Source organism: Giraffa tippelskirchi, chromosome 7 (assembly GCF_054371585.1).
Source record: "Giraffa tippelskirchi isolate mGirTip1 chromosome 7, T2T-mGirTip1v1.2.pri, whole genome shotgun sequence".
NCBI classification, from domain to species: domain Eukaryota; kingdom Metazoa; phylum Chordata; class Mammalia; order Artiodactyla; family Giraffidae; genus Giraffa; species Giraffa tippelskirchi.
In genome coordinates, this window is record NC_137281.1 from 135,967,779 (window position 1) to 136,189,529 (window position 221,751).

At 39.2% G+C, this 221,751-nt stretch overlaps 2 protein-coding genes, 1 long non-coding RNA gene and 1 other non-coding gene across 27 annotated transcripts in view; 2 read left to right on the forward strand and 2 right to left on the reverse strand.

The window, feature by feature from the left end:
• GPHB5 (glycoprotein hormone subunit beta 5) overlaps nt 1-5,112 on the reverse strand; it is a 7,752-nt gene extending 2,640 nt beyond the window's left edge. Inside the window, exons 1-3 of one of the 2 annotated variants that reach the window (XM_081509856.1) lie at nt 4,213-5,112; nt 3,109-3,348; nt 1,367-1,571 (exon numbers count right to left, since the gene is read on the reverse strand). In XM_081509856.1, the coding sequence (XP_081365982.1) occupies nt 1,367-1,570 (204 nt within the window). In that variant the 5' untranslated portion in view covers nt 1,571; nt 3,109-3,348; nt 4,213-5,112. Of the gene's footprint in view, nt 1-1,366; nt 1,572-2,803; nt 2,889-3,108; nt 3,349-4,212 lie in introns of those variants that run through there. The other variant, XM_081509854.1, reaches the window with a different exon arrangement.
• Nucleotides 5,113-31,761: 26,649 nt separating this feature from the next.
• PPP2R5E (protein phosphatase 2 regulatory subunit B'epsilon) lies at nt 31,762-201,640 on the reverse strand. 23 transcript variants are annotated; one of them, XR_014059402.1, is made up of 14 exons: nt 201,036-201,640; nt 198,691-198,851; nt 121,923-122,119; nt 94,136-94,237; nt 87,471-87,563; nt 71,546-71,676; nt 71,295-71,354; nt 69,855-69,963; nt 68,362-68,415; nt 68,208-68,258; nt 66,429-66,548; nt 63,138-63,265; nt 58,889-60,901; nt 31,762-31,901 (listed from the first exon to the last, which is right to left on the reverse strand). XR_014059402.1 is itself a non-coding variant. In XM_081509837.1 (14 exons), the coding sequence occupies exons 2-14, from the start codon at nt 198,845-198,847 to the stop codon at nt 55,611-55,613; spliced, it is 1,389 nt and encodes a 462-aa protein (XP_081365963.1). In that variant the 5' UTR covers nt 198,848-198,851; nt 201,036-201,640; the 3' UTR covers nt 53,504-55,610. The 23 variants fall into 23 exon arrangements, 21 of the variants coding, with proteins under 21 accessions (XP_081365963.1, XP_081365959.1, XP_081365965.1 ...); XR_014059401.1 differs by having other exon boundaries at nt 198,691-198,854; XM_081509837.1 differs by lacking the exon at nt 31,762-31,901 and adding an exon at nt 53,504-55,710 and having other exon boundaries at nt 60,815-60,901.
• On the forward strand, nt 134,706-143,375 carry LOC145513449 (uncharacterized). The gene is made up of 2 exons (XR_014059403.1): nt 134,706-134,845; nt 138,774-143,375. It is a non-coding gene; the product is annotated as an uncharacterized LOC145513449 (long non-coding RNA).
• A 7,057-nt stretch (nt 201,641-208,697) lies between the features above and the next one.
• On the forward strand, nt 208,698-208,804 carry LOC145515884 (U6 spliceosomal RNA). The gene has a single exon (XR_014061094.1). It is a non-coding gene; the product is annotated as a U6 spliceosomal RNA (small nuclear RNA).
• Nucleotides 208,805-221,751: the final 12,947 nt, after the last annotated feature.

A 221,751-nucleotide genomic window follows, 5' to 3' on the forward strand; every position in this document is an offset into this window, starting at 1 on the left:
GTCAGAAAAGGCTTAGAGGAGTTGGTTCTGGAGACAGGCACCAAGGAATAAATGTGAGCAGGAATATGAGAAAAGGACCGAAAGTAAGATTTCATGAGGAATACTGAATAAAACCTTTAAAATCTAGTCTCTTAGGCAGAGCTAATAATATACGCAGTGCCTGGGAAAATAGGCAGATGGCATATTGCTGAGGACCTTAAAAGTTAGTTACTGAATTTGCAACAGTGGATGGTCATTAAAGGTTTTTGGAGCCAGGGTGACAAAATCAGAGCTAGTACTTCATTAGGAACCAATTCAGGCCCTAGTGGGCAGAGGCAGCAGTCACTATATGGTGTGATCCTACCGGGTGCTGAAAGGCGCTCTATCTCCTCACCCTTCAAACATCTCCTCCTCTCAGCCTAATAGCATTCTAACTTTGATTGAGATTTTTATCCCATTTTAAATGTACTATCTCTAAAAAAGCTGGATATAATTGTATGTGAAGAGCCTTACTAGATCTGTCGGTGATGATCCCTGAGAGACCCAGGAATTACTCTAGGGGAACAGCAGAGAGCAGGGCTAAGGGTGAGGCACTGAAGGAAGGGCTGAGGACACGCCTCATCTGATGTTTAGCTTAGGGCCTTCCTTGGTAACTGGCTGGCTTTTTTACAGAGGGAGGAACACAGGGAAGAGTTTGGGTTATAAGCTTGAACCAAGAATTTATTCCAAACTTTTCACTGACTCCATGCATGACTCTGCAGTCAGCTACCAGTTGAATTCTTGCATGGCATCTGTAAAATGGGCAGAAAAACAGCACAGCTTGGCCTCCCAGAGATGATTCCCAAATAGACACCATGTCAATGAAATTATTAATTTTACCAATGCTTTATTAGAAGGGCAATATCATGTTTCTTTCAGATTATTTTTGGAGGATTCCAAGTAGTTGTTTTTTGTTTGTTTGTTTAACCCGTAACAAAGTATAGCTACCCCAGCTCTATCTTATTTCATTAAGAACTTTAATACTTCGGCTTCCCCGGTGGTGCAGTGGTTAAGAATCTGCCTTGCAATGCATGGGACACAGGTTTGACCTCAGGTCTGGAAAGATCCCACGTGCTTCAGGGCAACTGAGCCCGAGCGCCACAACTACGGAGCATGCTCCATGGGGCCCCTACTCCTCACCAAGAGAAGCCACCACAGTGAGAAGCCCCCGCACCACCACTAGAGTAGTCCCCTCTCTCCACAACTAGGGAAAGCAAGCGCACAGCAATGAATACTCAGCACAGCCAAAAATAAAAATAAAGAAATAAAAAAAATTTTTAAGTGAGTATTTTAGAATCAGTCCAAGTGACATGAAGGCATTGCCACCAGGGCCTCTTTTGGGACTCACCTCCCAGGTTTCACAGCGGCCCCAGCAGGCATCCGTGGTGATCCGAAGGCCCCGGCAGCCCGGCTTCTTGGCCAGGAAAGTAAACTCCCTCACTGCACAGCCCACAAACGTGCGCAGGTTCCCACTGGAGGTGCTGAGGACACAGCCGCAGCCAGCCAGGAGCAGGAGGGCCATGGGGCCAAGGAAAAGGTACACCAGCCTCATGCTGTTCCTCCGAGAGGGAAAGGAAAGAGAATTTATTGATAGATCTAGCTACCTTCATCGATGCAATGGACATGAACTTGGGCAAACTTCAGGAGATGGTGAGGGACAGGGAGGCCTGGTGTGCTGCAGTCTATGGGGTCGCGAATAGTCAGACATGACCAGGCAACTGAACAACAATAACAATAACCTCCATCGATAATGTGTTGGTCACTATCAAAGGGACATTGCTCTTAGAATTTCAGGTCACTAGACACTCAACCCTCCAAGGGTATCCTAAGGCTTTTCCTTATGGTATCTCAACTGCTGGATTTGTGCATTAAAGAAGTTTGTTTCAATAATCTCTTCAGAAGGAATACAGAATATGACTAACACCAAAAGTAGTGCATATCCTAACATAATACCTGAACACATATGAATTATTTTTATTCAGATCCAAGGTATTTGGTATCATGCTACATGCTTCACTCAAAATTATATTTCTAATGTCATGGATGAGAAATGGAGAGGGGTAAATAAATAATAATTGCATGCCCCATATGTATTGTTACTAACCCAACCCAGCACAAAACCATAAAACTTGGATATGCAGAACAGCCTTCACATCGGACTTGGTGGCCATTGATAAAAATGTGTCCTAGTTGCTACAAATTCCCTTTGATCTAAGCCTCCATTGTAATAGGCATCTTGCTGTGACTAAATTTAAATCCGAATGATGGAAAGCATCAGGGGTATTTAAAACACAACCCCACTCAAATACCAATCTACTGTCTATCCTCTCTGTTGTTGTTGTTGTTGTTCAGTGGCTCAATCGTGGGACCCCATTGACTGCAGTATGCCAGGCTTCCCTGTCCTTCACTATCCACCTGAGTTTGCTCAAACTCATGTCCACTGAGTTGATGACGCCATCCAACCATCTCATCCTCTGTTGCCCCCTTCTCCTGCCTTCAACCTTTCCCAGCATCAGGGTCTTTCCTGGGTCTTGATCATTTCCTGTGCTTCTTCAGGAGCCAGAATCACTTCTTTCATGATTGGCCCACCAGACAGACATACCTGAATGCTGAAATGAAGGTGGACTCTCCACTTACAGAACACCACCAATTCATTATGATTTAGACTGCAGAGTTATTTATTCCCAAACTAATCTCCCAGTTCCTACTTCTGACCTGTCACCTTAGCAAGGCTCTCTGGACTTACCCTCGGGCAGAATGAAGTTCCTGTATGAGAAGCACTTACCTGATCTTACTGGAGGTGACTCGCCTGTAAAGCTGAAACTTGTACGCAAGATTTTGGAAAGTTGCAGTGAGTGGTACAAGTTTGCTCTGGGTAAATGCCTCTACCCTCTGTGACTGGGCTGCTTGATTGCTCAAATATATAGGACAGGTCTTGTCAATCAAAATGAAAAGGGAGGCAGAGCCTTACAGGAACCACTAAACACATCAAAGCCTTGGAATATAAAGCTGTTCTCTATTTTCCAAAAGTGATTAACTTAAAGGGTGTTGTTTTGTTTCTTAACATCACCTACTGAAGAAGAAAGTTACCTTGGTGGGTGACATAATCCTGGGGAAACAGTCAAAGGTAGTTCACCTGGCTCTGGAAGACCAAGTGCACTGGGGCAAGATGGATTAGATTTTCCTTTGCAGTAACCACAACTTTTCCTTCTCAACAGGAGGCAGTCACCGGCTGCTCACAGCATTCTTTCCTCTAACTCACAATACATTTCAATGCATTGAAAGATAACAAAACAATCATTCTTCCTGGGAAGAACATGGGATCACTAACTGAAAGGATGGAAATCATGGTAAGAAACATTTGAATGTCTTAAAATGCATTAAGTATTAGAGCATATTAATAACACCTTAAAATGAATCACACAGGAAACAAATATTAAGGTATTCAACACAATTATCTTCCAGCATGGGACTTAAAATGACTTTTTATTTTTTCCAGGTAGTTTTCGGCATCTTTCACATTTTCTACTTGGGCAGGCTTCTCTCATAGTAAGTCGGTTAATATTGATACTTTAAAAATTAAAATAAACCAATAATTATCCATCTGTGCTGCATGTAAAGATATTCAATGCTGTTGTAACAGAACAGCTTCCTTCAATTTCTGGTTCTTAAAGTTTAAACTAAGAATGAAATAGTATTCTTTATGAGTATGAGACACAGTTTATATTCCAGTCTGCAATTGTAGCATGTAAATGGATTAAAAATCTCCTTGTTCATGTCATTATTGTGGGTGCACTAAAAAAATTAATGAAGCAGACATCTTTCTAGCCTTTAGGAGTTTACATATCATAGCTAATAATGACATAGTTCAAGACATTTAAGATGCACATTAAATAAATATGATTCCAAATCAAGTAACATTTCTATTTTCTACAAAGAAAGGTGTTCTTTAAATAGACTTGCTACTCATTAAGGGTTTGATTTTTTTTCAAAATATATAATGACTCTTAGTGAATCCATCACTATATCATCAATATACCTATCTCCAGAGTCAGATTATCATATATATTTTATAGAAATTGAACTAGGCTTGGAATAAAGGACTTTCTTCAGCCCTTCAGACTGTAAGTAGCATAACCAGGGGTACCCCTGGGGTACTATATCCCTGGGATACTATAGGGACAGATTGCCTACCTGACGTGATTGTCCTAACTTGCTGAGCCAATCGGTGGTGAGCTGCCATCCTGACCTGAGAATGTTCAACCCTTTTGGAGGATACCTGAAACATACATAGCTGTGTCTGCAATGTCACAAGATAAAGAAAGACAACAAAGAGAGGCCAAGAAGTGCCTTTCTTCTCCAGCTGGGCTGTGGCATTCTGCCTACTCCCCATCAGCACTGACCTTATATGAATGACCACTTATAGTCACTGAGCACCTGCTATGTACCAGACTCCATGGTACCGGATGTGCTCTTGCACATGTTACCTCTAAATCTTATATCAGTTATATAAATCAAACTATATTGTCTTTTTTTTTCCATTGGGAGAAATGGAGGCTCAGTTATTTTGTAATCTCTCAGTCTCCAAAGCCTTTGGAAACACTGAGATGGCAAATCAGTTTTGTTTCATCCCTATAATAAATTGCAGTCAATCAGAGGTACCACCTGGAACACTCTTTTAAGAAAGGCCTCAGGCTTCCCTGGCAGTCCAGTGGATAAGAATTTGTCTCGCAATGCAAGGGACACCAGTTTGATCCCTGCCCTGGGAGGATGCCACATGCCACTGAATAACTAAGCCCATGTGCCTCAACTACTGAGCCTGCACTCGAGCCCACGAGCTGCAACTTCTGAGCCCACACGCTGCAATTACTGAAGCTTGCTGTGCTCCACAACAAGAGAAGCCACAGCAATGAGAAGCCTACACACTGTAACTAGAGAAAGCCCGCACGCAGCAACGAAGACCCATCACAACCAAAAAATTAACTAAATAAATAAAGAAGAAAAGAAAGGCCTCTGAATCCATTCCTAGTGCAGAAAGCTGTGGACCACCAACTTCATCACGATTATAGAAAAAGGGACTGGTATTTGGCTGCCACTTTTTTGGCAGTCCATGCACTGTGTCATGCCACCTGCCTCTCTACAGGCAGTGAGAGGTTGCTGTGTGATTTCAAGGGTTACTTAAGGCTCTGCTATCCACAGAACATCTCGGAATCTGTATCTGCAGCCTTCCCTTCCATTTTCATTGACGTTCCCACCATTGAAGTCATTCTCTTGATATAGCAAAGATGTGGGCAATGTCTCCAAGCACAGGTCCAAGAGAATCTTCTCTCATCTTGTCACATTATCTTCACATGGATTCATTGTTACCTTGGAGGATGAGACACAAGATATAGGTTTCCTAGGGGTAAAGAGAGGGCAGCAGGGGCATAGGAGAGCAATCATCTTGAGGTCTAGGGGAGCATGACAGCAGAGGAGGGAGGAGCTGAGTGTCAGCACCTTGAAGGGTTGAGGCCTGGTCCAGAGCGGGCAGCCCCAGACAAGGGAGGACCAGCAGGTACAATCTGTGAAGGGGATGGAAACACTGCAGGAACCTGGTGACTCTCTTCCCTGGTTCAGCCATGCTGATTCTCAGGGGCACAACTGCTTTTGTGACTGCCTTGGGCAAGTCACTTCTCTCAGCCTCAGTTTCCTCATCTGCAACATGAATGGGGCGGACCTTATGACGCATGAGGTGCTTTCTAGCACCAGAACTTAAAGATGTGCAAATTATTTATGAAGCTAACAAGCTGAGGGCAAGTCAGGTAGAGAATCTGAAGGTTCATATGATAATAAAGTCATCTAGATTTGTGTTCGTCTGACTCTGATTCTTGTCAGCTTGTGATCTTGGAAAAAGTCTCGTAGCCCACCGAATCTCAGTTTTCCACAAAACTGAAAATGCCTTTTTCAAAGGGTTTATGTAAACATTGTACAAAAAAATGTCTAGAAATTGTTTATCTCAGTGCTTGATACCTCATGGGCAGGCAGTAAATGTTTTACTCTTTTTTCCTATTGTCATTGTGTGTACCCCTAAGAAAAATGAAGCCACCAATAAAAAATTACGTCTGTTAATTATCAGGCATATCCTGATTTCAAAGGTATTAAATGTGGAAAAAATACAAGTCTGAAAATAGAGGAAGCAAAGTCTTTGGGGGCTAGAAGACCTTCTCAGCATCCTGAAACCAGGAGACATAGGTGGGTACCAACTGTGCTTTCCCACAGCCTATAGTGTTGTGATCTGACATTAAAGTTAACACTTTTTAAGTAGGAACAGGGCTTCCCAGTTGGCACTACTGGTAAAGTATCTGCCTGCCAATGCAGGAGATGCAAGAGATGGGTGTTCAATCCCTGGGTTGGGAAGATCCCCAGGAGTAGGAAATGGCAACCCACTCCAGTATTCTTGCCAGGAAAATTCCATGGGCAGAGAAGCCTGGCGGGCTATAGTCCATGGAGTCACAAAGAATTGGACACAATTGAGTGACTGAGCAAGCAGGAAAAAAGTCTGACATGTTAGATTTAATTTATAAGATTAAAATCTCATACTTCATGTGTACCACAGTAACAAGTTTTAATGTATTAAGAAATCTTCATGAATACTCTGAAACAATTTCAGTTCTGACCAAGAATAGAGCCAAAGTAACTAAGCCAACCAGTGCATACGGCATACCCACAGGTAACTCAATGAGAGCCCACAGGAACTCAGCTGTCTGCTTCATCGATTAAAATGATCTGTTAAGAGTTGAGAAAACTGATTCAAATGTATTCTTTTTAATGGCTGAGTAATGGCACCCCATTCCAGTACTCTTGCCTGGAAAATCCCATGGATGGAGGAGCCTGGTAGGCTGCAGTCCATGGGGTCGCTAAGGGTCGGACACGACTGAGCGACTTCACTTTCACTTTTCACTTGCCTGCACTGGAGAAGGAAATGGCAACCCACTCCAGTGTTCTTGCCTGGAGAATCCCAGGGACGGGGGAGCCTGGTGGGCTGCCGTCTATGGGGTCGCACAGAGTCGGACACGACTGAAGTGACTTAGCAGCAGCAGCAATATTCCATTCCAGTGCTTGGGGCTGGTGCACCAGGATGACCCAGAGGGATGGGATGGGGAGGGAGGTGGGAGGAGGGTTCTGAAAGGGAAACACACGTACACCCATGGTGGATTCATGCCAATGTATGGCAAAACCAATACAATATTGTAAAGTTAAAAAATAGATAAACTAATAAAAAAAAAACCTAAATATTAAAAAAAAAAAGAGTTGAGAAAAGACATGCAAGTTCTGATATGTTTCTCCTCGTTGTCCTCTCAGAATACACAATGCTGTGTCCAAGGACCAAATTAATTACCATGATGCCTCCTGAGGATGGGTAAAAAAGCCACAAATGAAGCTATGTGTTTCAAGGAAGTGATAGAATTCACAATTTTCTGTAAACAGATACACGCAAGGTCAGCCTTAGACTTTACAAAGTTGGATGTTACTTTTAATATCCCTTATTTAGATGGAGAAAAAGATCTTGGATTACAAATGTAGATGAATGGCGAAGTCTTGAAGAAATGAATTTTATTGAAAAGTCATTTCTTCCTTTCAAAGCACTGGGTATTTGTGGGACTCTTCATTTTATTGATTTAGAGAGATAACATTTGCCCTAGATGATGGTACAGTTGCCATGGTAACTATTTTTTCAACGAGACTAAAAATAATGAAGCCTGTATGTGATTTACTAGGACAAGTCAAGCCTTTCTCCACAACTGTCTGAAAGAGGTATCTGTCAATTGTCACAGATTTATTTCAGATTAAGGGGCACATGGTTTAGGCGCTGAAGCGGAATGTTTTTATTTCCGCCTGACTCTTCCACTTTTGAATGTCATAGCTTTGCAGGGCATGGCAGACACATGCCTAATAGAGAGGAACAGAGAGGAGCTTAATGAGTCACAAAGAAGCATTCTTTATCTCAAGTGTATCCTGTATTCTTTCATTGGAATGAGTCCACAAAGCGGCTGGGTCCTCAAATCCTTCATTTGTGATTCCCTAGGCAGTCACACAGGGCCAAGATTGCTGTTAGTTAAGTTTCGAAGCAACAGCACCTCATTTGTTAGCTATTTGGCTTTGTTCCAGAAAAAGCTTCCTAGGATCACAGCCCCAGAGTACGGGCATATGTCCGTGCGCACCCATGCTCGCGCTTGAGCGATGGAGCAGGGTGATGGGAGAGTGAAGACGTGGAGAGCTGTTCTACTCTCCAGAGTTCTTGTTACATAACTTTACACATATTTATTAAGCAACTACTATGTGCCAGGCACTGTCCAGCAATGGAGTCACTGAGTTCATTTAAAAATAAAAAGAGGATGTTGGGAAAGTAGAATAGCTAACAACTGAGAGTAATAATAGATTTCCTTCTTCCTTTCTTTACTTTATCCCTTCTTTCCTTCTTTCTGTCCTTCCATATTTTATTGACTGTTACCATGTGTCAGACAGGTGCTAAGTATATGTGATGCAAATATGAACAGAGCTAAGAACCTGCCCCAAAGAGTCAAAATCTAACAAGGGCGATAAATGAACCAACAGATACATGATCCAGAAGTTGTGCTCTAGGGCATTTATTCCAGAGTCATGAAAATTTATATTCACAAAAAAATCTGTTCATACATGTTTGTAGCAGCTTAATCTATAATAGCCCCAAACTGGAAACAACTCAGGTGTCCTACAACAGGTGAATGGTTAAATGAATTGTGGTCTATCCATGTCATGGAATCTTATACCTCAATAAAAGGGAACAAACACACAACAACTCATGAATCTCTGGAGAACCATGCTGAGTGAAAAAAGCCAATCCTAAAGAGATATTTATCATATGGTTCCATTTATATACCATTCCTGAAATGATAAGATTCTAGAGACAGAGAACAGACTAGGGTTGCCAATGGTCAAGGCTTCCCTGGTGGCTCAGATGGTAGAGAATTTGCTGGCAATGTGGGAGACTGAAGTTCAATTCCTGGGTTGGGAAGATCCACTGGAGAAGGGAATTAAAACCCTCTCTAGTATTCTTGCCTGGAGAATCCCATGGACAGAGGAGACTGGCAGACTGTAGTCTGTGGGGTTGCAAAGAGTCAGAGATTACTGAGCAACTGACACTTTCACTTTTCACTAAGGAGACTCAGAGATAGGAAGGCAGTGGGTGTGATTACAAAGGGCAAATGTAGGATTTTTGTGATGGTGGAAATGTTCTTCTCTTCACTGTGGTGATAAATAAATGAACAAAACATGTAATAAAATTGCACAGAACTAAATATCAATATACCCATATAAATAAATGTAAGTTGAGGCATGTGCTCAGTCATGTCTGACTCTTTGCAACCCCATGGACTGTATCCCACTAGGCTCCTCTGCCTGCAGAATTTTCCAGGCAAGAATACTGGAGTGGGTTGTCATTTCCTACTCCAGGGGATCTTCCCAACCCAGGAATCAAACCCTTGTCTCTTGCACCTCCTGCATTGGCAGGCAGATTATTTACCACTGCCACCACCTGGGAATCTCACAAATCTAAGTAAAACTGGGTAAATGTAAGCAAGATGGGTAATTATATCAATGTTAATACCCTGACAATATACTATTGTACTACAGTTTTAAGTATAAAAAATACTGAGGGAAACTGTATGAATGGGACACAGAATATCTCTGTATCATTCCTTACAACTGCATATGAATCTACAAATATATAAAAATTAAGTTTGATTAAAAAATAAATCAACATTTTATTTACAGGATGGGCAAATGGATGCAGGTAGTCAAAAGTTACAAATTTCCAGTTATAAGATGAGTAAATGAATCCTGTGGCTATAATGCTCATAATGATGACCTATCATTAACAACACTATTGTATATTTGAAAGTTGGTATGAGAGTAGAACTTCAAAGTTCTAATCACAAGAAAAAAATTTTGTAACTATGTGTAATGATGGATGCTAACCTAATGTGGTAATCATTTCACAATACACATACATATTAGGCCATCATGTCATACCACTAAAACAAATACAAGGCATATGTCAATTATATGTCAATTTTTTAGTGAAAAAGCACTCTGCATTAAGAAAAAATAAAGAAGTTAATTTTAAGTATTACTGCTAGGAAATCAAAAGAACCAGAAGCTTAAAAAATAAATCAACATACCATTAAGTGGGATAAGTGCAGTGATAAAAATGGAGAAAGGATCCTATGTGACCTTAGACTTCCTACTGAGGTGACTCCAGTGAATTAGGAGAGAATTCATTTCAGGTAGAGGAAATCACACACTGACTCCACCATTGGAGTTAACAGCAGTTTCTTTTGACATGAAACTATATAGAGAAAAATCTAAAGAGTTCACACAAAAACTACTAGAACTGATAATCAAATTTAGCAAGGTACCAGGCAGGATAAAAGATGAACATACAAATTTTCCCTGTACTTATTTTATGCAAGAGGAGTTTTGCAAGAATAAATGATAAAAAATGAAAAAAAAAAAAAGATGAACATACAAAAATCCATTGCATTTCTTTACACTAACAATGAAATATCAAAAAGAGAATATTAAAAAAAAAAAAAAGTACCTTTTAAAATCACATCAGAAAAAAAGTAAAATACTCTGGACAGTTGGCTGAGAACTATGTAAGATTAATAAGGGAAACTGAAGATGAGTCAAAGAAACAGAAAGATAGCCCATGCTCTTGTATTGAAAGAATTAATTTTGTCAAAGTGACCATACTACCCAAAGCAATCTAAAGATTTAATGAAATCCCTATCAAATTACTCATGGCATTTTTCACAGAACTAGAAAAAATAATTCTAATATTTTATAGAACCAAAAAGACCCAGAACTGCCAAAGCAATCCTGAGGAAAAAGAACAAAGCAGGAGACATAACTCTCCCAGACCTCAGACAATACTACAAAGCTACAGTAATCAAAACAGCACAGTACTGGCATGAAAACTGACATGTGGACCAATGGAACAGAATAGAATCCAGAAATAAACCCACACACCTTCAGTCAATTAATCTATGACAAAGGAGGCAAGAATATGCAATAGGAAAACGCCTCTTCAGCAAGTGATGTTGGGAAAGTTGGACAGCCACATATAAATCAATGAAGTTAGAATACTCCCTCACACCATACACAAAAATAAACTCAAAATGGCTTAAAGACTTATATATAAGACATAACACCAAAAAATCTCCTAGAAGAGAACATAGGCAAAACATTCTCTAACATAAATCGTATCAATGTTTTCTTAGGTCAGCCTCCCAAGGCAATCAAAATAAAAGCAAACATAAACAAATGGGATCTAATCAAACTTATAAGCTTTTCCACAGCAAAAGAAACTATACACAAAATGAAAAAACCTACACAATGGGAGAAAATAATTGCAAACAATGTGACCAACAATTTCAAAAATAATAATTTCTAAAATATAAAAACAGCTCAAACAACTCAACAACAACAACCCAATCAAAAAAATGGACAAAAGACCTAAATAGACATTTCTCCAAAGAACACATACAGATAGCCAAGGGCACATGAAAAGATTCTCAACATCACTAATAATTAGAGAAATGCAAGTCAAAATTACAATGAGATATCACCTTACACTGATCAGAATGGCCATCATTTAAAAGTCTACAAATAACAAATACTAGAGAGGGCATAGAGAAAAGGAAACCCCTACACCATTGGTAGGAATGTAAGCTGGTACAGCCACTATGGAAAACAATATAGAGCTTCTTCAAAAAACTAAAAATAGAGTTGCCATGTGATCCAGCATCCCACTCCTGGGCAGATGTTGGAACAAAACTATAATTCACAAAGATCTATGGACCCCTATGTTCATAGCTGCACTATTCATAATAGCCAAGAAACAGAAACAACCAAAGTGTCCATTAACAGATAATTGAATAAAGAAAATGAGATATGAATATACAATGGAATATTACTCAGCCATAAAAAAGAATGAAATATTGCCATTTGCTTCAACATGGATTCAACTAGAGATTATCATACAAAGTCAGAAAGAGAAAGACAAATACCATATATCACTTATATGTAGAACCTAAAATATGACACAAATGAAATTATCTATGAAACAGAAACAGACTCACAGATATAGAGAACAGAAGTATGACTTCCAAGGGGGTGGGGGAAGAGATGGAGTGGGAATTTGGGGTCGGAAGATGCAAAGTAGTAAACATAGAATTGATAAACAACAAGGTCCTAATGTATAGCACAGGGAACTATATTCAATATCCTGTGAAAAACCACAATAGAAAACGATATTAAAAGAATTCATGTATATGTATAACTGAATCACTTTGCTGTACATCAGAAATTAACACATTGTAAATCAACTATACTTCAACAAAAATTTTTTAAAAGAGCAGACTCTTCATCTGTCTTGTTCACTGCAATTTATCCAAGGCCTAAAACACTACCTGGCTCACAGCTAATTATTGAAAACTATTCATTGAATGAATCATAATGATATGGAAGAGGATGTGATGAGTTCAAGAAGCTACAAGGAGTCATCATGGTTGAGCACAGTGCTCAGGAGGATAGACAGGAATGAGGATGGTAGCAGAAGATGGGCTACAGATCAGGTACTCCGAAAGGCTCAATCTTTATTCCAACATAAAGGAGGAGTTTCAGAAAGAAACATTCTGTGCTTCAGAAAGGTGCTGTGGGCATAGTGAGGAGATAGACTGGAAGAGAGACACCAGCTGGTGAGTGCTTTGCTATGTTAGAAGTCCTTTAGGATGAGTCCTATATCCAAAACAGAGGTGTCCAATAGCAGTAGAACTCAAGCCACATATGCAATTTTAAATTTCTAGTAGCCATATTAAGAAAACAAAAAGGAAAAGGTGAAATTAATTATAATAATTAATTCCAGCATGTTAAGTGCTAGAAATAAAATTGTACCCAATATTATCATATAATCAACATGTAAACACTATAAAGAGCTTCCCTGGTGGCTCAGCTGGTAAAGAATCTGCCTGCAATGTGGGAGACCTGCATTTGATCCCTGGGTTGGGAAGATCCTTTGGAGAAGGGAAAGGCTACCCACTCCAGTATTCTGGCCTGAAGAATTCCATGGACTGTATAGTCCATGTGGTCGCAAAGAGTCAGACACAACTGAGTGACTTTCACTTCACTTCAAACACTGTAAAACATTATTCATGAAACAGTCCATACTCTTTTTACATCCTTTTCTTACGCTAAGTCTTTGGAGTCTAGTCTGTATTGATATGCATAATTGACAGAACATTTCAATTCAGAGTAGCCACATTTCAAGTGCTGAAGAATTACTTACACCATAATGAACAGCACAGGTCTAATGCATAGACAGTGAAACCCAGTGTCAAGGAATGATTATCTGAACTCCTTCTAAACCCTTTTCATGTGACATGACTATTCTCACAACAGCAACAACAATCCTGTGAAGTATTATTATCTACCTTTATAATGAGGAAACTGAGGCCCAAAGAAGTTAAACAAATTGACCGTGGCCTTCCAGCTAATCAGTGATGGAGCTGGGATTCAAATTCAGCTCTGATCGCCTTTTCCTACATCCGCCTGCTTTAGCCACTTTTTTAGGCTGTTCCAGTGAGAAACCTGGGCCTACAGTGAGGGATCATTAGATCAATTTTATGGCAACATCTGAGGCCTTGCCAGCTGAGCCCGTGCAGCTGGCACAAGTGAAATTTCAAAGCTTAAAGCAGCAAGGAGTCCATTAAAGAGATGATTTTTTTTTCAGAATTTATCAAAACGCTTATTTATCTAGAACCTGGTTTCTGATCTGCTGAGCCTAATTACTTGATTTGAGAGTCTCAGTCTTTAGAAATGCACTAATCTGCCTGACTGAATCACTGCTTCTTACCTTAACCTCGCTGAAGAGCTCACATCAAAATAAATTATGGGGAGAAATTTTTTCTAAGTAAAGATGGCCCTGACATTTAGTGAACAATCAAGTCCAGAGATGGGAAGCTAAAATTATCAAGGGGATACAAGAACTTAATAATAAAGAATGGGCTTTGAAAAAACAAAATCACCAGTCTAAATGATAAGCTGGACAGGCAAAGCCTGAGGAGAAGGAAAGTACAATATAAGATCTTGGGGCCATGGTGGCTATGGGTAGAGTGAATAGCAGTATATCAAAGGCAGACCTGAGACCAAATTCTCTCTGTAGCTGTGGGCCTGGGTCCTAGGTGTCTCTTGGAACCAGGGACCCACCTTTGCAAAATGCTGACCAAGGATTATAGAAGCAGTTTGAGATTTTTAAGAGCTGAATAAAGTAACAGTCTCAAACCCACGATTCTGAGTTAAGAAGCCATGGATAGAAAGCAAACTAAGGCCCTGAATATGAGGCTGTAACAGCCTGAATATTAAGTGTATTCCCTTCTCCAGGGAATCTTCCCGACCCAGGGATCAAACTTGGGTCTCCTGCATTGCAGGTGGATCCTTTACTGTCTGAGCCATCAGGGAAGCTCAAATATTAAGTACATTAACATCTAATACCATTTGTTGATTTCCTTACTATCTACATGATCTCTCTATTTGATGTCACATGCATGAGTGAGTAGGAGAAGGCAATGGCACCCCACTCCAGTACTCTTGCCTGGAAAATCCCATGGACGGAGGAGCCTGGTAGGCTGCAGACCATGGGGTCGCACAGAGTCGGACACGACTGAAGCGATTTAGCAGCAGAAGCATGAGTGAGTTCCAAGTCACTTTAGTTATGTCCAACTCTTTGTGACCCTATGAACCAGAGCCCTCCAGGTTCCTCTGTCCATGGGATTCTCCAGGCAAGAATACTGGAGTGGGTTGCCATGCCCTCCTCCAGGGGATCTTCCCAACCCAGGGATGGAACCCGTATCTCTTATGTCTCCTGTATTGGCAGGTGGATTCTTTACCACTCGCGCCACCTGGGAAGCCCATTTGATGTCACAGAAACATCCTAACTTCATTATGTCTCAAACAAAGTTCTTTATCTTTCTCCCTAGGGTCTTTCCCACCCACTTTGTCTGTCATGTCCCACCTCTGAAATGAAACCTTTGAGATTCATTCTAAGTACCTCCCAATGCCACCCCCTGCACCCCTACCCCCCAACATGCGCAATTCTATCAGTTTTATCTCCTAAATACTTTGTGACTCAGTTTCCTAATTCAAAACCCTTGAAGACCCTTCTTACTAATGTCTCTGACTCTGTTCACTGTACCTGGGAAGAGCTTTTCTAAATGTCAGTCTAAATATGACTTGTTCATTCTGGTTTAAACTCATCACTGCTTCTCATGCCACCCAAGACAAAATACAAGCTCTTTAACAAAGCTCTCTCCTTAGCCCCTCCCCATTCTCATTCCAAGTTCAGGTCTCTCTGCATGAGCCAAGGACCACCCTCTCTCTCATCTGGCCGTCACACTGTCCCTTTCCTCTCCCCAACCCCTACCTCTGCCTCACCCCCTGTTCATCCTTTAGGACTTGGCTTCGCTGCTAGCTTCTTTCAGGAAGCCTTCCCTGATCCTCAGAGTCTGAGACGGGCACCCAAGACATGCACTTTCATCATTTCTCGTGCCTCCCCTATTGCAGCTCCTTTCATGAACAGTTCACTTGTCTCCAACCCCTACAAGTAGCTCCCCATCACTCTCCTGTTCAATCTTCCAACCCCAGTGCTTTACAGAGTAAGCAATAAATGCTGAACTCAATGAAGAGAACTGAATATTTGTGGAGAACACCAAATATCACTTACTCCCACTTTTTCCCAACTCAAAACTTAGCCTCCATTAGAGTTTGGCAAGTGTCTCTGGAGAGGCAAACAGTCAGTCCAATAAGTTCTGCCTTTCAATTTCTAAATGAGAGCTCAGTGGGTGAGTGCAGGTGTCACCAAGGAATGCCATGAGCTTTGAGTTAGTGCAGAGCGGGGTCCACACGAGGGGCTGTGAACTTTCACAGGCAACAGGAAGTCCTAGAAGGATTAGACCCTGGGAGCAGAGCCCTTCCCCTTATCTTCTTTCCCATAACGGGACAGTAACCTGTTGGCTTCCACCCCCCACCAATCAGAACAGAGTCCTCCATGCGAGTGGTCAGGCAGGGCACACATTATCTGCTTCTTAGAACTCCTTGGCACCGCGGTCTGTTTGGCTGAGTTTTATGACTAACTTCAATTACTTGGAAAGGAAAAAACATTTTCCTTCTTTGCAGCTTGAAATATCTCATCAAAGAAATGTGGAGGCTATGGAAACCCGGATTTGATTGGCAGCCAGCTCTTTGCTTCGATCACTTCTGCTGTTCTGCAGCTCTCTTTGGACAAAGGAGTTTGGGCTTTTCTGACAGCCTGATGGGTAATGACATAATTTTAATAATCCTCTCCCCTCAGGGGCAAAAGTAAAGAAGGAAACTTCATAATGAAATTACTGAGCCTCAAAGATGTGGTCGCTAGGTTCATCCTTTCTGCATTGTTCATGTCCAAGGCTCTGGAAACAAGATGTGTATTTCAGGCACGCCTAACACTGCTGTTGGTGCTCTGTTTTCTGCACTGCCTTGAAGACCGGTGAGGCCTGCAGAAGACTGAGCCGAAAGTGGGAAGCTCTAGAACTACTATCAGAATACACTCACTGCCCATCATGTAAAATCAGGGATCTAACTCTTCAAAATTTAGAAGACCCTTGTATTTTAGACGCTAATTTCCAATGTTAAGATCAGGGTGGGGAGAGATGCTTATCTCCCATTCTCACTTGTCTGCAGTGGGAAACGGGGAAAAGGATGGGTAGAATGCTTCAGGCCTCCGTCTCTCTAATCTACACCCCACCTGTGTTTCTTTTCTGATCGATTGATGAGATTGGGAAATAAATATGGTGACTCAACATCTTGGAAGTTTAGAGTTCAGGTAGATTTATCAACTGGGATGGTTTTGGCTGCAAATAACAAGCCACTGAAGGTGTCATAAGCATACTTGAGCTTAAGTAACAAGAAGCCCAGAGTCGGGGCGATCCAGCCCTGGTGTGGCTGCTTAACATTGTCATCAAGGACCTGGGTGCTGCCCATCTGCCTGGTCTGCCATCCCCAGCATGTTGACCTGCCTGCCTTCATGATCTGCCCCAGCTCCAAGCTTAGTGTCCTTAGACAACAGTGTCCAAAAACAAAAAATCAGGCTGGGAAGGAATAAGAAGAGGAAAGTACCTTGTCACAGCATTCCTCTTTTAAGAGAGGAAAGGTCTTACAAACATTTCCTGCTGGTTTCCTCTTTAATCACATTGGCCAGAATCAGGAGACACGATCATGTGCTCGCTGTAAGGAAGACTGGGAATGGGAGTGCCTGGCATTTCCAGCATCTACAGTGGAAGACCAGCTCTGCTGACAACAGAGAAAGGCACCTACTGGCGTCAGGTAGACAACCCTCAGTGCCTGTCCCATGTGCTGGTTGGAGTCAGAGCAAAGACCAGGTCAAGGCCTGCTCTCTAATTTAACCCGTTTCAGTAGGAAAGTCAGTATCTGTACCTCCTCCTGTCAGATTCCTGTGTCTTATCTTTCTGTTTATTCCAAGCTCAGAGCAAGGAGAAAGTCATGATTGCTTATCACCCTCAAACACTAACAGTTACTGCCAGGAGCACTGTTGACCATAGGAAAATAAACCAGTACCCTCAGTTTCTTTATCTGCAAAGTGAGGGGTTTGCATGAGAGCATCTCTGAAGCCCCTTCCAGCCCTGACGTTCTGTGGTTCTATGACTGTGCATTCAAATGTCTCCAAGCAGTGAATCAAATCACAAGTAGCCTAAGAAATGTTACAAAGGAAACAATTTGACTCATATTGACTTACTCTGGCCTTAAGGAATCAAAACTAGTAAATAAGGATGAACTTTGATGCCAGTGTCAGTTTAATAAAAATAGGAACTTGTGAATATGCCCCAAGCCTGTTGTTCAGTGTAGCCATGTAATAGGCTGACAAGAGTTTAGGAAAATTGTTATTCCCTTGAAACTGAGTTTTGTAAGACAAGCAGAATGACAAGGCACTTAAAACGGGTCTCTCCTTCATCTCTGCTTTGAAATAATCTCTAAGTCTACAGGATATAGCCTAAATGCTTTGACATAGCTTATAAAAGTTCCTAGCATCAGCCTCTTTTCACACATAATAATAACAGCTAATGTTTTTAGTCTTACTCCCTGTTCAATACATATTAAACACTTTCACATCATTGTCTCCTTTAACCCTCACAACAAGAATATTGCTATAATGTTAATATCTACATTTTACATGCGAAAAAACTGGAGTTAAGTAACTTGCCCAAGGTCACAGAGAGAAATGTAATGGAGTTAGGATTTGAATTTAGGCAGTCTGTGTCCAGAGCTCACGGCTTTAACCACTATGTTATATTTCTCTGACAATATCTAAATATTTTTAAAATTTTTCTTTACATTTCTACTTCTACCACTAATCCATAGGGGTCATTGTTTTTCTACCCACTAGTATTGTATCTGGGGCTTCCCTGGTGGTGCTAGTGGTAAAGAATCTGCCTGCGATGCAGGAGATGCGGGTTCAATCCCTGCATTGGGACAATATCCTGGAGGAGGGCATGGCAACCCACTCCAGCATTCTTGCCCAGAAAATCCCATAGACAGAGGAGCCTGGCAGGCTACAGTCCACAGGGTCACAAAGAGTTGGACCTAAGCAACTGAGCATGCATATATGCAGTATTATATCTGACAGCAAATAGACACTCAATAAATACTTAAAGAGTGAATGAATGAAAGAACAAATAACTTCCTATGCAGACTTTTCAATGTTGGTCGCACAGACTCTATTACACCACCAAGCTGCTGCGCCCCACCTTATACAGCTCCCTCTGCTCAGCAGATTCCTCCCACTCCTTTAGGAATGTGCTCAGATGCTGTATCCATGCTGTGTTCTTTCCATCCATCTTCCAAAGAGGAAAATAGGTTACATGGAAAACAAGTCACGTAAGAAGGAACTAGAATCAGAATGGCATAGGATTTGCATATTAATCAGATAGCTAACAAAAGTCCCCAGGTCTCAGTGGTTGAACACAATAAAATCATTCACCATCAGCAGAAGCTGAGGGCAGGGCTCTGCCATCATTAAGGGAGAGAGGGTCCATCCTGTGACAACATCATCTTTGAGGTGTGGCCTGGAAGACCACCATGGGTGGGAAAGAGACAGCCTGGAAGACAGTGTGAGCCTGAAGCAGGCACCTCACTCCCACCCGCACCCCACCATAACTCAATCTCATGGCTCTGACCTAACTGCAAACAAGGCTGAGAAATGAAGCTGTCTAGCCCAAGAAGAAGATGAAATAAATTTGATGAACACATAATATTCTTTTCACCAGAGCTCCTTCACAGTAATATGGAAAAATGCCTTCAAAATTCTATTGGATAGTATCTTCATCTTAGCAAATTCTACACCTAGACACATTTTCAGTCAAGCATAAAAGTAGGGTAAAGAAATGTTCAGGCATGCAACATCTCAACTGTGCCTGTTCTCAGGAAGCAACCAAGAAATATAAACAAGGAAGTCAATAAAGGAAGAAGAAAATATCAAATTCAGGAATGGGCAATCCAAGGAAGTAGAGAGTTGAAGAGAATCCAGAATAATAGTCAAAAAAGGCCCAGAGAACAGCAAAACCAAACTGGAGCAGAAGGGTATAGGGGACCACATCTGAAGATGGGGAAAGGGGAGGGGGCTGGTGATACAAGTGGATGCCGTACCGCCCTGCTCCCTCCTCTTCATTATAGAAAGTCAATAAACAACACCGAAAATTTATAAATCTAGAAATTTCAATATAGGTATATTACTTAGAAACCGAGAAGTAAATGACAAATGGAATAGTTAAAAAGAGTTGAAAAGTGTTGCTCTAGGATAGTTGAAATTAGAAGTAGGGGGTGCTGAACTTGGAAGCAGGGTGGGATACAGCCATTTGGCATTCTATCTTTTGGTAGAGTATTTGAGTCTTTAACCATGTAATATATTTATTGGCTAAAATTTCACATATTTTTAAATACATAGGAAAAAGAGATAAAGAAGTTTTCATAATTTTTCCTTCATCTTACCCAAAGCTCCCCCCAAGGACCTTATTATGGCCTCAAAATGTCAAAGAGGGAAGAATGAGACAGGGTAAATGTTCATTAATATGACACTTTCTTTGAACCCCAAACAGAGCATTTTCACTTTCATCCAGTTCTTTCAATTCTTCAAAAAAAAAAAAAAAAATACTGGCCAATGGCCCCATCTTCCTGAGTAGGTTCAAGGGAAGAGGGGAAAACAGATGGGGCCATGAACACAGCCCCTGGAATATCACTAGTGACCACCACCCACGTCTGCCTCTCCTTCATCTTGCCAAAAAAAATTAAAAACAAGACATTTTAGGCATTTTTCTAAAATCAGTGTGCTCTATGTGCTCTTTATCTAGTTTGACATGACAGTTTTGGTGATCACCCATAAGCACTGCCTTCCAAAGTGCTGGTACAGCTATCAGTCTTACCTGTCTAATTTCAATAATTCACCTTTAGTTTTTGTAGGCAATGTTTGTCCATTTCTTGGCTCTCTTGCTACTCTTCATGTTTCTAAAAGTTTACCAGTAATAGTTCTGCTGTTAGTTCTGTGAGATCTATTAGAATGTCATTTACTTGGTCCTAAATACTTGACAACCTAGACAGCATATTAAAAAGCAGAGACATTACTTTGTCAATAAAGGTCCATCTAGTCAAAGCTTTGGTTTTTCCAGTGGTCATGTATAGATGTGAGAGTTGGACTATAAAGAAAGCTGAGCGCCGAAGAATTGATGCTTTTGAACTGTGGTGTTGGAGAAGACTCTTGAGAGTCCCTTGGACTGCAAGGAGATCAAACCAGTCCATCCTAGGGAAAATCAGTCCTGAATATTCATTGGAAGGACTGATGCTGAAGCTGAAACTCCAATACTTTGGCCACCTGATGTGAAGAACTGACTCACTGGAAAAGACCCTGATGTTGGGAAAGATTGAAGGTGGGAGGAGAGAAAAGGGGATGACAGAGGATGAGATGGTTGGATGGCATCACCGACTCAATGGACGTGAATTTGAGTAAGCTCCAGGAGTTGGTGATGGACAGGCAAGCCTGGTGTGCTGCAGTCCATGGGGTCGCAAAGAGTCGGACACGACTGAGTGACTAAACTGAAGGGGCAAGAAGTCATATAACGAGCCTCAGAGCTTAGTACTTAGTTCATTTGTACCAAAGTATTTATCTCCTTAGGGTTCCCACAGCACATTGACCTAACATCCATCACTGTTATGTTTGTGTACAGTTTTTTCCTGCCTTGGACACAGTGAGCTTGAAGGTAAAGAAAAAATCTTATTGTATTCATGTCTGTAGGATTAAATACACAATTCAGAATATTCTACAATATTCTACACGTTCAACACATGTTTATTAAATACTGATTGTAAACTCATAGTTCATGGAAGAGACAAAAACAGCAAGTCTGAGGTGTTTCAAATTCAGGGAGGTACAAGGCTTTAGCATGTCACTCAAGATAAATTTTAATCTAGGAACACACCACTTCCCTGTTCCCCCTCGTTCTCTTTACTCACTTAAGAACAGAAATCTGGTTTCTAGATTCTGCTGCTTGTTTTTCTCCATCATCATGAAAACAAGAGTATTCTCTTTCTTTGAACTGTGTGTGCTCGCTTAAAAAAAAAAATTTTTTTTTCTTGGAGTATAGTGGGCTTCCCAAGTGACACAGTGGTAAAGAATCCACCTGCCAGTACACGAGGTTTAAGAGATGTGGGTTCAGTCCCTGGGTGGGGAAGATCCCCTAGAGTAGGAAATGGCAACCCACTCCAGTATTCCATGGATAGAAGAGCCTGGAGGGCTACAATTCATGAGGTTGCAAAGAGTCAGACATGACTGAGCACACACACACAAACACACACACATAATTGCTTTACAGTGTTGTATTAAACCTACTGTATAGCAAAGTGAATCAGCTATACATACAGCTATACACATAGCTGAGCCACCAGGGAAGCCCATATAAACATATACATACAATCCTTCTTTTTTGGATTTCCTTCCCATTTAGGTCACCAAAGAGCACTGCGTAGAGTTCCCTGAACTATGCAGTAGGTTCTCTTTATGGTCACTTTAACAACTAAATTTAAATACCATAGAAAGGGTCCTGATTGGTTTCTGCCCTTCAGTTAATCCTTGTCTGAGGCCCCAGCTTGTAGAGGGAGATCAGACCCCCTCCTGGGGCGGGCGCCTGTGTGACAATTCCAGCAGCATGGTTAGTCTATGAGGCTTTTGTAATCAGAACCTCTCTCTGGGGATAGTTTACTGACATTGGAAGTTCGTCATGGTTACAGAGCACTTCGATTTCACAAAAATAAGAGGTCTTCTCTGCTGAGGTGGCAAGTGCTGTTTTGTTTAATACAGATTAACCGGGGAAGAACCACAAGTTCAGTGTTAAAGAGCCAAGATTTCTCTCCCTTCCCTGAACCAGCCTGCTCAGAAGATAGTGATACGTGTCTATAGTCACTAAATTGAACCGAAGAGAAAGTCAAGCTGGAAGGCATTTGTCTTTGGAAAGAGGCCACCAGAGGCAGGCTCCTGCCCCTTCAGCCCATAGAAGTCCTCATGTTCCCCAGCCATGGGTCCTCCTGGTAGTAAGCAAAGGCAGCTAAGACTTTATACTTGGCATATTTATAAGAGCCTGATCAATGTTACCTAAAAAGAAAAATAAAAACAAAAAGGTGACCAAATCTGAGTACTGGGCTTTGGCTTCAGTCAGTACAATGCAGGCAAGAGCTGGGGTCCCAGTCTCAGAGTAACTTACTACACCCAAGAAACAATAGCAATTATATCAACCCTGGAACCTCAGTGGGAGGGTCAGCATTTAATGGAAAAGTGCTCTCCTCACTGTTCTGCCCCTTAGCCTGGAAATTAGATGTCTATGTTGCTATTCCACACCTGACAACAGGAAAAAAAAAAAAAAATATATATATATATATATAGATGACATCCAGTGCTGACAAGAATGTTGTGCAGATAATACATCAAAATTATGGAGATGCTGTAAATCGGTACAAATCTTTGGGAAAATAATTTGCTGATAGATCTTAAAAGTCATAGAAAATCTCCTACCCTCTCATTTCTGGAAATTTATCCTAGTGGGGAAAAAAATCTAAATTAGGATACAACTTTGCAAAGTGCACTTATTGTAGCATTATTTTACAAACTATTATAGCAACAGAAAATATCCTAACCATGCAAGGATAAGAAAGTATTTAACCATGGTCCAGCCACACAATAGAATAGTATTTATCAATTAAAATTATTATAAAGACTGTAGCATGTGGGAAAGCACTTGAGAATAAAAACAAAGTGCCCTTACAAAGGCCCTAATACAAAAACCAGGACAAGAGAGCACCAGAAAAGAAAGCTATAATCTTATTTTTCTTATGAATACTGATATAAAAATAATAAATAAACTGAGCAACTTGAATCCAGCACCATACTAAACAGATAATATACCATGGCCAAGCTGGGTTTATTCTAGAAATGCAAGGATGATTCAGTAACAGGAAATAATCTGTTCATATAATTCTCCATATTAATAGTTCAAAGGAGGAAAAACACATGATGTCATCTCAACAGAGGCTGCAAAAGCATGTAATAAAATAAATACAACAGTTATTCCTAATTAAAAATATTTAAATTCTTAGGAAAAATAGGTATTTTCTCAATCATCTGTATATTTACACATATATATGTAGCTATATTGAGCTTTAGTTATTTAGAACTATAAGAATGCAGCAACAGATGAACTGATAAGTTCCTTAAAGAATAACTGAGTTCAATGACTATTTAAAGGTTCAAAGGCAAATTCTGCCCTGATCTTTGCAGATTGTACCTTTAGGTCCAAGTTACTTTACCTCTATATTCATTAGAATGCTTTGAGCTGCAAACTACTCCCATTCTCAATATTTTCCAATAGCTTTGCTTTTATGCAAATAAGCAATTCCAAGTCTACCAACCCACATGTTCTCACCATTGCCTCCTTCTTACCACCAATCTCCATCTCATTCACCTGTACCAGTAATTTGGGTTTCTCCTAAAGACATACCAAGCACATTCCTGCCTTGGGACCTTTGAACTTGCTGTTTCCCTTGTCTAGAAAGTTCTTTCCTCAAACGTTTTAATGGCCCACTCCCTCACTTTACTCACTTGCCTGACCAAACAGCAAGCCTCTCAGATATATGACCCCCAATCAACACTTCCTGTCTTCTTACCCTGCTGGATTACCTGATATCATTCTATGTATTCATGTGTGTACTGTTTTTTCTGTTAACTGAAATTATGTTTCATGAGGATAGGCACTTTGACCATATTGTTTGGGACAGCGCCTGGCACATAGCAGCTGCTAAGTAGGCAACAGGTTAAGCGAATTGTTGAAATAAAGAGGAAAATATGACTCACACATATTTAAACAATTAAGGAACTTATTATCTCACAAAGCTAAATCCCCAAGGTAGGACTAGCTCCAGGAAATAGTAAACCTTTTTTCCTCTTTCTCTGAAAGTCTCTATGGTCTTCCCTCTTTAGCATGCCTGCTTTACCCTTAGAAAGAGGCTGCCCTCATGGTCACAAGATGGCTGCAGCAGCACCTGGAGCAACATGCTTTCTCTTTCATGTCCATTTGAGAGAGAGCAAGACTCTCCCTCTATACCAGTCAGAGTTCTCTCATGTTGACACATAAAATTAACCATCATTCCTCACCCATTGTGAAATAAAAGTCCTTCCCTTCCATCTGATTGGGCTCCCTTCGTTCACATGCTTACCCCGACCAACCACTGAAAAATAGGATTGAATTCCAATTTTGGCTCACATGAATGAGGACCCATCCCTGAAGAAGGGCCAGAGTCAGCCTCTACTGTCCCACAATGGAGGAGTTTCAGGAGGAAGAAGTAGGTGAATCCTTGTCCTGAACAGACAACCAACCATGAACTATAATCTCTGACTTCAGAGAACTCTCAAGCCCAGGGAACCCTTTCTGACAGAGTAACTAGCCTCTTGGGATCTTGAAACACAGTTAGAACCACACATGGAACAACAGAATGGTTCCAAATGGGGAAAGGAGTACATCAAGGCTGTATATTGTCACTCTGCTTATTTAACTTATATGCAGAGTACATCATGCAAAACGCTGGGCTGGAGGAAGCACAAGCTGGAATCAAGATTGCTGGGAGAAATATCAATAACCTCAGATGTGCAGATGACACCACCCTTATGGCAGAAAGTGAAGAAGAACTAAAAAGTTCCTTGATGAAAGTGAAAGAAGAGAGTGAAAAAGTTGGCCTAAAACTGAACATTCAGAAAATGAAAATCATGGCATCCAGTCCCATCACTTCATGGCAAATAGATGGGGAAACAATAGAAACCGTGACAGACTTTATTTTCTTGGGTTCCAAAATCACTGCAGATGGTGACTGCAGCCATGAAATTAAAAGATGCTTGCTCCTTGGAAGTAAAGCTATGACCAACCTAGACAGCAGATTAAAATGCAGAGACATTACTTTGCCAACAAAGGTCCATCTAGTCAAAGTTATGGTTTTTCCAGTAGCCAGGTATGGATATGAGAGTTGGACCATAAAGAAAGCTGAGTGCCAAAGAATTGATGCTTTTGAACTGTGGTGGTGGAGAAGACTCTTGAGAGTCCCTTGGACTGCAAGGAGATCCAACCAGTCCATCCTAAAGGAAATCCGTCCTGAATATTCATTGGAAGGACTGATGCTGAAGCTGAAATTCCAATACTTGGCCACCTGATGTGAAGAACTGACTCATTGGAAAAGACTCTGATACTGGGAAAGATTGAAGGCGGGAGGACAAGGGGACAACAGAGGATAAGCTAGTTGGATGGCATCACTGACTCGATGGACATGAGTTTGAGTAAGCTCCAGGAGTGGGTGATGGACAGGCAAGCCTGGTGTGCTGCAGTCCATGGGGTTGCAAAGAGTCGGACACATCTGAGCAACTGAACTGAACTGAGGTCTTGAGCAAAGTACCACTCTTAGACAGGAGAGCTGTCTCAAAACTTTTCCTCCTGGGAGAAACTGAGAAACTTTCCCCCTCCTGGGGGAAAGAGAGTCAAATATAACCCTTTCTCAAGGGAGACGGAGATGGAAGATACCATATTCCTCCACAGTAATTAAAGGTCATTTAATTCGCATTCAGGCAGTATGAAGAAAGGCAGCGTTTCAACACAGGAGAAAATATTTTGTCAGTAAAATCAGCCAGGCTGTAAGTTACTGAGACTATATCACCAGGCAGATACCTACACTGGTAAACCAATAATTCCACTAAAAGTTGCTTTGGTCACAACTCTGACATTAGGGTGATTTCCTAACAAAGAGAGCCCCAAAGAGACATTGAAAACCATCTGAAGTATTGTCTATCATTTGAACAATGTTACAATATCCAATGTAACCTGCTGCAAAAGCACAAGTCAACTTCTAATGTAGCCTCCCTAAAAAATACTTGATCATTTTTACGGTGACTTTTTTTACAGTGAGATGCTTTAAATCTCATATAATTATTTTCTTTTTGATTAGCTGTTGAGTTGTCACTAACTATATTAAGCCATTTGGGGGTGAATATTTCACATGCCTTGAAAATGCTATTTTCTCAACATCCGATACATCCAAACTATTGTAAGTTGGCCTCCTTCTCAACCCTTGGCACTGGAGGCTGCAAACAACCATAGCAAAGGCACATACATATTTTGTTTCTAACACAGAAAGAGTAAGACTCTGAGTAAAACTTTCTTGCTTCTTTCTAATTATCTAGCAAGGGTATCTTCTTCAAAAGGGCTACTGTTTACTCACATGACATGGGCCTAAAATATTATCCAACATTTATAAGCTATTTCATGAAAAACATTCACTAATTTTGTAATAAATGAGAGGGAATTGGAGAAGATTTGAAGATGCCCAACATTGCCAGAAAATTTACTAGCCAGAAAATTTGATACAAGTTGCCCCAGAACACAGCCAGCAAGGGACAGAACTGGAGAATGCAGCCCAGGGCTTCATCCGCTGTAACAGGGCTCCCACCACGGGAAGGCTCACCCCTCAGCCAGGCAACCTCGTCCCTTTCTGCTGTACCCTTCTGTACACATAGTGGGCTTCTGCTCATGTGCTACAGCAAGGCACAAATTCAGCTCTAAGTTTTCTTTCACCCAAAGCAAAGTCCTAGTGAAGATTTAAACATCCATAAGGAGATATACGTATATATCCATGAGAATATATATAGATATATCCAACCTAAAGTTGTTCAAAGAATCACAGCTTTTCCTAGTTCAGGTAGGACTGAAACTACACATTAGTAGAGAAACTAATCCCTAGGTCTACTTGATTTTATTTGGCAGAAATCAGGGACAAAGTTCAGCCAAACTGCAGAAAGCAGCGAGTCAGATTGAGGCAAGATTAGGAGGTTTCCAAGACGGCTCTGGGCTTCCCTTGTGGCTCAGTTGGTAAAGAATCCACCTGCAATGCAGGAGACCTAGGTTTGATCCTGGGTTGGGAAGATCCTCTGCAGAAGGAAAGACTACCCACTCCAGTATTCTGGCCTGGAGAATTCCAGGTACTTCCATGGAATTCCAGTCCATGGGGTCGCAAAGACTCAGAGACGACTGAGCAACTTTCACTTTCACTTTCACTTTTCACTTTCAGGACTGCTCTAAGGCAAGGGGCTTGAGAGGTTGTAGACAAAGTAAGTTGGGAAATGAAGCAGGAGTCTGAACTGGATGAGGGAATGCGGACAAGGGAGATCTAACAGGCCATGGAGTCCTTGCAGCAAGGGCCAGGTCACATTTGTCTCTGAATCCCAGCTTCTGGCAGTCAATGCTCGTCAGTACATACTGAATTTATGATGTATGGAAGAAATGGATGAATGAATTCGTATACACCCACGAGTGTACACACACACATATGCACACACACACAGAGAATGGGGGGGTGTCCCTTATACACTAGAACACTAGGATCATCGTTAGACAAAATTCAGGATTATTATTCATCCTTGTTAATTCTTGTCTCAGATGGGTACTTCTTTGCTTCCTTTGCTCTGACCCTTTAAAATCTAAGACTTTGATGCTCAAACTCTGCTTTCTGGGGAACCCAAGTAAGGGCAGGTAAGTCTCCTGGGAGGCTTCTAGAGAAGAATTTCCCCTCTAGTGGAAAGAGACCTATAAAGAGAAATTGTTCTTTCTTCTGGATGCAGTAACATGAGGACATGACTCCTGGAACTGAGGTGGCCATCTAGTAAGCAAGAAAAAAGTTTGTGAAGGAAAACCAGCGTGTTAAGGATAGTGGTGTGATAAGATCAAAGTCATTGCATCCAACCTTCAGACTTTTTCTTATGTGAATTTATAAACATTTTCAGTATTTAAGCCATTGTTAGTCCAATTTTCTGTTAGTTGCTGCCCTATTCCACCTGTTACAGTGAGACCAACAGAGTGGGATCCCTCACCTGCCAGCTGTAACTCACATGATGCTGTTGCAACAAGGAGGTAACACTGAATTCACTTAAATTGAAATAGTCATGTATTTAGGTCAGGAAGTTCAGAAGCACAATAACTTAGGTGGGTTCATAAGTATATTGTTGACAATATTTCTGACCAGATAATTTAGGAGAACCTGATGTAAACAGAGATAAAGTCTAAGCCTCATTTCAGCCAATAATCTGACCCCCTCTTCTTGTTTATTGAGGAATCAATAAAACTAATTCACGTAAAGTGAAAAGGGAAAGTGTTAGTCACTCAGTCATATCTGACTCTTTGGGACCCCATGGACTGTAGCCCACCAGGCTCCTTTATCCATGGAACTCTCTAGGCAAGAATACTGAAGTGGGTTGCCATTTCCTTCTCCAGGGGGTCTTCCCGACCCACAGAACGAGCCTGGGTCTCCTGAATTGCAGGCAAACTCTTTACTGTCTGAGCCACCAGGGAAGCCCACATAAAATGGTTTGAAATTTGTATTTGTTGATCTTACCTTGTACCAGCCACTATGTTAAGCACTCTACATATATTATCTCTTTGGGCCTCAGAACAATCCTATGAAGTAGGGAATATTATCATTTTCATTTTATAAATGAGGAAAGGCAAGCTGAAAGGAACCATCAGACTTCCATCTTGCCATAAATTTCTTCTCTGTTATAATCTCATCCTTTGATATAAATGCTAATGAGTAATGAAATACACAAATATCAGAATGCAAGAAAAAGAAGACAGAAAAGCACGAGATTTCAATAACCCAATCTTAGAATAAGTTAGTCAGTGCTTTGGCAAAAGCCAACATGTTCAGAACTTAGAATAAGCTAATATGGAAAAATCCACTTTACATAAGTTTCTTCCAACTCCATTATTCAATTTCTCTCCAGCAGGCTCTGAGTGGGTTTCTATCTCACGTCTTCCATGACTAGATACTGGGAAGGTTTCCTTAGAAAGGATACCTACCTATTAACAATTTTCCAGTCATTTCCAAAGTTTCCCCTAGAGAATTAAGCTTCTTCTAATTCATGTTCATAAGCTGCCAATCAGATGTCATCAATAGTAATGAAATCCATATCATTAAAATGTAAAACTTTAAAAAGCCCATCTGTAAAAAGACAACAAAAGACATGTTTGTTTACTTTAGAAAAACATAGTAACTCTGTGCTAATTAGTCAACTTCCCAACTAAATCAGAATTCCTATTATTCATGATATGACATTTGATCAAAGGAAAATACTAGGACTACATGTGGCTTATTTCCCCACAATCTTTTCCCTGGTAGTTAAGCCAAACAGAAATTTCATTACCCGGTTTCTAGTTACACAATAATGAGCCAGACTGTTCTGAGATCTCAGACATCACAGCCAAGGATTTTTGAGAGGGGTTGTAGGTGAGTCAGGAAAATCAGAAAATAATAGTAATGGGCAATGGTTTTTAGGAATAATTTGTCAAGTGGAGGGGAAAAGAAAAGGTTGTAAGTAGGGATTTTTCAGTCCAGTAATAGAAATGCATAATCTCTCCTCTTAGGAACTCGTCACTCAAGTTCACTAAGGTTCCAAGATGGCTTTAGAATAATGTGGTATCCTAGTAAGTTTTCCAGTTCCCTGTAAGGAATATTCTATAGAAGTCTTCATCACTTAGTCTGTTTAGAAAAGCAATGATTGTTGCTTAGAGTTTGCCTCTTGGACTCATTCTCCTTATGGGACATGAAGAAATATACACAAAAAACTCCTTATATGGAAGTTTCATTTGATGATGAGAGGAAGAGCTGCAGGACTACAGATGCCACACAGGAACGTGTCAACAAAGATGTCAGAGAGGAATTTAAGTCCCAGATAAACTCATTCAAGCATATTTATGCATCTAGATGGTAAAGAATCTGCCAGCAATGGGGGAGACCGGGGTTTGATCCCCAGGTTGGGAAGATCCCTTGGAGAAGGGAACGGCAACCCACTCGAGCATTCTTGCTTGGAGAATTTCATGGACAGAGGAGCCTGGCAGCTACAGCCTATGAGGTCACAAAGAGTCGGACACGACTGAGCAACTAATACATACACACACACACCCCCATGCATCTACTTGAAAAATGATAATCAAGAACACTGAGAGACAAGTGGAATCATACCATGCATTTTACATACATCATCTGTCCCAACAACAGCCCCATAAAATTGGTGATGTTAACCCCTTTTTACAGAAAGAGAGAATAATAAACTACCAAGAGTAACATTTAAAATTTTAAATATCTCAATCATTGTCTATCCTATGTACACATTAGTTTGTACTTTGCTTCAGATGAGAATTTTGAAATTATAGACTTTCTCACATGAAATCATTGAGAACAAGAGTAATACTGGAATGCACATGAGGAACACACACTTTTTTCTAGACCACAGATTCTCAAACTCTGATCTAAGGATCCCTTTTTTCTCTAAAAATTATTGAAGACTCCGAAGAGCTTTTGTTTATGTAAGTTCTAACTATTAAATCCTTTCATTTCTACCTTTCATCCTCATTTCATCCTTTCATTCTCATTCATGGCACATATCCATAGATATACTTTAATGTTCAACTACTAATTAGTTCTAAAATAACAATAAAAAGCTCATTACATGTTAACATAAATAACACATTTTGTAGAAAAAATAAATTTTCCAAAAAAAAGTAGTAAGAAAAACTGCTCTGTTTCACTCATTTACAAGTTGCTATAAAAGCTGGCATATAAAAACATCTGGATTCTTAAAGGTATTTTTATATTCAATCTGTTGTAACACATTGTTTATGTTGACGTATATGAAGACAAACTAGTCTCATAATGATACATGGTTGGGAATGAGAGAAATATTTTAATACTCTTCAGATGTTTATTTTTAACATTTTTTTAATTAAAGTATAGTTAATTTATAATGCTTTGTTAGTTTCAGGTGTACACCCAAGTGATTCAGTTATACATGTGTGTATACAGCTACTCTCTTTCAAATTCTTTTCCATTATATATTATTATAAGATATCGAATATAATTCCCTGTGCTATACAGTAGGTCTTTGATCATTTATCGATTCCATATATGGTAGTGTGTGTATGTTAATCCCAAATTCTTCATTTATCCCTCCCCTCCCCCATATCCCTCCTTGCTATCCTCCTTAGGTAACTAAAATTCGTTTTCTATGTCTGTTAGTCAATTTCTGTTTTGTAAAGAAGTCAATTTGTATTAATTTTTCAGATTCCACATATAAGTGATATCATGATATTTATCTTCCTCTGTATGACTTACTTCAGTTAATATGATAATCTCTAGGACCATCCAGTTTGCTGCAAATGGCATTATTTCATTCTTTTTATGGCTGAATAATATTCCATTATGTATGTGCATATATATATTTATACATATATAATATATGCACCATTTTTAATCCATTCATCCGTTGATGGATATTTAGGTTGCTTCCATGCCTTGGCTATTACATATATTGCTGCTATGAACACTGGGGTGCATTTACCTTTTCTAATTAGGGTTTTCTCCAGATATATGCCTAGGAGTGGGATTGCAGGGTCATACGTTATCTCTAGCTTTAGTTTTTTAAAACAGCCTCCATATTCTTCTCCATAGTGGCCATATAAATTTACATTCCCACCAACAATGTAGGAGAGTTCCTTTTTCTTCACACCCTGCTCAGCAATTATAATTTATAGACCTTTTAATTATGCCATTCTGACTGGTGTGGGGAGATACATTACTATAGTTTTAATTTGCATTCTCTAATGATTCTCTTTTAAGTTTAATCAGGTCTCAGTTGTTGATTTTAGTTTTTGTTTCCATTACCCTAGAAGACAGATCCAAAAAAAGAAAATGTTACTGTGATGATAAAGCATATTCTTTGATACTAAACCAAAGCTCAACAAGTGGTAGTTTCTTTAAGGTTGGTTTGGAGCCAACCAAGGTAGAATCTGAAACTACATCAATGAACTTTTTGTAGTGAGTTACATTAAAATCCATTTGTCTCTCTTGCACTTTAAATAGTTTACCCAGGCATGATATCATCACATACTGCATTGGTGATTTAGAAAACATTAGCTGACTGAATTGTTCAAATGTTCTGAATGTTCATAAATTTCAACATACAACATAAAAAAAAATCACATTCATTAATTTCACCAGCACTCTGATCAGAAAAGTCTTTAAATTTTTTGGAAGCTGACAAGCTCACAGTAGTGGATATGTTTTCCAAAATTCTAATTTTCCTTTAAAATCTCAAATTTCATTTTGCCAACCAACACCATCAGTTATTGTCCTTGAAGTGATAGGTTCACCTGAAGTTTTTGGTAGAAAATACATGCCAAATACCCAATGCTAAGTAACCACAATTAATCTCTTAATTGTGTTGGCTTTTATTTAAGTTTCAAAAATGTTTTGCCCTGGTCTTTCACTCTTTCAAGTAAAAATGATATCCCATGAAAAATCAGCTAATTCAACTCCCAACTCAGTCAAACAAGTGCTACTTCTGAAGATAACCATATTTCAATATGTAACAGAAGTGCTATATATACACTTTCCATATCATCACACAAATATTAAAATTGTTCAAGGAATGAGAATTTTACCGAGGATTTTAGTAAAATTTATCATTTTTACTGCTGTATTAATGACATTCTTAATTGAAACTAGCACTATTTTTTAAACGGAGTGAAAATTTCAATTACTACTATTATGATTTGATGTACACTGCCTTAATTCAGCATTTTTATCTGCCAGCACTTTTGTCTTCCATTGATTTTACACTACCAGTGGAAATGTCAACACAGTGAAAAGAGTGAATAGCATCTGAATATTATTCTGAAAATAGTTTTTACCTTGCAGATTCCTAAAAGGGTCTCAGTGTCCAAGAGACACTGCCCTACAGTCTTTGAGAAGCACCGCCCTACAAAAACAGTAGACTAAAGCCGGACTAGAAAGATGGGGATGAGGGAGAAAGAAAGAGAGAAATTTGATTTTTGGTTAATTACTAGAAATCACTATCATTTTTCACCTAAACTTGCTAATAGTAGAACTATTAATGAAACACAACTCGATATCTTTTTAATGAGGTAAGCACCAACTTGCATTCATGTTTACGAAGTCAGTAACATATTGACTGTCACCAATTACCAAGATTTCTCCCTGAATCTCAAAATCAAATTCTTAAAGCTTTCAGGCAAAGCTGTTTAAATTGAAAGAATTGTCTATATATTAGATTATTAATCTCTTAATGGTGTTGGCTTTTATTTAAGTTTCAAAAATGTTTTGCCCTGCAGTATGGTCAGTTCATAATGATTTGTGATACGGTTTTGGAAGTTGCAAAGAATTTCTGTTTATCAGTGAGATGGCCAGAAAATTGAGCAGCCAAAGTGGTATATACAAATTATATCCAGTCCTTTCTCTTCTTAAATTCATTCAGTAACTTTGGATAGCTTTGGGGATAAAATCCAAATGCTTTATTGCAACTTGAAAAGCTGTGTGTGATCTAGCCCTCACCTCCCTCACCTCCCTCACCAGCCTCACTCCCTGCTCTCTCTTCTCTCCGGACATCCATATTCTCAAGGGTTTTTCTCTAAGTAAAAAACTAGATTGTCAGGCTGAATTTTAAAATTCTAGATACATAAATGATAGACTATATATACATATGTAGACATATATAGCTTTATATGTATTATTAAAACTCAACATTCAAAAGACTAAGATCATGGCATCCAATCCAATCACTTCATGGCAAATAGATGGGGAAACAATGGAAACAGTGACAGACTTTATTTTCTTGGGCTCCAAAATCACTGCAGATGGTGACTGCAGCCATGAAATTTGCTTGCTCCTAGGAAGAAAAGGTATGACCCACCTAGACAGCATATTAAAAAGCAGAGACGTTACTTTGCCAACAAAGATCCATATAGTAAAAGCTATGGTTTTTCCAGTAGTCATGTATGGACATGAGAGTTGGACCATAAAAGAAGGCTGAGCGCCAAAGGATTGATGCTTTTGAACTGTGGTGTTGGAGAAGACTCTTGAGAGTCCCTTGAACTGCAAGGAGATCAAACCAGTCAATACTAAAGGAAATCAACCTTGAATGTTGATTGGAAGGACTAATGCTGAAGCTGAAACTCCAATACTTTGGCCACCTAATGTGAAGAGCCAGTTCATTAGAAAAGACCCTGATGCTGGGAAAGATTGAAGGCAGGAAGAGAAGGGGATGACAGAGGATGAGATGGTTGGATGGCATCACTGACTCAGTGGACATGAGTTTGAGCAAGCTCTGAGAGATGGTGAAGGACAGGGAAACCTGGCATGCTGCAGTCCATGGGGTCGCAAAGAGTTGAACATGACTGAGCAACTGAACAACAACAGCACTATATTATTATATATCATAGATTTTATATGTTATATTTGAAAAAAAGAGAACCTAAATCTTATTGGACTTCCCTGGTGGCTCAGATGGTAATGAATTTGTCTGTAATGCAGTGTTTGATCACTGGATCAGGAAGCTCCCCTGGAGAAGGGACTGGCTATTCACTCCAGCATTTTTGCTTGGAGAATTCCATGGACAGAGAAGCCTGGCAGGCTCAGACTTATTAATTTTTTTCCTTTTCTTGAAAAAATAACATATTTACATTATTTTAAAAGCAAATCAACATTAGAAGTCTTACTCCCACCCTGTCCCCCATCCACGCCGTTCTGCCCTCACCCCCTACAGGGAACCATTTATATTAATGTCTTACTTATCCTTCCAGTATTTCATTAGGCAAATACAGAGAAATACCCCCCCAAAATCTTATTTTCTCCTGTGTTTTTTCTTCTTTAAAAGTAAGCCTACTGTATAAACTCTTTCCAGTATTGCTTTTTCCACCCAATAATATGTCCTAGAGATCTCACCTTATCACTTCATAGAGATCCCCCTCATCCTTTATTACCAGCTGCATGTCATGCCATAGTATCATCCTCTATTCCCCTGTTGCTTCAATGTCTCCAACCTTCTGCCACCACAAACTACACTTTCATGAATAACTGAACACATACATGAATGTTTCTTTTTTTAAGGTTTTCACGTGTGGTTTATTTCACTTGTATTTCAACTGTGTAATTAGCATTTAAGTTTTGCTTTTAGTACTTATTTAAATTCATGTGCACAGAGTCTAAAAATAGCATCTTTTGTGTGTGTGATTTTTCTTACCAATTTTTATTTGAGTATAGTTGCTTTACAATGTTGTGTTAGTTTCTGCTGTAGAGCAAGATGAATCAGTTATATATATACATATATCGTCTCTTTTTTAGATTTCCTTTCCAATTAGGTCACCACAGATCATTGAGTAGAGTTCCCTGTGCATCCTTTAAAATTATGGTTTTCTCCAGATATATGCCTAGGAGTGGGATATATGAAAGCTCTATTTTTACTTTTTTAAGGAACTTTAATACTGTTCTTCATAGTGGCTGCTTCTTAAACCTAGACTTTCACCTCCTGATCAGGAGGAAAGTATAAGCATACTTGTATTCTGATCCCACAGCCAACAACTTGATCCCTTTAGCTTCCAATGTTTCATCCTAGAACTCTAAGGAGACTAATTTGCGTCTCTATCTCCCTTTGTCTTTCTCTTCTAAGGGCACCTGACAATGGTTTTAGGATCCAACCTAAATCCAGGGTGATCTCACTCAAAATCCTTAATTTAATTCCTCTGCAAAGATCCATGCCATGTAGGGTCACATTCACAAGTTCTGGCTGGATATATCCTTTGCCTCTGGACAAGTGACACTGAAGGCTTGATGATCAAAAATAATGTGATATAAATTGATCTGAATAGGAACCTACTCCAATGGAGCTAATAAAATAAAAATTATCTTTGTCTTTTTTTTTTTTAAGAATTGGCAGTTTCTACTCAGCAAGAGACTATAAGACTGCCTCTTTCCCACATCAGCTGAAATTACTGTTAACCATACAATCCTGTCCCTGGAAGCCCTGCCTTCTATCCACCCAAAAAATTAAAACACAGTTTTAGCTAAAGTTGATCAGAAAGTTGGACAAAGGCTCTTAGGAATAACTAGAAGGCAAGGCCACTCACGATTGAGGGCACTTTCCTAATAAAAAGGTAAAAAGTGAACCTTTCAAAAGACAAAGAATATATTTACATGACAGTGGAGAATAGGAGCCTGGCTGAAACTGAGGAGTATATTGACCTAGATGAAATGGAAACATGTGTAAGGTTGGATGCTTCAGATGCAGTAGCAATTTCCCAAGCAGAAAAATGAGTCATTCGGTCAACTGAGATGTTAGGACACTAAGACATAAGGACATGCCCGTGGCATTCAGGAGATCATACTGAATTAAACTCATGAGATACATACCAGGTTAGACAGGCATGATCCTTAGGGCACTCAAATGTCTATAGATTTGTCATCCTGGCATTTGCTATAGAGAAACATTCTAGATTAGTAGAGACCAAACATGAATGCCAAGCACCATTCTTGAGCCTTGGGGGGACCCCAAGCTGGGACCTCAAGGCTCACCTTCAGGCTGTGTCCCCAGAAGTGGACAAAGTCATGGAGTCCCATGGCCAGCTTGACTTGTTGGCAGCAGAACAGGGTTTCCATGAGGGCCTTCTAGCCTGAAGCATCTTTATCATGTGTCAGGATGCTTGGACAGCCTGGCTGCCACCCTAGGGGACAACCATCATAGGAACTGTTCATCCTCTCAAAGGTCAGACTGCTGGAGAGAACACACAGGCAGTGGCCCAACAGCCTGCTGGGGAGAACATGTTTTCAAGTGGGTTGACAATCACCAAGCACAAACCCAACATCAAATGATCCATCCCTAATACCCCTCTAGGCCACTCACACTGAGCTATGTCCTCCTTGCTGCTAATACTTTCCAGAAATCCCAAGCCCAAATCTTCACCCAGTGGCTTGGCTTCAATTTGCTCTATTTGCTCAGCAGAGGGACGGAACCCCACAGGCAAATAAACGTGAAGAGAAAAGAAACCTATCCATGATGATGGAACAACAGAGTCAAAACAACAGCAACAAACTTGTCCTAAAAGGGAACTGTCACCAAATAGTTTTCCGTGCACCTAACGGAGTATGAGAGGTTTTACTCAGCACTTAGGGAATCAAAGTGAGTCAACTGTTAATTTCCCTTAATTCAGCTTGGTGGAAGGCATACATAAAATCTATTAACATGGGTCTGGGTATGTAGAAGTGGGATCCTGCCATAACAAATATGAGCGTGGTCTTGGAGCCTGGAAGAATTTTGAGGCACATGAGAGAGAAAACCTAAATTGACTCCAATAGACTGTTAGTAGAAGAGACTTGAAGACACCGTTTGTTAAGGCTCTGAAAGAAGTGAGGAACAAGTTACTAGAAACTGGAAAAAAGAGAGATGCTTGCAGTGCAGTGGCAGAAAGCTTAGCAAAGTTGTCTCCTGCAGTTACATGAAAAATAAAAAAAGTGTAAGGATTGACCTTGGTTATTTAGCCAAAGAGATTTCCAAGCAAAATAAAGAAGGTACCACCTGGCTTCTTCTTGCCATTTGTACAATAGTAAAATGCACTGGGAGACCAGTGAACTGGGGAACCAGGACTTAATGACTTTTTAAAATTATTAGACTTTTTGTATGTTGAAAGATGCTAAAATTAAGAAATAGCTTCCTTGTACTGTCAGGAAAATATGGCATGGAAAAAAAAGCCAAGGACATGACTATACACCTTTTGTTAAAATCTCAAGACAGATCAGAGTTGCAGAATAGTATTCAGTCACAAAAAAATGTCCTCTCAAGACACCAAGGCTGTGTCTCCCAGATTCTCTTAATCACACCAAATAGTCATTGAATGAAACCAAGAATCCAACCCAGGGATTGAACCCAGGTCTCCTGCATTGCAGGCAGATTCTTTATCAGTTGAGTCACCAAGGAAGTTCAGTGGGGATCTTAGGAGCCTTCTATCTCAGCCATCACACCAGGGGCACAAGTAGAGAAGGGCTACCTCACAAAGATCTGTGAGTGTGGATTCGTTCAATGAAATGAACCCCAGTCCTAGTGGAATCCAAGGAAGACCCATTACGTTTTCAAAAAAGTTATTTTAGCAAAAGTACTGCCAGATTGGACTGAAGGAACTAGAGATAAATCCCTAGTGGCTCAGTCAGTAAAGAATCTGCCTGCAATGCAGGAGACCGCCTGCGGCATAGAAGACCTAGGTTTGATCCCTGGATTGGGAAGATCCCCTGGAGGAGGAAATGGCAACCCACACCAGTATTCCTGCCTGGAGACTCCCCATGGAAAGAGAAGCCTGGCAGGCTACAGTCCATGGAGTCACAAAGAGTGGGACATGACTTAGTGACTAAATCACCACCACTAAGTGAAAAGAGGCATTTGAACTCACAAAATCCTACTCACAAGAAGCAGGCTAATAGGACTATTAAGCTACAAAGAGTACCATCTTTCACTTAAAAAAAAAAAAAGGATCATTCAGGGGATGAAACCAAGAACTCAAAGGACAGGGCCAATGAGAATGATTCCTAATACCCCTTTGTACCTCCCATTTCCCCCTTTTTGAACAGAACTATCTATAGCCTTCATTCTCTGCCTGTATTCCACAGTTGTAGGTTGCAGGGACAAGGGGTGGATAAGTTGTCTCTCTAGTTTTAAAAATCTATCAATGTAGAGGAATTTTACCCAAAGTGCACTTTCTGATTTTGATAACGAGATGCTGGACTTTGAACAGATGCTGTAATGAGAAATGGGATGAGACTGGTGGCTCCTCTTGGAAGGAGGTGGATGTACTGGGGTGGGGAGGGAAACATGCAAGAGGATGTAAACCATTGGGAGCTAGATTATGGACAGTGACAAGCAGATTCTAAGATGCTCCGGGGAGCCCTGCTTCCTGGCATTCATGTTCCACATCATCTCCTCCCCTAGAGTACAGCCTGGACCTGTGACTTGCTTTAGGCTAGAATATGGCAACAGAAATGAGATGTCACTTCTGTGACCACATGACATAAGATCAGAACATCCGTCTTGTAGCAGACTGTCTCCCTTGCTGTCTTCACTGTAGCGAGCAGCCAGATTGGGGAGGCCTCCTAAGAAGGAGCTGAGGATAGTCTCTGGTCAACAATCAACTAGAAACTGAGAACAGCACCCAGCCAATGGCTGGCCAGAAACTGAGGCCTTTAGCCTTAAAATTGCAAAGCACAGGATTCTGCCAATAGCCACGTGAGCTTGGAAGCAGTTCCTTCCCCCATCAGTCCTTGAGAACAAACAGACCACCACCCTAGCCTACACCCTGATGGCAGCCTGATGAGAAATCCCAAGCAAAAGACCCAGCGGAGCCACGCCCAGACTTCTAATCCAGAAAAACTAGGAGCTAATCAATGTGATTTAAGTCTCTAAAGTTTCTAGGTTTATGATAAATTGTCACACAGCAATAAATAACTAATACAGAGCTCAGAAAGCTAGCCTGGGCTTTCCAGCAGTCTACATGTAGAGCACAGTGGCTCGGATCTCTATACTCAAGACCCCAGGGGGCTTCCAAAGAAGAAGAGCATAGGCTCATTCCTCACAGAAACCTTAGCGTAATGGTTATGTTTATTATGCATACTGTTCACTATTCATTTACTCATTCATTCAACACAGACTTACTGAGCACCAACTACCTGCCAGGCACTGTTATTCTCAGGGCTAGTTTATAGGCATCGGTGAGGCAGCTAAAGTCTGCCCTATTGAACTGACCTTCTAGAAAGGGGAGGTAAAAATAAGTAAAAAATGTTAACTAATAAAAGGTAGTTTCAGGCTATGAGAAGCTAAATTCAGTAAATAAAGAGGATTATGAGACAGGAGTGATTCAGAAGAAGGGACTTGTTTCTTTAGGTAGACCAGCCATGGGAATCCACTGATGAGATGACATTTAGGCAGAGAACTAAAAAGTGAGAAGCAGCCAACAACACAAAGTACTGAGGGCAGAGGAAACAGCAAATGCAAAGGTCCTGAGAGAGAGCCGAGGAAGAAGTTGGCAGCCAATGGAGCTAGGATCATTGAGTAAGGGAAGGGAGTAGCAGGCAAGAAGATCAGAGAGCCAGGTGGTGCCAGATAACTTGGCACCTTGTACACCACGCTAGGGAGTCTAGTCTTTATTCCTAGTATATCAAGTAATCACGGAAAGGGTTTTTGGAAGAATATTGACATGATCTGATATTCAGATTAATCCACTGCCTTTTTTTCGGGCTTTCTGTCACTTATCTGAATCAGTGATGTGTCATGGGATGGAAACAAACCATGAAGCTCATGGAGAAACCGTAGCAGAGACTTTGTAATGATTCCTTTAATCTCTCATAGTCCTATTTCTTTTATAGCCTGTACCTGAAGACTTACTGTCTTCCCAGGTGTTGCTGGGTGCAGCGCCGAACTTGGCAGGACTTCCATTGCTATGGGTATCCTCACAGGAGGTCAGCCTGAGGTGATCTGGTTGGTCCTTAGCAGCATGGAGACAATTTCAGGGAGATGCAGCCATACATGGTTATCAGGTATACATCAAAGCATCAAGCCATTTGTCCCTAGATGGTAACAGCAGAATGCAGTCTCTCCCAACCTGTCTTCTATGTCTCACTTTGGTTTCTTGTTTTTATCTCTCTAAAGAAAACAGTAAAAAATGCAGTGAGTTGTTCATGTAGGATATGTACGCTTTTCTGCAAGTATATTATACCTTGTGCATATGTGCTAAGTTGCTTCAGTCATGTCTGACTCTTTGCGACCCAATGGACTTCAGCCCACCAGGCTCCTCTGTCCATGGGATTCTCCAGGCAAGAATACCGGAGTGGGTTGCCGTGCCCTCCTCCAGGCGATCTTCCCAACCTAGGATCAAACCCGTGCCTCTTCTGTCTCCTAAACTTGCAGGTGGGTTCCTTAAAACTAGCACCACCTGGGAAACCCCATATTATACCTCAAGAAGCAGTAAAAATGAAAGGGTACATATAATTTCACAATGAAAATAAAGCCTGCAAAATTGATATACTTTTTATTCAAGAGCTTTTAAAATGCTTCTCCCCAGCACTTCCCTTCCCTCTCCCACTGCTGTAATTTAGCTGAACTGTTCATGTGGTGTTTTATGGATCTTCAGGTTTCTCCCTGTGATGATTCCTCATCAAATTAGCCATAAGAAGAGTACAGGACTCCACCCCCACAAGGATGCCTCCTGACCTTTGGATTTTCAGAGTCTGCAGAAGAAATAATGAAAGTTCTACTCTCTTTCCTGACTGGCCCCTCTTGGGCTTCTCCAGGTGGTCCTTCCTGGATTTCTGAAGCTCCTGGAACAAGCAGCAGGCTTTCCAAAGAGACAGAGCTATTCCAGAGTTATAAGGAGGAAATGAGTCTGCCTCTGAGATTCCACAAGCTCAATTTGTTCAGTCATAATCACTTGCCATTTCACATTGCTCATTATGTGAATTCGCTATTGTCTGAGACACTCCAGGTGCTGAAGTGCAAGGGGGAACAGCGATAATATCCTTTTTGTGTCAGTGAAATAGCCTGTAAACGCCTAATTAACACCATCTGATGTTCAAATTTCCTCATTCAAGCAAACTAGAAGGTTATCTGTGCCAGATTTCTTTCTTATCAGTGGCAGAGGTCAATTCCTGACCCCTGCATTCTCAGAATCTCAGAAAAAGAATTATGCATCTTGAGGGATATCAGCTCAACCCGTTACATCCTAATTCTTGACCGGGAGGTGCTCTATCCATACATATATAATCACTCTGGTTTGAAGAAAGCCCTTTTATACCAACAGGCATGTCTCAACTTGTGTTGGAGGTTGTTGTAGGTCTGCTCCACTGAGTATTTGAAAAAAGAACGCACACTATTTATTTGACCTATTTCTCAGACATTGAGACTTTGATAAAAAACAATTAAGCCTTTTTTCATGATCTCTCTCCTCTTGAATACCTTTAGCTAATATTACCTATAGTATGTCTGCAAGCTAGCAGTAGTTGCTTCCACATCTCCAATTGCTTATGCCGTTATTTCTTGATTTGGAAATTCTACAAACATTGTCAAAGATTCAGCTTAATTTTGTACAACCCGTGTCTCCCCTCTCCCAACCTCCCAAAATATCATTCTTTTAATTAAGTCAGTAATTAGGGACTGCATTAATATGAGTATGTAAATATTCTCTCTAGCCTAATAATAAACAGTGACACCATGTACTCCCTGATATCATGCACTGAGGGAGGAGCATCATCTCTGAAGCATCCTATCAATATCCTGAAATAATGCCTATAACTTCAATCTTATCATAAGGAACCATCTGAAACCCCAAACTGAGGGACATTCTAAAACATAACTTACCAGTGTTATTCAAAAGCGTCAGTAATGAAAGATCAGGAAAGACTGGGGAAGTGTCACCAAGTTGAAGAGACTAAGGAGACGAGACAGCTACTTATAACATGGAGTCCTGAATTGGATGCTAGAAGAGAAAAGCGACATTAATGGGAAAACTGGTAAAATCTGAATAAATTCTGTGTTTTAGTTGACAGCATTATATCTAGGATACTTGTGCCAAGGATAAATCTTCTTTGGTTATAGAAGATAGTAACATAAGGGGAAGCTGCAAGAAGGGTATCCAGGAATTCACGGTAATATTTTTCAACTCTTGTGTAAGTCTAAATTTGTCTCAAAATAAAAAGTTTTAAAAGCGAATAAATAACATTGAATGAAAATATGATTCATTTAAAAGTAAGCTAACACATTACAAGTGTAGTATTAAAGTGGCAAAATTAATGGCAGTGATATATAAATTACTGATGTGTGGAAAATACTTACCTTACTTAGTACCAAGCCTGATACGTAGAATGTGTTGGGGTGGGGAAGGGAGAGAATCATGTGTCTCCAAATTACAGCCCTTGAGGGAAACTCTGCTTTAAGAATATCATATATTCGGCTAGACCTCTTCATACAGATGAAAATGGGGGGATGTAGCAAAAATACAGAGACATACACACAGAGGAGAAAGGAAAACAGTTGGAAAGCACTAAAAGGCATATTCTGTAGGAAAGTCAACACTTGGGAAAAAAGGATGACACTGGATAAACCTTCCATTTTTATAAGTTTTAGCCTGAGGGTCAATACCAGGTGAAGGAGGAGAACACAAACAGAACACAAGAGAAAAACTGTTTTTCTGCCCCAAAGAACCAGAGTGCAGGGCAGCCACAGCCACGGGAAAGTGAGGGTGATATCACAGAAAGGACAGCACTGGAGAGGAGGAACCAAAACTTTGTGTGTGTGATCGAACCCAAAACTATGACCACTCCCGACCCTCACCTCCACAGAGCAAACTCCAGAGAAGGATAAAACTAAACGATGATATGAGCTACTTACCAAGAGATGGAGTTTGCAGAGTCCCACCAAGTCAGTTTCTGCTAAAACTAACTAATACTCTTCAGAGAAATATTACACAATCCAGAGTTCCCATAACATAAAATTTAAAGGATCCAAGAAAAAATTCAAATTTACTCAACATACAAAGAACCAGAAAAATGTGACAAATTCTCAAGAAAAAGACCATTGAGACAAGTCCCAGATATTGGAATGTGTGAAAAGAATCTTATGATAGCTATGATAATTATATACAATGATATTAAGAAAAACATACAAGGAATGAAAAGATAGAAATCTCAACAAAGGAATAGACTCCAGAACCATGAGAAAATTCTATAACTAAAAAATACAGTATCTAAAATAAAAATATTTGTTATATGAGCATAACAGTTAATAGAAATGACAGAGGAAAAAGAACTTGAGGAAGATCAATATATTATCAATTTAAAAAGCACTGAAAAAAGATTTTTTTAAAAAAATGAACAGAACTTCCACTAGGATGACTATAGATAAAAACAACAACAGAAAACAACTAGCATTAGCAATGAGGTAAAGAAATCAGAACCCCCATGCATTGCTCAAGGAGTGTAAATTAGTGCAGCTGCTGTAGAAAAAAGTCTGACAGTTCCTCAGAAAATTAATCATAGCTTTACCATATGACCCAGAAATTTCACTCCAACCTTATTTACTGAAACAACTGAAAACATGTATTTAAACGAAAACTCATAATGATCACTCATCACAGCACTATTCACAATAGCCATAAGGTGAAAACAACCTAAATATCAATAAATTGATAATAGATAAATAAAATGTGGTATATCATACAGTGAAATATTCAGCAATAAAAAGAAAGAAGTACTGATACATACAATATGAACGTCAAAAAGAATATGCTAAGTGAGAGAAGCCAGACGAAAAGGTTACACATTATATGATACCATTTATGTGAAATATCCAGAATAGGTAAATGCATAAAGACTGAAGGCTAATTTGTGGTTGATAGGTGTTGGGAGGGAGGAATGGGAAGTGGTTACCTCAAGATTATTGGGTTTTCTTTTGGGATGGTGAAAATATTTGGAATAATATAGAAAAGAAAGCTGTACAATATCTTTAATGTACAAAATGTCAGTGAATAGTCTATTTTTAAATGGCTAATTTTAAAAAGTAAATAAAATGGTTAATTTTATGTGAATTCTCTCAATAAAAAGGTAATTTATTAATAAAAAATGAACAGTACCTGTGATGTATGATACTATAACAAAAATTTAAGTACATGCAATTAGTGTTCCAGAAGAAAGAAAGAGAATGGGACAGGAAAAATTATCTGAAAAATAACGATCAAAATATTTACCAAATCTGGTAATAGGTAAATATGTAGAGATTTAAGCAGCCCAGTGATCTCCAAGCATGATAAATATGAAGCAAAACATTAGGCACATCAGAAGCAAACAGAAAACAAAAGATAAAGAAAAGTTTGAAAATATCCAGAGATGTGCACAAAAAAATAATCCAAGATGAATCATGAACCTAAACATAAAAGTAAAAATTATACAGCTTTCAAAGGGGATATATAAAAGAGTATAATTTGGACTGGCAGGGAGGGAGGAAAGGAAGCAGGAAGAGAGAAAGATTTCATAGGACACAAGAAACAATAATCGTAAAAGAAAAAAAGTTAAATTATATCTCATCAAAATTTAAACCCTTTGCTCATTAGGTATGGAGAAAATATTCACAAAACATATATCTGACAAAGAATTATTATCCAAGAAACAGAAAGATACCCTACAATTCAATAATAAAAAGGTCAACAAAACAATAAAGCAAAATGGGCAAAAATCTGAAGACACTTCACGAAAGAAGATATACAAATTGCCAAAAACACATGAAAAAGGTGTTTAATATAATTAGTCATCAGGAGAATACAAATGAGAACCTCAATAAAATGTCTTTATATGCATTCACCAGAATAGCTAAAACTATTAGAAGTGACACCACTAAATGTTGGCACAAATGTGGTGCAACTGGAATTCTCATACCTTGTTGGTAAGAATGTGAAATGTCATATCCACTGTGGAAAATAGTTTGGTAGCGTTTTTTGTTATTGAGATAAAATACACATAAAATTACATCTACCATTTTGATCATTTTTATGTGTACAGGTCATTTGTATACTTTAGTGTGCAACCATCACCACCACCCACCCTCTTAACGCTTCATCTTTTAATGCTGAAACTCTATACTTATTAGAAGATAACCCCCATTCTTTCCTCCTCTCAGCCCCTGGCAACAACCATTACACTTTGTGTCTTTATGGTTTTGACTTATCTAAGTACGTCATTTAAGTGGAATCAAACACTATTTGCCTTTGTGTGACCAGCTTATTTTCATTTACTATAATGTTCGCAAGGTTCATCTATGATGTATCATCTTTCAGAATCTCCTTCCTTTTTGAGGCTGAGTAATATTCCATGTATATGCCACATTTTGCTCATCCAGCCATCTGCTGGTTGACACTTGGGTTGCTTCCACATTTCAGCTGTTGTGAATAATGATGGGTGTAAAAATAACTCTTTGAGGCCCTGCTTTCATTTCTTTTGGGTGTATACTCAGAAGGGCAATTGCCAGATCATATGATATTTTTATTTTTAATATTTTGAGGAACTGCCATACTGTTTTCCACAGCAGCTGTATCATTTTACATTCCCATCAATAGTGCACAAATGTTCCAATTTCTCCACATCCTTGCCAGATCTTCTTGTTTTCTGGTTTTTCCATAATAGCCATCCTTATGGGTATGAGGAGGTATACCTCATTGAAGTTTTGATTTGCAGTTTGCTAATGATTAGCGACGGAGAAGGCAATGGCACCCCACTCCAGTACTCTTGCCTGGAAAATCCCATGGATGGAGGAGCCTGATAGGCTACAGTCCATGGGGTCGCAAAGAGTTGGACAAGACTGTGCAACTTCACTTTCACTTTTCACTTTCATGCATTGGAGAAGGAAATGGCAACCCACTCCAGTGTTCTTGCCTGGAGAATCCCATGGACGGCGGAGCCTGGTGGACTGCCGTCTATGGGGTCACACAGAGTCGGACTGAAGCGACTTAGCAGCAGCAGCAGCAGCAATGATTAACGATGTTGAGTATCTTTTCATGTGCTTGTTGGCCAGTTATTATCTTCTTTAGAGAAATATCTATTTAAATCCTTGCCCATTTTTGAATTGGGCTGTTTAGGTTTTTTGTCATTTTTTTAAAGTTCTCTATATATTCTTGATATTAACCCTTTTACAGATTTACTATCTGCAAATATTTTCTCCCATTCGCGAGTTGCCTTTTTACTCTGTGAATAGTATCTTAGGATGCACAAATTTTTAAAATTTTCATGAAGTCTAATTCATCTATTTTTTGTTACCTGTGCCTTTGATGTTATGTCCATGAAGTCGTGTCAAATATTGTACAATGTTGTACAGTGAAACTCTTGTCCTATGTTTCTAAGAGCTTTATTGGTTTGGGTCTTACATTTAGGTTCTTGATTCATTTTGAGGTTATTTTTGTATATAGTGTTAGATAAGGGTCCAACTTCATTCTTCAAAGTGTGGATATCCAGTTTTCACAGCATTGTTCTTTGAGAACACTCTCCTTTCTTCATCAAATGGTCTTGGCAACCTTGTCAAAAATCTTCTGACCACATATGAGTTTCTTCTGGGTTCTCTATTTTATCCCATTGGCCTATATAGCTTTATGCCAAAACCACCACACTTTGATTAATGTAGCTTTACAGTAAGTTTTAAGATCAGAAAGAGTGTGTCCTCCAGTTTTGTTCTTCTGCAAAATTGTTTTGGCAATTCACGCTCCCTTGAGATTGCACATAAATTTTAGAATGGGTTTTTTTTTTTAATTTCTGCAAAAAAAACTTTTATCAATCAATTATTATCAATTTGGATTTTGATAATGATTACATTCTATCTGTAGATCACTTCAGCAGTATGGACATTTTGCCAATAATAAGTAATCCAATCAATAAACATGGAATATGTTCCCATTTGTCTTAATTTCTTTCAGCAATGTTTTGTGGTTTTCATTGTACAAGTCTTTCACCATTAATTACTAAGGATGTTATTCTTTTTGATGCTAATAGTATATGGAATTGATTTTGTAATTTCCTTTTCAGTTTGTTCATTGTGTATAAAGATGAAACTGATTTTGGTGTGTTCACTTAGTATTCTGCTACTTTGCTGAATTCATTTATTAGTTCCAACAACCTTTCGTGGAGTCTTTCGAGTTCTCTACATGTAACAACATACCACCTGCAAACAAATTTACTTCTTCATTTCCAATTTGGATGCTTTTTCTTTTCCTTGCCTAATTGCTCTGAATAGAACTTCCAGCACTGTGTTGAATATAAGTAGTGAAAAAGTGGGTATCCTCACCTTCTTCCTGATCTTAGATGAAAAGCTTTCAGTCTTTCACCACTGAATACAATGTTTGTTATGGATTTTCACATGTGGCTTTTACAATGTTGAGGTAATTTCCTTCTATTCCTATTTTGTTGAGTGTTTATCATGAAAGGGTGTTGAATTTTCTCAAACACTTTTTCTGCATAAGTTGAGATGACTGTGTGGGGTTTTTTCCCTTCATTTTGTTGATGTGGTGCCTTACATTGACTGATTTTTGTATGTTGAATCATCCTTGCATTCCAGGAATAAATCCCATCTAGTCATGGGGAATAATGTTTAATATGCTGCTGAATCTGTTTGCTAGCAATTTGCTGGACATTTTTGTATCAATGTCTATAAGGGATATTGGTCTTTAGTTTTACTTTCTTATAGTATCTTTGTTTTTGGTATCAGGGGTATACTGATCTGATAGGAATGGGTTAGGAAATGTTCCCTCCTCTTTGATTTCTTGAAAACATTTAAGAGGCATTGGTATTAATTCTTCTTTAAATGTTTGGTAGAATTCATTATTGAAGCCACCTGGGCCAAGATTTTTGTTGGGAGATTTTTGATTACCAATGCAATCCTCTTACTAATTATAAGTCTATTCAGATTTTCTATTTCATGGTGATTGAATCATTTCATCTAGACTAACCAACTTTTTTTATTGTTTGGCAAACAAATGTTCACAGTGCTCTTACAGTGTTTTATTTCTATAGAATCAGCAAAAATATCTCCACGTTCATTTCTGATTTTTAGTAATATGAGTCTTCTTTTATTTAGTCCATCTGGTTAAAGGTTTGTTAATTTTGCTGATTTTTTCGAAGTACCAACTTTGGATTTCATTTTTCTCTGTTGTTTTTCTATTCTCTACTTTATTTCTGCTTAATAATCTTTATTACTTCCATTCTTCTGCTGTGGGCTTAACTTTTGGGTTTAATAAAGTATTCATCAAACATGATAATATTTTTCAGGTTACCATGTGTCACACTTTATGCTATTTTACATACACTGCCTAATAGAATATAACAACACTGAAAAATAAGTACCACTTTACAAATGAATTTGAGGCTTAGCTCAAGCAGTTTTCCCAAAGTCACACTGTTGATAAATGTCAGAAGCCAAATGATCCCACGGGTCTCTGTCTTCCAAGTCCATGGTCATCATCTTGGGTGACACTGGCTGAAGACACTGTGCCTGAAGAGCTTTGGGGAGGACAAAGGGGGCCGTGACTGATATCCATCCTGGTTCTGAGGCCCCGTATCATCTGGTAGCAGCAAAATTTGACTCAAATTGTATAATTAATTCAGACTGTGAATTAAACTAAATGAGACAATAAAGATGTAGAAAATAGGAACAACAGAGGATGAGCAAAACTCTGGACAGAGGTAATCAATTAACATTGTTCCAGTCAATGAATGTACATGACTTTTAATGGTCTTTTTGGTATGGGGAGTAGCATATAAGTATTCAGTTTGTTTCTTAAAATCTTCCTTCTCAAGAATATACAATGAACATGTATCATAATCAGAAAAAAAAAATCAAATTTTAATTCCCCTAATCCCATAGTCTTGGTCAACTATTCCATACTTTTCCATACTTAGTCTCAGCTAAAACAAACAAACAAACAAAATCCGGATTAGACATTTGTTTTGTTTCATTATAAGACAGGAAGCCATGTTATAGAAAAGGTTAGATATTCCATGGAAATCAACTCATATTTCTATGAACCCTAAAATTCTTTGTTACAAGTTTCTTCTTGGTAAGTAACTTACCAAGAAGGTGATCTTCAGATATAAAATTGTCATGCTTTGAAATACAAAACTACTAAATGTACAAGGATTCTTTTTTCCCTTCCCAACTCAGTTTAACTGAACATGAAACATTAACTAGTTAACTCTACATGGTTCCAAATCTAATTAGCCAAGAGAGTAAACCACACCTAAATCAAATGCTTTACAAAGAAAGTATTTCATGGTTAACTACAGATGACATTCCTCTCATCACATAGCAATGAGGCCCACATCCCCTGCACTTGTATCTGAGCAGACTTTGTCACTGTTTGAGCAACACAATATGACAGAAATCATGCTGTGACAGTTTCTGGGCCCAGGTTTTAAAGAATTGGCAGTGTCCACCTCTTGTCAATTAAAACGCTCATTCCTAGTCGTCATACTTTGAGGAAGTAAAGGAAGGCACCCCCATAAGGAGGTCTGTGTCAAGAAGAACTGAGGTCTCTGGCTGAACCCCAAGTCAACAGCCAGCACCGACTGGCCGGCCATGCAAGTGAGCCATGTTGGAAGGGAGTTCTGTCCCACTTGTTAAACCCAAGCTGACACTTGAATAGCAAAGACAAGAATTCTTGCCAAGTCCTGCCCACATCGTACATTTGTGAACAAAATAAATAACTTCGATTTTGCCACCAAGTTTTGGGGTATTTGCATATCCAGCAACAGACCCTGGAGTCCACCCTAATTACAAACTGATTTTCTCAAGTTCAAAGCCTGAACATACCAACCTGTCTCACATTTATATTGATCAAATCTACTCTTTGTATGGTTCACAAAGGTCATGGGAGTCAGAAACAGATGAACAAACACACATAGCCAGGCGCCTGAGAACTCTTCACTGCTTCTTTATTAGGATGCACCCACAGTACAGAACCTCTCACACATCTGTGAAAGGGGAAGGTTACATTTTCCTTTGGGAGCACCTTCATTTTCGTTTCTGTTACCACTTTGAAGAAAGTAAATCATTTCCATAGAAAGACATTTTAAACTCCAAGTGTCTTAAGATTCAGCTTGCATTTTGTTGTGTTTGAAAAGAAAGTAGCATATTTTAGCCAATGCCAGAAGATTGTTTTGTGGCCTTTTAACTTTCATGTGGATCAGAAGTCTTTACTGTCTGGTTGAACCAGTCTATAATTTTCATATGCAAATTTTCATATCAAAAATGTTTCATATTTTACCTCTACCCACAAACAGATGCTGTTTAAAAAAACACACACACACAACTAAATTTAAAACCAGTCATGAACCACAGCATTTCTAACAGGGAAAATGAACTTTTGCTGCCCTCTCCTGCTAAAACAATGAAATACTAAAATACCAAAAGATGAAGCTAAAGCGAAATCCTCAAACCAAAAGCAATGGATATGTCATTCTCATTATACCTCAATCAAAAATCAGACAACAACCAGAAAATGTATTGGTAATATTTATATTTGAAAGTTCCCCATTGATACATGAGGTCTGGATTACAACTTATATACAATAAGTGATTTCCAAAAAAGTAAAGAAAAGAGAAGGGAAAGAAGAAAAGACGGGTGGGAGGGAAGGGAAGGAGTGGGGTAGAAAAGGAAACCTATATTCATAGATGTCATAATCTGGGATGTTTATTTCCAAGAGAGATGCTACTGCTGCAGTCGTGCACAAGAAGCAGCACAAATTAACATTCCACTAGACTAAAATTTGCTCAGCTTTCTCTCAAGATGCACCATCCTTTTAGAGTTTCAAAATTAAATACTGAGAAATACAAAATGTGTTGCCAATATAGCTACTACAAAAATTCTTTGTGGCTCATTCCTTAACTCCACTCAGAGAAGCAGCTGAGCCAGAATATAAAAATAAAAATATCGATGTGCAAATAAAGTATCACTGATCATGTCTGGTGCCACCTTTTTTGTTCTAGGTGACTGTCACTTTGTCATAACATTGGTAATAGCATCAAAAGAGAGAATCTCTTTATTTCTTGGGCCAGGTCAGTGCATCCAATTGAAGGGAAAAAAACAAAACAGAAGGGGAAAAAAAAAAACCACCTCTGACCACTTAAAAATGCCAATAACATCCATACATCTTCCCTTTCCCACCCCACCCCCAACCCGGCCCCCACAAAAAAATAAAAAAGCTTTTAAAGCTCTAAATATACTTTTTTCTTTCCATAGTGTGATTGAGCCTAGGGCTATACATTTAAGTATAGCAGGTGCAATTATAAGCAATTCCTGGCTCTGCACCCTGGACTGTCCCACGCATAGAAGGAGGTACAAAATAAATTAAACCCTTCCATTTAGGCAAGTGAGCCCAAGATGAAGGAGTATAACCCTGCTTGTGAGTATCCAGAGGCATTGAGGGTATTACTTATATCTCACTTTTTAGATTTTTTTATTTTATAAAAAAACAGATGTTAGGGAGAGCAAAATATAATAAAATCTCAAAGGACAAAAACCAAACACTGAGGGAAAACAACTGGGGACCCTTGCACAATGAGAAAAGGAATGCATGCTTGATCCAAAGTAGGAGATGGGTCAATTCACTCACATGGTTGTTCTAGGCCCACAGCCTAAGGCCTCAGCATCCTTCTAAACCACAGGGGTTTGTTTTTGTTTTTCTTCCAAAGACACTCTTAATCCTACCCCTGAAACCAATATGGTAGGGATAAGGTTGGAGTGATCATCACTCACCAACTACAATATTTGCTATTTAAAAAATATATTTATATATAGTTCTGGAAACTAGGAAGCAAACAAAATATAACACAAAGATGCATTTGTCACAATTAACTCAAGTTGCAGCAACAGCAGAAATGTGGGAAAGGACAAAGAGAGAGGGCTGCTGCAAATGCAGCAAGTACGTCCTTAAATATGTCACATAGTGCAACAGTCAGGTTACCTCAGTTACTCTGTGTCACTGGATACAACATGACAAATGTCACATTGTCACTTTCAGTTAAAACAGAAAAGACAGTGTTTCTTCTCAGAAGTTGCCCTATGAATTTTAGACATATAGCTATAATAGCTTCTTTAAATATGTCTAAAATTTGGCTTTGTTCTTCTCAGTTTGGAATGCTCAACATACGAAATTGACATCAAGGATATCGGTACAGCTTTCACCTTAACTCTGAGGACAGGGTAAGGTACAATAAAGAACCCTGGTCTTTCTCATTTCAAATGACTGCATTTCATTCTAACGGGCAGAGAGATAATTCACAAACCTGTGACCTTAATAGCAAACAAAAGTTCATATTGTCAAAATTAAATATAAAGCGAAGTCAAAACTCATGGGCTAAAATCAAAAGGGCGGAAGGAGATGGTTTGTTACAAATTTATTTTTATCTTTAGCATTTGAACTTGCACCTTTGCTCCAGCACTTTTAAAGTAAGTTCTTTCATCTTTGGCAGCCTCTGCCAGCTTTACATTGAATCCCCGTTAAAGTTCTTAAAAAAAAAAAAATCTATTAATTCCACTAAACCATGTTGTGTTTGATATTGCATATGACTCTTTTACTGCTGTTTCTTTTTCAGAATTAACAATGCCAAGTTTTGTTTTTGTTTTACAAAGTTATTGAGATGACAATGTCCATAATTGGCTGACTTTTTATGCACAAACTGTGATCTGATAATCCTGAAACACTTTATAGGGGAGAAAGGTCAGCGGCTTCTTTTTTCCTTTTTTCTTATAAAGAATAAAACTGCATGTTCTATCTTATATTTTAAATGGAAGGAAGAAAATATACAAGCCCATATTGATACCATATTTCTATTAAGAGTAACAACAGTTCATATGTTCCTGTTTGCTACTATCACAATTCAACACATGAATGCAGAATCAGCTCCATATCACGAATACTGCTGGAAGAGATGGTTTAGGATTATCAACTCACTGCTGCCATGTCCATAACAAGCAAAAGCATCCTGGAAATAAATCCCAAAACACATATCTTTCAGTACAGGATAATGCAACTGCATTAGGTTAAGTACACAATGTACACAGTTTTATCAGCATTTTAACTCCCCAAGATGTAAGATTCCTCTTTCAAATACAAAGCAGAGAGCCAGTAAGATATATCTATAATACAGCCCTAGATTTTGTGGGGTTTTTTTTGTTTGTTTTCTTAAACAATTTGGTCACAATGCACCTTTGATATAAAAGCATTTTTAAACTTTATTATTAACACTCAGGACATTAGGAATTTCCAGATTTTTTTCAGTAGCATTTGTAGAACCACTTTTGGTAACAAATACAGTAGTTAGGAATACGCATCCAATCCAGAATGCATAATAATGTTTATCCTGAATCCTTTCTGGCTTAAAAACAGGGCTGGCGCTGTGATGGGATATAGAACGAGAATCTACAAAAAACACTGTAATATGTTTGTTTGTTTGTTTTCCCCAGAGGCTACATCCTCTTTTTGCTGGAATACTTTATAAATACATATTAAAAAGTAAGGCAACAACTCCAAACAGTCCAAGCTGTTTGCTCAACTCTATTCCCAATTAGATTCACAATCCTGGCAATCAATTTCATGGTTGTACTGTTTAGTGTTTGTCCTTCTTATTTCAAAATGGCCCGAAAGGATGTCTCGTGACATTTCTAAAACATCTCTGGTATGCGTGTTCAATGATGTACACAACTAACACTGGTCAGGTACTGAACCCTATCTTGTCCCAGTGCCTGTTTTCAAAGGATTCAAGACATTGATCTGGATTCACCATAAACTCATGTATGAATCCAAAATTCCCTTCCCTACTATGTTTATCACCTGTTCTCTTTTACTCCTAACTTTAAAACTAAAGGAGTACCAGGACTACGTGGCTACTGGAAAGATGTTCACTCCAGTAAACAAAACTTTTACCATGGGACCTTTATAATTCATAGCCCCATTCCACATTCAACTCATGAAGATGTGCAAAAGGAAAAGGTGTCAAATTACAGTCAAGTTATCCAGAGGAGGATGTTATACAAACTTATAAGGAAATGACAGTCTTTTTTTTTTCCTTCCTTTACTATAAATACATTTAACAGCTTAGCAGAAAGACAAGCTAAATTTAAGATTGTTCACATTTGAAAATTGTTTCATACTCTCTGCTAATGATAAATAAGGAACTCCCAATAATGGAATTTTAATATAGCAATTTCATCAACAGATCTCTGAAGACTGCTTTTTTTTTTTAAGAGGGTTAGAACAATAATTACGTTTGCCAAGTTCTGAGAAGTCCATCTACTGTCCAAACTTTGGATTGAAGTCCTTATTTTTTTTTTCCTTTTCTTAGAGACAGGTATATACAGTGCTGTTGTAATAATGAAACAAATGTGAAATCTACTGTAAAGTTGCACAATACAGAAAACTGTTGCTCCATCTTCTACTACATAAATGTGTGACTCCACAGGTTAGTAATGTTGTTGTCGTTATTTTCGTTAAGTTGGAATTATCCCATCACGTCTAAGACCTCTCTTTAACTCCAGATCCTCCAGTTTTTTCCACAATTCTTCACGTTCCTTTTCTTTCTTTTTCTCACTGGGGAAAAGAAATAGAATATAAGGTAAACAACTGAGAAAGTTTAAAAAGATTATCCAACAATAACTGCCCCTTTGACGTACTCTAACACAGTCTTTTAAAGATCTCTGAAAACTCTGGCATTAAACCTGTAGGTGTTTCATCTTTTTGGTTTTCTCTTTTTTTTTTCCTTGACACATATATAGAAACAACATAGAGTAGAAAATGACAAGAATATTTTAAGATTTCATTTCACATTAACATTCCTTTACACTTAGCTTAATAAGGAAGACGAACTTCAAAATACCAAGAAAACAAATGATCAACATTTATAAGTATCTGTTACCCTAAATCCAATGGCATATTAGTTATTTTTACTTTGGGTCTAGTTCAAATCTGATTTTCTTTTTATCTCTGAATAGTTTCTCAAAGGGCTGCTAGAGATGACACTGACATAGAGAACGTAATAGGTCAAGAAAACATACTTCCTCTTTATTATGGTCCATTTTTTCTACATTATATGTACGTAAAGTCTTTAGCAGAATCTTGTTCTTAAAAATATCAAACCAAAGAAACCAAATTATGAATTTTATACCTATATATAAAATTAAACATCCTTTCTTCTATAATTTCAGTTTTAATTCTCAACAGAACTTTGTTGCTATTATCAGTTATTAAATTTTTAATGTTCCAAGCCTTCAAATTTGGCTCAATATCAATTTGTGACTTACAGACTTCAGATTTCACCGGTTTAAATTTCCCCAAAAACTAGATGTTCAAAATAGGGTAAGCAAATTTTATTTTGCCAAGGACATTTTTAGATTACCACACTTTTATATAAGAAAAGATGTTAACTTTAATATCAATGAAGTATTAAGTACTCAATCCAGGAGTACATGGCTACATTATAAATTCATTTATGAAAAATAACTCACTACACTGTTCCTAGTTTCCTCATGTTGTGATGAACCAGTAAACAGCAGATCTGATAATATTTGTGAATCCATAAATTCAGATAATTCCTAAAAACAGGGGCTCTACTTCACTTGGGAAGAATTTGACTTCACTTAGCAAGACTTTTGTACTTCACTGTAGTACACTATATTTATTCAGGGAAGGAAATCCACATAAGTGAAATGTATATATAATTCCACTGCCTTATATTTTTTAAGTCATTACCAGTTTTTTAAGTTGTACTGATTATCCACAGCAACAGAAATTAATCTTCATCCTCCCCGGCCAAAATACCTCTAGAAATATCTAAACATTTTTACATCCCCATTTCATCATTTTATACTTAGTATTTTGGCAATTTAAGCCTTGTTTACCGCAACTAGTTTTAACTGGCTCAAATACACTTGATACAACATGAATTTTAGTAGGCATAATAGTTTTTTCAAACAATTACCTACTTGGTAACTTTGACCCTGAAAAATTTGATGTATAGGGCAATAATTCTCCAACCATTATGGATCCTAGATACCTAACTGCAAAGCAAAACTGTTTGGTAAATTATCACTTTTTGTTTCTCAGCACAATTTGGGGATAACATTAGATCTGTCTAAAGATTTATTTATTAATTTATTATTGGCTGTGCTGGGTCTTCGTTGCTGTGCAGGCTTTTCTCTAGTCGTGGTGAGCGGGGGCTAACTCTTTGTTGTGGTGGAACAGGCTTCTCAATGCAGTGGCTTCTCTTGTTGCAGAGCGCAGGCTCCAGGCACTTGGGCTTCCGCAGACTCGGCATGTGGGCTCAGTCACTGTGACTCGGGCTCTAGAGGGCTGGCTCAGTAATTATGGCACACAGGCTTAGTTGCTCTGCAGGATGTGGGCTCTTCCAACTGACCAGGGATCAAACAGGTTTCCCTTGCACTGCAAGGCAGATTCTTAAAGAATGGACTCCCAGGGAAGCCCAACATTAGGTCTAAATAAATGCTATCATAGAATACTGATTTGAAAGTAAATTCTGCTGATCATGCTGAGTTTCAATGCATATTGATCTTTTTACTTGGAAGAAGAGGAAGATAGTAAGCAAGGACTTTAGAGACTTTATTCAACTAAAAACCAGCTCCAACATATGCTAGGTTCTTATTGCCCTAATTTACAGTTTAAATGAAGAGCTGACATGATTAAACATTCATAATCTTGTTACTGAGGCGTTTTACCAGTCTTTGATCAAGAGTTGTATAGCATTTGAGACATTACTTTGCCAACAAAGGTCCGTCTAGTCAAGGCTATGGTTTTTCCAGTAGTCATGTATGGATGTGAGAGTTGGACTATAAAGAAAGCTGAACGCCGAAGAATTGATGCTTTTGAACTGTGGTGTTGGAGAAGGCTCTTGAGTCCCTTGGACTGCAAGAAGATCCAACCAGTCCATCCTAAAGGAGATCAGTCCTGGATGTTCATTGGAAGGACTGATGTTGAAGCTGAAACTCCAATACTTTGGCCACCTCATGCGAAGAGTTGACTCATTGGAAAAGACCCTAATGCTGGGAAGGACTGGGGGCAGGAGGAGAAGGGGATGACAGAGGACGAGATGGCTGGATGGCATCACCGACTCGATGGACATGGGTTTGGGTAGACTCCAGGAGTTGGTGATGGACAGGGAGGCCTGGCGTGCTGCGATTCATGGGGTCCCAAAGAGTCAGACACGACTGAGCAACTGAACTGAACTGTATAGCAATCAATGCAGTCTACCCTATGGGGCTTTTCTTCTAGATAAACTTTTTGCTGAGTTATCATACATCTTTTATACTGACAGCTTTATCTTCAAAAACCCTAAATATTTCTGATATAGCTTCTGTCACTCCTATTCTTTCCCACTTTTCTCTCTCCCTGTAGGTGGCAGTTTAAAAACTTCACTATGCTGTCATACTAGGGATAATGTCAAACTCCCTGTTACAATTTCACAGAGCACTAATGTTGACATATGTATCCATCAGTGTTAGTTATTCCACCTACCATTTTCAGATTTGTAATACTTAAAAAAATGTTGATCTGAACTGCAACAGTTACTAACTTCTTGCCTTCTAGAAATAAATCCACTTTTTATTTCTTGTTGGGACTCTTTGTGACCCATGCATTGTAGCCCACCAGGCTCCTCTGTCCATGGGGATTCTCCAGCTAGGAATACTGGAGTGAGTTGCCATGCCCTCCGCCAGGGGAATCTTCCCAACCCAGGGATCGAACCCAGGTCTCCCACACTGCAGGCAGATTCTTTACCATCTGAGCCACCAGAGAACCTCTTGTCGGACAATACCAAATAAATCTCTTTAGTCTCTTTTCCTCTTCCTATATCCACGGAAAAACCAGTATTTCCATCTACTAAGTATACCCTTGTATTGCTCATTAGACATAATACTAGTTTTTAAGTAATCCGTCTGTGTCAATGTATGGCAAAACCAATACAATATTGTAAAGTAAAAAAATAGATTAAAAAAAAAAAGTCCACTCACTATAAATCACTTTAAAACACCAGACTGTCATAGTCAGCTTCAGAGTGTCTATTTGCTGTTAATTATCTTTTTTCAAGAGCCTGGCCTATTTAGTTTAAATCATAAATGATCATAAAACAGTTTTGGAATTCAATAAAAATGAACGAAATTAATACAAATGATTTGAATATTTTAGAAACAGGTCTTCAGTAGTCTTAATGGACTTCTACAGATTTAATCCTTATTCAACTAGGAAAATAAAAATGGGTTTTTAGTTACTCTAAAAAGAAGGATATTATGTACAATGCACTCCTTAATGGTATATCACAGTATGAAAACACTTTTCGTATTCCATAAAGTTGCTCTTCTATACCACATACTGGTAATTTTTTAAAAAATCACTATGACGATCCTCTGTCCCCTGCCACCAAACCTTTCCCTTCATTTCACCTTTTTTCTAAAATCCAAGTAACATATTAAAAAATCAGGAAAAGGTGCAAGGGAACCACAGTTTTTCTCAGGAGGTTTAGCCAGGTCCTGAGTATGAACACAGGGATCCTTGAAGGTCTATGGTTTTATAATACACACAAAGCTGACATTTTCTTCTGGATGAGAAAAGTCAACCCAGCAGTTCAACTACTAACGAGCTCTCCAGACTTTCCTCAACCTCTCCAAGTACATCAAGTCAGGGTCTGAATATTTGTGTGTCCCCAAAATTCACATGTTGACATCCTAAACCCCCGAGGTGATGGTATTAGTAGGTGGGGCCTTTGGGGTGATTAGGTCATGAGGGTGGAGCCCTCATGAATAGGATTAGTGCTCTTATGAAAGAGACCCCACAGAGATCCCTTGCCCCTTCCACCTTGTGAAGACATAGTGAGAAGGTACCAGCTCTGAACCAGAAAGAGGGCCCTCATCCAACCATGGTGGCGCCGTGCTCTTGGGCTTCTGGATTCCAGAACAACATTTTTGTTGCTTGGAAGCTACTCACAAGATACCTATAATGTGGTATAGCAGCCCACACAGACTAAGACACATCTTTTGGAAAGTTGAATATACTGAACAAGAAATAACAAAATTGAAGAATCACGTAAATGAAATCAAGAAAGACCCATGAAACCAGAAGCACTTATTATAATGAGTTCAACTGGTTTCTGCTCCCTTTTGATCTTAAAGGTATCAAGATTTGCATAATACTCTTTATCTCCTTGTTCTTTTCACTGCCCTCTAAATCACAGGAATGTGCTGGGTTCTAGTATAGAAAGTTAAGTTCTGGGTCAAAGAGCTAAACAAAAACCATGCCCCATCTCTCTTGCTCCTGGAGTGAAGGACAAATCAGCCCCATTCTAGTTCAGAATGGGAGTGAATCCAGATGGCAAACGACCTGATGGTCCCCTTATGTGGGCCTGAAACACCAGTTACACGCCAGGCTTCTAACCGGGACGCAGAAGAGAAACATTAGGGAAGGGAAGGAGGACAGCAGCCTTAACCAAAATGACACTTTGTTGCCCAGTGGCACACTAATAAAGACACAGCTAATGCACATGCAAAAATGAATATGGAAATAAATAAAATCATGCTGCTTAGGATTTCAGGTACAACTAGGCAAATTCGGCAAAGATCAAGGAAAGAACTCAATAGTTTTATGCGCAGCTGACAAAAAAGCTTTAAAAAGTTACCGCTGACGATCTGACTTGTATGTGGCTGTCAGCTCATCAAACATGGTGCTGTTCATTTCCATAAATGCCTTCAACACATTGTACACTAACGCCACAATAGCCCTGGAAGCACAGAGAGAAAGGAACGTGTTGGTTAGTCCTACGTAATGGGTTGCTGCCCAAAGAAAATGCATGTACAACCTTTACCTGAATGACCTCCTGATATTGCATCGTCTCCATCCCTTCTTTAGTTACAACAACTAGAAATGACCTACAATTCATTTCCACATGAAGAGAGCTACATTCTTTAGACAAGAGATCTTTCTCAGGGCTTGGCAGGATTAGAAAAAGAAAATCTAATTTTGCCCTTCTAATCATTGGTACTCAGAATAGACTTGCCTACGGACACTTGTTAATTTCAATTAATAAAAAGGCAAGTATAAAAATAAAGCAACTTCACCCTAAAAATGAACACTTGTGGCAGGAGCAACTTTTGAGACCTGAATTTGCATAGAATTTTATTTTTAAAGTGATAATATACATAATTCATCAACATCAAAGGCTGTTCCCATGGTAACAAATTTTATATATCTATAATTCATATTCAAAGATGATACCAAGCCCCTGTAAGTTGGGCAGCTTAATATGAGTTACATTTCTAGTGGTGATTTGCATCAGTCCTCTTGCTGACTCAACTCACAGGCTGAAGGTAATTGGCTAGCTGGTGATGGCTGCTATCAGCGATGGCACACGAAACAGCTCAAGAGCCAAATGGCTGCCCATGCTTATCAAGTCTAAGAATAAGCTCTTGGCAATGTGAGGACTCTGCCATGACAAGCTTAGTATCTTCAGACTAGAATCTAAATAACACTTCCCTGTGCAAAACTATACAACATTTCTTCCATTTTGCGTGTTTTCCAACACCACTGAAAAAGGCATTCCTTGGGTTTGAAGTTTCTAAAACATTTATAAGTGGATTTACTGTGTTGCTTCTTCCCTGTGTTCATTAAAAGAGAAACTTCAGCCATCTTTTGTTGAAAAGAAAGACATTCTCAGATATGACAGTGATGGAGCTGTGACGGAGAAAAGGCAAATATAGTCTGCTGAGCGGTTAAGGACACATGCTAGAACCATTCTCTGGATTCTCAAGAGGCTGCCTACATAATGAGATTTAACTGTTTGCCAACTCTTATATTTTTATAAGCTTTAGTCACAAATTTGACAAATGTGAAACGTGAGAAATATGATATTTTACAGTTGTATGCAAAACTTGTAGACAAACATACTATGAGTGAGTGAAGTCACTCAGTCGTGTCCGACTCTTTGCGACCCCATGGACTGTAGCCCACCAGGCTCCTCCGTCCATGGGATTCTCCAGGCAAGAATACTGGAGTGGGTTGCCATTTCCTTCTCCAAAAACATACTATGGAAATACTTAATTATATTTGATTTTTAATGCCACATTCAATTTTCTTTCTATGTCATAGAGAAATATGTAAAGTCATTCAAATACAGAATGCTTTAACTTTCATAAGACTAGATGATAAAAAACATTCAAAAATGTTTTTTCCCTCTACAGAACATGTATAATGACTGAGTTGGTTTTTAAAAAATGGATCTTGCTAAAATGCAAATCAATTCAGACCACTTCCCTTCCTACAACTCTCTAGTGTTCCCTTATTATTTACTTGGTGAAGACTCATGTAGGCACTACTCTACTTTCTGACCCAATCTTCCAGCAAACTTCTCAAATGACTGTGTGCTTTAGCCCTCCCACATTCACAGGTCTCAGAACATGACAGGTGCTTCTTACCTTTTGTGCCTTTTTAGGTGATGGGTAAACCCACTATCTGAATGGGCTACCCCCATCCCATCCACTTGCCCAATTCTTTTAAGATTCAGTATGAGCATCATCACCCCCATCAATATACAAATTTCTCCACTTGATCCAGAGCATCCCCAAAAGCTCTTAGCTGTATTCAAAGACAGGTTAAGATGCCCTCAAGTAAACAGATACGTGAACATAACAACACTTAAAGCACTGTTTTATAAAAAAATCTGTTTACCTGTGGGTCTCCCCAACCAGTCAGTGGATTTCTAAAATGTAAACATTTTTACCTTTTCACACGCGTATCTTCAGCATCACGCACAAATCTGACACACAGCATGCACACAAGACATTTTATCAAGCAAAAGAGAAGGAAGGAGGAAGAGAGGCCAAAGGAGAGGAGGAGAGGGAAAGATGGAAGGAGAGAGGGAAGTGTGGAGAGAGCGGGGAGGAAAGAAGGAAGGAAGGAAGAGGAGGAGGGGAGGAAGGAGGGAGGGAGAAAGAGAAGGAGAGGGAAAACTGTAAACCTACGGATTCCAATGTTCTTTTGAAATCCTATAAAGACTGGAAAACATGATGGGAAGGATGACGTTAGAGTTTTCTTCTATCAAACTCATGATGTATTCATTATTCCAATAATAGAGTGCCCTTTCTGCCACCTTTGAAAAAAGAAGAAAATGTTAACAGAGAGAAAAAGACAAAGATAAAACAAAATTATAACCTCTTCAAAAAGAGTATTTTAAGACTATTTTAATATCATTCAAACAAGTATAAAATTAAGTATTAATCACACTTTACATTTTTGTGGGTTTAAAATCTTTCACAAAGTTCCAAACTGGTTAATCAATTTGGGGAAGAAAAGACCTGCTACCTGCTTATTTTTATTCTCTTTTAACACATTTATTCTCCTGATTTCACATTTTCCCTACATAGCTCACAAGCATCAGACACCTTTACCCTGCTTCCAAATGCCATGCTGTTTCCCCACCATTTTAATTCCTTTCCTGGCTCACCTCTTTCATCCCACACACTTCAGATCAACCACAGGGCCCAGCATGCCGCTGGCCTTCAGTCAATAGCTGCTGTAGAAAACGCAGCTGCCCATCCCTGCAGAACAGGCGCATTTGCTAAACACTTCCTTTGGCCAGAGACTGTGCCCAGCCTGCAGGCAGAATGTGTCACCCTTACCACCAACCGAGGAGTGGGAACCACTGTACAAACGAGGGCACTGAGGTTCAGAGAGATGGGGAACCTGGCTACAGTCACACTGCTTGTCAGTGGTAACTGAGACATGAGTTAAGTGCCCAGACTCCTTCCAGAGTTCATTTCTAGTCCCCTCCTTTGAACTGGGTAAGCCAGGAGGAAGTCACTCAGTTTCGGACTTAGGGATACTGGCTATATGTACACGCACTTGCTATCTCAGACCTCTTTTTTCTGACTGCCACATTTACCAACTGACTCTCTGAATTCAAACGAATGCTTCAAAGAAAACCTAAAAAATCTAAAAAGCAATCTAAGATAACAATAATAATTCAAGTAAACCAAAGTCTCAAAAAAAAAAAAACCCCCCAAAACACTAAAAACTCTAAGAGTAGTTATATGGGGAAAGGAAAAGAGTTGCTTCTTTCATTTACACAGATTAAGAAATTATGCTTCATTTAAATATATTTGATAAATCTGTCCCCACCCCCTGCACAAAATTCATTTGCTGAAGCCCTAACCTCTAGTGTGAGCGCATCTGGAGATAGGAGGTAATTAAGGTTAAATGAGGTCATATGGGTGAGGCCCTAATCACATAGGCTTGGTGACCTTCTATGAAGAGGAAGCGAGAGATTTGCTTTTTTCCTCAAGCATGCAGCAAGGAAAGGCCATGCGAAGACACAGTGAGAAGATGCACATGCCAGAAAGAACCCTCCCAGCAGCAGATCATGCTAGCACTCTGATCTCAGACTTCCAGCCTATAGACTATGAGAAATCAATTACTATCATTTAAGCCACGCAGACAGACAGATATGTACTCAAGTCATGTCCAACTCTTTGTGACCCCATGGACTGTAGCCTACCAGGCTCCTCTGTCCACGAGGTTTTCGAGGCAAAAATACTGGAGTGGGTTGCCGTGCCCATCTCCAGAGGGATCTTCCCAACCCAGGGATCGAACCCGTGTCTCTTGCATCTCCTGCATTGACAGGTGGATTCTTTACCACTAGCGCCACCTGGGAAGCACTATGGAAGTCTGCTGTGGTCTAAATGTTTGTGTCCTCCAAAACTCCTACACTGAGATCTTAACCTCCAAAGATGATGGAATTAGTGCCTTTTCAGAGAGACCCCCGAGAGCTCCCTAGCCCCTTCTACTATGTGAGAATACAGCAAGAAGTCTGTGACCCAAAAAAGAGCCTTCACCCACACATGCTGCCACCCTGATCTCAGACTGCCAGCCCCTGGGACTCTGAGAAAAGTTTTCTGTTGTTTATAAGCCACCCAGTCTGTGGTATTTTGTTAAGTAGCCCTAAGACACAGCCCCAGTGGGTTAAGACACTCTGTCTCCCTTTGATGCTTCTGAGCTTCACTTGAGTCTAAGTCTTCCTGATAATGATCATTTGGAAAGAGATTCCTGCTCTTTGCCCCCCACTACCCCCAAACACATAATAAAAACTGAAAACTAAGGTAAACAATCCAAGTATTTGAGTACCATAGACCATGTGTAATATGTAAAACATCTACAAACAGTCCTGTGTTTTTAAAGAAATCTAGACATGTATCATATCATCTGAATGTGATGGTTCATGGAATGGTTTCTATTTTTTTTTTTTCTTGGCTCTGTGGTACAACTGCAAGGTTGTCATTAGATTACTGACTTGACATACTAAAGATGTCTTTAGGTCAAAAATTAGAACAACAACAGCCAGTGTCTCTAACTATGCAAGATAATAACAGCTCAGAGGGAAGTCTACCATCAAGTCCATCATGCTAGCAGTGGGGCTTTGTGCTGCCAACTGCAATCTCAACAATCTCTTCCAATCAAGAGGCAGTATATAACGAGTGAATTCTCTAGGTCTGTGATTTGGACCTTTGATGAGATAGCCAAATTAGAAAACCTAATGTGTTTCACCCAGGATTACCTTCTTCTCTCCAGTGTGGGTCCCACAGCACAACTAAAATGGTCCCAGTGGAGAAAAGGGTTGCCCAGGCTCACCTTCCCTGTAATCTCTCAGAGTGGCCACAAGGAGGCAGACTGGTGCCACAGGAAGGTCACAGGCTTTCACAAGATGCTATGCCATGTGACTCCTCACTCCCTCTTAACTTGGGAACTTCAACAAATCATTTTCTGAACCTCCTTTTTCTCATCTAGAAAGTGGAGGGGGGGAGCCTCATAGGATAATCTGAAGTTCAGGAGTAACGTATGTGAAACATCTAATACAGTAAAGAAGATCAGCATTCTTTTTTTCTTAAGCTTTATTCACTGTTCTCTCTTACACACCATAGGAGCCCTACCTGTCCACCTCTTATTCAGCCCTTTTATTTGAGACAAGTTCTTGTACCACTCTGAAGGTCAGTGTTTACATCTGTAAAAATCATAATGCCCTGCCTGCAGAGTGGTCATGAGAATTCAAGTTACTGGACAGAAAGCACCATCACAGTGGCTGTCATGTAGCAAGAGTTCACGATAAAGGTGGTGATTATCTAAAGTATTATCGTATGAAAAAAGTCAATAAAAACAACAGGTAGCTAGTGTCCATTACATTTCTTTCAATAGAAATAAAACTTGACCAAAATAATACATGTTGTACAAACCACTCTGGCTCGTGCCCTCTTTTTACTAACCTGAAAATGGGGGCTAGACACACACTTGGCGATTTGTTTAAACAAAGGTTCTTGGATTTTAACAAATTGCGAAGGTTCAATCACATCCAGTATTTCTTCCAGTTCCCCAAGGAACATGACCTAGAAGTACATGCAAAACACCAAGTGTCAGGTGCTTGATTAAAAAATCCATATGGACAATGAGGAAAACAAGAGTTTTGCACGGTTTTAATATAATGAAAATGTATGCATAAAATCGAACATGAACAAATCAGAATCTAACTTATGTTAGATGTTTATTTCATAAGAAATTCACCGGAGGGTACTTGTTAAGAACAAATTTCCTACAGCATTGAAGATGTGATTCTATTTACTTTGGAAAAACTACTTTTTGTGCTACATCTATTACATAGAGCAGGGGGTGTTTATATACTGCAGCAGGGCCCTGGGAAACGGGACTGTCCCTGTGGGGCCTGCCTCTCCTCCTCCATATTTTTAAAACGGTGGGCGAGTGGCCCTCTTGCATGATGGACAAAGTCCACAGCGGCACATGCAGATATTTGCCAAACATTTACAGTCCGTGCTGTGAGCTAGGTGCTCCTCTAGGAGACACCAGTTCATAGAACATACAAAGTGAGAGACACACCAATGAGCAGATTCAGTCATGGACAGACACCACTTTAAACTCCTCAGCACACGCTGGCCCATTCTCCATGTTTACACGTAGTATGTAGACACTTGCTTGCTACTGAGCACAATGAATCTCGTGGCCTCAGTACCATGTGCTTCCAAAACCAGAGCTTTTAGGTCACAAAATGGAGCCAAATCAATAGTACAGTCACTTGTTTTAAATATAATGGAAAACTGACAAAAAAATAAAAACCATTTTCCTAGTTAGGTATGAAGAAATGACTGCCTAGAAAAAAATTAAGTATGCAATTAAAATATGAAAAATGATCTTTTCGTATCTTAAGATGCATCTGGGTAGCAATGAATTATTTAATTTTACCTAACAGGTATTAAGAAATTAGAAGAGTTTCTGAAAATGTGTAAAGTAGGGCTTTGGCGAATTGAAGCTGATTCGAGAAGGAGGGTGTTTCCATCAAAAGTGAAATATAGCTGAGCCTTGCCATTTGTTAAGAAACATTCTGAATTTCTTCTAAAATACTCTCCAAATATAAAACCAACTGCTGACCTTTGTTTCTGGGCCCTTTTCCACATGGTTTCTAACCTTTCAGAAAAGGTGGTGTAGATCTGTTGCTCAGCTACGTTCACTTCACAAAGAGACTCGCTTCCGCCACAACCTCACACTGCACATGCCCAGTGAGGCCTTGGCAATAGCACAAATGATTATAAATCAGAGATTTCCAGGGCCACTTGTGAACAGCTGAAACTAAAGGTCTGCAATATATTTTAAGATTGTGCATAGTAAGATCTCACCCACATGATGCTTTAAAGTGGGTATCTGGGCAGGTTGCTACAGCATCTATCAACAGTGACAGCAAAACCTCCTACTCTGTAGTTGGTCACTAGGAAGCGGACATCAGTGAGCAGACCAGGATAAAAACCCAGGGTGCAGGAATCGGGGGGGCGGGCTCTGGCCTAATCACCTAAACTTAGTGTACCCAGGAAGGCTACTTAACCCCTAACTATCAATTTCATAACTAGTAAAATGAGAATATTTACAGTCCTGTCTTATTCTGAGTTACCATGAGGATTAGCTAAGATAATGCATCTTTAAAGATGCCTATTATCTCAGTGCTCTAGTAAGCTATTAACACAATGACACTGAACACTTACCTCTTTTTGACTACATGTTTTGGGCCAAAATTTCATTAATCCCCTAATAACCTAAAGTGAAAAGGAGAAAAACAAATTGCACTTAATTTTTCTTATATACTCCATGAAAAGTGGCTTTTCTGAAGTTTTTTAAAATTATGGAAAAAATACTTACTGGTTCTGTGAGTGAAGGATCTTTCTCCAGAAACTGTACTATGCAATATGCCAGCTGGAAAAACAAGCAAACACAAGACAAAATTAGAAATTCTATATACTCAGGGCTCAAAGATGTATTATTAAAAAGCCCTAAAAAGCTTCCAGAGTCTGGTTTGAATAACTTCACATTCATTTTAAAAAATAAAATATATATAAAAAAAACAAGAAGCTACTTTTTCAAGCCAAAGATTGACACTAATAAGGCACCAGGGAAGTTTTTTTAAAAAGAACTTTGGGACATGAAGTAGTCAATTAATGAAAAGCAGAGGTGAAATACCACATCCAGTATATTCTGAAAGTATCTCATCTACATAGAGTTTGAGCTACATCTCATGGGTTTCTTTTCTCTTTGTTGGAACATTAACAATATAGGGTTTTATTGTGGTTCCAGAAGAGTCCTATCTGAGAAGCAGGCACTTAACTGAAAACATTGCTGACCACCTGAAATGGTACATGCAGTTGAAATAGTTTCATGGAAAGATTTAAAAGGTTGTACCTGCCATGGATAGAACCCTGAATAAACACGAAGAGTTCTACACCTGATGCTAACTCATCAAGGTAAGAATTTTTCTAAATGATCATGAAGTGTGATATCCTATTTCAAAAACTCAAAGCAAGATTAGCAATGGGGCTCGGAAAGATTCTTGGACAAGAAATTCACTCTTGTGAAACATTTTGATGGTGTTCTAAATTAGAAGCATATGGACTAATTTTTCCTCGAAACACACTATTTCACATTTAAAGAGGAACACTACTCTGGAAGATGTGTTGCATTTTTATGAAAATTCAAAACATTCCCATTACGGGGAAGGGGCATGTCAGAGGTTTGAAATGCTAAAATTAAAATGCCATGATGTCATGTACCTACCTCCTAGTGACATGCTTACCATGCAAGGCAGTGTTAGCAGGGAAATTAGAATGGAGGGACTAGACAGGGTATGCTTTTTAAAGTAACGGAGGCTAAAGTGAAAATATTGATTGATTTTGTTTTCTTGTGAGAGTGTTATTTGTATAGAGAAGGTGAGAAAGAAACAGTGAATGAATTAGAAGAGGGGGTAAAAAGGGCAAGGACAGACTAACACAAGATGAGGATGGGCTAAAAGATTTGAGAACATTCCAAAATGATTACATACATCCAAAGATCTAAATCCGAAAAGCCCATATACATGTTTATCACATGCAACCCGCTGAATATATGATTGTGAACTTGGGCAACTATCTAAGTTCTCTCTGTAAGATGAGATGATTAAGCAACTGCTGTTCCCATTTAAGAAATAATTCCCATGATTCTCCTATACACAGGCAAATATATACACATTTTATTTGCTTTGGGGAATATTTTTAACTTTCACAAGCCTTTTGTTTGTTTAAATTAAGTAAATAACAAGAACAACAAAACACTGGGTTTACACACTTTATTTTGCTTCCAAAAGTAGCTGTACAAAATTCTACCTGGGCATGGAAAAGTGATAAGCTCCTGACAGTGTGTAAAGGGATCAACACTTTCACCAGGAACTGTTTGTGTTCTGCCTTAAGAGGTAAAGCAAAGCCATTGATAATACTAGGAAAAAGAAAAGAGACATGAATTAGTGATGTTATTACCACAACAAGCTAAACTGAGATGCTGTTCTTGTGAGATCAGGCTATATCTTAATCAGTTTATGTTTGATCCAGAACAAACCAAAACCCAGCCCAGTGGCATTCAAGTCCTCTCAGTTGCTTTCAAGACTATCTTTAAGCAGAAAGAGAATTTAAAAGAAGGAAATTTGCTTCTGATCTCCCAGCAAAGGCTCTTGAGCTCTTACACTTAGATGCATAGTTCCCAAAAGCTTTTGTATCAACAACTTTTTTTTTTCCCTTCCCTCTTATCCTTCCCCAAATAATCGCCGGCCTGGTTCACTGATGACCCTTTCCATTTCCAAACAGTGTTCCTTTCCATCCCTGAAATCTGCTCATGCCAAGAATACCCTAGGGTATAAAGCCCACCACTGGGAAGTCCTAAAGGAAACCAAGTGACTCCACCTTCTCTCTCCCCTCATATTAGGAGAAGAGACTAAGTAATCACATTGTCCAGCTACATTAGACCCCCTTGTGTGTGGAAACCCAACAACAGCCGTCTCTCCTAAATTCATTTCAATACTCCAGGCAGCAGTTGCTCAAGAACTACACCTGGTACATGGACCCTTTGAAAATGGCAATCTTTCTAATTTTTTTTAAAATAATGTATTTGTTTATTTTTGGCTGTGCTGGGTCTTCCTTGCTGTGTGCAGGATTTCTCTAGTTGTAAGCAGGGGCTACTCTTGGTTGCAGTGCACAGCTTCTCTTTGTGGTGGCTTCTCTTGTTGCGGAACACAGGCTTTAGGGTGTGCAGGCCTCAGTACTTGTGGCTCGGGGGCTCAGTAGTAGCAGCTTGTGGGCTCTACAGCGTGGGCTCCGTAGTTGTGGCACACAGGCTTTAGCCGCCCCCATCACGTGAATCTTCCCAGACCAGATCACATCCATGTCCCCTGCACTGGCAGGCAGATTCTTAGCCACCGTGCCATCAGGGATGTCCCTCTAATTTATTATAAACCTGCTTTCGAAAATTATGGCAGAGAAACGAAACTGGTAAGAAGAAGATGTTTGAGTAACTGGTCTGACAGTGATTAGATGAATAACGAATAAACTGTTGGCTCTTTCTGTCATTGCAAAATAATTAGCAATGCATAATTATGAAAAAAGGGGAACACAAAACTGTGTTTTGTAGAGTCAGTTGGGAAACATGCTATAAGCACAAATGAGACCTGATGTACATACAGCAGGGGTCTGGGGCAGCATCTCCCCGTGCCACCTGACCCTAACCATCACAACAACATTCACCTGAGATGAGCAATGAGCTAAAAATGTGCTCACCTTCCTAATATTTCCAGCAGTTCAGCTACACCATTGAAGTGTTCTGTTTCATAAACAAACCTAAAAAGAGAGAGGAAAGAAAAGGGGAGAGAAGGGAAGAAGAGGAGAGAAAAGAGAAAGAAAAAGAGAAAAAGTCAGTACCCTAAGTTAAAATATTTGAGGTTTACTTATTAATACTTCTATAAAACCATCAACTTTAAAAAAAATAAAAAAAAAAAACCATCAACTTTGCCTCTCCTCCCTCCACTTACCTTAGAAAAATATTGTTAATCTGTTTTCGGATAAATGCTCTAAGACCAAGAAACTTGCCATAAATTCTGTGTAAGACTGTTTTTAAGTAGTCCCGTTCCCGAGGGTCTTCGCTGTCAAACAGCTCCAAAAGCTGTTGTAAATAAAAGATAGTGTAGCTGTCAAAAGTGGTTTCAGCAAAGGATTTAGAAATTGTGCCACTTGTTATTTAAAATCTCTTCCTTCCTTCTTCAAAACATTATTAAAAATCTATTATGTGACAAGCATAGCGCTAGTCTTTGGGAATGCAGCGATAAGTCAGTCAGACAAGGGGCTCATACTCTACAGAGAAGAGATGCACAAAAAGAACAATAATCAGAACAGTAATTATAATATTGGGTAACACACATACAGCACTTAGTACGATCAGCAGGCAATTTTCTAAACAACCTACTTACATTAATACTCCTTATAAGGTAGTCTTATTCCCATTTTACAGAAGAGGAAATTTGGGCACAAAGATGAGAAGTGGTAGAACTATAATTTGAACCCAAGCAGTCGGGACCCTAGAGTCCATTATTTCAATCACCACACTTTTGTGGCATAAGCCACCTACTGAGCTTATGTTTTAAAGATACAGCTAGGCTTTCAGCTCTCCCAGAGCATACAAGTAAATTGAGATAACCTAAACCAAAGCAAACATAAAAAAGTTCCCAAGAACACTGGCAACATTCTCTTCTGAGATGCTGGATCTTATTACATGGGTATGTTCACTTTATAAATACTCACTGATGTGAACATTTATGATTTCCGTATGTATGTTATACATGAATAACATTTTTCAAGCTTCCAATCATTTATAATCTAAAGGCAATAACTGAATCCTGATAAGATCATATTCTATCAGAATTGAAAACATATGCCAACACAAAAACTTGCACATGAATGTACACTGCAGCTTGATTCATGACAGCCAAAAAGTAAAATAACCCAAATACCCATCAACTGCTGCAAAGTATGCTACCGTGGAATATTGTGCAGCCATGAAAAGGAATGATGTACTGAAATGCGTTACCACATGGATATGCCTCTCAAACATCATGCCAAGCAAAAAGAGCCAGACATAAAAGGGCCACATACTGTATGATTTCATTGAAATATCCAGAATAGGCAAATCCGTAGAGACAGAAAGTAGAACGAGTGACCACTAAAGAGTATGTCATTTGTTTTAGAAATGATAGAAAGTGTTCTGCAATTATATGGCAGTGATGATTAAACTCTGTAGAATATAGTAAACATTAAATTATAAACTTTAAAAGGCTGAATTTTACAGTATATGAATCATATCTCAGTGAGCCTGCCTTTTTTTTTTTTAATGATAATAGGAAGGTTCCTCTACCTGAAGAACAAACTTGGAGACTGGTTTGAATTTTACTGAATTCTTCATACCTTCATTATCATTGCAGTAAAACAGAACTCATAGTTCTAATGTTAACTTTATAGCAAAACATTTCATGAGCATATAGACACCATACAAATGAATGCAGACTACCCTAATTACAAAAAAAAAAGCTGTCAAGACACACTAAAACATGATTTCAGGTGATTAAAGACTGAGGCTGGGAATGACAGCAGAAGAACTTGGTGGGCAGTAATCAAATAAATTATCTACTTTTGTTTGAACAAAAGAGTTACTGGCCAAAAAAAAGCACAAACTAAAGAACAGTCTTCAAAATTGGGCAGTGAGACAGACAAAATTTTTGACTGTATAATGTCATCTATCCATCCATTCAAAAATTGAATATTTCAAATGAGCATGTCGCCAGCCACTGGGCAGTGTCAGGGACAAAATGATGAGCAATACAGACACTTGCTTTTACAGAACCTAGTGTAATGAGGAATTCATGGAAATAAACACCATGGCAAGTGACTCCGGATACTAGATAAATACACAGCAGCAACATCTACTCTATTTGGGAGAAGTGGAGTGATCAGGTAAGACTTCTACACGATGTGACATCCATGAAGAAATTAGGAGCCAGAGGTGAAGAAAGTGTTCATGGCAGATTCAATAGTACATACATTCGCCTGCAGCCTATCCAAATAGAAGATGTGGTTAAAATACCTGCCATCTCTCTGCCTACTTAGTCATACAATCAACCATCCAGTCAATCAATCAATCTCTGCATATACCAGGGACAGCGACCATCTCCTTTGCTGGGTGCATGCACGCACGCGTGCACACATACATACATACACACACACACACACACACACAAACCTGGACCCCACAGGAAAGCAATGAGAAAGTCAACTACACATTTCCACAGGAAACAGTGAAAGAAAGATGTGAACCATATGGGCAAAAAAGGCCCCATGGGTTCATTATTTCTTACCTCTACCTGCAGAAAATGACAGATTTCTAACTGACCCATTCCATTCCGTGTTAACGGAAATAATTAACTTTTGAGTTCAATTTTTTAATTTGGTTTCTATTTTTAAGTGTTGTAAAAAGGCTTAATGAGTAATTTGTAACTAACACAGGAGAAGGTTTGAGGGGGTGTAATGCTAGCAAAACTTGAATCAACCATGCTTATATATTGTTAATCTGATGGACACATAATAATTAAACAAAAATTATTTAACTAAAGTGTTTTCATTAGGCCCTCTAAGAAAATGTATTACCAGGCATCTAACCTGAGCCAGTCTTAAAGGCACAAATAATATATATATACACTATGTTCTTTGAGAAAGATGAATTATAGTATACAAACTACTTTTCTGTGGTGCTATAGAATACACTCAATGATTTCATGATATATGAGGCAAAAGAAAAGGTAGAATCGTGTGTAGACCCAAAAAGAAGGGAGTGGGATGAGTTTTAATTTCCAAAACCAAGTAATCTTTGTGTGCATAGTCATATATAAACTCCAAATACTCCCCACAAAAAAAGCAATGAAAAATATAATCCAGCATCTGTAAATGCCTAGGTAGACTGTGCTCTCTACAATGTAACAGGCAACTTGTTGTCAGAGAAATGAAGCTGGAGAGTTTCCAAGGTGATTACAGAGCAAAGACAGACCTGTCAACATGCTGTCTCCTACTTTGCAAAACCAGCCATCCTGAAGTTGACAGACAGAGATAACTGCCCAGTGACTTAGCCCAACAACCTCCTTTGAACCTCATCATAAATCTACAGTGAAATGTAAAGGACAAATTGAAAAAGGTAGTCAGGGTCTGTCAGTTAGACTAGAGGGGTTGAACCTCTCTCAAACACTCCCTGAAATGAGAGTAAAGGAATAAAAATGCAAGAAATCCATGGGGCAGAGAGGGCTGGGGAGCAGATCAGACAAATCTGCACATCTCTCAGAGATGGAAAGTGGATGGCAAGGGGTAACTATCTTGGGTTTCCTCTTTCTCCACTCTGCTAAGTGTTTTTCCATCCTGCTAGCAGGGAGGGAAGCCAACAAGAAGCAAGCCAATTCACACCAGAGAACCCTTAAAAGGCATAAGAATTGAAGGCACCAGATATATTTGATGGCAAGGTTGTGAGGAGCTAGAAACAGGAGAACTGATTGAAAGTTTGGAGGAAGAGTAACAAGATCTCCCAGATCCTCCGTCCCATGCAGTTTACTGAAGATTTACACTCAAGGCCTGGAGAGAATAAATGAACAAGTCTCTAGTCTGTTGCTAGGAGCTGGACACGACTGAGCAACTTCACTTTCACTTTTCACTTTCATGCATTGGAGAAGGAAATGGCAACCCACTCCAGTATTCTTGCCTGGAGAATCCCAGGGACGGGGGAGCCTGGTGCCGTCTATGGGGTCGCACAGAGTCGGACACGAATGAAGCGACGCAGCAGCGGCAGCAGCAAGACACTTATTGAAAACAACAGGATTTAATAAAATTCTGTATGCTGAAGAGCATTATCTTTGCTAGGCCCTTCCCTGACTAAGCTCTCAGTTCCGACTGAGGCAGGAGGTTAAAAAGTTCCTTATGGGGGAAATGGACAGTCTCAAGAGGAAACAGCTACAGATACACTAATATCTGAAGGTTTCTCAATTAAACAGCGAGGCCTCTGCCCAAGGTGCCAAGTGTTTCCCACTTGTGCGAGTGTGTACACATGCACGCATGCACACACATACACACACACACACACACATAGAGATTCTAAGAGGTCTTTTTTTAAAACTAACATGTTAACTATGAATATAGGGCTTCCCTGGTGGCTCAGTTGTAAAGAACACCTGACTGCCAACGCAGGAGATGCAGGTTTGATCTCTGGGTTGGGAAGATCCCCTGCAGAAGGAAATGGCAACCCAGTCCAGTATTCCTTCCTGGGAAATCCCATGGAGAGAGGAGCCTGGTGGGCCACAGTCCACAAGGTCACAAAAGAGTTGGACACAACTTAGCAGCTAAACAACAACTACGAATATAGTTTAAGATCCCCGAAGACTAACATAAAAGATACAGAACACACCCCCCCAAAAAAAATCATAAAGAATTCAGAGTAAACAATGCAAGAGTGGAAAAAACTGGAAATGAATCTATAACATCCTCAAAATAAACAAATCGACTAGATCTTTGAAACAAAAACAGAATGCTATTACAGATGACTATTCAAGAAATAAAATAGCACACTTGGAAATTCAAGATGCAACAGAAATAAAAATTTCAGAAGGTCTGGCGCATTAAAGTGAGCTAATCTAGCTTGAAAGTATAACCAAATGATAGAGTATACAGAAGAAAGAAGATAAGAAAACTAGCAGATCAAAATGTCAATCAAGTTATGTGGGCAGAATAAAGACATTTTCAGAGAAGCAGGTATCAAAAAATGTACATACCATTCATGCTTTCCTCGGAAGCATCTAGAGGATGTAGCCCACCAAAATGAAAGGAAACGAAGCAAGTAAAGACACAGTCAGAAAAGGGGCAAAGGGAAGTCCCAGGATGGCCACTGTGGACACAGCCTAAAGTGTCAACTAGAGCAGGATGACTTGGGCTCCAGGAAGAAGGCTTCCAAGGGAAATACAAAAACAAAAGACTTGTTATCAGTGTGGGCCAGACTAAGAGCTGTGCGACACTCTCACAGAACTAATGAATGAACTAATGATCCCTACATAAGGAAGCAAACGAGTGAAAAATCAGGTAACTACTAATTCTAGGGGTTTAAAAAAAAAAAACACCTACAAAAAAACAAATGTCATTTTGGCATAATGTGTGCCTTTGATCTGCACAACATGTACACAGTCATGTTGTTTGACTGTAAAATACTACAATTTGATTTAATTAAAATTTCTGACTGTACTGGAAAGATGGAGAGGAGGGAGATATAGAGGCAGACATGTAACAGCTTATAGTAGGAAAAGATTTTAAACAATCAAGAAACAGCATTAAGAATGCTATTTAGAAGTACTGAGATACATACGAGGAAACAGCTACTTGAATGTGGTTACTTCCAGGGAATGAGACTCTGGGTTCTGGAAGGATCAAGCAGGAGTTGCTATTTTTCTTTATAAAATGTGTGAGCAAAAGACTTGAAACAAAAAGCCCATTATCCTCTTCTGCAATAAAGAAGCAACTGCCCAGCTTTATTTCATGTAAAGAAAGAGTAAATAATCAATGAAATTAGTATTCTAAATGTTTTAAACCTAACTAAAAGTAGATCTCTACATGTCAGGCTATACTTAAGCTATTCTGCTACGTTGCTCCTTGGAAGAAAAGCTATGACAAACCTAAACAGCATGTTAAAAAGCAGAGACATTACTCTGCCAACAAATGTCTGTATAGTCAAAGCTATGGTTTTTCCAGTAGTCATGTATGGATGTAAGAGTTGGACCATAAAGAAGGCTGAACGCAGACGAACCGATGCTTTTGAGTTGTGGTGTTGGACTACAAGAAGAATCCTTTGGACTACAAGGAGATCAAGCCAATCAATCCTAAAGGAAATCAACCCTGAATATTCATTAGAAGGACTGATGCTGAAGCTGTAACTCCAATACTTTGGCCACCTGATGCAAAGAGCTGATTCATCAGAAAAGACCCTGATGCTGGGAAAGATTGAAGGCAGGAGGAGAAGGGGAAGACAGAGGATGAGATGGTTGGATGGCATCACTGACTCAATGGACATGAGTTTGAGCAAAGCTCCAGGAGATGGTGAAGGACAGGGAAGCCTGGCGTGCTGCAGTCCATGGGGTTGCAAGGAGTCCGACACGACTGAGTGACTGAACAACAAATTCTGCTACATGAAAAAATACTATCTTCCTAATACCTTCACCTCAATCAAGTAAAAATGCACCTGGAGAAAAGAGCCAAGAACCAAGAACCAAGAGCCAGCGGCAGCCTGACTCCCGTGTATCATAACAACTCAAGAGGACCAACATATGAAATGAACTGACTATGGGGCAGCCAATGTGCAAGCACAGTGGGCACAAGCTTACATCATAAGCTTCTAGCAATTCTGACTTCAGGAACTTTGTAACTCAGTATAAAAATTTCAAAGGTATAAGTCATACAAACATGAACAACTCCACCAAGTCAAATGCTTTTTTTCCCTCCTAATTTCAGCATTTTTCCTACAAAGTAGAGAAGTCCATTCTTTCTCCCTTAAGCATTCATCCTGACTCAAGAAAACCCTGCGATTTAAAATTTTAAGATAACCAATTTGGTCGGCATTTCAAGAAAGAATGGTTATGCTACATAATGATGCACTTAGTGGGATACAGACAGGGACTAATTTGTGCGCCCAGTGCAAAATGAAAACGCCTTACTCCTTGTTCAAAAAGTGTTAAGAATTTCAAGACAGCAACAGCAAAGCATTAAACCATGAACAAGTGCTTTCTAAGCACAGGGCCCTCTGCCCCACCATGAGTTGCATCCCCACCAAGCTGGCTTTGGATGCAGGAGTCAGAGCAGTAAAGCCCTTTTTTAAAATTTCTGAGCTACAGGTTGGACAGATGAGATGGGGTAATTTACTGTTCATTGGTAATGGCTATCTGATAAAATTCCTGGTAGAAATAAACTCTCAAGTTTTATTTGCTAAAGACTCTGAGAGAGAAATGTAAACATTTTGACACACTCAAGGAACTTGTTTGGAAAATATTCTTTGTATTAGGGCTGAGATTCAAGGTTTGTGAATTTTATTTCACGTTAGAATCTAAAATTTTTTCACAAGTTGCTTTTATGTTGTGTCCAATTTGTCTTCAGTTTTTAAAACACAATAACAAAAGATCACTATCAAGGACAGGCTGGAAGATTTGCATAATTTGCATGAAAATTACAGCACATTTCAGCTAAATATAACTGCACATGTGAAGAACAAGTTATTAGCCAGCCATCTCCAACAGTACATATGTTTATGGAGATACTTTAATAGTATGTCTCTTAGCAACCACTGACTACTTTTCAGACTTGCAGAGTGGTTGAAAGCAGTCTTTAGAAATTCACTACTCAATTCCTGCCATAATAATCCACCCAGTGAAATAATTCAAGGTTTGGCGATTCATTTTTGGTCTTGGGGATGCAAAGTCTCATAAACGAACCATTTGCCCAACTAACGCAGATGAAATTTATCTTTATTGGGAACAGACAAGGTTGTTTCATAAGTCTAGGCAAGCCTACACACTTATAGCTTAAGTTACCTAAGTCTAAAATCAACATTACCCTGGACACAAGTGCGCTATGTAATCAATCTTCTATCTTTGAAGTCTCTGACAGCTTCCTTATGTAAAGACTTAAATTAAGTACATAACAAATGCTAAAGGTTATGTAAACCTAGATTTAACAAAAATTAGTATGAAATTTAAGCTAGTTAATACATCATTCTGAGTACGTCAAGGCTATATATTGTCACTGTTTATTTAACCTCTATACAGAGTACATCATGCGAAATATAAGGCTGGATGAATCACAACCTGGAATCAAGACTGCCAAGAGAGATATCAACAACCTCAGATATGCAGATGATACCACTCTAATGGCAGAAAGCAAAGAGGAACTAAAGAGCCTCGGAAGGAAGGTGATAGAGGAGAGTGAAAAAGCTGGTTTAAAACTCAATATGAAAAAAAAATAAGATCATGGCATAAGGTCCTATCACTTCATGGCAAATAGATGAGGAAAAAATGGAAATGGTGGCAGATTTTATTTTCTTGGACTGCAAAATCACTGTGGATGGTCATTGCAGTCATGAAATTAAGACACTTGCTCCTTGGAAGAAAATCTGTGACAAGCCTCAACAGCATATTTAAAAACAGAGACATCACTTTGCCAACAAAGATGCACATAGTCAAAGCTGTGGTTTTTCTAGTAGTCGTTTACAGACATGAGAGTTGAACCTCAGAGCAGACTGAGTGCCAAAGAATGGATGCTTTCGACTTATGGTGCAGGAGAAGACTCCTGAGAGTCCCTTGAACAGCAAGAAGATCAAACCAGTCAATCCTAAAGGAAATCAACCCTGAATATTCATTGGAAGGACTGGTGCTAAAGCTGAAGCTCCAACACTTTGGCTACCAGATTCGAAGAGCCAACTCACTAGAAAAAGACCCTGATGCAGGGAAAGAGTGAGGGTATGAGGAGAAGGGAGCAACAGAGCATGAGATGGTTGCATGGCATCACTGATGCAATGGACATCAGTCTGAGCAAACTCCGGGAGATAGTGAAAGACAGGGAAGCCTGGTGTGCAGCAGTCCACAGGGTCACAAAGAGTTGGACACAACTTAGCCACTGAACAACATAAGTCCTTTCTGAAATAAAAAACAGCAAACCTTTCAAAGGTACAAGTCACAGATAGTTCTGACTGGCCCATACAAAAATCTAGACTTCCAGATTTTCCTAAAAAAATCAAAAGAACCTAGCAACACTTGGCCCACTTAGCAATTAGCCAACAGTTGACCGGAATAGACTGGCAGCAGGGTCCAAGCTCTCTGGGTCACCACTGTTTTCATCAACTCCTCTCTGTCAAACCCAGACTACTACATTATATATCACTTGTCTGGCCTCTGTGAAGATTGGAATGTGCTTTCCCTGGTTCTCACATACTGACAAGCACATGTTCCTGGCACTAAACATTTACTTCTAACACTGATTGAAGAAATCAGCTGGTGAAGTGGAAATGATAAGAATTCAAAGGTAAGAGACCATATTAAACATCTTAAAAAAAAAAAAAAAAAAAAGCCAACAGCCAGAGAAGAACCATACAAGTAGAGTCCAAAGGGCTTTTTGATTTTTTAGACTGGTAAAAGTTAGATCTCAAAAAATTGATAACATGCTATGTGAGACATGACAGACTAATATATAACTTTGGGGAGTGAGACTGTTCCAGCAAATAATGACAAAGAAACTTCTCAAAACAAGAGGTGATTCTAACAAAAACAGTAGTGACAGCAGCAGTATAACATTTACTGTATAGTTACAATGATCAGAAATTGTTCTCCATACTTACACATGAATATACTTATTAAATCTACACAACAACCTTGTAATTACTACCATATTATGGATATTTTGGATCTACTTTCCAGAGGAGGAAACTGAGGCACAGAGCGGTTATATAATTTGCCCAAGGTCAGGCACTAAAAAATAGCAGAGTCTGCATCCAAACCTCTCTATACAGTTAACCACTAATCTATTTTGCTTCCTGCTGAGGAATTATCAATTAAAAAAGAGTTATTGAAAGAGGCTTTTGAGGAAACACAAGAAGCTTTCTGCTGAGATTCAGACTTTAAAAGGACATACACAAAAGATAAAAGGATGGACACATAAAAAATGTTAAGTGTAAAAGAATGGCCCAGTCTTATATAAGTAGTCTTAGGAAAGTTAATGCACAGAATCAGCTGACGTTTATGAAAAATGCAAGTTAATTACAACATACATGTTCATACTTTAAAACGAAAAAATAGAGAAATACAAAAATTAAAAAGTAAAGATCATCATACATAATCTGACACCCTACTAGATAATTAACAAAAATGTACTGTATCTCCTTTCACACTTTTTATTGCATAGACAAATAATCTTTTTCTCTAAGATAACAGACTCAGGTTCAAAATATTTTACTGTTCCACTTAAAAACAGACCCTGTGTAACTCTCATTCTTTTTACTCAGTGATCTATATTTTGTTAAATGAATGTCCATTTTATTGAACTAACCTCCTACTGAGGAACTTTTGAATTGTTTCCAATTTTCTAATAATCATTAACAATGATGCATTCAATATCCCTGTATATTTTGCTTTGTATACATATCTGTTTCTCATGGAATTGCTCAGTCACAATCTGCATCAACAGAATACCATCAGATCTCCTCTTCAGAGCATTATACCAATTTAATATATAGGTATGTAGGTACCTATCTATTCATTTGTGCATTTTTATGAGTTTTATGGCATACAGGGGATCTTCCCAACTCAGGGATCGAACCCAGGTCTCCCACATTGCAGGTGGATTCTTTACCATCTGAGCCACCAGGGAAGGCCTAACAAGAAAAAGTCTTTTCTACCCAAATCTCTATTATGTTCTAGTCTCCTGTACCCATACCATACTTTTATAATTAATGTACCTTTATAGTATGTTTTAATGTCTAATAAAGTATCATTACTTTCCTTTTTCAAAAATGTTTTATTTCATGAACTCTGAAATTTTCAAGTAAAGAAACCACTGAAATTTTGGGATTCCCAGGTGGTGCTAGTGGTAAAGAACCCACCTGCCAATGCAGAATACATAAGAGATGTGGGTTTGAACCCTGGGTTGGGAAGATCCCTTGGAGGAGGTCATGGCAACCCACTGCAGTATTCTTGCCTGGAGAATCCCATGGACAGATGAGCCTGGTAGGCTACAGTCCACAGGGTCGCACAGAGTTGTACATGACTGAAGTGACGTAGCACACACACACAAACACACAAACTAAAATTTTAATTAGAAGTGCACTAAATGTGCAGATTAATCTGGAGATTCTATGGACACATTTTTGATGGCAAGTCTTTCCACCCAGGAATGTTACATTTCTGCATTTATACAAGCCTTCTTTGCAAATTTTTATTATAAGTTTCACATAAATTTTAAAATTATTTCAAAAAGTAGAAATTATAGAACTAATATTGGAATCAAGAAAAACAAAATATTCTGACAAAGTGGACAGGTAATATAATGGGGATATGAAAACAGGAATTCATATTTAATGAGCAAATATGAGGCCTCATATATGATACTAGCAGACATTTATATGTCATATTATTTTACCATCGTAACAGCCTACTACTTTGTTTTAACTTGCTATAAGAGAGATGACTGTCATTGTCATCTTACTGAAGAAAACACAGGCTCAGAATAGTCAATAATCTGCCCAAGTTTTCAGTACCTACTTAATATTGAAGGTAGGGAGCCTGTGTTTGTATCTGTATTGCCAATTCAATTAAGAAAATCTAACAGCTGTCAGTTTGCGGTATATTCTATTTTACTGAACATTATCTCACTTATTCCATTATCCCTATGTCATGAATGAGGAAATCCATGCTTGGTAGCAAGTATATTAACTTGCTGAAAGTTACACTGCAAAGTAGGCAGAAAAGCCAGAGTTTGAATACAGTTTCTTCTTATGCCACAGTCATATTCTCAGCTCCTACAATATAAGTAGATACACAGGAGAGTCAGGGTTCAAATCCACAGCTTTCTAGCTTTCTTTCCATTATATCATGCTAAAATAGCCCAACTCTTATTTTGCTTTAGGGGATGGAGGAATCAGAGACTGTAAAGAATCTAGCTAGCTGCTACCAAAAGTGTAAATCTTGTAACTAGAATAAATTATGTCTAACTGAATAAAAAATGTTCTGCATTAAGATCACCAAAACTCACTGAGATCTTTGAGAATTCACAGAGAATAAGATATCTGCTCAAAGAAAAGGAATAAGGTGAGTGTCATTCTAATTTGCAAAAGGGAAAATTCTGAGGGTTCCCATGTCACAAGAGAAACAGACTAGAACCAGGCTGCAGCATGCGAGTCCGTGGGGTAGAGAAAAGTGAGAGTGTGCAAAATGAATGAGCTGACAATAGAGCACAGACATACAAAGGACCTGCCAGCTCAAGGACGGTTAAGGCATGGTGGTCAAAGGAAGAGGGAGGTAGGGTGGGACAGGGGATAATAGGACAGAATCTCAGCAACAATGCCTCAAGCTCCAAAAGGCTCACCATTGCCAGAAGGTCCCAGGTTGGGACCAAAGGTTCAAGGAAGGAATCTCAGAAGAAGCAGGTAGAGGGTCGAGTCCCTTCTCCGAGAAGGTACTGGGCAAACTTAGGGAAGGAAAAGGAACAGGAGGCCAATTGTACAGGTTACCAACATGAACGAACAGGGTAATATGGAAGATGGGACTCGATAGGCAATGGGAGCTCATCTCTAACATGATGCAATGGTTTGAGTCACATGACTACATTCAAGTACCACTCAGTGGTCACGTTTGATCAGGGATCAAACCCAAGTCCTAGGCAGTGAGAGCTCAGGAGTCCTAACCACTGGACCACCAGAGAATTCCAGCATTCCTTTTAACGATAAAGTCCAAGGTCCATAGAGGAAGGGAATCCTGTAAGCATGAAGTCCTGGCTTTTACCATTGCATTGGACAAAATTTCTCTCTGACTCTCCTTATAAACAAAAATTTGGAATCAGAGGAGGATGAAATTCTAAAGTCGATTTCTAACTGGCTCAAGGATGGAATTCAAAGACTGTTGATTAGTGAATCTGTGCTAAAATAAAGGGAAGTTGCTAAAGGCACGACACAGGCTTCTATCCTCCATCCTGGCTAGTTTAACAATTTTAATCAGTGGCTCAATAAAGCCAATAGCTGGCATATTTAGAAAGTCACAAATGTGATACAGATGGAAGGCAGAGTGAAAAAGGTTGATGACAGAATCAAGACCCAGAAAGACTTCAGAAGGCTGGAGAGATAAGATATTCCATAGGAATATATGTCAGATCCTATATCAAGATAAAAAAGCTAACTGCAAAATGAACAAGAACAAGGGAAAATGAAAATGGGTTTATGACCAAATGCATGAAACTAAATTGGAAATCAGTCAATTATGGCTGCTGGTGGGGGCGGTGGGGGGAATGATAGGAAAAAGGGATAGTTAAGGAGTTTGGGATGGACATCTGCACACTGCTATATTTAAAATGGATAACCAACAAGGACCTACTGTATAACACATGGAACTCTCTGCTCAACGCTATGTGGCAGCCTGAATGGGAAGGGAGTTTGGGGAGACTGGATACATGTATAAGTAAGACTGACTCCCTTCACTGTCCACCTGAACTATCACAACACTGTTAACTGGCTATACCCCAATATTAAAAAAGTTAAAAAAAAAAAAAAAGTCAGTTAAGACCATAAGCTTATTAACCTAATTAACAGTGTCATAGAACAGCAAGAAGAGCTAATGAGATGTCTCCTTTAAGAATCCTAGCATCCAGACAAGGAATGCAGACCCCGACTCTAAGTTCCATTGGACTGACTGAGCTCAGAGCTCTGTGTTCAGACATAGATGTCATCCTTGAAGACAAAAGGACACATGTCGAAGACTTCAAAAACTTAACAAATGAGACAGATACTAAGGACTCAGTCTAGAGCAGAGAACGTATACTGACAGCTGGAAGGCTAGATCCATGAAGCAGATGGCTTTAATTCATTCTGAATAGGATTTTAAAACTATCAGAAAATTTCACCATAAAAACAAATTTGGGAGAAAAAAATTTCTCTTGGAAAAAAACATTATCTAGCAAGAACTGATGAAAGAGGTATAGTCAATGCTGCCTTCAGTAACAGCTGGTCTGCCTCCTATTGTCTGACTCTAGCCCCTAGACTATTTTAAATGAGCCTACAAGCACCTGAGTTTTAGAGAAACTGCTGCTTTAGAGAAAAAGAGGTGAGAGGTAAACACAAAAGCTGTGTTCTAGGACCTGAAAGGTTATGCCTGGGCTAGTGATACACTAAGGGACTCTACTGAAGAAATAAGGCCAAAGGCATATGAGGTATAGGGAGATTCAACATAAAAAACAACTTTCTAACAAAAATGGAAGAACCTGCCTAAGTATGTGGCCCTTCCTCACTGAAAAAGAGCAAGCAGAGGTTACCCCTCATCAGGGTCTCAAAGGAAACTGATTCAATGGGTAAAGAATACAAGAGATAAACCAAAACGTCTTCTAAGTCTGGGTTTCTCTGATGTTTTAATTTTAGGAGCTTTATTATCATCAGCATCATCGACCATGGAGAGCACACTGACTAGGCCCTGCCTGTTTTTCATGTAAGAAAAGCACTGGCTTTCATAGTAAGATTGCAGGATTTACTGTTTCCATGTCAACTAAACAGTGTTTACTGTTGAATAATTATCTGATCCTCTTGGGTGCTTTAATTCACCATAAATGTAAGAGAACCTTATCATTTCGTCCGTGTTGAGAGATGGGGGCTACTCCTGCCCTGAAGTCATTCCAAGTTATAGTGAAGGGAATCACAAGGAGGCATCATGGTATAAGAGACAGAAAACCTGAATAGGACATGTGTGTGGGAAATCTGGTTAACTTTTTTAGACCTCAAATTTATTCATCTACAAAATGGGCATAAAACTTAGTCATACCTGCTTTAGATTACTGTATATATCAAATTAAATAACGCATATAAAGGTTTCCCTGACAATTATACAGTGCTGTAGAAGTGCAAGGATACAATACAAACACAGATCTGTTATGTTTTGGTTTTTGTTCTGCCTGAAATGCATTTTACCTCCTTGGGATAAGGATCTGGACCAATCTACCCATTGCCCAGTGAACCAGCAATCTACTTAGTTATCTACCTCTCTAAATCTACCTCTCTAAATATGAAATGCTGGGAAAGATTGAAGGCAGAAGGGGACAACACAGGACAAAATGGTTGGATGGCATCACCAACTTAATGGACATGAGTTTGAGCAGGCTCTGGGAGATGGTGAAGGACAGGGAAGCCCGGCATGCTACACAGTCCATGGGGTTGCAGAGTTGGACACGACTGAGCGACTGAACAACAATAAATATCAAATCTCACTTTTCCAAAACTTCTCAGCCTCCTATGTCCAGAGTTCTAAAAGTATTAATTTAAGAAAGGGGAATGAGGTCATCACTTGGGTCATCAACCTTTATCCAGTAAGACATAGAAGATCAATTTCCTGCCAAAGCAATGTTTTAAATTTGAAGTTCTGCATATTGACTCACTAGGAGATACTTATTTTTTTCTACATAAGGCATTTCATTAATCACTTAGAAAGAAGCTACAACAATCCACACACCAGTTGGCTCAAGTATCCATTTTTACAGATGACTGTCAACAAGAGCACCATAAACGTACTCCAGGTCTGGAGTAAACAGATATGATCCATAATTATAAAATGTAAAATGACATTCAAGAAAAATATGTAGGTACACTGAGAAGTTCCAAACAGATAGGTGAGAGTTAATCTCTTCAAGGGACTCTTAACAGTGTTAACCTATGCTACTTCCTAGCTATGAAAGCTTACTAGTACCCTGACTTTGATTACTTATTAAAAGCTTACTTATGCTCTAGACCATGCCTACTCAGTTTTAACAGATGTATGAAATAGTTTAAAATCCTTATGCAAATAGAAGTTTTCAAATTATATAAAGGATCACAAACGAGTTATATAAATGAAATTCCTTTATAATTACATTTTAAGAAAGAAAATTGCAAGGATTCAGGCATTAGCATTCCTTGTTGTTTAAAATGTAATTAATTTCCAGTACAATAAATTAAAGAGGTACCTATTACTTTTAATGGGCAATAATAAACTTATGTGTATATATTTGTTTACAGGGTGATATAACTGTCACTGTAAGATTTTTTAACAAACATCTACAGCAAATGAGATAAAGTGTTATCAACTAAAAAACAAATACACACAATGATAAGAATATACTTACCTGTAATACAAATTTCTGATCTATGTATTTTTTGGCAATGCTGGGCTGGAATTCTTGGCTTTCCAAAAACCGTATGAAAAACTCATATACAAGCTGCAAGAAATGGATTATTGTTAATTTCAAACTATAATTCACTGAGAACAGTATTAAAAACCATAAAAAGCTCTAATACTAAAACTGACGAGGGAATGTATGGCAAAATAAATACAATATTGTAAAGTTAAAAAATAGATAAACAAACTAATTAAAAAAATTAAAATAAAACTGACAAGGGGTTTAGTGTGTTTTAATATCAATCAACTAGCAGTGCTAGCCTTTCTTGCAGCTCACAGTTGCTATTATGATTTTTAGCTTTTTAAACTTATAATCTGAAAACACAGCCTAAGAAAGCAAATAAAAACCTCCCCAAATCTCATCATTCAGAGTTAACTACTGTTAACATTTTAATGTATAAAACTCCCAATTTTTTCTATACCTCTACAACATATCAATGTACTATAAATATATATATGTATGTGTGTATATATATTTCCACATACACATATATAATATAGTTTTCAAACTATTTTTACCATCTAAACAATATATTGTGGTCAATTTGTGCTAACAATATCTATGCCACCATTCTTAGTAGCCAGAAGCACAGTCCACTATAGATAATTTATAATGAATAATTCCATTATTCATAATTACTTTAACCAATATCCTCTGCTTAGACATGTAAATAGTTCTTAAATTACTACTCTATTAAATTACACCACAATGTACCTTTCATAACATACATCAGTGTGCACTTGTTCAATTATTTCATGAGAAAATATTTCTAAAGGGGAATCGTTAGATCAAAAGATATCAAACATGTCAGGATTATCAACATTCATTACTAATTTCCTTTCAGAAAGTTTATGGAAATGTACGCTCCTCTAGCAACAACAACAACAACAATATATGAGTGTGTCAGGATGTTCTCATCTGCAAAGAGTAAGAATATTATCATCCACAGAGTCAACCTCAAATAACTTCTGATAAACGGTGGGCGATCACTGTTTACATGCTTTGCAAAATAAACCTATATTAGAGTATACACTAAATCCTGGTGTAGCACATATACAACAGTATGTTGAAACCAGAACTTTCGAGAGACAGATACTGGGTTGAAAACCTAGCTCTACCCCTTACTGTGTAACCCTAGTCTGTTGGTTCAACTGTACAATGTGAATGATAATCCCTAAGATTAAATGTGATAATATATACATAAAGCCCCTGCACAGTGGCTAACACATACCACTACTGTCATTACTGCTTAAAACAGGATTCTCACACTTTTTAGTCTCACTCCTTTATAATGAAAAATTACTGAAGACTACAAAACGCTTTTGTTTACATGAGATACAGAAGTAGAAATAAACACAAAAATTTTAATATATTTTTATTTATTTTGTAAATATATTACATAATTATAAAATCATATTTATTTTAATGTATTTATTATTCAGAACAATAAAACACATCACATGTTAACATAACTAATATATTTTTGTGAAAAACAACTTTATTTTTCAAAAAAGTTACTAAGAAAAGGTATATTGTTTTTTGTTTTTATAAATCTCTTTAATGGCATATTAGAAGACAGATTCTTATCTGCCTCTATCTTCAAGGTGTTAGAGTATGTTGCTTTGGTTAAAGTATATCAAGAAAATCAATCTATACACAAACTTACTGTTGTGAAAAAGAGAGAGTACTTTCAGTTTTTTTTTTTTTTACATAATTGTGGATACTCTTTGATACTACACTAGAACAACAGTCATTTCTTAAAGCTGCAGTTGAGAATCTGAAACCATATCAACGGATTTTTCACAATTCCAATCATCTACCTTGCACTTTGGATGATATTTACCCATGCACGGTTACTTAACATCATTCATTGGTCAACTGGAAAATAATGGTTCACTGAGTTACTGCAAATGTTGACACATTTTATTACACAGTATCAATAAAAGTCACATTCCTTAATATCTGCAATTTTTTTTTTTAAGTCTTTAAGCTTTGGGGAGCTATTAAGCTCAAAGTGACAGACAAAGGTTTGGTTTAAAAAAAGATACAAATTTTCCAAAAGACAGACACAAGTTTTCCAAAATTCTGATTCTAAATTTTGCTTGTATGCGCTAATTTTATCAGTGGGAAAACAATTGTTTTGTTTGTTTGTTTCACAGAAAACATTTACTAAATACCCAAGTTGGAACAACCATAGTTTGTCAGGTATTCTTTCAGGTAAAAATGATACTTTATGAATAGTTACTTTAACTTGCAGCTCAGACAATCACACAAATGCTTTATTTAGCACAAGACAAAGATTCAGCAGGCTTTATGCATACTTTCCACTTCACCATGAAGAATGTTATTTTTAATGTGTACTCAAAGGTCCAGATTTAATAAAATTAATAATTTTTGCTGCTCTTTAAGGACATTTTAATTGAAATTGGATTTTTTTTTAATTGTAAGTGCATGGTAGTAGAGAAGGCAACTACTAAGTCAGTTTGACATTTGATTTGTGCTAATAAGGAAACAGCAATTGCAACCACCATCACTTTTACAAATATTAGGGCAAATGTCAACACGGTAAAAAGAAAGAATAAAGCAGTATTGTTATAAAACTAATTTTGACTTTGCAGGCCACTAAAAATCTGTTCTCAGGATCCCCCTAATGGTCTCCAGATACCACTAACCTAAATGTGTCACATAGGGATCTTGTGACTTTAGACTCTAACGTAACACTTATATTAGGTGTTTACATTAGCATTTTAATTTTCTATAAAATTCTCTTTTGCTCTCTGAAACTCTAGATTCAGAAAAACTTCCCTGTGATCTGAACATTGCCAAGTTGTACTTCTAGTCATAATAATGCCCGAGTTCAAACATACCCTAGAAGAACTATTCTTTTCTTCAATATACTAATCTTTCAACTTATAGTTTTACATCAGCATTATTCAAATAACTCATGAAAGAGGGTTTCATCTCTCTTTTGACTCCCACAAAATGGAGAGATTTCCATCTTCCAGGCCCAACTTGTGGGCTGGCAGGGCTTTCTGGTGGGATTGGCAAAGTGTCCTCTCCCTTCTTGAAAGCGGCTATGGTTTAAAAAAGTTTGGTGGAAATACTTCAGACACATTTATTAATAAGCATAAATGCTCTCTTTTTTACCAATTTTACCTCAGAATCAAAAATCTCCCTTGAGTTTCTAAAGGAAAAGACTAGGGGGGAGAATAAATTACTTTTCAAGGTCACATAAGTGAATTCTCCAAAGAACATACGTAAGAAAACTTAAGCATTCCAGATTTTCAGTCTCAAGTGTAAAACATTACAAATAACCCCTTATTTGTAAATGGAAGTCCTACAAAATCATATTCTACTAGAAATATAGACCAAATTTCAGAAAATATGCAAAGAATAACCATGGTAACCATGGGATGCCAGTTAAAAGATACCAATAACAGAAAAGATCAAACAAAACACATAGAGTAGATTTAACATTTTTTCCTAGTTTTAAATATCCTCAAAGATTCATAATTTGTTATGAGTAATACTGTATGTGCCAAAATTAAAATCAAAGCAGGAGCAGGACAGCAGGAGCTTGTGCAGGAGCAGACAATCAGTGAAAGCAATGAACATAGCCAACCACCCAACAACCACAGGGTGATTTTATTGTTCTCTACTATTGTCAGAGATTTGGTAATAAACACTGTGTTTGCTGTGTTTTGCTTCTCTCGTGGCTCAGATGGTAAAGCGTCTGCCTGCAATGTGTGAGACCTGGGTTCGATCCCTGGGTTGGGAAGATCCTCTGGAGAAAGAAATGGCAACCCACTCCAGTACTCTTGCCTGGAAAATTCCATGGACGGAGGAGCCTGGTAGGCAACAGTCCATGGGATCGCAAAGAGTCATACACAACTGAGCAACTTCACTGTGTTTCCTTGTAAAATGTGGTCCAGAAGCAGCAGCACACTGCAAACGCTGGAGTTATGAAAAAGTGAAAAGGCTGAGGAACGTGCAGTTTGGGTTAGGAAAAATCAACTGTCTGATCAATCATAAAGTAAGATGTTGAATAGTAGTGATTGGTCACTGCAACAAGAGAGACCTATCATGGACAGAAAGGGAGATTTCTGAAACATCCACCGGGGGTCTTTCAGTGCTAAAACCACCCATCAGTGAAAATGGAACAGTGACTGATTCGTGGAGTCAGAATGCACAAAGAAAACAGAATTCATGAGACAAGTCAGGAACCAGTACAAAGACAACCAGAAAGCCGAAGAGAGTGAAGGCCAGAGTGCCTACTGACTTGACCTTTGCTATGAATGAAGAAGGTTGCTTTGTGAATTTTAAGAGGTTTCTTTTTTTAAAATTTTACTGGGGTATAATGTATTTACAATGTTAGTTTGAGATGTACAGCAAAATGATACAGATATACATGTACATATATTCACTCTTTTTTAGAATCTTGTCTCATGTAGGTTTCTTTTGTGTGTTTGTGTGTGCTCAGCTGTGTCTGACTCTCTGCGATCCTTTGGATTATAGCCCATCAGGCTCCTCTGTCCTTGGGATTTCCCAGGCAAGAATAATGGAGTGGGTTGCCATTTTCTTCTCCAGGGGATCTTCCCAATCCAGGGATTGAACTCAAGTCTCCAGCATTAGCGGCAGATTCTTTACGACTGAGCCTTCGTGGAACCTGATCCAGTCTAAGTCGTGTTTTCCCCTGAACTAAAGAAGGGCCGAGAGGACTACAGGCTGAAACACATGTCAACAGAGATGAAACCAGCTTGTTCTGGAAGATAGTTTGTTACTTTAGATCTCCAAGGGCACAGATCTCAGCATCACTCTTCACTGTTGCTTTGGTTTTAAGAGTTTCAGATGAACTAATGGTTAATGTTTCTGTACTAATGACACGGTGTAAGCTTGACATTTGTGGTGGTGGAATTCAGCTTAATAGCTTCAGAAATTAATTTAGTCCCATGTTTTATAGTCATTAAGCTTAGGAAGGATTAACTGAAATACTGAGTTAAACGTTATCATACTTTAGGGGAAATTTATATCTATGGTGATCATAATTTACAGTATTCAAAAGCTCTTGCAAATAAATGGTAAGAATGGTCTACTGTCTCTCTTCAGAATGTAGACTAGACAACAAGTTGAAGCTCTGAAGGCATTTCCCTCCTCGTCTTTTCTACTACACAATGCGGGACTTTTCTGAGAAAATTATCTTTTTGTTTGCTTTGTTTTTTAAATTTCTTCCAGACAATACTGCACTTCTGTGACCTGATGCCAAGCATGAAGAATAAGACATGACAAAAAATCCATCCATTCAAAAGAGTTATTGCTTTTGTATTTTTTGGTCACAATCTGGGATCCACCATGAAAAGCACAAATAGTCTCCCAAATTTCTTAGACTGCAGAAAGTATGTCTGGCACCTTAAGAAAAAAAAAAAAAAACCAAGCATCTAAGATAGTAAATCGACTATAGGGTTTTAACTAATTTACTCCACTTGGCAATCATAGCAGGAATATATATGTATGACATGCCTAGGTGAAAGTTGAGAAAACACAGCCCCTGAAAGCTCTCCATATAACTAGGCGAAAGAGCATTACATATATATCTGCAGCAACCTTGAGCTGCCAAAGCAGGACAGGGAAAGTTGCAAATGTACGTCAAAAATTCTGAAGCAGGAAAAAAAATAAACCCTTATAATATCTCTAGGCCTACTCTCCCTGTTACAGTTTTCTGCCCTTCAGAAAATCAACTAGTAACTATAAGCACACTGCTACAAAGATGCAGTAGCTTCTGCCTCAGGTTAAAATGTACAAGGTCATATTCCTTCTCCATCATTCCCTCCCTCCTTACTAGCTGTTATGCAGCCTTGGAGAACAACCTAACTGAATGGAAAAACTGGCCTTAAGGTTCACTGTACTCACATTTCCTCGTTCTATTCCTTTGAGAGTCTGGTCTTGAAAGAAGGCAGCCAGGAAAGGAGGATGGTGAAGGGCTGGTGTGGATAACTCAACACAGTACAAATGAGCCTAATGCTGGGAAAGGAGATGCAGGGATGGTCCTAATCTGTCCTGGCACATAAGGGTAATTGGAAAACATGGCCTTCTCAGTGCAACAGAGCAAAACTGGCCTTCACACAAGCTTTTTCTCAGCTATTGCTCCTCCTTATGACACTGTGAAGCAGCTACTGCAATTTGTTTTTGTCCTTCCAGGCTAAAGAAACGCATTCGTGGTTATCACGAAGACAGGCATTCCAAGTCCCCAGGGTACCTAACTGCTGAAAATGAGGTATGTACTCTGTGACCTAATCACATCGAACTAATATTAACGTGAAATAGTTCTGTTCTTGTTTGAGGCTTCAGCGGGAAGATCACAGAAACGCTAATAAAACCTGCTGGCTGAGTGTGCAACCCAGGAGGGGCCACCCTGAAGCATTATAATACTTATTATTTTATTCTTTTGGCATCCAATTATCAACAGTAAGAAACATAAAAAGCATTCTCCAGCTTTCCAGTAATGTACTCTTAATTTGATTTCTTGGTGAATAAAGGCCATCAAGGAATTCCCATGCTAATCAGCTCATGGATTAATGGATCTTTCTTTTAGAACAAATGTTAGCTCAAAGTACCTGTAAGTGTGGCCATGATGCCTCAAGGGTAGGTTCATCTTCTTCTGGATCAAATTCGTTGCTGTCACTAGGAGGGAGAGTTCTGAATATATTGCAAGATACCTAAAAATAAACAAGCAGCAGAGTTAGCTGGAATGGAATCACCTCCTCGGCAGCCTTACACAAGGTCTTTGCAGCCAGCCAAAGGGAACCCAGATGACAAGAACACCACCAAACTGGAAGGAGACCCGGCTTTGAGGCCAGGACCAGCTCCAAGAAAAGCTGGGAAATAGAGCAGTACCTTCCACCCTCTTGAACAGTATTCCTAGTGCTTACAATGCCATCAGCACCCCAGGTCCCTGTGATTTTATGCCTTCCATCAAAGCTTGTGCTTCATTACTTACCAGTCAAGTAAGCTTCTCATTAATCAATTTACACTAAAATATAAATAACTGCTAATGGGCTTCACGTATTTCCCTTCTCAGGCTTATTCAAAATTTGAGGCTTTACAGCCATACTAATGGTAAATTTCAGGCATTTACAAAAAGCAAATCAGAAAAACTATTTCAGAACCTCGAGTCCTTACAATCATATCTAATCTGCTCTCAGCTGGTTTGTAAAATAGTAACAATGACCAGGGTAATTTACATCTGTGATACAAACTTCTGTTAACTAGGTACTCCTTTACTATAGGAATTTCCAAATTAAATCCTGGAGGCTCAAAGAATGGCCATGACTTGACAACTGTTGAAACTGGGCCACGAAGAGACGGGAGTTCATTATACTGTTCTACTATTTCTGCACATAGTCCAAGATTCCCGTGGTAAAATGCTTATTTTTTTAAATGCTGCTGCTACTATTTTGCAGTGACCTTCCCAGGGTTCCTTCCAATTTCTATTCTGTTTCTTGTTCTATTACTTATCTATCCTCTCCTAATGACTCAAATGCATCCTCAGATTTAAAAAATAAAACAGAGGTGGGGAGGGAATTCACTGGTGGTCCAACAGTTTGTGGACTCTGAGCTTTCACTAAGGAGCACAAGGGTACAATAGTTATTTGGGGAACTAAGATCTTGGAGCCTTAGGGCCAACAAACAAACAAACCCAAAAGAAACAAGGCAGGGGTGGGTAGATATTGTACCAGAAGCCTTTGCTGAACTTTCTATATAATACAGAAAATACTAGGCTATCATATGTTGTTCTGAAAGAGGGAAAAAGAAAGGCTCATATAATCTGAATGTGTTTACTCATTCAACAAATAATTGTTAAGTGCTCATTTCGTACACACACTGTTCTGGGCACTGGGACAATAGCAGTGAATGAAATAGATAAAAATCTGTGCCCTCCAGGAGTTTATATTCCAGTTTAAAGTCACAATTATCCCGATATTCTAGATATAGTCACTGAACTCAGATGAGTAAGCTATGGAAAGACTTGATTTTTACTCTAAGTGCAATGGGAAGCCATTAGTGGATCTTAAACAGAAAAAGGATACAGTTCAATTTTTTACTTTTAAAACAATCCCTCTGGCAGCTATATATGGAACAGACAGGAAGGGGACAGGTTAGAAGCCTATGAAAGTGGCAAGACATGATGATGGTTAGCAGAGAAGACAGAAATAGACTGATTCAAATATATTCTGGAGGTAGTATTTGCTGCTGGCTTGGAAGTATGGGATGAACAAAAGGAAAGACTGAATAATGAGTCATAGATGTAAGGTCATTTACCCAAGATGAAAATGACTGGGAAAGGGAACCGTTTCCTTTGCTTGCTGATTTTAGTGCGGACATCCAGAGATCCAGTTAGAAATATGTTAAAAGAGCAATATCCAGGAGCCAACCAGACACATGAACCTGTAACCTCAGAGGTAGACAGGTCAGGACTGGAGATCTATATGGACTCATCAGCATGCAGAGATATTTGAAACCATGGGACTAAGGGATCTTCTTGAAAGGAATAAATAGAAAGAAAGGAAAGGACCCTCAGATATCCAACATTTAGAAACCAGACATGGGTGTAGGGGGAGACAAGAAAGACAAATGGAAAGGAATAGGAAGTAGGAGAAAAAAAAAGATTTGAGTTTGAGGAGCTTAAGAGATAGGAGAAAAGAGTGTCTTAAGGAAAAAAAGATGACCACAGCATCAAATGCTGCTTGAGGAGGACTAAGATAAGCACAGAGCAGAAGCTACTGGATTCAGAAGCCCTATAAGGCGAGTACTATCATTATCCTCAATTTACTATTTAGGAAATAGAAGCCCAGGTGTTTGAGAGCTGAGGTTATTGTTAGTAACCAGCAGTTATGACTGAACCCAAGCTGTCAGGCTCCACCCCAGTGTTCTAGAAAAGTGGGTAGACTAACTCTTTTGCTCTTCTTTAGCTTAGATGACTGGAAAATAAAATTATCATGCTAGAATATTTTTGCAGTGACTAATTACAGCATGTACAGCACACACAGTTATTTTACTTTTGTCCCTTCTAATGATTATTAGAAATTATGTTTACAAAGAAACCAGTGACTTTTCAGATAATCATCAATCAGTGACTTCTCTTCAACCCGCTGCCAGTCATACTGTGTAATCAAAAGAGCAAAAATCTTTTAATTACTTGCTTTTCAATCTTCATTCAACTATGCGTCTATTGCAGAAACTGAGTTTTCATCTCAACTACATCATTTATATTTATTGTACTCTGTAATAAGTTTCATTTTCCTCCCACAAGATGCAAAAGTAAAACAGAGAAGGAAGGACAACTATATTCCAATAAAAATTAATTTATAAAAAGAAAGAGAAAAGAGAGAGGAAAAAAACAGGTCTTCTGTAGCCAAAAACAATCTGGGTAAAAAGACACAGAAAATTCTGTTCCTCTGTATTCTTTGACATTCAAACTCTTTTACAGTGGGGAAATATTGGGCTGCAGCAAGTATTTGTTTACATATTTGTCTCTTCCCACTAATGAGGAATACGCGATGTCAGATTCACATTTGTTTTCTTGGCACATATGAGTCTTCCAATAAAGGTTCACAAAAAGGTTTGGATACATAATACAAGTGTGTGTTTTTGCTTTAACCAAATTTCAATTTAAATTTTTGAGTGATTTAAATAAGCCTAGGTTATTTAACCTAAGATGTTTAGCTCTGCACAGTGTTCTAAGCCTCTCTTTTGGTCAAAGCTTCATCTCTCAATTATTGTCACATCAAAAGAATGCTGAATTGTGTAAGCAATCCAAACAGCAAAGAGTTCTAAAGGCATGTACATCTTACTTAGCCACACACTGCCACTTCTTCAGATCTGCCTCCCTTACAATGCTTTATTTAGTATACTCCTAAACATTCACCATGAGAAATGAGGAAGCAAGGATCTACTGGGCGGGACAATTAACAGCCAACTCAACTAATTAAGTAGTTCTCTAGAACAAACGGAAAGAATGTGAAAGCAAATCAAGTCAGACTTTCACTCTGCCTGGCACATCATGGTTGCTTAATAAAAATGTCATGAATGAATGAACCATTGTTCCCATCCTTGAGAATCTATCCTAAGAAACTAATCTAAGACAAGACTGAAAAAACTATTTAAAGCAATCATTTGCCACATTCTCCAAAAAGTGTAAAATTGGAAATAACCTTTAAGTCCAACATTAGAGAAGCACATCAATTCAGCAGGACACTGTAGAAGATTAAAGATAATCACTATATGGAAGCACAAAGAGATGTCAGAAATAAAGATTTAGGAGGAAAGATGATGTGACTATAATGAAAGTGAAAGTCACTCAGTCGTGTCTGACTCTTTGCGACCCCATGGACTATACAGTTCATGGAATTCTTCAGGCCAGAATACGGGAGTGGGTAGCCATTCCCTTCTCCAGAGGATCTCCCCAACCCAGGGATAGAACCCAAGTCTCCTGCATTGCAGGAGAATTCTTTACCCAATGAGCCACAAGGGAAGACCAAAAATACTGGTGTGGGTAGCCTATCTCTTCTCCAGCTGTTCTTCCCGACCTAGGAATTGAACTGGGGTCTCCTGCATTGGAGGAGGATTCTTTACCAACTGAGCTATAATGGTGTCAACTGTACCTGTACAGATAAGAGCAGATACGGATAACTCAGGTGGCGCTAATGGTTAAAAAATCTGCCTGCCAATGCAGGAGGTACAAGAGACATAGGTTCCATCCCTGGACCAGAAAGATTGCCTGGAGGATTAATTGGCAAACCACTCCAGTGTTCTTGCCTGCAGAATCTCGTGGACAGAGGAGCCTGGCAGGCTACAGTCCATGGGGTTGCAAAGAGTCAGAAATGACTGATCATACAGCACAACAACTAAAAGGAAATTAAGAAAAGCTGTATTAAAGCAAGAGGAATATGGATGAAACTCAGTAGCTGCTGTTCATCCTCTTGGGATACACCAAGTAAATTCTAAATCCATAAAAAGCCTAAGTTAGAGACATGTAGTATGTGCATTATGCCTTTAATTTCAAGATAAAAACAAGCTCTTGAATTTGTTTGGAAAAGATTATGATTGTCAGGAGAGTTAAAAATCGGGGCCTCTCACAATGTTTAGGGTCTACCTCATGGATGAATGGTTGAAGGATTGAATGAATGGACCAGTTGAACTATACAGCTGAGCTGCAAAATCATGAGTTTAAAATTGGGTCATCCTTGGATGAAAGTGGTGAGGGAGACAGTTCTCTAAATTCCCGAAGTCTTAGCCAGCACTGTGTATGTGTTAGTCCAATTTGGGAAAAGACCCAGTTGCCTTCATCAGATTTCTGAAAAACTTCCAGACTCTAAAATGGTTAAAAACCACTGTCCAAAATAATAAATATGCTTACATTAAATCTTCCCTTATCATGGCAGTCACTTCTGATTTACAGCCCAGGTTTTAAAAGTATTATTAAGTAGGTAACAATTAAATAGGTACCTAACAGAAGCTTTGCCAACAAAGGTCCGTCTAGTCAAGGCTATGGTTTTTCCAGTAGTCATGTATGGATGTGAGAGTTGGACTATAAAGAAAGCTGAGCACCGAAGAATTGATACTTTTGAACTGTGGTGTTGGAGAAGACTTTGGGAGTCCCTTGGACTGCAAGGAGATCCAACCAGTCCATCCTAAAGGAGATCAGTCCTGAACATTCATAGGAAGGACTGATGTTGAAGCTAAACTCCAATACTCTGGCCACCTGATGCGAAGAGCTGACTCATTTGAAAAGACCCTGATGCTGGGAAAGATTGAAGGCAGGAGGAGAAGGGGATGACAGAGGATGAGATGGTTGGATGGCATCACTGACTCAATGGACATGAGTTTGAGTAAACGCCAAGAGTTGGTGACGGACAGGGAGGCCTGGCATGCTGCAGTCCATGGGGTCACAAAGAGTCAGAAATGACTGAGCAACTGAACTGAGCTGAACTGGCAGTTGCATGCTTATGCAAATGTATCGTGACCACAAGTAGCCACCAGCATCACTCCTCACTGCGTAGAAATTTTTAAAGCATCTATGTAGCTAGATTAAAACGCACCCAGGTATTTATAAAGTCACAAACTGTCACTATTAATACATTTTAATGTATGAGGTTCTAGCCCTAAGCCTTCTGTTTTATTTCTTTCAAAATGAATTACCAGAAATGAACAAAAGTTTTTAAAGTATACTATCACTATTTTATTTTAATCTATACTGGGGTCAATGCAAAGAAAAAAATTAAGAAACAAGTGTCTTTGAGGTAAGTCTAATTCATTTTCATTTCAACAATATTAAAATAAACACTGAAAGTTGGACCAAACTAAAGGCTTGAAGGCACTGGCCTGGTCTCTAGAAAGTAGTGATAAAGACAGAAAGCAAAGCTGGGGGAATGGGAGGAACAGGTCTTCAAATCTGGATGTTAAAACTTCTCCTCAAAGACAGAAAACCTAGGGTAGGTGATTCCACTGAGATGCTTCTAGAATCAGATCTTGTTAGAGACTAGTAAGGTGATGGAATTCCAGCTGAGCTATTTAAAGTCCTAAAAGATGATGCTGTTAAAGTGCTGCACTCAACATGCAACAAATTTGGAAACTCACCAGTGGCCACAGGACTGGAAAAGGTCAGTTTTCATTCAAATCCCAAAGAAGGGTAGTGCCAAAGAATGTTCAGTCTACCAGACAGTTGCACTCAGCTCTCATGCTAGCAAAGTTAGATTCAAAATTCTTCAAGCTAGGCTTCAGCAGTACATGAACCTAGAACTTCCACATGTACAAGCTGGGTTTAGAAAAGGGAGAGGAACCAGAGATCAAATTGCCAACATTTGCTGGATCATAGAGAAAGCAAGGGAATTCCAGAGAAACATCTACTTCTGCTTCATTGACTACACTAAAGCCTTTGACTGTGTGGATCACAATAAACTGTGGAAAATTCTTAAAGAGATGGGAATACCAGACCATCTTACCTATCTCTTGAGAAACCTGTATGCAGGTCAAGAAGCAACACGTAGAAACTTACATGGAACAGATAACTGGTTCAAAATGGGGAAAGGAATACAACAAGGCTGTGTATTGTCACTTTGTTTATTTAACTTAACATGCAGAGTACATCATGTGAAATGCCAGGAGAAATATCAGTAACCTCAAATGTGCAGATGATACTACTCAAAGAGCAAAAAGTGAAGAGGAATTAAGGAGCCTCTTGATGAAGGTGAAAAGAGAGTGAAAAAGCTGGTTCAAAACTCAACATTAAAAAAACTAAGATCATGGCATCCAGTCTCATTACTTCATGGCAAACAGATGGGAGAAAAGTACAAGCAGTGACAGATTTTATTTTCTTGGGTTCCAAAATCACTGTGGACAGTAACTACAGCCATGAAATTAAAAGATGATTGCTCCTTGGAAGGAAAGCAATGGCAAACCTAGACAGTGTATTAAAAAAGGAGAGACATCACTTTGCCAGCAAAGGTCTGTATAGTAAAACAAGCTACAGCTTTTCCCTGTAGTCATAAACAGATGTGAGAGTTGGACCATCAAGAAGGCTGAGCTTAGAAGAATTGATACCTTCAAACCATGGTGCTGGAAAAGACTTTTGAGAGTCCCATGAACTGCAAGGAGATCAAACCAGTCAGTACTAAAGGAAATCAACCCTGAATATTCATTGGAAAGACTGATGCTGAAACTGATGCTCCAATACTTTGGCTATCTGATACAAAGAGCCGACTCACTGGAAAAGACCTGATGCTGGGAATGATTGAAAGCAAAAGGAGAAGAGGGCAGCAGAGGATGAAAGATTGAATAGCATCCCCAACTCAATGGACATGAATTTGAGCAAACTCCAGGAGATAGTGAAGGACAGTGAAGCCAGGCATACTGCAGTCCACAGGTTCACAAATAGTCGGACATAACTGAGCAACATAACGGCAACAAAAAAATCCAGTTCCACTGTAAGAAATCAGAAAAGTGAGGTCCTAAGAGTTGTGAGTTTTTCAAGGTAAAAGTGCCATGATCTGTCAGAGGGTTCTTGGGGTTCTTTGTTTGACACCTCACCTCTACCACCACCCCTGAGGACCATGTATGGACCTGCCTTCTTTATATCTCTCTCTTTCTTCCCTGATTCCCCTCACCAGTTTTTATTTGTTTTGTTTACCATTTTTATTACTCTGTTTTCCCATCACCCCCTTCTTAGGTTTCTGGTCTGCCAGTGGCCCTCAATGACATGCATGGACACTCTTTTTCTGAGAGCATTCAGACTCAAGCTGATGCCCTTACTCGGCACTGACACAGAAATAAAACAAGCTCTGCATCCCTGCTGTCTGGTTCACAGCCCTATCATCAAACATCTGGATGACTGCAAGTTTCCTCTCTGGTGTTCCTGCTCCTCACATCCCTTCTCACCTTGCCCAGTTAGCTTCTGAGTCCCTCTAGGGCTCTTTACTAATTTCTGAAAGCATGGGCGTGTGTGTGGTCAGTCGCTCAGTGGTGTCCAACTCATTATGACCCTATGGACTATAGCCCGCCAGGCTCCTCTGTCCAGGGACTTCTCCAGGCAAGAATGCCTGAGTGGGCTGCCATTCCCTTCACCAGATTCCTGACCCAGGGATTGAACTAGTATCTCCTGCTTTGCAGGCAGATTCTTTACCACTGAGCCACGTGGGAATCCTTAATTTCTGAATGCCTAGAGCCTAATATAGAAAAAATGGAAATAAATAGGGTTTCCAGATAAAATACAGGTTACTAGTTAAGTCTGAGTTTCACATAAACAGTTTTTGGGTCAAATATATCCCACACATTACATGGGGACTAAAAAAGGTTATTCACTGTTTATCTGAAATTCAAATTGAAGTAGGTGCCCTGTATTTTTATTTCCTAAATCCAACAACCCTAAAATAATACTAATGTTAATTAAGAATCCCTACCAGTTACAACTCAGTTGCAACTCAGAAGTGGCACCGTGACACAATGGGGAAGAGGATGAAAGCGGGATGCCAGGCAAGCCTAGGACCCGACAGCAGCTTGCGCTGGGGGACGGGCTGCTCTCTTATTTCTCAGTTCTTTGGTTTCTTGCTGATTGCTGTTAACAATGCTGTAAAGAAATAAAATTTGAAGTCTCGACCAAATGTGAAAGAGAAGACTAAAAAGTTTCTAAGCACATAGCCCACCTAGCAAAAGAAGGAGTGTTTAGGCATATTTTTCATCAGTTTTTGATTAAACAACTTATTTTATTTTAACCTGCAATATTAAAATACAACTACTAACATTTTAAATAATTAGTTAAATTACTGCAGGAAAAAAAGAAAAACTCAATATCCTCAATCTTTCTCTCCATAGAAACTACTATTTACACCATGATTTTGGTTGACATCTTGCTATTGTTATTGCTTAAGGAAAATAACTAGCCTAGCATACAAGAACAAAATGTGGAAGCACCTAGTAACTACTCACTAAATATTTGCCAGGATTAATAATGAACAAAACAGAAGGTAAGGATAATACAGTTGAGTACCGCTTTAAAAAAAAAATAAAAAACACCTATTTAACTTAAAGAAATATTAAAAAGTACTTTTTAAAGTTATTAAAGGAATACTTTTTATTTCCTTTCGTTATACATTTGTTAGCACTATTAATATTTAAGGCTTGGGAAAACCAAGCATGTAATGTGATCAGGGACACTTCCACCACAGTATAACAAGGTAACTTAAATTATCTTCCCTGTGCTTTAAAATAATACTTTCTAGATGATTAAGTCTCATCTTTCTTCAATAAAAGCAAGTGAACTAGTTAACATCAGAAAGGTTTCTCCCCCTTTCATCTGTGAAACTGTAATTTCAAATACTTATGCAATACTGAAATTATACTAGCTGTAAATACAAAAAATGACATCATAACTATAACATAAATTTTCCTGGGATTACATCTAAGAAGTAAGTTTTCTAACAAAAAAGAGCTATATGAATAATGTTAAGCAGAGAACATTCAAGCAAAATTCAAAGTGCCATTATTCCTCTAGCACTCCTCTAGCAAAATTTGTGTTAAGACCTCATGCAAGTAACAATTTCAATAATATCCCTGAGTTTTTTCATCCAGTTCTTCATTTATCATTCCATAACCCATCATGTATTAAAAAAGAAACAAAAGATTTAATCAAGTATTTATAAGCAGAGGCAGGACCCAGGAAACTCAATGTTGAAGCTAGGTCATCATGCATTATTGTCATAGTATTTTATGGTAGCCCAAAAGATACATCTAAATAGATACACTAAAACTAAATTTCAAAAGAAAATCTCATAGTAGTTCATCAACATCTGCCATGGACGCAATTTTTAAAAACAACCACATCCAAAATAAAAATGTAAAATGAAATAAAACTTACTTTATAAATCAGACATTTGAACAGAGAAGACTGATTTCCAAACATACTAGAATTTGTATTAAGCATTCAAACTCTAAGAAATAAAATTCTAACAAAATTTGCTTAGGTACACCTTGCTATGCTATATAATTTTTGTGACATAAAAGTAACAACATATACATATATAATGTCAAGTTACTTTTGGTAACACCTAATTTAAGAATTCTTAGTGATCTCAATGATAAAAAAACCTTCCAAACCTGACTCTCAGCCCCTTTTAATTACAGATAAATAAAAACAAAGGGGAAAATCCCAAAGCACTTGTAATTATGCGCAAGGAAATTGCAGCAGATAAACTATTTTTTAAATTGATACTCTAATTAGGAAACAAATGGTAACATTTTAAACTTTCAATTAGCACTTAATTTAATTCACTGGCAATCCCTTCAATCAATGTTTTGAAAGACAAACCATGTCTTTTAATTATAAGAAATCTCCTGTAGTCTCCACTTCAGACTAGGTACAAATTCTCTTTTTAAACCTCACTATCTACATGAATGGACAAGGCTGTTTAAAACTTATCTAACTCATGGAATCATTAAAATCTCTTATTCTAACATAAAGACAAGTCCTTAGCACTAATTCTAAAGAAGAGAAATTTAATTAAATCAGTATAACAACTTCTTAGATTATGAGCCATCCACTACAGGTGTCATTTTATTCTCTAATATATTAAATACGGTAAGTGTCAATGAAATTAGAAGTTTCAGACAAGCATTTCTACAAGTTATTATTCCAGACATGCTCACTTGAATATGATTCCTTGAACCAAAACCACCTCCACGCAGGTCACAAGCACAGGTCTTAGCAACACAATAGATAAACAGGTGTGTCAAGCTACTCCAGTAAGGTTGTTCACATTTTCATCATAAAACCATCTTTGTGGACAAAGCTCTACTATACCTTTCAGAAAACATTCACCAAACCAGAACCAAGACAGAGAGCATTGTTTCCACATGACTAAGAAATATGCCCGTGAGACAGTTGTGCAGTTTGTTTTACAAGATCCAGAAGTCTAAAAGAGGATTTAAAAGATTTCTAAAGTCAACGATTACAACCTAATTATTGTTACCCATTCATCATCATATTTTAAATCTGTACTAATAGGGCTTTCTAGGACATAGCAGCTATTCTGTTAAAACTGATTTCTGAAATGAGGCAAAAAGAACATTTTAAAATGATAAAAAAAAATTTAAAAAGAAGCTTAGCAATCAGTTGAAGAAAGAGAGTAACAAATAACAAAACAAACAAACAACAAAAGGAAGCTTAAAAACTTGTGTTACCCAATTAAAGTTTTTCAATACATAGCCAAATTCAAAAGATTGGAGTAATAGAAATCTCAGGCATTTTCCTAACTCACAAGGATACTAACATTTTTACTTAATCAATATTTCCTTAATCAAGTTTTCCTTTCAAAATCTACTAGGTACACACACTATTCAGATTACACAGACTGGGAAAAAAAAAAAAACCAACCTGTTTCACCGATGTTATTACTGCTGCTGGTGGTGGTGGCAGTAGTTGATAATTGTTATGATCAACAGATATAACTGGATTTTTCTGAAAATAATTTGATCCCTTTAGACGACAGGTTTCTAGAAGGATCAGAGCACTGACAACTGTACAGGAAGAAAGGAATCTGTCCATGAGAAGGACAGAGAATCAACAGAATGTGAATGCAGATCAAATACAAGTATCAGGTGCAGTTCTGAGGAATAACATCAACAGTTAGCTACAAGGAGACAAAAGGGAGAAAGTGTGTGAAGGACAGGCCCGTCATTTTTTGTTCCACTCTCTCTGACCTACGCCCATCAGAAGACAGCAAAGACCAGTGGCAGGAAAAGAGACTGGGAGGGTGGGGGGATGCAAGGGTAAGAGGAAGACATCTGAGCAGAACCCCTCCATGTACACTTACATAAAGTTCAAAATCTTGGACAACTAACTGGAAGAGAGGAGTTAAACCCACAAAATCGGCATTCTTACTCACAGTGTCACACCCAGGCATACGAAAATGGGAGACCTATCTGAGAGGATGGCACCGAGCAGTGGGCTTTCCCCACACACAGCGAGACCGGCTGGGCTATTTCCTTATCACAACCATCCTTTCATCCTCCCAGGAACTCCCCTTTTATTGGTGCCTTTGGATCTTCTCTCTTGGGCTTATCTAATTCTCCAGAGAAGAAGCATCCACCTCCAGAATAGTGAGTGACATAAAGGATCTGGGAGCTGAGTGGGGAAGAGGGTTAAGGATCTTTTCACTGAATACGCTTCCCTGCTTTCAGAAAGGTACTGCTGCTCTGAACCAATGTCCCTGAGTTCGGATTCGCTTCAGTTTAGCCTCTCCAGAGAGTAATCCTTCAGTCTTCTGCTGTGGGTTGGGAGGAGCAGTCATCTGGCTGCCCGGTTTGGTAGAAGCAGTTCCGGCTATATCTTACACAGACTGTCCACCAAGTCTGTTTTCACCCCAAGCACCCTTACTTTGAAAACTACCTTTCTGCACCTTCTGGAATTAATGCAGTGTGAGCTGGCAATTTCCAAACTATCCTTGCTATGGACTAGGATTCAACCTTCTCTAATCAGCCGTGGTAGTGATCACCAGTTCACATTTGCTTTATGGTTTCCAAAATGTTGATTCTGAGATCTCTCCGTTTCACTTTTGTCCTGTGGGTTTTATTTCCTTTCAGTAATTTCTGTGCGGTTTCAGAGATAAAGGAAGTAGACATATGGGTGCATGTGTTCAATTCCTGCTATTTACTCAAAAGTTAGCCATCATTTTCTGCAAAGTTATTTCTTCCATTCTTCAATAACTTCTGCAAATTCAAGCAATTTAATTTTCTTATGCAAATACATCAATCCTCCATTAGTGGGAAAGAATCCAGTAGAAGGTCAAGAAAGTTAAATGGCACCTGCTCTGACCTCAGTCAAAGAAAAGTGAGAGACCCCCACATCAAGTTTTCTTTCTCAGAATTAGCACCAATCGCAGTAAAAGGTCTTAGTGTCAAGCAGAACAGAAAGCAAAGCACATTCTGGGTCTTGGAATATTAAATATAGAAGTCAATGAATGCCTCAAAGTCATCAATTTCACCCAAGGAACAAGTACACACATCTCAAAAGAGAGAAATCATCACTAAAACTCAAGGTGGAACAAAGCTGAATCCTCAGCAAGAAGTTCCCGTCTCAGTTTTCTGTCACCTTTTCTACTATGATTTCTGTTTCCAAGGCACTAAGATGTCCTTAACTCCATTATTTCCAATTATGTATAAAGCAATTCTGACATCTCAGTAGATCTCAAATTCACTCTAGTCAAAACCAATCACATCCTCCACTTCCCCATAAAGAGAATTCTCCTTTCACCTTCCTCATTCTACCTCTTGAGAATTTTCTTTAACTCTTCCTCTTCATTATCTGCTTTATGCAACTTATTGAGAAGTCATTTTATTTATTCCTTCATAATGTGTCTTGGGGTTAATGGTGGTGTTACTTCTAATAGTGGAAATTTGCAAGCAGTTTAAATGTCTTCCAAATGGGAAAACAGTTAAGTAAACAATAGTATATCTACAAGGCGGAGTATGAGGCAGACATTAGAATGATGTTTTTAAAAGATATTTAACTACATGAAAGCATGTTTACATCATAATTCTAAAGAAAAATTTTAATAGAAATTATATACATAGTAAGATTAGAAAAAAATTTAACATGGGAAAACATGAAAGGAAACAGGAAATTTTCTTAAGTGACAGCAACGTTCTAGATTTGGGGTTATGGTTACATGAATATATAGAATTGTTAAATTCACTGAACATTCACCGCCTAAGCTCTATTCGTAAAATTATATTCCATATAATCTTAAAAAAATTTTTTTTACTTAAGGAAAAAACCTCATTTTAAAAGAACTGATAGAAGGAAACTGGCCAAAATGTGGCCAATGATTGAAATTAAATAATGAAATTACTGATCATTTTTTCCTCTGGTTTCTAAACTTTCTTTGATGAGCACAGAAAAAAATAGAGAAGATGAGTTTCTTTACGTATTCTTCTCTAATTCCTCTTCCTTTGCCACCATGGGACAGGACTGGGACAACAGTCCTCTGCCATTGGCCATCGTGGTTGAACCGGCTCACTGAAAATTCTACACAAAGGAGCTGGCAGGAAGCTCTCTTTGTGGGGCAGGAGAAAGAAAAACAAGAGTATCATTTACATTTCACCTCCTATTCAAAAACCTTAGCAACTTCCTGCTTGCTATCCATGAGATTAAGCCTACTATCCTCTACTAAGCCTGCCAAGACCTCTGTAATCTAGAGCCATCCCTGCGGCTCCATCGCATTTCCCACAAATTCCAACCATGAACCCTCCACTCCCATTAGGCTTCTATTTCAAGACTAGACTTTGCTCAAAGAGGCAACTTTTTACCTGCTGACATGCTGACAGTAATGTCAAATTTATTCTCTCTAGAGTCTATTATCCCCACACGAACCATCATAGGGAAATATTTCCCACAGAGAGACAACTATATTGCACCGTCTCCAAAATTGGAAATGTAGCAGTGAATCCAAAAGTGAAGATTGTTGATATTAAATCTTGGAATCCAAAAATAGAGGTGTAAACACTGCAATAGTCATGGTGCTTGCTGTGTATAAATACAGAGCAGGCTGTCTTGCTGTTGGCAGTCAAGCGCTCACACCCTACACTCAGGCTAGCCCTGTGATACCAGGTTTTCGCTATGTTTCATTATGCACGGACTGCAGGTCCTAACATCCCAGAAAGGTACTAAAACTGCTAAATTAAGTGATTTCAGTAAGAACCACAGTGCCCAAGTTGATAAAACAATAACAACACGGGGCTTTTTTGAGAACACATATAGTCTTTTAACATCTGCTTTCAATGCTTTACTTTCAAAATCAGCCAGTGCTAAAGGAATAATTAAACCTCTTGAATTTTGAATTAAAAAAACACACAAAACACTGGAGGCTCCTAATGGGGCATTTCTGGCTACTGAGTATGTGTTCTTACATAAAATTACTGAAAATAAACAGGAAGTTGCCCAAACTGTCACTGCCCCTTACTGTGTGTCTGTGTGTGATTCTCTTGTCTCTGTGACCCTTCATTAGTAAAATAAAGCCCTGAGCTAGAGGATGAGCAGTGAAAACAAAAACACACCTGACCTACCTCTGACCAGAGATGAACATCACTCTTTACCAGATACTACTCTTCATAATAAATTGAGTAAGATACGCCACTCCAGCCAGCCAGCCCTCCCTCACCAGCCTCACGGAGGCATGCCAGCCTCGTCTCGGAGGGGGAGGCAAAAGCGTAGGTGTAAGTTCCTCAGAAAAAAAACAAGAGAGGGCTCTAGGGACACTGTCTACCAACCCTTTTAGCTTCCATTTTAAACGTGCTCTTCAAGACCACTGCCTTCCAATTATTTTATCCTTCAAATTACTACACTTCCTTTCCAGAATAGGGCATAAGAGACACGCTGCTTTGTTCCTGATGATACAAAACTCCATTTTCTAGCACCTTACCTACTGTCTAAATTTTTCAAACTTCTAAGAGAAAAATCCAAAAGTCCCACAAAAGAAAGAGGCTGGGGTTATTCCAGGATGTTTTACCCTATTCTTATAAAAGGCTTAACTTCTTCAGGAAGGGAAAATCCACGGTATGCCCACGTAAGCAGCTGCCCAGCCCCCAACTCTGTAACCTACATTTCTGGAGGGCCAGGAAATATCATACTCTCCAAAATACCTTGCTTGTCCATTTTATGAAAAAATAAACTTGCTCTCCAACTTACCAGATAGTTATGCCCAGTCCTATTTCTACTCAGAAACATTCTCTCTTCTCTGTGTCACCCCTGCCCTCCTCTCCTGGCATTGCTCTTCCCTGAATTCTGCCTCAGGCTCTGGTCTTTCCTCTTGTCCCTCCTCCGCTGACAGGCTAACCCCCACCACTTCTCTATTCATCACTGTAACTGCATAGAATAACGTCCCTTATCTTCCCCTCACTTTGCAGAGGCAACTTTCTCTGCAGAAGTCACTAGATAGCATATTTCTCGTTTTCATCTACAGATCAGGTTTGGCTTTTACTATTGGTCAGAGCCCAGCTACCTCCTGGAAAGGACCTGCTCATTGTTTTCTTGCCAAATTCTTGCCTCAAGCATCACTGTCTCTCAGAATTCCACATGGAAGACACCCATTTTCTCCACTTTTTCCTGCTAATAATGCACTGCTATGGTGTAACCAGCTTTTCCCTTAGAGAATCAACCAATAAATCCCTCTCTCTCTCATTTCTGTCCCTCTTCACTATAGAAAAGACTGAGCCATAGAAACTAACATCAATTGCTATGCTAGAGGTAAGACCCACTTAAATATACAACCGGCAATATTTTCCAACCGTTTTGTCATCCATTTTCTTGGCAGGTTTTTCCAGAAGTATTGCTTACACAACTAACCATATTTTCAGTTTCTAGGTTAAATTACAAGGTGAGATCAAAGAGAAATCCAAACTTGAATGCAGTACTGTAACTTATCCTGCAAACTCTGCTGCCAGCCTGGGGGCAAGGAGGGAGGCGAAAGAGGAGGAATATTCTCCTCTCAGTGAAATCATAGTATTGGACAGTTCAGCGCTAGACAAGTCACAGCTGTCAAACCATTTTAAGTATATTGAAAACTCTCAACAATCTGTGAAGCAGTTAAGCCAGAGGGACTACAGCTTGTAAATGAAGCAAATAGCAATCATGAGTAGCTCACTGCTTCCTGAGTAAAAACCTGCTCCTTAGAATGTTTAAGTTAAACTAAACCCATTAAAATCACTATCAGATATTTTAAGAGACAATGTTTGCAGAAGAGAAGTGGTAAGTTATTAATTCAGTGTGGATATTACTATGCAAGTAATATCAAAAAAAAAGTTATATAGGTGAACTAACAACACTACATACATATGTATATATTGTGTTGGCCGAAAAGTTTGTTCAGGTTTTTCCTATGACGTTATGGAAAAATTCAAGCAACCTTTTTGGACAACCTAATATAATTATATACACATGGGCACTTGCAGATTTACAGGGCCATACCCCATCCCAAAAAACCAGACTTGAAAATAAGACTCCCCAGAGAATTAAAGTTTAAAATCAATAGTCAAAGATGTGATGCTAGTAAGACTTCATTGTAACCAAAAAACTTATTAATCCATTCAAAGAAAAAAGTAAGTCTAACAGAGGTGGCAAAGGTAGTACCATAAATGATAACAATAATCACATCACAATAACTTTATAAAGTTACAGTGCATAAGGATCTTAGGATGAAGACTCATCTAAGATCACACAGCTAAGTAAGTGGCCCAGGTTATTCCGTCTATATCACTGACCCAGGAAGGACCACAAACAGGCATGCTGTACAATCCTAAGTAATCATAAATACTTCCAAGGATTAGGGGCCAACATAGAGATGAAAGGACATTTAAATATCTAACTTCCTAGCTCTAAATCCAGGCTAACCAAGCAATTTAAGGATCCCTTGGTTGCTGATATGGCTCTCTTGTTGCTAATGAGGAGTGGGGGGGGGGGGGGAGAACTGTCATCCAGGCAGCACATGAACTTAGGGGATAGGACCATCTCAAGGACTGTGGTTTCGGTGGAACAGAGGCGAGTTCTGAACTACAAAGCTTTCCTCCTGAGCCCCTCCTCACTCCCAGTGACCATGTACTCTTGCCTACCGGAAGGCAGTGGTCGGGCAGGGAAAAAAAATTAATTTGAGAATAACAAAGGCAACGTAGTGTTTATATAGGGTAGCGAGGTGGGGGGGTGGGGGGGTGGAGAGGGAGTGAAAAGGCAGCTGTTCCTTAAGCAAAAATGAACATTTAACCCCAGAGCTTATTATTTGGTAAAATAACAAGCAAGGAAAAGGTTCCAGGGAAAGCATCAAAGCCTTATTCCTTATGTAGACAGGTTCAAGGAAAACAACACAGTACTGAGGCAAGAGTCCAAATTTAGAGATTTTAGTCTCCATTCCTATTAGAAAGACTGATTCCAGGAGAGAATAACAGCACAGTAGTCAAGAGGATGAGCTCTGTAGCCAGACTGGGTTCAGCTCTCAGTCCTGACAGCTACCCAGATGAGTAGCTTCGGGAAAGTTTCTTAACCTCTCTCTACTTCCTTTACACAATCTATAAAATAATATATAATATATTAATTATAACATATAATACAACAGGGTTATTACGAAGACTTAATTTACTCGCACAGTATTTGCAGCGGATAATTATGCTGCTAACACCGGAAGTTGTACAGGTGCTGGTCATCTTTCATTAGTACACACCTTTATGAAGAACAACTAAGGATTAAGTAATTCAAACACAACTCTTAATTGTGAAACCATTATAAAAACCAACAAAAACTGACACAAGAGAAAACAAAAAACCTGAATAGGTCAATATGTATTTTAAAAATTGAGGGGGTGGGGGAAGGATGGATTAGGAGTTTGGGACTGGCAGATGCAAACTTATATAGAATGGATAAGCAACAAGGTCCTACTGCATAGCACAGGGAACTATATTTAATATCCTGTGATAAACCATCATGGAAAAGAATATGAAAATAATGGGCATATATATTCATAACGGATGTATATATAGAGACATATAATTGCTATACAGTAGAAATTAACAGAACATTATAAATCAACTATACTTCAACACAACAAATTTTTTTAAACAATGAATTCACTGCCAGAAACCTTCCCATGGAGAAAACTCCAGGCCCAGACGGTTTCATTGGTGAAATCATTCTAACCATTTCATCTTCATCTTTAGTTACTGCCATGAATAGGAAGGCCCTGCTCCCCTCTAATCTCATCCTGTATGTTAGAGAGCAGCACCTAGCAGAGCACTGCACATGTAAAAACTAAGCTTATACCACTCTGGAGTCAGACCATGTCTCAAAATTCAATCAAAAACTACAGATCTTCTCCCATAAAAACAGCCAAGACATGCAAAATTCTGTGCTCAACAGCAAGAGGTCCACTGACCCCCAAGAAAATAATCGATGGATACCCAAACACGCTAAACAATACTATTAAATGAGCATTAACAGATGCAGCACAGACTGATAGTTTAACAATAGGACAGAGTGCCTGCCAGTTTCTCTACCCTCTGATACATTACAAATGGTAACAATCTACTCCTAACCTTGAGCAGTGATTTCTTCCTGATCTCATTCTAAAAATATCTTTTGGCAATCTTCATCATCATAACCTTACGGTCTTAACAAAATACCACGAAATTCTTTTTTTTTTTTTAATGTTTAATTGTGGTAAAAGTCCACAATGTATATCATATTACACACAATATAAAACATACTATTTTAACCATATTTAACACTTCAGTGGCACTGAGTACATTCACAATGTTGCACAACTCTCATCATCATCCATCTCCAGAGTTTTTCACATTCCTCAACTGAAACTCTGTCCCCATTAAACACTAACTCCCCATCCCCCTTCCCCACTCCCAACCCACCCCCAGGCCTCCCTGGCTTCTACTTTCTGACCCTATGAATTTGACTATCCTAGGTACCTCATATAAGTGGTGTCAACAGTTATTTGTCTGCACCTACTGTATATTCATGGAGAAGAAAATGGCAACCCATTCCAGTATTCTTGCCTGGAGAATTCCGTGCACTGAGCGGCCTGGAAAGCTACAGTCCATGGGGTCGCAAAGAGTGGGACACAGCTTAGTGACTAAACCACCACCACTGTATATTCAAAGTACCAATGAATTATTTACCTTCTAATTTATTAGGTCTTATCTTTTAGATTTATCCTATCCTTAAAAATTTCCCAGTAAGGGACCTCCCTGGTGGTCCAGTGGCTAAGACTTCAGGCTCCCAATGCAGGGGGTCCAGGTTCCATCCCTGGTCAGGGAACTAGATACCACATGTGCAACTAAGACCTGGCACAGTGAAATAAATATTTAAAAAAAAAAAAAAATTTCCCAGTAAGTTCATCATTTCCTAAATGCCTTTCCCAGATGTCACTCAATTCTCCATCATTATTTATATTTCTAATCTCGTAAGCAACCCCACCTCCCCTATCCCACCACACCCAATGGCTCACACCTACAGATCTTATCTCCACTGGGTCTAAAGAGTCACCTCCAAGACAAATCCAGCCAGGATGTAGAGCTAAAGTCCTTATCAGATGCTGGAAGATGAAAAATGGAAATTTCACGCTCGCCCTGGTAGTTATCATTCCCAAGGCTACTTTTAGTTTGCTGTTATTTTATGAGAAGAAATCTTTCATCCTTCAGCCTAGAGAGGATGCAGTGAAGTTATAACAAAGCACCCACAAGAGTCTGTGTAGGGAGACTCTGAGACCTTTAAATTGCAGACTTCATATTTTTCCACAAAACTATTTTATTCTATTAAGAGGCTAACCAAAGCGGGGATTTCCAGTTAAATCATAGAACACATAAAAGATAAAACAGGGACTTCCCTAGTGGTCCAGTAGTTAAGAATCCACCTGCCAATGGAGGGGACATGGTTCAATCCCTGGTCCAAGGAGATACCACATGCTGCAGAGCAACTAAGCCCATGCACCACAACTACTGAGCCTGTGCTCTAGAGCCCAAGAGTCGCAACTATGAGCTCACATGCTGCAACAGAAGCCCATGCAACCTAGAGTCCATGCTCTCCAACAAGAGAAGCCTCCACAATGAGATGCCCAGGCACCAGCGCAACAAGAATAGTCCCTGCTGGTCACAACTAGAGAAAGCCCATCCGCAGCAATGAAGACCCAGTAGTGCCCAGAAAAAGATAGAACACTTAGATAACTAAGTGACAGGGCCTAATTTGAGAGTGGGAAAAAACAAACCTAATGTGTGGGCAAGAAACAATATAAAGGACTCAAGGCAAGATTTCAGTAGAAAAGAAGAAAATGTTGTATTTTATCTTAAAATTACATTCACTTTGGCAAACCATACATTCTATATTCTATATTCCACACATATTTAGCCAAGATGAGGCAGAAGTGGAGCAAACTCTAAAATCAAGAAAAGCCAAGATATAGAGAGAAAACATGAAAATAATAATAACAAATGACCAATGCGATAAAACATCCTTTGTTCAGGAAAGAAAGGATAGGATTTTACTCTAATGAGGTAGTATACCCAAGATTCCACTACTGTATGTGCAATCATTATCCACAGCCCTCACTTCAACTTCCTGACACTTCACATACAATCCACTAGCTCCCCCTAAACCACTGCACTGAAGCACAATGACTCTCTGCTATCGCCTAGGGTCCCAGCATTGTTCTTTTTCTCCCCTGCTCTACGCTCATGCTGATAATTACCAATAACCATCTCTAACCTTTCCATCAAGGACTCCTATAACCTCAAAGGTAACACATCAAAACTCAACTCGGCTTCCATCCAAAACCTGCTGCTAATCCTGCTGAACCTTTCTCAAATAGCAGCTCCATAGACTACCTGATTTCCAAAGTTATCGGAGACTCCTTTCTCTCTCTCTCTCTCTAAACATCAATGCAAATGTAAGTGGCTTCAGTTTTACCTCCTAATGAGGCTGGTGTGCGCCTGCACTGGGTCTTCATTGCAGCACATGGACTTCTATTGGGGAGAACAGGTTCTGCAGCACACGGGCTCAGTAGTTGCAGCAGTGGGTGGGCTACAGTTGCAGCACACAGGCTCTCTAGTTGCGGTGCATGGGCTTAGCTGTCCTGCAGCATGCACGATCTTAGTTCCCAGACCATGAATCAAACCCATGTCTTCAGCATTGGAAGGCAGATTATTAACCCCTGGAAGTCCCCTAATGAGTTTTAAATGCCATCCTTTCCTCCCCTTCTTGATGAAAGTGAAACAGAAGAGTGAAAAAGTTGGCTTAAGCTCAACATTCAGAAAACTAAGATCATGGCATCTGGTCCCATCACTTCATGGCAAACAGATGGGGAAACAGTGGAAACACTGATAGACTATTTTTTGGGGGGCTCCAAAATCACTGCAGATGGTGACTGCAGCCTTGAAATTAAAAGATGCTTGCTTCTTTTAATGTTATGACCATAAAGTTATGACCAACCTAGACAACATATTAAAAAGCATTACTTTGCCAACAAAGGTCCGTCTAGTTAAGGCTATGGTTTTTCCAGTAGTCATGTATGATGTGAGAGTTGGACCATGAAGAAAGCTGAGTGCCAAAGAATTGATGCTTTTGGACTGTGGTGTTGGAGAAGACTCTTGAGAGTCCCTTGGACTGCAAGGAGATCCAACCAGTCCATCCTAGAGGAAATCAGTCCTGAATATTCATTGGAAGGACTGATGTTGAAGCTGAAACTCCAATACTTTGGCCACCTGATGTGAAGAACTGACTCATTTGAAAAGACCCTGATGGTAGGAAAGATTGAAGGCAGGAGGAGAAGGTGACGACAGAGGATGAGATGGTTGGATGGCATCACCGACTCAATGCACGTGAGTTTGGGTAAACTCCGGGAGTTGGTGATGGACAGGGAGGCCTGGCGTGCTGCAGTCCATGGGGTCGCAAAGAGTCGGACACGACTGAGCGACTGAACTGAACTGAACTTTCCTCCCCTTCTCTACTTCCACCCTGTCTTTGGTTCAGGACCTCTAAAACTTCTCTAATACAACAAGCCCCTAATCAATTCTTCTCTGCCTTCTCTCCAATCTACCTGGCCCACTGCCACTACAATACAAAACTTATCGTATCACTTCCCTGTTCATAACTTTTCAATGGTTACCTACTGTCTGTAGATAAACCAGAGGTTCTTTCAGGTCCTTCTAGTCCACACCTACATCTTCAACTGCCCCCATTCACCTTTTCTCACTCCCCACCCTCCCCCCCCCCGCCCCACACACACTGCTACAACAACACAGCACTGCTTGTGTTCCTCTGAATATATCATGTGGTTTGGGAATGCCTTTGTATCATGTAATTCTCTTTTTCATTTCAACATTATTTCAACCACTGGAAAATACATGTTCCACTGTTTTTAATAGTCAGGCTTTCCTCACTTTGTAAAGCCATCCCTGACCTTCCTACCTTCCTCCCTTCCCCCTTTCTCTCTGCTCCTTTGTTGCCTTCTACAAACTTTTATTAATACATGGATGACATATTATTTGTTCACATGGGTGCCCTTTCTACCAGACTTTGACAGAGCAGGGCCCTGTCTTTTTTTAATCATCAAAATGTAAAGGTGTGGCTCTAAACCACTTAACAAATATTACCTGGAGCTAATTAAAACAATGCCTTCACCCATAAGATTTCCTCTCATATTTGAACTATTTCCCAGTGTCAACATAAAGGAAGTTGCATGAACAGGAAGATGCGTGAACATAAAGAGTATAAAAGACAGAGTTTAAGTCTGGATAAAAAAAATTAACCCAAGATTACTTGTTGTTCAGTGAGCAAGTCATGTCCGACCCTTTGAGAGAGCTAGAAATGCTAAGAAATTTCTCAAATGGATGCATGGCAACAGAACCAGAAAGAAAACATGAGCATAAATGTGGTAAAAACACTGCCTCAAGGACAGAAGCCTGACACTTGAAATGATACAAGACAACATGTGCCAAAGCCTAAGGAACTAACAGCCCTGGTTCTCGTTTTTCCATCAGATATGACCCCATGAGAAAGAAACACATGGAAGAAACCACTGACAGAGTAGAAGCGACTACTTTGGAAAACATTCTGTAAACTTTAAGGATGGCAGGATCCATTCTAAATTTCTTAAAATGTGTTGGTAGTTTTGGGAGCTGGACAGAGATGACAGACCACCACCAACTCCCTTCATTCACAAGGGGAGACATGGGGCTTAAAGAGGAACTTACCCAAGTTCACAGTAGTTAAGTGGAAGATAAGAAACGAGGACAGTGGCTTCTACTTTATCTGGGGCTATTCCATTACCCACACCACCCGAAGGTGAGTTACATGCTACATTGTTTTATTTTGTTTACACATAAAGTCATTTTTCTTTCTTAATTCTAACAGTCTGTAGATGGTATCTAGGCTTTATTTAAATGTTAGAAATGGGTTCCCCAACTCCTAGGTTACTTGCATCTGTAACTCTTTTCTTACCCTAACAGGAATAGCAGCTCTCAGAATAGTCCCATCAGGTTTTGGTAATAATGCTGACAATAGAACATGCTATCTTAAGTCATCAGTCATATTCTTTTGTAAAACCTAGCTATCAACTTCACTGATATTTCATTAAAAGTACCACCATTTCTCTCACTAATCCTACTGAAGCAATTTCATTTTACAGTAATAAGAAAGAGGAACAGGTGGGGACAGTGACTATTCAACAGGCAGGATTGGAATTAGAGAATCTGAGGAGCAGAGGCAGTGGGATATAACACATCTAGCCAATAGAGCATTTTTAGTCCACAAAAAGGAACTCTGGGCTTCTCCAATGATTATAAAGTCAAGTACATAATAGTGAAATCACCAAAGTATAGTAATAGTATTACTGACTAAATGCTTGCCATGTGTTAGGGACTATTGTTGTTGTTCAGTCAGTAAGTCATGTTTGACTCTTTGCAACCCCATGGACTGCAGCCCACCAGGCTCCTCTGTCCATGGATTTCCCAGGCAAGAATACTAGCGTGGGTTGCCATGTCCTTCTTCAGGTTTCTTTCCAAACCAGGGATGAAACCCTGTCTCCTACAGTGGACGCGGATTCTTTACCACTGAGCCACTGGGGAAGCCCTTTAGGGATTATACCAAGAGCTTCACATACGTCATCTCCAATCCTCACAAAATAACCAAAAGGTAGGTATAATACAGATGACGAGAATAAGCAGTAACAGCATCAGGATTTCTACATACAAGGGGCTCACAGGTGGCAAAACGGAAGGGAATAGAGGATAAGGAGGGATTTAGTTCCAACCCTTCTTATAGAGGTAAATCCCTATTTACTAGATTGTATGTGTATCTGAGGTGGTGAGAACCTTGATGTACAAACAAAGTGTAACAATTTTCCTTAGTGGACTATTTATGGAGCAGAGTGGGAAGGACTGTAGCCACCCTTCCCTCCATCCTACACATCTCTTGACACCTCATGTAAACTGAGGACATTAGAGATGGAGGGCTCAGTCCAAGGTGATGGAGCAAGTAAGTGTGCCAAGAGCTGGCATTTGAACCCAAGTTTGTGTGGTTTCAAAGCCCTTTCTCTTTCTACTCTACCATACTACTTCCTTCTCTGTAAATCCCAGACTGTCTAAGAATCATGTAAAATTAGTAGCAATTTCACAAATCACAGATGTGAAAAATAAATTACACCTCCAAAAACACTAAACTATCATCTAGAAAGTCAATTATCTAATGCCCTAGAATAGCAGGCATGCTACAGATTCAATACTTCCTAAAACAGGACTTAAGTACATTTTAAGGTATACATTCACAAGCAAATGACAGGAGTCATTTTTTTTTTTACATTTTTTTGTTGAGGTTTGAGGGTTGTGGCGGCAGGGAGGGCACAGATGGATGGTAAAAGAGAAGAGAAAATGGTCTCTCCTTTGAGACTCAAGCTGCTTTAGGACCAAGATGATTCACAGGAATGAATGAATTTTTGAATTATGCCACATACTGGGTTTAAAACTGGATATAATCCAATAAATCCAATATCTTCATTATAATTTGAGGGCGTGAAATGCCCATATTTTAAGAGGGAACACGCTTTCATTCACTCATTCAACAATCTCCAGGTAGGCCTGGACTAAGAGATTACAGAGGCCACAGGGATGTTCGTGACATAGTTCCTGCTTAGGAGTACTCAGTGGTCCCCAATCTTTTTGGCCAGGGACCAAAAGATTTATTGTGCACTTTATTTCTAATCTAATGCTGCCGCTGATCTGACAGGAGGTACCAGCTTGTGGCCCAGAGGCTAGGGACCCCTAGAAGTACTTATAATCTAAATAGAAAAATCAAATAAATGTCTGAAAGGATTAAAGAGCAGCCAATGAATGAATTCTAAAAGGTTGGGTTGTCAAGAAGTGGTAGAACTGAAGGAAGCAGAAAACCCTGGACTTTTCAGGAACCAGTGGTAGCACTTTAAGCCAGCTCTTAAAAGCAAGGGGGGGAACCAGAATTAGAGGCAGGAGGCCAGGGAATTCACAAAGATCCAGGAAGAGGGGAAAAGACAGGCTATTAGAGAACAAATCCACAAATACATAGATGTTCTCACACAAGGGCAAACTCATGTGAGTACAAAGATATTCATGGGGTTATGGTTAAAAACATTATGGCACATCCACACAATGAAATGCAGCTATAAAAATGAATAAGGCAGCTTTGTATGTACTGGTGTACTTATGTAAGCAAAGAAAGCAAGATACAGAGAGTGTGTATAGTATGCTACCATTTGTGCGTTTAAAAAAGATAATATTTATACATATAAGCTTGGATATGCTTCAATATTCACAGACTATCCATGGAAAGATGCAGAAGAAAGTTATAAACAGTGGGTAACTCTGTTAGCTGAGAACACAGGTAGGTTAAAACCAAGGGACTATGCTCTGAAGAAGCAGGTGGACTAGAGAAGATCCTAGGTATCAGGGTAAGAGGGCTGGAGAGCAGGTAAACTCTAGAGCCAAGGTTTCTCATCAGTGGCATTACTGACATTTGAGGCCAGATAATTCTTTGTTACAGGGGCTGTCCTGTGCATTTTAGGAGGTTTAACAGCATTCTTGGCCTCTACCCCTTAGATGCTGGTAGCACCCCCCTCCCAACCCTGATTGAAGCTCCCAAAAATGTCTCCAATGTCAAGGCGCCCTGGCAGGGAAAATCACCCCTGGTTGAGAACCACTGCTCAAGAGCCACAATGTAAACATGTAAACAGTTAATATACAAAACATTGTTTTACATTCCTGTAAATTAATAAATGCAATATGCACTCCAATATGGATCTGAGGACTATACTGGACATTGTTTTGAAATGACCTTCATATATGTGTCATAGTTTCTGAAGTTGTGATAATTCAGGTCCCTTCCCAAATCTGAAAGCTATTCATTTTTAACCAAAACTACTCCATCACAGATGTCTCTTTTCTGCATTTGTTGAATACGAGTGATACAAATTACACAAAAAGACTAAGTACATTTTCAGCAGTACACAGAGGGTGAGCCAGATTCCCCAATGGGCTTCCCAATGATGCACCGACCCCCTTAGATCTCTTCGGCATAATTTCAGGAGTTAGTAGACCAGCGCCACCACCTCCAAATAGCTTGTGCTCTCTAGACCCAAGATCTATGAGATGAAGGAAGGCAACCCTCTCACAAAAATCTAACAGCAGACTGTATTTTGGCTCAGCTTTTGAAAAACTAATATAATTATTGATACAATAAGAACATAATTTTATATTATACTAATAATGTTTCTTCTCATAACTCTTAACGACCACACAAAGTACAAGACGCTGTTTAAAAATAATGAAAGACATCATTCCTGACTGTAAGATTATAAAGTGAATGATTAGTTTATAAAGCCAAGAGAGGCTTTATCTAGAGTCCACATATCACAATTTGGTTAAGTTTAAAGCCATTTCTAATATACCACAATGAATGGGGGGGTGAGGAGGGGGGGGATCAAGGTATCCAACAGGCTTGTATATTTTTCGAACACTGATCTAAAACTTCTGTTGATTCTCTTGTGTCTTTTCTTTTCCCAATGCCAGAAATCCAGTAACACTCTGGCAATCTTGGTTTCGTATTTTGAAGTCAATGATTCCTCCAATACTGTTGTAGGTGAAAAGTTCTGGATTTCATTCTCATGAAATCATGCTCTTCAAATTCTAGTATTGTGCCGACTACTTGTGCTTAGCTCTCAGAAGGCTGGCTCTTATTTGTGGAGGTGACCTCCTGTGACCTGACTCTGCAGTAAATACACCTGTGCATCCTTATGGAAGGTGCTTACATGTGTCCGCGGCGAAAAAAAAGAAACTCACCATTCTAACTACTTCAGGGTAAGTCTGCTCTGTCAAACAGCCTCTGCTTATTGTAATGTAGTCCACCAGTTCATTAAGAGTGGAGCGCTTGTATTCTTTCATTTTAAGATCAGATAGCGTGTCCATGAAGTCAAAAATGACACAGCACTGCTGAAGTTTCTTTAGGAACAGTTCAGGCTGCTCTGAGGATGGAACGTCTAAGAAAAAAAAAGGAAATGGTGTAAGTCTGTCATCAATTTCTAGGTAACAGGAATTCTCTGTGAAAGTTAACTTCAAAAGCAAGCTCAAAAAAAATAAGAATTCACATGACAACAGTGTTCTTTTAAAACAGTTACACATGGACAGGAGGAGATACCATATCCACTACTGCAGAGACCTTGTCTCAGAAACTGCATGGTATCAACACAATTGACAGCATTTGCCATTCCACCACTGAAGATTGACCAAAATCCCAAGAGCCCTTAAGAGAATTGAAGCAAATTTTAACCAGAAACATCCCAATGTCTACACTCTTAAGCCAAAAACACTGAGAAAGGTCAAACGTTCCATTATAAGGTAGACACAGAAGTTTTCACTGTTGGTTTAAATTAATTTTACTAAAAAAATTTCAAAGCAGAAATGTCAGTTGATTCATTTTAATTTCACGCTGACATCCTTGGTATTTAAGGCAACTGTTGTGAGTGTTTATATTTTTTGTTTTGTTTTGGCTTGGTATCTGTGAAGCTTTCTTGTCAAAGACACTCAAAAGATCAACAGAATGAAGCAATATAGACTCTCTCAAAAAGGGCACATCCGCAATAGGCAATGCAAGCAAACTCTACTTAAATCTAGGCTCTCCCTCTTGACCCATCTTCTTCTCTTACAGGGGAGAAAACCACTAACATGTTCATTAATGTGTTCTCAGAATAAACATCTGTTCTTTTCCTACAAACAGCAGGTCAGACATTTGGTTTGGTGTCGCTAAAAAATACACAGAAATTTTACGCTAAATTTCCCTGCTAGAATGGAAACCTGACCTAGAGTTGGACTTGAAAGACACCAACTAATGGTAAATAGTTCATTCCACTCCTATCTTCTTTCCACTATTTTATTCCACCAAACTGGAGCTTCTCTGGAAAGGCAATGATATTATGACAAGCCAACTTCTGCTGCCTTCATCCAAGGTGATTAACTCATTAATCCTCAGAACACTCTCTGAGATAAGCAGGTGGCATCATTATTATTATTCTCCATTTTTCACAAAGAAAACTAGAGACAATCATGGAGGTCCCACAATGAATGAGTTGTGAAGCTAGGCAGAGCACCCGAGTCTCTAACCACACTCCCATCTTCCTTCTGTACCATTCAAGGGGGACTCGAACAGTATTTGTCCAGTCACTTGCAACCATCCTCAGTTGCCAATCTCCCAGGAAATGCACTACAATGGCCTCGCAGCACAGGCCACCTGATTCCTGGAGGTAAGTGCAAAGGCTAACAGCACCCATCTTACAGTCATCAGCAGCTCCAGCAAAGGGTAGACAGGGCTAGACTGCTAGTCACAGCAACCACTTGGTTCCTCCTCTCCTCACAACCCACAACCCAAGTGCCAGCCCATGTACCTGGGATCTCATGGATCATTCCCCCCAAAACTGATGTCAATTTCAGGGTAAGCCTAGATGAAGTACAACGGTATATGAAGTATCACATTTCTCTACCAGATATAAGGGAACAAGAAATAGCTGATCATTTTGAAAGGTATACAGCACCACCGCTATTCTCAGCAAAAACAAGTTAAATATTTAGAAAGTATTCTCAACCAAATATTTAGAAATCAGACAAGTTGCCTTTCTTACCACCACTCCCCAAAGTCCCCCAAAAGTCTAACATATTGAATAGTCAAAGAATTTGAATTAAGCCATGAGATGTCTTATTCTATGCCCCTAAACTTAATCACTTTCAAAACATCTAAGCTTTATAAGGACTAAATCAGACAAACCAACTCTTTAATTGCTATCTCCTTCAGATGTTTATATAAACAAACAAAAACTAAACAAGGCTGCTTATCAACATGACTATATATCCTTAACCAATGGCTAATTACGTGAACATAGCCATCATGGTTAGTTACTGCGGAAGAGGAGTTCTGACGCTGCACAGAGAACAAGAAAAGCCTTATTAATGTATTAAAGTCTTCAGGACAAATTTTAATGAATCCTATTTTTCATACAGTAATTTTGATAAAGCTTAAAAACCAGGCCATGTACAAGGAGAACTACTTAACTTAGCACATATGAATTATAAAAGCATCTATAAATGACAGCTTTTCCTCCAAAAAGCAAATCATCATTTAAGCAGTGACAACAATGATTATTCTTTGTGGTCAGTGCAATGATACTCAAGTAATTCACATTTGGCTATTTAAAAAAAATGCAGGCAGTTAACATTTAATCCTCTTTCTTTATTTTAAACAACTGAAATTTACTCTCTTTTTATCCAAATTGCTATAATGTCAAAGACAAATGTGAAGCGGGCTATCCAACTGCCCAGTAATGATAATAGCTCACATTTATTGAGCACTATTGGATTCAAGTACCGGGTAATATTCTAAGCACTTTACATATTTTATATCTCACTTAGTCCCAACAACAACCCTACGCAATAGGTACTATTTCCCACTTAACAGATGAGAAAACCAAGGCACAGAGAGATTCAGTGACCTACGCAGAGTCTTAGAGCTAATAAGCAGTGGAGAAAGGATTCAAACTCAAGCTAACTGACTCCAGAGCCTGAACTCTTCACTCTGTGCAACAATCAAACTCAGTGAGACATGAAAGTAATACTATATTCCATAGAGAGAATATGCACAGAGACAAGAGGAAGAACACAGAAAGAAAACAGCCAATTAATTTCCATCATGCCCTCAATATAAAGTATCATGCTAAACCCCTCTAGCCCATTTCCCAGAGATTACACATACAGCAACAAGCTATGTTTTATCCTTTATCACAGACTAAATTCCTCTCAAATAACCTCCTTCCCTTAAATTTATTAACTTAAATAATCAAGACTGAAGAAAAAAAGGCGAGTCAAGACAAAGAAAAAAGGGGAATGGTGTCCTCAAAAAACCAATCCCACTGTAACAAAATTTAAAAATTGTGTTTTCATTTGTGGTAAAGGATGCCCTAACTCACAATGGTCCAAGCACAGTGCTCTTCGTTTGGCCCTCAGACTGCCCCACATGGCTGTGCTGCTCCTACCCTCCTTGCCCTCCTCTTCCCTAGTTCCAGCGGGATGTAAAAGAGTAGAACATGAAAAGGTAGGACGAGCCAGGATCAGAGATGGAACACTCTGAGTAGAGCAGACGGTTCCAGTGATATAAATTTAATGTCTACAGAACCAGTCCCAGATGCAGATACAAAGATTCTTTTTTAAAGAAACACGTGTAAAAACAGGATCAGGTACTAGGCTATAAAGAAAATCTCATAAATGACAAAAAGAAGAAATCAGACAAGCAGTACATTTTGGCCACATGCAGTAACACTAGATTTTAACAACCCAAAACTACCCACCTCCCAAATCCAAGCCACCTGAGAATCGAAACATTCAGTAACTTAGATGAAGAAAAAAAATTATAGACATTTCAAAATAAACGTAAACTAGAAAAACTAAGTGTCATTGCAGAATCCCAAAGCACACCAGGCAGTGGATGCTTGTGTCGGCTCTCTTCCAGTGGAAACCTCTGTCCTGCACAGACCGTCCCTACCCCCAGGAGAGGGATTCCATAAAATCATAACCATAAGTAATGAAGAATCAGTAAGCGGTTATATAATACCATGAAGGTCATTAGCACAACAACCCATCCATCCAATGTAAGTATTTGTTTAAAGGGAAGAGTTAACTGATCTAATGATCTTAGCTTGATAAGATTTCATAAAGTCAGATTCCACTATTCTGGAACAACTCTTAGAATTATAAGCTGATTTCCAGAATATGTTCCTCATCCAAGAAGGTAATGTAATGACCAGTTAAATGGTCAATCTTCTTGACACTTGCATTTCTCACTGTAGTGTCCTTGTCTTTCCTTTTCAACATTAGTCATTTTCTCACCCATGCTTTTTTCTATCACCATCTCTCAGCATCCTCCTATCAATTTTCATTAGTAAGCTGAAATGATTACTCTCACCTCCAAGGTGTTCATACCCAAAGAGTTTTAAAATTTACAAGCCCCAAAGTAATGAGAAAACGGGCACAGAATTCAACAGTAGAGAAAGGATGCAAGTTCAGATTAAAAGCCAAAGATTCTCCTTATGTCTAAATAGTCAATGGGTATTATACACACTTAGTTATACAAATAATACATGCATGCACACACACACACATACCACTCACCCTCATTATGATTTCAAGGGATGGATGTTTATTATTTGTTTATAACTGGAAGAACACTCTTTCCTCCCTAATCAAGAGCTTCCATTATTCCACCCCTTCTAAAGTCTGGGACACAGAATCATGGACCCAATATCAGCCCATCTTCTCTGAGGGCCTGACTCAATTTTTGACTTTGCAAAGAAAAAAGCAGCAAAAGTAGAAGAAATGAAACATGAGCTCAACGTCCTTTGGGTTTGGTACTCTAGGACGCCAGGTAAACGAAATTGTTGAAAATCATTGCAACTTGCAAATAAATATGCCAACTGAGTAAATAAAGAAAGCTCACATCATTAAATTCATTAGCCACGATATCACAGGAAGAAAGCAGATTGGTTTTTAGGAAAAAAAAAAAAAGAGATGTGGGCTGATAATGCATTTACACATAAGCTGTTTAAATGTATGTAGATAAGTATTTCCATAAAATGGTCATGTTTGTACTGGAAGTTAACCAGTAACATTGTTTGAGCTCCTAATGAATAATATTTATAATCAGTTATGTCCATTCAAAAGATCTGGAAAAAAAATTCTAAATTTGTTCGATGCATGTGACAAGGGCTCAGGGCCGGGGCAATGGGATGATCCAGAAGGATGGGATGGGGAGGGAGGTGGGTGGGGGGTCCAGGAAGGGGAACACATGTAAACCCATGGCTGATTCATGTCAATGTATGGCAAAAACTATTACAATATTGTAAAGTAATTAGCCCCCAACTAAAATAAATAAATTTATAAAAAAAAAAATAGATAAATAAACTAATTTAAAAAATATAAATAAAAAAATTAAAAAAAAAAATTCTAAATTAACAATGCTTTTCACCTGAAAACACCCTAAGCTATTACCCTGTTAGCCCTTTTACATCTATTTTCCCAATTAGAACAACAACAACAACAAAAATCGAAAGTACTCAGCATGTCAGTGTGGTCTCTGATCCCTCCACCTCCTCCTTTACAACTTTCCCTACAGCAAACACATCCCCACTCAAGTATGCTATCTGTCCCTTACACATGACCCTTCAAAACTTCAACAAAGTCACAGAATTGTATCTGTATGGGTATATGAGAATATATTTACAGAAGGCAATGGCACCCCACTCCATACTCTTGCTTGGAAAATCCCATAGACGGAGGAGCCTGGTAGGCTACAGCCCATGGGGTCACTAATAGTCGGACACGACTGAGCGACTTCACTTTCACTTTTCCCTTTCATGCACTGGAGAAGGAAATGGCAACCCACTCCAGTATTCTTGCCTGGAGAATCCCAGGGATGGCGGAGCCTGGTAGGCTGCCGTCTATGGGGTCGCACAGAGTCAGACATGCCTGAAGAGACTTAGCAGTAGCAATCTCACAACACTAAGAAGAGCTTGCCTGAGCGCTGAAGACTTAAGTGTGGTATGTTAGCAGATGTGGTAAAATACTTAAAATAACTGTTTGTCTCTCAGTCATATCCAACTCTTTGCAACTGCATGGACTATAGCCTGCCAGGTTCCTCTGTCCGTGGGATTTCCCAGACAAGAATACTGGAGTGGGTAGCCATTTCCTTCTCCAGGTTTCTTCCCAACCCAGGGATCAAACTCAGGTCTCCTGCACTGCAGGCAGATTCTTTACTACTGAGCCACCAGGGAAGCCCCCACTTTTGTCATACCTACTTCAAACACAAACCTAAAAAGAATCTTATTATATTCATGGAACTATTATTAGGAACTGCTTTTGATACTTGAAAAAAAAAATCAGATATAGCCAACAATATTTCATCAAAATAAGACCACTATAAATCCTTATAATGAACCAAATAATAAAATTAGGCTTCATGTCCTATAAACTGAACCCAAGCATGCCATGTTGGTGACACAAGACAGTCTCTTGTAAATAAGCAAATAAGAAACTGACGTGAGCTAAAATAAGTATTAAGTATCTGACCATTCCAATTATTTTATTACTGTGTTCCAAGTAGAGGCTCCAAAAACATTTATTGTTGATGATGCTTCCACTACAAGGAATTTATATTTTATAAAAGAGTCTCATGTGATTTCAATGTGTGACCACAGCTTTTTAGAAGACCACTGTTTTTAAAGTAATCACTTTAAAATCCTTCTTTCATCTCCTTCACCTTTGAAATCTGCCCTCAGTTTATTTAAAGCTAACAGTGAAAACTTTTGGTTTTCAAGCAAAGGAAGGTCCCTGGCAACACCTACAACAGTTAAAGTATTCCTTCTTGGCCCTGGCTATAAACATGTGAATGTAAAGTTGGCTGTTTTCAGAACTCTTCACAATCTATTAGGAAGGTCGAAAAACACTTTGCTGATGATTAGCACACACCTTTTTTTTAGATTCAAAAACGTGTCACGTAGAACTACTACATCAATAAAAAACAGTATCGAAAGAAGACCAAGGCAAGGTGTTAAGTATTAAACAACAAACTGAAAGGCAGTTAAGACCAGTACTGATATTTTACGGCTAAAAGAATGATGACAATAATAAGAAACATTTACTACTGCAAAGCACTGTACTAAGCTCTTGACATACATTATCCTATTTAATCCCTAGAATATCTTATGAGTGGCCACTATTAATATCCCAGTTTTTCAGATGAAAAAAAAAAAAAATAGAGCCTAGACAGCTAAGTCACCTGCCCAACATCACCCACTACTAAGGGTTGTAGCTAGTATCCATACCCAGAGGTCTCCACTAATGCAGAATAGTGGCGTCAGCACCAAAACCATAGGAGTCAGGGCTATCATATTGTTTCAACACTGTGTTCTAATCAGAATAAATGGGAAACACACACATGCACCCACACATACAAAACGTCTAATAAACATGCTTCCAATTTTTCACAGTTCTCTCTCATGCTTTACCTTCTAATGCCAAGGCCTGCACCGTAACTTGTCAGGACAAGAAAAATAAAACATTTAAAAATTCCTAGTTACAGATGTAGATTACTTTTCTGCCACCAAACTTATTCACAGGATAGAAGCCACCACAGCCTCTGACTAACACGGTCTCTCTACTATCAGTTCATTATCATTTGCAGAGATGAGACTAGGAAAATAGGAGCCAAGGCCTTTTAAATAAAAGGAATGCCTGAATGCTGGCTATGTCAAAAAAAATAAAATAAGAGCTGCAAGAATTATAGAATGTTCTAAAGTATCCCTGACAGTGGCTCCCTCTGAAGATTTTACCAGTAAAATTATTAAAAAGAAGAGGCTGACTTTATTTAAGGAAAAGACATTAAAATAATAAATAGATACCACTTATTTCCACTATAATTTCCTAAAATGAAAGGACCTTTAAGGATAGAAAAAGAAGAGAAAGCTCAAACTTAGAATAAAAAATAATCATTCCTTAAAAAGGAGGGTGGCAATTCTCCACACATACGTACACATATGCATACACATCTGCACACGTGTGAGCACATACACACACACAGTCATGTATTCTCTCTCAATCTTCTTTCCCTTCTACTTATTTTTCATTTTGCCCAGTACCAGCAACAACTCTTCCACTGGTCTTTGGCATTTGGGAACCTCTGGGCCACATCGCTTCTTTGTTCCAACATTTCTCTAGGAGTGTGGATAACAGTCTCAGCTGTAATGACAGTACTAATTTCAACTGAATTTAGATGGTTGTAAATGCTGAGAAGATAATCATACACCCTGCATGAGTATAGGAGTATCTCAGTTTATAGCAGCCATGAAGTCCCAAAACCCGTAACATAAAAATGCCTCATAAAACTTTATATATAACTCCATTCAAGGACTTGCCACATTACATTAGGACCACTTTTTTTTTTTTAAGCCAAAAATCATGTGTCTTGTTCCTCTTTTAATGGCCCCCAAAAGAAGTTTCTGGAACATGGTAGGTACATAATAAATGCAGGTTGACTTTATAAACTGAATCTTATTTTCCTCTACTGTCAATGGTAAATTACAGCTTGATTCCTCTAGAAAAAAAATTATACTGAAGAGGAAAAAGTTTAATATAGTTAATAAATTATTTCCTAATATTTAATAATACCAAGTCATAAAACGCAAATTTTAAAACTAAGATGGAATAATAATATAATAAGTCAGACAGGAAAAGACATACTGGAGGTTACCACTTATATGTGAAATCTAACAAAGTCAAACTCAAAGAAACAGAAACTAGAATGGTGGTCACCAGAGGTGGAGGGGTGGAGGAAACGGAGAGACGATGGTCAAAGAGTATTAACTTCTAGTTATAAGATAAACAGGTTATGGGGATCTGATGTACAGTATGGTGTAATAGTAAATAAGGCTATATTATATACTTGAAAGTTGCTAAAAGAACAGATCTTAAATGTTTTCACCACAAAAAAGAAATGGTAATTATGTAACCAGATGGAGGTGTTAGCTAACCACACACAGCGGTAATCACTTTGCAAAATAAAAGCGTAGAAAATCAACATACCGCACACCTTAAACTTACACAATGTTATACATCAATTATATCTCAAGAAAACTAGAAATAAATAAAATTTTAAAACTAGGTTGGTTTTTAATGACACAATATTTATGAATGTTAAAAAAAAGTGCAGCTTACTTGACAAAAACCTAAGTTCTTTGAACCATATGCCCCTATTACTATCCAAAAAGGTTATATCTCACTTTCTAACACTTTCTTAAAAAAAAAAAAACCTGGTTGACTTTTAAAATCAAACAGAATGGTTCATCTTCACAGATGAGAGGAAAATACAACAGAAAAAAATATTCGAAATGAAGATGAATGCACGAAACTAATGAAGTAGTATTATTTGGAATGCCCTTCATAGCAAACAGAAATCGAGTAATTTTGTCAAGTATATCGTTAATAAATGAAAAGTGGGAGATCTTGTACAAAGGGCATAGGCTTTGCATTCATTCACCAAATATTCACTGAACACTCATTGAGGTCCAAACACTGCAGGAATATCACAAGGAGGAACAGTAACAAAAATCCCTTCTCTTACAGAGCTACATACTAGCAGGAGGAGACAAAATAACTGCAATTAAAAACAATAAACAGATTGTATGGTATATGCTGAAGGCAGGCAGAATATGTAGGACAAGGGGGATGAGGCCTGTGGGTTGGAGGGTATGATTTTAAGTGGAATGTTTATCTGGAAGATGCTGTCTGCTGTGCTTAGTCGCTAAGTCATGTCCAACTCTTTGTGACCCCATGGATTGTAGCCCACCAGGTGTGGGTTTTTCCAGTAGTCATGTACGGATGTGAGAGCTGGACCACAAAGAAAGCTGAGCACTGAAGAATTGATGCTTTGAACTGTGGTGTTGGAGAAGACTTGAGAGCCCCTTGGACGGCAAGGAGATCCAACTATTCAATCCTAAAGGAAATCAGTCCTGACCGTTCCTTGGAAGGACTGATACTGAAGCTGAAGCTCCAATACTTTGGCCACTTGATGCTAAGAACTGACTCATTGGAAAAGACCCTGATGCTGGGAAAGACTGAAGGCAGGAAAAGGGACACAGAGGATGAGATAGTTGGATAGCATCACTGACTCAATGGACATGAGTTTGAGCAAGCTCCGGAATTTGGACTCTCCAAAGGACAGGGAGATTTCTCCGATGGACAGGGAAGCCTGGTATGCTGCAGTTCGTGTGGTCGCAAAGAGTTGGACACGACTGAGCAACTGAACTGAACTGAGACGCCTCTGCCCATGGAATTCTCCAGGCAAGAATACTGGAGTGGGCTGCCATGCCCTCCTCCAGATCTTTCCAAACCAGGGATTGAATCCAGGTCTTGCACATTGCAGGCAGATTCTTTACCATCTGAGCCACCTGGAAGATAGATTTTGAGCAAATACTTGAAGATGAGGGGCAAGTGCCTGAGCAGAGGGATAATAAATCCAGGGGACCATGGCAGCAGAGTGTGCAGGTGAATCTGAGTACCAGCAAAGAGGCAAACAAGGCTGGAGCCTGAGTGGAAAGTGGGGTAATGGGTCAGAATAGTAAGGGATGAGGGGCTGCAGGAGATCGTGTCGGGCCTTGAAAAACACAGTAAGGACTTTGGCCTTGACTCCAGTCCCTGGAGTAGGAAATGGCACCCCACTCCAGTATCCTTGCCTGGAGAATCCCATGGACAGAGGAGCCTGGCAGGGCACAGTCCACGGGGTCACAAAGAGTCAGACACAACTGAGCACACACAAGGTTTCCAGTTCTGAAGTGGAATCACAGTTTTAGAGTTTAATAAGAGACACCGGACGAGCCACTTACTTTCTGAGCATTCGTCTCCCTATCTGTAAAATGTATTGCACAGGGTGGAGAGAGGAGTAAATGAATTAAGTGTTCTGTAGGCTGTTAAGTCCTTTCCAAAAGCACTTTCAAAAAGTTACCACTTACTTCACAAACATCGCATCTACAGCATACAGTATGGAATAAATTAGCTATTTTAAATCCTATTAAAACTATTTTCTCTATAGAAAGGCTTACATTTGCTTTTTTGGCACATCTTCATTAGTATTTTAAAAACATATACAAAATACATTCTGAAGTGTTTTCAGAAACATTAATTTTTGAAATTTTATTTTAATAATATCAATTAAAAATATCAATTTAAACTTCAATTAAACAAAGGCCATCTCTTTAAAACCCTAAGATAATGATAATTTGTCTTCTCTTCTACATTTGGATTTTAAGACAAGGAGTAAATCATGAAAATCATACTCTGAAAAAAAGTAACTAATAGAACAAACTTCCGGGATATGTCCAAGAGTCAGCACTGTTGATGCTCAAATTTCAGCCAGGTTCAAATATACGAGCAACAAAAATCTAAAAGACTATTTTCACTTATTCCATGATTATAAAGTAAGAAATAAATTAATGGGATTACAGATTTTTTCAACAAGCACTTACCCTTCAGGTGACCCTCCCCCACCAAAAGAAAAAAAAATGCATTACTTTCAAGTATTCAGTTAACTGAGCACCACCACCCCCCACCTCTTCCCCAGGGATTACTTCCACAAGGGATAAAAAATGGCCTATCTACTTTCCATTTGTTTTGAGGATTAACATCAGTGGGAATCAGTTCACAATGAGATGAACCTCAGCTATTTTAATGGTATGATATGAAGTTAAAAACAAATTAAACAGATAGACATCACATTAATATCAATTAAGCCCATGTCTGCTATTTAACCACCACTACCTCTATTTCACAACTTACAGCTGACACCAAAGACATCATTAAACTTAAAAAAAAAAAAAAAGATTTAAAATACAAAGAAAGAGTCAATCCAATGTTGCAATGCCAGCTTAGAGATGCTATTTCTGAACCTCAGCTGGGAGTTTTAAATATGAGACCTTAAGCTCCTGAGAGTAACAGAGGACTGAGTACAGTGAAATGACCTCTAATCCCAAGAGTAATAAAGAGTGTATACGTATATGATTAAAGTCATAATCTGGACAATAAAATCCAGCGATGGCATGTAGTACACCCCACTAATTGTGGAATGTGCCTATACTTCACACAAAGGATATTACTTAATGAATAGAAACTAAAGATAAATGTAAAGCCTATATATATAAAAGGTTTGAGGAAATTCAAATTTGAAACACCATATGGAGAAAAATGAAGTCAATTTTGAAACCTTATTTCCTATTATGTCTAAAAACAGTAGTCAAGTATAAAACAATAGACGGACAGGAACTTACATGTATGTATTCATGTATCATGTACATATGTATGTATAAATACAACTGTGAGTGCATGATTCCAAAATGGAAACTTAGAAAACAGTAATACAAAGATTTCGTAAAGACACAGAATGAATCTGGAAAGCTTAACAGCTTCAGAGCAGAGAAGCATTTTAAAACACTGAACAATAAGATATATCAATTAGAATAAGGATATTTACAACATAACTCCCTTCTTTGCTACTGACTTCCTGGCCACAAAAATCTGTCCCCAGAGGTAGGAAGAGTCACTGAAACCTAAAGATAAGCATGCTAACGATGCAACTCTAAGCACAAGCGTTGTGCTAGATATAATTCAGCATTCTACAACCAATGCAGTACTCTAGTGCTTAGCTAATGTCCCTGGGCAGGACAAATATTTTCTCTTCAGTTATACTAAAAACGACTTTTAGGAAACATTGTTTAATTGTATTTTCCACTTAAGGAGGCAGACCAAATGTGAGAAATAAGATCTGGCGTTAATAAGAGTGATAAACACTAAACTGGACACTTAAGTCTACTACCTCAAAAGTCTGTCAGTAATAATTCTGAAGGAACATTACATAGATGTTTACAATTTCAAATTAAGCTGATTTCCTTCAGCACAAGTGGAAACTTTCTGCATTCAATATACCAGATGGCTGAGATTATTCTGCAGGTTCCATGCCTGAAGTCAGGGGTCTGGGCTCTAAGCAGACTCCACTGTTTGCCACTTGTCAGTCTGGAACAGTTTGCCAGTTTGTCAGTTTGGGTGACAGTTAAAGCAATGGAGAACAAAATCAGACTGCTGGATTCCAAGCCTGGCCTTGCCACTTCCTAGCCAGAGAATCAGAGGTGAGACTCAGAGTATCGATTCCCTCAGTAATGAGGGCATAATAATTGTTGTTGTTTAGTCACTAAGTCATGTCCAACTCTTTTGCAAACCCACAGCATGTAGCCCACCAGACTCCTCTGTCCATGGGATTCCCGAGGCTAAAATACTGGACTGGGTTGCCATTTCCTTCTCCAGGAGATCTTTCCCACCTAGGGATCGAATCCACATCTCCTGTATCTCCTGCTTTGGCAGGTAGATTCTTTACCGCTGAGCCACTAGGGAAATCCCTTAAGAGTAGTTATTGCTGTTCACGTGCTAACTTGTGTCTGACTCTGCAACTCCATGGACTGCAGCACACCAGGATTCCCTGTCCTTCACCATCTCCCGGAGGTTGCTCAAACTCATGTCCATCGAGTTGATGATGCCATCCAACAATCTTATCCTCTGCTGTCCCCTTCTCCTCCTGCTTTCAATCTTTCCTAGCATCAAGGTCTTTTCAAATGAATCAGTTCTTCACACCAGTTGGCCAAAGTATTGGCACTTCAGCTTCAGCATAAGTCCTTCCAATGAATATTCACAGTTGATTTCCTTAGGATTGAGTGGTTTGATCTCCTTGCTGTCCAAGGGACTCTCAAGAAATCTTCTCCAGCACCACAGCTCGTAAGCATCAATTCCTCAGTGCTCAGCCTTCCTCATGGTCCCACTCTCACATCCATACATGACTACTGGAAAAAAGCCATAGCATTTCTAGAAAGACCTTTCTCGGCAAAGTGATATCTCTGTTTTTTAATACACTGTCAAGGTTTGTCATAGCTTTTATTCCAAGAAGCAAGCGTCTTTTAATTTCATGGCTGCAGTCACCGGCTGCAGTGATTTTGGAACCCAAGAAAATAAAGTCCGTCACTGTTTCCATTGTTTACCCCTCTATTTGCCATGAAGTAATGGGACCGGATGCCATGATCTTTGTTTTCTGAATACTGAATTTCAAGCCAGCTTTTTCACTCTCTTCTTTCACCTTCATCAAGAGGCTCTTTAGTTCCTCTTTGCTTTCTGTCACTAGGGTAGTATCATCTGTATATCTGAAGTTGTTGATATTTCTCCTGGCAATCTTGATGCTAGATTGTGATTCATCCAGCCCGGCATTTCACACTGATGTACTCTGCACAGAAATTAAATAAGCAGGCTGACAATATACAGCCTTGATGTATAACTTTCCCAATTTTAAACCAGTCCATTGTTCCATGTTCGGTTCTGTTATTTCTTGACCTGCACACAGGTTTCTCAGGAGACAGGTACAGTGTTTCCATCTGGTATTTCCATCTCTTTAAGAATTTTCCACAGTTTGTTGTGATCCACACAGTCAAAGGCTTTATCATAGTCAATGAAGCACAAGTAGATGCTTTTCTGAAATTCTGTTGCTTTTTCTATGATCCAACAGATCCTGGCAATTTGATCTCTGGTTCCTCTGCCTTTTCTAAATCCAGCTTGAACATCTGAAATTTCTCAGTTCACGTACTATTGAAGCCTAGCTTGGAGAATTTTGAGCATAACCTTGCTAGCATGTGAAATGAGTGCAGTTGTGCCAAACATTCTTTGGTATTGCCCGTCTTTGAGACTGGAATGAAAACTGACCTTTGCCAGTCCTGTGGCCACTGCTGAGTTTTCCCAATTTGCTGGCATATTGAGTGCAGCACTTTAAGAGCATCATCTTTTATGATTAGAAATAGCTCAGCTGGAATTCCATTACCTCCACTAGCTTAAGAGTAGTAACTATCTCATATGATTGACTTAAGGATTAAGTGAGTGAATAAAAATAAAAACACATAGAACAATGTCTGGAACACTTCAGGTGCTCAATAAACTTTAGCTGCTACATTGCTGTTGCTAAAAAGCACTGCTGAACCTTAAAATCCTTTGCAAAATGAATCTAAGAATAGTAGTAGCTCTGTCACAGTGAGAGCTCAAGTATTTCATGAAATAATACATAAAATGTTTCACACAATGCCTGACACATGGAAAACGTTCCAAAATATCAGCTTTTTAAAAAATACCTAACAAATGAAAAACATAAATTGATGACACATGGAGGATTTCTTCCCTCCCCTTCTGCATGTGTGTGTATGTGTCTAATTGTGCAAGCCATATTTGTAGAATATAATATTTAGCTTTTGATCTACTAATATCCAGTAAAGTTACTTCAAAATAAAATTGTAATTTGATTAGAGGAAAGGTGAAGACGCTGACTCAATTCAATACGTGAAATGATTCAGCTGTCAGGACATGTTTCAGCAGTGTGTCACAATCCTAGAGGGTGAAGACAATCAGCATTTGATTGAATGTATGAGAACCTAACAGAGCATCAGGGACAGAAAATCAAGAAATTATGAGAAATACAACCATCTGGAGGAGCACTGCCCAGACCTGGACACACCCAGTTCTCACACATTCCCAAACAATCAGGTTCGCAAAGGAAAGAAAAATAAACAATGTTGCAGAGTGTTGTCCTTCAAGCCTGAATTTTAAAATAACATTAGTATTCACAGATGTTAATACTTATAAATATTAGCTAAAAGCAATAACAGTAATTTATACTTAAAGAGTTCTTTACAATAACATATTTATACCAAACATTACTGACCTCCCACAAAAATAACATTAAGTACTGAACCACTTCAAAGTATCTCATAAACCTTTTTTGTTTTCCACATACTCTGTTATTTAAAGATCTAAGGTGTTAGTTAAAATTCTGCAAACTTTTTATAGCCTCCTACAAGGCTTCAGGCTAAGTCTGGAAGGAAAATGATAGGTAGTTTCAGCCTTCCCAGAACAGAACTGGCTTAGAATCTAGTATGTTTAATTTAATAATCAATCATTCATTCATTCATTCCACAAATATTTACAGAACACTTTTTACATGCCAGGCACTAGTTCAGGCCTTAAGTACACATTTCTGAGCAAGATCAAACAAGATTCTACCCTTCAAGAAGCTTACAGACCAAAAAGGAAGAAAATCTAACTAAACAATCATGTAAATAAATATAAGACAGGTTGCACGATGAAGAAAAGGTACAAGATACTACAGGAACATAAACTACAGAGAATAAAAAAGAAATGATGCTTGTCCTCAAAGAAATTCAGCCTGGTGGGAAGCAAAATTAACATATGCAAATAAGAGCAAAAAATATAAGAACAATGCAATTAAGTACCTAAATTTCACGGACCAAGAGAAAAGTAAAAAGCATTCAGCGAGGACCTAAAATATTCCAGCCAGGGTCCTTCCATGAGTTCTCTCATTGAAACCTTGCAAAAATCCTGAAAGGCAGGCATTAACAGTCCCATTTTACAGACAAGAAAACTGAGGCTGCAAGCTATTCAGTTTCATTAATATAGGCCAATAACCATGATGTAAAAGCAGTTTCATTGTACAGAACCAAAAGGTATGAAAATTTTACATTAAAATGAAATCTTTCTTGGACACTAACTTGAACAGATACATGTAGCAGCAGGAATGTGGAGAACAGAGCAATGAATCTGTTCTCCACATCCTCTACTTCCTTCTTTTATAGTCCATCTCCAACCTCTGAGGCAGACAGTATCTTAGCATAATCACACCGTGCACTCGTGACCTTTCCACACCCGCAAATATCTTCCTTATCCTCTGAAAAATATGGTGGATTACCCTGAATGCTAAAGGACTAACAGGTTTACACCCATATTATACTACTGCAAAGATTTCATAAAGAATAACAAAATGGCCTCACTCGATGGTCTAATTTTAACAATGGACATTTCAAACAAAATGGGCAAGATGCTTGGAGCCCCCTCCTCCCCAGCTATATCTACACTACTCATATCATCATAAGGCAAGTCTTATCAATAGATCTTGGGCAGGAAGAAAACAAAGCACACCTTGATAAAAAGAGAAATAGTATGTTTCTTTTCTTCCAGTTTCACTTAGATATAATTGGACATGTCTAAGGTATACGGTCACTGAGTGGCATCACTGACTTGATGGACATGAGTCTGAGCAAGCTCCGGGAGTTGGTGATGGACAAGGAAGCCTGGCGCACTGCAGTCCAACAGGGACACAAAGTGTTGGACACAACTGAGCAATTGAACTGAACAGAACTGAAGGTATACAGCATAATGATTTGATTTGTATACATCATGAAGTGATTATCACAGTAAGTTCAGTGAACATCCATCATCTCACACAGGTACAAAGTTAATGAAAGAAAAATATTTTTTCTTCTTGTAACAAGAACTCTTTGGATTGACTCTCTTGACAATTTTCACATGTAACGTGTGTGTGTGTTAGTCGCTCAGTCACATCCAACTCTTTGCAACCCCATGGACTGCTGCCCACCAGGCTCCTTTGTCCATGGAATTCTCCAGGCAAGAATACTGGAGTGGGTAACCAATTTCTTCTTTCCAACCCAAGGATTAAAACCAGGTTTCCTACATTGCAGGCAGATTCTTTGCTGTCTGAGCCACCAGGGAAGCCCATAACATATATAGTGTTCATTATATTTATCATGTGTATATTATATTCCTAGTACTTACTTTACTTACTTATCTTGTAATTGTTAAGTGTGTATTTTTGACTGCCTTCACCCAATTCCCCCTTCTCTCACCTGTGCCCCGGTCTTAAAAAGATGAAATATCTATTCTGAAGTTCAAACAAATCACATTTTTCGTTTATATCATTAGTGCACCCCAAGTTCAAAAAGTTAACCAGGCAACAGCTTGAGTCATTGCTCCTGAGCCATTGCTCCTCCTGAAGTCCAAAGTCTTAAGAGTTACCAAGCACTGCAAGCAAAGGATAAAGTCTCTTTGAAAGGGTTTAACATGCAGCAAGCTCAGCAGAGTTTTGAATGACATTCATCCAGAGTTCAGAAATTCTCATATTACATAAACTGGGGGAAATATGCACCAGATCCTCTGTGGGAATAGAAAGCACATGCTAAAATGTGTATGTTTCCAGCTTCCGATGAAACCAGATGCTTTATCTGTATAGCTGGTTCACAGATCCAGATGGGCCAGAAGAACCTCATTCACACCCCTCATTAGAGTATTTTTCAGAATCCATGTCTATTGAAAATACCATAATCTCCTAGAGACAATCTGCCCTTTTAGGATCTGCAACACTATAAACAATGTCAAAAAATACTTGTTCATGAATGAATAAATCAAAATAAACAACAGTCACCAAGGACAGGTCAGGTATGAAAAAAAGAAACACTCTTGAGGGCCATTTCCTGTTTCATAATAAATAGTTCTTTCTGAAAATCTTCAATGAGTCACCATTTCCCAGCCATATCATGTATACATAATAATAGTAAAAACTTAGTAAGCACTTACTCTGAGACAGTCACTATTCTAAGCAGTTTACATGTACTAACTCATTTAATCCTTTCTATAATATTGTGTAGAAGGCATTATTATCCTCATTTTACATACAGGAAATTCAGTCTCAGAGAGATTTAGTAATTTGCTCTTGGTCACACAGCTGGAAAGGAGCCCTGCTGAGCCCTGGACTCAAACAATCTGGCACCTGTACGCTCTATCACCTCTGCCAGAGAGTAATATGAGTTGGCTTATCAATAACCACTTTTGTTTTTTCATCTCATACCTGCAACATAAACTAAAGCAGGGGTCCCCAACCTCCGGGATCTAATGCCTGAGGATCTAAGGTGGAGCCGATAAAATAATAATAGAAATAAAGTGCACAATAGGAAGGTCCCTAGTGGTCTAGTGGCTAAGACTTCACACTTCCAATCCAGGGGCTTGGAGTTCAATCCCAGACTGGGAACTAGATCTCACATGCCACAACTAAAGATCTGGCATGTCATAATGAAGATCGACAACCCTGAATGCTGCAACTAAGACTTGGGGCAGCCAAATAAATAAATATTTTTTACAGTCCACAAAAATGTACACTTGAATCATATTGAAATCATCCCCCCACCCTGACAACTCCCCTAATCCATCGAAAAATAGTCTTCCACAAAATTGATCCCCGGTGCCAAAAAGGGTGGTGACCACGGCGCTAGAGGGACAACCTGAAAAGGTTAATCCTCTTAATAGATTCTTTAATATAATGTCTACTAAAGGCACAAGTTCAGTGATCTACCTCCACTTGGACCAAACAAAATGCAAGTAGCAGGAGTTATACAGATTCTCTAGCTGGACTGTTATTTCTATTAACATTTAAAGGACCCCTTTATGTTGGTGTTTAAGTCTCTCAAATGATTACTACAAGTCTTCTCTGTCCTTCCAACATCCTCCTTTGCACCTGAGCTGCTTTACCTTTAAGATTTCAACATTCTTTCTGTTTGGATTTAATTTACTTTTCAAGGAAATGTAAGGACACAGAGGTTTAGCTGTTGCATTTTGTTCTGGTAAACCTGATATTTGCTGATCCTTCATATGTTTTGATAAGATGAGTCAAATTGAGTGTTCAATCCTTTGTTATCACTGGCAGGGCCTAAGGTCAGGAATACATCTGGCAGATTGAGGGCAATGGAACTTAAGGGAACCATGAATGGGACAAGGAAAAAACAAAGGAAGGGGAAGAAGACATTTTAGGCAAGAAGAATATGGTGGTTAAGATCAAGCACATTATATGGGAAATATAAGAAGATGTTCATGACTGTGTAAAACTCTTAAAGAGATGGGAATACCAGACCACCTTACCTGTCACCTTGCTTATTTAACTTATACACAGAGTACATCATGCAAAATGCTGGGCTAGATGAAGCTCAAGCTGGAATCAAGAATGCCAGAAGTATGAATAACCTTAGCTATGCAGATGATACTACCCTAAAGTCAGAAAGCGAAGAGGAACCAAAGGGCCTCCTGATGAAGGTGAGAGAAGAGAGTGAAAAAGATAACTTAAAACTCAACATTCAAAAAATGAAGATCAGAGCATCCAGTCCCAACACATCATGGCAAATAAACAGAGAAAAAAATGGAAAGAGTGATAGACTTTTTCTTAGGCTCCAAAGTAACTGCGGACGGTGACTGCAGTCGTGAAATTAAAAGATGCTTGCTCCTTGGAAGAAAAGCTATGGTAAACCTAGACAGCATATTAAAAAGCAGAGATATCACTTTGCTGACAAAGGTCCATATAGCCAAAGCTATGGCTTTTCCAGTAGTCACGTACAGATGTGAGAGTTGGACCATAAAGAAGGCTGAGCCCTGAAGAATTTATGTTTTCGAACTGTGGTGCAGGAGAAAACTCTTGAGAGACCCTTAGATAGCAAGGAGATCAAACCAGTCAATCCTAAAGGAAATCAGCCCTAAATATTCACTGGAAGGACTGATGCTGAAGCACCAATCCTTTGGCCACCAGATGCAAAGAGCCTACTCATTGGAAAAGACCCTAATTCTGGGAAAGATTGAAGGCAAAAGGAGGAGGAGGAGACAGAGGATGAGATGGTTGAATGGCATGCATCACCAACTCAATGGACATGAGTTTGAGCAAACTCAGAGTCAATAAAGGTCAGGGAAGCCTGACATGCTGCAGCCCATGGGGTTGCAGAGTCAGACAGGACAGAGCAACTGAACAACAACAACAATGTACAACTGACTGGATAGCGGAACTAGCTGATTGGGAAGAGCAGGAAACCAGAGTGAAAAATTAGAACAGACCAGGCCTCAAACGGCCTTGAAAAATGCACAGTAATCTGAGTTTCATGCAGGTGACAACAGAGATCTGTTGAGCAGGAGCAAACACGGTAAGTGATTCAGAGAGGTGTGAAGGAAGGTTAGCCAAAACGCTGTCGCCAAAACACTGTCACGAAAACCAAACATGAAGAGTTATGACAGCCAATACTATGCTGATGGCAACCGAGGAATGGAGGAAAGTTTGAGATACATTTAAAAGACAGGAACAAAGGGGTCAAAAGCATTTTTTTTGTCATACTACGTGTAACACAAAGGAAAGATGGTCAAAGATTACTAATGTTTCCAGGTTGCGAGAATGATGATAGTGGTGGTAAAGATGGAATCATTAGAGAGGTTAATTTGTAAAGGAAGCTCATATATGTCATTGTTGGGGACAACGGAGTGTGAGATTAACTCCAGGGCATTCAAGGGAGGAGAAATTCATGATGGTACTGGAAACATGAGGCTAAACTAGAGGATAGAGATTCCAGAGTTTTCCCATAAAAGTGCAAGTCAGAGAAATAAATAAGCTCAACGACACTGTAAGTGACGAACTAAGCACAAAAGGTTAAAAATGGAACCATAAAGTGGCTAGAAACAAGATAAAGAAAACTCAATGACAAGGCAGAAAGCTCAGTATGGGAGCTGAGAACCAAGAAGATGAAGTGTCACCAATAACAATAAGCAGAACTTCTAAGCCACATCCAAAGCCAACAGTTTATGACAGACATACAAGTGGAAAAAACTTCTTCTGTAGCCTTAAAGAAATTCTCCTGATACTAATGAAATAAAACAAGTTCCCAAAGAGGTCTGATAAATACCCAACGAACTCAAAAACTTGGGAACTGGGACAGGGCCGGTTGTCATTTGGTTTTTATCAAATTAAGAGAAGAAACAAGAGGAAAAAGAGACACGATGAAAGAGGAAAAAAACCAAGTCCATTCAAGTTCTTAGGAACTCAGCAGTTTTAACCCACATGCTATTGATTTCAACATTAAATTTTAATTAGTAATGTCAGGAAAACTGCATGAAAAAAGCCAAGGTGAAGAGAGAAGAGCAAAAGGTGAAGGTTAGGACTTTGATTTTAATTCCAGATGCAGTGAAAACCCACGGCAATGTTAAAGCCTGAGGGAGAGACATAGCATACAATTTCTATTTTTGAAAAGACTTCTCTGGGCACTATGAGCTGAATGAATGGAAAGGGGGCAAGAGAAGAAGTTGGAAAACCAGTCAGACCACTGGTATATAAAAGGCTACTGCCATGGAGTCACCATAACGACTGGAAACAAAGTGGACTTAGAAATATATACTGGATGTGGCATCAAAAGCATTTACTGATAGCAACCGTTCTTTGGGGAGGGAATGAAGGTGATTTGAAAGTGAGAAATAGGAATCAATGGTGAGTATTGGTTGTCTATTTTGAACAGCTGGGCAAATGGAGGAGTCGTCAAGTAAAAAAGAAAAGAAATAGTTCAGTGGGAGAAATCAAGTATTCCACTAAGAATGTGTTAAGTTAGAGGTGTTTAGAAGACATATAACCTGAAGATGTCCGGTCAGTAACTGGACATACAAGACCAAAATTTGAAGTAAGGTCAGAGCTGGAGATAGAAATGTGGAAGCAAACAGCACATAAATGGTCTTAAAGCCAACTGAATAGAAGAGATCACCTATGGCGAGTACAGAAGCCTAAAAAATCCAACACATGTAAGTGTAGGAGAGAAGGAAGAAACAGCAAAGATAATGAGAAAAATAGCCAGAGTTAGGTAGAAAATGTCTGAAGTGTCACAAAAGCCAAAGGAGAGTATGTTTCCCCAAGGAGAATGGGGACAAGCAGCAGATGCTGCTGACAGACATGTGTCCATCAAGATTTGGAGGTGGCCTTGATGAGTAATTTCAATAAAGCAGTAAAGGTAGGACAACACAGCAGCAAGAATTTATGGAATCCTACCCTGTGGCCCCATCATTAACATAACTTTTTTTCAATTTATTTATGTTTAATTGAGGGATAACCGCTTTACGATATTGTGTTGGTTTCCGCCATACATCAACATGAGTCAGCCATAGGTATGTTTTCAGCCTCTATTCCTGCCTTCAGTTGCTCTGTGCCAAGTTCAAACTTAGGGATTCTGATTTTGGTATAACACGTCACTCTCATGTGTTGGAGAAGGCAATGGCACCCCACTCCAGTACTCTTGCCTGGAAAATCCCATGGACGGAGGAGCCTGGTAGGCTGCAGTCCATGGGGTCGCGGAGAGTCGGACATGACTGAGCGACTTCGTTTTCACTTTTCACTTTCATGCATTGGAGAAGGAAATGGCAACCCACTCCAGTGTTCTTGCCTGGAGAATCCCAGGGATGGGAGAGCCTGGTGGGCTGCCGTCTATGGGGTCGCACAGAGTCAGACACGACTGAAGCAACTTAGCAGCAGCAGCATCTGTTGGGTAGAGCCTCTGGGTTGGATTCCTTCCTGCCTGGATCAAAGGCCTGCCTATTCATTGCATGGTCTTGGGACCAGACCACAAGGTTCTACATGACATCCAATAGGAGAGGGTCTGTGAATATAATGGGTATTCTAAGTCTTGGCCTGTCTCTAATACATCGCACTCTACTTAAATTTGAAACAAAGATCATGACTTTCCCTGGAGGTTCAGTGGTTCCAACTCTGCACTCCCAATATAGAGGGCCTAGGTTTGATCCCTGGTCAGGGAACTAGATCCCACAAGCTGTAACTAAACCTGAGCACAGCCAAATAAATAAAAAATTTTTTAAAAACAAAAATCAATGAATATTTTTACTGATGAAGGTCACAGGAAATTTAAAAGTTATAAGTAATTTAGTTTTTCTTAATTTGGAATAAGTATCCAGGTGTTCAAGACATCATTCTTAGACCTTATCATTAATTTATAAAAACAATTTAAATCCTTTTAACTGGGATAATACAATGAAGACATTTTAAGTGGAAAAACTACAACAACAAAGAAAAACTACTTATGAATATAGAGTGAAAATACACATTTTTAATTATTATAGAAAGAAAAATGCATACATGTATTTTAAAACCTTTACAATAAAACAAAGTGCAGGAAAAGTTTTTAATAGCATGCATTCACTCCCTATTTTAAAGAGAAAAAAAGTTTCCAACCAAAACACTCAGGCCTCTATAATTTCACCCCACAGGAAACCCAAGCTAAAATGAAAAAAAAAAATCTAATGGAAAGTTTACAGTGGAAACTCTGACAAATGCTTAACTATAGTGTCATAAACAGCACTGCTATCATTACTTATGTCTACATAGCCAGACACAAATGCATACATCCTTCATTTCAATTAGTGGTCAAAAAAAAACAGAAGATCATAATACTTAAAGCTTATAATGGCCACTGATGAACCTAAACAAAAAATTAAAACCATAAACACAAGCTGGAGTCAGAATACTCTCAAACAATGCTTTTGCATTTGAAAGGAGGACTGACATTAATTTATATTTGTATAGTACTCAGAAGAATTTTACGGGATCCCTAAAATACAATACTTCATTTAGTGATCCTAACAAAACTATGAGTTAGGCTGACTAGGTTTGATACTAATTTTGCAACTGAGGAACCTGAGTTGCACCAAAGAGGCACAACTTGCTCAAAATTACACACATAAGAGGTAACAAGGACCACATTCAAATACATGTCTTACAGGTTTCAAGCGGCCCACTTCTCCCTCCACCAAAGTTTACAGTAATACAGTCTTTAATTAAAGGGCTTCAAATCCCTGCCAAAACTGGTTCAAATATCACATAAAATACTGTGACTTCTCAACAGACTCAGCTATTCGCCCAAGTAATAACCAAGCTTTGATGATTAGTTCTGAGGCTTTAGATGCCCAACTATACTGATGTATTACCAGAAAGCCAATTCTGACAGTTCATTCATTATGCTATTATTTTTCCTAATGAGCACACAGAAATCACTGTAAGACTGTTGGTGGTCACTGTGTTTCCAACCTTTCTTAGAAGTTCCACTGATTTCAAACCCATTAATAATTAGCAGTCATAAAGTAATCTATAAATTACTCATTCATGACATTCATGAATAAGATCATATACTTAACACAAACTTAACTAAGAGTCCACTAATAGCTGAAAATTAAAGAACAAGGTGAACCATTTAGACTGTAAAGTATTAGAGTCTGTTTTGTGACTTACACACACCAAAAAACAAACAAACAAAAAATCTAATACCTCCTCACTTTAAGATGCTTATTAACAAGTATCAAATCCTTCTTTTAATTTTAATAAGACATTTTAAACCAAAATTTCTAAATATTATCATTCACCACATAATCAGTGTAAAAATATTAATGAGATATTTTGCATTCTTTTTTCATATCTAGGTCTTCAAAATTCAGTGTATTTTTATACTTTCAGAGCATCTCCATTTGTATCAACCTCATTTCAAGCGCTCCATAGTACCACGCATGTAGTGGCCACCATATCAGACAGAGCACAACTAAAGCATTCAAGAAAGGCCCCAGGCAAAATTAGAAGGTGCCAGAACTTTGTCCTTAATGTTCTTCTTCTTCTCTCTATTCTCCACCGAGATGCCTTCCTGCTTCCCTTTTCAGGGTCCCATGCTTTACTATTCACACTCTCATTCTAGGAAACTAAGAGAGCACAGGGCATGGAAACACACTGTGACTCGAACAGCCCCAGGTTTGTAACCTGAAATGCCGTTTTACGCCGCTTTACTAGCATCTCTTCTCCCCACTGCCCATTTAACAGGCTGTTCTCAGGAGTATCCTTTATGAAGTCCACGATGTCTACTACATACCTGGATCACAGGCATGATCCAGCGTCTGCATCATTTCATAAGAAAAAGAAATTTCACCTAGATATTAAGACAGCATTTAAACTACTACTTCACCTCTGCCTCAGCCAAACTCAATACACCATCTAAAAGCAAATATGCAATACAACAACATTAAATAATACGAATAACTACCATTTACTGAGCACTTGATATATTCTAGGAACTGTCAATCTGCTTTAATGATAACAACAACAACAAAAAATAGCAGATAATGTTCTCTGTGGTTTACAGAAATGACCTCCCTAGTATTCTTGGGCTTCCCTGGTGGCTCATCTGGCAAAGAATCCCCCTGCAATGCCAGAGACCTGGGTTCGATCCCTGGGTTGGAAAGATCCCCTGGAGAAGGGAACGGCTACCCACTCCAGTATTCTGGCCTGGAGAATTCCATGGACTGTATAGTCCATGGGGTCGCAAAGAGTGGGACACAACTGAGCAACTTTCACTCATACCCACACATACACCCCCCTTTACAAATGGAGAAACTAAGATCCGTAGAGACTACGCATTTTGCCCAAGGTCACACTGGCAGTTAGGAAGAGTCCAGTACCACAGCCTCTGCTCTCTCTTCATCATGAGTGAGTAAAATGGGCTAATTTAAGTAAAGCGCTCAGAACAATGCCTGACACATGATGAACACTCCATAGTACACTACGAATTGTTACCAGTATTACTCAATCTTCCTAACAATCAAATAAACTCCTAAAATAAAAACATGAGAAAAGAATATGGAAAACAAGAGGAAGCTGAGAAGAGAGAAGGCAACACATCCATAAGCGAAACCTCAGGAAAAAACAAGTCAAAGCTTTCAGAAAGAAAGGCCAAGTTCAGTGATCACTGTCCAGAGTTTTATCTCTTTGTAATAAAATGTCATCTTCTATTATTTTACTGATTCATTTATCTTTTAAAAAAAATGCAATAATACTAAAAGGAAATGGGAAGGGGAGAAGAGGAATTAGGAAAACGAGGGAAAGAGAAGTTAGATACATTATCTGTAAAAACTAACTGCCAAATAAATCCTCATTTTAAGGCAGGCTCTCTCAAAGAAAATGTAAGTGTAGGTAGCCTAAGGTTAAGTCACTATCCACTACTGACTCCTACAGAAAAAAAAAAAGCACTTAATTAACATGCATACTCGAGTTAAAAATCCAAAAATTCATTGTGAGAGACACAATGAATCCCAAGTGATACTGCTCTTATGCAAAACATGGGTAAATGAATCAATATGATTTAGCTTTGAGATCCTTCAAACACCCTCGAGGCTGTTTTCCCATCTCAAAAGTGGAAATAATAACAACAAAAAAAGACATAGTTCAGTTTCATTTAATATCTGGCTTACTGCTTGATCATGTGTCAATACTACTAATAAAACAAAAGAAGGAAAAATTGAATAAAGATTTGGATACCATCGATGTGGACACCTACCCCGTAGAACTGAACACTGAGACTACTGTTTTCAACGTGCAGAACAAATAAATGGCAACTCTGGTCTTCAGCAACCTAATATCCAACATCCAACCTTTTTTTAAGAATAAGGAAATTGAACCCTAGAGGGGGTAAGTCCAAAAAAGCCAGATGGTCAATGGAAAGCAGGAACTTATAAAGAAATGTCATACTTAAGAGTAGAATCCAAGTTCCCTCACTGACTAAGTGTTGCCTCACCGTCCTCATTCAATGGGAGAATTATACCACTCTCCTAGCAAGCTGATAAGAAATAAAGAAAACAAAATGTACAACATTAGCAAGTAACAGGCGCTCAGTAAGTGGGAGACAGTGGTTTTAGTTAGTCCAACCTCCTTGCAAGTGGCTCAGTAGGTGACAGTTATCACAGCTACTATTATGAATACAACCTTCCAGGAGACAAGGACTGTATCTGCCTTAGACAGTGGGTACAGAGCCTGGCATAGAGTAGCTATTAAATACTGGAGGCAGGGAGGAAAGAAAGAAAGATTACACAAATAATCAACAGAGGAATTGATATTCAACACAGTTCTTCAAAATTCTGTCTAGAAGGCACTTAATACCACATGTACAGTAACAATATGTGCCATTTCATTGTTTTTTCAATCTCAACTTAGGGAATTGCAACAGCATGTATTTGTAAATGAAGCAGAATAGAAACAACATAAATAAGTGCATCTAACATATGAAATATAAGTTCTACTTCATTTAACTTTTATATTGGTTACATGTACCCTGTTGCATTTATGGAGAGGCCCATATATTGCAGCCAGAATGCAAAATGAACCTTTTACTGGAGGTGGCAAAAAAAAAAATCAGAAAACCACCATCTTAGATTTTATAGGATAGTTTCACTCTTAGGTGAATTGTATTTTTCAATAAAAGTAAGAGGAAGTATATTAACTAAATAGTATCTGAGTTTTATACATATGTGTGTCAAATACCATGAAGAAAAATTAAATATTTGCCAAACCCTAACTTCCAACTACTGCTTTGGAAAGTACAAACATGGTACCTACATGAAACCTAGAACTTGAAACATACATTCAAAAGAGCACCAAGGAACTCACCTTACAAAACTCAAGTGACAGTAAAATCATATGGTCTAGCAGTTCTAAACCATAGTAACTTTTTTTCCCAACCAAAACACAAAAACTTACTATAGTGAATAGTAAATTCACTACTTTACTATAAACGCAAGATAAATTCTGAGCATTCTTATTCTTTTGTGAGATACCACAAAATAATCGTATGTCTGAGATTCTCTACAGTGAGGCTGAAGTAGCAAAGCAAATTGTACCATGAGCAACCCTCTACTGAACTCTCTAAAAAGAAAATTCAGAGGCTAGATCTATATATCACAAAAGCCAGAGTTTTGTTGTAATTTATGCCATATGATACCAAACTAGGCAAAAAAAAAAAAACAAATTCATTAAATGCTTAATATTTACCCTAGGTTAAGTTAAAAAGCATATAAGTAACACATTTAACTAGAGGGCCAGGAATCTCTTGGGTGACAACAGCCAAGCTGGCTAAGGCAGCAAGCACACTCTGAGTACAACCATTCTAGGGTATGAGAATCCATGAGAACTTGACTGTATCCCTGATTTAGCATAAGAGCATACTAAATCACTTATCTTCTCTAGATCCTAATCTCCTTCTGGCTAAAGAAAACATTAAGAACAATATCTGTCTCCAGTCTGTTATTCCCATACTTCACAACAAAGACAAAAACACACAGAGACACACACACTCTGAGCTCTTTAGAAGATTAATTTCCCTCTAAAGTCTACTTGTCAAGTGCTATTCAGGTGACAGCTCCAGCTGTCTGGCCCCAAACGGTCTCTTCTATTCACTCAACACCTCGCTAAATGAACTGACCCGTTTGTTTGCCTACACTTAGGAATGAAGAGCTGAACAAAACGTAGTCTTTGATACAACAGAGTAAGACACGGCTACATGTCAATCTAAATAGCACCTAGCACCGCACTGACATCAAATTAGAAACCCTTTTGACAAATCCTAACTAAAAATACTGTCTATAAGGATTAAAGAGCCTGAAAAAAATTCTCCCTGAGCCATCAAGCTAGTAAAATGAAATTTTCCAACTAGTAAAATGAAACGTGTGAAGAGAAAACCAATACATATGATCAAATATTGTTAGTTTGAATTAAATAAAACAGTAAATTTTTTTATATGTCAAAAATGATCCTAGGCCTATATGAAATATAGGCAATTTCATTTGGTTCAACCTAAGAGAATGCCTTACTTTGTTAATAGCACTAAGACTAATAATATTAGTAGCATCAAAGGACAGTGGTCTCAAACCAGAATACACGTGAGAACATTTTCCACAGAGAATTTTTGCTTTGTCTTATTTTACTTTGTGTTTTGTATTAAAATATACTTAAAAGGAAAACAGTGTAATAAATCCCCATATACCCATCATCCAATTTCTCTTTCTGACATTCTCTAAATGGCAATATTTACAACATCCTGGAAATTACACGCTATGCAATTGTCTAAACATACAACATAAACTTGTCAGAATCAATTCAAAAATTCAATGTTCTACAAAATTCTGTCAGGTTTATAGACCAAAAATATTTGAAAACTGCTGCCATCAGGCATGTGTGATCCTGGACGCCATATAGATGGTATTCTCAAAGCATGAGTTTTGGTGAAATATTTTCTTAGTTGTTTAGTTGTTGAGTTTTGGCTTATATAAGAAAGAGGGGTAAATATATGCTGGCACAAAATATCTCTCATCGACAAGGACAAAGTAACTAACAGAGTAAGTCAGTCTTTTACAAAATAAAACAATTACTTGAATACATAAAAATCCTGAAAAGTATTTAATTATATTAACTTCTAGGTACCACACAAAGGCACAGGTATATACCTCCTGGCAAGTCTAACAGAATATACTATTCATCAACAGCTTAACTTATCCAATGCCTGCTGTGACCTGGACCCTGGCATATTTCCTTCAACATATATTTCTTGAGTACTTTCTGTGCATCGGACACTGCTCTAGGCAGTGATGATACAGCAGTGAACAAACAAGATGAAGATTCCTGCCCTGATGGGGTTTATGTTCTAGCAGATACTATTATAAATAAGAAGATTAGCTAGTATTTTAAAGGGGGATAAGTGCAACAGGAAAAAGAAAAAGAAAGCAAGGAAAGAGTAACGGGAAAGGCAGCAGGGTTACAATTTTAAGTAGGATGAGCTCACAGACTTGTGGCCTAGACAGACATTTACCTAATTATGACATCAATGTGATAATGCGTACTACGTGAGATCTGATCGAGGCTCAGTGGGAAGGACGAGGCCCTTAATTCTGCCTCTCAGAGGAAGGAACATCTGAACCAGTTTTTGAAAGATCAGAGGCATGAGATGACAATGGGCTCTCAATGCCCAGAGGACAGCATGTGCCATGGCCGGGAGAGGAGAGCTAGGAGCGGGCAGCCTCCCAGGATGAAGCCACGGCTGATGTGATGGGGGAGGAGGCAGCTGAGAGTAAGGCAGGCAGGGGTCAGAGCAAGGGGGTTCCGCCTTCGAGGGGGTGCTTTCTACCACGGAGCTGCGGAGCTGCACTACTGAAAGCTCATACAGGCAGCTCTGAAAGGCAGCTTCATGTGGGGCCAGCAAAGAAATGAAAAAGCAGAGGCAGTGATGGGGAAAGGAGAGGACAGGACAGACTCAAAACATCTACTGAGCAGCTAGAAGCAGAAAGACACGGAGCCCAAACAGATGCAGTGAAGGCCACAATAGAGGTGAAGGTACCACTCCCTAAAATGGGGACATTCAGAAGAGATGCTAAAGAGATTTGGGGCACGCTCAATGTACAGGACCTGTGAAAGGGACCATGGAGTGGCGAGAAATGCAGATGTGGATTAGAAAAAATTCTAGCCTGGAAATATAAACTGAAAAGTCTGGGAGGTACAGCTGAAGGCATCAGAATGGATACTATCCATCTTTCTCTCTCTCCTCCCCTCCCCTCCCTCTCTCCTGTGCTCTCTCTCACATACATAGTATATACATACACAAGTATATCAATTATAAAGAGAGCACCAAGATCTTCTAATCACTCCCTTTTTCAGAAAGAAGCAGCCTGCAACAACACAACTATTAATATTTTTTTTATCTGTCTTAAGTGCACAGTGTCAAACACAATTACTCAAAAGCAAAAAAGCAACTTCTTAAGAATGAGGCAACTACAAGAATGAGGCTATTACAGATAGTTTCCAGAACCACAAGAAACAATGTTATAATTCAAACCAAAGAAAAGTATTCAGAATCTACTCAAAAGATCAGGAAAGCCAGACACAACAAGGTTCTAACTAGGCCAAGTACATTTGCTGAGTCCTTCACAGTGTTCTCAAGCTAGTCAAAGATACAGGAAGTTTAAAAATACTACCAGGGCACCACCAAGTTCAATTTTTATAGCCTAAGATTTCAATAATTCACCATAAAAATATATAAGCCAAATTATTTTAAATTTGCAGGAGACCAAGGCAGCAAAGAGCTGCCTCATCTCTCAGTGGGAGCACCCCTGAAAACACTCCTGTAGGAAGGGACAATGTAACCACATTTCTTATTTTAAAAGTAAAAACTTTTCAGCACTTTAGAAGAAAGGAAAAAATAATTTTTCTCCTAAGGCCATTATTATATCCAAACTCAACCATTCATTTCTTTGAACAGCCTTTTCACCTGTTTTGCTTTCATAAAAGTAAATGTTCCGTCCAAAGTAAGCATCAACTCCTTTTGTAACTTTTGGCTTAAATCTTTCTTCCTCAGAGAAGAGAGCTACTGCTACAGTATGCAAGGAAAAACATACTTTTTACATACCTAGTTCAATAAGATGACTATGAAATGTGAGCGCTCTTTTCCACATTTTTCTTACTTTTTTAAAAAGCAGGGGAAAAAAGTCTACAGGTGTTTCCATTATTAGTGATATATAACTTGTGATGCATATATGCAGATGATACCACCCTTATGGCAGAAAGTGAAGAGGAACTAAAGAGCCTCTTGATGAGGGTGAAAGAGAATGAAAAAGCTGGCTTAAAACTCAACATGAAAAATACTAAGAGCATGGCACCCTGCCCCATCACTTCATGGCAACTAGAAGCAGAAAAAGCGGGAAAGTGACAGATTTTATTTTCCTGGGTTCCAAAATCACTGTAGACAGTGACTGAAACCAGGAAATTAAAAGACGCTTACTCCTTGGAAGGAAAGCTATGACAAACCTAGATAGCGTATTAAAAAGCAGAGACATCAGTTTGCCAACAAAGGTCCACATAGTCAAAGCTATGGTTTTTCCAGTAGTCATGTACAGATGTGGGAGTTGGATCATAAAGGAGGCTGAGCACAGAAGTACTGATGCTCTGAGTTGTGGTGTAGGAGAAGACTCTGGAGAGTCTCTTGGATTGCAAGGAGATCAAACCAGTCAATCCCAAAGGAAATCAACCCTGAATATTCAAGGGAAGGACTGATGCTGAAGTTGAAAGCTCCAATACTTTAGCCACCTGATGTGAAAAGCTGACTTACATCAGGAAAATACTCTGATGCCAGGAAAGATTGAAGGCTTACATCAGGAAAAGACCCTGATGAGGGGAAAGATTGAAGGCAAAAAGGAAAATGGGGTGGCAGAGGATGAGATGGTTAGATAGCATCACTGACTCAATGGACTTGAATTTGAGCAAACTCCAGGAGATAGTATAAAGGACAGGGAAGCTTGGCATGCTGCAGTCCATGGGGTCACAATGAGTCAAAATGACAGCAATTGAACAGCAACAACAATTTGTGATGAATCTATGGTTGTGTAAATACTGACAAACATTTGTGGTAGAGAAGCCTCCCAAAGGCATTTCCTCTAAAAAATATGTCCTCATTACACTTTGGTATTACCTATTCTCTCCAACTCCCCTTTTCACTTCTCTCCTCTCCTCCTCACTTTTCTCCCTCTTGCCCTCTCCTAACTTCTGGCTCTTCCACTATCTCTTTCATAAACACACACACACACACACACACTCTTTAAACATTTTCCCAGGAAGCAATTTTTTTTCCATGATGCTTGTAAGTGAAAACATTTGTACAAACGATAGGTTCTCTAACAAATACCAAAAGACACACTCTTCTCAGTAACAAGTCTCTTTCTTCTCTCTACCTCTCGCTCATACAAAAAGATCTATTATCTATATACAACAACATTCTTAGCTTCAGATGTATGCATGTGTGCATGTTAAGTCGCTTCAGTCACGTTCGACTCTTCGTGACCTTATGGACTGCACCCTGCCAGAGTCCTCTGTTCATGGGATTCTCCAGGCAAGAATACTGGACTTGGTTGCCATGCCCTCCTCCAGGGGATCTTCCCAACCCAGGGATCGAACCCACATATCTTAAGTCTCCCGCATTGGTAGGCAGGTTCTTTACCACTAGCGCCACCTGGGAAACCCCTTGAGATGTATACTAAATTACATATTTAGTTTATTTGTGCAAATATACTAAATTCTCACCACAAACTGCTTACCAACACCATCATCTGGGATATAGCAGAATATGAAACTAGAAATCATGAGATCCACTATGCTCTACCATTTCCTTCCCCTTTCATTTTCTTTCCTATCTCTGCTTTCCTGCCTTCCTCCCTCCTGTATAAACTCTAAGCCCCAAACTGTTACCCTGTTTCAGCTAAAAGACCCCAAGCAAGTCTTCACTCTCCTTGTTTTGGCCCTGTACCCCTCCAGGCTCTATCCCCATCCATCCTTAGATGCCCCTCTCAAATGTCATTTTCAAAGGTCATGAACCTTTTCTGGTGATTTGCTCAACCTGATGTCATCCTTCCCTGCCTTTGAAGTGCAGGGGTCCCTTGCTTGTAACTCTCACTGCACTTAAGTAGATTACAGGATGCGATAATATCTGCCCTCTTGGAATTATATTTAATTGTATTTGTGCCATGTAGCCCCTATGAGACCAACACAGAACGTGAATAGAGCTGAGTTGTCTCAAACCCACTTTTTTCTGCAACAAATAATTTATTTTATACAAGTATTCTCATCTCTCTGTCACACACACACACACACACACACACACACACACACACACACACACACACACACACACACACACACACACACACACACACACACACACACACACACACACACACACACACACACACACACACACACACACACACACACACACACACACACACACACACCAGTAACTATGTGTGGTGATGGATATGTTAACTGCCTGACTGGTAATTTCACAATGCTTACGTATCAGAATGGCACATTGTACACTTTAATTAAACATATAATTTCTATTTCTCAATCATACTTCAGTAAAAAAAAAAAAACCAATTGTGCAGTCCAATACAGTAGCCCACATGTAGCTATTAAGCATTTGAAATATCAGGTGTTCTAAGTGAGGTGTGCTATAAATGTGTAAAAAAACACATGAGATTTCAAAGACTGAGTATGAAAAACAGAAATAATTCATTTTATATATGTATTAAAATGATGATATTTTAGATACCTTGAGTTAAAGAAATCAAAATTAATTTTATGTTTCTTTTTCCTTTTTTAAAAATCTAGTTACTAGAAAATTTTAAATAATGTATGTGACTCACGTTGAGGTCTGCATCTTATTTTTACTGGGAAGCACTAAACTAACACAAGAAACAAAAGGAGACAAATTGCTACAACAAAAAACAAAGAGGAAAACTTGCCATTCCCTTGGACCTGGAATAGCACACAACCATTCTATTCTGTGATCATAAAAGAAAGCCAGTCATTCTCTGTTCTTCAATAACCTGACTTACAGCTTACTACCTCTGAACAAGAAGTGCTGCTGCTGCTGCTGCTGCTAAGTCGCTTCAGTCGTGTCCGACTCTGTGCGACCCCATAGACGGCAGCCCCACCAGGCTCCGCCATCCGTGGGATTCTCCAGGCAAGAACACTGGAGTGCGTTGCCATTTCCTTCTCCCAACAAGAAGTGCAGGCAACCTTAAATAAACAGCACACTGAAGTGTTACACCTTCACAGACACTCCATACACTTAGCTTAAACCTAAATTGTCAGGAAAAAAGAAAAACGAAGAAAATACCTTATTTTTCAATCAGAGAGCTTCCTTTTTATTCAAAAGAAAACGCTGTCATGAGAGGCTCTACCCTAAGCAACTGTTCTTTCCTGTTAAGGACCCCAAAATTCCTATCTGTTTTTCTCTTACATGATGGCTAATCATGTAAAAAATGCGGCCAAATATAAAGGTGCCCTTTAAAAACTTCTACTGAACAAGCATATTCCACATTATGACTCTGAGGCCTCTTGTGAAAATTTTTAAAGGGTCACAACAGGTTTAAATTAACCCCACAGAAAGAATCTGGCATTTTAAAAGGATCTGATGACTCAAAACATTCTTTTGGACTCTCCCAGCCTCTTCACTGGAAACGCACTCCGGACAGTCATACCAGTTAGTTTTCTTTTACAGTAACCCAAGTCAAGTACAAACTTGAAATGTGAACTAAAGATAATTACTCTAGGCTCTCTCCTTCTCAGGTGTTTTGTTTTTGTTTGTGGGAGGATTTTTGTTTGATTGGGTTTTGCGTTTTTGTTTGTTTTGTTTGTTGGGGGGGGGTTGTTTTACTTCTCCATTTGAGTGGAAAGTAACAGCAAAATAAAAATAGCCAATTCCAAGACAGAAACTACCAGAGTCTCTTCACTGGAACTTAGAAGTCGACTCTTTATACCAGGCTTTACTTGGACAAGTTGTGCCTAATTCTGCCTGTCTCTACCTCTGAGCAAAACATGAAGAAGCTAGACATTCTAACAACAAAGTCCCCAAAGGTGGCTAAGGGCTAACCAGATGGTCATCTGCCCATCAGCCACTCTAAGCAAAAAATTCTGATATATTAAAGACAGACTTGGCATGAAGCAGCAAGAAATGGGGGTACAATTTAAGAAATCAAATAGCTGTTAAGGCTAAACACCCTAACCTCCTTGTATAGAGCTGGGTTTCTCAATTTTGCACTATTGGTGTTTAGGGCCAGAAAATTCTTTACTGTAGGCAATGTTCTGTGAATTGTAGGACACTTAGCAGCATCTGTGGACTGTCCACCCACTAGATGCTAGCAGTGACCTCCTTCCCACGTACCCCGACCAACAAGCTGTGACAATCAAAAAGGTCTCCAGACATTGTCAAAGGTCCCTTGGGAGACAAAAAAAGTCCCCAGTCAAGAATCATTGGTAGAGAGCAAAAGCACCTGTAAGTCAAGCACCCAAGTCAACTTCAAAGAGGTAAGAAATCTCACCAAATTGCACCAAATCAGAGGCAACTTTCTCTGCATTTAGGTAGGGTGAAAAGTTGTACTCAAACAGCTGGTCTTGCACACCTGGTAAGAAGTACTTCTGACAAAGTCTCTGATACAACCAAACACAGGGGTCACAATTTAATGAAGTACTCTAGGGATCGGAACCAGCCAAGCTTCAGATACAAGGTTCTTCAACTATAGTGGAAGTAAAGCTTCCTGCCTTAGTAACTAATTTAACTGGTAAACATTTTTATTAGATTAACCAACAATGATTATTCAGAAGACATGATGTTCTAACTCCTAAACTCAGATGCTTATTGTCTTAATATGGTTTTAAATAAAAATAAGATACCACTTTGTGACCCATATAGTTCAGGCTTCCCCGGTGGCTCAGCGGTAAAGAATCCACCTGCAATGCAGAAGATGCAGGAAACGCAGATTCGATAAGTAGGCTGGGAAGACTGTCTGGAAGAAGGCATGGCAACCCACTCCTGTATTCTTGCCTGGAGAATTCCATGGACAGAGGAGTCTGGCAGGCTACAGTCCACAGGGTCATAAAGAGGCACTTCACAACTGAAGCGACTTAGCACGCACACACACACAACCCATATAGTTAGCAAAAAATTAACAGGACTGAGAACATCCAGGGACTGTGGGAAAATAGGTATTCTCCAATAACCTTCCAGGAATGTAGACTGCAACTTGTAAAGCAATTTGGCAGCATCTACCAAACTTTCTTTTTTACTCAAAATTCCACTTCTAGGAGTCTATCCTACAGATATACTCACCTCTACACAAGGAGAGGGATGCATAAAGCAGTTCCCACAGCACTGTTTACATCAGCAACAAATTAGAAACACTTCAAATGTCAATAAGGAAATAGTTTTAGATAAATTAGTGTATATGCACACCTTGGAAGACTGTACAGCCATTTTTCTTTAAAAAAGCAATAAGACAAACTTTTAAGTGGGAAATAAATGGACAAAGAAATATATATAGTGAGAGAGAAAGTATGGCTTCATGTATGTGTGTGTGTGTCTGTGTGTGTGTGTGTGTGTGTGTGTGTGTGTAGATACAGACAGAAAAAAGTCTGAAAGAATATACACCAATTTGTTTTGATTTTTTTGACAAGTATGTGTTCTTTTAAGCCACTAATAATTTTCAAGACACAAATTTAAAGCTAGACTTGAGCTATCTTCATTTTTCAAATTTAAGGCTTATTAAAAACTATTTTTTCTGTATGTCACTTTTTCGATAAATCAAGCTTTGTGGATAATCCTATATCACACACTGCGATGTATTAGAGTCCACCGTTTGTCAACCACAGTATGTTGACATTGCTGAGGCTTCAAAGTAGTCACGTAAGGCTTAATTCACTTTGACAAGTCAACTTCAAAGAGGCAAGAAATCTCACCAAGATGCCCTCTTGAATCATAGTCAGTTGATAACTAAGAACATAGTCAGAGGGAAGTATTTTAATTTAGCACAATATTTTAATTTTTATGAAATGTTAATAAATGTTTTATTGTTTAATTTAGCAGACTCTGATCTTATACAAATTTAAATTTGCTTCTAATTTTACTTTTCAATTTATTGATCTAAATGATCCATACTTATTGATGTGGCTTTTCCTCTTCTACTTAAATCTTCAATGAATAATCAAACATCTGAAGGACTAACAGACCTGATAATTAATAAAAATTAAAACCTCAATTCTAGATTTAGAGTAACAAACTATTTTATCTGGGTGCACAGTAGGAAAGGTACTTTTCCAAAAAAAAATTCTTTTGGTTCTAAAATAAACGAGCAGACACTTTTCAAAACAAAATGTCAAGCATGAACCATAATAGCTATGGCCTTTAAACCATCTTAGCACACCACGCTCTACCCTCAGCTCTAACCAGTTTAACTGCTTTTAAATGGAACATTCTAAATTGTAAAAATAAACTGTATTTCCTCCTGTTTAAGTTTTCCCATTTTTCCAAGATAGTTTAACCTTTATTAGGGCATTTATCTCAAATACAGTATATCCATAGCTCAGTCAGTAAAGAAGCTGCCTGCAATGCAGGAGACCTAGATTCAATTCCTGGGTCAGGAAGATCCCCCTGGAGAAGGAAAAGGCAACCCATTCCAGTATTCTTGTCTGGAGAATCCCATATACAGAGGAGCCTAGCAGGCCACAGTCCACTGGTCACAAGAGTTGGACACGTCTTAGTGACTATAACGATGATGATATGATATCACTTCTAAATTATTTTATACAGAGATGCATAAATGTGACCATGATACTATTTCCTTTCCACTGAAAGAACAATATAACAAGGAACCTTGAAGGTCTTTATTCAATTAGAATGCTGGATCTGAAGACTGGATCCATGGGATTTTGTAAAACCTGGGTCTATATCAAAAGGCTACATACAATCCTCTTCTTTCTTGACACCATCAAGATAAAGCACCATCTGTAGGTAAACCACAATCCTTCATTCTCCAAAGGTAACTAACAGTGTACGGGGTAAGGAACCGGGTATAAACACAGGAAACTGCTCAAAGTTTACCCAGAAACTGGAAAGGTAACTCGATCACTGCAACCTGTCATAAAACACTGCTTCTTTCATGGCCAAAACACACTCGGTTTAATGGTACCACCTGGTATTGTTCAATATTTCCTTCATCACAAATATCAATAAATCTCATTTCCTTACTCACTTAGAAGACAATACATTTGGTGAACTTTTGGCAATAACTGAATTCAGTTTCTATGGCTTATGTTTTAAGTACAATGTATCATTCGGTCAACAAAATAATCATCTTAGAAAAGAAGTTAGTATTTTTTCCTTATGAGTTAGATGGCTTTTTTAGTATCAACCAAGTTTTGAGAGCTTTTTTGAATGTCTGTCGTTTTGTCTTGAGACTGAATGCCCTAAATCCATTAGAGAGACAAATACTGTGGGTTTTATTAAGTGAAAAGGCAAAGCTTGCTTGAATTGTTTTACTTAAGACAGCAACTGTTTAATACACATATTTATAAACAAATACATAGTATCAGATGGTTCATCTAAGCATTTCACTACGTTCTTGACATAGTTTTAGAGAAGAATGTTTTCCAAGCTTCACATATATGAACTTTTGCAAGGTTTTACCGTGTTTGGGGATCTTTACACGCTAGTAATTTTATCATTCAAGAAAATACAAGGACAAATGTTATTCTGAATTCAGTATGTATTTTTAAATAAATCTATCCTTTATTAATCATAAGCATCTATATACATCTGAAAAATACTAGTACAATACATTTATGCCCAAGGCCTATTTATTTAGTCTGTAGCTTAGGGGTTTGCATAGATGACTGAACCCCTTACAATTACTACATACCCCTCATCTTTTGAAGGCCACATTTGGTGAACCATTATTGGCAGAGAATAGGAAACACAAAACTGCCTAGGTACAAACAGTATAGCTCTTTAAGTATCTGGAACCTGAAGTGACAATTTATTGTATGTCAGGCATGAATACACTATTTCCCTCTAAAATTACAATTCCAAATTTAAATTAAAAATTAGTCACAAAAATCATTTACATACAAGCATTTACTTCACAGGCAATTTTTAAGAAATGCAATTACTCATAAAAAGGCCTCAGGACACTCTAGAACATGGAACATACCAGCTTCCATTTCCACCACCAAGAGAAGGTTGATTTTAGTCCTGAGCTATGCTGCCCAGCCAGACCATCTGTAACTAAAATCTTATCAAGACTTTGAAGGTATCACAAGTCAGAGCTGCTAGTGAGAGAGACAAACACATTATAAAAATGCATAAATACACATCATAAAACAGCCACCTCACCTTGAAACTAGAAGAAACGTGGCAGCAATGACAAGAATGGGGAAAGAGCAGTAACAACACACATTTAGTCATCTCTCTGCCCTATCCTTCCCTTACAGCGCCCAGGGAATTGACCAATGTTTGCTAGCATCTTGTCCGTTACTAATGAGAAATAAACCAAGGAATTTTCCCTCTGGATAAGCTCGAAAAGACCATCTATTCGGGACCCATTGTCTCATTTTACAAATGAGAAAACCCAAAGAACATTAAGTGGCATGTTCCAGGTCATTCAGCCGACTGATATAGCAAGTGGTAGCCCCAGAACTTCTGGTTCCTAGCCTAGTATCTCTAGCGTCTTACCTGGTATTTCACAATCCCTCTTGAATGTCCTAATCTAGATGTGATTTGCATTTATGTTGACAACTATTTTGACAAAGATAACTACTTTAAACAGACATTTCTCACGCTTCATTTTACTATCCTACAGATCATTTCAACTGAGCCTCAGAGTTTACCCATCTATGGAAATGGTGGTGGTGGTGGATATGCTTTTTTGGGCACTATGAATTTTTCTTATAGGAACATATCTCCTCTTGGATTTTGGAAGTCTGTGAAAAACAACTGTGTCCAAAAAATCAATTTCAAACACAACTTTCCAAGAAACAAACTTCCTTTAATGAAGTCCAACTTGGTTTTCAGAAACCAATGCCTGAGATTTACTTTACTTTAAAATCAGATGGGAGCATCACCTCCCATTCAAATAAACACATCAAGGTGCCAAATGAAGATGCATACTTACACCGAAAAATGTTGCAGGTTTTTATGTTTGGGGGGGTTGTTTGGTATTTTTTTTTAACCAACTAAGTCTTTGTAACAGGAAATAGTTTAAGACTAAATTCTAAACTCTGGAGTTAGAACACTAAAACTGACGTGAATGACTTTTATACACTTTCAAGTAAGTTCTTAACAACACATAAACAATAAATACTAATACAGAAGACTGAAAAACGAATTAATTAGAAATATGATAGATCATACCACAATAACAACAGCTAAAATTTATAGAATATTTATTGGGGACAGGTACAATTTTAAGTACCTTCCACACATTAACTCATTTAATTCTTAAAACCCCATATGTATGTACTATAATTATCTTTTATTTTACAAACTAAAAAATCCATGCAGAGACAAATTAAATGACAAGTTCACGGTTAAGTTCTAGTAAGGGACTTAAATTCAGGAAATGAAGCTCTGGAATCTGTATAGAAAATGCCAAGAAGATACAAAGATGGTAGAAAATGTACATGAAATGTCCAGGATATCTAGACAAATCTAGAAGAGACAGAAAGTAGATTAGTGGCTGTTTGGGGCTGGGGGAAAGGGATAGAAAGTAGAATGGAAAGTGACTGCTAATGGGTATAGGGTTATTTTTGAAGTGATAAAAATGTTCTAAAATTAGACTGTTGGTGATGGTTACACAAATCTGTGACTACACTAAATACGAGTGGATTGTATGGATAAACTATATGGTATGCATATCATAGTCAACCCACGGTATCCTCAGGGAATTGGTTTTTGGACATAAACCCCACCCACATATCAAAATCCATGTGTGCTCAAATCCCATATACAAAATGGCACAGCATTTGCACATAACCTATGCACATCCTCTCTTATACTTTAAATCATCTCCAGATCACTTGTAATAAAATGTAAATGGCTATATGCTGCTGCTGCTGCTGCTGCTGCTAAGTCGCTTCAGTCGTGTCCGACTCTGTGCGACCCCATAGACGGGGGCCCACCAGGCTCCCCCGTCCCTGGGATTCTCCAGGCAAGAATACTGGAGTGGGTTGCTGTTTCCTTCTCCAGTGCATGAAAGGGAAAAGTGAAAGTGAAGTCGCTCAGTCGTGTCCGACTCCTAGCGACCCCACGGACTGCAGCCTACCAGGCTCCTCGGTCCATGGGACTTCCCAGGCAAGAGCACTAGAGTGGGGTGCCATTGCCTTCTCCAAAATGGCTATATGAATAGCTGTAAATACAATGTAAATGCTATGTAAATAGTTGCCAGCATGAAGTAAATTCAAGTTTTGCTTTTTGGAGCTTTCTGGAATTTTTTCTTTTCCTGAATATTTTCAATCCACAGTTGGTTGAATCTGCAGTTTTGGAACCTCAGGTTTATCTCAATAAACTGTATCTCAATAAACTGTTTATCTCAATAACGCTGTTTTAAAAAAAGAAAAAGATGAGACTTCCCTGGTGGAGCAACTGATAGGAATCCACCTGCCAATGCAGGAAACACGGGTTCGATTCCTGGTCCAGGAAGATTACACATGCCATGGGGCAACTAAGCCCCTGCTCCACAACTACTGAACCTGAGCTCTAGGGCCCAAAAGCCACAGCTGCTAAGCCCAATCACCCTTGAGCCTTTGCTCCACAACAAGAGAAGCGACCACAGTAAAAACCCCATGTACCACAAGGAAGAGTAGTTCCCACTCACTACAACTAAAGAAAGCCCATGCACAGCAACAAAGACCCAGCACAGCCAAAATAAATAAAGTGAAAAGATGGTGGTGAAATATATTCAAAACTGAACCATATTCAGTAGAAAAAAATGGAGATGATGGTTATATAAATTGCTAGTATTAGGGAAAGCAATTTGAATTCTCTATTTTTGCAACTGTAAATCTACAATTATTTTAAGTTCTGTTTTGTTTTTTGTTCTTTTTGTTTTTAATGAAAACATCAACACAGCATAAAGTAGAGGGTACCACAGCTAGAGGGAAGAGGGCCTGCCTCCTAACACCTATAACTTCCCTTACCTAAATAATAATGATGATAATCCTCATCTTCCTCCCTCTCTCACATGCCATGAAGACCAAATGAAACGTGATGTGAGGAGAGAGAGCCAGGACAACAGCAGAGATGACCACTGGAGCAGACTCCAACAGATGAGTTAACTGTGACTCAAAACGGTTATGCTGTTGCTAAGGGTCATGCACAGGGCAAAAACAGCAAACCTCCAAAGCCTGTTCTCTTCCACTACCCCGGACTCCTTCTATCAACACAAGAAATCTTTGTACTGGCATTAGTCAGCAGTTAACCTGGATTCCTTCTGCCAGGAAGACGGGAGGGTAAGAAGGGAACTGGAGAAAGGTACACATTAAGTCATAAACCATCATCCTCCAAAATGCAGAGAAGCTGAGCACGAGCATTCTCTTTCCTCAAACTACAAGCAAAATGTTCTGGCTCAGATTCCAATATTAAAAAAAAAAAAAAGTCAGTGGTTCCCAAATGGGTGGTCTATTGAACCAGAAGACAATGACCTAATATTCCAGTAGCACTGCTTTATATTCTTTGTATTTCAGTCTTGTTACTCAATAAGCACTGAACTAACCAAGACACACACTACTAACTGGCTAAGTCAATTTCTTGATGTGACTTGAAAAAAAGGCAAATTAACATAAATTACTCACAGTTGTAGATAGGATAGAATTAGCCCTTACCCCAAAAAATAGGAGGATCAATTTAAAAATAAATTCAGAATGATTTGTATGACCATGAGCCCATATAAATAGTCACCCCCTCTTCCCCGACCAAAAGCTTGAAGAACATAACAACAAAATGTTTGAAATTGTAACCATCTCTGGAGCTGAGAGTAGGGGTGATTATTTTTATGTCGTTCTATAATGTTCATCTGTATTTTCTATGATGATGTGTGTGACTTTTATAACTGAAAATGTTGCCATTTTTGTTCTTCTTTTTTCTTTTTCAGAAGAAGACCAAAAAACACATTCAAATATTCACATAGGAATAATCTGTATATTTGGAAGGTGGGGGGGGGGATCTGAAAAAACTTAGCTCAAGGCTTCTAACTGGAATCATTATGTAAAAATAATCTCCTTTAGCAACTGTATATTTCATAAGACAATATTCAATCAATAGTACTTTAATTTTAATGGTTATTAAACATTACTCATCATATACTAAATTATAATGGAAATGAAGCAATGGTGGCAAAAGAACTCTAAAAACTAAAAAAGAACATTCATCAAATTTAAGACTCTGTGACTAATCTTAAATCATTTGTTATTACAGTTATTTCCTAAATAAAAGATAAAACACTACCACTGTATTTTTGCTGTATGAAATTGATAAAAATATTAGAAGAAATAGGCTGAACATAAACAGTTAACTAGGTGCTATGGAGAACATAAAAATCTAAGATTATTTCTACTTTCAAGGAACTGAAAATATTAATAAGAGAAATGGGCTATTTTTTGCATTAAAACACTGTACATTATGCAGTGAGTGTAAAATCTGCAAAGCTCTATGTGGGAGCTCTGAAAAGTATGCTAATAAGGCAGTCCAGTATATGGGAATGGACCAATGAGCAATACATACCATATATCAAGAATTACATACTCAAGGAGCTTGGGCAAGATGGCAGAGTAGGAAGATCCTGATTTCACCTCCTCTCACAGGCACACCAAAATTACAACTATTTACAGAGGAACTACTGATGAGAAAGACCAGAATCTAGCAGAAAAGATCATCTACAACTGACAATACAAATAAGAAGGAAAGGCTGAGTTGCAGTATAGTCAAAACCCATATACTCAGAACCCATACCCCGAGTGGGCAACCCACAAGCAGGAGGATAATTACAATTGCAGAGATTCTCCACATGGAGCAACAGGTCTGAGTTCCCACATCAGGCTCCCCAGGCCCAGGGATCCTGCACCAGGAAGACAAGCCTCCAGAATGTCCCGCTTTGAATACCAGCAAGGCTTACTTTCCTGAGACCCAGAGAGCAGTGGGAAACAGGAACCCCACTCTTAAGAGCACATACAAAAACCTCACACACTCTGAACCCAAGGCAGAGGCAGTAATTTGAAAGCAGCCTGGGTCAAACCCACCTGTTGATCTTGGAGAAGCTCCCAGAGACACAGGAGGCAACTGGAGTCCCCCTGGGGACATAATACATTGGCGGCAGTCATCACCGGGAGCTCATTCTACCGTGTGGACACTGGTGCTGGCAAGCATCATTTTGGAATCCTCCCTCTAGCTTAATAGCACTGGGGACCTAACCCCGCCTACCAGACAAGTACTAAGCCAAGCAATTGGATGGGCAGGGACACAGTCCCACCCACCAGTAGGCAGGCTGGCTTAAATCCCCCTGAAACCATAGCCCTGAACATGGGCCCTGTTCACCAAAGGGCCCAGGACCCAGCTCATGCACCAGTGGACCAGGCATCAGCCTCAAATCCCACTGGGCCTCAGCCCCACCCATCAGTAACACACCCATTCGGCAACCGCCAGGTCTTATACTCAGAGACTCTGGGATCTGGCTCTGCCTACCAGAAGGCCAGCATTAGACCAGGGACCAACCTCACACATCAGTGGGCAGGCACAAGCCCAAGACCACCACAGCCCTACAGCCCGCCTTACCAGGACCCAATCAACATGCCAGTGGGCTGGCAAAAGCCCTCGGACCCCCAGAGCCCTGATCTTGCCCACCATTAGGCCAACACCAGCTCTGGGAAAACCTTGGGTCCATCAGCCAGAGGCCACAACCACTAGTGGGTTAACACCAGCTAACGTCAGCTTCAGGACCCTTAAGGCCCTGCAGTGAGGGACCTTGGAACCTGGACCCACCTACCAGCGGGCAAACACTAACTCCGAAATATCTTAAACTCCTCAGCCAGTCATCCCAGGATCCTGCATACCCACCAAAAGGCCAGCACTAGCTTTGGAACACCCAGAAACCTGCAGTCAGCCATGACAGGAACTGACCCACCCACCAGCAGGCCAACACTGGATTCAGGAACCCTGGTCCTATAACCCCTCACCCCAGAACCCAGCTCTGCCTTCTAGTGAGCCAGCACTAGTTGTAGGAACCCCTGGGGTTCCACAGCCAGCTACCTTGTGACCTGGTCCCACCCACCAACCAATGGCCATCAGGCTCCACACAAGGCAAGGCCTGGCAACCAACCAGGCTGGGGGGCCAGTCATGCCTACCAGATTGCCCAAAGTAGTCAGCCCTCCACAAGAGAAGGACCCATGTAACCTACACAGGAGCTACTCCTAAAGCATACAGCCCTGGTAATCAGAGGCAAGTGAGTTGCTGACATGCACAGGACATCTCTTACAAAAGACCACTTCTCCAAGGTCAGGAAACATCATAATCAACCTATCAGGTACATAGAAATAAAAACAGCAAATCAGACAAAACGAGATGACAGAGGAACATGTTGCACGTGAAGAAACAAGATAAACCCCCCAAAGAACTAATTAAAAAGTGGAGACAGGCAATCTACATAGTAGAGAGTTCAAGGCAATGATGGTAAAGATAATCAAAGAACCCTGGAGAAGAATGGATGAACAGAGTGAGAGATTAGAAGTTTTTAACAAATAGTTAGAAAATATAAAGAAGAACCAAAAATAGATGAAGAATACAATAAATGAATTTTTCTCTAAAAAAAAAAAAACTAGAAAGAATCAATAGTAGATTAAATGATACAGAGAAATGAACCAGCAAGTTGGAAGATAAAGAGTAGTGGAACTCACTGAAGCTGAACAACAATGACAAAAGAGAATAAAAAGAAATGAGAACAGTTTAAGAGACCTATGAGACAACATCAAGGGTACTAACCACTCACATTACAGGGGTCCCAGAAAGAGGAGAGAGAAAGGGACAGAAAATATATCCTTATTTGAAGACACAATAGCTGAAAACTTCCCTAACTTGGAAAGAAAACAGACAGAATGCCCCCAAATGGACTGATCCAAAGAAGACCACACCAAGATACACTGTAATTAAAAAGGCAAAAATTAAAGATAAAGAGAATAATAATATGCAGCAAGGGAAAAGCAACAAGTTGCATACAAGGGAACTCCCAAAGGCTATCAGCTGACTTCTCAGCAGAAATTCTGCAGGCCAGAGGGAGTGGCATGATATATGCAAAATGATGAAAGGGGAAAATTTACCAACCAAGAAATTTCATTCAGATTTGATGGAGAGATCAAAAGTTTCACAGATAAGCAAAAGCTGAAAGAGTTCAGCACCACCAAACCAGCTTTACAAGAAATGTTAAAGGGAGGTCTCTAAGCAAAAATGAAAAGGCTACAACTAGAAACATGAAAAAGTACAAAAAGGAAAAAGCTCACTGGTAATGGCAAAAACACAGTAACTGTAGTAAGTCAACCACATACAAAGTTAGTAGGAAGATTAAAACACAAAAGTAGTATGAGAGCACAAAAGACCCTGAATAGCCAAGCAATCCTGAGAAAGAAGAACAGAGCTGAAGGTATCACATTACTTGACTTCAGACTATACTACACAAAGTTACAGTAATCAAAACGATATGGTACTGGCACAAAAACACACACATAGATCAAGAGAACAGAAGAGGGAGCCCAAAAATAAACCCACTCATTTATGGTCAATCTATGACAAAGGAGGCAAGAATATGCAACAGGGAAAACTCTTTAATAAGTAGTGCTGGGAAAACTGAACAGCTACATGTAAAATAATGAAATTAGTATATTTTCTCACACCAGATACAAAAATAAACTCAGAACAGATTAAACATCTAAAATGTAAGACTAGAATTCATAAAACTCCTAGAAGAAAACATAGGAAGAATACTCTTTGACATAAAACATAGTAATATCGTTTTGGATCTGTTTCCTAAGGCAAAGGAAACAAAAGCCAAAATAAATAAATGAGACCTCATTAAACGTAACAGGTGTTGCAAAGTGAAGGAAACCATCAACAAATCAAAAAGATGACCTATGGAATGGAGAAAATATTTGCAAATGATACGACAATCATAGTCTCTCTCCTCTTAGGTATTAAATAATGAACCAGTGAGAACTGCATGAGGGCTCTGAAAGCCCTTATTAAAAGCAGAATGCAAGGAAAAAATATTGGGAAAACCCCAATACAACTCAAACAAGCAAACAAAAAGATTCCACTTTACTAAGAAGAGCATTGCCCTGTTTTTAAAAGCAAAACAAAACAGAAAAACTCTTTGAAGTTCTGATTTAGCATGCAATACCAAAGTCACATGCCAGAATCCTGAGTCCAAAATTTGAATACAAGTTCATTACTAGGAAATGAAATCTTGGTAAAAACCCAAGAGTTTAAGTTATTTCCAATTTTTTCTTCCAAATAAAACTCAACTACAGGTATACATTATTCCTATCACATTACCTACCTTACTACTTGTAAGACCTGGACACATTGTGTAGATTATAAACTTCAAAGTTCTGATTTATCCAAACAGCTCATGCGTTTTCTTGGCAAGTAGAATTTTTCTTGGCAATCAATCAAAAGAACCCTATCCAAGAAGTCAATCAGGTAATTCTTGAGAACTATTTATTCAGCATATTAAGATGACTGGAGGAATGAAATACAAAACACACAACTTACCACCTAATTAGGGAGAGCAAACCAACACCCATGAAAAGCAACAACCAGTGCAATGTAAGAGCTTTGCCTGTATTATTCACATGTTATCCCCAGGACATAGTATAAAATATATGCTCAATAAATGCAGTTAAACAGATGCTGTTTTAGTCATCTTGGTCACTCCAGCATCTAGCACGTTCCCAGGACAAGGTCTGTTGAATGAATGAGTGACGGTGCAGTACACATAAATGTGTCTTGCATGACTTAGGATAAGAAGACAGAGATCACTGAGGACTAATCAAGAAATATTTCACGGGCAAGACAAAGTCTTGAACCATGAAATCTCAGAACTAGAAGAGATCTTATTATAGCATTAGCAGGATCACATAATCTGGTTACTCCCAAGGAAGTTTCTAAAGAAGCCAAAAGCAGCTTTACATCCCCCTAAGGTTAAAAAGATAATTAAACTACTTTAGAATTGAGGAAATCCACATAAACGGTGGGGATTATAGAACCCTAATAATAACCACCTACCTGCTCACGTACTCTTCCCACTCACTCCCCCAACTCCTTCCCCACACTCAAAAGACTAGGCAAGGGAGGCTGGGTCCATGGAGCTGGCGTGTCTCCAAACAGTCTCTGTCAAAGTCTGGAGGAATACCTTTGGCTGAGAATTTAACTCCTCATATCCTTTTACACCAGCTTTACAATCATTCTCTAACCTGGTTCATAAAAGCTGAGAATCAACAGTCTATATCCTCTCTTTCACTTTACAGAGTTCCCCAGAGAAAGTCGTCCCTTCACGGGCAACATTTACCGACCACTTTATGCTGTCCTGCAGCACTTGGCAGGAACTGGGGGCATAGAGAACACAGCCCCTGCTTCTCAAGGGATTACTGGGTGGGAGAGAAAAGTACCACAAAGTACAAAACTGGGTGGGAATATCATGACAGACATAAAAAAGCATATGCTCTAGAAATATGAAAGAGGAAATGACAATTTTGAATAAAGTCTAGTAAGGCTTTCAAGAAAAGGTAATGTTTCATTCATTTATTTATTCAACAATTATTTAGTAAGTATGTGCTGTGTACCAGGCACTGCATGGGCACAACAATGAACATCTGCTGTAGATCTTGAAAGACTAAAACAGGGAGTTTACTAAATAAAGAGGAATATGGGAGGGAGAAAGATTTCTCAGTCAAGAAAAAAAGCACACAGAGTCATGAAGTAGGAAAAGGGTAGGACAGATTGAGACGCAGGTGAGAATATTCAGCATAGGTTTAAACACTGATGAGGTATTCAGCGTATTCAGAAAGGATAGGTGCTAAAGAATAGAGGACCAGCTTAAAATAAATGTCTTAAATATTTAGATTTTATCCTTTATGGACAATAATAAACAGACATTTGTGAAGAGGGAAGTTATATGATCAACATGGAGTTTTTAGGAAAAGATCTCTTTTGTGGAGGACAGACTGGTGTAAGCAGAGCACACAGACAGTGACTGGCCCACTAGCAACCAGCTCATTACTGGTAAAATGGACTAAAGCCCAGGTTCTCTCGTTCCTAGCCCAACAAACTTGGGATTATAAAGCAGGAAGAAAAGCACAAGTAGTGAAAGAGAAAAATAAATAAGTGGGACTTCATCAAGATAAAAAGCTTTTCTGCTTCAAAGGACAACATCCAAGAAGTGAAAGACAACCCACAGTACAGGAAAAAATATTTGCAAATCATATATCTGATAAGAAACTTGTGCTCAGAATATTAAAGCAAGTCTCACAACTCAATAACCAAAGAAACAAAAATAGGCAAATGATTTGAACAAAAATGTCTCCAAAGAAGATACACTAATGACCAATAAGACCATGAAAAGATGCTCAACATCACAAGCCATCAGAAAAATGCCTGTCACACCCAATAGGATGGCCCTAACCAAAAAGACAAAGAATAACAAGCGTTGGCAAGGATATACAAAAATCAGATCCCTTATACATTACTAACAGAAATGCAAAATGGCACACCCTGTGAAGAAGTTTGGCGACTCCTCCAAAGTTAAACACAGAATTACTATGCCTAAAGTATTTACCCAAGAAAACTTGAGAATGCGTCCTCACAAAAACGTAACATTATCCATAAAAGCCAAAAAATGGAAACAACTCAAATGCTCATCGAGTGACAAATGGATAAGTAAAAAGTGTTACAATGGAATATGATCGACTGCAGAAAGGAATGAAGCACTGATACATGTCACAACATTACGAACTCTGGAAACCTGCTAAGAAGTCAGTCACAAAGGACCACATAATGTATGATTCCACTTACATGAATAAAAAAGGCAAATCTATGCATAGAAAATAGATTACAGTTGCCAAGGATTAGGGGTGGCAGGGGTGGGACAAAGAAAATGGGGCACAGATTCTTTTAGGAGGAACAAAAATTTGCAAAATTAAGAGAGTGGCAATGGTTGCACAACTCTGTGAATGTACTTAACACTGAACTGAACACTTTAAATGGGAGAATTGTACAGTATATAAATTATATCTCAAAAAAGCTGCTTGAAAAAAGCAGTAAGAAAGAGGTTGGATATTTTAAGCCATGGAAAGAGGAAAAAAAGATGGGGAAGCAGTGAGCACTAAAGCACGGTCAATGAACTCTCAAAGACCCCAGGAAAAGAATCTGGGGCCTACAAGGTCTGGAAGAAGAGTAACGAAGGCCTGCCTACCTGCTGAGGGTAAAGCCCTCCTAAAGCCCCTTGGTCCTCACATTCCAAATGCCCTATTTGTTAATCACCTTGCTCCTGGATGGACCCAAGGAGGGCAGTTTCAATGTCTTCCAGAGCCATAGGATAAACATGGCACATCTCCCTGGAACCATAAACGACTAAAAACACCGATTTTGAGAATTAAAAGAAGTGAAGATCCTATGAAATGCAAAAATCTCTGAATTTTTAAAGTAAAAAACAAAACTTCAAAGAAATTGCAGGATTGTGGCAAGAATAATTCTCTTATGCCTAGAGGTACCTCAGTGGACAAACTCGAGCATTATCCTTACACCATTAGTCTCACGTCATTAGGAGAGCCTTAGTTTGTATCATCCCTCCTAGTAGAGGCCTTGCTTGAGTGGCTCCTAAAGGCCTTTGGAATCCAACGCAACTGCCAGATTGAAGCCTGCAAGTAAGGACTCCACCCCCTGCCCTCCCACCCTTGTCCCCTACACACCCCTCACATACCAGTGTTCTCCTCCCTCTGGACCTCTCTGTCCCCACTATCATGCGTGTGCTCGTCTCTCTTCACACAACCTCACACTCCTCTCTTCAGAGCCGCTGTGCACAAGTCAAAGGCCCTGCCCATTCCTTGCTGAATCACTGGCTACCCACCCCAGCCACAGGCCTTGTGAATGCTGACACCCCCTGCCCGATCCCTGTCGCCCCTCACCCTGTCCCTCTCACAGACTAACTGCACATATTCAATATTTTCATAGGGTCCAAAACATCACAAAAGACTATACCCTGCTGCCCATTTCTAAACCCTTCTGATACCATCACTTTTCTAGATAATGAGAAAGTATGCCTTCTCTTCATGAGTACTTCATGAGTATATTTTATGTGCCTTTTCTAGTATTAAGCCTTTTGCATATATTAACTTCATTTATTCCTTACAACAAGCCTAAAATACAAGTTCTATGTACACCCTCCTTTTTATCGCAAACGAAACTGAGATGTAGATTATTAAGATTAGTGATCTTAATAATTGGGAAAGACTACAGATCTCTTCAAGAAAATTAGAGATACCAAAGGAACATTTCATGCAAAGATAGGCTCGATAAAGGACAGAAATGGTATGGACCTAACAGAAGCAGAAGATATTAAGAAGAGGTGGCAAGAATACACAGAAGAACTGTACAAAAAAGATCTTGATAACCCAGATAATCACGATGGTGTGGTCACTCACCTAGAGCCAGACATCCTGGAATGTGAAGTCAAGTGGGCCTTAGAAAGCATCACTACGAACAAAGCTAGTGGAGGTGATGGAATTCCAGTTGAGCTATTTCAAATCCTCAAAGGTGATGCTGTGAAAGGGCTGCACTCGATATGCCAGCAAATTTGGAAAACTCAGCAGTGGCCACAGGACTGGAAAAGGTCAGTTTTCATTCCAATCCCAAAGAAAGGCAATGCCAAAGAATGCTCAAACTACCGCACAACTGCACTCATCTCACATGCTAGTAAAGTAATGCTCAAAATTCTCCAAGCCAGGCTTCAGCAATAAGTGAACCGTGAACTTCCAGATGTTCAAGCTGGTTTTAGAAAAGGCAGAGGAACCAGAGATCAAATTGCCAATATCTGCTGGATCATTGAAAAAGCAAGAGAGTTCCAGAAAAACATCTATTTCTGCTTTATTGACTATGCCAAAGCCTTTGACTGTGTGGATCACAATAAACTGTGGAAAATTTGGAAAGAGATGGGAATACCAGACCATCTGACCTGTCTCTTGAGAAACCTGTATGCAGGTAAGGAAGCAACAGTTAGAACTGGACATGGAACAACAGACTGGTTCCAAATAGGAAAAGGAGTACGTCAAGGCTGTATATTGTCACCCTGCTTATTTAACTTATATGCAGAGTACATCATGAGAAACGCTGGGCTGGAAGAAACACAAGCTGGAATCAAGATTGCCAGGAGAAATATCAGTAACCTCAGATATGCAGATGACACCACCCTTATGGCAGAAAGTGAAGAAGAACTAAAGAGCCTCTTGATGAAAGTGAAAGAGGAGAGTGAAAAAGTTGGCTTAAAGCTCAACGTTCAGAAAACTAAGATTATGGCATCTGGTCCCATCACTTCATGGGAAATAGATGGGGAAACAGTGGAAACAGTGTCAGACTTTATTTTTTGGGGATCCAGAATCACTGCTGATGGTGACTGCAGCCATGAAATTAAAAGACACTTACTCCTTGGAAGGAAGGTTATGGCCAACCTAGATAGCATATTTAAAAGCAGAGACATTCCTTTGCCAACAAAAGTCCGTCTAGTCAAGGCTATGGTTTTTCCAGTGGTCATGTATGGATGTGAGAGTTGGACGGTGAAGAAAGCTGAGCGCCAAAGAATTGATGCTTTTGAACTGTGGTGTTGGAGAAGACTCCTGAGAGTCCCTTGGACTGCAAGGAGATCCAATCAATCCATCCTAAAAGAGATTAATCCTGGGTATTCATTGGAAGGTCTGATGTTGAAGCTGAAACTCCAATACTTTGGCCACCTGATGTGAAGGGTTGACTCATTGGAAAAGACCCTAATGCTGGGTAGGATTGGGGGCGGGAGGAGAAGGGGACGACAGAGGATGAGATGGCTGGATGGCATCACCGACTCGATGGACATGGGTTTGGGTAGACTCCGCGAGTTGGTGATGGACAGAGAGGCTTGGCGTGCTGCAATTCATGGGGTCGCAAAGAGTGGGACACGACTGAGCGACTGAACTGAACTGATCTTAATAACTTAAGATCGCTCCAACGCATGCGTGTGTGCTAAGTCACTTCAGTTGTGTCCGACTCTGTGCGACCCTATGGACTGTAGCCCATTAGGCTCCTCTGTCCGTGGGGATTCTCCGGGCAAGAGTACTGGAGTGGGTTGCCACGCCCTCCTCCAGGGAATCTTTCCGACCCAGGGATTGAACCCGCGTCTCTTAGGTCTCCTGCATTGGCAGGTGGGTTCTTTACCACTAGCGCCACCTAGGAAGCCCAAGATCACTCCAACAGTAAATGGCAAAAACTAGACTAAAACTATAGCCTGCCTCCAAAGTGCATGTTCTTAATCCTGGCCATTCCATCCTAAGAAGCCAGAGTGCAGAAAAGGTCCCCAGTCCCTGCTGCCATTATGAGCACTCTCTTTCCACTAAATTATTTAAAACCCCATCTTGTTTTGCTTGCCAGCTTCCTAATTCAATCAGCTTTGGGGCAACAGAAATTAATATGTACCCACCCACTTTCTAGGATGGGAGATGTTTCCACAGAGGATTACCTGAATGGCCAGAAGGAAGGAAGGTGAAGCAGTGAAACCTCCTGTCTCAGCTTTTCCTCTTCCACATTTCCATCTTAAACTTGAAGATTGTGATTACAATCAAATACAAGTCAGTCCATACCTGCACATTTTCAGGTCTTCATAAATTAAGAACACTCTATATAAAAATCAATGATATTTTCAAATCAAAGCTTTCAGGAAATTCATGAGTCCTCGGGTTCTTTAGGTCAGCCTTCAAATTCTGAGTCAAATAACTCTCACAAAGTCTTTGCTGCTTACCATTCTTAGCTTATTCTGTAGCCCTGTTGTGAATGGTAAATATTTCCATTACTGCTGCTCGCTCAGCTCATTATGCCTCAGTTGTATATTAGTGTATCATATGCACTATAATTTAAGAATCATATAATTGTCTTTATTTTTAAATATTCTGTGATTCAGAGGTTTCACTAAACCAGATGCCCTTCCTCCTACTCAGCCCCGTCCCATCTCATTATTCCAAATTAGAGGTTTGACTCTTATGTTGCAAACAAAATACCTGCAGATGGTAAACTCCTGTGGACTAACAGAACTCAGATTCAAAGCCTAGAGGTGGCTATAGGAAAGCCATTTGAGAGAGTAATTACACTTGAAGGATAGCAACCCTATGCCTGGGTCAGCTCAAGTGCAGGGGAAGTGTGGCTCAGTAGGACCTGAATTTGGTACACAGGCCTAACAAAAGGTGGCTTGGGGACTGAAGGAATTTTCAGCGTACAAGAAGGGATTACCTGGACAAGGAAATGGCAACCCACTCCAATATTCTTGCCTGGGAAATCCCATGGACTGGGGAGGCCGGTCCATGGGGTCACAAAGAGTTGGACATGACTGAGCACACACACACGGCTCTCTATACATTTCTACTAGACTTTACAGGTTCCTCAAACTCCTTAGGTCCAAAACAGAATACAACTCTCCCCAAACCTCTTTCTTGTTTTGTATCCCTCCCAGCTTGGGACTTTGGAATTACCCTCGACTTTTTTCTCATCCTCTGCGTCCTGGCAGTCTTCAAGATCTGTTTATGGCTCTTGTGAAGAACTTATGGGCCCTGTTTCATTCTCCTGCTTGATTTTCTTAATAAAAATATCATGTTGTTGATTTTTTGCCATTTCATTTTCCAGGTTTAAATGTACTGTTTGCAGAGGTAGTACTTTCTTTAGCCAATATGAACATATAAAGAAGGTAGTCATTCATCCTATCAGCAAATGATAGTTTATATTATTTTAATGTATTACATGTATTTGAAAAAACAACAATTTATATATTCTTGGGAACAAAAGTATGGAACTGCTATTTCTTGCTTTGTTTTGTCACTTAAGTAGGAGCATTTTTCTTGTCTTTAACAATTCTCAGGAAGTACTGTCATTCTCTGTGAGGTGCTCTTAAGTTTCTGACAAATAACTCTGACAATTATCTTTGGGGAAAAAAAAAAAGTATTAACACCACAACAGCTGAACCTCCCTGTTTAGCCTAGAGAGTTTGCTGTTTGCCACCTTCTGTGAAAAAAAAAAAAGAATGAATGAATATTTATGCATTTACATAAACCATCAGGATAAAAGAGAATGATTACCTTCCTGAGTCCATATAGGTATTTATACAGAAAAATCCAAAAATCATTATATTTAGATTGTTTAAATTTTTCAAGGGAAACTGAATGACTCCTTCATTAAATATCATGACACTGGTCCAGCTGAGCATCAGGCAAGGGGGGGAGAGAGGCTGCTTCCAGCCCAGAAACAATGGGAGACAAACGACACTCGCTCTAGTGAGTGGCCACCAACGAGGCCCAGCGACGAGTATCACTTAATGGTCCTCCCACCGAGGCTCAGGGAGCATACACCCTTCTCCAGGCACTGCTCTAGTCACTGGGAATAAACACTCAATCTTGGCCCTCAAAGAGCTTACATTCTACCTGGAGGAGAGAGGAAATAAACACACGTCAGGTGATGATGAGAGCTAGGTGTAAAATAATGCCAGCTAGAGATTGATAGGAAAGAATGCTATTTTATGTGGGGGTATCGGTGAAGGCCCCTCTGCAAAGAGGACATAAACAGAGATCTAACAGAAGTGAAGAGAGGAGCCAGGCAGAATATCTGGCAGAGAAACAGCAAAGATAAAGCCCTGAGGCAGGAACAAGTTTAGTGTATCTGAGAGACAGCCAGAAGGGCAGTGGAGCTGGATAGGGTGAGAGAGAAGAGTGAGGTAAGATGGGGTCAGAGAAAGGGCTACATCGTGCAGTCTTACAGCCACAGTAAGGAGTTTAAATTTTATTCTGAAAGAGATGAGAAGTGAATAGAAGGCTTTAAACATGATTTGACTGTGATTTCGAAACGTCTGCTCTGGCTGTTGCGGAGAATACAGCGACAAGGATGGAAGCAGGGGACCTGTTAGGAGACAGAAGGCGATTGTGGTCTGGACTCAGAGGTAGCACTAGAAGTGGTGGTAGATTCCACATGTATTTCAAAAGAGAGACAGCATCCACTGAACCAAGACCTGAAGTCCTCAGAATATCTTTCGCAGGCTGCAAAAAAGGCCACGAATTCTTTTCCTCCTTGTATTCATGACACTGCAGTACAATTTTAGAGCTCCTTCCACAAAGGGGTGGTCTCTCTCCACCCTTAGGATTTCAGCTTGCTTGTAACTTGCTTTGACCAATGAGATAACAGCAAAAATATTGCAAGAGATTTGAAAAGTACTGCAGCAGTAAGGATTGCCCTCTCTCACTGCTTCACAGCACCCCACAATGTACCACATAAAGAAAACCAGGCTAACCTGCTACATGCTGAGAGTCAACACAGCCCAGACACCTCTGCAGCCACAGCCAGTCAACGGTCAGCCAACCATCAGATAGGTGAATGACACTATTATGAGCCAGATGACTGCAGGTGCAAGAGTGAGCCCAGCAGAGGCCAGGACCATCATGTAGCTGAACCCAACCCCAGCTGCCAAACCACAGAATGGTGAGCTAACTAAATGGCCGGTTTAAGCCACCAAGTTTTGGAATCATTTGTCAAACAGCAAAAGCTAACTGAATACCTTTTGATCCCCCAAATCGAAAGCAAACCACTAAGCTCTCCTGGTTTCTCTAATGGCATTACACAAAAAGAAAGTTTCAGTTGTAAAGTAATTTGATACAAAATGGGTATGATGTTGATGAGTGATAAGCTGATTAAAAAGGAGAGAGCACAAGTCACAAATTACTGTGTAGCTCATTACAGTGTGGTGTATGAGAGTGAGGGAGCTGAGTTCTTTGTGAAATAAAATCACCAAGATAAGCATCTCAGAAAACCGTGAGAATAAAAGATTTCACACCGATAGACTTTTTCTTTGCAATGTCCTACACACCATTTCTGAAAAGTACTTTACCTCCCTTCTAAACATTAAAAATGACACTTTTTCAAGGTTGTCTAGACAGATGACTAATTAAAACTCTTTCCTTATAGAAAAGAAACCAATTATATTAAAGAGATCACAAGTTGAGATCACTCTTCCTTGACTGATACAGACAGGTAGATAGAAGGTGGAAGGACAGAAGGACAGACATACATACATACATACATACAAATAATACTTCGACTATTAACTGCTTTCAGTATAAGCATTTATGCTGTATGGATAAACTCCTATACATGTTTTCTCATGCTACAACTAACTATATAAAGGCTTAATCTAATGATCACCAATGTTAAATGGATCATTTTATTCCCACTTGCTTACTTTCACTAGTTTGAAAATGTCAAGGTAGAAAGTGAAACCCTCTTATTTCCCCAAAGATAATCACTGTTAACAATCCACTCTGCCTCACAAAATATTTTTTTAAAAATCTGAAAACCTAAGGATTTAATGGGAGGGGGCAAATTACCTTTTTTGGAACTGAAACAGAAACTGTTTGGATGGTTAAAGGAAAGCACTTGCCAGAGTTTATTGGCTTAGTTTAGATTTGACGTTTGGAAATGTGTCTCGGGGAAGAAAGGAAATTCCTGGAGACAGATCCTGATTACCTCTGTTTCTGAAGCTATGCTCACCAAAGAAAGGCCTCCCAGGGTCACAGGCTGGTCTATTCAGAATATACATTGCATCTCCTTTCAAGTACAAAGAACAAGGACAGACAGACTGAGTCTTACCAAAGTATGCACAGAAAAATGAAGAGCCCAGAAAATAAAGTTTCTAGTAAAAGAAAATGCTCCCAAATACTGTGCAGATTTTCAGAAATATGAACCACTAAGTGTGCTTCTCATGTTACTCAAAAATTTAGCAAGCCACATCAAACCCTTGCACTTAATTATACTCCCTAATGAAGGGATAGAAACATGGAAAACCTAAAATTCACTTCTTCCTGAGTTATTAAAAAATATACTGATGGTAGGGCCTGGGAGGCAGGGAGTAGAAGTAGGGAGGGCTTCCTGCAATAACCAACAGAAACTTTTCCTTTTTAATTATGTTAGCTTAAGTCTAGAATTAAAATAAGCTTTTTATATTTCCTGAACACACACCAAACAAACGACAGACCGGGTGAAGAAAAAAAGTCCATTTAAGAGAAAAGAGAAACTACACAGAGGACCGGAGTAGTAACTTTTACAGCACTTCTACTCATTAATCACAAGTGAGCCAGAACCAGTGCATCTGAGATGACATAAATACCTACAAGAAAAGTGGGGCCAAAGCGAGAGAAAAGACGAGAACATACACACTCGCCTACAGCTCACTCTTTCACTCATACATCCCCCACATATCCACCCAAAGGAGACTATACAAATGTGACGCTTTTCAGGCCCTAGGTGCTAACCCAGTGGAAACTTCTCTATGGTGTATTTTAAGGAGAGCAGTAAAGTGCCAGGTTAGTGCCCAGCAGCAATTACTGTGAACCAGCAGGTCTGTTTGGTCTACACTTAAGATGTGACAGGAAACTGAGGTGCTTTTATTGTCAAGAAGGTACTAAAATTCATTTAATGTTTGCATATTCTCTCTGCTTTGCAAAGATGATTAAGTAAACATTACCCAATGAAGATCCCACAAAATTTTGATATCTGAACCATCTACACATTCATTCACTCTATAAGCACCCGCTCTATGTCTCCAACACACCAGACACAGCCAGCTCTAAATCACAGCGGAAGAGACTGAAGATAAAAGCAGAAGAGGAAGCCTTTCAAAGCACTTGGCAACTTTTGATAATCCTTTCAGAGACTGCACTCTGTCCAAAGCAGCACCTTTCATCTAACCAGGGCACAAACATCTGTCTGTAAAGCAATGTTCAGTTTATTAAACAACTATGTGACATAAAAGTCTCTTCATTTAAAATACATATGTACATTTGTTTAAAAGAATATTTAAGATACAAATCAGAAAAGAAAAAGGAATGAGTCAGCACTGCTTTACGTACATAAAGAATTCCTTTCCTATCTGAAGGATGGCTTCAACTCAACAGGTACTCAATCAACAGGGACAGACAATGTGAAGGAATACTACCCTAGACAGTGGGAATATAATCATGAATGGACATGATCCCTGACCCCAAAGATGGAAATATCACGACAAGGGTCAATCAGCAAGTGTTTGCCATGCCTGAGGTACTGGTCGAGACATGTCATAGACATGGCCTCTCAAAGTAATCCTGCAAGGCAGATATTATCAACACTTTACAAATGAGTACACTGAGGCTCTAAGAAGGTTACGTGTCCAAAGTCACCCAGTTTGCAAGGAAAATTGGCTGGAATTCCAAGACGCTGGGCTGGCTGGCTCACAAACCTAGCCTCTTCCCGTAACCTCACCTTGCTGGCCATGCAACATCTTCATGTCTTAATCATCAGTCTCCCTAGCTTCCCATGCTACCTCTATACTTCTGACCCAGTCACAGCTAGTTTTATGTGGCCTGAAGTAAACTCACCTGAAAGGAAAAAAAAAAAAACTAAAAAAAACTACGCAAGAGAAACAGAGTTGGAAAAATGTCAAAAATCTGTCTTAAAAAAATGTTTTTAAACAGATGGCGGGGAAAAAGTCTAGGAACTGTCTCTTGCTTCAACAAAGCTGAAGTCAAACAGTATAGTGTACACCTATAGTGTCTTGCCTTGACTGAAGCTTTCATTGAGTCTTTACTTTAAATCTTTAAGATAAAAAGTAAAAATTCAAGGTAGAACAGAATCATCAGCATCTATCAGTTCAAGGAGATAGGTCACTTGGAAGAGAGAGTTCTTTTCTGAATGCATTCCAATTCGACTCCACTTACTGAACTTTGAACTGCCAGTAATTTCTTGGCACTTTGGTTTCCCTCATTATATACCCACTTCAATGTATGCACATGTTGTTTTCAATTCACAGTTACTTATTTGAATTCATTATTTCTCAACAGAAACTGAAGACATATCAATGGGAAAACTCATTATCGTGAGACAAGTATGAGAAACAAGTGATTGGGGAATTGTAATAACCATAGCTTCCCATGGGAAAGTAAAAGGGTAAAAAACCTTCTAGGTTTCTGTTAGTCGCTCAGTCAGGTCTGACTCTTTGTGACCCCATTGAGTGTAGCCCGCCAGGCTCCTCTGTCCATGGAATTCTTCAGGCAAGAATCCTGAAGTAGGTAGCCGTTTCCTTCTCCAGGGGATCTTCCCCACTCATGGATCGAACCCACATCTCCTGCACGGCAGGCAGATTCTTTACCATCTGATGAGAAAAGAGTGGTCTGAACATTGTAATAACCATAACTTCCCAAGGGAAAGAAAAAGGGAAAAAAAACTTTCTAGGTTTAGGCCTGAAGAAAGGCTAAATACAGGTTCACTGCTAATCAAAATTATACACACATAACAAATCCATAATCTCAGTTCATAAAAACAGCTTTAGGTAAAAACTCACAGATGAAGGAAAATTTCTAACACACCTGAAATTCATACTCTAAACCACCTGCTCGAAAGATACTTTTGCAAAACTCCAAGCAAATTCTTTAGATTTGGGGGGTTGCTTTGGTTTTTTACGATTTTCCAATGTTCCCACAAAATGAAAGATGTTAGGTTGATAACTATTTCCTATCTGTCCAGGTAGCATCCACCAACGTCTTAACTCCATTTAGCAACCACCTACGGTCCCGCCTGATGTTTCACATGACAATGTTCAGTGTCATCACACACATGCAACTCCCCAAGCCTCCCACCCCTCAAAGCACCGAACACACCAGCTGAGGAAGACAGGTGAGCACAATGCTTCAGCATCCATCATAACGCAACGCAGCTCACTCTTGGCTAGACTAGTCTTTGGGTTCAGTAATCTTTTTTTTTTCCACAGCTTCTAAATATTTCTTCACTCAAAAACTCATTTTAAATGTTCTTTCAAGTTCATTAGTAAATGTAGTATATAGTGATACACTGTTTTGCTTAAACAATTTTGTCTATGTATAGACTAAATAGATTTCAAAAAACAAAGCACCCACTTTCTAAACATGGTATACAAAAATAGATCATCTTCACAGGATTCACTTGAAACCCAAGCCTTAAGATACGATTCAGTACTATTTACACATAAATGATAATAACAGTAACAACAATGACAAAGCTTGCTAACATTTATATAATACTTGGCATGAGCTGGGCCCTGCTCTGAGCATTAGCTATATTAACTCATTCAACACTCAAAACCATCCTGTGGAGAAGTTCTTGATCTCTCATCTTTTCCACATGAGTCAAGCAAAACATTACAACTATCTCACCAAGCAGGGCAAATAACTACCCAATTATCCTTGTATTTATGGAGAAATGAGTATTAATTATTAACTATGATGGTCTGATGTGAAGAAATTATTCCCTTAAGAGATAGTACAGAATAAAAAGGGGGTATCTTTCTAGCCAGGAAATGTATGAAGGTAAAGTGTTACTTTAACAACTAAAAGAAAATATTCCAGTAAGTAAAACTGCAAAGAAATATAATTTCACCAAGAGCATGCTAATATTAAATATAGATTTGCACTTAGAGGAGTGTACATTGATTCTAAAATCATTTTGAAATTCATTAACCACTGATGTACAAGAGTGGTCCTTTAAGCTCTGACTGTAAAAAATTCCACACTCTACAGCTCTTTTATTTATTGTTGTACACTCCCACAAGTCAGAGTCTGAGATATCACAAACTATCACAAATCCAGTTTTGCTTCAAGCACTGGTACTGAAAAGCCCTCACTCCACTCAACTTTCACCACCCACAGAACGCAGCACAGATAACACCCAATAATTTAAATCATAATAGCTAGGTTAAAATTAGCAAGTGATAAAGAAGCGGATTCAATTTTTAACTTCATTCAATTTGTCAAATTTAAAATACTTTCTATTATTTGTTTTTCTCAATCTTTATAGTAACCATTTACCAGTGTTAATTGCTTTGCCTAACTGTGGTTTACTGTTGCTTACATTCTCATTTAATGAGCTTCAAGTGGTGTTGACAGTAAATCTAGCTCTAATCTTTCTAAACCTTTCTTCTATTAATGAATTAAATCTACTGTATTATGTTCCCCACTATTCCAAGCACCAGTTCATAAAAGACTGAATTAAAACATGAAAACTTAAGACCATGCACTTTAATAACACTGTGCCATCTATAGAGCAAGTAGTTGGACCTTCAAGTGGACCTTATTTAGTTTTAAAAGGACTTTTTTCCATTTCGTACATTTCATGTTTATAGGCTGAAAGTAAACTGGTAAAAATTTTTAAAAAGCAAGTAATGATTAAGTGATTTGTTTTCAAAGAAACCTCAGTGTCAGAAAATGACAAGCATGATGTTACCATGACAAAAAAAAAGAACTTTTTAAAATTCCAACTCCAATAATAAGACTACCTCAAAATAATTACAATGCTATTAATCATCACATATAACAAAAAAAACTTTAAAGCATAACACAAGAACATTTCAACATGAAGGACTTCCCTGGTGGTCCAGTGGTTAAGAATCTGCCTGCCAGTTCAGGGGACACGGGTTCAAACCCTAGCCCGGGAAGATCCCCACATGCTGCAAGGCAACTAAACCCACAAGCCGCAACTACTGAACCTGTGCGCTCCAGAGCTCGAGCACCACAGCTAGAAAGTCCATGGGCTGCAACACAAGATCCCGTATGACACAACCAAGACCCGATACAGCCAAACAAATAAACGACTTTTTTTAAAAGGCAATACATAAACAGGAGGGGAAAATACTCCTAGTGACTGACTGAGTAGCAGGTTTATTTATGGGTGATGTATATACTCTATCCTTGTATGTTTACGGCTACATACAAATACCCCTGGGCTTCCCTGGGGGGCTCAATAGTAAAAAACCTGCCTGCCATTGCAGGAAACACCCTGGGTCGGGAAGATCCCCTGGAGAAGGAAATGTCCTGGGAAATCCCATAGACAGAGGAGCCTCAAGGGCTATAGTCCATGGGGTCACAGAACTAAACAACAACAGACAACAAATAACCTCAGGATTAAGGACAAACTTTAACGTAGCCTGAATTATTTGGCCCAACAACCTGAAGAGCTCCATCAGTCTCTGACCTCCAGCTACAATGGCCTTTTGAGAAGAAGCACCTCATCAGTCTTTTTGTTTTGCTCATCACCGTGTTTCCAAGACAGTGCCGGGTACATCACACCACAAAGTAGAAATCTGATGAATGAATGAAGGAACAAATGAAAGAAATAAATTAAAGAGCCCACAAAACAACTTCAAAAATGAGAATTTAAGTCCCTTGGATGTGACTGATTTAGCCAGGTCAAGTGCAGACTCTTTTCATAGGTATTTGCTTCATACACACATTGAAAAATACCTGCACACAATTTATTTCATTCAGATCGTACCAAAATTCAAGAGCATGAATACAGAGCCTACCACTCGTAAGTCAAGGATATTTAAAGTATATACCATTTCTAGAACATACCACTCAACCAGAAATGCCTAAATAAATTCCACCATTAGCTGAAATGCCTTTTACAATGTTTAAGATATAAGTCTAAACACAATAAAATATAGCTCTATTCAGAATCTTTAGGAAATAACTAAGTTGAGGTAGTAAAGCACAAGCTTTTCTCAACAGCCAAAGGTTATGCCAAGATTCCTCATACCTGAAAGTTATAGACAGATCTCCTCCAAGAACCAGTCACATCCCAGACTGAAGTGACTGAGTTTTAGAACTTCATCTTAACTGTTATTGATTAAAACATCTTTAAGCTTTCTTAAAGAAAAGGAAAGAGAAGTTGCTCAGTCGTGTCCAACTCTTTGTGACCCCATGGACTGTAGCCCACCAGGCTCCTTCATCCATGGGATTTTCCCGGCAAGAATACTGGAATGGGTTGTCATTTCCTTCTCCAGTGGATCATCCTGACCCAGGGGTCAAACACACGTCTCCCACATTGCAGGCAGACTCTTTACCATCTGAGCCACCAGGGAATCCTTTCTTAAAGTGAGATGTATTTTATTTCTAAATCACTGTTGTTGTTGCTGTTGTTTGAGTCCCTAAGTCGTATTTGACTCTTTGGGACCCCAGGGACTGCAGCCCACCAGGTTCCTCTGTCCATGGAATTTCTCAGGCAAGAATACTAGTGAAGTGAAAGTCACTCAGCCGTGTCCGACTCTTTGCAGCCCCATGGACTATACAGTCCATGGAATTCTCCAGGCCAGAATACTGGAGTGAGTAGCCTTCCCCTTCTCCAGGGATCTTCCCAACCCAGGGATGGAACCCAGGTCTCCTATATTGCAGGCAGATTCTTTACCAGCTGAGCCACAAGAGAAGCCCAAGAATACTGGAGTGGGTAGCCTATCCCTTCTCCAGGGGATCTTCCCGACCCAGGAATCAAACTGGGGTCTCCTGCATTGCAGGTGGATTCTTTACCAACTCAGCTATGAGGGAAGTCCTAGAGTGAGTTGCCATTTCCTTCTCCAGGGGATCTTCCCCACCCAGGGATCGAACCCACATCTCCTGCATTGCAGGCAGAGTCTTTACCTCTGAGTCACCAGGAAAGCCCTTCTAAATCACTAGGTACCATTAAAAATACCAGTTGGTTCTATCGTGTAGATGTAGCTGAAGAGGCAAACATAAATGGATGCATGGAAGACAAGGCGGAACAGAGAGTCCTGAAACTTCCTTTTACTTTTAGAAAGTCCCTTGTATCAATGTGCTTTCAAGTCATCTTGACTTTTGCTCACAAATTAAGGAAAAACACCAGTCCTTCTGATTCATCACTATAACTTTCTGAAAACTTAACTTGATGAGTCAAAAGGTTGAAACAGCCTTCTAACCCTTAAAAGAAGCATCATTTTTGCTACAAATGTCCTTGAATTTCAAAATACTCATTCAAAAGAAGTGTTACAAGTTAACAATGTGGAAGGTACAGCCTGGCTGTGATTTCCAAACTGCTAATGTAAGAATACACCCAAGAGGTCCTCCGGAGCCTGAAAGCACTCTGAACTCTCAGTGTATACCCTTATAAGGGATAGCTAAGGTGCAACACCTCAGTGGAGGGGGTCTTCTGGGCATGTTTTGGTGAAAGGCTAATTCCAAAGCCTGTATCTTTCCTGTCAGAAGACAGCACTTTTCCTGAAACGGTAGCAAGTCCCAATTTTCTCCAAGTTCTTTTTCATGCTTTAATGTTTTACTTTGAACCATGTTCCAGACACTGGCAACTACAAATTAATTACATTAAGATGTAACCTCACCTTAAGATGAAAGTCTTTTGACTTGCGGACACAGCTGGGGGGGCAGGGGGGACAAATTGAAAAAGCAGCACTGAAACATATATCTTACCATATGTAAAATAGAGAGCCACTGGGAATTTGCTGTATGGTGAAGGAAGCTCAACCCAGTGGTCTGTGACAACCTAGAGAAGTGGGATGGGGTGGGAGGGAGGTTCAAAAGGGAGGGGACATATGTGTATCTATGGCTGATTCACACTGATGCATGGCAGAAATCAATACAACATTGTTCAGCAATTATCCTCCAATTAAAAATAAATAAATTTTTTAAAAAAGACAAAAAGTCTTTCACGGTGCCTACATAAATGGATGGAATTTTGCCAGACCTCTTCCTTCACAACACTGTGTACTCTGAAACATGATGCGGGCCCACAGGAGTGACTCAAAGAAAGATCAATGGCAAACAGAAAGCAAGCGAAGGACTATTTATTAAGCCACCAACCACACATTAGCAGTTTACCCACACAATCTCATTCCTCGCAACCACCTTGGGATATGAGTCCCCCTTTACAAAAGTGGAAACTGAAGCTCCAAAGAGGTTAAATACCAGATCTCAATTCATAAAGCTAGAATTATCACCTAGGTTTGAACCCAGACCCTCTCCTACAATATGCTAGTTCCCAAAGATGGGAAGATGAATGGTAAAAAAAAAAAAAAAAAAAACCCTGCCAGGGACTTCCCTGGGAGTCCAGAGGTTAAGGCTCCACCCTTCCACTGTAGCAGGTCCAGGTTCAATGCCTGCACCTGGAAACTGAGATCAGGAAACTAAGATCCCACATGCCATTGTGCAGCCAGAAAAAGAAAAAAGGAAAAAAAAAACAAACCACCATGGCAAGAGTGCTACCTGTTTATCAAACTCTAACTATCTGGACTTTCTGGTGACAGTGACAACAGGGGTCCAGGCAGATGTCTACCCTCTCCCTGCCACTGTGAGGTGCCAGCTGCCCTTTCTGTCTGCCTCTCAAGGCACTGCGCCTCGGCGTTTCCGAGGAGCTGAGTCTGGGAGGCCAGCTCCTCTTCCTCGACTCTTCCCCATCAGCACAGTGCGACTGCCAGCCTGGCAGCTCCCTGCTCTTCTATTCTCTGCTTCTCTTTCTCATCACCTCATCTCCTCACAATTTTCAGGGTTCTTACAAGAGGAAGTAAGATGATTCACTTAGGAAGTCATCTTAGCACAGCACGAGCAAGAAAGTTGTTAGGTCCAGTGCCTACCTGTGTTCATCCACCACGAATGCATATAATGGAGAAGCCTTGGCTTTGAAACCAGATGGGCCTGGGGTCTCAACTCAGGCTCTCTCTACCCTCTGTCAACAGCAAACATCCCATGCTCTTCGTGTTGTTGCGAAGCGTCAATGCAACACCATGTGGTACGTTGCCCAGCATAGGGCAGAACCAAGAGATCGTGCTTCTCTTCTGCTTCATTGGTTACTAAATTATTTCTTCACCAGTAAAGATACCCTGAGCTTCTCCACCCGACTTCTTCCTGGTCTACAGCTGTTCCAGAGAAAATGCTGTTTTACAGGCACTCTCAATTTTACCAATGGTAGTTACATTCATTCAGCTTAATTTTTCAAAAGACACTGATCAAAAATTTTCCAACCAACTGCACTAGAGTCACGTAGCAACTTCTACCTTCAAACATCTTTTAAAATTCTGTCTGATACCAAAAAGAATTAAAAATCAGAAGACACATGCAGGAGAAATCTCTTGACATGAGATCTCCCTTCTATAGAAAGGGGTCATATGACAAATTCTCTCTCTCTGCTCTGAGCAAATGGACACCCACCACCCAAGGCAATGGTTGTTAGCCTTTGGGAGAAACTCCTTCGAGAATCTGATGAACACTCTAAACCCTGTGCCCAGAAAAATGTCAATCTGCACAGAGACAGAAAATACTGCCTGGAACTTCACAAGGGTTAAGAGCCCTCTGAAACCTACCCATCAACAGCACAGAGCCCTCAACAAGGAACCATCTACGATATTCAAACTGGCAAAACTGTCCATTCAGATTTTGTTTCTTTAAGGTGCAATACACTGAAAAGCCTAGACAAAAACCTCAAGAAGATAAAGAAGTTTTCACATTCAACTCTCCACATCTGGGTTCAGTGTCAACTCTTTCTGGCTCAAAACAAAATGCTATAAATTTAACAAGGCTCAAAACCTGAAGAGAAGGTTCTCTCTTTGAAGTAAAACATCAAAATAAAGAGACGCCCAAGGCTAGTGAATGTGCTGGGAGGGCGGGCAAGGGAAAAGGAGGTTAAAAAACAAAGTATTAAGAACATCTACACATTGTATTTTTCAGTATCATCCTTTTTAATTTTCTATGTCTGCGTATGTTCTTAACGTGCATTACATATTTACATAACAGCACATGTATATATAATATATAAACAGAAATACATGATGTTTTTACTGACAGGAGTAAGAGATCACAAAAAAGTTTGTAAATCCTATCCTACTAGACAACTTCCAAAATTAGTTTACCTAACAATAGTTTCTCCTGGGTAACTCTCCACAAATGGAATTTCCCTTGAAAATAATCACATTAGCCATCTTTCTTACTCCTGAAATGAGAAGTTGGTTTCAAACTGACTCAACAATAATGCTGAGATTGTTCCACAAGAACCAGTTCCCTTTTTCGCTTTTGAAGTCTAATTCTCATAACTCCACTCACTCCATATTTTTCTACCTAAGTGGAAATAATCCACGTAATGAATTAAAGAAATAAAAAATCAACTGAAAACACTGGTAAGCATTTTCTACTATGCAGTTCTTACCATAATTGTGATAGTTAATACTCTTCAACTCGTACAATGGCCCCAGCACTGAGCTAAATGTTTTACCTGCCTGATGGTACTCCATCCATCTGACTCTCTCAGGTAGGTTCTAATATACTCCCAATTTTGAAGATATAAAGCCAATGCTCAGAAGTCACATGGCTGTGCATGGACCTGGAATTCAAACTACGTGGGTATGACCCCAGAGACTCCATTCTTACTGCCTCCCTCAAGTAATATATGATACATATATTAGGTATATACTGTTACATATTAGGTAACAATAATATTATACAGTTAACATATACATAAGTTCTTTTATGCATAAATGTACTATAATATAAACATAAGATCCCTGTTTTTTTTAATAAAATCTTACAATACCAAAGGTAGAAAACTATTTTTAAGTGGTAAAAGAGAAAGTCATTGGCAAACAAATCAAAGAATTACTTTAGTTAGCCTTTATGGAATATCGAGAAACTTTACTGTTCTTTTTCAAGTGCTACAAAATCTAATATTAAGAGCTAACATTATTATAAAATAAAAGTTTTAAAGACGAGAAAATTCGACCATAAAACACTGCTCTGAAAGTCCATTATAAATCAGATATTCTCTCAAATTATATTAAGAAAGAAAGTCTGATGATCTGATCAGCCCATAATTCAGTCCCCAAACACCAGCAGAAAAAAGAAATTTCGTTGTACTTAACATCTTGCTGCTGCTGCTGCTGCTGCTAAGTCACTTCAGTTGTGTTCGACTCTGTGCGACACCATAGACGGGGGCCCACCAGGCGCCCCCGTCCATGGGATTCTCCAGACAAGAACACTGGAGTGGGTTGCCATTTCCTTCTCCACTTAACATCTTAACTTGTGCAAAATCAAAGTGATGAATCCCCTAAGTAAAAGGAATGACTCTTAGTCTACCACACATATAATCCACTCCATTCTCTCTCAAGATACCACTTCTGGTTTTAACCTGAAACATGACGAATTACACAGAACATAAACCCATTCTCAGCATTTTAAGTGAACACTTAGCTATTTGATCCTTTAAAACTGAAAAGTCTTCATTAAACAAGTTTACCATTTTGTGTAAATTACTAGTTAAAATCTGCATGGCCTGGATTCGAGGGGAAAAATTTTAATCTTTAGGAAGGAAAAACAAATGTCTATACTGCTATTACTAATAACCTCAATGTTGTGATCTAACAATGTTCATTCATTTGCTAACAAATACTTACTGAATACCAACTATATATGAGGCACTGATCTAGGCCCTAGAGATAAGCGAAACAAGGTATTCACAGCAAAGATTACATTCTCATGGGCGATGAGGAACAGATAACATACAAGTGAACAAAGATAAAATAATTTCAGATTATAAATATGATGCTAAAAAACAATAAAATGATAGAAATGTCAAAGAAGATTATTTTTTAAAGTGATGCAGGATGGTCCGTAAGAAGGTCCCAATTGAGCTGAAACTTGAAGAATGATACAAAGAGAAGAAAGTTCTAAGTAGAAAAGGACCACCTCACCTTCTGACAGGTTTTATTTCACAATTTAATTAATTTTTATGTCTTCAATGGGTTATATCCTGGAGAGACCCACTTTATGATGAATTCTGTTTAAAGCTTATAATATTTACTGATAAGTATCCAATGCATCTGTGCACACACAAAGCTAACCTGATACACAAGAAAAACAGTAATAATAATAATAACAATTTCCCAATCTTTTAGTCTAAGCCAGAAGCTCTTAACTCTGGGGAAAGAACAGTAATGATTACGCTAAATCTTTGAGAATCTGATGAAAGCAATGAACTCTGTCCTCAAAAAAAAAAAAAAAAAAAGCACATACACAGAAACTTTATATAAAATTTTAGGAGGTTCTTAGAACCTTGAAGCCCATCTATAACACATACACCCTATCCCCAACCAGAAATCCATGAACCCTAGGTTAAGAATTAAGCAGTAATTATTATACTCAGATGGGATGGATATGAATACAAGCTGCCACTCTACTTTTAAATGATTCACAAATCAGGAATGCTTACACTCTATTTATTTTGGCCCACATAAGACTCCGTACAGGAATTTTCTCTACGCTACAGAAACAAACTATTAGGATAGATATAGATATAGTTAGATATATATAGATATACAGATATACATATATACACAGAGAGAGTATGTATGAAGAAAGATAGATAAATTCCCACCTAAAAGTGAATGAAATACCTCTTCACTACAACTAGTGTAATCTTTCGCACATGATAACAGTGTAATGTGAGATTCGGTTTTGTGCAAAATCTTATAATTTCTTCTCCCAAAGCAAAATATTACCACATTGCTTCAAAGGCTGCAAAGCTGAACATTAACACCTATTAACTTACAGATGTTCTTCTGGTTCAAAAGCAAAGCTTATGATTATTTTTTTTTAAACCATTCACACATAACACACACACACACACACACACACACACACATACACACAACAATTTAGTTGCCTAAGGAATATACATCAATTACAAATTACAAAACAGAAACAGACTCACAGACGTAGAAGAAAAACTCATAGTTACCAAAAGGGGAAAAGGGAGGGGGGTAATAAATTAGAGGAGTTTGGGGTTAGCAGATTTAAACTACTAGAAAACAGGGAAATAACAAGCTCCTACAGGGAATTATATTTAATATCTTGTAATAAACCATAATGGAAAAGAAAATAAAATATATACATCACTAATCTAAGGTACAAACTAGATCACTAGATCAATGGTTCTTAACTTTTTTGATTTCAATACCCCTTCAAGAATTTGAAAAATGCTATAGAATTCTCCCATTAAAAAAAAAATGGACATATGCATATAAAATGTGCATATAATTTCAGTCTGCTCAGTGCATTTCAAATTAAATCAAGGGTTTAAAAATGCCTATACCTACAATACAAGTATATTATGGCTGTCTGATTCTGGGAAGGGGAACTAATTAGGAAAACCAACTTGAAAGGAAGATTTTTCATTACATATCCTTTTGTATTTTTCAAAATTTGAACCACATAACTGTATTATCTATTCAAAACACTAGTAAGTTAAAATAAAAAAACATTACACTCAAATATGTGGCAGGATGCCAATGCAGAAGGTAAAAAAATCTCCAAATAAAGATATTTAAAATAACTAGTCTACTAAATTCAACACATTTGCACACTGTTTCTTCATATTTGGGGGTTGAAAGAGGTTCATGACCACAAAACTATGCTCTTGTTTCCTAATTTTCAGAGAAATCTCCAGTTTCAACTTTTTGCTACGAAAATACAAAAGGTCAAATAATAATTTCACATTATTCATATTCTAACTTCTGAAATCTCAGTTAAATGACAATAGTTAGTAATGTATTGGATGTGGTACTGCCATATCTCTTGATTTTCATTGTCATTCCCATTTGATAGATATGGAAACCAGCTTTCTGAAGTCAACTCACTTGCCCTGGGCAACAAAGCTAGAAGTTAGCTAGAACTCTTGCAGGAAACAAATCCTATGTACCTCCTCCCATGCAACACTGTAGCATAACCCCCACGGAGGAAGGTGAACACTAAAATCAAGGACACTATTTCTTAGGCGATCATTCTCATTATAAATACAGTTTAGAGCCCTAGTCCATTATAAAATGGAGAAGGAAATGGCAAACCACTCCAGTATTCTTGCCTGGAGAATCCCATGGACGGAGGAGCCTGGTAGGTTACAGTCCACGGGGTCGCAAAGAGTCCGACACGACTGAGCGACTTCCCTTTCCCTTTCCCTTTCCCATTATAAAAACTGGGAATTCTATCTGCATATTCCTATACACTACACAAACCAGATACAAACGGAAGAGAGGAATTATCCCATCTAACAATTTCAAAAGCACAAAAACTAGTTTTAACTTGAAATCGTTTAAGTCCTTACAACTGTCACCCTACAATACAAAAATTATGCTGAATCATAAGCCTAAAGTTAAAAAAAAAAAATCAGAGAATTAGTGTCACAGAAATGTTACCCATCTAAAGGTTTCACTATCAAGAGGCAAAGAGTTTCTTTCTGCCTGAACAGCACCTCCAGGCATCAAAGTTTTTGGAATGTTTGATACCGACTATTCAAACTACAAGCAAAATGCCTCAGAAACGTATGATGAATTATGAGCCTAGCCACAATGATCCCACTTTCATTATAATCACATTTTCAAAGAAGTGGTAGTTTTCAAAAACATCTCCCTCAAATCTAAATTTATATAATCGTTTAAAGTTAAAAAAGGAGTGGGTAGAGAACATAAACCACCTAACCAGATAATAACTCCTAGTAGTCATCATTATTATTGCGATTATTATTCACGGGTGTGTGTGTGTATCTGCCTAAGTGTTTATCTCGTCCTAGGTACCTGTCAAAGTCTGCTTCATGTCCTGATGTGCAGGTACCGAGAAAGCATCAAAGTCTTTATTTTTTTATGAAGCTCATAAGGCACTCAACCTCTACTGAATTTCCCTTATCAGGAAAATGAGGAAAAGTCCTTCAAGCTCAAAAACTTTAGGACCTTCTGAGAATACTTTCAGAAGTACTTCATGGAGAAAATTCAGATGTCTATATGTCAAGGTCTATCCTGCAATTTCACAACTGCAGGAAAAGCCAGGTCACTCTAATATATTAACACAGACAGAACTACATGCTGGTGCTGCTTTCTGTAGAAAATAAAACCACTGATACAAATTTCAAGACCCCACCTATTAGAAAAAGAACAAAAGAGATGAAACTTTCCTTTAACTTTTTTACAGTTCTGCAAGTAAAGAGACTTTTAAAATGCTAAGCAATAATGGTAGTGTTACTTATAAGCCAGTCAAATACTATGATGTCTATAATAAATATTTTTATAGGGCAAATACACAAAATAAGTGATTGTTAATGAATACCTGATTTTTGAGCTTTCAAAAATTATATATTAAAAATGTTACATAATTACTATGTTTATATAATTTCCATTTTCAAACTCCCCTAAAATTAAAGACCTTAAGGACATGTTTTTACTTTATTCTTTAAAGAAACCCTCAAAATTCAACTGAAATTTATATTGCACCCCCAAATAAAATTAACTCAAGGCTTCTAAGTTAGTCAAAACAATTCTATAGAAAATTAAATCAGTAACTAGCCTTTGGCATGTATATATAATTTATTCTGGTTTTTTTTTTCCTAAGGAAATGGCAAAAAAAGAAAAAGAAATTCATCTTACATTTTCACTATGTTCCCAAACCACTTCCTAAAAGTTGTAAGAAGGCACACAAACAAAAGTCAACCCATTGTAAGGACAACAAATGTCATTCAACAAACTCTCTACATTCACTATAATCATCAAGAACATACACACATTTCTAAAGTCTGTACATGACTGTACTTCTTTGTTATTCTACAGATATGGAAATCTAACTTGTGGAATGCTTCCTAAATATTTTCCTAAAACGTGCTTATTACACAAGAATCACTTTTAGTCTGTCTGGAATTAAGCTTGCAGATGTATCTAGTATTATATGATCTTGTTGCTCTCCAATGCTTCTATGCTGGCAAAATATACAAGTTCACAAAAATCACATTTTTGGGGAGCAGAAATCTTGGAAATTTTTCAGTACTACCGGACTACACTTAAAATATGAGAAAAAGAAATACAAATAGCCAATAAACACATGAAAAGATGCTCAGTGTCACTAATCATTATGGAAATAAAAACCACAATGAACTACCACTTCATGCACATTATGACTGCTATTATCAAAAAAAGAAAAGAACAAGTGCCAGTGAGAATGTGTAGAAATTGGAAGAAGCCTTGGGCATTGCTGGTAAGAATGTAAAATGGTGCAGCTGCTGTGGAAAACAGCATGGCAATTACTCGAAAAAATTATACATGTGACCTAGTAATTCCACTTCTGGGTATATACCCAAAAGAAGTGAAAGCAGGGACTCAAACAGATATTTACACACCCATGTTCATAGCAGCATTATTCTCAATAACCAAAAGGTGGAAAACCAGTAAGTTTTGTGTGCGTTAGTGTGTGTGTGATGGAATATTAATCAGTCTTAAAAAGGAAAGAAATTCTGACATGTGCTACAACATGGATGAATCTTCAGGACATTATACCAAGCGAGATAAGTCAACCACAAGAGACAACTATTGTAGGATTTCACTTATACAAGATACCTAGAGTATTCAAATTCACAGACAGAAAGTAGAATGATGGCTGCAAAGAGGTTAGGGGCAGAGGTAATGGGGAGGTAGTATTTATTTAATGGATACAGGATTTCAGTTGGGGAAAGATGAAAAAGTCCTGGAGATGAGAGATGGTGATGGATGCCTTCACAATGCAAAGGTAAATGCCATGCTTAATGCATACTTAAAAATAGGTAAAATGATCAATATTATGTTATATATATTTTACCACATTTTTTAAAATAAGATAAGAAACAACAAAGGATTGAAACATGTTGAAACACGTGCCAAATTTGCCTCACGCATGCTTCTTTCACTACTCACAAAACCAACACCATGGCTCTGAGTGGTGTTAAGTTCCAATTTAAGTGTTTACCATGGACCCCAAGAAATTAATATAACAAAGTTTAAATCTGTTCTAAGAAAGTTTAAACTGCTTCCTCAGAATAAAGTCCTTTGCCAGACAGAGATGATAGTAGTTATCACCTATCCATTTCAGATTAAATAAATTAGTAAAGAACCCAATATACCTCCCAACTTTGTAGTTCAAGTATGGTTACTTTTATCCCTAGCAAGTTTTTCTTTCACTTTTCTTCCAAAGTCTCATAAAGACTATTTTCATTTTTACCAGCAAAATCTTTAGTCAAAATTTTCTCCACCCAAACTCGTATGAGCTCATCTTCATTAATTGTAGATATATCATCTCTGCAGTAATCAATATTCATTTCATGTCTACCAACTTCAAGTTTATACTGGGAAAAACATAAGCATAAATTCACATGGGAAAAACAGAAGCTTGAAATATCCTCCGCTACATTTTCTAGTCACACTCCAGCTTTTCTTATGATACCTTTCTTATAATACCTTTGTAACAATTTCACAAATCATTATAGAAATAAATGTTCAATAACTAGCAACCAAGTTTTTGATTTCCTTTGAGCCCAAAGGAAACCAAGTTTTTTTATTTCCTTTGAGAATAGTCTAATTTAGAAAAAAACAGTTCTCATAAGAACTTATCCATAATTAATTCCACAAACAAGAATGATCATCAAATCCATTTCCTGTTTGTACTATCTGAAAACAAGCATGCGTGTAATCAATTACTGACCATTTTTTCTCAGTTTTAAAAAATGAACTACTTCAAGTATCATTTTCTATATGTAAGTTAATGATAACATATCCTCTACTACTTCCTGTGATTAAGACTGTACAATTTGCAGGTGTCACTGCATACAATGTATACATCTAAATCTCAACAGAAGAAAAAAAGAAAAACACAGACCCAGACATCTTAAAGTTTCTGTGGCGTTCAGTTTTTCTACTTATCAATATGAGAGACACTCCTGATAATAAGTTTTTTTTCATCTGTCCATGGCTATTTAGCTTCAATTGAGCCCTGTAAAAAGGGGGATGGGTACACCTGGTCACAGACCAGCAACTTGTCTGAAAAGTCTCCCATTCCTTCAACTTACAACAAAGAATTTTAACAAATATGGAACTCTACAAAAACAAAATTATATACAGATATAAAAAGATCAACTGAAAAGGAATCCATCACCTGGTCATGAGCCTTACCTTTTAGCAGCGGCAGAGGTGTTAACTCAATAGGCTTGCCTTGAGACCTAAACTGTGAGGAACTTTGCGACCTCTTCTGTCTGGCTTTTCTGACGGACTTCCGAGAAAATCCGTCTACTTTATCCACTGATGGAGGAGTAGTTGGTGCTGAGGACATATCCCTACTGAAGAGAAAGAAATATCATCCACACACCTCCAAGGTGGAAGCAAACAAGTGAGTTACACAAATTCTAAAATTCCACACTTTTTTTGAAAATGGGAATATGGGGAAAAGAAAGCAAATAAAATCAATTAACAGTTCTATGTTCAATGGGAAAACAGAAAAACTTGCTGGAAAATAGAATATAAGTATTATATAAACAATATTGTAATGCTAATGCCTTATGCTGCTTCTACAATATGCAGTAAAGATGTTCATTTATACCTGAAAAAAACTCTTCTAAGCCATGTACTCATTTTTTAACTGCACAGCTCTTCTCATCTTGAGATCCTAAATTAATTTTGGAGCTATTCTGCAACTGGAAAACTTCCATTGATACATTTTCCCAAGATATTTAATATCATGAATGGGCTCTGGAGTTGAAATCCTTATAGTACTTCAAGAATCTACACCAATGTATCACAGCAAGGTGAAATTTACAATTTCTGAACTACCAAGGCATGACTTTTTAATGCAATGTGCTAGCTAAGATAAACGACACCATACCACCAATGAAGACAGACTAGATTACTTTAAACAGAACACATAAAGGGCATAATTAAAATCATTTCAAAGAAGTCCTTTTGAATGAAGCCATCTGATGTTACTAAAGCTTAAAAACTATGATGAAATCGTGCACCAAAGTTGACGTAAAAACCTAAATTCACAGCCTACTTAGACAACAAAGTTGAGTTCCCTTGAAGTTCATCATCAAATATTAATTTTCATTCCATCAAACTAATGGAACAGAACAGTTCTTTGAGATTTTTTTTAACCTTCTCAAATTATTAAAATGAAGTCTATTTCCTAAAAGTAACAAACATTAAACTCAGTTTCATTCACCAATTTAAACAGATGCCCTCATTTCCATGGCACTGAGGCTCCACCATGCCCCATGCAAAATGAATGGCAGTCTTGAATAGAAAAAAGGCACATAGTGGAAATGTTGAAAGGCACTCACTCACCTGTCATCCCTACATAACAGGAGTGGTTTTTAACCTCTAAATAAAAGAGTAAGGGAGTTTCTTCCTGAACGTGTGAGAATAAAAAGTTACCTGGATTAGCTGGATTCTGACAGAGCAAAAATAACAAAAACAGAAACCAAGAACAAACAAAACCTTATACTGCTGAGGTTTGGGATGCAGTAGTCCCGTTTGGTTTTCTTGAAAAAAAAAAAAAAAAGTTTTTTTAGCAATCTACCTAATTTAGCCTCAAATACAATGTGATAGATAACTGCAAAGCATGAATGACTGTAGGAGAAGTAAGATCACTTCAAAATTCATAATGACTGCATCTACAAGAAGCTCCACATATAGGGGCAGCTTTTCCAATCTGATATGTGAGTTATTTAGATTACATGTAACCCTCACAACACAAAATTTCCGTAAATCCTGTTCCTCCATCACTCTTTTTGTCTCTTCTTCACGTCTCATCTTTAGAGATAAGTTACTGGTAGCAAAAAAAAAAAAAAAAAAAATTTAAATCACTTGACCCTTATGCCCGCGGCCCAGGATAAACGTCAAGGATCTCAACCCTAAAGCGCTGCATAACTGAACGTGCAGCAGCAGCGGGTCGGTGCAAAGCCCGGGGAAACAGGTTTCGCCCCGGACTAGAGCGCCCAAGCTTTATCATCCTCTGAGCAGCGGGCACGGGGCATTTCCAAGGCTCAGGATAATCCAAAGAGGGTACTGGAGTGGAGGAGAAAGACAGACAAGGGGTTGATCTGTTGGGATGCTCACATACTCCCTTTGCTCCCACCCATCCCATCCCCCCATCACCCCAAGCCCTGGAGAAGCTAAGCTGCTACAGAATCCTTCTCACTACAACAATCCCCCTTTCCTCCCCCCTCCGCCTCCGTCAGTGGATAAAGGGGGACAAGAATATGCCTCCAGTGCAGGAAGGTGGAGAAAAAGGGGTGGGGGGTAGGGGGCAAACAGAACGAGACAACATCAGAAGCAATTGCAGGTAAATCAGACAAGTGGGACCGGCGCTCCCTCTCCCGCACCTCATCCCACCGCACCCCTCGCCAGCTCGGGCCAGGCCTTTCCCGAGGCCGGTGCCCTGCGGATTCTCCAGGAGGACGGGGAAGAGGCAAGCAAGGAGGAAAGGAAGCACACAAGCCGCGGGGCTGGAGGGACGAAGTTACCTTGAAGCTTCTGGAGAAGAATCCAAAGATGATCTGTGGTTTCGGAGGGGCGGGAGACGGGAGAGAGGGCCGCAGCGGGGGCGGGTGGCGGGACAGGGACGTGCAGGGGGAGGTCCGGACAGCGGCAGGGAGCCCGGGGCGACGGCTGTCCGGCGCGGCGTCCCTCCGGTTCCGCGGCGGCGGCGCCTCTAGGCCTCACAGCCGGACCTAAACCTCAGCGCTCCGGCGGCGGCGGCGGCGGCGGCCTCACGATCCTCCCCCGCGGGCCCGTCCCATGAAATCGGCACCGACCCCGTTGCGGCTCCGCCGGTGGCTCCTCGCTCACATTCCCGGCGGGCGGCGCCTCTGCTCGTTGCCTCGGACCCGGCGGCAGAAGCGACGACGAGGGGAGGGGGGAAGGGAGGAAGGAAGACTGAAGCCGCAGCGACAGCAGGAGAAGAAGGAAAGAGAAAGAGGAGGAGTCGCTGGGGCTGGAGCCGCCGCTGCCAGAGCCGCCGTTCGGTACCCGCGGTGGGTCCCCGTCAATGCCCCTTTCTCTCTCCTATTGTCAATATCACCGGGCGGCTGAGTCCATGGCACACGCGCAACCGAACCTTCTCGCCAGCAGCGCCCGCCTCCGGCGCCCACTCACTGGAGACTTCAAACGGGAAGCGAGGCCTCATTGGTCGGCGTCCGCCTTCACTCCCCTGTCAGCATGTTCGGCTGAGAGCCGATCGCGGATTGGCGGCGGGGGGGCGGAGAAACAGGAGGGTGGGAAGAGAGGAGACCGAGGATTGGACTAAGGCGAGAGGAACCCGGATGCAGCCGCGTTCTCAGGCCGCGCTGCCACTGCTTCCGCCAAGCGGTAGGGTAGGCAGAGGAAGAGAGCTGCTGCTGCGACTAGGCCTAACGGGAGCTGCTAAAGCTCGGGAGGTGTGAAGCTGACATAAATACGAAGGGTTTCCGTGCAGTGCGGAACCTCTGGGCGGCGATCGTCTGCAACTTGAGGATTCCGAGGGCAAGGGTCGGGTAATCCCCGGCCCTCGATTCCGCCCCTTTCAGCCGCGAGACTGGCCTTGCTGGGCTCGAGTAGTCCACTCGCGACCGGAACCAGCGCTTCTGCTCGTGTAAATTGGCCCTAGGCGGCTCGCGGCCGTAAACCCACAGCAGTCGCTCTCCGCTCCACCTTGTGGGAGGCCTGGCACCGAAATCCGAACCCTGGGGCCCGGCCAAGGGTTGGATATCGCTTCGAATTGTCTCTCGTCCTCGTCTCCTTTTTCCTGAACCTGTTTTGAATGTCAGCTCCCTGGAGCTGCTGCAAGCCTGGTTGCGGCCTGGTCGGTGTGGCGGACGCAGGTGGGAACGCTGTCTCTAAGCCCCGAGATCATTTACTGAGAACAGCCGCTTGGGCTCACACGCTGCACAGAGCTCAGGGAACCCCAGCTCCAAACTGTGGGAGTTAGGGAACTTTTAATTGGCAAGTTGGATCCAAAAGAGTTTGTGGCTAAGGCTTCACTTAACTCTAGTTAGAACAAGTGATTAAATATTTAGAGATATGGCTGCATTCTTGGTGAGCCCTAGGCCAAGCGGTGAAGTCCGTGGGGTCGCAAAGAGTCGGACACGACTGAGCGACTGAACGACAAGCGAAGTGGTGCATTACCAGAGAATATTCTTGAGCCGTTGCTCTATTCGAGTGCATGCTACATTTGTCTTTTGAGAGGGTGAAAAAAAAAATTCTTCAGTACAAATGTCATAGTACCAAATGTTCAAAAACTTGGAAAATGAAAAAAAAAGTTAGCATTCATAATCATTCAACCCAGGGACAACTACCGTTAGCATTTTGGTGCACTTCTCTCCAGCATTTTCTTCCTTAAAATTGTGTATTCCGTTCTGTAGACTTTAATTTTTCCACTTGGCATTATATCATGTTTTCCATAGTTAGGAAGTAGAACTGCATGTAAGTTAAACTGTACCATACCTACAACTGACAGCAGAAAAAAAAATGCTTTTATTTCTGTTGTTGGTGTTGTTTAACACTCAAGTGTTGCAAATTTCTATGTACATCCCCAGAAATGAGTCTTGAATGAAAAAAAAATTGTCATTAAAAGAAATTTTTAAGTGACATAGGAAGCCGAAAAAGTTGGTGCTCTTAGATGGAAGCGGGCTTCCCCTACTGGCTCCAGATGATTGGCCACTATAGATAGTGTCTGTGTTTGCTCTGAAAAGTTCCATCTCCCCTAAGCATTCTAAAACTGGCTAGAATACCAGTCTCCCTCCCACCTTCAAGAAACTTGCATTTCCACATCTCAATTTCCCATACCAGTCTTCATGAAAAATTCAGTGTCCTAGCCATGCAGTACTTCTTTGCTCAATTTCTGATTAAGGGTAAATGCAGAATTTAAACCAAGGAAGATTTTAAAACCAACTCAGTTTCCCTTGGCAACAATTGAACTGTCAAAGAGTAGTGCTTGTTTGAAATGCTCACAGCTGTTGCTTAGAATATTTCACATTCTGTAGAGTGGGGATTTTGCTTGCAAATTATGGATCTCTGTAAAGACAATTCATTTCAAAACTCTTTCTATAAAATGGCTGAGTAACTGAAATGAGTAGGTCTTTTTAAATGGAAAAATCCATGCCTATGTGAGAGATTGTTCCTTGAACTGATAGTTTCTAAAGGAGGTCCACACATTCAAAGGGTATGTATATTCCAGGAAAGTACAAAGCAGTTGAGAAATGGAGTATTTCCTGCCATATCAGTAAACAAAGAGTCGCAACCATCAGCGATTTTGGAGGGCCCCCAGGAAGCCCTCAGGCTGCAGTCACTCCTTAGATGAGCACTGAGGAGCTGGGGTAGGGGGGAATGTGAAAAATGCAGGATACTGGCCCCAGATAGCTGAGATGCAAATGAAAGAAGTGATTTCAGTGAACCCAGACTCTTGCATCTTCCAGTATATAGAAAAGCACTAAATTCCTTAACTTGAGATATCTTCAGTTAGTTCAGTTCAGTCACTTAGTCATGTCCAACTCTGCCACCCCATGGACTGCAGCACGCCAGGCCTCCCTGCCCCATCACCAACTCCCGGAGTTTACTCAAACTCAGGAGGTATCTGGTTTTCCTTAATTAAGAATAATGTTTTGATGTTTAAACCACCTGCTCACTGTTGTAAACTTCTATATAACCTGACTCCTCCCCCCCACCCCCGGAGCAGTTCTCTCAGGGTCACTTGAGATGCTGTCTCCCCGGGCTTGAAGTCCTAAAAATTCCCACCAAATAAAATATAACTCTCAACTTTTAGGTTGTGACTATTTTTAAAGTCAGCCCAGTCCATTTGGGTTGCAGGAGAAAAAAGTATGGGGACATCTCTTTATACCTAGTTCTAATGAAAAAAGAAAACTAATATTCTACATAATATTTTATATATATCATGAGTGATCCTGCACCCAGTCTATGGAATGATCTCTTGGCCTAGAAGAGCACAAGAGATGTCCTCAAAGAAAAGTGGGAGTTACCCATTTTCAGGAGTTGGCAGTGATAAGTCTCACTCAGTCCGTCTCTCTCAACATGTAATGACTTATTGCAGTTTGCTTGGGTCAGATAAGAGAAGTTACTGAAAATATTACATAGCTTTAATGAAACTCATGATTGAGCTCAGCCGCTCAGTCATATCTGACTCGTTGCTACCCCCAGGACTGTAGCCTGCCAGGCCCCTCTGTCCATGGGATTTCCCAGGCAAGAATACTGAAGTGGGTTGTCATTTCCTAACTAATCCATAGGAAATCTCCCAAGTTGCTTTACAGGGCTCTTTGCAATGGAACCACAGGAAAACAAGTAAATGGCAGAACTGACACATCTTCTAGTATCAGGTTTTTTGGCAGCTACATTTCAAAATTAATATAATAAATTCAACCAAATTTTGGCTTGAAAAAATACCAAACTCATCCAGAAGATTTTGAATGTGGATTTATATCCACTGTCATTAACAATGAACTTCATCCTGAACATATATTATAATTGAGTTATTAGCTAATACTGGTAGCATATGTATATACTTTATAAATAAATATACATATATTTGGTTAATAATTGCTCCCCCAAAATATACTGATGGGAATGAATGATCAAAAATGTTTGGAGACATCTACTCTACACAAAAAGAAATATAAAAACAACAATGAAGAAATACATTATAGTTGTCTGGGAAGCTATCATCAAGTGGCAAAACACTGTGCATTGTATCAGATGAAAGCATTCAGTTCCCAGACCAAGGCTGAGCTTACCATGAATCTACAAGTGAGGTGACCATGTGATGAGACTGGAAGATGTAGACTATCATCTTCTGGTGAACTAAAGAAGTTCACCAGACTGGTGAACTAAAGAAGGGTTAAGATAATAAGCAGAAGTATCATATGCAGAGTACATCATGAGAAACGCTGGGCTGGAAGAAGCACAAGGTGGAATCAAGATTGCCAGGAGAAATATTAATAACCTCAGATATGCAGATGACACCAACCTTATGGCAGAAAGTGAAGAAGAACTAAAGAGCCTCTTGATGAAAGTGAAAGAGGAGAATGAAAAAGGTGGCTTAAAGCTCAACATTCAGAAAACTAAGATCATGGCATCTGGTCCCATCACTTCATGGGAAATAGATGGGGAAACAGTGGAAACAGTGCCAGACTTTATTTTTTTGAGCTCCAAAACCACTGCTGATGGTGATTGCAGCCATAAAATTAAAAGACGCTTACTCCTTGGAAGGAAGGTTATGACCAACCTAGATAGCATATTTAAAAGCAGAGACATTACTTTGCCAACAAAGGTCTGTCTAGTCAAGGCTATGGTTTTTCCAGTGGTCATGTATGGATGTGAGAGTTGGACGGTGAAGAAAGCTGAGCACCGAAGAATTGATGCTTTACAACTGTGGTGTTGGAGAAGACTCTTGAGAGTCCCTTGGACTGCACGGAGATCCAACCAGTCCATCCTAAAGGAGATCAGTCCTGGGTGTTCATTGGAAGGACTGATGTTGAAGCTGAAACTCCAGTACTTCAGCCACCTGATGTGAAGAGTTGACTCATTGGAAAAGACCCTAATGCTCGGAAGGATTGGGGGCAGGAGGAGAAGGGGACAACAGAGGATAAGATGGTTGGGTGGCATCACTGACTCGATGGACATGGGTTTGGGTAAACTCTGGGAGTTGGTGATGGACAGGGAGGCCTGGCATGCTGCGATTCATGAGGTCACAAAGAGTTGGACACGACTGAGCGACTGAACTGAACTGAACTGATATGAAGAAAGGGCTTCCATGGTGGCTCAGCGGTAAAGAATCCTACTGCCAACTGCAGGAGACATGTGTCCTCAGGTTCGATCACTGGGTCTGGAAGATCCCCTGGAGAAGGAAATGGCAACCCACTCCAGTATTCTTGCTGGGAGAATCCCATGGACAGAGGAACCTGGTGGGCTACAGTCTATGGGTCCCAAAGAATCAGACACGACTCAGTGACTAAACTACCACCACAGGAGAGAAACACTTAGGCTGATAAGATGACACAATCAGAGGTGTCATCAACTTAAGTACCATCAGAGGTACACGAGCCCAGTTTGTGAGTGGGGGTAGAGGGTACATGAAGCTGGTTGTGAGCTAAGAGGGAAGAATAGTGAAAAAGCCTGAGACAAGAGCTGCTGTCTTGGGAAAGCAACAAAAGGATTATATACGCAGCTACGTAGACAAGAAAATTTGGTGCTATATTTCTTTCAACAACATTTACCTACACAGGAAACACCCACAGCAGTGACATTTTCTTGGATCACAATTTAAACAGTGCAGTTGCATTTTCAGATATACCTCAAAAGTCATAGGTTATGCATGGCTTTTCATGTGATTAATGTGTATAACTATAGCTTGAGATTTAAAACGTCTAGCTGTTCCAGTTCCATTCCTAGCAGTGAGAAGTCCTTGGTCACTAATGCATCAAACAGGAAGAGGGACCCTGTGTTGCTGATGGGGAAGGAAATTTAACAAAAAAGGGGGAAAAAAATGGAACGAGAAAGCCTATGCTTCCAGTGCACTTTCTTTCACATAGGCTAAAAGACAAATTAATGTACTACAAGCAATAATTTTGCTGGTAAAATAGTCAACGTATATACAATTAAATGGACTAATGTGTGCCTGCTCAGTCACCTCCAATTCTTTGCAACCCCATGGACTATATAGCCTGCCAGGCTCATCTGTCCATGGAATTCTCCAGGCAGAATACTGCAGTGGGTTGCCATTCCCTTCCCCAGGGGATCTTCCTCACCCAGGCATCAAACCCAGGTCTCTTGCATGGCAGGCAGTTACCATCTGAGCCACCAAGGAAGCCACAAAACATGGACTAAAGTTGTAACTAATTATAATCCTAATGATGAGAACACAGACTCTGGAATCAGATACTATACCCAAGGTAGAATTCCAGTGCCAAGAGCCAGCAACTGGGCCAAATTTCTCACTCTTCACAGCCTGGGTTTCCTGGCCTATAAATGAACAGAAGAATACTTCCTAACTCAGGATAGTCATCAGATTTAAATAAGGTTATACAAAAGAGATCTTAACGACTCAGATAACCATAATGGTGTGATCACTCACCTAGAACCAGACATCCTGGAATGCGAAGTTAAGTGGGCCTTAGGAAGCATCACTGGGAACAAAGCTAGTGAAGGTGATGGAATTCCAGCTAAGCTATTTCAAATCCTAAAAGATGATGCTGGTTAAAGTGCTGCAGTCAATATGCAAGCAAATTTGGAAAACTCAGCAGTGACCACAGGACTGGAAAAGGTCAGTTTTCATTCCAACCTCAAAGAAGGGTAACGCCAAAGAATGTTCAAACTACCACACAATTGCCCTCATTTCACATGCTAGCAAGATCATGCTCAAAATCCTCCAATCTAGGCTTCAACAGTACATGAACCGAGAACTTCCAGACGTACAAGCTGGATTTAGAAAAGGCAGAGGAACCAGAGATCAAATTGCCAACATCCACCAGATCATAGAAAAAGCAAGAAAATTCCAGAAAACTTTCTACTTCTGTTTCATTGACTACGCTAAAGCACTTGACTGTGTGGATCACAACAAACTGCGGAAAATTCTTCAAGAGAAGAGAATACCAGACAACCTTACCTGCCTACTGAGAAACCTGTATGCAGGTCAAGAAGCAACAGTTAGAACCAGACATGGAACAACAGACAGGTTCAAAATTGGGAAAGGAGTACATCAGGCAGTATATTGTCACCCTGCTCTTTTAACTTATATGCAAAGTACATCATGCAAAATGCTGGGTGGGATGAAACACAAGCTGGAATCAAGATTGCCAGGAGAAATATCAATAACCTCAGATATGCAGATGAACCTACCGTAATGGCAGAAAGCAAAGAGAAACTAAGGAGCCTCTTGATGAAGGTCAAAGAGGAGAGTGAAAAAGCTGGCTTAAAGCTCAACATGGGTTTCCCTGTGGCTCAGCTGGTAAAGAATCTGCCTGCAATGCAGGAGACTTGGGTTCCATTCCTGGGTTGGGAAGATCCTCTGGAGGTGGGAAAGGCTACCCACTCCGGTATTCTTGCCTGGAGAATTCCATGGACTGTATAGTCCATGGGGTTGCAAAGAGCCGGACACGACTAAGTGACTTTCATGTTCACTTTTCAAAAAACAAAGATCAGTGCTTGCTTCGGCAGCGCATATACTAAAATTGGAACAATACAGAGAAGATTAGCATGGCCCCTGCGCAAGAATGACACGCAAATTCGTGAAGCGTTCCATATTTTTATGTATGGCAAAACAATACAATATTGTAAAGTTAAAAAATAGAAAATAAACTAATTAAAATGTGAAAAAAAAAAACAACCAAAGATCATGGCATCTGGTCCTATCACTTCATGGCAAATAGATGGAGAAACAGTGGAAACAGTGAGAGACTTTATTTTCTTAGGCTCCAAAATCACTGTGGATGGTGACTATATCCTTGAAATTAAAAGGTGCTTGCTCCTTGGAAGAAAATCTATGACAAACCTAGATAGCGTATTAAAAAACAGAGACATCATTTTGCCAACAAAGGTCCATATAGTCAAAGCTATGATTTTTCCAGTAGTCATTCATGTATGGATGTGAGAGTTGGATCATAAGGAAGGTTGAGTGCCAAAGAATTGATGCTTTCGAATTGTGGTGTTGGAGAAGACTCTTGAGAGTCCCTTGGACTGCAAGGAGATTAGAGCAGTCAATCCTAAAGGAAATCAATCCTAAATATTTATTGGAAGGTCTGATGCTGAAGCTGAAGCTTCAATGCTTTGGCCACCAGGTGCAAAGAGCTGACCCGTTGGAAAAGACCCTGATGCTGGAAAAGATTGAAGGGAGAAGGAGAAGGGGGCAACAGAGGATCAGATGGTTGGATGGCATTACTGACTCAGTGGACATGAGTTTGAGCAAACTCAGGGAGATGGTAAAGGACAGGGAAGCCTGGTGTGCTACAGTCTACAGGGTCTTAAAGAGTCAGACACGATTGAGGGACTGAACAACAACGATGCACTTACTATGGGCTTCCCAGATGTCACTAGTGTAAAGAACCCGGCTGCCAATGCAGAAGATTTAAGAGTCATGGATTCGATCCCTGGGTTGGGAAGATCCTCTGGAGGAGGGCATGGCAACCCACTAGAGTATTTTTGCCTGGAGAATTCCAGGGACAGATAAGCCTGGCAGGCTACAGTTCATAGGATGACAAAGAGTCAGACCACGACTAAAGCGACTTAGCATGCATTCATGTGTGCACTTACTATAGTGCCTGACACATGTTAACTGTTCAATAAATACTAGTTATTACCATAATCATCCACTTTCTTCACATTTCAATACTTTTTATCCATTTAGAAATTTTTCTTTAAGAGGTTTTGTCTTTTTTCCCCCTAAAATTATATTCTGAAATACCCTTCTGTAATAAAAATAAAACAAGGAGCAAGGAAATGAGCCACATGCTTTTCAATCCATTTCCACACTAAATTATCATGTGCGTGTGGCAGCATTCATTAGCAATAACAGGGATTTGCATTGTAGAATATCTGCATATTTTTGAAAGTAATAAAAAATGGTCATTTGATTTAACATCATTTCAGAACTTTATGTTCATTTCTAATTTATATACCTTTAAAAGAGGTGTAAACTATTTTGCTCTAAGCTTACCTATTTCTCTTTCTCCTTGTAACCTTCAGAACAGCACTAAGACTGAGGTCCTAGGCCTGTTTCTAGTAATAGCCTAGCCTTGGTGCGGTGGATATTGGCTTCCCACCCATACCCACTTTTCCTTTGAGGACCACACTCCTCACTTAATGTGGTCTGGGAACTGTTAACCATGAGAGGTGGGTACACGACCCAAGGGAATCACCTGGATCTTCCGCAAGATTTGCTCTGTGAAAACTGAGAGTGATACCTCTCTTTCTTTTGAATCATAAACCATAGAAATGACGTAAGTTGGAGCTAATTCTGACCATCTTCCTCCCTCTCCTCCAGCCTGGAGGAAGCCAATACTGTGGGAAAAACGTTGGCAAATGCTGAGTTTTAACCACCTGATTGGAGCTGCTGAATTCAGCTATGTCGGAAACTAATTTTTGTTGTGTGATTCAGTGAAGTCCATCTTTTGTTTAAGCTACTTTGGCATTGCATTTCTATAACTTATACCCAAAAGAATCCTGACTAATAATGCAAGGCCAAGTTATTTAAACTCTCCAAGCCTCAATTTACTCTTAGGCCCTGAATTTGGAGTTTTCTATGGGATGACATCTTTAGGTGAACTCTGATCTGATGCGTGAGACAAAATTATTTAAAGTGACCTTGCCAGAAATTCTTCCATAATGTAATTTATCAAGTCAAATTTATTTGTTGGGTTTTATTTTTAAAATTCAAAGCAGATATCTTTAAGAATTACACCTATAGAGTTAAGTTTCCCTAGAAAACACCTATATGAGGAGAAAGTGCAGTGACCTACCAAACACAAAAATAAGCTTTATTCTTAGCAAACTGCTGCTTTTCAGTAGGTTATTTTTACTGTATCACTAAAGACACCAAGGCCATATTTTAGAAAGTGCAGCCTGTGGTTGAATATTGCATCCAGGATTCTTACCTGCCATAGAGAGCTAGCATTGCTTCTAAGATATCAATAAAACTGGGTAAAACCTATGAACAGAAGGTAAATCACTGCTAAAATGTTATCAATGGGCAAGACAACCAAAATAGGGTGAGAACTTAAATCTGAATACACTGTTATCAAAACAAAGAACAATAAGGACAATATACTCAATCTTGTATGGTACTGGTAATAATAACTGCAAACACATGCATAGCAATTTAGCTCACTTTCCTGTGCACTACTTAGTTTGAATCCTATCTCTGTAGATGTATATTGTTTCCATTTTATAAATAAGAAAGATGAGATGGGGAAGTTGTCCAGTTCCACATAGTTAGTAACCAGTAGAACCACAATTTGTATCCAGTTCTTCCAGGGGCCAGGCCTTTTCACACTGTTCCAAGTTACCTCTATTTTTAAATCCTTGTTTGCTAATGATATGGCCAAGTAATTGAATACAGGGCTACTATTTTCTCCATCTTACAGAAGGAAAGACTAATAAGACACAGAGATTAAATATCCTATACAATGTCATATAGAAAAAAAATGGTATAAACAATGGATCAAGTCTTCCATCATCATCATCAACGTGAACTCCCACTCTATAAGCCAGGAATTACAGCAGACATTTTACATGTATTCTCTTAATTTTTACGATAACCTGTTAATGCAAGTACTTTTATCCCATTCTACAGATACAGAAACTAAGACACGGAAACGTTTAGTTTCTTTTCAAAAATCATGCAACTAGTAAGTGGCAGAACTTGGGCAGGTGTTAAGACTAGAAGACAGGCACTGAAATTCACTGTTTTACTGCCTGTCTACCCTGGGAAATGGTCTATACAATTTGGTTTGTATATAGTGCTTTATAGTATATATAGAAAACATGAAAACTTTCTCACTCATTTCCCTTGATATTCAAGCCTTTTTCCAAAACAACAAAGAAGCCCCATTCTGTCTTTGGTGAGAAGCATGCTTTGCTGGTGGAGTTAGGTTGCAGTGTGGATCCAAATCAACCTTCTTATTGAAGAGATCTCCTTTGGAGACCTTAGTCTTAAAGAGCTTTGAAACAGGGACAATGGCAGCAGCCACCTCTAATATTTGAAAATGTTCTGTTTGATGGGTTTCAAAGTCAGTAAACCTTATATTCTCAGATTTGGATGGTTAGTGACCTGGTTAACAAATCAGTTGGCAACTGAAACAAACTATTTATGAAAAAGTATTTTTGAAGAACAAACATTGGAAGAGACTCATTCAAAATATAAAATTCCAGCTGTGTTGACCTTTAGAGAGGAAAAGTTAAAATTAACTAAAAGTCACTGGCTTTGGAGGCAGATGGGAGCAAACGCTTAGCTTCAAGAGAAATCATTATCATCATCAAAGTCAGTACATTTCAATAAGCCTTTCAAACACTTAATATCAGAGAACGTTCCTAACCAAATTTCTATCATTTTATTTAATCATTCCCTTGTGCACTCATTCCAAATATTTAAGCAACTACTCTGTGCTCAAAGGAAATTCCAATATGAATAAGATAAAGTAAATAATATTACTCTAGTGTATTATAGGAAGTTATAATCAAGAGCTAATTATTATGGGAGCCCAGTGAAGTGAAAAGGAAAGTTTTAGTCACTCAATCTTGTTGGATTGTCTGCAACCGCATGGACTGTAGTCCACCAGGCTCCACTGTCCATGGGAATTCCCAGGCAAGAATACTGGAGTGGTTGCCATTTACTTCTTCAGGGAACCTTCCCAACCCAGGGACCAAACCCAGGTCTCCTTCATTGCAGGCAGATTCTTTACCATCTGAGCCCAGTGTAAAACCTCGTGACCAGGAGAGGCAACTGGAAAAAAAAAAGGAAAAAGAGGGCGTGGTATATAAACTAAACATTGTGCCACTCAGAGCTCTCATTCATTCCTGGCTTGGCATCTTATTTGTTTGGTTGTTTGTTTAAAGTATTCTTTGCTATAGCCAGGAAATATCCAAATGAGTCACATAAATTATTTTCATTTTGTTAATAAGTGCTCAACTGATGTTGAGTTCTTCCTTCCATTCCTTCTCCTCTTCCCCAGTCCACCTTCAGAGTTAGGAATTAGGATACTGATTTCCCTTCACTCTCTGTGTGCTGGGATATTGCAGGACAAGGTAGAATCTAGGTTCTCTCTCTTGAGTCAGAGCAGCAGGGGCCTGGAGGGTGGGATGAATTGGGAGATTAGGATTGACATATACACACTACTATGTATAAAGTAGATAACTAATGAGAACTTATTATATAACATAGGGAACTCTATTCAATGCTCTGTGGTGACCTAAATGGGAGGGAAATCTAAAGAAGAGTGGATATGGGCTTCCATGGTGGTCCACTGGTTAAGAATTCGTCTTGCAATGCAAGGGACACCAATTCAATCCCTGGTTGGAGGGGCCTGATAGGCTGCAGTCCATGGGGTCGCTACGAGTCGGACACGACTGAACGACTTCACTTTCAATTTTCACTCTCATGCACTGGAGAAGGAAATGGCAACCCACTCCAGTATTCTTGCCTGGAGAATCCCAGGGATGGGGAAGCCTGGTGGGCTGTCATCTATGGGGTCACACAGAGTCGGACACGACTGAAGTGACTTAGCAGTAGCAGCAGCAAGGGACACCAATTCAATCCCTGGTCTGGGAGGATCCCACATGCCGTGGAGCAACTAAGCCCATGCACCACAACTACTGAGCCAGCTCTCTAGGGCCCATGCTCCACAATAAGAGAAGCCACCACAATGAGAAGCTCATGCACTGCAACTAGAAAGTAGCCTCCTCTTGCCTGCCGCAGTTAGAGAAAGCCCGCATGCAGCAACGAAGATCCACCACAGCCAAAAAATAAAATCAATAAATAAATCTTTTTAAAATACAAGAGTGGATATATGTATACGTATAACTGATTCACTTTACTGTACAGCAAAGTGTAGACTTCAATAAAAATAAATAACAACTTAAAGAGCAGCAGGAGCCTTATCAGGGGTTTAGCCGGTGTAAAAAGGGATGAATTGTTATTAAAATTCTGGGCAGGGACATACAGCTTCAGCAGACAGGGACTAGCAGCAGGACAGGAAAGCCCTGAGGTCTTTTTTTGTTTCTATCCCTTGCTATGCTTGTCCTCTATTTTTTTCTCTCATTAAAGAGGCACTTTCTTTGAGGACCAGGCTACATGGTGCAAAATGGCAGATCAAGCTCTCACGCTTTCGTTGTCTCCATTTAAGACAGCGTCCAGAAGTTAGGCTAGACTCCCTGCAGAGGGGACTCTGGTCCAACCTAGGTCCTCCCCACATCTGGTCCTGTCAACTGCGGTCAGGACAGCAGAGGATTGTTGCACAAAATGAGCGATGAGGCTTTCTGCTGTCTCCATGTGTGTTGAGAAAGAAAAAAAGAAAAGGAGCCATTACCCCAAGACACATGCAATGACTGTCTGCTTATGACATCTTTGATTTTTTTCCTCAAATTAAATTTATAATAGGGGAATTAATGGTCTAGGGAGAAGAGTATTTGTTAAGTCCTTGATTAAGTTCTGCCACATTGCCAAAATTATTACTCCCTTTTTCATCTTGTCTAAGTCGATAGGTCCCAAATTTGAAACTAATTATAACTTTAATCTCTTTAATTATAGAGCTAGAATAGTTAAAATATTTTCCATATTTAGTAGTCATTTATATTTATTTTCCTGCAAATTGTTTGTTAGTGTTCATTGCTTGTTTTTCTATTACAGTTTTAATGCTTTTATGATCTACTTATATGAATTTTTTACATATTGTTTTACATACAGGAATATATCAGATTTCCTTTGGGATTTCTTTCATTGCTAAGCATAAATTCTTAGAAAGTCTTTGCCTTAAAAATTCCTCCCTCTGGAAATATTTCAAACAAAAACACTCCTAAGGTTTACCAGGGATATTCATTGCAGAATTTTAATAACAAAAAAATATAAACAGGGACTCCCCTGGTGGTCCAGTGGTTAAGACTTTGCCTTCCAATGCAGGGAGTGCCTGGTTCGATCCCTGGTCGGGGAGCTAAGATCCCACATGCCTTGTGGCCAAAAAACCAAAACCATAAAACAGAAACAATATTGTAACAAATTCAATAAAGATTTAAAAAAAAAAAATATATATATATATAAACAACTTAAATATATATGTATCAGTTGCTGCTGCTGCTGCTGCTAAGTCGCTTCAGTCATGTCCGACTCTGTGCGACCCCATGGACGGCAGCTCACCAGGCTCCGCCGTCCCTAGGATTCTCCAGGCAAGAATACTGGAGTGGGTTGCCATTTCCTTCCCCAGTGCATGAAAGGGAAAAGTGAAAGTGAAGTTGCTCAGTCGTGTCCGACTCGTAGCGACCCCATGGACTGTAGCCTACCAGGCTCCTCCATCCATGGGATTTTCTAGGCAAGAGTACTGGAGTGGGGTGCCATAGCCTTCTCCGATGTATCAGTTGAGGGATAGTAAAATAAATTATGGTACATTCATACAATGGAATACTATGTAGCTATTAAATATAAGGGAGATGTATGTGCACTCATTTGGTAAGGTGTCTATGGCAGTAAGTGAAAAAAGCAAGAATCATAAAATTTTAGATCAGGTAGTCCCCCGTTTATATTAGGAGAAACCTGATATATAAATAGATATATAGATATCTAGAAAAGATCTGGAAGACTATACCTGGAACTATTAACAGTGAATATTTGAGGGCATGGCTCAGAGGAAGATGGTAAAGTTTAAATTATATACTGAGATATTGTTTTGATTTTTATAAAGAATAGGCATCATCTTACATTTTCTTTAACAAAACATTTTAGGGAATTCCTTTAAATAGTGGTCCAGTTGTTCGGACTCCAAGCTTTCACTGCTGAGGGTCCAGGTTCAATTCCTGGTCAGGGAACTGAAATCCTACATGCCTCATGACTTGGTAAAAAAAAAAAAAATTATGGTGGACGCCTCTTATGTAATGGTCTCCCATCATGTCCTTTCTTTTCAGAGGTTACCATGACCCTGAATCTAGGGGGCTTTTATTCTCATGATGTTATATTTAAGTACATGTTCCTAAACATCATGTAGTACTATTTTCATATTTTAGGTTCAGTTCAGTCACTCAGACGTGTCCAACTCTTCGCGACCCCATGGACTTTAGCACACCAGGCTTCCCTGTCCATCACCAACTCCCAGAGCTTGCTCAAACTCATGTCCATCGAGTTGGTGATGCCATCCAATCATCTCATCCTCTGTCATCCCCTTCTCCTCCTGCCTTCAGTCTTTCCCAGCATCATAGTCTTTTCCAATGAGTCAGTTCTTCACATCAGGTGGTGAAAGTATTGGAGCTTCAGCTTCAGCATCAGTCCTTCCAATGAATATTCAAGACTGATTTCCTTTAGGATTGACTTAGGATTGATCTCCTTGCAGTCCAAGAGACTCTCAAGAGTCTTATCCAACACCAAGTTCAGAAGCATTAATTCTTCGCCGCTCAGCTTTTTTATGGTACAACTCTCACATCCATACATTACTACTGGAAAAACCACAGCTTTGACTAGACAAACCTTTGTTGGCAAAGTAACGTCTCTGCTTTTTAATATGCTGTCTAGGTTGGTCATAGCTTTTCTTCCAAGGAGGAAGCATCTTTTAATTTCATGGCTGCAGTCACTATCTGTAGTGATTTTGGAGCCCCAGAAAATACAGTCTGTCACTGTTTCCAATGTTCCCCCATCTATTTGCCATGAAGGGATGGGACCAGATGCCATGATCTTCGTTTTTTGAATGTTGAGTTTTAAGCCAGCTTTTTCACTCTCCTCTTTCACTTTCATCAAGAGGCTCTTTAGTTTTCATATTTTAGGATTGCATATAATTGGTATTATACTGTACATTATCTTCTGTAACATAATTATCCACTCAACATGACATTAACCATGTTGATAGAGATGCTTTGGATCATTCTCTTTCCCTGCTATATAGCATTCTACTTACAAATGTTCTGCCATTTATTCATCCTCTTATTTTCTGGTGTTTGGATTGTTTCCCAGCATTTTATATCTTGAACAGCGGTGCTGTGAACATTCCTGGGCACATCTCCTTGTGTTCTGTGGTTTCTCCAGTGTGCATATCTAGAAGAGGCATCAGGTCAAAGGGTATGTCCTCTTCAACTTCAACAAGATGGGGCAAAGTGCTTTCCTAAATGTGTGAACCAATTTACAATCTCACCAGCAGCATACAGGAGATTCTGATGTCCAAAAATATCCTTTCTCATTCAGAAAGTAGACATTTATCAACATTATCTTCTAATTTTTATTTCTCTCTTATACTATACCCTTTAGTTGAGCTTGAATTAATTTTGGCATATGGTATAAAGTAAGAACCTAAATTGATTTTTTATAAATAACCAATTTTCCCACCATCATTTATTGTCATGACAAGTCCATTTTCATTATACTTTTAAGTCTTTTTCTTCCTTATTCTCACCTGATGACTTGCATAGTTGAATTTTGGAATCATATTGTAGCTCTCCTAAATAGCTTATCGATATTTCATTGTAATTGCATTAGGTCCAAGAATAATTTTAGTCTAAAACCCACACTAAACAGATCAAACTTCCACTGTCAAACTGAAATGACTAAACTCTTCACTGCTCAAAATCCAGTACCCTCAGCTTCTACTGAAGTCCTTCCCATTATCTATACCTCTTTCTCATCATTCAAGCTCATTATTTCAAGCAGACTTGTATCCTCTTTGTCCCTTAAACTTTTCTCATCTATTTTTATCCCCAAACTTTGCTCATGAGGTTTCCTCCCACCAGAAATGCCAACCCTTCTTCCCATTCCCCAAAGAAGGGGTCCTAGCTACTCTAAGAGTCTTAGTAGTTATCCTACTATCTTGCATTGCAATTCTATTTCCTCGTGTTTGTATTTAATCTCTCCAATTCTATGACTGGATTAACTCAAATAAGAAAAGGGAGGCGAGTAGAACTTGCCTGGTTGAGAAGTCAGTAAGAACAGTTGTTGAGTGACTTCCCTGGTGTTCCAGTGGTTAAAGCTCTGTGTTTCCTCTGCAGAGGGTGCAGGTTCAATCCCTGCCTGGGGAACAAAGATTTTTTCTGGTGCAGCCAGGAAAAAAAATGGTTGCTGGTAACAGGATCAGCAACCAGGTTAGGCACTCCACTTTTAAAATCTGTAACCTGGAATTGAAGAAAATAGCAGGACAAATGGAAGAGAGATGCTCAGTTATCTCACACAGTGCCTCAACATCCTTCCAAGTCCAGGTATGGCCAGATGCCACAATGGGGAAGCCAGCTAATAGAGAAACCCATCATCATACCAACTAGCAGTGCTTTAGGTCTGCCAACTTGCACACACATCATCTCACTATCTCACTTAACCCTGCAGAACTTTTTTTTTTTTTTTGAGTTTTTTGGGAAAAACTCATCTTTTCATAAACACCGAAAATTAAATAGTGCAATTTTAAAAATTGTGAGATGATTACCTGCAAAACTCTTTGAAGTAGTGACATGATCTCCATTTTATCAGGGAGGACACTGTGACTTAGAGGTTAAATGCAAGTCCAAGGTCACAGTCACACAGCTAGGAACTGACAGGGCTAGGTCTACAACTTCAGTCTTCAAACTGACCCCAACTCACCACTCCTTCTATCATACCCGTAGTTGTTTCCATGGTAACCATGTTAACTATTTAAAATTATTTTTTTTTTAATTTTTAACTGTGGCAAAAAACTGACATAATATAAAACTTTCCCTCAACTATTTTTAAATGTACAGTTCAATATGTTAACCATGATCACATTATTCTGTAATGGATCTCTAAAGTATTTTTATCTTGTAAAACTGAAATGCTTTAGCCATCAAACAACTCATTTCTCCTTCCCCTCAGTCCCTGGCAACCACCATTTTACTTTCTGTCTCCATAACTTTGACTGTTCTAGATGTCTCATATAAGAGAAATCATACAGTATTTGTCCTTTTGTGACTGGCTTATTTCACTCAATATACTACCCTCAAAGTTTGTCCATGTTGTAGCATATAATGGGATTTCCATCTTTCTTAAGGCTGAATTATGTCCCATTGTATGGTATTTTTTTTAATGTATTTGGGGGGATAGAGGCAGGATCTTTTTAAAATTTTTATTTATTTATTTACTTAATTTTGGCTGTGCTGGGTCTTCACTGCTATGTGAGGGCTTTCTCCAGTTCCAGAAAGCAGGGCTACTCTTTGTTGTGCTGCATGGGCTTCTTATTTCAGTGACTTCTCTTGTTGTAGAGCACAGGTTCGAGGGTGCACTGACTCAGCAGTTGTGGCACCCCGGGCTTAGTTGTCTCAAAGCATGTGGAATCTTCCCGGACCAAGGATCGAACCCGTGATCTCTGCATCAGCAGGTGGCTTCTCAGCCACTGGACCACCAGAGAAGTCCCACTGTATGTTTATATCACATTTTCTTTATTCATTCATCTGTCTACAGATGAATGGTGGACTGCTTCCACCTCTTGGCAATTGTATAATGCTGTGACAAACATAGAGGTGCCAATATTTCTTCAAGATCCTGCTTCCAATTCTTTTGGAATATATCCCCTTCATGGATCACTGCCTTGTCGTGGAGAAGGGGCTTGTGTAACTTGATGAAGCTTTGAGCCATGCCATGTAGGGCCACCCAAGATGGACGGGTCATAGTCAAGAGTTCTGACAAAATGTGATCCACTGGAGGAGGGAATGGCAAACCACCCCAGTACACTTGCCGTGAGACTCTCATGAACTGCATAAAAGGACAAAAAGATATGACACTGAAAAATGAGTCCCCAGGTCTGAAGGTGTCCAGTATGCTACTGGGGAACAGTGGAGGAGAACTCCTAACAGCCCCAGGAAGAACGAAGCAGCTGGGCCAAAGCAGAAATGACGCTCAGTTGTGGATGTGTCTGGTGATGAAAGTAAAATCTGATGCTTCAAAGAACAGTATTGCATAGGAACCTGGAATGTTAGGCCCCTGAATCAAGGTAAACTGGACATGGTCAACCTGGAGATGGTAAGAATAAACTTCAGCATCTTAGGAATCAGTGGACTAAAATGAACAGGAATGGGCAAATTTAATTTAGATGACTGTAATATCTACTACTGTGGGCAACAATCCCACAGAAGAAATGGAGTAACCCTCATAATCAACAAAAGAGTCTGAAATGAAGTACTTGGGTGCAACCTCAAAAACAACAGAATGATCTTGGTTCATTTCCAAAGCAAACTGTTAAACATCACAGTAATTCAAGTCTATGCCCCTACCACTGATGCTGAAGAAGCTGAAGTTGACCAGTTCCATGAAGACGTAGAAGACCTCCTAGAACTAACACCAAAAAAGATGTTCTATTCATCATTGGGGATTGGAATGCAAAAGTAGGAAGTCAAGAGATACCTGGAGTAACAAGAAGTTTGGCCTCAGAGAACAAAATGAAGCAGCACAAAGGCTAACTGAATTCTGCCAAGAGAATGCACTGCTCATCGCAAATACCCTTTTCCAACCACACCAGAGACAGCTTCACACATGAACATCACCAAATGGTCAATACCAAAATCCAATTGATTACATTCTTTGTGGCTAAAGATGGAGAAGCTGTATACAGTCAGCAAAAACAAGACCTAAAGCTGACTGTGGCTCTGATTATCAGTATCTCATAGCAAAATACAGGCTTAAACTAAAGAAAGCAGGGAAAACCACTAGGCCAACCAGGTATAAATAAAATAAATAAAATATTTATTTTAAATATTATAGATAAATATATAGACAGACATAAATAAAATCCCCTATGAATATGCAGTGGAGGTAACAAATAGATTCAAGGGATAGAACTTGTAAGCAGTCTGCCTGAAGAACTATGGATGGAAGTCTGTAATACTGTACAGGAGGCAGCAAACAAAACCATCCCAAAGAAAAAGAAAAGTAAGAAGCCAAAGTGGTTATCTGAAAGTGAAAATCACTCAGTCGTGTCTGACTCTTTGCAACCCCATGGACTATGCTGCTGCTGCTGCTGCTAAGTCGCTTCAGTCGTGCCCGACTCTGTGCGACCCCATAGACGGCAGCCCACCAGGCTCCCCCGTCCCTGGGATTCTCCAGGCAAGAACACTGGGTTGCCATTTCCTTCTCCAATGCATGAAAGTGAAAAGTGAAAGTGAAGTCGTTCAGTCATGTCTGACTCTTAGCGACCCCCTGGACTGCAGCCTACCAGGCTCCTCTGTCCATGGAATTCTCCAGGCCAGAATACTGGAGTGGGTAGCCTTTCCCTCCTCCAGGGGATCTTCCCAACCCAGGGATGAAATCCTAGTTTCTTGCATTGCAGGTGGATTCTTTACCAGCTGAGCCACAAGAGAGGCCCAAGAATACTGGAGTGGGTAGCCTATCCTTTCTCCAGTGGATCTTCCTGACCCAGGAATCAAATCAGGGTCTCCTACATTACAGGCAGATTCTTTACCAACTGAGCTATCAGGGAAGCCCTTCCATCTGAGGAGGCTTACATATAGCTAAAGAAAGAAGAGAAGCAAAAAGCAAGGGAGAAAGGTAAAGGTATATCCAACTAAATGCAGATTTCAAAA

Excerpts from the sequence above, each read along its gene's own strand:
- PPP2R5E (XM_081509833.1), bottom strand. The coding sequence starts at position 198,847 with ATGTCCTCAGCACCAACTACTCCTCCATCAGTGGATAAAGTAGACGGA. Across the intron at positions 69,964-71,294 it reads CTGCTGGAAATATTAGGAAG|TATTATCAATGGCTTTGCTT; the intron begins GTGAGCACATTT and ends TCTTTTTCCTAG. Across the intron at positions 60,902-63,137 it reads TCAAAAGAACATTGGAATCC|GGCTATTGTGGCGTTAGTGT; the intron begins GTAGGTTTACAG and ends CTGTGCTTCCAG.